Source organism: Scatophagus argus, chromosome 17 (assembly GCF_020382885.2).
Source record: "Scatophagus argus isolate fScaArg1 chromosome 17, fScaArg1.pri, whole genome shotgun sequence".
Classification (NCBI taxonomy): Eukaryota; Metazoa; Chordata; class Actinopteri; family Scatophagidae; genus Scatophagus; species Scatophagus argus.
In genome coordinates, this window is record NC_058509.1 from 1773275 (window position 1) to 2017619 (window position 244345).

At 45.5% G+C, this 244345-nt stretch overlaps 13 protein-coding genes and 4 long non-coding RNA genes across 45 annotated transcripts; 5 read left to right on the plus strand and 12 right to left on the minus strand.

Moving 5' to 3' along the window:
* The first annotated feature begins 3355 nt into the window (after positions 1-3355).
* Positions 3356-13706, plus strand: LOC124074676 (cell division control protein 42 homolog). The gene is given in 7 exon segments (XM_046417842.1): positions 3356-3403; positions 3406-3483; positions 5616-5720; positions 9494-9566; positions 9677-9786; positions 9954-10151; positions 10744-13706. Coding segments are annotated over 7 exon segments (702 nt in total). The 3' UTR covers positions 10834-13706.
* A 10646-nt stretch (positions 13707-24352) lies between these two features.
* On the plus strand, positions 24353-45684 carry chd4a (chromodomain helicase DNA binding protein 4a). 3 transcript variants are annotated; one of them, XM_046417576.1, is made up of 39 exons: positions 24353-24616; positions 25117-25268; positions 28030-28139; positions 28825-29067; positions 32464-32582; positions 32711-32976; positions 33106-33239; positions 33372-33510; positions 34327-34496; positions 34737-34970; positions 35507-35710; positions 35804-36012; positions 36479-36610; positions 36698-36797; positions 36945-37136; positions 38185-38385; positions 38494-38631; positions 38807-38928; positions 39307-39480; positions 39593-39866; positions 40070-40187; positions 40373-40497; positions 40592-40684; positions 40831-40969; positions 41069-41238; positions 41398-41665; positions 41878-41969; positions 42075-42208; positions 42340-42484; positions 42781-42934; positions 43068-43168; positions 43256-43490; positions 43652-43708; positions 43806-43997; positions 44083-44191; positions 44315-44447; positions 44690-44885; positions 45007-45179; positions 45361-45684. In XM_046417576.1, the coding sequence occupies exons 2-39, from the start codon at positions 25208-25210 to the stop codon at positions 45373-45375; spliced, it is 5871 nt and encodes a 1956-aa protein (XP_046273532.1). In that variant the 5' UTR covers positions 24353-24616; positions 25117-25207; the 3' UTR covers positions 45376-45684. The 3 variants fall into 3 exon arrangements, with proteins under 3 accessions (XP_046273532.1, XP_046273534.1, XP_046273533.1); XM_046417578.1 differs by having other exon boundaries at positions 34330-34496; XM_046417577.1 differs by lacking the exon at positions 24353-24616 and adding an exon at positions 24681-24948.
* A 1312-nt stretch (positions 45685-46996) lies between these two features.
* vamp1a (vesicle associated membrane protein 1a) lies at positions 46997-52544 on the minus strand. Its single transcript, XM_046417579.1, has 5 exons — positions 52470-52544; positions 50756-50885; positions 50495-50653; positions 47980-48031; positions 46997-47628 (listed from the first exon to the last, which is right to left on the minus strand). Coding segments are annotated over exons 1-5 (360 nt in total). The 5' UTR covers positions 52472-52544; the 3' UTR covers positions 46997-47611.
* A 1718-nt stretch (positions 52545-54262) lies between these two features.
* Positions 54263-58115, plus strand: LOC124074123. Its single transcript, XR_006845789.1, has 3 exons — positions 54263-54810; positions 57374-57436; positions 57977-58115. It is a non-coding gene; the product is annotated as an uncharacterized LOC124074123 (long non-coding RNA).
* LOC124074121 (non-homologous end joining factor IFFO1-like) lies at positions 56866-67528 on the minus strand. Of its 4 annotated transcripts, XM_046416684.1 has the most exons (11): positions 66718-66955; positions 66419-66508; positions 64970-66094; positions 60613-60673; positions 60169-60264; positions 59850-59990; positions 59591-59775; positions 59381-59498; positions 58329-58430; positions 58004-58134; positions 56866-57613 (listed from the first exon to the last, which is right to left on the minus strand). In XM_046416684.1, the coding sequence occupies exons 3-11, from the start codon at positions 65950-65952 to the stop codon at positions 57466-57468; spliced, it is 1965 nt and encodes a 654-aa protein (XP_046272640.1). In that variant the 5' UTR covers positions 65953-66094; positions 66419-66508; positions 66718-66955; the 3' UTR covers positions 56866-57465. The 4 variants fall into 4 exon arrangements, with proteins under 4 accessions (XP_046272640.1, XP_046272643.1, XP_046272641.1 ...); XM_046416687.1 differs by lacking the exons at positions 66419-66508; positions 66718-66955 and adding an exon at positions 67416-67528; XM_046416685.1 differs by lacking the exons at positions 66419-66508; positions 66718-66955 and adding an exon at positions 67205-67357.
* A 267-nt stretch (positions 67529-67795) lies between these two features.
* LOC124074122 (glyceraldehyde-3-phosphate dehydrogenase-like) lies at positions 67796-75200 on the minus strand. Its single transcript, XM_046416689.1, has 12 exons — positions 75058-75200; positions 74790-74837; positions 71570-71669; positions 70903-71012; positions 70698-70788; positions 70391-70506; positions 69996-70077; positions 69514-69665; positions 69217-69295; positions 68843-68926; positions 68313-68410; positions 67796-68183 (listed from the first exon to the last, which is right to left on the minus strand). Exons 2-12 carry the CDS (start codon positions 74810-74812, stop codon positions 68114-68116), a joined length of 1005 nt encoding a protein of 334 aa, XP_046272645.1. The 5' UTR covers positions 74813-74837; positions 75058-75200; the 3' UTR covers positions 67796-68113.
* Positions 75201-77880: 2680 nt separating this feature from the next.
* On the minus strand, positions 77881-81382 carry LOC124074125. Its single transcript, XR_006845791.1, has 3 exons — positions 81312-81382; positions 80541-80753; positions 77881-78215 (listed from the first exon to the last, which is right to left on the minus strand). It is a non-coding gene; the product is annotated as an uncharacterized LOC124074125 (long non-coding RNA).
* A 79-nt stretch (positions 81383-81461) lies between these two features.
* LOC124074124 lies at positions 81462-85755 on the minus strand. The gene is made up of 3 exons (XR_006845790.1): positions 85736-85755; positions 81750-81855; positions 81462-81598 (listed from the first exon to the last, which is right to left on the minus strand). It is a non-coding gene; the product is annotated as an uncharacterized LOC124074124 (long non-coding RNA).
* A 2249-nt stretch (positions 85756-88004) lies between these two features.
* On the plus strand, positions 88005-123507 carry LOC124074126. Of its 8 annotated transcripts, none has more exons than XM_046416690.1 (11): positions 88005-88190; positions 103634-103671; positions 111485-111520; positions 113938-114043; positions 117362-117580; positions 118028-118168; positions 119718-119873; positions 119956-120128; positions 121878-122012; positions 122885-123022; positions 123169-123507. In XM_046416690.1, the coding sequence occupies exons 1-11, from the start codon at positions 88163-88165 to the stop codon at positions 123394-123396; spliced, it is 1398 nt and encodes a 465-aa protein (XP_046272646.1). In that variant the 5' UTR covers positions 88005-88162; the 3' UTR covers positions 123397-123507. The 8 variants fall into 8 exon arrangements, with proteins under 8 accessions (XP_046272646.1, XP_046272648.1, XP_046272647.1 ...); XM_046416692.1 differs by having other exon boundaries at positions 121878-121997; XM_046416691.1 differs by having other exon boundaries at positions 113938-114034.
* On the minus strand, positions 105370-125021 carry LOC124074129. Of its 2 annotated transcripts, XR_006845792.1 has the most exons (8): positions 124893-125021; positions 124302-124575; positions 123189-123392; positions 122638-122984; positions 121868-122027; positions 119698-120107; positions 117353-117495; positions 105370-105531 (listed from the first exon to the last, which is right to left on the minus strand). It is a non-coding gene; the product is annotated as an uncharacterized LOC124074129 (long non-coding RNA). The 2 variants fall into 2 exon arrangements; XR_006845793.1 differs by lacking the exons at positions 105370-105531; positions 124893-125021 and adding an exon at positions 113919-114158 and having other exon boundaries at positions 124302-124666.
* A 59-nt stretch (positions 125022-125080) lies between these two features.
* LOC124074384 (chloride channel protein 1-like) lies at positions 125081-165713 on the minus strand. Of its 7 annotated transcripts, none has more exons than XR_006845844.1 (25): positions 156799-157658; positions 152038-152341; positions 151810-151941; positions 151472-151600; positions 150567-150700; positions 150316-150393; positions 150053-150170; positions 149848-149973; positions 149239-149323; positions 148136-148237; positions 147880-147964; positions 145352-145507; positions 140498-140567; positions 139125-139235; positions 137919-138132; positions 137654-137787; positions 137403-137494; positions 136915-137007; positions 136572-136659; positions 135421-135503; positions 132327-132371; positions 130997-131101; positions 128995-129081; positions 125669-125750; positions 125081-125302 (listed from the first exon to the last, which is right to left on the minus strand). XR_006845844.1 is itself a non-coding variant. In XM_046417259.1 (25 exons), exons 3-25 carry the CDS (start codon positions 152123-152125, stop codon positions 127974-127976), a joined length of 2877 nt encoding a protein of 958 aa, XP_046273215.1. In that variant the 5' UTR covers positions 152126-152341; positions 164255-164337; positions 165589-165713; the 3' UTR covers positions 125779-127973. The 7 variants fall into 7 exon arrangements, 6 of the variants coding, with proteins under 6 accessions (XP_046273215.1, XP_046273209.1, XP_046273210.1 ...); XM_046417259.1 differs by lacking the exons at positions 125081-125302; positions 125669-125750; positions 156799-157658 and adding exons at positions 125779-128495; positions 164255-164337; positions 165589-165713; XM_046417253.1 differs by lacking the exons at positions 125081-125302; positions 125669-125750 and adding an exon at positions 125779-128495.
* styk1a (serine/threonine/tyrosine kinase 1a) lies at positions 158754-169685 on the plus strand. Its single transcript, XM_046417266.1, has 10 exons — positions 158754-158980; positions 161061-161116; positions 163457-163660; positions 163800-164036; positions 164174-164355; positions 165206-165286; positions 165583-165797; positions 166267-166307; positions 166537-166633; positions 167222-169685. The coding sequence occupies exons 2-10, from the start codon at positions 161062-161064 to the stop codon at positions 167415-167417; spliced, it is 1308 nt and encodes a 435-aa protein (XP_046273222.1). The 5' UTR covers positions 158754-158980; position 161061; the 3' UTR covers positions 167418-169685.
* Positions 169243-180274, minus strand: LOC124074385 (polyhomeotic-like protein 1). Of its 6 annotated transcripts, none has more exons than XM_046417263.1 (15): positions 180012-180273; positions 178355-178482; positions 176838-176954; positions 176199-176270; positions 175910-176038; positions 175584-175742; positions 175379-175460; positions 174151-175115; positions 173752-173887; positions 173470-173642; positions 173294-173384; positions 172781-172868; positions 171976-172177; positions 171074-171281; positions 169243-170726 (listed from the first exon to the last, which is right to left on the minus strand). In XM_046417263.1, the coding sequence occupies exons 2-15, from the start codon at positions 178475-178477 to the stop codon at positions 170575-170577; spliced, it is 2697 nt and encodes an 898-aa protein (XP_046273219.1). In that variant the 5' UTR covers positions 178478-178482; positions 180012-180273; the 3' UTR covers positions 169243-170574. The 6 variants fall into 6 exon arrangements, with proteins under 6 accessions (XP_046273219.1, XP_046273216.1, XP_046273218.1 ...); XM_046417260.1 differs by having other exon boundaries at positions 171976-172195; XM_046417262.1 differs by having other exon boundaries at positions 171976-172195; positions 176844-176954; positions 180012-180272.
* A 3709-nt stretch (positions 180275-183983) lies between these two features.
* Positions 183984-197020, minus strand: slc2a3a (solute carrier family 2 member 3a). The gene is made up of 11 exons (XM_046418371.1): positions 196746-197020; positions 196290-196420; positions 190730-190831; positions 190327-190487; positions 189081-189321; positions 188822-188984; positions 187616-187803; positions 186759-186863; positions 186569-186667; positions 186116-186319; positions 183984-185840 (listed from the first exon to the last, which is right to left on the minus strand). Exons 2-11 carry the CDS (start codon positions 196299-196301, stop codon positions 185523-185525), a joined length of 1593 nt encoding a protein of 530 aa, XP_046274327.1. The 5' UTR covers positions 196302-196420; positions 196746-197020; the 3' UTR covers positions 183984-185522.
* Positions 197021-198218: 1198 nt separating this feature from the next.
* On the minus strand, positions 198219-201518 carry LOC124074630 (cytochrome c oxidase subunit 6B1-like). Of its 3 annotated transcripts, XM_046417742.1 has the most exons (5): positions 201408-201441; positions 200692-200806; positions 200501-200567; positions 198814-198914; positions 198219-198369 (listed from the first exon to the last, which is right to left on the minus strand). In XM_046417742.1, exons 2-5 carry the CDS (start codon positions 200743-200745, stop codon positions 198316-198318), a joined length of 276 nt encoding a protein of 91 aa, XP_046273698.1. In that variant the 5' UTR covers positions 200746-200806; positions 201408-201441; the 3' UTR covers positions 198219-198315. The 3 variants fall into 3 exon arrangements, with proteins under 3 accessions (XP_046273698.1, XP_046273700.1, XP_046273701.1); XM_046417744.1 differs by lacking the exon at positions 200501-200567 and having other exon boundaries at positions 201408-201518; XM_046417745.1 differs by lacking the exons at positions 200501-200567; positions 201408-201441 and adding an exon at positions 201219-201358.
* Positions 201519-207380: 5862 nt separating this feature from the next.
* On the minus strand, positions 207381-214278 carry LOC124075140 (neuronal pentraxin-1-like). Its single transcript, XM_046418557.1, has 5 exons — positions 213345-214278; positions 210384-211110; positions 209586-209836; positions 208170-208349; positions 207381-208058 (listed from the first exon to the last, which is right to left on the minus strand). Exons 1-5 carry the CDS (start codon positions 214068-214070, stop codon positions 207849-207851), a joined length of 2094 nt encoding a protein of 697 aa, XP_046274513.1. The 5' UTR covers positions 214071-214278; the 3' UTR covers positions 207381-207848.
* An 18441-nt stretch (positions 214279-232719) lies between these two features.
* Positions 232720-241128, minus strand: LOC124075064 (voltage-dependent calcium channel gamma-6 subunit-like). Of its 3 annotated transcripts, none has more exons than XM_046418448.1 (7): positions 240889-241128; positions 238263-239017; positions 237496-237606; positions 237161-237269; positions 235637-235711; positions 234382-234519; positions 232720-234221 (listed from the first exon to the last, which is right to left on the minus strand). In XM_046418448.1, exons 2-7 carry the CDS (start codon positions 238470-238472, stop codon positions 234001-234003), a joined length of 864 nt encoding a protein of 287 aa, XP_046274404.1. In that variant the 5' UTR covers positions 238473-239017; positions 240889-241128; the 3' UTR covers positions 232720-234000. The 3 variants fall into 3 exon arrangements, with proteins under 3 accessions (XP_046274404.1, XP_046274403.1, XP_046274405.1); XM_046418447.1 differs by having other exon boundaries at positions 240844-241128; XM_046418449.1 differs by lacking the exon at positions 240889-241128 and adding an exon at positions 239890-240263.
* Positions 241129-244345: the final 3217 nt, after the last annotated feature.

A 244345-nucleotide genomic window follows, 5' to 3' on the forward strand; every position in this document is an offset into this window, starting at 1 on the left:
GCCGACGTATACACAGTTACATAATCCATCCTTCTCCACCACACTCAGACATGATGATGCCGAGCGTTCAGCCGCACGAGCGCTGAAATCGATACCGCAGTGGAAAACCCTTTTGAAAGCAGAGAAGGCGCCGTGCCATGATGTCGCCAGACGATCGATTTGCCAGGCTATTTGCTTGGTCCCGTGATGGCCACTCAATGCACCCTTGAGCAAGGCACTCAGACCCCCAGCTGGTTCTGGTGCAAACTTAGTTTATTTCATTCAACAGCACGGGGGTCCTATAACAAGATGCAGTGCCCTCAAAACAAAAATGATATACAGTAAATACATGAATGAATATTAAATTCCTCACAGCCTGTGGTCTGGTGGTACAGCAGCAGACACTTCTGTATCTGTTGGCAGACTGTGGCTGATGTGGGTGTTGTCTGTTAGCATCCCCTGGTGACTGATGCTCGGTAGATGACTACCAGTGATGTTCAGGGCAAGATGGCTGACAGCCCAGAAGGCAAGATGGGAATTAGCATCCTACGTCAACAATCAATGCATGCCAAAATATCAAATCAATAGTAGTAGAAGAATAGACCAGCAAATTTACTCATCTGACGTCTTTCAAAGAGTAGCTCCAAGCCTGGCTCTTAAATAAACACAATGCAACACATCTAAAGCTCATTTAAAGTGCGGGAAGGGCTACTACTTAAAGAAAATTCAACAGTGTGAGTCCAGGACCAGGCTGGAGCAGAGGCTAGCAAAGAGCTGGCTAGCCAGCAGAGGAAAATGGCTGCCATCAGTTTGTTTATCTTTGTGTTCACTTGTTTTTGTCAGTGTTGTCAAGGGTTGACACCTGACCTTGCAAATTAGTGTGAAACAGAAATATTGTTGCTGTGGTTTTTATATATCAGATCCAAAACAAAACTGTAGTTCAACCTTTGACTACATTTAAGGGCGTCACAAGACGTACGAAGTGTAGTGAAACTGTAGTGACTGTGGTGCCCAGAGATTCCTGCATATTCATCCTGGTTGGCAGCTGCAGTAAACTGACTTCTTTACTTCCTTTGTTCACTGCAAAATCATGTTGAGCTGCGTCCTCGCTGCTCTAAAAACAGACTGGTGAAGTTGTTAATGCCGACTGGAGGCTGACACTGATATACAGTGACAGGGCAACGGGGTGAACCCAGAGTGTGTGTGTGTGTGTGTGTGTTAGCTCTGTGCATGATGAAATATCTCCGCATGGACCAGTATTATCTCACTGCACCAGTTTTTCTGTATTTTGGTGTATTATGTGTCTTTTTGTGTACAAAGGTGCACCATGAACCTGTGTGCTCGTTTCTAGACATGCATGTATGTCTGTGTGTGTGTGTGTGTGTGTGTGTGTGTGTGTGCACACGAGAGAGAGAGTGAGAGAGAGCATGTGCGATAATCTATAATTAAATTCCTGAGTTTAATGGGATTATCTTTGGGAGACAAGCAGCACAACGTCCTTGACATCCAAACCCCTGGTTAGTCATGGGTGAGGGACCGATAGAGACACACATACAGAGAGAGAGAGAGCGAGAGAGAGAGAGAGAGAGAGAGAGAGAGAGAGAGAGCTGTGGTGAGGGGGGGGGGGCGAGAGAGAAACCAGGAGGCAATAACAAAGAGAAGAAGAAGAGGATGGGAAAAAAAGAGCATCGAGGAGATCAAAGTGCAGAGAAATGCTTGTGAAGTGAGAAAGAGAGAGAAGCCATCCGGAGGGAAAGGGTAATGGAGAAGTGCCTTGCATTGTAATTATCTCATTTTCTGCTGTGTTACCACTGAAGGTCGGCTGGCCTCTCCCTTAGCGAGCTCTCCTCTGCCCACAGCACGCCACGGCCAGCCGGGCCAGCCAAAACAAACACTCCTCACCCCTATTAAAGAGATAAGTCTTCATTATTCTGCCGCTGCCTTTCATGTGTCGTCCATTGATTTCTTGTTAATGAACTCTCCATCGCTGTTCATGCTAAATAATCACTTCATTTTCAGTTTACCAGAGAAACTCACAAGATGAGGCCTTTTATTTGCCAGAGAACACCAGATGCTGTGTTTGGATGCTACCCAGACATAAAATCCGTCAGTCAACCATTGATCGGTTAACACAGCTGATAAGGCTCAGTATGGCGAGCCTTAACACTTGACTGTTTTTTCCTTTAGGAAGTCGAGTCTCAGGAGAGTCAAGTACAGGTCAAGCCTCAAGCTTTCATTTTTGTGATTCATGAGACCGATCTGAGCCAAAGTCTCGGGTCCGGGACTCTGTCAGTCTTATCGGAAATATTCTTCCTGCCAGATGAGCGGAGGAGGCAACATTGTGGGTCTGAAGCCATCTCTCCTCTGGTATCCAGTACGATTTTCAGTAAAGCAGAAGCGCTATGAATCAGTTGGCTTTTGATCGTCATGCACCCATACACAGTATAGCAGATGAACCCATTTTCAGCTCACCTGTTCAGCAAAATGCAGCTCACCTTGACTGAAATATGTACCACTGATCATACAAAGTAGCCTTGTTAGTATCAAACCAATATTTAGTTTCAAATACAGCATAATGTAAATGTATATATACTGAATTTAAGTCCGGTGAAAGTCTGGATTAATGATGCATAAGATGTCTTGAATGCGCTACAAAATGTTTTTCTCGTTTTGTAGCCATCCAAAGGAGAATTTAAGCAGAGAATCGCAGTCACTGTTAGCTGTGTCCAACTGCTCGCACATCTATGGACAGGCATGAATTGGATGAGGATGGCAGAGCTCACATCAAACGAATACCATCCAAAATGGCTTTGTACTGTAAGCAATGCAGTAACCCTAAAAACACCAACAGTCTGAACTACATCTCCCCCTGGTGGTCATTCAGAAACTGGTCCATCTTTCAGAGGGTGCTGGTCCCCAGTAAACACAGTCAACATGAGTGCAGAAATACTTTAAAAGCCAAATTTTGTTACATTTTCTCTCCTAAGTTGATAACTAATGTAATGTGTGAATGAATTAAAGGCGCTAGCCGTAAAGCTACACAATTAACTATTTGGTTTAAACAAGTAAAGCTCAACCTGGCAATAATATTTCTTTATGGACCCGCTTTTGTGCAGGGGAGGTCAAACTATTGCCACACAGTTAGATGCTGGGGTGTCTGAAATATAAGTAAATGCTGCAGTATTGATTATCAGTGTGGAGGCTCAGTCTGGCCAGAGGAACATAATGTATGACTCATATCTGTGACTGCTCCATATCCTACTTCCTCAATGAGACTTGTGTCATGATGTTTATACATATATATATATATATATATGTATATATGATCTTTTTCTCTCTTTTTGGGGGTTTTCCCAAACATTTTCTTGAGTTAAATATGAAGGAACTTGAACATACCACAAGTCATATTACCGACTTCCGCTCAGGGGAAGGAGTGGTGGGGGTTTACGGGAAGCACCTGAACGTAGCACATCATTACCAGCACTCCAGCGGCGGACAGCAGAGGTACGTTACTCCTGACACTGTCTTTAACTTGTACTTAACTGACGATAAATGCTGAATTATCAACGGAGTAACAGCAGTAAACCCTAAAGTGATTTTGCATTTTGAAAACTGTGACAGTTAGCCTGCTGAAAGCTAACTCTGCTAACCGGCAGCTGTCAAAACAAACAGTTTCCTTTAGCTAACTGTCATTAGCTTAGCTGTTAAATCTCTGCTGAAAGTTACCGGTGTGATTGTGTTGGTAGACTAGGACAGCCGTAGGGTTGGCTCTCTATGATGAAGTGTACGTGTGGCCCTAAAAAGGGTTGCTTTGTCGTTATATTCATCACAAACGTATCTTTAAAAAAGACCTTTTTGTTGTTGGTGGGGGTCTTGCGGAGCTGACCCCCCCCAACACGTCCCAGGTTGGCTGCCGTGAGTTAGCTTGGCCGGGCTGAACTTTTTTGTCATTTAGATTTAGTTGTCAACTGTCAATGTCGTCAACAAGGAGCAACATTATCATTTTAAAACTTTAATTCTGTACACGCAGAACAACAGACCGATTGAAGAGCTGGCCTGGGGTAAAGACTAAACTAATTAAATGTTTGTAAGTGATCATCACAGTTTTCTGTGCGGAAGTGACAGAGAAACAGTTTAAATTAAATGGACATCAGACAGTGAGTAGAACCACATTAAAACCAACTTAACGAGTTTATGGACTGCCCACAAGTGCTGTCAGTAAGTGAGCTGTTTACCTGTTTGTTTGTTTGATTCTTAAGTACAGGAAGTAGTTTATTCCAACTTGTCATGTTTGTTTCGTTATTAAGAGCCAAACGTTTGCTTTCTTTTCACATTGGGGAGATTTCATTTTTGTTTTACTTATGACTTTGGTCTGTTGGGGAGAATAAATCAGAGGTAAAGCTATTAGTTGATTAATCAGTAAGTTCACAGGCAGAAAATTAGCTCATTGATTAATTGCCAACACGATCTGGTTGCAGCTTCTCCAACACATTATGGTTATAACTAATGATAATCTTAAAGATTAATCTGCAAATTATCTCTATAAAATAACGACAAAGAGCTTGGAGCCAGAGAATAATTACGTTGTTAACTGAGAACTAATAGAGATTCTTGTTGATGTTAATTAATCAGTTTTGTTGAATTATATATTTTATAAAGGTTAGAAAACAGTGAAAAATTCCTCCAGAGCCCAAGGTGACATTTTCAAAAAGTTCTGCTTTGTTCAATCAGCAGTCCAAAACCCAAAATGAGAATTATTCAGGCAAACACTGCACCTCCACATTTTAGAAGCTGAAAACGGCAAATATTTGACATTTTCCCTTGTTTAATGACTTGGAACGATGATCATATTTAACATTCATCTTCTGTTTTTTCAAGCACTAAGCCTTAGGAGTTAATTCTGTAAAAAAAGAGAAAGTTCACAGATTGAGAGAGGAGTCTGGTGATTAAAACTGGAGCAATAATGAAAGCTGCTGAATCTCCAAATGCTGCGGATGGAAAAACAGGATCAACTTGCAGATAACATTGTTTACAAGAAACAATAGTGCATTGAAGCGACGTGTTTGCCTCGGTTTGCTGCATTTTTCCAGAATTTTCTGCATGCGTTTGCGAAATATCTGAGAGGAGGGGGATTTATGGAGACGTAACTGGTGTCGTGGTCCCTGCAGAGGACCAGTTAACTTGTCCCCAACTCATCAGAGTTCAGCTGAGTGCTGCCTCTGCCAAAAGGCCCAAACAAAGAGCCAGTGATGAAGTGGCAGCCCGCAGCCCGTTACTATTGTCCCCCTTAATGAAGAGCCAGACGGGGTATGTGAGCTGCTCAGCTTCTGGTTGGTCACAGGATCTCCAGCCAGTGTGTGGTCAACACCGTCTCACAGAGCAACCACTGTTTCTGTTAACTGTCCAACATGTGGTCGTGGGATGTCTACACACAGCTGAGACATACGAGACAGGACTACCGATGTTCATTTATAGCTAATCAGCACATTAACTCCGACTCTGTGTTTAGGATGTGGTATTGATCTGCATTATTTTCGTCATTAATTAATCACTGCGTGGACGAGTTTTGCCTCTCACACTTGTCAGTCACCTTCACTCTTCCTCTGCATCCCTCCTGTCTCCGTCCTCCTCCACAGATGCAGACTATAAAGTGTGTGGTGGTGGGTGATGGTGCCGTGGGGAAAACTTGCCTGCTCATCTCCTACACAACCAACAAGTTTCCCTCTGAATATGTCCCCACGGTGAGTAACTTCTTGCTTCTTACTGATTGTACTCTTGGAGATCCCTCACGCCAGTGTTATCATTGGTAGAAATGATCGACAAAGTTCCACACAAAGTGAATCCTGGATGTGTGGAAGTCAAAATCAGTTTTTTAAGCTAGGCTTGGCCCAGTCCCAGCTCGCTCAGCCAAGAGAGCATGCAGGACGTATGCTAATCATCATGAAAAACACACAAAGGAAGCACGAGGTGAGCTGAAACCCTCAGCAGACAAACCTGTCGTGTTGACCCGGGCTTCGTAGCTTCTCTCGGGATTGGAGCACTAGACTTGGTGCCGCTCCAGTCAGGTTCTTCGACTGGCTGGAAGGAGATTGGACGGGATGGGCTCCGATAGGACACTAAGGACCACACAACTTGACTTGAGTTAACTGTCAAAGAATAGTTAAGGAAGAGTTAAATGAGAAGATTGATTCCACTCTCATGTCTGCATACTGACTATGAAGCTATCACCAGAAGAAGGCTATGTTAGCTTTGAACAGGGAAAACAGCTAGCCTGGGTGGCTAGCAGCGTCTCCAAAGCCCACTGAGTAAAACAAAAATCATTTCCCACAATGTTGTTAAATTTTCAGATTGGTTCACATCCTCTCTAAACCTTATGGAAAGTCCAGCAGTCTGAGAAACAGAAGTTTTCTTTTGGTGATGGTGAAACCTCGTGCATGCTGTTTGGGTGGGTTCTTAGGATTGTAGCCCTGTGTGTGTGTGTGTGTGTGTGTGGAGGTATGTGAGTACGTGGTAGCTTGTTTTCCTTAGAGATTCTCTAGAGTCTGCCTCCCCTCTTTTCCTGTCTGATGTCTCAGACGTTTGTTGTCATGCTGAAGTCGCACATCGTGCAGGCGGTCCGGGCCGCCGCCTCAGCTCGGCTGATCCTGAAAACTCTGACTCTTTGTTTTGAGACAGCCGATTTGACTGTTGACAGACAGGACCGTCCTACTGGAAATATCTTAAATATGCCTAATTGATGGGCAGCTTCACTGACTGCACTCGTCAGCACAGTGTGATCAGAGCATTGCAGAACCAACACTGCTGACTCAACTTTGTCTTCCTCTTCCTGTCTGACGGTCTGTCGCTCGCTCCTGCCACAATGTTTAGGACAACACCCTCCTTATGTTTCTTTTTCAATGTGTATTTTCTATTAGGGTTGAGCAGCTGGACAAAATATGATATCTTGCTTTATGTCACTGTATCACAGCATCCATATTTATACCGCGCGTACTCAACGATTAGCCAATCAGCACCACAGGTGGGGCCAACGCCGCCGTTATCAGTCTGTGCACCGCAGTTACAGAGACAACAACAGCGACCGCAAAACACGAGAAAGACGCTGCTATTGAAGTCGGCCATTATTGATTAAAGGAACCAGTCACAGTCAGCTTGTGTGGAGTGAGATCACAACGCCACAGGTGGGGCCAACGCCGTCGTGAGCAAACAGGCCCAGACTTTCTGTTTCGTGTTTACTCTGTTGTGTTTTCCCTGTCAGTCAGCTGACAGCCACCACAATAAGAAATCAGGAGAGAGGAAGTCTCCTCCAGGAAGTAAACACGTCTCCTTAATGTCACGCTTTAATGTCGCATCCGTAACTTTTTATCTCGACTGTTTTTGTCGGACACTTCCTGTTAGTCTGCTGTGTGGAATCTACATACATTGTGCTCGGCAGAATGAATGAGCCAAATGTAAATCAGCTATAGAGAGCAGTAAAATTATTGCGAAGAACACAATGGCTGAGTGTCCACCTCCCCGTGCAGCTGCAGCTCTGTCCACAGTAACCAGTGTGGCCAGTCTGATTCCAGCAGCTTCTGAGCTCTGTGCAAACACAGTATCATCACAAACATGTGTGTGCTTTGGTCTGTGTGTGTGTGTGTGTGCGCAGCTTGTAATTAACTGAAGTATTTCAGCCTGTGTGTGTCTCTGCGGCTCGGGCCTCCACCGAGCCGTCACACAAAGTGTTTCTGTCTCGACTTGCGCTGACGAGTATCAGTGTGTTCATTTCTTTGTTGAGGGTGTGTGTGTTACAGCCTGAACTTCCTCCTCAATCAGCAAAACAAGACGCGTTTGATGAAGGATACAGAACCTAAAACGATTCTGTCTGCAGCCTCCCTCCTGTGGTTCGGGTCGTCTGAAGCTGTAACACACACACACACACAATTCAGCTACTCAAAGTGTCACTGTGGAAACAACCTGAACAATCCTGCTTTGTCATCCTTTGTCTGTTTAGAGGAAATGACAAAGCAGTGGTGCTGGTTCTTTTTGTTCGAAAACATGAAATGAGCCAGGAATAGTTCAAAAATAAATATTTAATCTTAATCTCTCCTGTTCAGTGCACTAAACCTCATTTTACAGAAGCGTAAGAGGATATGTGCTGTGAGCCTGCCTGTTTAAATATAGACTAAACAGATGCCAGAATAAAACCCAGCTTGAATCCATGTTTGTTTTGCTGCTTCCTCTCCTACAGGCTACATACTCCAGTTTATCTGGAACCTGTCTGTGCATACGCAGCTTCATTAAAACCAAACCGTGTCTGCAGGCCACAGCAGGCTGCAGCAGCAGGGCGGCGCGTTGATGCCGTGCAGCGGCTGCAAAGCGCTCCCTGCTTCAGCTCGCTTCCACACTGGCAGAGCTGAGCTTAGCCGGCGTGTCGGGGCCGTGCTGCTTGTTATTGTACATGGCAGAGGCCTGAAGGGACAAACAGAGTGATGAAACAGAAGGGAGGAATGAACAGAGAGAGAAACAGCTGACTGAGAGTCTGTTCACCTGAACAGCAGCTAAACCAGTCTGTTCTTACTGAGAGCGCTCAGCTTATCTCATTTTCATATTCCTTAAAAATATACTTGAAAAACATTGGGGTGTTTTACAACAGCAGCTTGACTTTAAAGCTGGTGCAGGTTGGTGATAGGCAAGTTCAGGTGTGGAGTTTGGTTCCTCAAATCCCGCCCAAGTAAACCATCTTTCTGAACAACATCTCTGGCAGTGCTATCAGGTCAGTTCAGTTCTTTGCCCAGGAGATGAGTGGCAAACAGAAAGAAGATGGCAGCCTGTATTTACAGTACATTAAGTTAATATGAAGCAAGGGGCAGGTGACAAAGCTCCTCTTTTCATTGTGGAGTGTATTTGTGTAGTGTGGGTTACACTGTAGTGCTGGTTTTGGAAATTACACACACTGAACTTCTAATAAAGTTAACTGCTTCAGATGAACACTACTGCCTGTCAAAGGTGTACAAATAAGGAAAAGGGATGTTAGAGACATTTTGTAAATGTTGCAACAAAAATATTGCTGTAAGTTGGTGACTGTCATGAGTCAGAGCATTTGTGTGCTGTTGGACATGCAACAGTTCATGTCCTTTCAGGTTTAAGTCCTCTGACCTCGGACCAGACGGACTCAGCCCTGCTCTGTTTACTCTGTGGTTTGGAAATGAACAAACTGAGAGGAAGCATCTTCCTAAAATCACCGAAAGGCCTGCAGTGATGTGAAACCTTTTTCTTGTACTTCTGTCTTTGCGAGGACCGGTATGACTCTCAGACTTGGACTGAGAGGACAGTTTCGGAAAGAGAAGACGTTCCTGTTTGTCCTCACTTCTTCAGAAGGCTGCTTGGTTGCAGAATTACATTTGAGTTGCATTTTGATATGATCGGCGTGTCTCTTTGGGCACTCAGAGGTCTTAGAGGTGTTTTAAAGAATGTATGAAATCCCCTCGTCCGCCCCCGTCTTCTCACCCACCCTCACCCCCCGTGTCTCCCTCAGGTTTTTGATAACTATGCAGTGACGGTGATGATCGGCGGGGAGCCCTTCACTCTGGGACTGTTTGACACTGCAGGTAAAAACGAACTTTCTCTTCTCCCTCGTCCACAGCGGTCGTTCAGCTGATACTTAGGTGTACAATGTCGTTAGCTGCTATTCAGAGTGCTCGCGTGTCTCCCCCTGCAGGTCAGGAGGACTACGACAGACTGCGACCCCTCAGCTATCCTCAGACCGACGTCTTCCTCGTCTGTTTCTCTGTCGTGTCACCCTCCTCTTTTGAGAACGTCAGAGAGAAGGTGAGTTCAGTCGGTGCCAGCGTCGAAGGTTTGTTAAATTTAGGTTCTAAACAAACGTTTATACCATCGTGGCACCGACGTACTCAGGATTTTTATTTAGACTTAAGTGCGTGTGTCCTCCCAGGTCACACCCCTCACTCCTCTTTGCTTGCCCTGCCTCTCCACAGTGGGTGCCGGAGATTTCACACCACTGCCCGCGGACGCCCTTCCTGCTGGTCGGGACTCAGGTGGATCTGAGAGACGACAGCAACACTCTGGAGAAACTGGCCAAGAACAAACAGCGAGCCCTGAGCTGCGAGAGCGGAGAGAAACTGGCTCGCGAGCTCAGAGCCGTCAAATACGTGGAGTGTTCGGCTCTCACGCAGGTACGCAGAGGGGGAAGTCTGGGCGCAGTGCTGCAGGTACCACGCTGCACGTACAAACATGTTGTTAATGACGCTGTATTGAAGTAGAAGTACAATTTTCCGGTTAGATTAGTCAGTTAAATTAAAGCTAGTTCAAGCTAAAATGCCAAACGGTCATTTTTTCCAGCCTCTGAAGTGTGAGGATTTGCTGCGTTTCCTTGTCAGCCACTGAAGTGAAAGAAAGACCTTGCAGATCATTAGATAGTTGATGTCACAGTATGACAAAACCTTAGCAGATACTGCAGAGAGGTTATTAACAGACTCAGAGTCGCACATGCAACAGGAATCCCAGAGACCAGCGACTCCTGACAAATCCTCTCTGCTCCTTCAGCACGACGACGTGACTGCTTTGTCTGCAGAAGAAGTGGAAATGTGTGTGTCACAGAGTGCTCATAAAATGTTTTCCGTCAGTTTTTATTGCTGCTTCCCTTTTATAGCCTCTCAGCCAATCGGAAAACATTTTGTAAGATTTCATTTCTCCTGGCGTTCCCGCTCATTAGTTTTATGTTATGAGCAAACGAAGCTCACGAGTCTGCTTGTGTCTCTTTCTCAGAGGGGACTGAAGAACGTGTTTGACGAAGCCATCCTGGCAGCTCTGGAGCCTCCAGAAAACAAACCCAAGAAGCGCTGCGTCCTGCTATAGGCCTCACAAGTGGAGGAAGAGGAGGAGGAGGAGGAGGAGGAGGAGGAGGTGGAGGAGGATGGGAATGGGAAGGGCGGGGACGAGGGAGACAGTGCCTTCAGCCGTAGAGTCTTAATGTGGGTGTGGTGTTGGAACAGACGGGCTCTCGACGGGCTTTATTTTCATCATAGATTCATGTGGCGATAACATGACTAACGCGTGTCAAAACACTCCTCACTAACCAGGAAACGGACTTTTAACCGCAGGAGGAGGCAGGTTGGGCAATACAGACGTCCTGAAGTTACAAACGCTGCGTGGAAACAGAAGCAGTGTCACTTGAATGTCTTACATTAATTAAACATTAGTGAAGTGAAAGGATTTAAAGGAGCAGTTCGCCCAGAAATGAAAAGTCTTTTTCTCCTCTCACTCGTGCTGATGATGAGTTTCTTAGTCCACAAAACATTTCAGGGGCTTTACTGTTAAACAGCTTTGCAGCTGAAGAAGCTGAAAATTGATTCAAAAAGACGTTGTTTTTACACCATTTTTATTAAGATGAAATCTTCGCCGTAGCCACTAAATGTTAGAACGCACCCCGTGTGAAGGGGATGCACAAGCTCAGACTCGCATCCGTGACGAGATGAAGGAGAACTCGCGACCTCTGCGTGCCTCAGTGTTTACCTGCTGCCTGGATGCTGCCAGGTTCACATGTTTGCGGCTACAGTGAAGATTCTGCCTTAAAACCAGCAGCAGATAACGTCTTCAGAATCGGTTTGGAATCTCAGGGCTTCGGCAGACTTTGATGAGGCAATGAGCTGTATTGAGACATTTTATGTTATCTTTCTTTTCAGTTGTTTTTTAAAACAAGTCTCCAGCTTCTTCAGGTGTTCAGCAGAAGGCTGCAACGCTGTTTTACTGTGAGGCTCCAGAAATGTTTTGTAGATGAAGAGACTGACTCCATCAGCACGGGGCAGAACTGTTCCTTTAAAACACATAGAAGAGGAGCAGGTGGAACAAACCCAAACACTCTCCTCGGGCTAAAATCGTGCTGTTTTTAATTTAAAGCGACACACATGAAAACGTGACCCAGTTGTTGAGCATCACTCCCCTGCAGCTCAGCGGTTCATCAGGGGGTCAACGGTCGCCTTCGCTCGAGGATTCTGTGTGTGGCGACTGTGACCCCAATTCATCCAGGAGGTTCAGATTATTCAGAGCAGAACTGGCCGAGGTTCAGTACCGACGCCCGCTTTGCAGTCTAAAAGACATGCAGGAGGTGATTCATAATCTAAGGATCTAAATGATGCCTTTTGTCTCTCCTGACGTCTCGCTGAGGACACGTCACGTCCCGAACACTCAAACTGTCACATCAGTGGCTGCAAACGTAAACCTGTTCCCTGCATACCACCTAAAATAAAGAGTTAAAGGAGTCACAAACAGGATTTGAACGTCAACTAATCAGTACATGTTGAGGCTGTCATGTTAGTGTCAGACTGAAGGAGCTGCTCTTTATGGCAGGAAGCAGGAAAATAACAGCAAAGGCTGACACAAGCCTTCATTTTACTGCAGCATCAAAACCAGACTTCGCCTCAGCTGCTGAATCTTCAGCTGCCACAGTAGTTCACTCTGAAGGCCTTAAAATATTTTCTTGCTGCCAAATCTTACAAAGTCGTGTTTTTAGATCAGCACAGCGAAAGTTTTGGGATGTTTTTCTTTTCCCGGCTGAGCCGAGATGTCAGGAAATTCAGTATTCAGAAGTCAGAGGCCGAAGTCCAGGGGGAAACGGGGATCCGGACTCTGCTGGAAAGCTCCTGGAGACAAAGTGTTTTGTTTTTACACTTTGGTTATGTTTGTTTGTTTGCAAAGGAACATTAAGATCAGATGTGCTAATTAGTGAACTTTGGAGATGCTGGTAGGGATGCCAGCCCCCCCCCCGTGACGGTCTCACAGTCCTCAAGCCGACCGGGTAAAGAACAGTTTTGAAGTCAGAATGAAAAGCCAGCGTTGTGCCTGTCGTGATCTGACCTCTCCAGCTCTCTTCTCAAAAGCATTTGAATAAACTGTTAAATGGGACAGGCAGACTTTTCACACACAGCCTCCTCAAACTGGAACCTGAAGTGCTCGTCGGTGTGTTAGCGCCTCCCGGAGGCCTTAAAGGGGAGTACCCGCAGCTGACGAGACGTGAATCTCTAAAGTCCTCAGCTGTAACACAGAGGTGCCTTTAAGAGGCGCTGCTCAACACTGACACTGTTAGCTTTGTTTTGTGTTGCTGTTCAAATGTTTGAAGAAGAAAACGCAGCCGAGTGCTTCATCTGTTCAGATTCACTCTGACACAACATGAAAGAAAAGTTTTCCTGTCTTCGTTTCTGCTAATTTATACTGAACAAACCATAAGAGCTCACTAACCGTGAACTGCTTTTTCTGTTTGAGGTGGAATAATTGGAGACATATTTGTATATAATAGATTATAGTTTTAAGTCTTAAGTGCTCTTAATTGCCGACTGTACTGGGCTAACAAATTAAATCATTAAACTGAGGGTATTCCCTGTGAAAACGAACTAAAATTCCTCTTTGCTGATTTATTTTTCCAGTGTTTTGTAGACTGTGGTTTGTTTTGATCACGTATGGATGATTACAAGTGTTATGTGTATTTTTCTTATCTCCTTATTGTTTCTTGGGGAGCATCTTCTTAGCAGTTTTTTTGAACGCTTGAGTTTTTTTTTTTTTTTTTTAGAGATTTTTACTTTAAACGATCAGCTGTAATAAGCTTCTAAAAGCAGCGACACGACAACAGCTGGAGCAGTTAGTGCAGATGTGGAAAACTGCTTCGTATGGAAAGATGAACGTTGGGACTGGTGGGTGTGCAGAAGCAATAAAAACAGTTCTTGAATGTTGCTTCACATTGACTTGATTTTATTTTTAATTAGTTCACATTTGAGCCGCTCTTTTCTTCCTCTCCTGCGTTCTCCCTCCTTTTGACATCAACTGCAGGTTTTATTTTATTTTATTTTATTTTCAATTGCTTTGTGCTTGGAATGCAAATGCAGTGAAAAAATCACATTCGGTCTCAGATGATGGATACGACTTTTCAACCAGAGGATTGACGTTATTTCCCCACAGTGAACACTAGGGGGCGCTGTTCCACTGGATTTGAGCAGGCCTCGGTGAACACACCACATGTAAATGACCTGAGCTCATTTTGATTGGCAGACCAAAATGGATCCCTCAAACCAACGTGGCACCGAAGCTCGAAGAGTTTGACCCTTTGTCTGACTGAGAAGAAACCACAGAAGAAATAAAACTCTTCACTATTCATTCACACGTCCTTTGACACTCCGACCCCCGTTTTTCTCCCCCCATCATCCCTCTCTTCTCTTCTCTTCTCTTCTCTTCTCGCATGTCTTTGGTTTTGAGGTTTGGGGGGGGGGTTGAGTCGTCTCAGCTGAGGTCTCCACTAAAACTTCATTTCACGACAGTTTGAAACCACAGAGCTGAAGTGAAGTGCAGACGCTTTGTTACTGGCACTCAGCTTTCTGTCGTCATTTCTCCCAGTGTTGGGTGTTAATCTGTGAACATGACTGTGGGAATATAATCTGTGGTGTTACCTGTAGGTTGAAGCACTGATACAGAGCCCATACACAAGGTTAGTTTAAAACCGTTCCTATAAAAATGACCGTACGCACCTTTTTGTTTTTAAAGTCCGAAACTCATTAGTTCTTGTGACTCAGGACAAAAACTGTAAATTTAATGTTGGCAGCCTGAATGTTTCCAAACCTTCATGTTCAAGTATGTAAAATCTCTTTTATTTCTTTTTTAACAATCCAAATTTTAAAAAATGTGTTTCATCTTTCAGCCCTGGTCTGAGTGTAATTATAATGACAGAAACATATCGATGAGACAACCTGATTCATTTTTTCATTTTTCTTGTCAGTTTTATGGGAATTTTTTTGCCCAAACTGTGTTGTCCACGAGCTAAAGGCCGACTGTGCTGGGTCAACCTCTACTTTGCCTTTGACCTCCACTCATTTGATTCATGCTTCATACCTTAAAAGTCATTGAACAGGCTCTGGGAACGTGTTTGAGACTGTCTGTTGGAAGTAACACGTTACCCCTTTGATAAAATACTACTGCTAATACAGACTTTGTGTGTGTATTATGTGACCAGAGGTGGAAGTTACCTTTACTCAAATACCTTAGACTGTAAGTACTTTCACTTTTTGTTAGATGGTTACATTCTACATTAAACATTTTGTATCAAACATATGATTTTATTATCTAAAACACATTATTATACAAGTAATCCAACAGTTTCATTTAGCTGCACTCGACCATCTACAGCATTAAAAGGTTGCTTACGTCTATAATGTAATCAGTCGTATTCTTAAACTTGAAGTACATCCGTCTGGTACCTTGTTTGTTCTTTACTGAAGTATTTTTATATTGTTGTAATGGTACTTTTACATAAGTAATATTGGCTCTAAATACTGATGTGACGCATGAGCAACCGACTACTCTGTCGTACATAAAAACGCCCTCCGGGTTCACCTGGATTGTTTAGTAAAAGTGAAATTGGAGACATTTTGAGAGATGATTCCCACACCTGAGCAGCTCACATGCTGGGTTCGACCCTCACCTGCTCCTGGAGGTTTTTCCCTGAACACATCAGGTCAAACTTCATCCAGGTGAACAACAGCTGAATAAAAGTGACAGCTGCAGTGGATTAACTGACTCAGTTTCACTTTTACTTCGTGTGACCTGATGAGTCAACTTGTGATATTTATGTGGCGGCCATCTTGTCTTGCTGCTGATTCAGCCTCTGACACTTCGTCTGCTCTCTGTCCCAACACGCCTCGCTCGCTGCCGCTTGCTGGTTTGGCTGGTGAATATTATTGGATGTCCAGCTGACCTCATTATAAGTGTGTTGCCACTGGCAACCAGCTTGGAGGAGAAGGAGGAGAAGAAGAAGAAGGAGGAGGGGTGGGAGGGAGGGCACAGTTGCATCATGGGATAGAAACCTGACCTCTCTCTCTCTCTCTTTTTTTCTTCCCTTTATGTTGTCTCCCTCGTCTCTCAGAGGACGCGCACGTGCACGAGTGCACATGTGTACACGTGCACGCTCGCAGTCACGTGCACGGTTTGCCTAAACAAAGATAACATGAGAGGAGGAGACACACGACAATACGACGTTTGTTTGTCTCTGAACGTAAAGGAAAACACAACAACTGGCACTGATGCACTCACACACTGCACACCATTGTTTTAAAGCTGTGTGTGTGTGTGAGAGAGAGTGTGTGTGTGTGTGTGTGTTCCATTTATGGAGGTTTAAAGTTCATGTGTCATTAAAACTCTGATAAATAAGATGGACTTAAATGGAACTTTTGCGCTAAAAACAAAAGTTTGCACTGAAAAGGTCTGAAACTGACTGCTGTTTTTGTTGCGGATTTATTTATTAATGTGTCTTCAATAAATCAATCAGGGTTTCATTTAAAAGATCAAAAACGTGATTCATGTCCGTCAATAGGACGTAATCAAATATTTTATCAAACGAACTGACGTGTTTGTGTTTGTTCCGAATGTGTGTTGTTGCTGTGTTTGTGTTTATGTGTAAATGATGTGTGTGATGTGTGTGTCTGTCTTAATGTCGGCGTCCCGTGTTGTGTTTGTGTCATGAATTGTGTGTATTTGTGTGTCTGTCAGTCGGTGTGTGTTGTGTGCTTTTGTCTTTCATGTTGTGTGTCTGCCTGTTGCGTGTGTTTGTCTACACGCGTGTGCCGTGTGTTCATATTTGGTGGAGTGTGTATTTATGTTCATATCTTTCACCTTGTGTGTGTGTGTGTGTGCGTCTGCCTCCTGTGTGTCAGTGTGGTTTTGTGTGTGTGTCTGCTTCGGTGTTTTGTTCATGAATGTAATTGCATACATGGACTGTGTGTGTGTGTGTGTGTGTGTCTGGGTGTGTACATGTGGCTACATGTACTCTTGTGTTTAGTGTGTCTGGATGTATACCCGTTAGCCTGTAATTTTGTGTGTGTGTGTGTGTGTATGGGAGGTGTATATGTGTGGGTGTGTGGAATGTGTGTGTGTGTCTTTGTCTGTAATTTTGTGTATTCTTGTGTGTGTTTATTTATGTATGAAGCGAGCATTATCTGCACACACTCAGCTGTGTGTGTGCGTGCGTGCGTGTTTTCTCATATGTACAGTGAAACACACTCACAATGCCTTCATCTCTGACATAACTGGTTACCATGCATACCGTGCGACTGACTATTATGGGGTGTTCTTTGTTTTGTCACGATGTGCCCTGGTATGGAAGGGAGGGGGGAGGGGAACAGGGTGTGTGTGTGTGTGTGTGTGCATGAGTGCTTGGAGGTGGTGGTGGTGGTGGTGGTGGGGGGGGTGCAAATGTGTGTGAGGGGGAGGTATGTGTGTTTTGGTGTGTGTCTGTTGGGGTGGCGGGGAAAGGGTGTGTTTGCATGTGTGTGTCGAGTGGAGGATTGGGTGGGGGTTGGGTGTGCGTGCCTGTGCGGACGTGCGAGCACATAATGTGTGCATGAGAGAGGGTGAGCGAGTGCATGCATGTGTTTTAGAGAAGGTAAGATAAAATGGCGGCTCGTGTGTGTGTGTGTGCATGTGTGTGTGCGTGCAGGCCTCTTGGCCTGGAATTCCAAAGTTTGAAAAGATTTCCTTTTCTGCCTGTGCCCACATCGCGATCTCCTCGCTGAGCACTGAGACTGGGAGCTCAGGTGTTTCGAGGGTTCTGACTCGTCATGATGCACTGAGAGGAGACATCAGTGGGGATTCGTGGCCGCAACACAAAACCTGAAGCCACTCAGGCTTTGGCAGAACTTAACGTTTGCTGTGAAACAAAGCAGTCAAGTGTCCTCACTGAGTTTTACGCTCATGTGGAAAGAAATGGAAACCAGCACAGTGAAAACACCTGGATGTTCTTTAAGGCTTCACATCTGGAGCTGACAGACAGGCAGACAGGCAGACAGACAGACAGACAGATGGATGATGTGCCCACTCGATGACAGGAATCGGCAGGTCGGGGCGGTTTGGTCCACCGCTGTCAGTGGGTCGTGTGCCCCGTTTATGTTTTTGCCGTCATCAATAATGATAATACGATCATTTTGTCTCAGTCAAACTGAGGGATTCTTGTTTCAACAACGTATGTGACCCCGAAGCTCGGAATCTGAACCAGGTCTCTGTCGCGTTGTGGATCTGAAAACACCTGATAGTTAAGCCGAGACACATCTGTCCACTAAATAAAACAGAAATGCACTGTTTGTTTACATTCATGCAAGCTGCTTCCAGAGTTTTGTAAAAACCAGCTTTGAATTAAATCACATGTAAAACTGCTCGGTGAGTTGAAAGCTGGAGATGATGGTCAGAAAGCCTCAACTGCTGCAAGTCTGAAAGACTTCCCATCAGCCTTCCTGCCATTGACTTCTTCAGCGATCAGCTACAGCTCCACACGTCCTTATACTGCAGCTTTAACGTGACTGGGAGCTGGAGGATACATGCCATTAAGATTTAATATCAGGCACAATCCTGACGGGAATAGACATATCACTGTGTATCATATGTAAACATCCAAACTCAGACTCGAGTGCTGAACCAAATGCATGCCAGATTCGGGTCCTCTAAATATACACTGTATAGACAAAAGTATTGGGACAGCTGACCTTCACACCAACAGGGACTTTAATGACGTCTTGTTCCAAACACACAGACAGCTTTGCTGTTTCTGTGGGAATTTGTGCCAATTCATGCAGTAGAGAATTTGTGAGGTCACACACTGATGTTGGACCAAAAGGCCTGGCTCACAATCTCCGTTCCAGTTCATCCCAAAGGTGTTGGATGGGGTTGAGGTCAGGGCTCTGTGTGGGCCAGTCAAGTTCTTCCACACCAAACTCATCCAACCATGTCTTTATGGAGCTTTGCTTTGTGCACTGGGGCACAGTCATGCTGGAATAGAAAAGGGCCTTCAACAAACTGTTGCCACAAAGTTGGAAGCATAGCATTGTCCAAAATGTCTTGGTGTGCTGAAGCATTAAGATTTCCCTTCACTGGAAGTCAGGGGCCGAGCACAAACCCTGAACAACAAAGAGGTCTGTCTGGATACTTTTGTCTATGTAGTGTACAACACGAGTCTATCCAGCATGGATCTAAACTACAATTTGACTGGCTGGAGGAGGAATACGACTGCAAGATGGTTATTCTGGTTCCTTCTTGTCCCATTAATCATCCCGTGACCTTTCAGGTTCATCACTGGACACGTGTGTGTGTGTGTGTGTGTGTGAGGGGGCTGTTATTGCCAAAGCGACGCATACATGAATCTTATTAAGTACGTCTGGTTCATGGTTTGATTTTAAAGCCATGTAAAACAGGGCGCGATGAACTCGCAGCCCTGTGGCGCAGAGCAGCATGAACTCGCCGTGTCTCCTATCTGTTCGTATCTGTGATGATCTGTGCTGCTGTGTGGCTGAGAGAGAGAGGAACCCCGGGCTGACGGAGGCCGATGAAGACGTCACAGATGGGAAGGCTGGGTATTTTGAGCCTCTTTGAGTGGCTGCTGTTTGGAGAGACATACTGTACTCTGCACTTCAGGAACCTATAAGACAGGAAATGATGATGGCGGTGTTCGTGGGGGAGGAAGAGGGAGGAGGGGGGCTTGAGAGAGAGAGAGAGAGAGAGAGAGAGAGAGAGCAGAAGAGAATTAGCAGTGTGATTATTATGGAGTGGCAGGCCAAGCGGTGAAAGAAAAAAACAGAAAGAAAGGAGGAGGTGGGTGGGGTGGGGGTGGGTGGGGGCAAACGCTTATTATGGGATGTCTGTGTTGTCAGGCGGGGGGAGGGGTAACGGCGGTGAAGTGAGGAAGGGGGGTTGTGGGTGAGTATTATGGTCTGTCCTAGGCCTGTTTTTGTGTGCAGTGGCTCCCCCACCTCCTCCCTCCACCCGAGCTTTGTGTGCGCGTGCGTGTGTGTGCGCACGTCGATATCGCAGCTCGACGTGATGTATATCAGGGAAATGGTATCTATGTTCAGGTGCAGAGTGACTCACATACAGGACGCCGGCGAGACCCGAGAGACAAGGCAGCACAAAGACACGCAGGCAGAGTGGCAGCTGGGAATCCATCAGAAAACTTCACGGGCAAACTATCTGAACAGCACGCTGAGCACAATAAACTCCCTGTCCCCTCCGTAATGTACATTACTGAGGCAGCCATGGAGCCCTGAATGAGTTTGTGTGCGGCGGTTTGCCTTGGTTATTACCCAAACTGCTGAAGGTTTGCACTGTCATTTTGGGCTGATAAAATGGCAGTTTATCTTGAGATTAATTTTATTAGAAATTATCAAGTTAGAAGTTAATCCGATTTAGATTTAGGGAGTTGTTGAAAAACCTGATGAGGTCAAAACTGCATAAAAAATGGGTGGAATATCCTTCTTACACAACTGGATTTTGGCTTGTGGCCCAGTTGCACTGGGACCAGTCAGGCTGTGGCTGGAAGGGATGATGACAGGAAGAACAGACTGGCGAACTGGACGTTTTCCATCTTTGTGCAATTAAGATCCAATCTTTAGATATTCAGTTTAAAATAAAACAAAAAAAACGCAAGTCCTCACATTTGACAGTGTGTAATGTGAGAATGTGTCTGGCATTTTCAGTCTCAGCGCCAGCATGGCTTTGTGAATGAGTGTCGGCCTTTTGGTCAGCCCACCACAGACGAATTAATTCATACCGCAGAATGATCGGGGCAGAATGTGAATTTGTGCAATGCCTTGGTCCAGTATAATGTTGTGTTCAATGCTAACTGGCAAATATCAGCATGCTAACCTGATGAGCTAACATGTTAGCATGGTCACTGTGAGCATGCTAATGTGCTAAAGTCAGCAATGAGTTCAAAGCACGAACGCTTGACGGAGCTTATCCATAACCCCAAATCATTTGCCCTTGACTAAAGGGTTTGACTCTGATGGGACATAATTTGAGGTGCACCACACCTGATTTAATACCCAAACGCTCAACAATCAGCTGGCGCCACTAACGCTTTTCCTTTGAGGTCAGAAGCCGGTCCGGTTTCCCAGCATGGCTGCTGTCAGAAGATCTTGTCTGAGATTTAACTTTCTTCTACTAATAGCACATTTGGACAAAGTCATGCTGTCTTGTTTGAATAAACTTTATTGGAACTGTAACTGGACAAAGCCAATAACTGGTTTGTACAGCTCACAGATCTCAGGTTGTGCTGGCTGTGCACAAAGGCAGATTGAACATGTGAAAACTGCCTTTTAGTTTCCTATCAGCTGGCTAATTGTTTTAGTGCTATTCAATAGATGACACAGTTAGGAAAGATAACGGGATGGGAAGGTCACAGAGCCGCCTGGGACATCGGGACAACCTCGGTGACGTGTCGACCGCCGCGGCGTGCGGCAGACATGTTGGGTCCTGATCAAATCCATTTGCACTTTTTTTTTTAATCTGGTGCAGCTTCAGAGCGTGCTCTGTAGGGCTGGGTAGGTGGAGCAGGGATGGTGTCTGAGTCGGGGCAGGAGGGGGAGCAGTCAAGAAGTATTATGGTATGCATTTTGACTTACATGATAATCTGACCCCGCCTGTAACCCTCCTCCTCCACCACCACTAACGCCGCCACCCCTCTGTTTATCTCCATGGCGACCAGCAGCACAGGAGCACTATTATGGTCTGTAGTCCCCCCTCCCTTCACCTCCTCCTTTTTTTCCTTTTTGCCTCAGAAATGATATTATTATCATTATGTGATGTGCAACTCTGAGAGTGTGGCAAGGGGTGGGAGGGGCGTCGAGAGCCGTGCACGAGGTTGCTATGACAACTGCCCCCAGTATCCTTCTGATTGGTGATTATGGGATGTCCCCCCCCCCACCCCCACCCACACCCAACCCCTCATCTTAAACCCCCCTCGACTCCACCTTCCCAAATGCACGCATGAACACTGTGTCCATAGTCAAGGAAAGGAGACGTATGGGGGAGGGGGGGAGATGCAAACCAACGGAGAGAGAAAGAGGAGGAAATGGGGAGAAAAGAAAGAGAAGTTGTTTTTTAAGTCGTTCTTTGTGTCGGCCGGCGTGAGGGGGATACAGCGAGGGAAGCTGCTCTCTGCAGCGGGACAAAGGAAAGGCCAGAAGAGAAGGAAAGAGAGGGAACAGAGAAAGGTGTGCTGAGTCAGAGGCCAGAGAGAGGCTTTAGGCTTTAGAGAGACGGACGGCTTCAAGTCAAAAGCCAAAGTGTGATTCATCAGTCATCCACAGAGTAAAACAATCTCACATCAGGGCCAATTTTACTGTTTCACAGGAATAATCATCATTAATCTGTTGTGTCGCCAGGATTCGAGGATTCAAGGAGCTTTATTGTGTGAAATGACAATAAAGCTCCTTGAATCCTTTATGTTATGGTCAAAAGTATGTGGACACTCCCGCATACACTATATAGACAAAATCACACGGAAAGCCTCTCCAGAGAAGCGGAAGCTGCCACAGCTGCAAAGGGTCACACACACACACACACACCAATGTCCATACACTTGGAATGCAATGTCCCCAAAGTCCTCATTAGTTTAATGGTGAGGTGTCCCTATTCTTTTGTCCATATAGTGTCTGGGTCTGTTTTAGGGAAGGTTCCCTGTTTCAGTGTGCCAAAGCCTCAGACATTTTCCCCCAGTTTGGCGGGGAAGAAACAGACTGGCCTGCACCTCAAAAGCATCCCACAATGTGAGGATGAGCTGGAATCATGCAAGCTGGGAACTGAGTGTATGTGATGTACGTCTGACACAAATCCACACATCTGAAGTCCAGTCACACTCATCTAACAGGATACTGGGAATGTACACAGTGTTTCCAGGAGCTGGCTTTCATGTTTTCACTGGACGGCGTCATGTTGTTTTGGATGAAGCCTATAGATGTTGATTAGCTTGCTTCACATGTCTAGCAAGGGGAAACAGTTAGCCTGAAGGGTAGAAATATGCCTACCAGCCCCTCTGTGGCTTAGTAATTAACACGTTGTGTCTTGTTTCATCTAAACAAACAGAAATGCAAAAATAACAATTTGTGGTTTTAGGGGAGCTGCATGCTGTAACTGAAGTCAGATTGCTTCCTGACACCTTACTGTTACTGTCAAAGTAAGTAAGGATGAAGCACATCAGAGATGCCTTAAATATGTCAAAATGTCCCGTGAAAGATGTACTGATGTATCACTGTCTTTGTGATCCCACTCTCTGACTTACTGAAAATACGACCAGGATCAAAATGTCGCCTTTTCAAACGCACTGGGGTCAGAGTGCAGGTGTTGTTGTGTCCGCATACTTTTGGCTACACAGTCTAAATGAAACAGCTGTTGAAATCTGGCTGTTTTTGCCGACTCGTGGGTGACTCGAGCGGCATCAGGAGAGCAGATTCTTCCCGCAGCGCTACAATAACAATACATAACTCATTCTGATGCTTCACAGGCCCCGAGTAGAAACTTCCCATTAGCAGAAATGTTCACCATTGATTTCCCATGTGGTAAAACATCATTCAGAAGCTCCTCTGCCACACTAAACACAAACAGTTCTGCATTTTGGCCCACAGTCTTCTACAGACAGTCAATGGTGGGAAAAAACTGTCTAGGACCCAGACATTTTTCCCACCATTGACTGCAATGCATTTCCAGGCAGGCAGCCTGTGGAGCAAGTGTGTGTGTGTATATGTGTATATGTGTGTGTGTGTGTGTGCAGACAGCTTAACTCAGCTGTTGGCTTGGCTCTTGTACTTCTGGGCTCCCTGGTTCTTGTTTTGTGGGGGGGGGCATGCAATGGCAGACGTGAAGGTTTTGACTACAGTTTGACCCCTGTGACCCGTTCCCCGGAGAGCCGCGCATGTAGCCTGACTTTTCAACTTCACACTGACCTGCTCGCAAGACTTTTTATTCCCAAAGTCAACCCAACCGTCCTGTGCTCCGTGCGCTGCTTGAAACACTTCCTCGATGGCGAGTCACGTATAAAAAGAAGCCATATATTTCAGCTCGTAATGCCCCATTTAGGGGTTACACCTGGGGTCACCCGTGTCAAGCCACTTTTAGTGACCCCCAGGGCGCTTTACAAGTGGATGTCAGCCTTGTAATGCATCTGCATCCTGAGCCTTGAGCAGCCAGGCTCATATACAGTACAGTGCCTGCGCATACATGCAAACATGCACACTCAAGTTAAGCAGTCATGTGGCACACACAGTTGCCATGTGACGGCTCGCCCCCCCCTCCTTCTCCTATCTCTTTCTTTTTGGAGTTATGCTCATTGAGGGATGTCAGTGACTGCGCTCATTACTATTATGGGATGCCGCACGGGGGTGGGAGGGGGTGAGCGTCTCTATGGTAACCCCGGTTGCTAAGGGAGGGGGGAGGTGCGTGGGGGGGGGGTGTGTGTGCATGGAGGAATGGGGAAGAGACTGTAGCAGAGGGAGGGGTGAGTTTGACTATTATGGTCTGTACGTTGCAAGGTAACTATGCAGAGTGGGGGAGGGGTGACTGAAGTGTGTGTGTGTGGATGTGTGTGTGTGTGTGTGTGGATGGGGGGTATTATGGGATGCCTGCCCCCTGATCTCTTTGTGTGTGTGTGCGCGCGCGCGGGGTGTGTAGTGTGCGAGGGAGAGAAAGAGGAGACGGCGTCGTGCGCACACGCTGCCACAAAAACACGGAAATATATTTAAATTGTATGTATACCGTTACCTTAACAGAAAAGAGCTTCCAAGTATTGATTGATAAACAAAGTGAGCCCGGAGTTACTGTTTTTGGAAGCTGTGTGAATCAACTTGTGAGTATCTCAGTTTTTTGTTTTATTGTTTGTAAATTTACTTGAGTCAGGGTTAGATGGTCGGGGGGAGACGGCCACGGATGCCGGGTCGTTACAGCGATAGTTCATTATTAACGCTACATATTGCTGTGTGTGAGCGGCTCAAATCTGAACCTGGCCGCCGGTCAAGCTCGGTTAGCACGCATGCTAATGGAACGGAAACTAACGATAGTGGCAAGATGGCATGTCAGCTGAACGCAGAGATGGAGTGAGTGAGGGTGCTAATCTTTGCAAGCTGGCCAACTTAACAGGCAGATAAAGTTAGATTTATTGACTGAGGAGAAGTCCATGCGGTGAGTGTTCAGGTTGCTGGGTCTTTTACCGGGTGTTGTGTTTTGAATGGTCTTTGGTGCTAAATATTCACTTCCGTTTTCTTTTTTGTTCTTCTTTCCCTTAACAAAACCTGGCCGACTGCCCTCTTTTAACTGCACAACACACGACACGACTTGGACCGACTCAAGACTGGGTCAGAACTCTGGATTATCCTAAAAAAACTTTATTTAGTTAGCTAAACTCTTAGCTAACTAATCAGAAAGTTTTCTGCTGTCCGCTATGTCTGGAAGCGAGGACGACAGAGATGATTATGGAGCCCACGATGACCGGTTAATGCACGGTAAGACATGGCTCATTTGTTAGCCGAAGTTGCTAATGTTCACACTGGATTTAGGGCTAGCATGAGCAGATGTTTTTTGACATTCATATCAATCATAAGTCGTTAGCAAAGCGCTCGCTAGTCAATGCTGCTAACTAGAGAGTAGCTAATGTTAGTGGCAGCAATAGCAAAGGCACCCCTGCTGTTAAACACCTTCTAAAAGTCACTGTTTACCCCAAGCCGTAGTGGTATGGCTCATAGATGCTTTGTCGTGAAGTCACGCCGACTGACCGGCATGTTCCCGGGGCCTAACATTAGCCAGCTACCGGTATTCTTTTACGTGTCGATGACAAGATGGAGGCAGCCAGTTAGCTTGGAAGCTGGCGGATGACGTTCTGAAGCATTCCCCTCCTCATGGCCGGCGCCTTCGGTTTGAGTGTGGGGAAAAAGTAAAAAAAATATAATGCTGTAAACTAATGTATCTAGGATCTCATCTAACCGTTTGTGCTCCCAGATCCTAAATTTGTAGTTTATAAAGCTGCTGCTTTCGAGGATCGCATTGTTTAGTTTGTATGATTCCGCGAGCACGCGCGGCGTACACGCTGAGACCATTGAGAACAAATAGTCCTCCAAGTTAGCTTTAAGTGCTAAAATCCACTGAAAAATCTGCCTTTCATTTATCAACTAGCGACAATTCTTTATGAAAACGACGAGTGACGCTGTATAAACAAAACATTGTGTCAACGGGATCAGCCCCCCCGACCGAAAGGCGTGCAAAACCGTTTATGAAAGCACGTTAATGTTCTCGTGAACATGCAGTTTAATTGGATTTCGATACGAATGTTTGTTTCCTGTCGTTTTGTCGCATTAAACAATCCACCTGGAAACGCACAGGAAATTAGATTGAAACGTGTTCAAGTCACATGTAAACCTGCCACTGTAATAATAATGATTATTTTCTTTACTGATTAATCACCTCAGTTTCCCAGCGTTGATATTTTTAAACGGTTGTTTTGTCCATTCAGGAATATTGAAACCAAAGTTGTAGATTTTGCAATGATATAAAACAGAAAAATGTCACACTGGAGGAGCTATTTTTGTCTTAATGAACTTTAATGATTAGTGGATAATAAAAATAGTTGCAGATTCATTTGCTGTTGCCTCAAATAATAGATTTATCATTTTAACTGTTTCGGCCATAAGTACAAAAACTAACTGAACATCATGTTGAGGTCTTGTGTGTGCTGACCCGTGAGATTACACGGTGCTTGGACATTTTCTTTGGTAATAGTGCTGTCTTACAATTAAGCATAAAGGCCATTCTGGCACTGTTACCTGTTTTTTCTGTATTGTTTTGAGACTTACCTGTCCTTTTAGCTATCAAGCGTCATGTCAAGTAGGAGTTTCAGGTTGGCCTTTTGGTCTCACGATGTAAGTCTACAGACTGAGAAAGCACAGAATCAGCACTAGGTTAAAAACACCATCACAGTGTTTATAACAGTGTGAGCTCTGGTTTTCTTTGACTGCGTTAAACACGATCCCCCACAGAACACACACAACTTAGTCTCCTTTACGTGACCTAAAAACTCATCACATTAAGGCTTCTTCCTCATCAGGTGCATCATAATGGCAGTCTGCCATTTACTCTCGACCATAGTCAATTACATTAATAGTCCCTGAAAGCCACAGCACTTGAGTCTGCAGTCAGCGAGGCGGCGCTGGACTCAAGACTGAGGTCGTCTCTGCCATAAGGCCTGTAGGGGTGTCAAAGTAAATCAAAACGACTAATCAGCTGTAAACGACAGTTTTAACCGCTAGAGCAAAACTGATTTGAATCATCACCCTGTGAGGCCAACTTGTAAGATGGTGTAATAACCAAAACCACTAGCTTAACGCCTTCTGATCCTCGTTCTCAAGTGTCCCGTCGGTTCTATTCCAACCACACAGTCATGGACCGCTTGAACGTCATTTGACAGCAGGTGAATGTGTTGTAGCCTGGCAGGAGTGCAGAGAGGACTTAATCGTCCTGCTCAAGTAGAAAACCCTTGTGCTGAAAACCAAACGGTAAAAGCTGGTCTCTGCAAAAGGGGGGAAATGTGGCATCCTGTTGGTGCTAATTAAAATTTGACTTTACTCTCTAACTTTTTCGGTACTTCACCAGGAACATATAATATTTATTCCATATAATACTGAATTGTCGAAGCAAAGACTTCAGAATCAGAAAAGACTTTATTGCCATTGTAAGTGAAGAGGTTTCACATTACTAGGAATTTGTGTTGGTGATTGGTGCATACATAGAACGTAACAAGTAAGATGTAATAGAAGAATAAAATAAAATAGAATAAGGTAACACAAAATAAAATAAGATAAGTAAAATAAATATGTTTCTGGAAGTAGTCAAAAAGTGAGGTAGTGCAGGGTGGAGTATAGTGCAAGTGGGTGAGGTAAACAGTGCAAATGAACAGCAGGTGGATAATGACATGAGCAAAAATCAGTTACTAAGGTGCAGGGCAGCATGTTAGTCAGTTGGTGACTTAAGAAACCTATCAAAATACCACTATATGAGAGAAACCGATCGAACGTATTATCTGTTGAGTTAGCTGATTTAGTAACTGCACTGAACCACAGCCAAAGCTCACCGGCGTCGCTTGTGTCTTTTTGGCAGGTGGACATGCAGGTGTCTGTTGATATGCATGCTATCATCACAGCTCTCTGCTCAGTAGTGTTATCACATGCTGCTCTGTCTTAACCCCGAAATGTCTGTGCTGGCCTGATTCTGTAGACGATGAGGAAGAGGAGATTTCGGAGAATGAGACTCCGAAGGTGAAGAAGAAGAAGAAGGCCAAGAAGAGCAGAGAGAGCAAGGGCAGCAAGAGGCGGTCACGCAGAGAGGTAATGATGTACATCAGTGTGTTTGGTTACTTCCGAACTGACGAACTTTTAATCCTGTGTTAAATCCAGAAGATGTGTTTAGTGGAAGGTGTGAATAAAAGGACTTCAGCTCAGACACACTCTTCGTTAAGCTCCTCGCTCCATAAAAAGCCTGCCTGTTTGCAGACTTTGATAACATTCTCATGTAGGCAAAACAGCCAGTGAAGTCAAATTTACCGGAATGAGTTATGATTGTAACAGACCTGGTGAAAAAGCTGCTCAGGCGCCTCAGACCTCTCTAATATACACATTTCTTTCATCCTTTTCCTGTCAAATAATTTTTAAATTAAATGTATTTTCCAAAGCCTATCTCTACTTGTACCATCAGACCAAATCGCAGATGTTAAGGGGTCCGAGCAATTCTGCTTTGTATTCAGAGTTGATTTTTCGATTTTGAATTTCAAGCTGTCAGCCAGTCAGTCGTGGCTTTTTTTGAATTATATGAAGATATCTTCCATTATATGAAGATATCTTCATATAATTCATATCTTTCCTTTTCAGTTTGTCATATCCTGCACTATTTTGTGCTCTTGTAAGAGAATCTAGTCGAAATCCAGCGAGAAACCTGTTCTGTGTCCAGTTCTGCTTATCCTTGAACATCCTGGTTTCAGTTTTCTGACTCCTGTCTTTGCTCTCCTTCTTCCAGGAGCTTCCCATCAGTTCCCCGGAGCCCATGGACGTGGGCGGGGTGGAGGAGGCCGAAGATGCCGGCCCTGCCCAGCGCTCCGACAGCGAGGGCAGCGACTACACTCCGGGACGCAAAAAGAAGAAGAGAGCCAGCAGTGGCAAAGACAAGAAGAGGAGCAGCGCAGGGGCCGACAGGAGCGTCTCCAAGAAGAAAGACCCGGAGCCCGAGGAAGATGACGAAGACGACGATGACGATGGCTTGGTGAGGGGAAAAAAAGTTTTCAACACTTACATCAGCACTGATTAATTCCTATGTCTTTGGCCATTGTGGTGGCGAAGAATGAGGCACGAAGTCTTCTCTCAGAGGGGTTTCACTTCGTAATCAGGCTTTAAACGTCTCCTCTGAACTCGCGAAAGCTCCAAAATTGTATTGCGTTATAGAAATTAGTTTGAACAAGATTTTTATGCATAACTGAGTGAAATCTAATTTAAATGATAATAGACTGCAGACAGTTGAAGCTGCAGGCTTCCCCAAATATAGCATGTGTAACATTAAATAATAAATGTTGAATCAGTTACACTTTATGAAGTCAGAAGTCAGATAGCGACAGGCAGAAATAAAAAAACAAGGGCTTTAGGACATGAGAAGTGTGGAGGAAGCACAAGTCGTTGAAGTGGGAGGAAGGGATTTTCCTCGTACCCTGTGACAGTTTCACACTGTAGATCACCCAGGCTTGTATTTGTCCAGCATTTTGGCTGACTGAAACCTCAGTATTTAAATTAATATAAAGTGACCGGCTGCTGTTACGGATTCGAGTCCTGTTCAAGCTCAATTTTGTGTGAAGGAATAATCTCACGTAAATATTAAAACAGATTATGTGTTCTTCAAATTTTTGGAGGTCGTTCAGTTTAAGGTTTTGTTTTTCTGGTTGTTGCCATGCAGCCATTTGTTCCTTTTCATCTCTGAAAGCCAACCCGCAGACTCCTAAACTTTAACCATTGTTGATGTCAGTGTGGTTAGGCGCAGTTCGGCTGAGAGGTCTCCGCTGTGTTGCCTCGTGTTGATAATGTGACACAAAGGAAAGCTGTTGCGTTGCACCTCTTGTGCACATTCTCAGGGTCTGCTGATAGAATTTTGTACCACACAGAATTGAAAAGACATCAGCAGGCTTCCTGAATTGGAGTTTTAAAAAGACACAGCAGCATCGTTTCCAAAATAATGAGCTGGTTTAATCTTTTGTCTTTTTTTAAAGCGTGCTGTGTATCTGCCAAACCAAACAACGTGAAAGTGTGGCATGAATACAGCTGGGGGCGAGTTGAAAATGTTAAGCGTAGTCTAATTTCTAACAGGCAAAAGTCTTTGTCTTTTCTTGGAGTGTAACTTGAGTGTCAGCTGTTTTCTCTGCTCCTTGATTGGACACATACTGACTGTGTACCTGTAATGGAGTCACTGATATGAGAGCTGCTTAAACAAAGAGCCAAGTCTGGTGGACTTGAAGCCCGGCGGCCAATAGGGGGCCTCGTAGTTAATGACACTTATGCAAGGGGTGGCGTGGTGTGTGGAAGTGTGTGTGTGTGGAATATATGCTGTTGCCATGGTAACCCCACCTAGCGCCGCTCCGCACTGCGCTCTTGACCCTTTTCTTTTTGGTTAGATAAACACATTTTAATTCATATGCAGAGCCATTTTGTAAGAAAATGGGAAGCAGCTTTGGTGGGCGAGGAGGAGGACGGCGCAGGCACAGTTTACATCAAGGTGGTGGCTGAAATCAGCGCTCACCTGCTCACGGCCTTTTACACAGCTGCTTGGTTTTATTGGCCGAAATATTTAGCGGTAGTGCAACATGTTGAGCGGTTCAGATAGTGGAACAGAACCCTGAAGTGCTTTTGATAAAGAGCCGAAATAATCAGTTTAGTTTGATGAAATCTTCAAGCGTCTGTTGTGACGATTTAATTTGTGAGCAAAGACGCCAAACATTTTGTGATTCCGTTTTATACAAAGAAAGCTCATGTGATTTTATTTATTTTTTTTTTTTTAAATTACACTGCGATGTTTTACATAGCAGGACAGTTTTAATCAAGAACAGAATTGGCACATTCAGCTCTAATGAAATAATTGTCACTTGCAGCACAGGATGCAGCGATAGGCTGTGAGCAAATCAGTTGGCATTTGTATGATTGAATTTGTGTGCCTTCAATGATAATGTAATGGAGGGCTGAATTGTATTGGTGCGTTCTGACTTCTGAGTGCCTCACAGTTGGACAGCTGGGACAGCGTTCAGAGAGCATAATTATTTCTAATTATCAACGAATGTCACCACATCCTATAGATTTCTCATTTAGTAAAGGCAAGCTTTCAGTTAAGAATCATATGAAACTGAGAAAAATCAGAAACCAGAACCACCAACAGCTTTGTATTTGACAAATGATTTAAATCATTAAAGTCTTATCGAAATTGTCATCTGATTGATGCACGTCCATATCAACCAAGCCCATCAGTGTGATTCTCTTTAAAAACGAAGTGGTCAGAGTGGCAGGTAATGCACTCATTAAACATTAATGTTTGTGGCATCTGTTTGCTCGCTGGGCCGTGCAAACCCGGCGCGGTAAAGACGTCGACGACGACGACGACGTCGCCTCAGAATTAACAATGAAAAATCCCTATTAAGTCCACATGACATTCAGGTGTGCTAAGACTGTTATTCCACAGATGAGGTCAGCGACCGCAGCATCATAATTTAGTTTATTGTGAGGTAAAATAATGGCAGTAGCTGACGCGCAGAAAGGGAACAAAAGTGTTTTTGTAAGAGGTGGAAGGTTTGGCTTTTGTGATGCACCGACGACGCTTTTTAAAAACTCTTTAAAAAGAAGCCACAGCTGCTCCCACATGTTTGTCACTCAGAGCGAGCGTGATCAGCCAGGGCTGTGATCATCCAGCAGGAGCTTCTTACGTGAAAGGAATCAAAACGTTCAGAAAGCTACAGTCGTCTCATTTCCTTGGAACATGTTGAATTAACAAGACTTTGAACGTGTTAGGACTTGTCAGCTAAACCAGGTTCTCCTTCGCGCTCCGGTTATCTAATCAATTGATCAGATTAGTATTGATGAGTCCTCATGTACTGAGTGAAAGCAGTTGGCAGAACACAGGAGGTGCTTTGTTTTCACCTCCTGATGGATCTACTGCAAGTGACAGACTGAAGACTTTATGTTCAAGTCAAGACTGTGTTTCATTCTGGGTTCAGTGTTCTTCACCCACCCCAGTTCAAGTGGTTTTATTTGTTATCGGTTATCAAATAACAGCAAAGACTGAAGTTTGATCTTGTCCACCTCTGCTCTCAAACTTGGAGTGTCGCCCACGTTCTTTAACTCTTCCCAACCAAACTCACCTCATAAACGTCTTTACCTGCCCAGTTGGTACTGAGCATGTGCGACTCTAGTCACAGATGGCTCACTCCTTAAGTACTTGCTGTATCCTTTGATTTTAGTTTTTCAGGTGTATATTAAGTCATTTTCATGTTGTTTTCCTCTTTCATGTGTTATTAATTTTCTACTGACTGCTGGCAACCATCGATTTTGTTTAAGATGAACTCTCGCCTTTCATACGTTTTCACTGATCCTCCTGATGTTAATTAAGCTTCTTGTTGTTTGTTTCCTGCAGGAGCCGAAGTCGTCGTCCCAGCTGCTTGATGATTGGGGTATGGAGGACATCGACCACGTGTTCACCGAGGAAGACTACCGCTCTCTGACCAACTACAAGGCCTTCAGCCAGTTTGTCAGGTAAACACACACACACACACACACACTGTTGCACTTGTGGAAACCCGTAGGAGCAGCCGAATGAGTGTTCAGTTCATGTCTTTAAAAACTTGAACCAGATTTTTTGTTTTGCTCTCCCTCACCTCCAGGCCCCTCATCGCAGCCAAGAACCCTAAGATCGCCGTGTCCAAGATGATGATGGTTCTGGGTGCCAAATGGCGCGAGTTCAGCACCAACAACCCCTTGAGGGGAGCCGCTGCTGCCAACGCAGCCTTGGCCACCGCCAACGTACCGGCCGCCGTGGAAACCATGGTGGCCGAGGTTGGCCCAGCTGCTGCAGCGCCTGCGGCTCCGGCAGAGCCTCAGCAGCCCCCTCCACCACCACTACGCAAGGCCAAGACAAAGGAAGGCAAAGGTACAGTGGGGAGGGATGTCGGCAAATGTCAGTGGGATTTCTCTTGGGGAAGTCACCCAGTTTGTGGCTCTGAAGCTGATTTTTGTTCGGTGCGGGACTGACCTCGGCCTTTCCGTTTTGTGTCGGCAGGTCCCAACGCCCGCAGGAAGTCAAAGCCTGCGTCTAAACCACAAGAGAAGAAGAATAATAATACAAAGACCAAAAAGGTGGCTCCTCTTAAAATCAAGCTGGGAGGCTTCAACAGCAAGCGGAAACGCTCGTCGGTACGATCCTTCCCCCCCTCCTCCTCTCTGTCTCTGCCTTCTTGCAAGCCCTTCACCGGTGCGCCTACATACAGCTGAGACACTCCCAACAAAGTGTTTTTATATAAGAAGTTTGTCTCTCGCGTTGCACAGAGCGAAGAGGACGAGCCTGACGTAGACAGCGACTTTGAGGACGGCAGCATGAACAGCGTCTCCGTCTCAGAGGGGTCCAACAGCCGCAGCAGCCGCAGCAAGAAGAAGCCGTCCAAGAGCAAACCCAAGAAGAAGAAAGGTACGCCTCTGCACTCTGGATGTTAGAGGCTGAAATGTAGCCTCAGCTCCTAATACTTTACTCTTTTTCCTTATTTTCCCCTTCCTGCTCTCATTAATTTACGCTCTCTGGCCAGCTACCTGTTGAGCTGTGAACAGCTGCAGGGTGAAGCATTAAGATTCTCTGGAATGCACAACAACATGAGGAGGTGTGTGCACGCACACATATATTAGTCACTGCGGCTGAGTCAGCACAGTTTGGTATATTTAGAAGGACAACATCTTGGTTGTTGCTGGCTGACGTGTCCTGCTGGTAGCTGCTGTCACAAGATCGAAGCTCAGATCACATCACGGATGAATTCAGATCCACAGACAGAGGGAAGTCGACGAGCCCTCAGCGCTGCTTCAGCGTGGAAATCGTTTTAATCGTTGCTGTTTGTGTTTAGTCTCTGAAGTGAACATTTTGCCCTTGAAATCAGTCAAAGTACACACATTGTGGGTATCGTGTTTCTTTTCACAGCATCATTAAGAAATGCTACAACTTCTGTGACAAAATGTAAGACTCATCTTTCAGAGTTTCAGGCGTGTTTATGGTTTAGAGGCGTGCAATACATTTTAGTGAGTACTGGGGAAGGAGCGGTAAAGATCTGTTTTACCTCATCAAAATTGATGTTTATATTTTCCTTGTGAAACCCTTTAGTTTCAGTTCGTTGCTGAGGGGGAAAAATGACTCACTGAGTGGGTTTTTCTCTGACGAATGACGTAAAGCCAAAATCTCGTTTCAGTGTGGGTGTGTAAGGAGGCGTTTTTGGTAAAAAGTCTTTCCTGTCTCAATCAGAAGCAGAGGACGGGGACGGCTATGAAACGGACCACCAGGACTACTGCGAGGTGTGCCAGCAGGGCGGGGAGATCATCCTGTGTGACACCTGTCCCAGAGCGTACCACATGGTGTGCCTGGATCCCGACATGGAGAAAGCCCCCGAGGGCACCTGGAGCTGCCCGCACTGTGTAAGCAACATGCTCGTGCTGTCGAACGAGTAAAGACGTTCGTCAAACCTCGGCTGCAGTTGCTATTTATGGTCAGGTTGCCTTTTGCTCTTGTCATGATGGCAGCACTGATTGGTGAATCGTGCTGCAGGTGTAGTTTAGGTGGAGAATCTGATGCTTTTCTGTCTGTGAAGAAGCAAACCACTAACTTCACAGTGTGAAAGTATAAAACACCTGAGTTTTTTTCCCTCTCAATTCCAGGAGAAGGAGGGCATCCAGTGGGAGGCCAGGGAGGAGGGCTCAGACGGCGAGGAGGACAACGGCGACGCCGGAGAGATGGAGGAGGACGACCACCATATGGAGTTCTGTCGGGTGTGCAAAGACGGCGGAGAGCTCCTGTGCTGCGACTCGTGCCCTTCTTCCTACCACATTCACTGCCTCAACCCGCCGCTGCCAGAAATCCCCAACGGCGAGTGGATCTGCCCCCGCTGCACGGTGAGCCGCCAGCACTCAGGGTCGCACGGCGGTGACGGATGACGAGTTTGACCTGTCAGAGTACAAGTTGATCCAGTGATCCAGGAGGTGTTTCTGTGCTCGTTCAGGTCCACATCCGAAGAAAGAGTTGCTCTCTGTCGCCAGACGAAGAGTTTCAGTCAGACAAGAGAAAATGAGAAGGTCACAGCAGGTTAAACAGTAGCAAAAATAATCATTGGTTTGTTTTTAATTAGTTTGTTTTCCATGAAACATCAGGAAATGGTGAAGCGTCGCGCATTCCTAGAGTCAAATCAAACGTCTTTGAACAGTTCAAAAGCCAGGGATATTCTGTTTACAACTGACTAAACAAAAGCAGTAAATCCTCTCATCTGAGAAGCTGGAGGCAGAAAATGTTTGACATCTTTTGACTGCTAAGTGATTCTCAAAGTTAATTCCATCTGTAGATGGAAGACTTGACTCTGAAAAGTCTCTGTAGTTTTTTTTAGAACACCTGAGATAAAAATGATGAGAATCGTGTGTTTTGTCTTCCCCTGCAGTGTCCACCCATGAAGGGGAAGGTCCAGAAGATCCTGACGTGGCGGTGGGGCGACCCTCCCGCCCCCACGCCAGTCCCACGCCCTCCAGACCTTCCGGCTGATGCTCCTGACCCCCCTCCCCTGGCGGGGCGGCCGGAGAGGGAGTTCTTCGCCAAGTGGTCCAACATGTCGTACTGGCACTGCTCGTGGGTTACAGAGCTCCAGGTGTGTGGGACACACCCAGAACCATCTGGTTTCCGTTTGTACGGCTGGAAGTTTCTTCTCTAACGTCCTCTTCTTCCTCTTTCACCCCTGTAGCTTGAGCTCCATTGCCAGGTGATGTTCAGAAACTACCAGAGGAAGAACGACATGGACGACCCGCCGCCCATCGACTTCGGCGAGGGAGAGGAGGACAAGAGCGTAAAAAGGAAGAACAAGGACCCGATGTATGCACAGATGGAGGAGAAATACCTCCGCTTTGGAATCAAGATGGAGTGGCTGATGATCCACCGCATCCTCAATCACAGGTCAACACACACACACACACACACACACACACACACACACAGAGTCGCAGTCCAGCGAAAATTAAAGGAAGCACCAGGATTAGAACGGAGACAAAATTTTTGTCTCTTTCTGTCATCTGCTTGTAAGATGTTCCTTTGAGAAGATGCACCACTCGGTCAAATATTTCAGTCTTTAATTTCATTATGTGTTCAACTCTTTATTTTACAATGATTGTCTCTAGAGTTTTGAATTCACCCACTTAGTTTTTATTTTGCTTTTCACTTCATTTAAGGCACATTTTACTTTTACGTTGAAGAGCCTTTGCTTTATGAGTTGATGTATACCAGTAAATATGAAATATTTATCAACAGCCTCTTATTCAAAACAAAAAAAAAAATCAAAGCTTTGCTCTTCTTGAGTGAATCATCTATTAAACATGAGTATAAATTGAATTAAAGTGATTTTTGTTGCCTCTTGTGTTTACAGTGTGGACAGGAAGAACAACGTCCACTACCTGATCAAGTGGAGAGAGCTGGCGTACGACCAGGCGACGTGGGAGGCTGAGGACATGGACGTACCTGAGTTTGATGTCTATAAGATACAGTACTGGAACCACAGGTGAGACGCAGACACGGGACGCTGCCTTTAAACTGGCATAACTCAGCCACTTTGTGCTGCTTTGCTAACTGTGTGTGTCTGTTCCAGAGAGCTGATGATGGGAGAGGAGGGGAAACCCGGGAAGAAGATGAAGGTGAAGGGACGAGTGAAGCGGCCCGACAGACCACCTGAGAACCCTGTGGTCGACGTAAGTGGTTATTTACTTCCTTTATGACAACATTTGGCACATAAGTAAACCTTGTCCAGTTGGAGCATCTTCTGAAACATCTTTTCAGGAGATGCAAAGCTCTCCTCTAAAAGCCAGACTGAGGACATTTCTCTCTGTTCTCTCCAGCCCACGATAAAGTTTGAGCGTCAGCCGGAGTACTTGGACAGCACAGGAGGGACGCTGCACCCCTACCAGCTGGAGGGTCTCAACTGGCTGCGCTTCTCCTGGGCTCAGGGCACCGACACCATCCTGGCTGACGAGATGGGTTTGGGAAAGACGGTCCAGACCGCCGTCTTCCTCTACTCACTTTATAAAGAGGTGAGTAAAGATGTGGGTCTGAGGATACGCTGATCTGCAGTGAGTTTTGTTTGTCCTCTTCATGATAAATTCAGTTCAGTTTATTTAGTTTATTTAATAAATTTCTTGAATTCCCCTGTGGGGTTCAATAAAGGATTACCTGATCTTTTTTTTAAATACAATTTTGGCTGAGCAGCAATGGCTGAGCCTTCCTGTATGAGACAGTGTAACTGTCATCCTATTGGCCAGGAGCCATCCAGCCATTTTGTATAAGTCAGGTGAAATCTGAAGACATTCAGCTCGATCTGAAACAGTAAACACAGTCACTGTTCATGTGTGCGCAGCTGCCACCTAAAGGTGGGAGGCCAGAATACACATCCTGCCAGAGCAGCAGGAGACATCTGACAGTTAGGTGAATTTTGAACCAGAGATCCTAATTCTCCTGCGTCTCTGTGATATGTTTTGTTTTTGTAATAATTTGTGATAATAATAGTCTAATAATAACAGTGATCCCGCATCAGGATGATTTGTCTTTTATGAGTTAAAAATCAGATTTTGATAAATGAGTAATCGTAGAGCAAAATTTCCAAAAGCTGGTCCAGAGGTTTTTAGTCTCCTGTGATAGTAAATTGCATGTATTTGTGTTCTGGACTGATGGAAGGACAAAATAGAAATTTAAAAATGCTGATTTTGGCTCTTTTTACTATTTTGACATTTTCTAGACTGAATGAGTCTTCAACGCAGTCAAGAAGATAACGGTCTGATTAACTGTAATTAAAACATCATTAGTTTCAGCCCTATTAGAAATCATCACCTGAAAGATTTGTTGATAATGAAATAGTAACTTGCAGCTGCCATGTCACTCAGAAACCAAAGAGACGAGCACAGTTAGTTTCTTCATTTCTGAGCTGTTTCGACTGAATTCAAAGTTTGCATAATTAAAATAAAGTCTCAGAACTCACAGAAGATCTGAATGCACACTCACTTGTCTTGTGACAGTGATGGTAACTGATAACCGTGATCAGTGACCTGCAGACCATGTTGAACTGACTTCCTCTCTCCGCCTCAGGGCCACTCCAAGGGGCCGTTCCTGGTTAGTGCCCCACTCTCCACCATCATCAACTGGGAGCGAGAGTTTGAGATGTGGGCCCCCGACATGTACGTGGTGACGTATGTCGGAGACAAAGACAGCAGAGCCGTCATCAGAGAGAACGAGTTCTCCTTCGAGGACAACGCCATCCGAGGAGGGAAGAAGGCCTCGAGGATGAAGGTGAGAGCAGGCGGGATGACAAACGACGGGTTCCAGATAAATTGAGCCATATTTTATAAATTTAAACTCTTTGTTTTAAAATTTGCCTGCATTGATTTCCTCCAACAGAAAGACTCGTCGATTAAGTTCCACGTCCTGCTGACCTCTTACGAGCTGATCACCATTGACATGGCGATCCTGGGCTCCATAGACTGGGCCTGCCTGGTGGTGGACGAGGCCCACAGACTGAAAAACAACCAGTCCAAGGTACCCACACGCAGGATCATAAATCGTAAATTTGGAGTATTCAGAGGTTCTGCCATCTGAGTCATTACTGTCTTCTACAACTGGAATCAAATGGTTGCACAGACAGCTGTGATCAAAGCTTAACTGAAGCTGAAACTGATGTAAACATGTCCTCCTTTTGTCTCCTCTGCTGTAGTTTTTCCGCGTATTGAACAACTACCCTCTACAGCACAAACTGCTGCTGACTGGAACTCCTCTGCAGAACAACCTGGAGGAGCTTTTCCACCTGCTCAACTTCCTCACGCCCGAGAGGTTCAGGTAGGCACCACACCCTGCTGTACGAGATGTTCCCTCTAACAGAAAGAGGAGGTTTTCCTTCAGGTTTAGCCACTGAGGTATCTGAATCACCACAAATGCTAATGAATTTGCAGTATTATTAAGGAACTTTGAGTCTTTTTAAGAAAATGTTTGAGTTGTGTAATAAGTGTGCATCAGACAGACTTTAAAAAACTTTGACATCACTGTACTGTTTATGCTGTAAATGTCAGGAAACAAATTTGTTGCTCAAGCAAAAGAGGTTTGTGTTGATGAGTGAGCAGCAGGAGTCAAGTGGCCTGTAGGATTACACAAAACAACGACGCTGGCGCCCGTAGCTGCTCTGAACAGCGCGACGCTAACTCACCCGTCTGTCTGCAGTAAGCTGGAGATCTTCCTGGAGGAGTTCGCCGACATCGCGAAGGAGGACCAGATCAAGAAGCTGCACGACATGCTGGGTCCGCACATGCTCAGGAGGCTTAAGGCTGACGTCTTCAAACACATGCCCTCCAAGACCGAGCTCATCGTCAGAGTGGAGCTCAGCCCCATGCAGAAGTGAGTCAGGAGGAGCCAACGAGGGCTCGTGCTTTTTTGTTTTTCCTTAAGACAAATGCAGAAGTGAGGCCGTCTGTAAAGAGAAGTGTAAACACGTGTCGTCTGTTTGCAGGAAGTACTACAAATTCATCCTGACGAAAAACTTTGAGGCTCTGAACACCAAAGGAGGAGGAAACCAGGTCTCTCTGCTCAACGTCGTCATGGACCTCAAGAAATGCTGCAACCATCCCTACCTCTTCCCCGCGGCTGCTATTGAAGCTCCAAAGATGCCCAATGGGATGTATGATGGCAACGCTTTGACAAAGGCTGCTGGGAAACTGCTGTTACTGCAGAAGATGTTGAGGAAGCTGAAGGAGGGAGGGCACAGAGTGCTCATCTTCTCTCAGGTGAGAGACAAAGTGTTTCCCTCTCAGCAGTTTAAAAATCTGTTTCTAATCTCCTGTAGTGATCAGTCAGAAGATTCTGTTTATGTTTTCTGTCGGTGTTGACGCTGACTAGAAGAATTAAAACATAAGTGAGCAGAAGGTTAAAAAATCCATAAACCTCACAGCTTTTCCTGACAAACCGTCTGTTCTACGTTTTGCTGCAGATGACCAAGATGTTGGACTTGCTCGAGGACTTCCTGGAGAACGAGGGCTACAAGTACGAGAGGATCGACGGAGGGATCACCGGAGGGATGAGACAGGAAGCTATCGACCGCTTCAACGGTGAGACTCGGCACGCAGACTCCACCTTTTGTTTTCTTTTGAGACGATTTCCTCAGCCATCATTTTTGTATCCTACTTATGATTTCTCCCACTTTGCCCAAATGAAAACTTCTCTTGACATTTAAACCTCCTGGTTACTAATATGGAAGCTAAATATTTTCTTTTTCTCGATGCTTTTCTTTCAGCTCCGGGCGCCCAGCAGTTTGCCTTCCTGCTGTCGACGAGGGCTGGAGGTCTGGGAATCAACCTGGCCACCGCCGACACCGTTATCATCTACGACTCTGACTGGAACCCCCACAACGACATCCAGGTGCAGCAGGAGGCCACTGCACTCGTTTCTCCTAATTTTAAGAACAGCTCGAGCACAGTTTGTAAACCTCTAACTCGTCTTCCTCTGTGCGCAGGCCTTCAGCAGAGCTCATCGTATCGGTCAGAACAGGAAGGTGATGATCTACCGCTTTGTCACCAAGGCTTCGGTGGAGGAGAGGATTACTCAGGTAAGCAGAACAGGTAGAATACATGAAGATCAACTGTACTTCAATGAGGAATCTCTGAGAGGAACTGCTGACTGCAACCCAGAGAACTTCATTCCTTCACGCCCTTTTTTCTTCTCTCTTTCCTCTGTGTTCCCTCCATCGTCCAGGTTGCCAAGAAAAAGATGATGCTGACACACCTGGTGGTCCGACCTGGCCTCGGATCCAAGACGGGCTCCATGTCCAAACAGGAGCTGGACGACATCCTTAAGTTTGGAACGGAGGAGCTCTTCAAGGACGAGGGAGAAGGTGAGAGCCGAGACCATGCGGGATCCACAGAGAGCCTCAGTGGGACACGTTTTACTGCCATATGAAGGTTGACGTGTTTCAACTGATGTGTGTTTTCAGGCGAGAACAAGGAGGAGGACAGCAGCATTATTCACTACGACGACAAGGCCATCGACCGTCTGCTGGACAGGAACCAGGACGCCACCGATGACACGGAGCTGCAGAGCATGAACGAGTACCTGAGCTCCTTTAAGGTGGCTCAGTATGTGGTCAAAGATGAGGAAGAGGAGGTGAGCGTCTCTAAGGGCGTCCTGGACAGAACAGACGCTTTATTATGGTCCAATAGCTGGCGATCATGTGGTCTTTGTTCGTAACCTGATCTCAGCAGTGACACTGCCAGTCTTTTTCGCCCTCTCCAACCCTTTCTCCATCTTTTCTCCCCCCTGTAGGAGGAGGAGGTGCAGCGGGAGATCATCAAGCAGGAGGAGAGTGTGGATCCGGACTACTGGGAGAAGCTGCTGCGTCACCATTACGAGCAGCAGCAGGAGGATCTGGCCCGCAACCTGGGCAAAGGCAAACGTATCCGCAAGCAGGTCAACTACAACGACGGCTCTCAGGAAGACCGAGCCGATTGGCAGGATGACCAGTCTGACGGCCAATCGGATTACTCTGTGGCGTCTGAGGAGGGAGACGAGGACTTTGATGAGCGAACAGAAGGTAAGAACCATAGTGTGCTTGTATCAGTGAGAAACCTTAAACATGTCTGAGTATCTACAGGAAATAATTAGGCAACACAAAAGCTGCTCCTAGGAAATAAAAGCAACCAAATTAACAAACGGACAGGAGGTCCAGTTAAAGACAGGGGACCAGCTGTGTCACCTGCCCGTCCCTTTTTATCTGTGTCCTCACCGTCTGCTTCCTCTCTGCAGCCAACTCTCGCAGGCCGAACAGGAAGGGCCTGAGGAACGACAAAGATAAACCGCTGCCCCCCCTGCTGGCCAGGGTGGGAGGCAACATCGAGGTGAGCAGCTCGTCTGGGTTTTGTTGTCCTTCTGCCAAACACCTGCTTTGTTTTGATAAGTCAGAAGTATTGCGGTAATGAAGCCTGACGCTTTGTGTTTTCCAGGTGTTGGGTTTCAATTCTCGGCAGAGGAAGGCCTTCCTGAACGCAGTGATGCGTTACGGGATGCCTCCGCAGGATGCCTTCACCACCCAGTGGCTGGTCCGAGACCTCCGAGGGAAATCTGAGAAAGAGTTCAAGTAAGAAACGACACCACGTCTCCCAACAAAATGCGAACCGTCCAACTCTGAAACCAAGTCTCAGAGATCCCCGTCTGTTCCATTACTCTTTATAAAACTGTCCTCCATTAACCCCTCTCTCTCTCTGTCAGGGCGTACGTCTCTCTGTTCATGCGTCACCTCTGTGAGCCCGGGGCCGACGGGGCCGAGACCTTCGCAGACGGCGTCCCCAGAGAAGGGTTGTCACGGCAACACGTCCTCACCCGTATCGGTGTTATGTCACTTATTCGCAAGAAGGTAACAACCACATGTTTGCCTTTTGGATTTGTTTTGTTGACAGAAGCAGAGAGAAAGTGATGACAGTAAACAACATTTGAGTTCACAATTGAAGAAACATTTCAGTCCACTTTGGCCTCTGAAGACTGTGGCATTAAAGGGACATTTCACCCAAAAATTAAAAATCAGTCATCATCTGTTAGTAGTGCTGACTAAAGTTCTTAGCTTAGCAGCTACAGTGACGTTCTCGGATCAAGGAGGCAATAACTCCCATGATGCCTCGCTGCTGCCTGACCGCGTGCTCTTCATGTCCTCAGGTTCAGGAGTTCGAGCATGTGAACGGTCAGTGGTCGATGCCCTGGATGGCCGAGCTGGAGGAGAGCAAGAAGGCAGCAGCTCAGCCCGACTCGCCCGGAAAAACCCCGTCCACCGGCACCCCCGCCGACACGCAGCCCAACACGCCGGCTCCAGGTAACGCACGCACGCACACACACACACACACACATACACAGAGGCTTCGGTGCAGTACACTCAATCTCCCAGACCGTCATTGTAAATATGAATGTCTTCCTGGTAGAAGAAACAAACGTGTTTGTGTTTGTAGTTGACGACTCGTCCTCGAAGAACGACGAGGCAGAGAAGGAGGTGAAGAAAGAAGGCGAGACGGAGAAGAACGGCCAGGAGTCGGCGAAGGGCAACAACGAGGTAACGTTTGAGTAAAAGCTGGAATCTTTCAGATTCCGATTGAGTTCATGCGTTATCGTACTGACGTTCCCCCGGCGTCTCCTCCAGGTGATCTCCATCCCCGACGACGACGAGAAGAGTCCGCCGGTGGAGCAGGAGAGCAAGAAGAACGGGGAGGAGCCCATGGAGACGGACAAACCAAGCAACGGAGAAGCCGAGAGCGTCAAGGAGAAGGAAGGAGACAAGGAGAAGGAGGGGGAGGGCGAGAAGAAGAGTCCAGAGGGAGGAGAGGAAAGCAACACGGAGGGCTCAGAGGTCAAACCTGAAGACTCTGAGGTCAAAGGTAAAACAAAGCTGAGCAGCTTGTCTGTTTGAAAGGCTTAACACACAGACGGAAACACAAGAGCTTTGCTGTGAATTTATGATGGTGTCTAATCTTTAAAGTTGTGATCATTTTTATTTTCTTCTTAATATTTCCTTCCTGTGTTTCTTCCTGTTTTGCAGCAGAAGAAAAGAAAGAAGAAAAGATGGACACAACTCCTCCTGCCGATGAAAAGAAAGGTACCAGACCCTGAACGTCTCTTGTCGCGCTCATTAGCTCTGCTGTAACGGGGTGCGTTCCCCCCTGATCGCCTCTCCTTTCACCTTCCTGCTGCAGATGTGAAGGAGGAGAAGGAGGCCCAGAAGCCGGAGGAGGCGACCAAACTGCAGAACGGAGACGGCAGCAAGGAGGGCGGAGCATCAGCCGCCGCCGCCGCCACCGCCACCGCCACTGCCGGAGCAGCCAGTGAGGAGAAGAAGAAGGCCAAGACCAGATTCATGTTCAACATCGCCGACGGAGGATTCACAGGTACACACACACACACACACACACAAACACGAGTGGTTTTAAATCTGTTTTCATTTAATGATCTGTGTCTTCTCGTCCCTCTCAGAGCTTCACTCTCTGTGGCAGAACGAGGAGCGCGCCGCCACCGTTACCAAGAAAACCAACGAGATCTGGCACCGTCGTCATGACTACTGGCTGCTAGCTGGCATCATACAGTATCCTTTTCCCACCTGTGATTGGCTGACTGGGGCTGGGGGGATCCGGGGCCGGGGGGTGTAATGTTGGTGTGTAATGAGTCCGCTCAAGGAAGTCATCCCCCCTTGACCATGAACCTGCAGACACGGCTACGCCCGCTGGCAGGACATCCAGAACGACGTGAAGTTCGCCATCCTCAACGAGCCTTTTAAAGGCGAGATGAACCGAGGAAACTTCCTGGAAATCAAGAACAAGTTCCTCGCCAGAAGGTTCAAGGTACGTTCGCGTTTATTGAGGGAGAGGAAAACATGAAGATGTGAAATTAGTTTTCCTCTTCCTGTTCTTCTGTTGTTGCAGCCCTAAATGCTCTTCATTTATTTGTCTATTTATTTAGTATTCAGCCATCAGTTTCCTCTTGCAGCAGGAAACATTAACTTTTGGATGAAGATGAATTAGCTTCCTGTAGAAATTCTGTTCAGTTAACTTGACACCGACTCGCTCCTTCCTCCACCCTCCAGCTGTTGGAGCAGGCGCTGGTGATCGAGGAGCAGCTGCGTCGCGCCGCCTACCTCAACATGTCCGAGGACCCCTCCCACCCCTCCATGGCCCTCAACACCCGCTTCAGCGAGGTGGAGTGTCTGGCTGAGTCCCACCAGCACCTCAGCAAGGAGTCCATGTCCGGGAACAAACCGGCCAACGCCGTCCTGCACAAAGGTGAGGCAGCACGCTGGAAGGAAGTGAGATCCCCCGCGGATTAGTGGAGGTTTTGGTCTTCTGTGATGAGGTAAACCCTCATTATTTCATTGTTTTTTGGTTTGTCTCTGGCACAACTCAGTGTTGAAGCAGCTGGAGGAGCTGCTGAGTGACATGAAGGCAGATGTCACCCGCCTCCCGGCAACCATCGCCAGGATACCGCCGGTTGCCGTGCGACTCCAGATGTCAGAGAGGAACATCCTGAGCCGGCTGGCGAGCCGAGGACCCGAGACACAGACACAACAGACACAACAGGTACAGACACACCTGTTATCATTGAGGATACTCTGAGCGATCGGCCATCTGTTATTGACCATTATTGGTTATAAATAATTTAATCGGTTGATTTGATTCATTTCATCATTTATTTCATTTTTCAACATTTTAATGGTGAAACATGCAAGCTAACATTCCGGTCGCCGTCCCCCTCCTGCAGATGTCGCAGCAGTAGACTGAAACTGAGCTCTTTACCTCGAAAACCACCCCCTGCCTCACCTCGACATTCCTGATTGGTGCACAGCAGAGTAATGGACAGCGCTCAAGCTTGAAGCCACGCCCACTTCGCTTTTTTTTCCCTCCCCAAACGGACTTGACAGAGTTTTTCTGGAGGATCGAATCCCCTTCCCCAAGTTTGAGGCTGTGGACAGAAAAGCTATTTTATTTTTATTTTTTTCCTCCTTTTTTCAATTTCTGTATTAATATTATTGATATAATGTTATTATGATGGTTTTTTGGGACCTAAATAAAAAAATGTAATAAAGAAAGTGTTTGTGGTTGGTGGGGGGAAGTGGGTTGTGATGCCATCGAAACCTCACGGGTGTAAAATGAATTTCGTAAAGTCGACATAACTGGATTTTATTTAAGAAAAGTGAAAACTTCTTTCTCCACTGATTTCTAATGGGATTTTGGTGAAGATGGAGCTCCTGACGTTAATTTCAGGTGTAATTTCTTCTTCATTTAAGCAGTCGTCCTGACATTAAGTGGGGAAGGAAGGAAAAAAAGGATTTTCAACACAAAATTAAAACTTTGTGAAATTTGAAGCTTAACATCTGAATCCAAAGCCATGTGGAAGTTTTGCAAAAGCATCTTACAGCTGAGATGATCTTCATCCTGAGTGCTGCTCAAGTTGGTATCAACATTTTAAACTAAACATCCAGCAGCTCGCAGGATGGAAAACTGGAATCGGCTTTTCTCTCCAGTCGTAAAAACCCAAATGTGACTTTCTCAGGCCGTTCCTGGTCTGTCAGGCTGTCTCACCATTAACTGCAACACTTAAACACACTTAAATGTTTCTGCTGTGTGTCGAGTTGGCTAACACCACCGTAAACACCTTCAATCAGCTGGATAAAAATCTTAAATCAGGACACAAACACGTCATGTCTGCTGCAAACATGAGTTTAATTGAAGTCCCAGGCTACAATCAGAATAAGAGCGTCTGTCGTTAAGTGCCAAACGTTAAGTTCCTCGCTTCTTCCTGGTTCAGCAGCACTGAACACTCATTCACTGCTTTAAATCCTAACATTTTAAATAATCAAAGCTTTGTGGTACGTGAACCCACATTCACTCAAAAATCACATTCAAACCACAGCTGCAGTTCACAAAACACGAGTCAGGTTTTAGTTCACAGACAGTAAAATAAAAACAGGACTGTTGCTGCATTATAATCACTCAAACTGATGAACGGAGAACAAAAAAACTCTAAACTGTTCCTGTCGAAGTGAAATTTCTGCTCAAAGTGGAAACAAATCAGTAGCAGTACCACAACTGACAGCAAGGGGGCAGCTTTCCTGAACAACAGGAGGACAGAGGAGGAAACGGAGCAGGATCCTCTAACCCACATTTATCAAATACTGTTGAGCGTTTTAGTTCTTTAACATCATCCAAACAAACAGTAAAGTTCAAGTTACATGTAATTTAAAAAATAAAGTTTCACTCTAATCTGCTCCAGTCGTCTTTTTACAAACTGTCAGTCTGATCCTCTCAACGCAAAAGATGCATTTTTCTTTCCCTACATTTACAGACTTGATGTCTAAAGTGAAATATCTCCTGGTGGTGAGACTTGGGACACTCGGTTGAAAATTCTGACTGGATCTCACGCAGCTTTGAGTGAAAGACTGAAATCCTGTTCCAGCGTGTCAGTGAGTTGTTTTCTTAACATGACAACACTGTGGTTTGCACCGGTGGCCAGTGGGAGCCAGTAAAGGCCTCGCATCACTTCCTGTCCCTGAAACTCATCCCACTTTACTGGATCTCTTGCATGTTTAAGAAACCTGACATTAGCTGGACAACATCATTCATGTTATTTGATGTTTAAGATGCTTTCATTCTCCTTTCAGTTTGCCAATTGATTTCACGCTTTACGACAAGAAATGCTGCGTTTCACAGGACGATACGGCAGGAAGAAGTCGACTTTTCTGATCGATTAACTCGTAACTGAAACCATCTGGTGCTCGACTGTTGTTCAGCTCGGGATTCCCGCCCTGGAGACACGTTTTCCACGAGGAGCAGAGACAGAAGAGGAGGCACCGGAGGACATCACAGACCATGCACGAATGTTTCTGAGGAAGGCATCGGTGAGGAAGAGGAGGATGAGGAGCAGGCGGAGCGCTGAGGAAAGGCTGGATCTGGCTCGTCGGCGTTGGCGCCGACTCGTCCTGCGACTTGTGTGTCTGTCCGTGAAGAGCAGCTCAGTAGAAGAAGTACACTGAGGAGGAAGAGCAGAGGGATTCACAGGTCAGTATGACCTCCGGAGGACTTCAGACTCCATCGGCTGACGAAGATCGAAAGCTCTCAGCTTAACGGACCTTCTGACAGACTGAAACATTTTCAGTGATTTAATTGGACCAATAATGATGACTGGTTTGAAACCAGAGAGCTCGTTATTTCTGAACACACTGAGGGAAGTTAAAAATCTTAGCAACATCACAGCGTCCCTCAAACATCTGAAAAAATGTTCTCAGCTGAAGACATGAACTTTGTCTGAAATCAGTGTGATTCAGTGTGTTGTTTAATACGTGTCAACAGTGTGTGTGTGTGTGTGTGCTGTTGCACTTACAGAAGACGACTCCAACACATATAACACCTATAACTGCCATGATGATCATCATCTGGAAGAAAAACCAAAACGAAAAAGTCAGAACAAAAACTACACAAACCAACCAAATGAAAGAAACTCAAAATCAAAATCAGTTATGTTTTGTTTGTAAAATCTTAATCTGTAAAGTGATGACAGCTGCCAGGTGAAAAACACCGTATGTCCCTCTGAAATGAGGTAGAATCACAAATCAGGCATAAAATTAGCCCTCGACAGGAACAGGTTTTTAACCAGCAGACTGGGGACGTTTTGGAAAGTGAGGACATTTTGTTTTGGTCCTGTTTGGAGGTTAAGACTGAAGGTTAGAATCGGGTTCGGTTCAGCCATTCAGTCGTGATGCTTAAGGTTAAGGTGAGACGGACGTGCAGGTACGTGCATAACACGGGACAGTCAGAGCAGCTGACAGACAGGAAGTGACATCACCTCTGATGGGGGAGGGTGAGAGAGATTAACAAGAACAAGAGGATGGAGTGAGAGAATCCAGATGTTAGTGGGCTGATTGTGGGCTTGTTTGTTTGTTTGTGTGTTATTAATGAATTAATTCCTCAGTCTTCTGACTGTTGACGAGTCACACTCAGTTTCATTCGCCGCAGTTTCATCACACAAACAGGAGGAAACAAAGCGTGTGTTTGGGGACTATTTTTAGCGGAGGATTAATCCACGTTTGGCAGGTCAGCCAGATGTTGAGATGTTGAGTGAGGAACAACAGGGTGTGTGTTCGCGGTGATGAAGGAGCAGTGAGGCTCGGTGGACCAGGATGTGACACACACTCTCAGGACTTTTTCATCAAACACCACCAGACTGACGTGCTTCAAGAACGCGTCCTTGGTGTCATAGTACAGCATTGTGAGGATCCTCACAAGAATAGAAGTGCAAACGTGTGTGTGTGTGTGTGTGTGTATTGAGGTTACATCACAAATCACAGCTGGCTCTTTAATCCCCGACTGTCTCTGTAATCCAGATTGGGATTTCTCTCTCTGACTTCCTGTCACTCAGACTCTCCTCTAATGTAATCCTACACGGTGGCTTCTGATTGGACGATCTGAAATGGCGCTGGACGAAATGATACTGAGGTGAACGTGGATTGGCAGTCGAGGCCGAAGGGATGGATGGATGGATGGATGGATGGATGGATGGAGCTGAATGAGGAACAAAGATGGTGGCTGATCCAGGAGTCAAACTGAACTGAGTTTTACACAATGGAATATAACAAAGTATATTTACTCAAGTACAAATTCAAGGTACTTTTACTAGTATTTTCTTTTGGAGCTTCTATTCTGCTGCATCTCAGAGGTTAATCTCATTTACATGTATATATGCAGCTATATTAGCTGATTAATCGATTCATTGGTAACTGTTTTGACTGTCCTCATTTTTCCTGTAAAAACATTTCATGGTTCCACTAACTTTCATTTTCAATAATGTTGAGGTTCGGACTGTTGGTTGGACCAAAGGTTTTCGAGTTTTTACGAGAACCAAACGTTCAGTCGACTGATGGAGAAAATGATCAAAGTGACATGAAAAGTCACTTTTACTGGTGATCTTCCCAAAACGTCTTCTTCACCCACTCACTACAAACAAATCCAGCTCTTACTGACGGCATCCCAGCCTGCAGCCTGCAGCCTGCAGCCTGCAGCCTTCAGCCTTCAGCCTTCAGCCTTCAGCCTTCAGCCTGCAGCCTGCAGCCTGCAGCCTGCAGCCTTCAGCCTTCAGCCTTCACGAGGACACTGAAAGTCTGACTGGTTTCAGACACGTCTACTCAGCTTTAATTTGGACAAAATAAAAGATGCTGGTCATGTCCGTCTCGTGTCCCACGTTCAGTCGCTGAGCTGACTGGACTGTCTGCACTGTGCAGAAAAGCAGACAGAAGCACCAGAAAAACCAGCCGGGGAGGGAAAACATCTGGTGTTTCCTCCAGACTTTATTTCTCCTCTTACTCTGTCATGTTTTATGAACACAGTTTTAATTTCCTGTCTTTGTCTTTCCTGCACTTTGGTTGACCCGCAGGAAGTGTGACGCGAGCACCGAAGCTTTTCTTGTTCTTCTTTTCTCACGTTAATTTCGAGCTGCTCTCAGTGTGTCACCTGAAAACACTGAAAGCTTCAGCAGAATTAAATTACCAGCAGGTGAATTCAGTCTAATTCACAGGTACGGGAAGGTGACGAGGAGACGAGCAGCCACGCGTACTTCCTGTTTCCTTACTGATTAATCTGCGGATCATTTGAAGATCTGAATCGTTCTTTTTGTGAAAACACGCTCATCACAGACTCCCAGAGTCCAAAGTGACGCCTTCACGTCGCTTCTCCAATGAAACCAACAGTCCAGAACCCAAAGAGTCTTCATGTGTTGTAACGAACCTTTAGGCTGAACGTGATGATGAATAAAACATCGGATGTTAGCACTGGACAGGCTAATGGAAGCTAACTGATGCATGATGGGAAACAGAGTACCCGCGGCACACGGCGGACGTGCCCACCTTGCAGTTTTTCCACCAGTACTTGTTCTTGAGTTTGGCCGCGCTGCTCTCGAACTGCGAGGCTCCGGCCTGCAGGGCGTCGGCCCGGTCGTCCAGCTCCGACAGCTTCTGGTCCCTCTCCAGGACTTTGTCCACGTTCACGCGCATGATGTCCACCACCTGATGGACGACAACACCTGTCACAGGTAGGCCAGCTCACGTTTGCTGGAGTAATTCGTGAGCTTGGCGCTGACATTAAACTCAACAGAGCAGCGTCCTCACCTCGTCCACCTGCGCCTGCGTCTGCTGCAGCCGTCTGTTGCTGGTGAGGTTCGGGGCAGGAGCCGGAGGGCCCCCCTCGCCCTCCGGGGCCCCGGGAGCTCCTGGATTACCTGCTGCATCAGGAGTCGACCTGCAGACCCAGAGAGAGCGCACATGAGACAGGAAGAGAGGAAGCCCGTCAAAGCGACAGACAAGCAGGAACAACTCGGTCTTCACCCGACCTCCATCGCTCCGTACCTTTAAATGGACAGCTGGTTTAGTCTGAGGACAAGGAGACTACGAGGTGGACTGAGGAAGTCTTGGAGCCAGTTTTAGAAAACCCCATTTCCCCCTCCTACATTTACATTTGCTTCTTGGACCAGCAGAAAGTGGTCCACATCATACAGCGATAACATCACCATCGACGCAGTCAAAACCATGAGCTCCTTCTTCATCTGGAGGACCAGGTCTGAGGGTGGGACCCTGTCCTGCTGCTGCCTCCCTGTCCTCCTAACCCCTCGAGACGGACCAGAGGACGACTGCTGATGTTGTCCATTCTCTCAGACAGTCCTCACTTGCACTTTTTGATTATGCAAAAAAAAAAACCCAGAAATACTACACACTACCTTTAAATCTGGTCTTGTACTCACCATTACGAGGTACTTATACTTTAGCTGAGCATTTCCATTTCCTGATATACTTCACTACATTTCAGGGAGAAGTTTTCCAGACTTTAAAAGCTCCAATTGACTAATTCAGATTATTAAAACCCTAATTTGATTGACAAATAAAATAATTCAGTGATGTTAAAGATCAGGATAGTGAGATGAAAATTCAAATTGTAGCTGCAATATTAAAGTGATAAACAAGTTGCATTAATAATTAGAATCCAGTAATGTGGTGTAGGCCTGCTTTTAGCCACGTAAAAATATCTGAGTACTGCTTCTGTCCCTCAGCTGGAATATGAAATCTGTCAGCCTTCAGCAGTAAATACTCGTTCAGACAGGATTTTAAAACACAAATTCAGCAACAGAAACATGACTCATCAAACTTTGGCCTCCGTCCACATAATCAAAGTGTGAGGGGCTGCAACAGCTCAGCAAAATATGAAACACACACACACACACACACACACACACACAGCAGGTGGTTTGATCGGACAGGCTCGTTTTCCAGAAGCAAAATGGAGACCAGAGTCCGGCAGCGTCCGCGGAGGTCTGGGGGATCAACAGGCACGCAATGACCCCCCTCCCCTCCCCCACCGGACCAAACACACCAAACACAACCAGTTCCGTTTTATCTTTTCTTTTCTTTCAAAAAGTTCCTTTAAGTGCTTCCGTTTGAGCCACATTTTGCCTTTGAGCAGTAAAATGTAACCCGCAGGAGCTGAACAAAGTGCGCATCTGTTGGCTAACATCCGGGCTGAAGTCCGGTCCTGGGATCAGGACTGATGGATGGGTCTGCAGGTGAGTCAGCCGGTGACTCACGGAAATGTTCCCGCAGCTGCAGCGCACACATTTCCACATCTCAGCGGGATACACGCAATAAAACGCAAGTGAAGAAACGCAATTTAAGAGTTAACGAACAGGTTTTAATACGTCCAGCAGCTTACATCGACTGGGATGAGTCCTTACAATGACTCCTCTAACTTTAATGTATATTAATATTAATATTTCCCATTAGCACGGTTTATAGAGAATTTTAAAAAATGGATAAAATATGTTAGAGTACTCACATCTCAACGGCAGGATGATGGAGATAATCTGAGTCAGGGAGGGATAAAAAGAGAGAGAGGGAGGAGGGAGAGGGAGGAGGGAGGGATAAAGAGAGAGGGGGGGAGAGGGAGAGGGAGGAGAGAGGGATAAAGAGAGAGAGGGGGGAGAGGAGAGAGAGGGAGGAGGAGAGAGGGAGGAGGGAGGGATAAAGAGAGAGAGAGGGGGAGAGAGAGGGAGGAGGAGAGAGGGAGGAGGGAGGGATAAAGAGAGAGGGAGGAGGAGAGAGGGAGGAGGGAGGGATAAAGAGAGAGAGGGGGGAGAGAGAGAGAGAGGGGAGAGAGGGAGGGAGGAGGAGAGAGGGAGGAGGGAGGGATAAAGAGAGAGAGGGGGGAGAGAGAGAGAGAGGGGAGAGAGAGAGAGGAGGAGAGAGAGGGAGGAGGAGAGAGGGAGGAGGGAGGGATAAAGAGAGAGAGAGGGGGAGAGAGAGGGAGGAGGAGAGAGGGAGGAGGGAGGGATAAAGAGAGAGGGAGGAGGAGAGAGGGAGGAGGGAGGGATAAAGAGAGAGAGGGGGGAGAGAGAGAGAGAGGGGAGAGAGAGAGGGAGGAGGAGAGAGGGAGGAGGGAGGGATAAAGAGAGAGAGGGGGGAGAGAGAGAGAGAGGGGAGAGAGAGAGAGGAGGAGAGAGAGGGAGGAGGAGAGAGGGAGGAGGGAGGGATAAAGAAGGGGGGGATATCGACAGAGGATGACTTCAGTTTTTTCTCTTTAATTGATCCACTTTTTCTCCCGACACAAACAAACAAACAAACAAACAAAACTACATCTGAAGCAGCTGCGCAGATTAAAACAAATCTCTGCGTCACACACACACGCACGCGGGCTGGGAATCGGTGTATTTGCTATACAATATTAACAGACTCCCTTATGGTTACTGCGCATGCGCACATGCAGCTTCATCTGCTCAGGTGAGCCACTCGGCAAGTGAAGTTTAGTGTAAAAATGAAGCCTCAGAGTGAAAGTTTATTTGGCGCTTGAAGACCACGTGACGTGGGTGAAAACACGAGTCAGCGGGCCTCGAGTCGTGATCGTTTTTGTCACATCAGGCGGCGAATGAACTTTGGGTTGGATGTAAACGAATGGGCTAACAAATGACAAAGCACAAAGTTTCAAATATTTACTTGTACCATATGATTTGTGGTAAGTTTGTCACCTGACCTGCGCTGACCAATGGGAGATGAAATCAACACAGGTGCGTTAAATGTCCTCATCCACGTGTTGTCTCGGCTCTTCTGACGTCAGCGCCTTTCAGGTAGCAAATCACGTCTCTTGTTTGGTCTCACAACTTGTGTAGAAAAATTGTGCAGATGTTGACTGCTGACTTTTTTTCCATTTAACACTACAAGTACATTTTGCTGATAATACTGGTGTACTTTTACTTAGAGAACATACTGAATTAAGATTGTGGTGTTTCTACTTTTACTCAAAAGATGTGAGTACCTGCTCCACTTCCACCACTAAATCTGTTAGATAAATTTAAAATAAATGAGATAAATGTAATTGTAAGCCACACAAAAATGTAAATACATTACTTATAGAAGATAGAGTTCATAATATTAGTTAGAGTTTTAAAATGGTTAAAAAGCTTAAATGAGCTTAACGGTGCTTAAATGTGGTTAAAATCATAGTTAAAATAATAGTACCCTTGTACGAGTTCAAATATGTGCAATGTAAAATGTAGTTGATGGAGTTTATTTCATTTTATTTTGAAAGCCTACAGGAAGTACTGTGTCTATATACAACTGTTGCTGGTCATTCTTTGTATTAGCTTTATGCATGTGAAACCGGACGTGAACGGTATGCTAAGTGTTAGCTTAACCTCGAGAGGTAATGCCAGTACAAAACCGGTGTTGCTGTCTCCGACAAAGTAGAGAAGTTTATGGCTCGTTAAATCAATGGTCGGCAAAAGGACACTCGTTTGCACGTATTTGGAGTATATCTGGACGTTTCCAGTCCGAAGATAGTCCTGCACTTAAGTTTTATCCAGTTAAGTTGAACTCTGTAGCGCCAGTGATTAGCATTCGCTAGCTAAGCGAGTGTGCTCGTGTGGATCAGCGTAGCTAACGCAGCTGGCTACAAAGATTGTTTTCTCGTCGTTTCGGCTTGGAAGATGAAGATTTGTCACAGTAGAGTGCTGATAGACTAGCAGAAGTTAACCACTGGATTATAATTTTTGTGTTTTTTTGCGTTGTGTGTCTGGAGGCTGAACTTGGACCAGCGGATGTAACTGCACCGCCATTTCAGGACAGTTTCGCCTTCTTCTTCACGTGAACTTGGATTGAGACGCACACACGGAGCTCCTAACCAGGTACCACTTAACTTAACTATTTATTTATTTGTAGCTCATAGAGTGAAGCGACCATTAAGTACCAAGCATCGCTCAGGCCTGCAACTATAAGGTTTCTACAATATAGTAACCAGACCAGCACGAGTGTCAGAGTGAAGCTTAACCTGTAATCATATTTTTCTGCACTGTGCTTTGTACGGATCAGAGTATTTCACCAATGCCGATTTAATGTGAAAAGTCTTAATCTGTAAAGTTGCTGTAGGTGTCGAATGTAGACAACAAACTCACAGCCGAGACTTTTTATTTAGTTATTTTTTTTATTTTGTGCAACTTCCGTCAGCTGATCCGACCTTCAGCTCCACACACGTGGACTGGAAAAACCAAACGTTAAAGACCTCATGAACACAAAGACTCAACATTGACTCCACTTCCTGTGTGATGTCACACGCTGTGGTTTCTGTTCGAGTCCTCCAGTCGCTTTCTTGATTTGTTTCAGTTGTAAAGCAGCAGCTGCAGGTTCTCGTCAGCCGAGTTTGCAGCGTTTTGTACACGTGCAGTTACCTTAACATTAAAGGAACAATCTGACATTTTCGTCTCCTCTGAGCACTGAGGACCGGCTGTGTGAAGTGTAAAATGACAGTAAAGTTTACAGAAACAAGCATTTCCTGTTTGTTCGTTCGTTTTTTGATTTATTCGTTTTATTTAAGCTTAATTTCGTGCTCAGTGAAGAAAACTTCAGGACTAAAACTAAAAGTGTTCCTTCAGTGAGTGTGTCGTCCTGTGGCGGGTTACTGAGCAAGCAGACATTAAGATGTGTTTGAGCAGCGACACGTTCACTGCAGCTCGTGTACCTGTTTCCCGAAAGAGGAGCCTTAAAAAGTGAATTTTCCTTCACCTTCTAATCACAACTTCAGGTGTGTCTGCTGTCAGACAGGAAGGAAAACCGTCAGGAACCGCTAAGACGTCTAATCTGATTCACAGCTAAAACTAGTGATGTGTTAACGATGCTAAAACTAAAAAGATGGCAGAAACAAAATGTTGAATTAAAGCTAAATTAACGTCATAAGAACCTGAAGCTTACAGCGGTATAGTTCAGCGTTACACACAGCATCACTTCGTACATTAGATACAATATTTAGTCTTTACAAACTGTACATTAACAAGACGTCTTCAAAGAAATGTTTTCTCTTGTGAGAGAAACAAAACGTCACTGCTTTCAAACAAATCAAACAAATGTTAATTCAGAGGGAGAAATTTCAAAATGTCGATTTCTGTTAGCATAAACAGCAAATGCTAACAAGGACGTTAGCCTGCCAGTGTTGGCACGTAGATACGACACCGTCTCTTTGAATTTGGAGGAAAAATCCACATCAGCTGCGGGATACTCAAAGCTAAATATTTTTAAATTACAAAGTAATAAGCGATAAAATACTTTTGATAATCGGCTTATCACTTGTCCTTTAAGATCTTTTACATTGAAAAAATGAAGCCGCACGTGCGAGCGACTTCTCGTCGCAGATCGCCGCCTTTCAAAGAATTTAAAGGCTAAAAATCAACCAGAAACGCAAACTAAAGCTCGTCTTTACTTTAACTGAACTTGATTTTTATCCTAAAAAGTCACATTCATTTTCACTTGAAGGAATGTTATAATTGCCCTTTAAAAACCTCTCGTTTAAGTTTTCTGTAACCGTAAAACAAGCTGCTAAATATTTACGCTTATTGTCCTCAATGATAACTCAGTGTTGTTTAGTATTTCATAAGCAGAAATGTGAGGTGGAATTAAGATAAAGGATAATAAATGTTCCTTAAATTAATTTTGGTTGATTAATGATGCAGTTTACTTTGCGTACTGTGACACACAAGCAAAAGATTTAAACCTCCGAGATGCGTTTTCAGGACAGAGAAGGTGTCGTATTTCTAAAATGTTGATTCAGATTAAGGCAAGTCGGGCTTTGATATTTGGAGCTCTGGAAACCACTTACAGTTTGATCCCAGACAGCAGCGAGAGCATAAATCACATTTTAGAAATGATATGTCAGCTATTACCACATGAGAAGATTCCAAATGAAATAAAAATACAGAAAAAAACAAGCATTTAATTAGAACAAATACAAGAGTCACACTTCAGTGATCAGTTCTGTGCAAACTTTTCCGTGCGCATCACCGCCTCCCAGTGGACACGAGTGACCCTGCAGCTGAAAGGCAGCCTGACACACTCAGTGCAGACAAAAGGCTCAAACGTCAAGAGGAAATGTGTGATGAACAAACAGAATCCGTGAAGGTCTTCGTCAAGTGCACTTTGTCCTGTTTGACCTTCACTGAGCTGCACTTCCAGCTGATGACCACAGGAGGGCAGCAGTGACCTTTTCTTCTTTAAGACAAGGTTCAAATCTTTGACTCTATGCCAGCTTTACTAAAGTTGGTGTAACTTTTGTTTGTGAGCAGTTAAAATCATAGAAGCTTAAAGATCAGGAAAAGACGATTTATCTGTGCCGGTTTTAAAATAATTTAAGTCAACAACAAAAGACAATTTTAGATTTGCTGAAGTTTTACACAACTTGAATGGTTTCCTGCTCTTTCACAGCACTCGAGGAGGCGGAGGAGGAGGCGGCGAAGGAGAAGGCGGAGAAGGAGGCGGAGGGTCGCTGTGAGTATCAGCAGTGTGTGAAGTGTGTGTTAGGGTTTCCTCCAGGTCAGGGGAGGGATGGCGGCGTCGCAGTAAGGATCGCTGCTCTCAGAGTCAGCAGGGAGAGCGGGCTTTTTCCTGTCCTTCTCCTCGCCGTCCAAGTCGTCCACATTCAGCGTGATGAGCGATGTGGACTTCCTGTAGGGGGAGAAGACACGAGAGGACACTCATGTAGCTTCAGCCTTCCTCACTCTGAAGCTGTTCCTCAGCTGTCCCAACCAGAAGGCACAGTGAAGAACTGGACTAACAACCGCTGTGGCTTCAGGCTGAGCTTTGTTCATTCGCTAACCTCACTGCAACGATATGAAGCTGAATTGTGTTCAGATTTTCCCTTTAAATGCTTCTTTGTATAATGAAATACATTATAACAGCCTCCAAAATGATCCTACAGTTAAATCAACTCATTTTAAACCATGAAGGCAGAATTTGCTGCTGGATTGTACTGCCTCAGTGTTGTGTCATCAGACGGTCTAAAAACATCTGCCTCCTCTGTCCCTACAGTTACGGCTGTGTGTGTGCGTGTCTCACCTGTCTCCGCTCTGCGTGATGAGTCTCCTGCACGTCTCCATCTGGACGTCCAGCCCTCTCTTCATCGAACACATCTCCATGTACTCGTGCAGGTGTCGGTTCATGTCGCTCTTGGCTGTGGCCAATTCCAGCTGAGCGGGACAGGAAACACTAATGACTCCGGTCCTGCAGGACTCAGCTCATCACCGGCTTTTTAACTCTGTACACGTGTGATTTTACTGCGTGTGGCAGCTGAATACTAACAAAAACTGTGTGATACATGATCAGGCATGATGACCTCTGACTCTTGAACCTGGTCTACGTGTGAGCCAGCTGCTGGACTCACCTCTATCTGGTCGATGGTGGCCTGGTATTCCTTCTCTCTGGATTTGAACAGAGACTCGGTGTCCTTAATCACGTCCTCGATGGACTCCTCCTGCTGCTGCAGCTGGACGCAGTGACAGGATGTGGGGAGAGCAGACAGAATGAAACACTGCTTTTATTGTGAAGAAACAGGAAGCTTAGCTTGTACATGGCTGCCACCAACGAAGTAGTTTTCTGCTAACTTTTAAAGTTGTCTTTGTGTCGGAACCGGAATGTGTTCGCTGTGACCTGAAAATGTATTGAAATACTTTTCTTATCTTTCAGCGGCAGACGACGTGTGTGAGTGCAGTCCGGGTGTGTGAAGCTCTTCTAGTCTGTTGTGGTTTTGCTGCGAAAACGGCTCACAGGTCAGCAGGATGGACATGAACATCGACCTGCTGCGGGACGAGTCTCAGCAGGACAAAACCGGCTCGTCCAGCAGGTCAGCTCGGCCAAAGTAAAGCTGCCCCCCGTGGAACGGGATCCGAGCGGAGCCGGAGACTCGGGCAGGACTTTCCTCTCTGCTGTTGTTTATACTGCAGCTTCTTTCCACATGCGTTTGGATTTGAACTCATTTCAGTTAGGCTCTTTTGATTTGTGCTGCTGAATCGTGTGCAGATTTTGTTCTGACTTCAGCAGTTTGATCACATCTCAGTCAGAAATAACACGTCTGGAAAAACGCGAGTCAAAGCAGCAGAGCCGCTGCTGCAAAGATTAGCCGAGTAATCAGACATCATTCGCTGATAATCGATCACTGAAGTCATTTATGGGCTCGTTTTAGATGAATGTGACGTCTTCAGGATTTGGACTCTTTGTCAGACAAAATTAATTTTTTGATTTGGGTCAGTAGCATAACAGGAGTGTGAAAACTGCAGATACTCATGAGAGATTTCATTTTGTGGACCTTGAATAAAAAATTTGCAGCTCCAAGAAATGTGTTGTTGCTTTTTCCATTACTGCCCATCATGAGCAGGAGTGAAGTATTACGAGTACTCTAAAAGTATTCATAAAGTGTGTGTGTGTGTGTGTGTGTACCTCTGCCTGTGTTTCCACTCCCAGAGGGTATCCAGGAAAGTCTTCCCAGAGCAGAAGAGTTTCCTCCGTTTCCTCCCAGGCCAGACTGTCGCAGTCGTCCTCGAACTCACACTCCCTCCTGGACCACACACACACACACACACACACACCTCGTCAGCATGGTTTGGTTCAACATCAGTGTGTTTAAATATTACTGGTTCAAACACCTACAGCTGATTCAGCATCCTCTGCATCTGCTCGTTGATCTGATTGGCCGACATGCTGCCCGACTCGTCGTCTTTAGCCCCGCCTCCCTCGCTCTCGGACACGCTCAGTTCGTCTACGTCCCCGCCCTTCGTCGACTGCCCGCTCGGTTTCCTGGACCTGCCGTTCAGAGTGGAAGGGGGCGTGGCCACCTGCAGGGAGGAGACGAGTTCACGTAAAGCAAAGGAAGATGATTGGCTGTGGACTTGCGTCACCACAAACGCACCTGGAACATGTGAATCATGTCCTCGCAGTTCCTCTGCTGGGCGACGTCACAGAGGCGGGCGGTGATGTCGATACGGCGGCAGATGTCCATGTCCACCTTCATGGCCTTCTCCTGGATCTTGCAGTCCAGATCTGACAGGTTCTGATGGACAGACACAAAGGACACTTACTTTTCCATTCATTTAAGGTCCAGCAATTCGTAACCACGGAGACCGAGCACCCGTACAGGCGTCAACACCCCGACCGCAACATATTCTCAGCTCGTGAGTCTTTTGGTCTGCTTCAGACGTTCTTAAGCACGAAGCTCAGAGCAGACTTACGTTGCTGACGAGTCCTTTAAAGAGGACGAGTTCAGCCTTCAGCTGCTTCACCCTGAGAGCCAGCTCGTCCTGACACACCTCGCTCTCCTGCAGGTCCTGAAACGCACACGCACGCACGCATAAGAAATAATCATTAACAAATGTCATCATATTCATAACCAAATTGTGCAAATTGCCACTATTGCTTTGTCATTTGTTATAAGTAGAAACCAGAACGTAATATGAGGCTTTATGACAGGGAATTTTACACCCCTGAAGGTGCAGCTGCAGCTCACAGTCCTGACAGTTAACATGAAGAAGAGCTGAGATGCCACCAGAAGAAGAGAAGAAGAAGAAGAGCTGATCTTTGCAGGTGACAGAATGTGGCTGCAGTTAGAAGCTGGTTGCATCTGAGTCTGAAGTGGAGCAGTTTGGTGATTTAACTGCATTTAGACGTGACTTTACCTCCTCCAGTTCAGCCACCTTCTCCTGCAGGTCCATTCTGGCTGCGTACTCTTCCTCCCATCTGCAGGACACACACAGGAAGCAGAGAACAATGCACATCAATCACACACCAAGACGATCCCGTAACAGTCACGACTTTCATCACTCTGGTATTTTCACTTGTCTTGGGATTCTTATGTTTTGCTGACTTCCCAGCGACAGAAGAGGATTATTTTCAGGTCAGAGATGGGTTCACCTTCCTCATCTTCATCATCATCACCTCAGTTACCTGACTGACCTGCACAGCATCAGAGCTCCTCCTCCCACCTCCAGTATTACTCAGCAGGAGTTACATAAGGAGGGAGCTTGCAGCGTGCACGCCGCCACACTGCACGAACACCACGGGAATCAACAGACTGGCTGAGCTTTCACCAGAGGACTGCGAGTCTTCTGAGACGCATCTCGCGTGATTTTGTCCGTCTGTGGTAATGTGACACGTCAGGTCTCATACAAATATGAACCCACTGCAACACAAGCAGAATGACTGAGTCCTAATGATGTCCACTAGCCCCTCTCAGGGAGACGTGATATCAGAGCTCTGCCGCGTGACTTAACCCCTCTGTGCCTCTCTGCATGAACCTCACTGGGATCATTTCATTTCATGTCAGACAACAGATCACCATGGAACTAAAATATGAGCTGCTGCAACTGAATGAATGTCAACAAAACCTACTGAATTTCAGCTAACACTTACAAATAAACCATATTTAACGTTATGGCTGATACTTGACCCACTAATGTCTCACACTAAAGTAAGTGTGCAACACTGGGAAACCCACTAGTGAGAATTAGCATGTCATGTTTCCATCACAGCCAATCAGAGCAGGAGCTGATAAATACCACCATGACTGCATGACTGGGGTTAGCAGGATTTCTGTCAGGTGTGAAACGGGCTCGACACCAGCACAAATCTGATTTGCTGAACTGGTCTGAAGCCCAGACTTTTCCTCGTGTGCCAACAACAGGCCACAAAGAGATCTTCAAAACTAATGATCAAATTCCTGTCAGTCTCAGCCGTGATTTTACATCAATGCTAACATTAGCACACTTCACAAAGTTAACACTGTTTCTGATCTATCTGAGCTGTGGTTTGTTCACGAGGCTTTTGACTGAACTGATGCATTTATTTTAACACCATCACCAAATCATCTGAGCTGCCTGTGGCTTCTTCCCACGTTTCCCATCTTCTTCCCATCCTTTTTGTCCTTCACACTAATGACTGCTCAGCTGAACTTCTCACATCACGTTTCTGGCTCTGACCTCAGATCAGATTGCCACAAATGGATGATCTGAGTCACATTTGGTTCCATGTGACTGGAACGAGACTCCATGCAGATTTTTGCTGTTCAAACTGATGAACATCAGGCGGGGAACATAATCAAACTGGGTTTCAATTTTTGGCTGCCAGTGAGAGACGCTGGGACACAGACATGATAGAGAGAGGCAGCAGAGAGAGACGTCCTCCTCTGAGCTGTTTGTCAGTCTCCACACGTGGCTCTGCAGTGAGGCTGCTGGGTGCCATCATGTCCTCATGTTCACACGAGCTGCTTTATCTGCAAAACTGCTGGAGACCAAACGTTGTTAAAACGTACAAAAGTGTTCGTCTGGATAATAGAAGCTGCACATAAGCTTCCTGCTGCCATGCAGTGAGACCAGGCTGCTGCACTGCACTCCTGATCTGTGACGTCAGAGAGGATGACGTAAACTTAAAGGGTCGTCCTCACAAAGCCCGACCCGACCTTCTGCTCCGTCTCCTACAAACAGTCTTTAACTTCTTTGAATGGTAACGTTTGCCACTGGGGGACGAATATGAAGACAGGAAGTAGAGGGAAACTGCTGAAGTACAGAGTAAAAAGGAACAACTTGTTATTTAATGAGCTTTGGACGTGTTGGTGTGTTGACACGTCTGGTCAGATCTGCGCTCAGCCCAGATGTTCGCCTCCTGGCTGTGGCTCCACAGTCAGCTTTCAGGCATTAGAGCATCGATCTTGACAACTAAATCTCTGCAATAATATCACACATTTAAATAAACACATTTCCTAAAAGGCTGAAGTATTCCTTCAATAACACACTTGCACCCTTACCAGGCCTGGGTGGGTCTAAGCCATACACCAGACCGGACCGGTCTACCAAACTTAACCACAAAACAACCAGCAGGATGTTGGTGTGTAATACTGTTTGGCTGTCCACATATCTTTGGCCGTGTACAATGGGATAATAAAGCTCCAGTGAACTGGATTTAATTGCAAAGACAAGGAAATCCAGAGAGGGAGGCGCGATGAAGTCAGCACCTGCTCGACGCTGCAGAGGCTCACATGGGACGAAGGGGAGGTGAAACGAGGCAGAGAACAAGACGACTGGGTGGGGACGCAGAGACAGAGACACACTGACGGAGGCAGAGGGTAAAATGGAGGAGCCACAGTGGAGCTGTGGCAGACTGGGTGACATCACTGCTGGCGGTCACAGGCCAGTGCTGCATTGCAGTCAGCAGGACGAACCCCAGCAGGGAGGAGGAGGAAGAGGAAGAGGAGAGAAACACAAAGAGACTAAAGGGAGGAAGAGGAGGGAGGCAACAGTGTGATGGAGGTCACGTCAGAGAGAAACAACAGCTCCAGGTTCAGCTCTTCCCCAGACTCCTGCTCCCATCAGACCAACAGGCAGCCAGACGTTTCAAATCAAAGCTGCTCTGCTGCTTCATCCTTACAGGAAGACGACGTTACAACAGAGATGTGATGTGGTTCAAATGGAAACATTTCTTTTAATGAAATGCTCGTTATTATTTAAAGAATTTCCCTTCGGGGATAAATAAATAAAGGAATTCTGATTCATCAACATAGAAAACACAGGAGAGGTCTTCCATAGAAACAAGGGAAGTTCCTGGATAACTTAAGAATATTTTCATTATTGCGGTATGTCTTGGCCAACAGTTTTAATCATCAGTGTGGCACACTGGATGGGTAATACCCTTAGCTGCTGTGGCTGTAGATTTGGGGACAGCAGTGGTTCAGGTGGTGAGGCAGGTCGTTCACTAACTCAAAGGTTGGTGGTCTGGGGTTCGAACCAAAACGAGGACTTGGCAGAGCAGAAAAGCAAAATATAAATGTAAGTCCATTTACCGTAGAGATTTTTTCTTGTTCACAAATTGTACTGTGATTTCTGCTTAAGGCAGACTGTCCACTCCACTCAACTCCACTGTGGCGAAATAAAAACTACAAACATTCGAATCCGATGTTTTGGAACTGTGATCCCTCCTCACTTCCCTTCAAATCAAACTTCCTGTCTCTCCTCAGCTGACGCACTTTGGAGAAAACATCTAAACCTCCTCCACAGCTTCCACTCAGGTCAAAGCTGAACTCTGTGCAGCACTGAGGTTAAGCGATAAGCCACACGGGTCGCAGTGAGAGCTGCTGCCGCCGTTCAGTACAACATCCTGGAGTCGATGTGACTGAACGCTGGCCTCGCAGCGGCGTCCTGCCTCAGCAGGATGAAGCACAAAGCGTCACGTCAGTGCTTTTTAGCACCAAGCAGCAGTGTGTGTTAATGTGTGTGACAGGAAATCACAGGAGCTGCACGCTCAGCAAAACCCTTCACATACAAAACAGAGGATAAAACATCACTTCTTCAGGTCATGCACTCCTTTTCTAAAAAGCAACATAAATGCTGCAAACATTTAGCTTCCCTGAACAGAAATACAAAGTCAGTACATATAAAATACTATCACAAGCTAAGCACACATGTAAAGATAGCCTATAATACAGGAGAAACAGCTGGACGAGCTGTTTTGTTTTTATGACATTCAGCTCTTGTTCCTCGATGTTGAATGTACTTAAAAAGCTAAAATGAGTGCAAAGCAATGTAAAAGTAAATCGAAAGCTGTCCTGCAACGATGCTCTCGACGACCTGACGCAGCCGGAGTCATTAAGGAGGACGCCGCCTCAGCATTACCTGCACAGAAAAATCCTAGCGGGGCGACAAACTCAAATGAGCCAATATGACGTCTGCACGTCTTTAAATGTTATTGTTTCACTTTTACTCAAGACAAACTGATTAAAAAAGAAAACAGGAAGCTTCAGTTAACTCAGTTGAATTGGATTTTTCCATACTGTGATTATATCAGTGATTATCACAGTAACATCAGCCATAACCTCCAGCCCTGTGGCATCCTGCCCTATAAAGCTTCTCGTCTTCACAAACCAAAGCTCGGCAGGAAACACATCATCACTTTACACGCTGCGTCAACAATCAGCATCTTGAAGGCCGAACGTCTGCATGGACCATCCAGCCGCGTGGATGGGAAAGGGAAGCGGAAGAAACTCACCTTCTTTTGTACTCGTCCCTTTCTCTCTTCACCTTAGCCAGCACGTTGTACAGGGCCCTGATCTCAGGTGTGATGGTGTCGATCTGGACCCCGACGCCATCCGGGTGCGTCCAGGAGACTCCGGGGCCCGTGACGCACGACTCCCTCCCGGTGCCAAACCGGCGGGTATGGTTGAAGGACCAGATCGTCCCGGGGAGGAAGCGCGGAGGAGGAGGGGGGGCGCTGTTGGTGCTGGTCCCGGAGTGAGAGGTGTTTTTCTCGTTGATGTTGGCGACGGCTTTGGACGGGTCACTGGGACTCAGGGCAGGGCTGATGGAGAAACCGGATGTGGTGAGGTTGGAGTTTGAATCCGTGGAGACCCCGATGGGGTTGAGATTGTTCCCCTGCAGGTACTTGTTGTCAAAGAGAGGGGGAGGGTTCAGGGTTGGAGATAGAAGGCCACCAGGCAGGTAGGCCGAGTTGTTGGCATTGTGTAGTGGGATGAGACCTGGTCTGGCTGGAATAGGCCCAATAAATCCGGTCTGGACCCCCATCTCTTTGGTCAGCGGCTTCTGGTGTCCATCCCCTCCGCAGTTATCCTCAACAGCCTGCTGCAGCTGCTTCTCCAGCACCTTGTTCCTGCGCTCCAGCTCGTGCACTTTGGCCAAAAAGCAGCGGAATCGCAGGTTCAGGGTCTTCAGGACGCTGATGTTGGAACCCAGGTCGTTGCGCAGCGCCGTGGCCGCCGGAGGCACGCGGTGCAGGGGGCTGCTCAAGTGAAGGTAGGCGAGGCCCGACGGCGGCAGAGCGCCCAGGTCCAGCCCAGACGACCCATCAGGACCGAACCCGCCGTGGTCCCCCAGGAAGTAACTGGGCTCTGGGATGACGGAGTCGGTCTGGCCCGTCATCTGGTGGTGGTGCTGCTGCGGGGCCAGGAAGCCGCTCTCTCCCAGGACCGGATTCATTCTCGAGTAGGAAAATCTGAAGTGCTCGAAATCCGGCATGAACCCAGACTTCTATGCGTTCAACTCGGCAGGTAATTCAGTCTAAAATCAGATTGTTGTCCTGAACCAGAATCAGGCCCAGCAGCCTCGCTTTTGAGTCCTCCTCCTGATTTCACGCGACGATCACCTTTATGCAGAGAAGCTGTGTGCAAAAGGCAGACAGTGCGCTTTAAAGGGATGCTTCAGGGGCCTAAACTGCAGCAGAGAGAACAAACTCCCGACACAATATTACAGTAAAGCCGTGCTGATACCACACCAGGCTAAAGCCTCACGTACACACACACACACACACACACACACACACACAGCTGGTGCCTGCAGCAAATTAACGAGTTTACTTTCACGCAGCTAACTGCAGTCGAGAGATCACAGCGGTGACACGCAGTCATAAAACGTTTATTCTAAGCCCTACAATAAAGCGACAAGATCATATTTTGCACTTTCAATGAAAACATAGGCGCCATACCTGCTAGTCAGCGGAGGAAACAGTAACTTTGGCGCCAGATAATGAGATGAAATCAGTCCAAGTAATGTGGATGGCAGCGGTGCAGCAGAGCTTAGAAATAAACACAAGTGAACGACTGCGGCTTTCAGCTACCGTACTGATAGTAATAGAGGAGCACCGAGCAGGCGGTCAAAGTTACCGTAGTGACCAGAGTAGAGGTACACATGTACTGAACCAAACCAAAACACAAGATAAAATGCGTTAAAAATATCGCTTAGTTCATCTCTCAAAAACAAGAGCAAACGAATGCACAAATGCACCTTTTCTTCCAGGCATTTTAATAGTCAGAGTGGTAGATAACGGTTGAATTAAATTAGCTATTGTAGGTTTTAGCCCTCGTAATTAATTAGCAGATTGTGTTCACGACAGTTGTGAAATTTAATTGGTACTTAACGTCAATCAACCTATTAACACGTAAACAAGCCCCCAGAATACTTTGCTTTAACCGCGTCGGTCGTTCACTTCCACACTTAAAACGTTAGCTAGCTAGCATTCTGAAACTGTTGTTCACTGTGTGGTAGATTAACGATAGCTAGCTAATGTTAGCTAACTTTGCTAAACATTAGCTTAAGTTAGCTATCAACAGACGGTTTCACAAAGTCAGGGGTTCCTGTTGGGAACTTTGAGTCTTTTTTCTCGTCCGGTAAAGAGTGGGACTTTATTTAGTTAGACTTTTAGAGTGAGATGTCTGTTTTTCTCAGGGGCTCATATTAACTCGGATAACCCTCCCCTGTTCGCTCCACTTACCGCCCCCCGTCCTCTTTACACCATGTTGGGCTACCACAGCCTGGTTTATTTTGGCTTTTCTCCCAGAGGCTAATTTTATGCACCAAACTCAGTGACACTAAGACAGGACTAAAAGAACTCCTTGAGATTTCGTCTGAAAAATATGTTAAACAACTCACTGTTAATTTTGACTAAAGGCACCAATACAATAAAGACAGGTGACCAAGCTAACCTGTGGTTTTCTGAACATGCCATCTCAAACGTCTGCAGTGAAAAGGGAGCTTCCGTTTGCAGTCTGACAAAAAAGCTGTAGTGATCAAATTAGAGAGTGTCTCATAGTTTGATGAGGAGGGGGGATAGTAAGGGATCTACAGAGAACTACCACATGGCTTCTGTCCTGCCTTCCTCTAGGGTTCAGCCTAATTATATTGGACAAATTAACTAATTCAACATTGGCCATTATCCCAGAAATGAATTTCTTAGTCTGCACCAAACTAATGTCATTTGTCTAGGAGGCACCGACGCTGAAGGCTGTTCAGTCTGAATCCATAATGACACACCGAGAGGCGCACACACACCATTTTGTATGATTAAAATATACACCTGCAAGTCTTTCCACAAACTGAGGACTTTATTATGTTAAGTGCAAAGGAGCCGCTGTGCATTTTTAGTGCAACAAGACCATTCAGAACAGTAGTGTTGATGGAAAATTACGTCTACAAACACTGCTTACTGCAGTCCTCACTGCTGGACAAAACAGAGGTGACTTCATATAAAAAGGCATCATCATCATTATTATTACTGTTGTTACTATTATCAGCTAGATGTTTGTCGTAGAAGAGTTTGCTCCCAGGGACGGATGGCACGGCATCCAGATACAGGTGAAGGAAGAGGGAATCATGGGAAGAAATGATGAGTCGTGACAGGACTTCACTCCTTGGTGAACATGTGCTGGACGAGGTCGCACACGCGGTTGCTGTAGCCAAACTCGTTGTCGTACCTGCAGGCATACAGCGAAGAGACAGATGGGAAAAATTTGAAAGAGTAGAAAATTTTGGTTCATTGTAAACAATGATTCTCACATCAAAGTTAGAAACGTGTCCTAGCTGCACAAGTGTCGACAACCCACCATGAAACCAGCTTGACAAAGTTGTCGTTGAGAGCGATGCCGGCGCCAGCATCAAAGATGGAGGAGTGAGAGTCACCGTTGAAGTCTGTGGACACAACCTGAGCAGAGAGAGACGAACACAACTGTTCATACATGCAGGGGTTCAGGAGACGCAGAGCTGCCCTGAGAAACCGTGGTATGTCTCTTCTGATCCTGGTCACAAGAGGACCGTGAGTCCATGCAGCTCACACGACAAATTTTAATGTGTCATCAAATAAAAGTTTGTTTTTTTTTCCAGATAAAAGATGCTTTATCTGTTCTCATTATGCCAGATTAAAAGAGGCCTGTGAAGGCATGAGGAAGGAATGAAAAGTGTTTAAAGTTAAAAGGACAACTTGATCTGCCACAATATTACAGATGTGCTGCCATCTAGTGGCTCATGTATGGCTCCACACGCATTCCCATAAAAACATTATGTGAGTTTGCTCTCTAAGTAAGTCTACACTTTCACATTTGATGGAATTATACATATACAGTTATGTTTTCTGTACCTGGTCCTCTGTGTATCCCAGGATTCCCTTCATGGGTCCCTCAGAAGCGGCCTTGACAACTTTCTTGATGTCGTCGTACTTGGCCTGAAGAACGAGACATTATATTAAAGCCAAGATTTGCTTCAGACATGAGAACCTGAGGGTTAGATGTCAAATTGGCGGCGTGATTTCAAGTCTTTATTATACAGTGTGAGTCGTGTAACAAATCAAAGTCTAAATAACAGAAAAAAATGAAAACAAATCTAATAGGGTAAAAAAAGGAAATTATGAGTTGTGTACTGGTTCAAAAATAAGGAAGCCGCCTGGTTTAAGTGTCATATGTGACCAATAACAAATCTTTGGCTCATATATTACAAAGGTTAAGAGATACTTACGGGCTTCTCCAGACGGACAGTCAGGTCAACGACAGAGACGTTGGGGGTGGGGACACGGAAAGCCATACCGGTCAGTTTGCTGGAACGACAAGAAAGTCAAGAGTCAGACACAAAGTAAAAACATCAACACACTTTAACTACAGAAGGAGCTTCAGCTTGTGTTTTATCCCCATTAACAGTGCAGAGACCGATCTCCGCAAAGAAAGGATCTCTTCTCAATTTTCTCCACCACAGGAAGTTCAGAGGTGAAGCCGAGCTGCTCAACCCTCGTTGAAACCAGGTGACCGTTAATCGTACCCGTTCAGCTCGGGGATGACCTTGCCCACGGCCTTGGCGGCTCCGGTGGAGGCGGGGATGATGTTCTGGGAGGCACCACGTCCATCCCTCCACAGCTTACCGGAGGGACCATCAACGGTCTTCTGTGTGGCGGTGATGGCGTGGACTGTGCTCTGGACGAGTGGGAGCACAAGGTCGCATTAGGAGACAGACTTGTGACTCGTGTGTCGAGTTCAAGATGACGTGTTGTGTTTTAGGAAATGCCATGATGTTTGTTTTTGGCCAGCAGTGTGTTAATAAGACTACTGTACAAGAATGACTAATTTGAAAGTCTGGCAGTTATGTCTATCTCACGGAATACAATTTAGCAAAAAAAGGTCAACATTCCACACGGACTTGTGTTCTTAAAAGCCGTCTAATAACAGACAGAAACAGGATGTAAGTGAAATGGCAGTGGCTGTGTTATTACACTGTATCATTTTAAATCAACCAAATGTCTTTACCATGAGACCCTCAACGATGCCAAAGTTATCGTTGATGACCTTGGCGAGGGGAGCCAGGCAGTTGGTTGTGCAGGAAGCGTTGCTGCGGAGACACGACAAGAAGTACATGTGATACACACGAACTATACCAAGTTCAAGAAGTACTCTAAGAGATGGTCTTAGTTTGACCTCCATTTTTCCTTTTTTTGGCAGAGCACTGAAAAGCATCCAGATGTTCACATGAGCAGATCTGAAAAGACTTGACACCATGAATCACACTAACAGGAAGATCAGGCGTCATCAGAGACGATGAACTTTTCCAATCTAAAGGTCATGATCATCAACCACAACTGGCAGTAAAACTACAGAGCTTTTTAAAAAGCATCTGTTGGAACAAGAACTAAAACCAGACTCACCTGACAACCTTCAAGGAGTTGTCGTACTTCTCGTGGTTGACGCCCATGACGAACATGGGAGCGTCGGCGCTGGGAGCAGAGATCACCACCCTCTTGGCTCCACCCTTCAGGTGAGCCTACAGGGACACACAGAAGGTCAGCTTCAAGTCAGTGTGAAAATGTAAAACTGGGGTTACAGAAAACTGGCGGTACAGAGAAGATTGTTCTCAATAAATTAAAAAAAGAATCAAAATAAATAAGATTTTTAGTGGTTTTTGGTAAAACTAATCATCTTCCAGAGAAACCAGCCTGGGAGCAGTAAACTTACAGAGGCTTTCTCGATGGTGGTGAACACACCAGTGGACTCCACGACGTAGTCAACGCCAGCATCACTCCATTTGATGTTAGCGGGGTCCCTCCTGTGCATCACATACAGTACAGGGAAGGTTAAAGAGTATCTGGACTGTGCTGGACTTGCAGTCAAAGCTGCTACAGATATGGTGTTAAAGGTGTGAATCCTGAGGGGTACGTACTCGTGGAAGACCATGATGTGCATGTTGCCGATGACCAGCTTGCCGCCCTCGGCCTTCACCTCTCCGTGCTTCCAGACACCGTGAGTGGAGTCGTACTTGAACATGTAGACCTACGGGAGGGCAACATTTAGAAATAAAACTATTAAAAGAGGCATCTTGTAAAATATACTTGACTTCAGCGGTAGCTCCACGAGTGATAAGAGTAACTGCCAACTGTTTGCTGTAGTCATCTTTGGCTGTAGCTGTACCTGTGGTTAGTTCAGTTAGCTGTAGCGCTATAGTTGAGGTAAAAAGTGATATTATGAGACAGGACGGGCCGGGGCTAGCTAGTTAGCATGCTAACTTCAGTAAATATCTCTGACATAACAACAGTGTTGTTTCTTCTTCTGCTGATGTTAGTTCATTTCTTGACTGTTTCAAAACAAAATTCTATTCACATCTTATAAATTGCCCCTTCAAAACGACATATTTATAGCAGCTCTCCGTCTCTGCTCTCAGCTGCTTCATAACTTCTCATAACCTATAAATGATTTCACCGACTAATCTAACTAAACCCGTCACTCTTTTCCACTCAGCTATTAGCTTACAGCATCGTTTTGGCTCGTATGTCACTACAGGGGTTCAACATAGATTTCTACCCAGAACTGACTACAGCCAGTCCTCTTACCATGTAGTCCAGATCGATGAAGGGGTCGTTGATCGCCACCACCTCGACCTTGCCAGCTGTGACGGCGGCACGGGTCACCAGACGGCCAATGCGTCCGAATCTGAAACGCAGGAGGATGAGATTAACATGGAGAGGCAAAGAAAGTTCAAACCAACTGGACATGAAACATGGTTAAAACTGTTTCACTAGGGATTAAATCAGACAAATATTTACCATTTTACTTTGAAGACATGGAAAACTGTTCTTATGCCAAAACAGAACTGAATAATTAAAAAAAAAAAACTCTTTTATTTTAGAGCAGCTTTATGTGGGAAAACACAACCTGCTTCATCCACTGTATTTTCCCTCTCTGAGCAGCAGGTGGCACTGAAACCCAAACTAAGACGGGAGTCGCAGCGGAGGACGGCAGATCCTTACAAGGTCTGCCAACCTTGACTGAAGATAACAATAGTTGGCACTGTGAGCCAAAAGCCTGTTTACGCCTAATATGGCTGCCGTCAGAGCAGGTCAAACAGCGAGGAATGAAACTTCAGAGGAGAGCAAATGTTCCTGTTGTGTGTGGGACAATGAGGACTGTTAGATGTCTAAAGAAAACATCTGAGAGCTTGAGAAAGTTAGCTGGTTGAAGGAAGTTGCTGCCTGATGGGTAGTTAAAAGGGAACAAAATACAAGAGGACACACATTTCTCAAATGCATCCTCCAATTCCTTAAATGTAGCTCAAGGAGACAAGGAACCACAGGTGCCTCCTCGCTTCCCTCCTCACTCTCACATCCTCACTGGGAGGTGCTAAGAAACAAATGAGGAGACGCTTTAGCTTACTGAAAAGCACATCTGGTGTTGTTAAAACATCCCATTCAAATTAAAACTCAAAACCAAGATCCATTTCCAAGATCTTCCAATCAATGAATTCAGTTAGACGTACAGAACTGAACTGCCACATAATCAGCTGAAGGAATCTGACTGTTTGCATGAGAAGTGATGGTCATGTGATATGAACACGATATGAACCTGCAGTACTGAAGCAGACATGTTGAACTAATTATCTACAGCTCTTATAACCGACTAAATTTTCCACAAGTCACTGTGTGAATACAAGGAGACACAAATTTAGCCACTCATGAACTGGATGCATCAGTAAAGCTAAATCAATAAAATGACCATTGAAAGTAAAATAAAGAGAAACATTAAGAGGTGTGAAGGTAACACAGGCTGTCACACTGCCATCATGCTTCTGTTGCTGCACCATTTACCATTCAGGTGTTCTGTTATGCAACACCTCCAGCACTCAAAGGTCACATCACATACTTACTGTATGTTCTCATGCGACAGCCTGAAACTTGACCATGTGACAGAGACAATCGCACCCAAAATAAAAGGCCCCATCTATCTACAGAAAGGTCAGGGGTCGAGGAGCAGCAGGACAGCAACAGTCAGCTACATTTCATCAACCCTCATCCGTGACAGGTTTTGTTTCATCCCTGTGTGGGGGAACCTTTTCCTCTGTATCTGAAGCAGTCTGACTACTCAGGAGATCTCAACAGCCATAGTTCAGTGGCAGGAAGGAGTACTATTCTGCCTGGCAGTTTGTCCATTATGAAATCCCATTGTCTACATTTGTGCCTTCTTTCACGGGGAGAACAAACAAGGGGATAGAGAGTCAGTGGACGGTTTTCATTTTTAGGAAGCCATCAAGCAGCCAGAGGGCCAAAATGGACCAGAGCCCATATGCTGTTCCTGAGGCCAGAACCAAAGAGCTGAAATCTCCCCGCAGCTCAGCAGCAGCTGCTTCACAGAGGAGGAAAAATGTTTCGCTGGTGATCTCCGAGTGGGAGCAGCATCCATGAACCGCCGGCCGGACGATCTCTGAACTTCATCGTAAAGGTTAGAGTGTTAAAAATAGACGAGGGGAGAATAAAAGGAATGTGACAGCTGAGGAGGGCAGCGATACAGGCAGAGAGGGGATTGGAGGGGTCTGAAGGGTGTGCAAGAAGAGAGGACGCCAACCGTGACACCACAACACCAGCGGACTATAAATAACCACAGAATAGACGTGTCCAGAGTCCTCCATCACTGTGACAGCGTTTGGACAAGGAAGCAGAAAGACGGTCAGGAAGGGCGGCAGCTCGCTTTTCAGGAAACTTTGTTGTATAAACAAAGAAGTATTACTGTTATTTCTATATTTTGTGTTTAATTTTATGTTACACTGGATTCTTTCTTCTCTTTAACGCACCACAGAGCTGCTGTCCGCTGCACATATCATAATCTCAGTTAATCCACAAAATGTCAGAAATGACCAAAAATGCCATCTCCATTTTCCAAAAGATCCACGTGACATTTTGAAGTCGTTTGTTTTGTGCAACAATCACTCCGCTCTAACGTAATGCCTCTGGATTTAAAAAGAACCTGCATGCATCTCACATCAGCACTTATTTCCAGGAAACTTCAAATGTTTTCTTGTATGACTTCATCTGCCTCAGAGGAAAATCATGTCATCTCTCCTCACTGAATCACATCCTCGTTTCCAATTTCCTCTTCAAACGACTCCATTATTCTCTTGTCGTGAAATGAAATGATTAAAAATCAACTCTGAGACAATCGTTTGAGGGTCACGGGAACATCGGCCGGGTCCTGTGCCTCAAAGATCTTTACACTCCCAACTACTGGACCATTTTAATATTAAGAGATCACAGAAATGAGGTCTATTCTGCTGGCGCTCTCACATCCTGTCGATCTGGGTGGAAGCAGCAGCTAAAAGCTGCTATAAAGAAGTCAGACGATGTTCATCACCTTTAATGCAAACTTAACAGACGACAGGATGCCAGAAATGTGCCACATTTCATCAGATGTGGAGCAGGATGAACTTGAGAATTTTTTTCTTCTCTTCTATCACATGCTGTTTTTGTTGTTCTTTTTCAAAGTTTGTGTTTAGTCTCGGCTTCTTTTATATTTTTAATAATAAATTCAGCTTTATTTCTTCCCCTAAAAGTGTTCCAATGCCCCATAAAATCTACTGTCCTCTTCACAGGACGGAAACACTGAGTGAGTATATGGACTATAATGAAATCTTTATTCCGAGTCTGTCCTGGACACCAGTCCATGCAGGGGACACACAAAATAAAGGCAAAGCCGGACAACTTTTCTGAGTGACTAAAGATAAGACAGGCCGTTATTAGTAACGCAATTCTTTTTAAAATAACGACAAAAAAATCATGAACTCACCCGTTGATTCCAATCTTCACCATTTTGTCTAATATGATCTAGTCCTCACTGAAAGGGAAAAGATTGAACATACATTTAATTCATATTTTATCCATAAACAACACAACAGTCGGCATCAAGCAGAAACACGCATAAAAACCGCAGACCCCCCAAAAAGTTTCCGGTCCACCTGTCGTGTAAAAAACAGAACTTCAGGCTAAAAAACGTTTCCGCTGCGCTATTTTGACAACTTCAGCTCAGCTTAAAACCAAAGGAAGTCAAGACTTACCGCGTCAGAAGGCACCTCAGTCTGCCTGTCCTCCTTGGGGAGAAGTGGGAGCGGGGACGACCTCAGGGCTCACCGCCATTTATGCCCTCCGCGCGTGTCCGGCCACGCCCCCAGCCGGAATGTCAAGGTGAAGCTGTCGAAAGAGGTTATTTAAACCACCGGTCGAGAGGTTTACAGGAGTTTTAACACCTGCCGAGAGGAGATGCAAAACACCTGAACTTATCTGAGCTTAGCTAAAACCATTCCGAAGGACCGGTGTCTTTTAACTCCACAGTGTGGCCTATTTTCTATTAAATAAAGTTCCTGCGCCAAGCAAGGTAGTTCCTGCGCAGGGCAAGAACGACGCGGTTGCTAAGCAACAACGGCTGAGCGCCGACAAACTAGCTAGGTTGTGATTTTCGTACTTTCCTGTAATTCGGAAATTAACAAAAAACTTCTGAAACTACACAATCAACCTCTTTCAGACACAACGTTTAATTCCTAAACATTAAAACACACCCTCAGTCATTCAACAGGCTGAGTTTATCTGCTAGCCCACCTGTCAGCCGATATTAGCTAACATTAGCTAACATTAGCAAACTTCAGATGTAGCCTGTGCTGCGGTTTAAAGTCACATGAAGTCAGTTTGCTGACTGTGTGAGTCTTCTCATCACATCATCATTTAGCCCTTTATTATCCCGTAGTTGTTTCGGTTAAATGATGGCTGCTGTTCAGCAAAAGTGAAATGCTCTTAATTTGGAGAGGCGCCCTTTAGTGGAAGTGTGACGTGTGTGGAAGTCACACATGCAACAGGTTTGCACATTCATAAAGCAAGCACAACAGTAACAACAACAATTTGTTTTAGTGCAATTGATAAAAAAAAATAAAAGTAAATAAAAAAATCTTGACACAAACAACACTTTGCACATTTAAACTAGCCTACTTAACACACAGTTTCACAGAGTTTACACAGGAAGTTTGTATTTGTGAATGAAGACAAATGTTGTCCAGACCGGCCTTTGGTCCAAAAGCAGAACTAAGCAGCCACCCCTTCACTGCCCTCCTGGCTAGTGTCATGTTCACTGCTGTAACAGCGTTGATCATGTGATGCTGTGGAGCTCACGGCTACATGACCCACAGCACGCACAGGAGGTGGACACAAACTCCCTGTCAGTATACTGTTATCTCACTGTGTAGGTCATGAAGCCGCATTTTATATTTTTAGTAAGCTGTCGTGTCCGGAGCACCAGAGAACAGCTGTAGGATTTACATAAAAAACGGGAGAATGTTATTTTATAGTCCCATATGGCAATAAAATAAATTTGAAAAATTTTACACAACAGCTGGTGATCAATACTAATGATTAAACAAACAATTCAATAGTTTCAGGGATTTTTACTTTTTAAGGTGCAACATGCAAAGATTTGGCAACCTGTTAAATTCACCCTCCAAACCAACAGGGGGCAGCATATCACCAGTAAGTAAGTAACTGCTAACTGCTGCTAACTGTAGCTCCTGTTAGCTCGTGAGCTCAGTTACAGGTTCTGTTAGGTGACTTCGCCCAGGCTGATCTGACATCAGCCAGTGCTCCAGAGCTGAGGTAGTTTTCTTATGGGCTGGCTGCCTCTCACGCTAACTTCCCCAGATATCTTTGAAACACAATACACAAACACCTTTGACCTAACATCAAAACTTCTTCAGATTGCACCTTGAACAACTTTTCCTTCTGCTTCACAAACAAATCAAAAAGATTTCAGATTTATCTGCTATTCAAGGGAAAGTGACATGAAGACGTCCTGAACAGATATGTGGACATTGTGACACAGTTTTTCTTGGCGAACAAGCCCACTCTCCATGTCAACAGGCCTAATGCTTCACGTGTTGTGTTAGCGTGGTAGAAAACGCTCATCGTGCAAAATTAATTCATAAACAGCTACTTAATTCATTTTATTTCAGGCAAACTTGAAGGTGACAACCAGATAAAGACAGAGACAAATGTTTCTGTTGATTGAAGGCTCTGTCCACAAAATGAAATCCCCTGTGTCTCCCTCACAGTGAGACTGGCCAAGTTTATTCTTGGATAATCAGTCTGCAGGCCAGATCTCTGCAGGTCATAACTCACGTCCATTGTATTCAGTCCACACACAGCTCAAAGACAGCAACATCTGTCCACTCCACACCTGATAGTGTGGACAGGGCAGTTTATAAAGCATGAGACATGACATTAGCTGGGACCACAGAGAGACAGGAAGGTTTTGGTCTTCAGACTTTTACATTAAGTCTCAAGTTTCCATTTTTATGACTTAAAACATGTGGTTGGTTTTATTCTCTTACTGTCAAAGCAAAAGCAACGTGTTCGTCTGCCTCTCAGGATGTTCTGAGAACCTGTTGGTTCCTACTGAAGACGTGATGTTTAAAAACATGTCAAATAAAATAATAATAAGCTCATACTGCTCATTGTAGCTGTTAGCAAACAAACAAGAGGAAACAGTGCATTTGTTGGGGACTACTTTCAGCAGCGAATTAATCCACATTTGGTGCTAAGAGGTTGGAGAAGCGGCTTGTGATCGGAAGGTCGCTGGTTCGATTCCCCCACCGGACGGGCAGGAAAAATTTGAGTGTGTTGGAGTGATAATGTCCCCACCCCCCATTAGCCGGCTGATGTGCCCTTGAGCAAGGCACTTAACCCCCAATATGCTCCCCGGGCTCTTGATGCAGCCCACTGCTCCTGTGTGTGTTTCACTGCATGTTGTGTGTGTGTGTGTTTCAATCAGTGATGGGTTAAATGCAGCGAAGCAATTTCCCAGTTTGGGATTAATAAAGTAACTTAAATTAAAAAAACATCATCCTGCTGCCACGAATGCTCACTACAGAGTGTGTGTTCACGTAACCCTGTGTGACAGTGTGGCCCGCTGATGTGTTTCTGGACGACGACGGTGCTTTGTGACACAGAGAAGAAGAAGAAGAAGAAGGCTGTGACACACACTCAGTACTTTTGAGAAGGATCAATATTTTGTTGGTTTTGAGAAAATATATCCCCTGAGTTATCCTTCAGCGCGTGGGATTTCAGCCCACCCTAAAAACGTGAACTTCCTCCCTGTAGCCAGCGTTCGTCTGTCTGCTCTGGGCTGCTGCAGCAAAGCAACATGACGGACTCTGTGGAAGAGAACTCGCTGCCCCTGGAGATACAAACACAACAACTCTTAGTTCCAGATGACTCATTCATTCATTCATTCATTCATTCATTCATTCATTCGTGAAAACATAACTATGAATATTAGATTCCAGTTGTGCCCCTAAATTCTACACATTGGACCTTTAAACGACAGTAACCTAAGAGCCGTGTCTAAAGTCTGCACCTCCGTCCATGTGCGTCATGCGTCATGCGTGTGAGGGCTCACGATGCTGCAGGGCCGTGAGCGTGCAGGTCTTTATGTCAGCGAGTGCAGGGCGAAGTAAAGGTCAGCCTATAAATATGACATGCAGCCTTCTCCACCGAGCCTGAGCTCTCTTCATATACTCTCAATATGTCAAAGGGTGTGACACTTGGCAGGATGACACTCCGAGGGAGGCACCGCCGGGCGGGGTCAAAGGTTAACACAGCCGGGGGGGGCGAGAACGTCTGGGCGACAAAATGTGACCGGAGGTTTGTTTCAATGACTGAGTGAATGAAACGTGGACGGCGCACAAAAGCTCTGAGATAAGACAAACGTGGTGCTTTTGTGTGGACATGCGTGTTATGTTGTAATGGTGTACATGCCTGCAGTTTGTATAAGATCCAGCTTATTGTGATTGGTCAGGGGTGCATTCCAGCTGCACTGATAATTCCCACGATCCATGCTTTATCAAACCACCTGGTTGCTATGAGAACTCCTGTGGTTAGACGGCTGGGTCAGCTATTCAAGTCTCACTCCGTCCTGTCTGGTGTTTGTCTTTCTGTGACAGTGAGCTGCCCTTCTTTATTCTGATTTTTGTGCCCATTACTGGAGCAGCGATGCCTTCACTGTCAGCATTGTTAGAACAGCCTATTCATATGAAATGATACGGTAAAGGTCACCAAAGTCCAGACATGTCACAGTATACAATGAAACGGTGGGGCTGAGGTCTAATGCCAACAAACTGAAGTACCTGTAGTTTATCTAGATTGATTGTAAAATTGGGAAAAACAAGAAGTTGCAGCCACAAAGCAGAAAATCGACTTTTTCATATTGTGTCTTTTTTGTTTTCATCAGTGTTTTCCGTGAAATGCCTGAATCCAAGTCACCCCAGGAGGCTCAAACTGTTTATGGAGATGACCTTTTCTAATTTCATTTTAATCTGATGACATTTATAGGAGCTCCTCTTCATTAAAGAGTGGGTGTGATGGTGGATGTGGGAGAAAGAAAATGAAAGACGCGCCACAAAGGTCAAGAAGCAGATTTGAGTCCAGACGACGGGTGTGGGCGATAAAACCTGCTGAGCCACCAGGACGACAAACACGGCATCTTCACGTCTGCTCACATATCCATAACGGATCCTTATCCTGAAGTGTGACACGATGAGCATTAGACTTTAAATTAATCACCGTCATCAGAAATAAACATTGGCTTTTCTATTCTCATAACCAAGCTCTTAACTTTCCAAAAGGTGGCTCATTCACAGGGGGACGTAAGTCTTCCGGGGCCTCGTTAGAAGATTCCTCCCGTCTCACGTTTCAAAGGGCCCTCACAATATCACATTTTCACTCTTCCTCGTTATGTGGATGTCATACAAACTGAACCGCAGGAACAAAAAGCAACAAACTCGAGGACAAACAGAAGCAGAGGAGAGAGGCGACACATTTGACCAGTCCAGTCAAACAAATGGAGTCGCTCTTTCGCTGCCACGTGGCGCCCTCTAGTGGCAACATGCAGAGACATGCATGGAAGTATGCGTTAATCATCTACACTGAAACAACAGACCAAAAACAGTCAGCTGAGGACATGCTGAGGAAGATCATGAGAAACAGCCTGGCAGTAAGTGGACCTTTGAGCATATTCAGCTACAGAGTCATTAATGCAGCACACATAATGTAGCAGCACACCAACTAAAACTGCGTCAAACCAAATGTGAGAAAAGTTTACGCCTAACTGTGCAGCCTCTTCCTCTGGTGCTTTAACCACATCTTCTGCTCTTCCTCAGAGGATGGAGTCTTCGGATTTCGTTGAGAAGTTATCGATTATCCTCCTTGACAAACGAGGTTGGTTTAGATTTTACTGCACAGCTGTTAGTGTGGGAACAAACAAGCCCCAAAACCTAATTTCCTGAGTGCCACTTTGTTAAAATTTGGTGCAAACTGACTTTGAATCTCGATCTCACAAGAAGTCAAATGGACTAAGACAAGCGGCTGTGCAGGTCAAACAAACATTTCTTGATGTGATTAAACAAAGCTGGCTCGCAGCTCGCGACTAGAAGCCAGAGCAGCTTGTGATTTTCTCATCAGATGAAGTCCTGTGCGAGAGCCGCCGGCCGCCATGTTAACCCACCTCCTCCTCGCAGGATTAGACCATCCGTCTTCATCGAGCCGCAGCCTCCGCCTCGGCCCGGACGACCAAAGCTAAGAGCTTTCCTGGCAGGCGGCGAGTGCGTCGTCCTTGTCTCGTCCTCTGTTGCAGGAAGAGGCCTCTAATCAGCTGTGCACTGAGGATGCTGGGATAACTGGCAGGAAACCAGGTGAGGAGGCTGCTGAGGTGGGCAGTCTGGCATTTTCCATTCATAATTAAACACAATAAAATCATTCAGTAAGTTGTATACACACAGAGTGATGAGTCAAGATTCGTCTGTTCAGATCAACGCGTGATTAATTTGGTCAAAGATAATCTTAGAGGTGGAAAACTGCATTTGGTAACTCATCCTCTGGTTTTAGATATTTTCTCACACAATCTTTTTTAAATACAATCTTTCTTTTTATTCTTGGAATCTGCACAAACTCATTTGCTTTCCTTTAATCTTTCATTGATCAATTTGTCTTTTACGCCGACTCATTCATCGTTTTCAATCAATTATTAATTGATTAATTAATTATCAATTCTGTGCTCGTGCTCCGGCTGGGCTGACACTTTAAGGTTACGTTAATCAAACAATTCAAATCTTATTCATGAATTCATTCAGCGGGGGAAAACGGGAGGACGGAAAAGCTTCCTGCCACCTGATGCTGGAGATGGTGACGTTGGCAAAAGAGCCACCGGGAATTAAAAGTCTTAAAGAAGAACGGATCAAAGTATTGAAGAACAAAGATGGCATCAGGTGTGTTTTACCTTTGAGTCACATGGTCACATGGCGTCCTCTCCTGCCGCCTCTCCAGGCCGCCACACTGCAGCAGACAGCTTTGTTTTAAAAGTCTTCACCGTTAACCAGTCGTTCATTTGGATGTCAGACATGTTTAAACACGGTGAACCTCCTGGTCTCTGCACACATGGCCTCCAGCAGACGGACGCTCGCGTTCCGTAAGTCACCCAAAGTGGAGAATTTAGTTTTTAATGATGACAAGAAGACTTTAAAGACTCTTTTAGAGGGCGAAAGGATGAAATAAAACCAGAGATTCCTGCAGTGGGATGAACAAACGTTTCCTAAAACATTTCTCCTCTCGTGACTCCTGCAGACGAGCTCAGATGGACTTCAAGACAACATGTAGGAAGTCAAAGCGTCTGCACGAACACACACACACACACACACACACACACACACACCCTCACCTGAGCTTTGTGCTGTCTCAGGCTCTGTCACATGTTCCTGCTGAGGCGTCACCTCCACAGCTTATCAGGGCTGATCTGAGGTCTGCTGCTGCCTCTCAGACCACTTCTGCAGAGAACAGAACCAGAACTAAGACCTCTGGGGGCATTTCTCTGCACCTGATGTGGGAAAGATTAAAGCTTGACTTAATGTGCCGATTCTAATGTTTTCAGAGCAGCTGAAGAAGCAAACCTCGTGGTGAACGAATGGATGTAAGAGGAGCGGCTAATTTAAACTCCTGTCCGCACGGCGTGATGACGCCATGCAGCTGACCGCCCTCCGAGTTTCCCTCCGGGGTCGTCTGTTTGGCTTTGTGAAGCCTGACGCGTGGAACAAATGTGGCTTCAGAGGCCTTTTCACAGCAGCGGGAGGCCGAGTGCGAGCAGAAAACAAAGAGTATCGATCCAGCCGGACTCGAGTGTGGGATTGATCGTCATGGCATTTACTGTGAGCTCTGACAAACCCCGTCAGCCGCAGCTGGACTGCGTCTCTGTGTTGGTTTGTGTGACCGTCATCATTCAGTGCCTGCCGGCGAGTGTGTGCGTGGACAGAATCGCCTCCTTTCTCCATCGTTTCTTTTCTGATCTTTATCCTGGACCCAGGATACTTTTCAGTTCTCTGGCTTCACTGACCCTAACAGTCGCAGCTAACACGCAGCTGGTCTCCAGCTTCATAAGCCAAGCCAGGACTTACTGACATTTCCATGAGAGAGGAGGTGTTCGCAGCGCCCCACCAATCGCACGAGCAAGCGGCTGACAGCAGAGCGGCGTAAGTTACAAACAAAGAGCAAAGAAGTCAAACACATCATCCAGGCTAAAAACAAAGACAGGAAGTGCAGGAAGGACGGCTGACGAACACTCGCATCACTGCAGAGATGGTGAAGAAGACGCACACATCGAGAAGCAGCCCGAGCAGGAGCCATGCAGCAGTGGATCATCACGGCGCCATCGGGAGGGCAGCAGCACAGCTGATCTGTTGCTTACATGTGCTCCTGCGGCATGTAGACTACGACCATTTGCCTGATTCTTCCAGCTGCGCAATAAAAACCTAAACGCAATTCAAAGCAGTAAGCAGGCTTACTTTCACTTTCACATCTTAGTGCAACAATTAAAAATAACTGTTACATCTGTGCGTATCTCCGATTGGTGACTTAACACCAGATGTGATGTCACGTCGTACTGGAGTACACGTTTACGTCACTGCAGCACAACCAGAGGCTCGACCGCCTTTACAGCATTACCAGTGCAGCACGTTAACTTTATCAGATGTAACACAGCGTAGTGAATTATACGTGTCCGTCTCTGTCCCCCCCGTCCCGCCCAGCCCCTCCTGTCCTGCAGAGGAAACCCCGTGCACGGAGGCCTCTTTAAGCAGTCGGACTGAGCAGTTAAGGAGCGAGTCCTCAGCTGCCAAGGACAGGATTACCCAGCAGACAGCCGCACTGCTGCCTTCACCTCGTCCTGACCCACACACACAGGCACACACACACACCGACACACACACACACACATACCGACACACATCCGAGGACACCGACACTGTTTCCTCAACAGCACATCCAACACCGACCAGCCTCTGCTGTTCTTGCTTCACAAGCAGCCGACTCGAGTGACTTCAGTGGACTCGTTAATGAAGACCCCACCTTCCCACACTTCACTCTGTTATTTACACAACCACTCTGCTCTCTGACTTCGTCTGGCTGCTGTCTGGTGCTGAGCAGGTAGGAGCTAACAGAGCTCCACTGTCCAACAGCCTTTTAAACACACACCTGTGAGCCACACTGATTACATCCTCAGTGGGAACCAATGGGCTCGGAGCCGAGGGGCCCAGACAGGAAGTCAGACAGCATCCAGAGGCGAGCTAACGTGGCTCACATCACCGGCCTTAAGTCCCAGAGGCCTGACTGATGGGTGATTTTCCTTAAAGACGCCACAGAAGTTAACGTCGTTGTTCTTCATGTGGTTTTTCTCTGAGCGCTTAGCAGCTGAAGAGCATTTTAATGACTGCTGTCCACTGAAGAACCTTTCATCATCTCCTTTTGTCCTCACTCACACACCTACCAGCAGTACCATCATGCACACAAACGCTGCACATGCAGAACCCACACACACACACACACACACACACACACACACACACACACACACACACACACACACACACACACACACACACACTTGCAGCTATAAATAGGAAGCTACGTGTTTGTCTTCAGATGCATCACATTTCCCCTCCTTGTCAGCTCCCTTCATTTCTTCTGCCTCCTTCTGCCTCCTTCTCACCTCACCTCACCCGTCTCACCTCCTCCTCCTCCTCCTCCTCCCCCCACCGTCTTGTCTTTCCTCTCCTCTCCCAGCCAGAATACTAATGAACCTCCAACCTCCCTTCTCCACCTCAAGTTTTTTATTCCGGCAGCTCAGATTCCCCATAAATTTTCTCTGCTTGAATTCTTTGTCCTCATCTCTCAGCATGACTCATAGACTTTAGCCTCCTCTTCATCCCTCCATCCCTTCACTCTCTCTCTCGGGTGAGTTTTATTTGGAAAGCACCCACGGTTGCTCGGGTTTTACGTCGCTCTCGCTTCTCCTTTCCTTCCTCTCTAATTCCCCATCCCTCTTTCTCCATTTCCACACAGACGTGTTAAAACTTCTTCACCAAAGACCACACTCGGGTTTTCCTTCACTTCCCCAAACACGACTTTCACTTAGTGAATGTGAATCAGCAAAACAATCTTCAACAATGATGAAGATCAAGGCCAGAAAGCGTTTCTGCTTTGGACTCTTAGGGTTTCCTTGATGTTGCCAGCATGAGATGTTGATTCAGTCACCTTTTCAGTGGACTCGAGTGATGATACGATCACACTGTGTTGTCATTTACTAAAACTCTGTTTAAGACGCCCACAGGAAACGATGGTGAAGCTACATGTTCAGAATATGTAAACGTATCATTCACACACGTGAAGCGTTGAAAGCGATGAGGACCTGTCTGATCATCTCTCTGCTGATTCGGAACACATTTGTCATACTGTTGTGTTGAAAAAAGCGGCACACATCTCGGCTCGTGACAGCCAAAGTAGATTTCTTTGTTAAACTCCATGTCTCGTGCGTGATAATCATTTTAACCAAATCGCCCTACGGCTCCAACTGCTGTTAAAGTACTGAGCTACGCAGAGACGCATTAACAAAAGTGCTGTAATCACTCAGTTGTGTGATCGGTCACAGCCTCATTACTGCCTCTCTGTTGATATTCAGTATTCTGCACGCGGTGGGAAACTGGTCAGTTCGAGCGTGTCTGGTTTGATTTGGTCTTTGTGGGTGTTTGTGGTTGTGGAGTTTCCTCCCTCCAGTTGATGCCCTGCTGTCAACATCTCAGCCGTCACAATGAGCCGGCGGCAGGAAGCCGAAGCATCACGAGGATCCACTTGACTGTGAGCTCATAATAAAGACAGGAAGACTTAAAATAAAGAGGACAGGTGGCGAATGTACCGACGCCTGCTGTCTGTGGGGCTAAAGCAGAGTTTTGAGGCAAAACAGAAACTTCAGCCATATAATCAGTGGTGAGTATTTCTGTTTTTTGGCCCCATCGGACGACGTCGGGATTGCAGTGCAGGCTGTAAATCTGTCACACGTCTCCGACTGTGCTGGTACAACCGTGACGACCGAGGAGGGATGACACATTTTGGCAGGATGCAGGAGAATTATACTGCCTGGTCTGATGGGGCAGCTATAATTAAAAGTGAGGATGAAGAGCTGCCGCTGCTGCAGCAACAGGCCGGCTTTAATGAAACCTGAGGGGATGATGCAGCTTTTTACTCTTTAGTTTCTTGGAGGAAGACTGGTCAGAAAAGCTCGTTTGTTTCTGTCGGATTAAAGGAGGATTGAATGTAAGGATAATTGCTGTTTACTGCAACTTGGGTCTTATTTTTGTCGTTATTGTGCTGTGGACTCACCGGGTGATTTGCTGACATCTTGGAGTGAAGTCACATCTCTTGAAAGGCGACGGCCAATCACACAGGCAGTAATAAACTCCAGGACTGGTGAACTTGTCCAACAGAAAAAAACAACATCAACTCCTGTGAACGTAACAAGAAACAGAATTCATCACTTTTCTGACATCATTCAGATTTTTTTGATGTTGTACATCATAGGAGGTTTTAGGTCTAAGAAAACTTTTTCAAACATCTGGACGCCCCCTGGTGGCTGGCTGCAGTACAGCCTCCACGTTAGTAGATGGGACATGAGCCAAACTAAAAACTCAAAGTGCATGCGAAATACATTTTTCCCAAAGATGGTTTCTATCAGTTTAGGTAGTTCTTATCACACTAAGGTTTGTTCAAGTGTTCATTTTTATGATCAGTTTGGTTTTAATCAGTTAAAAAGGGGTTGAAAAACTCATGACTGACAGCTGAGTGCTGCTCCTGATTGGCTCAGTCGGGTGTATGGGCAGGAACTCGATACCACAGACTCTGGTTCCAAATGTTGTCACCGAGCAGGATGGCAGCACTTGGTATGCAGGATATTTAGTTGTTTTCTTGTTCTGAACTCTCTTTTCTGTTAAAAAGGCTGTAAAACCCATTGCGGCGTCCCTGCAGCTTAGCGGCCTGTGTGTCTATTGAGTGTGGAGTTGGCAGAGTGGAGCTCAGGGCTGCAGTCCTGCCCTCCGTCTGAGATGGAGATCAAGTTAATACAGTCGGCAGCGCCGTCCTTCCTCGCCTGCACTCCTCAGCTGAATCACTGTGTGTTTTCATATTCATACTGTGTGAGAGTGAGATGGAGGGAGGCAGCTGGGGAGGCGAAGGCAGATATGTTTGAGGAGGAGAACAGCTGTACTGCATTGTTAGAGAGAGACAGATGGGAGATGAGAGGGAAGCCCAGCTGCAGACTCAAACAGGCTGAGGTGTGGTTTATATCACATGCAGCAGATCTCACTCATGTCAACACTTGCTCACCTTTATTCAAGCGGAATAAACCTTTCCAATCCCCCAGCGATGAATACAAAAATTAAACAATTTTCGTAATTTTCGCCAGCAACTGGAAGGTTCAGACGTTCGGGCGACATTGTGGCTCATCCCACCAGGATGTTAAGCTGAGAGCATAAAAGACACCGCAGGCATTTAGGTGCAATTTTGATGTACACTGTATGGACAAAAGTATTGGGACACACCTCTATTATTGAGTCCATGTGTGCTATGAGGCTGTTCCTCAGGGTTTGGGCTCGGCCCCTGACTTCCAGTGAAGGGAAATCTTAATGCTTCAGCACACCAAGACATTTTGGACAATGCTATGCTTCCAACTTTGTGGCAACAGTTTGTTGAAGGCCCTTTTCTATTCCAGCATGACTGTGCCCCAGTGCACAAAGCAAAGCTCCATAAAGACATGGTTGGATGAGTTTGGTGTGGAAGAACTTGACTGGCCCACACAGAGCCCTGACCTCAACCCCATCCAACACCTTTGGGATGAACTGGAACGGAGATTGTGAGCCAGGCCTTTTGGTCCAACATCAGTGTGTGACCTCACAAATGCTCTACTGCATGAATGGGCTCAAATTCCCACAGAAACACTCCAACATGTTGTGGAAAGCCTTCACAGAAGAGTGGAAGCTGTTAGAGCTCCACATGCATCTTTCAGATTTTCTGTTTTTCTATCCTTTTTTTATTTTATTTTTCTTTTATTGTAAGAATTTGTGCAGAAAGGAACAACATTTCTGTGCATGCAGGCCCTTCGCTCAGTTAGCAGTTTGTTAGCGCCATCCAGCTGAAACTGATCAATAAAGTCAAATAAAACAGTCCTGCTCCAGTGAAGGTGATACTGTTCAGTTTTAAAGAATGGACGGAGGCTGCTGCTGTTGTACTGCATCCTGGAAGAGGAATCCTGTCACAATAAAATCTGAGACCAGAAAAAAAAAAGAATCAGTTTGAACTTCTTCACCACATCTGTGGAAAACAGGCGAGTTGCAACCACAGCAGCAGCTTTAAACTCCACCCAGCGGGGCTTCATGTTTGATTATGAGCTGCTCCACCTTCACATGTCCGCGTGCAACACGGTGCGCGTGCGCGGTACAGCGACGTCGAGTTGGGCAAAGATGTGTGTGTGTGTGTGTGACGACGGAAGGCAGAGAGAGAGAGAGAGAGAGAGGGAGAGAGGGAGGAAGCGAAGCAGATGACACGCACATACACACCCTCTCTCACACACACACGGAGGAGAGGAGGACAGTGAAGAAGAGACAGACAGAAAGAGAAGAAGAAGAAGAAGAAGAAGAAGAGGGAGAGGAGGCAGAGGGGGACAGCGCAGAGAGAGTAAGAGGACCCCGGGGAGAAATGCCCGCTGGACGGATGGATTTTATTTTCCCCGAGCTGTTCGAGCCTCTCTAAGACAACATGGGCTGCATAGGATCCCGGACGATCAGTAAGAGCTCAGCGCTTTCTATTCTGCCATGTGGGGGGACGCAGAGAGGATTACAGATAGAGGAATGCGTGTTTTGCAGGGCGGAGATGTTGAAAAAAGGGTCAGAAGAAGAGACAGGAGATGCTAAGAGCAGATGAAGCGCAGCCGGCTGACGCTCCTGTAGGACTTTCAGGCTGCCGCTGCTGCGCGGACCCGCAGCGCTTCAGATCTCCTTTCTGTGCTCTGAGGGCTTTTTTGGGGCGTAGTGTTTGTATAGTTTACTACAGGGATTACATCTGAGTGTGTGTGTGTGTCTGTGTGTGTGTGTGTGTGTGTGTGTGTGGGGACGCCGATGGGAGAGGCGGGACAGACAGGCAGCAGGGATGTGAGCGGAATGAGATGCGGCTTGACGGTCTCGTCTCCACATGGATGACACCAGGCAGGAAGAGAGTGTGAGTGTGTGAGTGAGTGTGTGTGTGTGTGTGTAAGAGAGAGAGAGAGAGAGAGAGAGAGAGAGAGAGACCTCCGCCTTGACAGAAAACTAAGGTCACTGCATGCTGGGTGTCTGAGAAAATTCCTCTCCTCCCTCCTTCCACTCTTTCTCCCCCCTCTCTTTCCTCCCATCCTTCCTCTCCTGCCTCACCTCTCCTCTCTCTACTGTGCGTCATGCAGCGACGTAATAAATTGAAGACGCAGGCAGTGCACGCCGGGTTTCTCTGCCTGTGTCACACACGCACACGCGCGCGCGCACACACACACACGCACAGATATGAACAGGAAGCTCGGAGCGTGACTCGTGCAGGATGAGTCAGACCCGGCCGGGCTCGGTAAACTCAGGTGTGAGCGGCACATGGAGGTCAGCTCCGCAAAGTCACCGGTGCCGATCTGCTCTTGTGAAGACCGTCTTTCACGTGATCTGCGTCGACTTCCGCCCGCTGAAGGCCATCGGAGATTAAAATAAAGATCCAAACGATTACCGAGTGATAACGAATCAGGTTACATTTAACTGGGGTTTGTTTAAGCTAAAGCAGGTGTATTTAGTTACCAACTGCAGGGGGCGCTGCTCTGACTGAGTGTGTGTGTGTGTGTGTGTGTGTGTGGTGGGCTCTAAAACGTGTAGCTAATGTCACTTAAATTCTGCACAGTTAATTAAAAAGTTTGCGGGCTGATGATCCCACCACAGAGTCCTCCACGGCGGGCCAACGGTCAGAGGCCACAGGGCGACTCGGCGCTCAGTTGCCACAGTCTGGTCTGCTTTTGGCACATGCTTGTTGACCGAAGGAAACTGTAAAGTGCTTCGCATAAAAGTGTTCAAGAAATGCGGTTGGTTTAGCAGCGTGGGAGGAACGCAGCTTCGTGTGTTCAAATAGCATAACAAGAATTCATGTTTAGACGGAAAGAAAGGATTAAAGCAAGAAAACACGAGAGCCTGGAGAGTCATCCAGGAGTGAAATGTGTAACATAACAAGTGTAATGTGTAAATGTGTAAACATAACAAGATGCAACAACTAGAAGCTGACCTGTGCTAACATGCTAGCCTGACTAACAGCATCAGTGTAGTTTACACTGCAGGCTGTGACGCCACGAGTGATGACAACTTAAATTTCAGCCTGACTTCAGCACTAAAATCGAGCTTTCGAGCCTTGAAGAGGCGAGCGCCAGAACAAAATGTCCTCATGGTCCTCACAAAGACACACATGGAAAGCTTTAAATCTTCCACACACGTCAAACTGCTGTTTGAGGAAAGTGTGGTCACCTGTCTCTCTCTCTCACACACACACACACACACACACACTGTACCAGAAGACGATCGCCTCCTCCTGTCTTTTCAACGCTCCGTCAAAGCCTCATCGGCCGCTTTAGGAAAACAAATGGAGGCTGCTGGGAGATTTAATTAAATAAATAAAGGCAGGGAAAAAGTGACCTTTGATTGTCATTGAGGCGGGCCGGACGGGCGGAGAGGGAGCTGAGGGGGGTGGAGGTGGTGGCTGGCGAGGAGTGGAGGTTGTTGTTGTTGTTGTGGCGTGAAGAGCCAACATGAGGACCTGGTGTGTGTGTTTTGTTTTCATAAGTGGGTGTGTTCCCCTTTGTGTTAAGCTTTCTATCTCCTCTGGCTCTCCCTCCCTCCATCCCTCCCTCCCTCCCTCTTCTTCCTCTCCTTCTCTCTCCATTATTTGCGCTGTCAGGAGTAGATGAAAGCATATTACGCCAGCTATGCGCCGGCCACGTTATCTCACCCCAGTTGATATTCTCATTTTTAGAAATGTGAGCTGAGATGTCGACCTGCGGGTCTTCAGGTTTTCTTTCAAGTCTGGACTGAACGCGAGTCGCATCTTACAACCGGTTTGCTGTGCTGCTGCAGCACGTGCAGCTTAATGATGTGCGAGTTAGGCTTCCAGCATGGCTGCCTTCACTGATCACATAAAGACACGAGTGTCACCTACTGAAACGTAGAAACAGTTTAACCGAAAACCAAAAGGTAGGAGACATCGCTGCCCCAGCTGTGACCGCCATGTTGTCTCCTGGATGAGCACTTATGTATGAAGACAAAACAGCTTTAGTGGGTGGACTTTCCGTGACCTTGATCGGGGACTCAGAGGCAGGACTGTTAGGTGACAAGCGGATCGCAGAACTAAAGGACAAGCCCGCCTATTCTACCGAGGACATCAGTGAAAGGAAAGCTGCCACCTTCAGGGTACAAACATTGACCCCAACTTTGTTATCACAGTTTTTCATTGACTTCCTGTCGTGAGGAAAGCACACACAGAGCACTGAAGCAGGCACATCTGAAACTCCAGCCATTTTCATTTCAGCTGACATCACTGGGTTAAGTTTAGGTTGTTGTAAGTTTTGGTCGTGTTGAGGACAAAGTTAGCATCGTGGCTAAAGGAAGCGACAAAACATCTGGCTCGTTTCCTTCAGTGTGAAAGGGTACAATCAGCTTTGACTCCTGGGTCAGACGACTCTGGTGATCACAGCTCCAGCTCTGATCAGCTGTGCTGGAAGCATGACACCCAGGTGCTCTGAACAAATGACAAAAAGCAAAAGTTTCTCAAATGAAACCAGCAGAGCTTTTGACCTCTCGTTCGGCCGCCGTGGGGGAAGGTTCACCTTTAACACAAGGTCACAATGGGGGCACATTCTCCGTAGCTCATTTTACTGTAAAAAAGACGGATTGAAGCAAAGTGCTGTCGAGGATCCAGAGACAAAGCTGAAGATGTTGTGAGTGTGACAGAGCTTGTTAAATCGGTCAGGGTGACAGGACAAACCCAACCCTCCCCATCCCTCCAGTTTACTGCCTGCAGAACTCCTTCCTGCTGCGCGTCTATTCTTACATTAGGCCTGAGCGAGAGCGGCTGCTGCTAAAAATAGATGCGGGGTAAAAGAGGGAGGTCAATGAGAAACGGAGGGATGGGAGGGGAAATGTTACAGTAAATATGGGTCAACAGCTCCCTCTCTCTGCTTCTATTTCTTCTTCTCTTATTCGCATCTCACCCTTGACTTTGTGCAGGTGAACCAAATGTCGAATCCAAGAAGCTTCTCTTCTCTCTGGAGAATAACACAGTGAATTAGATTCATTTGTGTTTTGCTTTCGGGTTCTTTCTGTCAGCTCAGACTCTGCAGTAGCATCGCGGTTTGGTCTCTCAGTGCTGCGCCGTTTCCATCAGCTTCCCTCAATTTAACAAAAGCATCACCGCCTGACATTATGCTCAATTATCCTCCAGTTACAGCAGAGCTGATGTTCCCAGTCATCATTCAGACAGCAGGACAGTCAGAGGCCGCCGGATCAACAGCTGCATCTCCGTCTCCACACCTCGACTCAGGGCCAGACAGCCGATCACTTCTGCAGCTGACAGAAGCTTTAATAAGGACGGCGGCTGAAGAAGATCCAGGTTCTTGATACACTGAAGGCTGTTTATACAACTGACTGTTATTAAAATATGGACGGAGCTTCGCGGTCTGAAAAGTGAATGTGATGCAGTCTTTGTTGACAGCTGTTTCCATAGGACAGTAAACAGTGATGGACACAGCTGGACAGGCATGTCCTGGAAACATTTCCTGTGGTTGTCTGTGCTATGTGAACTTTCGGTGTTTGGCTGTGCACAGTAAACATGTTGAAGGGGATTGTGTCATTGCCGACGCTGCTGAGGGAAACTCTGTGAGCCTTTCTGTCTGGAAGAGCAGCTTCCAGCAACTGTTTTCGCTCCAACAGATCTGAGATCTGCAGAGGCAGTGGCTGACAATGGGCAGAGCAGCACGGAGGTCGTCTGAGGCTGAATGTCTTCTTCACTGCTCTCTTGTTTACAATAATTGTACTGACGTAGTGAAGTGCAGCTGGAGCTGGACGCTGCATAACACGCTATCAGGTGTTAGTCAGCATCACATGGAGACTGGGTTTCACTCAACATCAGAACGTCCTTTTGGTGCTTTTAAAAAGGAGATGCAGGCATGCATGAAGCACAGAGTCAAAAGGCAGAAGGTCATGCAGAGCAGCGCAGTGGGCCTGCATGTTCTAATGGCAGGTGTTAACGTTCCACAGTCCATGTGTTGTGAGGCTCTTTGCTGCTGGAGGTTTGGTTCTTCATGGTTCACAGTCTGTCCGTTTGTTATAGTGAAGACTGAAGTCCACAGGTTGTAGCAGAGGGCTTTGCTGCTGTCAGAACAATCCAGCCAATCAGCATACATCAAGTCAAGAGGATCTCCATAGTCACTGCGTTGTGTTGAAATGAGACAACGTTCCTCCAGGCACCAGATGCTGCATTACACAAAAGGTCAACACAATACTGTGCATGTACATGTTTATACATGCTATACAGCTGCACACAATACAACCTGTACATAACTGTACACAGTGCAACAATATGCTTCAAACACACAAGCTGAACTCCTCTGCGTGCAGAAAGAGCAGCCATTTAATACACAAACAGTCAGTTGAAAGCTTGGCTCCCTTTCTGTTCTGAAACAGCGCCGCCTGCTGGCCAGTCAGATGGCCGTTTGGCGCCTTTCAGCCTTCATGATGGGGACAAATAGAAGACACTTTTCACCAACAGGGCTTTTAAAATAAAAATGAACTCAGGGATTTGATCACCTCTCAGTGGAAATCATGAATATTTTGTTCAAGCTTCAACCCCGAAGCCCATAATGAACAGATTTCCTGCTTCAGCACGGTCATTATGCAGCACTGGATGGCTCAATGAGCAGTAATATTGCAGTGTTGCTGAGGTTACCTGTTCAGCCTCAATTCAAATGCGCAGTGCTGAATCGTGCATTTGACAAAAAGTCCAGCGAGATACGAAAACTGATATGTTGATGTTTGAAGAGTTGGCTTACGAGCTGCCATCCAATGCCAATATCACAAGGACATTAAGAGTGAATTCTGTACAGTTCAACAACATTCAGCCGTTTGTTTGTCAGCGTTTGTGCCATCTGAGATGCAGTCTTATCCGTCAGTCTGTACGTGTGCTCTTGTTTTGGCTTCTGAGTTTCAGCTGGCAGGAAACAGCGACAGAGCGAGTAGAGAACAGACTCGCAGTCTGGCAGACAGCAGCTTGATTTCCACACAAATAAACGCAGGTTGGATAATGCAAGTCGCATCTGATGTGACACTTGGCCCGCGTGGCCTTCTGTGAATGCGCCGCGACCGGAGTCCTGCCGCTTTTATTTTTAGCCAAATCGATTGAGGCCAGTAATGGAAAAAGGCGGCGATGCTTCCTTCAGGCTTGTCTTTTTCTGAGTCGCTCGTTTCCAGTTTCCACCTTCTAAATTTGCATCACAATGGCTCGGTGGCCACGTCGCGGCTCCGGGTTCCCAACGCGGAAGCCCGAAGCTGCCAGGCCACATGAATTTTAAGCAGAGACGTGACAAGCAGCTTGGAAGGTAAGGAAGAGCCGCATCAGGTCATTTCACAGTTCTATGTGGCAGAGGAAAATGCTTGAATAGCAACACTCAAAGTTCCTGTGAGGAGGTGTCAGTGAACTGCACAGTGAGCTCTCTGACTGTGAACTTATTTTCTTTAGGTAAATTGGGAGATTCTTGATCAGGGTCTCAGTTACTCGGGATGCAGCAGTCCTTTATTGTCCAGGCTCTAAAGATGAGATTAACACGTCCGAGCGAGGACGCCGTTTGGTCTCCGTCGCAGGCTTCGGTGACCAAAACTGTCCTCACACGCTTGTTAATGAACCGTCTCAACCCACTCAGGCCCTCCAAGGTCACGGGGGGCTGGAGTCCGTCCCAGCACGCACCGTCCGCTTATAAAAAACGTTTATCGAGATGAGCACTAAAGCTTATCTATTGGCTGTCCACATGCTTTACGAGCACAGAGCGTCTGGCTGGCTCGTACGGTCTGCTCTGTTTATCACTCATTACCTCTGACAGGGACGCTCAGTCCCGCTGGTCCACTCAAAGTTAGAGGAGACCTCTGGAAGAGGAACGTGTTGGCTTTTGACGTGACAAACGTCCCTTCTCCTGGACAGTGTGGACGGTCAGAGCGTTCAGGTTACTTATTTGTTGCTGTGAGTAACGTGTCACGTCTGCATTTCAGGTAATAATTTATTTAGTCACGAAGAGGCAATCTGTGACTTTTAAAATCTGAAATATGATGGAGGCTCAGCAGACTATAGGAGCCCGTGTTTCGTTGTTTTCGGAGGCGAGCACAGGTGCCACCTGTCAGGTAAGCTGTCAGGTGGCACGAGTACATCGCCAGTTGTTTTCTTAGGGATGATTTAGGCCATTTTATTTTCTTCTTCTGCTTCTGAAGAGCCAGTGACAGACATCAGCACGTGGAACTAATTTTCACGACCACCTGAGGAAGGTGTTATCAGGCTGTGGTACGCGAACAGGACTCAGCAGAGACCTTCATGTTTTGGTCTCTTCATGGTATTTGGTGAAGAAGGAACATCACATCAGTTACCTTTCACACTCAGTTCACTGATCAGCCCTCGCCACAAAGCCCTGATAATCACTTATTCTCCTGAAGCTGCTGTCTGCTTAAACAATTTAACACTCCAGTGTGTTTGTTCTTCTGCGTCAGGTGTGTTTGAGGTGTCGCCTTACGCAGCAAAACCCTCCTCAACCACAAAATATTGAGTGTGCCGCCTCTGCTGACAGACCGACTGACGGATGCCCTGCTTGCTCAACATGTGTGTGTGTGCGTGTGCGTGTGTGTGTGTGTGTGTGTGTGCGTGTGTGTGTGTGCTGCCAGCAAGTCAGTGAAGCGTGTGGTCAATAATTTGATTGAGGGGCGGCCATGAGCATCTCAGACCTGAGAAAACTGTTCCATATCCAACAGATCCACAACATAACAACACATTCATCTTAATCCAGAGAAGAACCTCCATGACCAGTCTAATCATGACACTGCAGAAAACATCTCGCCCATCAGCCTCACAAACACAACGCGTCTCCGCCAGCATGCGGGTTTAAGAAGCAGAATCACAATACGTCATCAACATGTGATTAAGAGCACCTCACGACGAGATGAGCCCACGGGACCCGCATGTTGGTATCAGATGGCGTGAGGCCCCCACGCGCGCACGCACACACACACGCACGCACACGCACGCACGCACACACACACACACACACACACACACACACACACACACACACACAGAGCACCGGAATCTGAGTGCACAAAGTGTGAAGATGTGGCTGTGGGTTTCCATTTGCATGTTGTCAAAGCTTGATGGGAGCCGCTCCTGTTTTACTGTCCGGCTCAGGTGTTTTAGAATATGCACAGAAACTCAGGAACACAGTTCAGCTTTTCAGAGAGGAGGACGGACGAGTCCACACTTCACGAGTCCACACTTCACGAGTCCACACTTCACGAGTCTACACGTCACGAGTCCACACGTCATGAGTCCACACGTCACGAGTCCACACGTCATGAGTCCACACGTCACGAGTCTACACGTCACGAGTCCACACGTCACGAGTCCATACGTCACGAGTCTACACGTCACGAGTCCACACGTCACGAGTCCACACCAGCACCAAAGTGTTTTAAACAAAAGTGGAAGGCGAAGTTAAAAAGGGAAACTGAGAACCTCAAGTCTGGACGACAGGTTTTTGTCAGGGCCAGTACTCATTATTAGTACAATTTACTGCACTCAAGTACAACTCTGAGGTACTTGTACTTTACAATTTCAGTTTTCTGCTACTTTAAAATTCTACTGCAGCAGATCAGCACTTGAAACAACAGCACAGAAATGAGAAGGAACGACGACGTTTCTCTGGGAATCATAAGAGACATCAAGCACCAAGCAGAAGAAGCTAGAGGGAATGTGGGGTGGCCCAACACACTGTATTTAACGCCACACACACACACACACACACACACACACACACACACACACACACACACACACACACACACACAGTCAGTCAGGAGAATGGACCGATGGATGGATGAAGGTATTACCCCGACAAGCCGTTGTGAGCAGGACTCCCTCAGTGTTTGGTGTCGGCTCAGAGCGTCGGCCGCCAAAGCGGAGGTGAGTCAGGCTCCAGACTTCACTTCAGATCAGTGTCACAGGCCGCGTGTCACCTCGCACACGCACACACACACACACACACACAGAAACACACACCCAGAGCCCAGAGCGATGGCAGCAGACAGGCGAGGGCCTGCCAGAGAGAGCTGTCAGGATCTATTGTTGCAGCGTCCCACATGCCAACCTTCCTCAGACACTCGCTCGTGTGTGTGTGTGTGCATGGATGCGTGCAGGGGTGTGTGTGTGTGTGTGTGTGTGTGAGTGCATGTCCATGTGAAGCATGTTGCAGAAACGGCGTGTTCACAGCAGCTTCCTCTTTTCCGCCCTGCTGATCACCTTTGAGCTCCTCGTACCTTTTCTCCTCCCTCAGTTAGCGTCCTCTCCTGTTCCCTCCACCCTCCTCCTCCTCCTCCTCTTCTTTTTCCATCTCCTAAACAATCCCCTAATCTTCTCTCCCTCGTTGCCCAGCTCTTCCTCTCAGTCCCTCCGTGTCCCCGCGGTGCAGTAAAGCAGCCTTATTCGTCCTCGTGGAGCAGTTAAGGCACAGCACTGCTTTAAGTGGAACACATTTTCTACCACAAATCCTCCTTTCCAGTCTCTTCATCCTCTTCCTCCCCCGGTGCCTTTCACCCTCCTCTTTTTGTTTTCCCCGTCTTGCTTCCTTTTTGCTCTCAGAGTTAAAGCCGGACACAGATGATTAATGTTAATGTTGAGATAGACAGACAGATAGATTGATATACTTTATTGATCCCAGGCTGGTTCCCAGGCAGGCAGGTTCCATTTAAATTGGTACTCAGATGACATTTGAGTTATCCAGAACAGTCGGTGTGTGTGAAAGGAACAGCTGACCAATCCTCAGCTGATTGATTGATTGACAGTCTTGGTTAAAGTAAGGTAAACATAATGTCCATCGCGTCGTTTAACTCCTGACCACTGACACATGTAAAGATGGCCGACGCGTCTCCACTTCCTCCCACTGAGCAGATCCTCCATACGAGTGCTGCCATCTTGTTCTGATGACATCATCTGGAGCCAGAGTCTGCCGTTCAAGTCGACGCTTCTGACAGACAAGAGTCAGGATTATTGCCGCCACGAGGGGGGGCTGTGATTGGCGTTTTATTCTTGGGCAGGACACTAACTGTTACTGACTAATGAACACCAGCTGCTCGGTAAACATTTGAGAGGTGGACAAAGCAAAGACAGTTTGGATTTTTGCTTTCAACTTTTAATTTCTTGACTTCCTGTGAGGCGAGAAAGGACCCGACAGATCTCGATGTTGTTGGAGCACAGAAGCTAATGGGGACGCCCCCCCTCTGCTGCCCCGCCTCACGTTTCAGGCTGATAAAACGGGTGTACTTCTACACAAACATCCTGGCTGGTGCAGAGCTTTGAAGGCAGATTAAATAAAGTAGCCTAAATCTCTCTCTCTGACTCACTCTTTCAGAGAGGAATCTGAATTCGTCTCATTGGTTTGAAAGAAGACACAGCCGTCCAGCAGACTGACCGAAGCAGAGACTCTGTTCTTGGCTTCACGACGCGTCCTCGTCCAGCAGGCCTTTTGGCAGGCTGCACTTCCCTGTCATACTCTGCTGTCTCAGATTCATTTCCCTGAGACCTTCTGCTTTGTTGCCAAACAGATTAGACGCCACATCTACACCGATGGCCTTGTAATCTTCAGACTACAGAAAAACAGCCCCAGGAAACTGCAGCAGAGGCTTTCTAAGGACAGCAGGAAGCTCAACAGAAAGCCAACTCGCCTCTTTTTGAATTGATGCACACTGAGGGACTACATTATGTACAGTATACAGAACTGCTTATCAGAGTAAGACGTATGACCTTTTCAAGATATTATTGAAACCCACATGACTGTAAATAACATCTATGAAGAAGCAGGCCTCACCTCCCCTACGCGTTGGTGGTCCTTTGTTGTCGTCCGACCGCACTGCAGACTCTTTGGCTACGTGCACAAACAGAAACGACCTTTTCTTCAAAGGTCGCCGGCCTCACACATGCTGTTACCAAAACACAGAAGCTGGGAGCCGCGTGTTTCACAGTGCAACAAGCAAACAGTTACAGTTTACAGTCCGAATCAGAACCAGTTAGCATCTTTCCAGTGTGGCGGCAGAGAGGTCGGGCACCTCACGACACGGGCCACAACACAGACGTTATGTGGTTTGACTGCAGTTCATTGATTAATCGTTTTCAAATCAAAACGTGGTCTAATTCCAGCTTCTCGGCTGTAAAGACTTTCAAAAGGAAAGTGAATATTTTCTGGGTTCTACGGATAAAAACAACACATCAACAACAAACAATATTACTGCTGCTTTGTTTCACTTCTGTGGCATAACGAACACGAACGCCAGCAGATAATAAAAGTCCGTCAGTCATCATAACGTTTCATGAAATGCTTGGACTTTGTCATATAATAATAAAAATTAAAAAACATAATAATAAATTAAAAGAAAGTGCATTCCTGAAAATACAACAGATAATGTTGCAGTGTTTTACGCTGCCTAACTGCTCTTCCGCTCTTCGTCCACTCCTCCTCCTCCTCATTTTCCCAGCAGCCCTTGCTGTTGCCTCCTCGGCTCACCCTCTGCCCTGTGGTTCTGAGCTTCGATCGACCTCTCGGTTTTGTTCCCCTCGTCAGTGTTTCCCCTTCTGTGTTTTCTGAGAGCCTTCAGCTTCCCTCTCTCACCCTCTCCTTCCTCCCCCGTGGCTCCGGCTGGGAGCTCCATCAGCTCCAGCGGTCTCTGGTGTGTGTGTGTGTGTGAGTTTGTATGTGCCTCCATGCGTGTGGGTGGGTGTTGTGTGGAGTAAATGGCCTCCAGGATCCCCTGGGTGGCATCTCAGATGTACTCACAGAGAGCAGAGTCATGACTAAGACTGCATGCCTTTCATTAACACAGAGAGGGAAAGAGCACGTCGAACAAAGTTGAAAGAGTCAGCCGAACTCACGCTGCACAAATAAAAGTGCTGTCCTTCACCCAAAGTGCTGGGTCGGGCCTTTGTCAGATGTCTTCATGTTATCACAACATACCAAGCACTTCACTGAAGTGACTTGTGCTGATTAACAGGCCACAGATTTTATCTTTGGAACATCTTAGACCTGACAGTAAGTAATAATCCCAAACTAAACTCTAACTGGACCCTGTTGTGTCTGCTGCATCCCCATCTTCACGTCACATGCTGATGGTTTAACGGACGTAAAGTCCCGTTTCGCTCTGTCGACTTTAAAAAGGTGATGATATGTCAGAGTTGTGTTCACAGCTGGTTTCTGCTGCCCCCAAGTGGCCAATAAACGTCAGTTACTGCAGGTTGAACGGTATGTTTAGTGCCAGGCGGGTGAGCGAACACACTGAGCGTTCTGGTCTGTTTCCTCTTCCTGTTTTCTGTCCGTCTCCTGCGCTGATGGATTTCTCTGTTATTGATGCTGGTGCTGACTGCAAACGCAAGCCCTCGCACTTTGATTTAGTGGGACCGAATCAAAAACATTTTACCGCCGCTGACGTCTGGAATAATTTGATATCTGAGGCCTCGGCGGCCTCAGCCCACAGGACTCCCCTTGAGAAAAATGTCGTGAGTGAGTGGACCCGCCTGGAGAAATAAACCTGAAATGAAAACGTTTGAGGGCAGAGCAGCCTCACTGCTGTCTGCAAAGGCTGCTGCAAAATGCTGATGAGTCATCACGTCACGGACGTCAGTCAGGGAGAGCGAGGAAAAGAGCATCACTTAGCAGCAACATGAGGCCAGAAATGCAAAGTCACGAAGTGTTTTTAAACACCATCCGTTTATGTAAACACGCTTTATTTTTCCATCGAGACGCACCTTCAGACACGAGCAGCACAGCAGATACCTTACAGTATTTCCTTTCTCCAAATGGATACACGACACGATGAAATCAAGCCTTACAGCTACAGCGCAGCAGGAGTTTCCCCTTCGATCGATTGCTTGGAGCGACTGCAGAGCTGCCAGTTCTTGTTCCCTGAGATGAAGTACATCTCCAAACTGTATCTTCTACCTCTGAAGAGTGACAGTGACCCCCTCCCCACCACCACCTCCACCCTTTCCCTTGAAGGGTTTTATTGATATTGATGTGGATGGAAAGCCTAAGTCTCCACTGAAGGGAATATGAAGGCTGAGATATTTTTAGATGCTGTCGATTGGCAGACCTTCCTCGGGGCTCGGGGGCGGGGTGACTGGACAGAAAGCACCAAATCAATGCAGACGGCATCGATGCAGATGTTGGGCTATAAGTTGGGAGTACAATAAGTGAGAAAAATGGCGTCATAGTGCGAAGCAGGCTGATAAGTAAGTCCAGGCTGGTTTATTGATTTCAGCTGTTAAATCCACTTCAATCAGCCCTTCATCAAAGAGGCGATGAAAGCGAGGGGATGCACTAAAAGGAGGAATATTAAGCTTTGAACCATGAACTGCTCCACTGATGAGGTTGTAGAAAGATTAGTCCTCCTCGAAACAATCCTGGAGTGATATTCAACAACTTTAGCAGCCTCATCTTGACTCTTATTTGTAGTTGAAGTTGGACTAATTTCATAGCACTTGACCTGAAGTACTTTAGTGTTTCCTGCAGCGTTTGGGATCCGACAGGAGCTGTGGGGAGGCGAGGCGGCGCTTTATCTCGAATGCTACCACGAGATGATGTAGGTTATAATTTGTGCTAACACAGGGGGAGGCCTCTCCATTCATCGGCACTTAAATCTAATATCCTTCAACATCCCAGGCCACGCTGACTCACGCAGGTCGGGGCCCCCCCGTGCCCAGGCGCAGTGTGGGTAATTAATCTAATTTTAGCGCTGGCTCTGAGTGTTATACCGGACAGAGATTTCATTTTCACTCATCTCAATGATGCGATAAAAGATGATGAATCCAAGAAGAAACTCTGGGTTGGTCTGATTCCTTATGAGCCACGTGAGCAGACTGTCATGCACACCAGAGTCCTGGTTGTGAGTCACGTCCTGTTTTTGTTTACGTTGGGGATATAATTATTACATGGAACACAATGTCACAAACTAACTGAGAAAAATAATCCACACATCGGCCCTTCCTGAGAGTAATTGTTATGTGTAACACTAAATGCACGGATGTGTGAGATATGTGCTGTGTGGGTGTTGGATGTCGACCAATCACAGGGGGAAAACATACAAGTTAGAGGCCGAGCTGGAAGCGAAACAGAAAATGAGCTGATGGCGGAGCTTTAATGGTCTCCAGGGCCCAGGATGACCAGCTGACAACCTGCCCAATCACATCAGCAGCACAAAGTACAGAGTGGGAGAGACGACCCATAACCATCGTATCAGTGACGACATGATTGACGTATTCGGGCCGCGTCTCCTCATCTTTAACTGCCAGTAACGAAACGACGAGTGATCGTCACAAAACCTTTTCTACTGCTGTTGGATAAACTCAGAGTTTGATTTTCTAACTCTCTTGCTAAAGTTCCTCAGGGTTTGGGCTCGGCCCCTGACTTCCAGTGAAGGGAAATCTTAATGCTTCAGCACACCAAGACATTTTGGGCAATGCTATGCTTCCAACTTTGTGGCAACAGTTTGTTGAAGGCCCTTTTCTATTCCAGCATGACTGTGCCCCAGTGCACAAAGCAAAGCTCCATAAAGACATGGTTGGATGAGTTTGGTGTGGAAGAACTTGACTGGCCCACACAGAGCCCTGACCTCAACCCCATCCAACACCTTTGGGATGAACTGGAACGGAGATTGTGAGCCAGGCCTTTTGGTCCAACATCAGTGTGTGACCTCACAAATGCTCTACTGCATGAATGGGCACAAATTCCCACAGAAACACTCCAACATGTTGTGGAAAGCCTTCACAGAAGAGTGGAAGCTGTTAGAGCTGCAGAGCTGTCTGTGTGTTTAGACTGAGACGTCATTAAAGTCAAATCTGTACGAGAGGGAGAAGAACCTAAGGACGAGGACTTTCAGTTCCTACTGCTACAAAAACTGCAACTGAACCTGCTCAGGTGTTCACAAACCTATGAACTGCTGCTCACATCTCAGTGCAAATCGAAGGTCTGGAGCCCATTAAAGGCCGTTTTCAGAGCTGGAAAGTCAATCGAGCCAATCAGAGCCTCGTAGGCCGGACCAATGACGGGTCGTGTCCATGTGCCAGAGACAGAAAACTGGATGAGAGGCTGATGGAAGTCGAGTCATCAAGTCATCCTTTGATTAACATGACAAACTGCTCCTTCCACGAGACGGACACGTCGCTCGTTACTGACCTTCTACAAACTACCAACACAAACGTGGCGTCAGAGGAAATTATTAGCTTTCCGTATGTGTCCTTTCGCAGGTTGCATCAGATAACCTGGTTTAGGTCTGAGGTCGGCCTCAAGGTCATCATGCAATGTCAGGAGAGGGTCTTCAGGTCCGGAAAGCCACTGTTTTCCATTGCATATTACAGTTAACTGATTCAGCTATCACTCCATTATTTATGATGGTAACTCACAGGATGCCTTCCCCTTTCATTATCCCCAAAATACTTAGAAGCATCTCTGGCCTTCATGACTCATACTGGTTGTGCCCTCTGCGTGCCAAAGCTTGGCATGGATAATTGATCTAATTTTAGCCCAGAGAGTGTGTGAGTGTGTGTGTGTGTGAGTGTGAGTGTGTGTGAGTGTGTGTGTGTGTGTGTGTGTCTGTGTGAGGGAGGGAGAGAAACACTGGACAGTGTTGTCATGTTCCCTCGGCGAGCGTGTTGAAGGCTGCATCACTTTGACATACTGTTATCTCCCTCCTCCCTCGCTCTGTCAGCGTTCCTCGCTCACTCCTCCGTCTTCCTGTTTCTCCCTCCCTCGCTCGCCCTCTCCTATCACGCATGCTTGTGTGTTCTGGGCTGATATTTCTGTGTTTCCTGCACATGGACTGTTACCTGCAGCAACTAAAGCACCTGTGATAATGAAATTATCTTAAATTCATCTCCTTCTCTTTCTCTCTGCAGCAGCGGATGCTGTGCCGGTACGAAAAGATGGGGATCAGGTAAAATGCTATTATCTTTCCTTTTTCCTTTCCTTTTCTTTTTAATGCCTCTGCACACCTCAATCTATTTCCTAATGTGCTGAAAGCCACTGTGACTGAATACAAAAGACACCAGCGCTGGTGTCCTCAGCTCTCCTCTTACAGCCGAACAGTTTCCAGACAGAAATGACGGTGTGTGTGTGTGTGTGTGTGTGTGTGTGTGTGTGAGAGAGAGAGTGTCTTGTCTCCTCGAATCTTTGAGAGGTGAGAAAAAGAAGCGTTGCTACTCGCCCTGAACTTCCTCCTGCCATGAAACTGACGCACGTCACAAAACAAAACAAAAAGGGTTAACTGTGTGTGTGTGTTTGTGTGTGTGTGTTGTGTTTTGTGAATAGTTTAGTCAGAAAGCATGAGGACGGTGTCCCATTTTTGTCATTTTGCCCTCCATGATGTTGGAATTTAGCTGAATTAAAGGGGAACTCCATGAACATCTAAAAAGTCCCACAAAATACCAATACTGTGTACCCTTAAAGTGACACGAGTACTAATGAAACACTTCATTTGATATCTCGCCATGCTGACCTGCGTACACAACGCAGCAGCGGGCCAATCACACATCATTCAACCAAAATGCATCATTTGACTGGAGGTTTGGATACTTGGCACCGGGCTAAAGGATGGAGTACCAATACCCAGGACTAGTACAGGAGTACTACTGCATGTGTGGAAAGGGTTGTACCAAATGTAGAAACCCTCAGATCACTTTGTTAAAGACGGTTTATGCTAACTGGTTGGCTCTCAGTTTTCACTGTGAGAAGGTCCTGAGCGTCCAGCAGAGGCCTTTCCGTCAGGGGTTTGTCCTGAGCCTGCGTCAGTTTGCGCCCACAGTGAGGCGTGAGCGGCTGTCTGTCTGCATGCGGCAGCTTGGCAACATGTGCACGGCGAACCCGTCGCTAACCCAGCGTTAGCAGAGTCAGGCTGAGCTCCTCCTGCAGGCGCACACAGTGGATGGCAGAATATCACACACAGGAGCGCAGTTCCTTCACTGCTCAGGAACAGCATCAAATCTAAGCTGAAAGCCAAGCCTTTACCCTCGCACAGCACAACAAATGTGTCCCGGTCTCATTGCTTTCTGACCACACTGTGAACTGCACCTTCCCTCTTTGAAACACGTGCTTAACTTTCCCTCAGCATGTCTCAACATCTGGAAAGAAAATTGAAAAAAGGGGGGAAAAATATGAAGACATGCTGGCGGCCTTCAGAAGCTCACATTAGTCAAACCTTTGTGTGTGTACTCCTGTGTGTGTGTGTGTGTGTGTGTGTGCCTGCACTGTGACGGCTGTGTGTGTGTGTGTGTGTGTTGATAGTCTCTTACCAAGGCCACAGAGCTGCTTTCCCCAGGGCTCATACTATTACTGAGCCATGTATCACTTCTCAGCTGCAGACCCTGGGGGGTGGGAAGAGCAGCAGCAGAACGAGGAGAGACGTTCATGTTATTGTTTTTCCATCACCGCCTGCTGCTGCTGCTGCTTTCTTTTCTTCAGCGTTGTCGTTTCTCCTCCCACACAAAGGCTGCGAGGCCAACATGCTAGCGTGTAATTTTTCACTTCCAAATGGAACAGAAAGACGGAAGCAACCTGTAGCTTCTTTTTCAGGTTAAGATCACATTCCCTGTGGAAAGCATTGCTTTCTGTCCAACAGACATGTTTTAGAAGTGACAAACACTCTGAAATACTGCACGTTTCAGATCTTCTGGTAGGCACTTGATGGCCACAGAATTCATTTTTTTGATCAAGCGTTGTTCCTGTTGAGCAGCGATCCCACAGCAGCCCTCGAGTTGTTTACTCCCGCAGACATGACTCGTCTGCGTAATTCAGAGACCTGCAGAGAGAGAGAGAGGGATTTGACAAAATACAATACAGGAGCTCAGAGAGATGATTCAGACTGAGGATCAGGGGCCTCTGGAAGGGCGGCAAACAAAACACTACAGACTGAGTGACAAAGTAAACACAGACCGAGTCAGCAATGCAAACTGATATTATAAAGCTTAGGTAAAAAAAATACAGGCTGACGGTCAGGGATGAAATCTTTGGATTAGACACAAACAAGAAATAAAACGGTTTAAGGTGCCAAAATTAAAATTCGGTCATTATCCACTCTCCCCTGTGCTGGTGGAAAAAACAAACCAGCTCTTCATCTTCATCAAAACAGCGTGGCAGCATCCTCCTAAACCGAAGGATCCGGGACTTGTTTAAAGTCAACAAACACATAAAATGGCTTAATCTAAGCCTTCACAAGCTGGTTTGGTTCGAGTCTCCAGCTTCTCCGGGGGTCTATCTGAATGCTGCAACGCGGTTATCTTGGGAGGCTGCAGAAATATTTTGTGGACAGAGAAACTTCAGCCGACTTTCCTTCAGCACGAGAGTCGAGTGGAGAACGACAGTCAAGCCAGGAAAAGGTGCTTTCAGCTAAACGACCTCACACTCACCACGCTGACGTAGTGTTGTTTAGAAGGTATCACGCTGATGTTCACCGTCTTAGCTCAGCTTGTTAGTGTGCAGATAGTTTAGCAGGTTTTAAATCAATGAACTAAACATTTGACTTGGTGATGGTGCTAAATTAAAAGTTAAAGGATCATCAAAGCTGCTATGATTCATCCTGAAGGGGCACAAATGTGTCACTAAAAATAAACAAAATGCAAACCTGGTGGCACCAAATTAAAAATCAGGGGATCACCAGAGTCTAAAGGATTTATTCATGAAGGTCTGAAGCAAACATTTCAGTCTGGACCAAATGTAAAGAAAGTTCAGTACAGCTCATTTTCTACACTAATGAATCAGAGGTATGAGCTCATCATGCTCAGATATCCCTGCAGCACTCGGCTCAGTCAAAGGCACATTAGCTGAAACATCAGCCTGTTTGTGGTTCCACTGAAAGTCTGATCAATACTGAGCGCTGCGATCAGGTCTCCTCTGAGGGTTTACGCCCAACGAATTCACACGAGTCCCACTAAAAGGGTGGAAAACACAAACGAATCTGACTGAGATTCAGCTGCAACTGAACTCAAGACTTCATTTACAGCCGTTAAGTGTTTTTCCTCCATCAAGGCTTTTAGACTTCAAATTAGTTTCTGAAGGATGCTGCTTTCACCCACTGTTCAATCCCTTTGTTTTCCACTTTCATGCCCAAACTGTAATGTTTACCCAGCAGGATATGAATATTTTGCTCTGAAACTGAACGTCCACTAAAACTGATGAAAATCTTGAAAGATTAGCAGCTCTTAAAGCAATGACGATCCCACAGCTAATTAACTGCTTACCTTGCATGTCACAGAAAACCCCTACATAGTTCATAGTTCGCTATGATTAAGAGAACAGAAAATAACCACAATAGAAAGTGGTTGCAATGCATGCTGGGATAGGCTTAAGCACCCTGTGGGGTAGTAAAATATGAATGGACTGAAGAAGGTGGTTATTATTGTGCAAACTGTCTGCTTCAGGCAAATGGCGTAAGGTCCGGTTTCCACGGGCATAAAGATCTGATTAGACCAGCTGGGCACAGAGTTAAACGTGGAGCCGAGGATGTCAGTTTACCGACAGACTGTCAGTGTTATCGTGGCCGAAAGGATTTGAGTTTCAGCCTGCACAATGCGGCCGCGTCTCACTTCGATTCAGGAAAATCCACTATTGACGAGGAAGAGCTCAGCTGTTATGTGCTTTATGCAGTCTGTCTGAATACACAATAAGAGCACACACACACACACACACGCCACAAAGACGGTGATGACGCCTGGTTTTTCGTCCTCGAGTTGACCATGAGAGCTTAACATTCACACACTGAGGGCTGCGACTGAATCCAAATCCTGCGACCTCTGACGCAAGCTGTGTTAATAATACACAAGCACACGGTCCAAGGACAGAAACGACACCACTTGCGCCTCCTCACACCGTTATAAATCATCTACGTCCTGCACACACACTTAATAATTCTCTATGTGGGCTACATGCTGACCCTGAACCCTGTTGTGTTTGCATTTTCTGAGTAATTGAGAGTGCAAAACCCACAGTTTTCCGCTCTATAGGACAAAATGATAATAACAGGGTGATTAATCAATACCAAGGACTGAATGATTACCGGCCAGCTGGTGAGATGTCAGGATTTCAGGGCTCACTGTGTTGTATCTTTGAATTCTGTAATGGAGGAAAATGACATCCTGATGTCAAAGTTGTTCAGCTGCTTGTGGTCCCCAGAGGAGTTTTGTTCTTATACTGAAATGTCTTGACAGCTACTGGACGGACTGCCTTGAAATTTAGTCCACACATTCATGTCTCCCTCAGGATGATAAATGTCCAGCATTTTATTAGGTTTCTTTTTTTATTCTTGATGATTGAACTGATTGAGATTGGATGCTAGCCGTCGCACGGCTGTTGTATAAAAACAAAGGGTGGCGAAGTAAGCAGAACAAAATGTAAGGATCATATTATAGCTTTGTTTTAATGTTTGGTTATTATTTGGACTTAATGTAGCCTAACAGAGCAGAACTGAAGGCTACATTCTGCATTTTAAATCAGCTACGTCACACCTTAGCTAGCTGCGGTGTTAGCTATTAGGCTATTAAAACTAATAATGCTAACAGGCGTGGACTGGTGGTGAACGAGCGAGCTATCTGTATTTTAATCAAATTTGATAATAAAACTGATTTCAGCACACTACAGTCATGGTTCACATTACCGGAGGGGAGGGGTCTCACCCTCTTGGCTAATCTTGTGAATTCTGGTTGCCTATTAATGGCTAGCACCGCAGCCTGCTCATGTGTGAAGTAAGCCTGTTAAAAATGTGTCTAAATGTGACATTAGACTAATCTTTTCTACTAACGTCATAATCTGAGTTGTTAGAGAAGACACCCAGCTGAGGTCATAAATCACCGCTGAGTCCCTTTCACACCGAATGCATTAACATTTTAAAAAATTCACAAGCATCACATAATATACTGCTGCTAATGAGTAATAATCAAATACATCATGTTTTCCAAATAATAATGAGACGATTCCTCCTCGGCTGCCTGGGATCGCTGGGTGATTTATTCTACTTGTTGGAAGATTAATTTGCTTCAGTCCAAGTTGCAGCCTCACCGCTCAGCACGTTCATTAGCTTTAGAGATTAAATAAACCATTATTCAATTAGTTCAGTTGAGTCTGTCGGCGGTGCGAGTTTAACACATCAAGTGTTAGTGATTAACATCAGGTGAATGAATGAAGTTAAACGAGAATAAGTTACTTCTGAGTTCATTTTCTCTCAGGTCTACTTGTGATGGAGGTGTGAACGTCCCTGCAGCCTCTGAGTGGATCAGGTTTCTCTGTTCTTGTTAATGTGGATTTGAGGCGAAAACCCAACAAGGCGACCGCTGACTTCGCTAAATCCCTCTGCCATCTCAGGAGCTGCTTTGTTACAGGAGGATTATTCTCATTCCTCATTCACTTGTCACAAAAATAAACATCTCTGACATGAATATTACATTGACGCGTCTGAGAAAACCAAAGGGGCCCGCAGGAAGACAGAATTAATTCTGGCTTTCAATTTCGGCTTTGCCCGTGGTTTCAATTTGCTAACCGTTCCCTGCATTTGACACCAGATGAAAATTTTAATCAGGGTAATAGGGCCTTAAACCGAATCCAAATTCACACTCATTCATGTAGATATTCTCGCTATAGTCTGTGAGCCCGCCAGCTGCTGATTAAGGCATGAATAAATACAAAGACAGAGGCTGAGCTCCATCTTAATTTTTTATCACCTCTGGTACACCGCGCTCTTGTGACGCTGTCCATCTTCCACCAGCTATTTTATTAATGTATTAGCATTTTTATTATCTGGTTTGTGTCCACAGATGACCTTAAGTCCATGGCCGATCTGAGGAGTAATTATGGCCTCTTCCACTGCACTTTTTCTCTTTGCTGTCTTATCTGTAATGCCTCTTTCCAAGCACAAACACAAAGGAGTGAAGCTCCTTTAAAGCCACACAAGCTCAGATTATTCTGTAAAATCCACTTCTTATTCATCTGACATCACAATTAAGGTTACAATATGGCAGAAACATGCTGTTCATTCAATATTTCTGAAATGAATTTGTTACTGCTGTTGGCGGCAGTCACTTCTGTGCTCACAGAAACAAATCAAGACATCAGAATGACGAGAGCCAGCGATGCTCTGGAAAACCAAAATCACTAGCATTAGTGTGGCTTTGTCCAGGTCGGTTAAATGTGCAGACTGCTGATCTCAGTTACAGGACACCTGGATGAAGCCTCGAGTTCTTCTACAGTCTCTTAAAGCATCCACAGCTGAAGCAGAGACAAGACGCGCTGACACAGACGAGTGTATGTCGTCAGTGTAAAACCACATTTTGTTTTTATTCCTAACCAGCCAGATGAAGACTCTTTTCCTTACTAAAATGATCCACTTAACGATCCACTCCAATAAACAGGACTCCATCTTTAAGGGCATCTGGCATGGTGTCCTGCTAACATATGAATCAATGTAAATGCACCACATAAAATAATCATCTTATCTCAATAATAAAGCCAACGTCCAGAGAGACAGACTGTCCTGCACGGGCAAATGTTACTTACTTTTCATGGGACGATAAAATAAACTCTGGGATGTTTTTAAAACCTGCCAGAACCAATTCAGCAGCAGCAGCAGCAGCTTTGTGAGGACGGGAGATAAAAGTTTGGCCTTTACTTTGACATAAAGTTGAAGAAATGTTTCCGTTTCACCTCTCATGCGGTCTGTGATCTGCAGCTTTGAACGGTACGAGTACGATAACAAGCTCAAAGTGCCAGTGGAGAAACTCTCTGGGCCACAGTGACACCGATGTTGAAAAAAAATAAGAATATAAAAGTAAATCATTCTGACATGAGTGTATTTAAATTCTCTGCAGCATCCAACGTTTCCAAACGTTTGCCTTCTCCTGTCTTTGTACAGTACGATGAATATGCATGCTTGCCTGTGAGTGTGTGTGTGTGTGTGTGTGAGGACAAATAAATGGCGTCCTATCAGATTTGCTGTTGCCCACAGGGTCACTGCTGAATGGTATCCACGGTTACCTTAACGTTGTGTAGATGGACAAAGAGACGGAGCAGCTGAACTGCACACAATAACACAACCGCTCAGTCTGGCTGTCATACAGGGTTTTGTTATTTACACTGATTTTATTCACCATCATCATTATTTTTGATCTTTTATTACCGTTTTTTGGCGTGTGTGAGTGTCTGGATCCATTTCTTACATCATACATCTCACTCGTAAAGCACTGTGATTTCAAAAGTTTGATGGATTGAACCTCCTGCTCCAAAAGCTTCTGACTGTCGTGTTGTCGTTTCCTGAGCCGATTAAACCTGTCCGCTGTTAGCTTTAGGCCACCGTTTTGTAGGTTTACATGCACACTCTGGAGCTCTCATCGCACTCGTATCTACGTGTCGCTGCCTGCTCCAATCAGCTGTTACTACTGTTTGCACTACGACGGATTACAGAGCTTCAAGGTGAACCTGAAACTTAACAAGGTTCAGTGTCAAACACTCGCAAGTGTCTGAAGGTTTATTCAAACCTACGATTCACTTCCACTTTATGTCTGTTTAAGACTCAGCTGCACGTTATCACCTTCAAATCTGAATCTGAAAGGTTTAAGCTCTACACAGAAAACATCCAAAAAATACTGTAGTCCAGGACCAAGTCTTAAGTTTCTGTGTCCCAAAACTCCTCTTCACTCTTTCAAATCTCCCTCTTCTCTTCCCACCTTTGCTGTACCTGCACTCCCTCCCCCCCTCCCCCCCTCCCCCAGCATGGCCGTGCCGAGTTTTCCTGGGAAGGAATCAATGTAAGTGTCCTTGTTTAAATCTCCTTGGCTTGTCATTTCCCCCTACATCACTCGCACACCACCTGAGTTTGGGTTTTGAGTCCTTAAGTTGACATCCTTCTTGTTTATCCCTCTTGCCTCTCTCTCTCTTATCTCTCTCTCCCACTCCCTCTCTCTCTCTTATCCCCCCACTTTTGCTCGTTTTCCCCATAAACTCTCCCTCCATGCGTCTCCTCTCTCGGCCCTCTGCTAATCTACTGTACTGCAAGCTTCGTATAAACACAGAGTCACAGATAACAGGCTGTAATAAGCTTATCTCGCCCACAGCCGAAGCCTTCGTACAAGTCACCATTTTTACTGGAAGCCTTGCATTTTTGAAGTGCATCACTTCCCAGCTGTCTCTGTGCATTCAGCGTGATGTGAATTTTGTTGACTCAACTTATCTCCAACAGGGACACTTCCGTTTCAAGCAACAGGGCTCAGGAGAAATGTACTTTTCCCCCCAGAGAAACACCTTGCTGACCTAAAGGGACCGCTGTTTGTCTTTGAGGTCGAATTCTTCTACCTGTGCTTTGTTTTTCCAGCCGGGTGGACTGAGTTTGCGTGTTAGTTTAGGTGAAAGGTTTTATCCGGCAGCCTCTCATTCTTTACGTGGAGGAACTATGGGCCCATTGGAGACAAACCTGACGAATCAAAGTCTGGTATTCAGTATCCGTTCAGCTCTGGTCTGCTCTCCACAAACGCCTAAATATTCTGCTTTGTTCACCAGCCAGTCACTTACTTTGCCTGTCTGCTGTGTGGTGCTGGGCAGGCAGCGTAAAGACGGTTAAGAAGAGTCAGCTAATCGGACCGCCTGCTGCGCAGCTAAGTGAGCTAACTGCTAACCACAGTTAGCAGCAGTTATCAGCTACTCTTTTTACTCATTGCACCTTTAATGACAACATTAAAAAATCTTTACTAAAGCTGCTTTAAAAATTGAGATGCAATATTTTTTTTATTCACGAAGGTAACAGGAGCAAACAGGTCTGCCGAGTCCACAAAGCTGCTGCACTAAATGTTCACATTTCTCCAGAGCTCTGTTGCTTTACACTTTATTGTTACTGTTCAACACCGGAAGGCACAAAGGGAATTTGAGAAATATATTATTTTGTTTGTTCAAATTCCCGTGTTTACAACATGCTCCAGTGAAGATGAAAAACTAATGGAAGACAAAGCCAGGGTCGCTAAAATGTAATGTAATGTAATGTTACTGTGTCATGCACGGGGCAGACTAGATAACATCTGGATTATACTCCTAATACAGTAATTAACACAATTTGACTTCAAATATTTCATCACATGTATCCCACAATCCCCGGGTGTCCACATGTTTTCCCCACTACCTCCCGCTGTTAATTAGCTGTTGGGAGGACCTCATTAAGATCCGGGCTGTGTTCATTAGTTTGCTGGTTGGTTTGCCCTGAGCACTGGCACACGTGCATGAGTAATTTCAGGTTGGTGTGTTGTACACCCGAGCGTAGTGAGCAGTGGAGAATCTACAACCCTGAGTCTCATCTGTCTGGCTTTAAAAGAGTTTCTTAAATCCTCCGACACCGATCCACGCAGAATATGCTGAGTGAGTCACTTTGACCTTGAATACCTCACAGTTACATCACAGGATTTATGACCCGATGATGCCTGAGAGGGTTCACTTCCGCTTCATTTTGCTGCATGTGTCTGATGAGCTTCTTACTTTTCCCATTCAAAGGGTAGAAATAACCAAGAAGTGAGCCTCACCAGGACCAGAAATGGTAGGAAAGCCGAGTGACACTGTCAAACCAGAGAGCTCAGGTTTTCACCAAAGTCTGCACCCTGAAGATGAAACACTTTTTCTCATTAATAATAAGCCTCTTAGCTGCTGGTTCCACTATTTAGCCATCTATTGACTGCACTGTATGCAAGCACGTTCACAGTTTACCACTGAAAACACTGCAGTCATCAATAACTGTTCCATATCATCAAGTTTTTCATGATGATTTTGTGCCAACTACCTGCTGCTTCGCTCACCAAAGACTCTCTGCTGTCCATTCAAATTTCTTTTCAATCGCCACTTAAGGATCCATTTTTCCTTTCAGCCGCGGTATATCTGTGATTCTTAATCGATGATCCTGTAAGACATTTACAAGGTGTCCAAACAATTAACCCTCCTTTCTTATTCCCTCTATTGCCACCTCTTTTCTCTTCTTCTTCTCTCCCTCAATCTGTTTTCTGAATCTTCAATCACCTGCTCTCTTCACCTCAATTTCTTTCATTCCATTTTCTTTCTTGCATTTACTTTTCTCTCTCATCTATTCTCATTTCTTTCCGGTCACATTCTCTCTTTTTGTCGTTTCTCTGCACCCTCCCTCCTCTCGCATTCTCTCGTCCACACCTCACCTTCCTCCCCCCTCTCTCTTTAGTTGTCCATGGAGGACACTACTTCCATTCTGCCTCGTCTCAAGAGGAAGTCCGCCAACTCCTACGGGATCGGTGCCCTGGCTAAGTCCTCTCTGTCAGGTGTGTCAGGTGTGTGTCTGTGCTGATAGATGGTAAAACAGCCCCCATGTTGCCTCCACAAGCTCCGCAGAGGGTCGAGGGTCAAGTTGCTGTTGAGGTCTGACAGGGCTTGAACTTCCTTTCCCTGGAGAGTAAAAGATAAATTTTGGTTTCTTTTCATGTGATGTTCAGATGGTTATTTGGTCAATGATCATTGTGTGGTTTGGTTTCATGGTAATCACCAGACAGAACCTGCTAGAGCTGCTACAATATAAATGACAGTGAACGGGGCAGACAAACAAACCAAAAATGAAATGCAATTTAAATGACATTAATTTAAACTGATTGTTTCCGTTCATTTAGCTTTAGCTTCATAATGTTGAGGTCTGTATGGCTGTTGCTGGGCAAACAAATCACTTGTTCTACTTTGACAGGAAATGAAATAGAGCAAAAGTGGCAAACAAGCGGTTTTGTTTCTTGTTTGCAACCTCCACTTGTCCTACACAAGTGGAGGTGTGTTCATTACAGCCATGTGTAATGTTCACTAGAAAACCTTTTGACGGAAATGTTGCTAACTTGCATTTTCTTTTTTCACCTTTTTTGCAGCTTTTCAGAAGTTTGTTTCAAATTTGCTTGTCAGTAAATGCAAACACAGCTACTGGTGACCAAAGCGACACACCCGATTGTCAAGTTCTTATACTGTTGTGATAAGCAAAGCAAGGCTAATGCTAATATCTACAGCTCTGAGCCAAAACCAAGCTAAGTTAGCTTGGTCATAAGGCCCGTCTGTTGCTATAGAGACAAGCTAATTAAACAAAGCTGACAGAAAGCTAAGATCCAAAAGTATGGCTATTCTGTTATTTTTTTTTTTTTTTGGCTGTAAAGCGCCAATGCTGCTAGTAGTGGTTTAACTCAGTCAGTTCAACTTTATCAATCTGCATGCAGAGCAGCTCAGTAAAAAGCTTCTATTCACGCTTGGTTTCCACGCTGCTTGCAGGCCAAAGAATCATCTGACACACAGGAAAAAAAACAGGAATTATCTTTTCACCTCTGCCACAAGTGGCAGACTTTTGTTAATCAAACTTTGCCTCAACAGACAACTTGACTCTAGAGCAGAGGAAGAGGAGGAGGAGGAGGAGGAGGAGGAGGAGCTTGGAACCAACATGGCCGCCCCTGTGGGTGCCCCTTTCCTATATCACTCCCTACTTTCCCTTCTCTTCCATTGATATCAACAGCAGACGTCAATGACAGTCACATTTCGCAGAGTCATTGATGGAAATCCAATCAGACGTTTGATTTCAAAGAGACTAAAGTAAGTCAGATTACTTACTTTACTTTACTGAAGCATCTCCACAGGCGTGTTGGGAAATGTAGTGTATTTGTAACGTGGCAGTGCTGGCGGCGGTGTGGCCAAGTATCTGTGAAGTAGTGACTCTTTTGTGCAGTGTCGTGACTTCACGTGGCCGGTGCCTCTTCTGTGCTTCCTGCGCTTCAAACTCTGTGCTTCGTCGTGTTTCGTAGTGCAGCGCCTCAGTGTTTGTGTAAAACATGTGCTGTATTTGTCTTTTGTTTTTGTCGTTGTTGTTGTGGTCGTCTGGTGCACTTTAAATAAATCTGTTGGTATCACTTAATGGTGTATAGCATTATTTTATAAGCCTCTGAATAGCCAAGAGCCCAACACCCTCCCTCATCTCTCACCCCTCATCCCTCACCCCCATTCTTTCCATTCCTATTTCCATCCCCAATTAGACTCTGCAGGGAGTGTTTGATTTTCAAATGAGATTGGCTCTCTTTGTCTAAGGGGAAAAACTGTTTCTATTTATAACTCAGCCCGTAACTCGCCCCCTGGACCGGGAGGAGCAATTTCCAAAAGCTCTGTCTCTGTTTATTCATGCCTGTTTGATTTTAATTTAATTTTTTTACCGATCATTCCTCTCTGCAATCTTTTGACTCAGTGTATATGTCCCCAGTTTGAAGCCTGTATTTGCATCTTAATTGGGCAGAGATTTGCCAGTGGACCCTTCTCTACGTTGTTTACACCCAAGGATTACTTTGCTCTGCCTCTCTCAGTCTCTGTAACACGTTTTTAATTACTCAAAGTCTAATGAATCTCATTTATTCTGTTTACCAGGAGATGAGTAATGGCTTTAATTATTAATATGGGTTTGTCAGCGCTTCAGCCGTCATCCTTGTCCTCTTCAGTTCAGTTCAACAAACTCGGAGGAGCACAAAGGCAAACGCTCTGCAATTTGTCACGATGGTTAGCCAACGTCATAACGATTTAGTCGGTGGCAGATTCACCGGTTAATTTATTCGATTTCTCCAGAATTATTAATTAGACCCCAAAGAGCTTGACATGCTGACCTCAAAAAGACAAAAAAGATGAAATCTGTGACTGTTGGAGAAGCAGAGCCTCTCGTTGCTCTTGGTGTTCACCTGAGTGACGCTGGTCTGACTGGTGCTCGACACCACTCTCTGCTCATTCACATCAGTCACATCATTATCATCTAAAACGGCACATAATGATCTGATTGATATGAACAGACGGCGAGTGCTGACTGTTATTTTGATGGTTGGCATGCAAGCAATGACTGAAAAGTGGCAAATTTCAAAGGTTTCGATGAAGATAGATGCGACAGGTAGATATTCAGAGGCGGGTTTGAAAGCAGCAGTGGTTTTGTTAAAGGGACAGTTCACCCCAGAATCAAAGATAGATCTTTTTAGATTAGGGAGTTCTGGTGTGAGCGGCATAGTGTTCGAGATATGAGCTGTAGAGATGTCTGCCTCCTCTCAGATATGACGGAACAAGGTGTCAACATTCAATACAATCTATACTAAATTTTGATCTTTGATTTGTTCGTCCCACAGACAGATAAATATTGACTGTTTTGCTCTTGAGCACAGCGTTTAACCCCCAACTGCTGCAATCAGGTGTGAAAGTGTGGATATGGAGCAGATTGATGTTAAAAAAGAAAAACTGTGCTCAAACAACCTACTTTGGATGAGAAATTCTACAAGGAAGGGAAATGTTAGCATTAAATCTAAAATCTGAAAATGCAAATTTTAAAATTTTAAGTGCAAAGTAGGTGCAAGGTCGTTGCCATGTTTTCATGACCACCCTGAACACCATCCATACCACACACTTATGACCCCATTGGCATTAGTTATTACAGTTTCATGCATTAAACAGCTTTCAGACAACATCACACAGTTGCTCATTACCATTCTACTTCCCCCTGAGCCTCAGCTGGAGGCGTCTTCAACTGCACAGGCCACAAATAATTTTGACAGTGTGTGTGTGTGTGTGTGTGTGTGTGTGCCCTCTTGCTCCCCCCTCACCTGTTGTAGGTGTAACTCGGTCCATGAAGGACAAAGTGACCAAGCCCACCGCCATGGCCCAGGGTCGTGTTGCTCACATGATCGAATGGCAAAGCTGGGGCAAACCATCTGCAGGCCCAATGGGGGGCGCGGGGCATACCAACCTGCAGAGGGAAAAGGAGAGGAGGATGGAGAACGACGCTTACAGCGACCTCAGTGATGGCGAGAAGGAGGCTCGCTTTGCTGCAGGTGAGGATACGTCTGGGAAGTGAACGTGTACATGAACATGTGCAGCAGCACACAGAGAGCCAACTGGAGACCAAGTCATGTTGAGACCAGCTCTGTTTTTGACACCAACCTGTATGGTCTGAAACCATGTCTGATTTGCATAACAAAGGTTGATCACACTGGCATCTTTTTCTTGAATATTAATTTTTTGCTATTCACAGGTGCACCATTTCTATTCACTCAAGTTTGGATAACCTAATTGGTTCTGGTCCGTCTGATCCGTCTAGCTAATGACTTCTGTTATCCTTGGTTTGTTTTCATCACTAATTAACTTCTGTATGTGTTAGCAAAGCAGGGACCGGGGCTCGTTTTGCGCATCTCTAACGGTGTTTCAGTGAGTTAAAAGATCTTCCACATGCTGCACCTCAGCTACGACCGACGCTACTCTGCTCTCACTCCCCCCTTTAGGCATCATGCAGCAGTTTGCGATTTCTGAGGCGACTCTGTTCGGCTGGAACTCGATGGACGGGGAGAGCATGGGAGCCGGCTCCAACCACGGCAGCGTCGCTCACCTCAGTGAGGTCAACCAGGAGAGCATCACCAGCAGAGGTGCTGCACTTTAAAACATTTCTGCACTGCAAGTGGCCACAAGGCAGGACTGTAGGGGTAAAGCTCGCCGTGGTTTCAGCGTGAAACCGCCGCAGTATTTGGAAGGAATATTTGAGCTTTTAGCTTGCATTACACGATGCAGAAGGAATTCAAAAATCTGGTCTTGTGCTCTCTATTGACGCATGTATGCACAGTTTGGGAAAATCAGAGCCCTGCTGGAAAGTAAAAACAGCCACGTCAGTTATTCTGCCAACCAGCTGTAAAGGACGTTTGGAGGGCAGGCACACAGCTGCACATTTCTGCCTTTCACTGCTACTGGGCACTTACTCAAAAACGTCCAAATGACAAATCCAGACGACAGCCTGTCATTTTTGAAATATCAGAGCACACTGTGACGTGGTCTCATGAGCGCCTGAGTAAGAGAATTTACCCCAAATCTAGAAGACAAGTTGTGTTCAAACGAGGAAAAGTGCATGAAAATGTGAAGTTAAAAGATGATTACGCTTAACACTTGGTTGAATAAAACAAAAACAGTTTGGGGAAAGAAACTCATATGCTGATTTGTGGTTTGAGCCTCAGGTGGTAAAATGTCTGCTTAGTTTAGTTCCACACAGGATGATAAAAACAGAGAGAAAAGAAGGGAAGAGGGCAATTTGCTCATGCAAGACTAGGAAACCCCGCCTGACCTCGCAGCAACAATTTCTGTGTCTTTTTGTGGCTGTTAAAATAATTAGAAAAATCTCAACAGAAATGCGGACTCGTGTGCTGCTTTCACTTGTGCACACTGTAAACACTTTCTGCTTTAGTTCTTGCTGGTGTTTAGCAAAGCAGAGTGCTGTCTAAACCCTGAGGGACCCTGTAGGTTAGCGCAAGGACTTAGCCCTGCTCTCATTAACAACACCATATGGACTCTGCTCTGTGCTTTATCTAGCATGCAACACTCACACACACACACACACTCAGAAACGATTAAAAAGCTACTTAATATCAGCGTTGGGTCTGAGGGGATGTTTCTCCTCCACAGTCTGAGTGTTCAGCACTGCTGCAGACAGGCTAATCATTCTCCTATTAAAGCTATTACATTTTGTTGCTACTGGATGAAGTCAGGTTTATCCCTGTGTGTGGCTTTATAGGACCTTCTAAACTCTGCTGCTAATGACTCCATTCCAGTTTATTTTTCTCCATTTTTTCAAAGTAAAACTATCTGCTCAAACCTTTTGATTTGGGCAGATGCTGAGGCCCGAGACTTTTATCATGTGTCCTCTAAAAACACGCCAATTTTGAATCCCCGACTCTCACTAAAGCAGAGAAACATAACTGTCTTTGTCTTTAACCAGCCTCTACAGTTTAAATCTTTACAGCAGAACTTAACTGTACCCTCTTATTGCCACCACACAGCTCTTCAAGGTTCAATAGTGACGTTAAAAAATTGAAGGAAATCGTTGCTAAAATCAAATTTTCATCCTTCCCTCTTCTGCATCGTCCTCTCTTTTCCTCTTATGCCGTCTCCTGTGTCTCACTCCTCCCACCTGTCCACCTTCTCCTACAGACCAGGTGCTCCATCACTCCTCTGCGGATGTCTGGCCTCACACATACGTCTCACAGGGCCTGTACTGCCTGTCGTCCTCCGACGCCTGGGACCCAATCACCAGCCAGCCCTCGGGCGTGGCCTCCCCTGCTGCAGGCTCCTACATCATGGCTGCCGGTGAGGGTTGCACTCTGTCCAAATGTTCGACTGTGTCTCTGGGCGCGAGGCTCCGTGGTGAAGTGTTTTGTGGTTGCTCCAGGTGGCAGCAGCGGCGCCGGGGGTACACCTGGTGAGGGGTACGAGGGGACGGTAGGCAGTTACCTTCAGCAGCACCAGGCTCATCTCACCCTGCAGCAGCACAACCAGCTCCAACAGCTCCAACACCTTCACCACTACCAGCAGCAACAGCTTCTGCAGTACCAACAACAACAGGTCAGTACTGCTGAGACACTTCATTCATGAGTGACAATAACAGCTGGGAATTTAAATGTGACCAAGACATTCACACTGGATGAACAGTCCCAGGTTATCAGTCCTGCCACTGCACAGTACATGTCATGTTTCAGTCTTGCTCCAGCACCAGCCCTCTTTTAAAATTTTGTTTTTAAAAGTAATTTTCATGATGCAATAAAACTAATGTTGCACGGTGGATGTATTTATTGTCTTTAGGTCAGCCAGTTCACCACTTTGAATCAGAATTGAGTTCCTCAATAATTACTGACAGATGACTTTTTGCCTGTTTGAAAATCGGATCAAGCAGTCGTATGTGTCGCCGATTGGCTGCAGGTTAATCTAACTGCATCTAAAGGAATTTTGGTCTGTGCCCAGGCTGGATTAATCCCAGTAAGTTCGGTGAGCTCCTGACTTTTGACCAGCTCCACCAGCTGGTCAAAGTTCATCTGAATATCATGGCATGAAATTTTGCAGATGTGCATGTTTCTTAAAAGCTAACGATGACTTTGATGAACCCGACTTTTCACCCCAGTGTCACCGTGAGATGTGACATTTGAGTTTTTCACTTAAATGTCTCAACAACAAACCCCATGAAATTTGGTACACTGGACACTCAGAATGTTACTGATGTTAAACTTAAATTTGTCCAGTATCATATACTTTAAAAATGAATGATGTTCCCTTCAGTCTCAGCTGTAATATATCAGCATGCTAAATTGAGATGGTGAACCTAGAGAACATCATGTTAGAGCTGAACGCACTGCAGTGCAGCTGAAGTGCTGCAGGAATGTCTTGTTTTCTGCACCAGAACCTAGACTGGATGTGGTCTAAGTCAGCCGCTGCCTCCCAGCTCTCGGGCTGCTGGAAGGTTTTCAGCAAACAAAGTGAGTCATGATGAACTGTGACACCCGAAGACTTTTTCAGCTTTGCTGGCTGCTTTTGCATTGGTCCATCTAAGAGCTCATTAAATAACTGAGGGTTATGAAATAATAACTTGAAAAGGTCAGGGACTGCTGATCCAAGACCACAATGGAAATGAGCTTGTTAGCTTTACTGTGTGTATTATATGGTTTCCCTCGTGGAGGAGACAACTGAATATATTACATTACATTCATAATGAAACTTTTCAGTCAGTCAGTCGATTTTCTGAGCATCAGTCAATGCATAAGAGCCCGAGACATTGCCAGCACCGTCCCTGACTCACAAGTTAAAGGTGGATTAAAAGCAGAAACAGACTACTAGGAGTGATGAGAAGGAAGTGAAAAAACCGACAAAAGTTGCTGTCAAACGCTGCTAAATGCTGAAAGAGTAAAACAGCTTTGTCAATTGTTGTGGCATGACGTGTGGTGATGCAGTATATCACAACAGCATTGTTATCCATTACTGAGCAGCAGAAAACGGCAGCAGCTGAGAGGCTTTAGCGGGTTTTAAATGTTTAGTAGGTGCCAAAATTTTTGTTTCAAAGAAAAAGCATGTTTCAAAAATGAAGGAGCGTGAGTAAATCACTGCTGAGTCACCAGTAAAGATCAACAATTGGATCAACTATTTCAAAGTACACACAGCAGACAGTTCACTCCAAAATACATACAGCTGATATCTTCAAAACTGTGCAACTCACACCAAAACAATCTCGATGTTTTTTTGATTTTGGGGTGAACTGTCCCTTTAAGCTTATTTTAAATAAACCCTCATTAATTTCCTTTCCTTTCCTTTCCTACCTGACTGCAGGCCATGGAGCACAGGCCACATAGTGCCTCCCATTCCCTTCAAGCCACTCCCAACAGCACCATCCACAGTCTGGGTCCTCCCACCCACCCCCGCCTAGCCGACCTGTGGGGAGCGGCGCAGGTCGAGGCACACCACGTAGGCACTCGCCTGCTGAATCCAAATGGTCAGATTACAGACTTTGCGGACTTGATGACAGTTTAATATATTCTGACACAATAGCTATGAGAGTCAGTAAAGGTACAGGGGTAGCATGTCCAGCTAGTTACTGTCACAGAACGAGGGAGACAAGATAACAATTACACCACGTCTTATTGTGCATTTTAATGCAGGAAGCTAAGGTTTATCTTCTTTGTTCCTGTTTCTCAGGCACCTTTCTTCAAGGGTGATCGAGCTGATGTTAATATTCTGCACAGGAAAAGCCTCTTTGGTCTTTTTCCATCATGTCTGAATATCCATCTTGGCTAATCTGTTTTTTGTGTTCTGGATCTGGCTTTGTTTATATCAGCAGGGCATATTTATCTCACATCTGTAGTGCAGTGAATGATGGGAGAAAACTGCCAGGCAAGTCGGCAAGGTAGGAGACAGGCTGGAAACCTGCATGGGGCACTGCCAAAAGTCTGCATGACAGCCTGTAGTGGACCTGATGAATTGTGACAACGAACGACCTTAAACCCGCCGGTCTTCAGAATAGCATGCTGTAAAGTCCGCAAGTTTACAACTCAAAGCATTTGGATTCAGCATCTCTGTCTGTTGTACCTACCTAAGTATCTGTCTTCTGTCTCTGATGTCCTGCACAGGCAAACCAAACTGTGGTGGGGACAGGGGAGCTCATTTTCTGCTTGTCCACCTTTCTTCTTTCCTCCCTGTCTTCTTTGTCTGTTTCTTTCTTCCTGTGACTGTGACGTGAATTGAAAATGATGTCAGTCTGTAATCAAACTCACGTGGCCTCTTGAATCATCTTCCAGTTTCCGACAAGCAACTAAATCAGGAAACCTAACTGGTTTCAGGTGGAGACTGTCGGGCAGCTGAGCGGACAGATGGCTGAAATGGTTGGAGGTGTGGTGGAGACGGTCGGAGAGGAGCCAGAGCCCGAGTCTGAAGACATCCCTGAGCAGCATGAAGAGGAAGAGGAGGAGCTGACAAAGGTGAGTTAACTTCTTAGCTCAAAACACAAATTACCAAACACCAAGTTGTCTTTCAGCTGTTTGCTCTCTGCTGTAATCCTAAAAGCTGATGCATTAGATGAGAGCTCCACACTGTCCTTTAAGCACTTCATTTCCCGTCATTACAGGTAGAAGAGATAACATTAACCTTGGAGCCGGAGCCGTGCTCCTTGACCCCGTCCCCGCTGAGGGAGGAGGTCCCGTCCACCAGAGGCTCAAGCCCAGGACTGCCGGCACAGACGGCCGAAGCCGTGGCTGAGAGGATACCGTTTGACGTCACGCCCTGTGTCGTCCAGCTGCTGGAAAAGGACGAAGAGGCGGAGGAGGGCTCCATTGTTGTGGTTGCAACCACCTAAATCATAGGGCCAGGAAAAAAAAACTCGACAAAAACAGGAAATAAATACTTCAATAATCAATCAAGCTATTCTATCCCAAACCCCAACCCCCTCCCCAATATTAATAATTCAGAGAAACCAAGTTACTGCGGCAGATGTGGAATATGACGTTATGTGACAACGGACACACAGAAGTCAGACAATTCAGTGACTGCTGAAACAAGCTGCATGAGGATGAGTTTGGACCAATCGGACCAAAGAACCAGGACTAACAGCTGAACAGTATGCTAACAGATAGATGTGAATAAGAAGACGGTTGGACAAGAAGACGAGAGAAGACAAGGACCAAGTGAACAATTCAGTGCAATACATGGACACAAACATGGACACAAGGACACATGGGTCAAACAGTATTTGCAAATAATTCTGAGTGGTCGGTTCAAGCTGCTTTTAGCGGCGTCTGACTGAAAACTGTTATATTTCGCTTCGACTGAGAGCTCGTCTGAGCCCTGAGCTCAGAGGTTCTGACGAGGTAAACCCGGTCCAACCTGATACTCCCTACACTGAGCTGTGGCACACACTTGGAGTCATTTGCAAACATGTGATCTGGACACAACCAAAAGAACGTGCATGCTTTTTAACAGTGACCTAGCCCTAACAGTATAACACAGTATACAAAGTAATATCAAATTGCTTTTTATAACAAATGACAAAATCAAATAAACTGACATGTATTTGTATGAATGTAAGACTGTATGTATGTGTAGTATGTATGTATGTTTGTATGAATGTAGCTTTGTTTGTGTGTAAAATATATATATTCTGGGAAACTGACTCTTCTTGGTGTTCTCTTATGTATGTACATACATTTACTGCAGACTTGCAGTCCAACCAGCCCTTAATGCCAGACGTAAGCTAATTCTAACCTCAGAGGCACAGCATGACATTTCTGCCTCCAGAGGCCACCACCACCATCATCATCATCATCATCAGGTGCTTCCTGTGCTTCCAGGGAAGTTACAGCACCTAGACAGGGAAAACGGGATGCAGCGACACTGACAGGCGACCAGACACTATACAATAAACAGTTGACGACGGCACCGATTTCACCCGCCGGTTTGCAGACTTCTGTTTCAGGCCACGTTCTTCAGATGAAGCCGTCTGGGAAGCCAACCGGGCCAGCAGCCTCTGTAGTTTAGCCTGAATGGATATGAAGGTAAAAGGCCGCGTCAAACCGCTGAGCATCTGCTCTGAGTCGGTGAAGGTGATATAAGGTCCAAAAATGTTTTTCTTTTGAAAATCTAGTTTTCAGTTGTGGGTCTATGAGTGTGATCTGACACGAGGGCCTGGAAGCCCATCCTGGTCCACCAGTCAACTCGCAAAAGTGCGATGTGTGAACTTAGCATGCGATTTATATGTCTGCTAAAACATGCAGAGCAGATCTTTAAAGGCAGTTTAAATGTACGCTGCCTGTCAGAGGCCTCAGCAGATTGATGGCAGCACAGCCCGAGACTCACTGCAGGGCTCAGTGACAGGTCAAATATCAATTAAGATGAATGCTGGGACTCCGCAGGAAGACTGGCCCAGCTTCTGGCATCTCCTCCTGTGCACCAATGAGGCCGAACTGCCTCGAACAAACAAACCAAATGTTGTCACTGAAAGAATCCTCTCGCTGACGTTTCACTCCCTCGATGATGTCCTGTAAATCATTCAAAGTCAAAGCACACGAGCCTCAGATGAGACGATGTGACACCTGACTGGGAAACGCCGGACGGCCATCAAAATGAAAGTCGATGTAAAACTTATGGATTTTTTTGTCAGACTGAAATAAGTGAGATGTCAGTCATGCGGTGTAATTACGCTGGTCTTCAGTCACTTTAATTGCTTCTGTAGAGTCCATCCAAAGCTGGTAATAGAAAAGTTTTCTCTAAAAAAAAAAAAAAAAAGAGATCATTTCAAATCCCTCACTGCACAGAAGAGCACCGACTAAACGACAAAAATGACTTTCATTTCAAAGTGAGACATGCAGAAGAGGGGACACCTACTGACTAAATTATATGAGGTAGAAAGCGCAGACAGACAGGAAATCTAAAATTAGGTTTAATCTAACAGTCAGCTAAATAAGCTTTTAATGTGTCGCCAATGATTAAATAGTATTGTTATTACACTTTATTCAGTGGTCACACTGAAACACAGCACTAGCAAAACTTCAGTGGTCACTGTGGTTATTTTATGTATTCAGAGTAGTTATGAAGTGATTTCTAAAGCAAAACTCTATTTATTTCTTCCCTACCTTGACTGAGTTCAGTTCCTGGTCCAGGTGACTGAGTAACTGTCCCTGTCCCTGTCCCCCTGCTCTGCCTCTACACGCCTTCCTGCACAAATGAAGGTCACACACGAAGGTGAACAATCAGGACACCTGACAAAACTTTATTTGGCTACACCTTTCACAGTTTTGTAAATTTGGAGATAACAATTGACTCCACTAAAAGATAAATAAATAAAAACATGAACAGACAGACAAAGGAAAAAAAAGCCCGTTTAAGAACCAGACACACAGACTTATAATTCACACAGACAGAAAGAAAACGTTTTCTGTTAAATCTGCAGGTTTAAAGACTTTTAAGGCAGCACCTGAGAAACTGAATCCAGGAGATAAGAAGAGTGGAAGAGGAGACGAGCTTCAGTCAGACATCAGCTAACAGGCTAAAGGCTAAAGTGCAGTTTGGAACCAGCGATTTTGGGACAACTTTGGGTTTAAAGTTCAGTTATGTGATAGTTTTGACATGAACACCAACTCAAGTGTCACTTAAGTGCTGACCACAACAGGAAACAAACCCAACACTGAACCTCAATGCAGCTTTTAGCCTCTTTCAGTCAAAGGTTTTACATCCCATCTGTTCACAAAGTGGTTGAGTCTCTCTAACATCACGCATCTGATTGATGGTTTTTACATTTCAAAAAAGAAAAGAAAAAGGAAGTCAAGTCACTTTCACCTTTAAATCTTAAGCAGCAGAATAAAAAATCTTTGGAGCTGAGGTCTCACATGAGCAGCTTCACGTCCTGTAATCTTCATCGTGACAGGTCTAAATTAAATAGTTTTGCTCATGGGATAATTTATTAAGCTAATTTATGCATTAACAGGCAAATATCTGTCTGTCAACATACATCTTCATCTTCGTTTAACATTTAGATGACATGTCAGCTGTCACTCACTGTCACGATGTCGGCCATCACGCTGCTTATGAAGCACAATGGAGCTTCTGTTATTTCTTTGTTGTAATCTTAAGAGATTTAAAGTATTCATGTGAGATTTTGATGACCAACTGGAAGGCGTCCTTGTGGGATAAAAACAACCTCCAGGACCCCCGGCGGGAGTCTGGCTGTCGTCAGCCGCCTTTAGCTGCACCATCTATCAACTTAAGCGTGATGAGATGAGCTCTGAGGCTGCATCCACAAGGTCAGCACACAATTTGGAGGTCGTTTGGGGGCTTCAGCCAATCTTCCACAGAGGACTGAGCGGCTCCATTAGGCTACTGCTATCCAGATGGTCTGTTGCCAGTTAAAAAGAAAAAAAATCAATAGCTGCTGCGCTCATCTGATAAAAACCTTCTTTTTAAAAGACACAAACGATCAGGTAACGCAGACCTGCTGTGCAGGGGTTCACTGGGTTCGGTTCTGGTCTGAGCAGCACAGGTTTGGATTACTTTTCAATACATAAAAACACTGATATGCAAGACATGTTGTACACTGAAAAGACACTAATCCTGGAGAAAGCAAAAACATCCATCAGTATCATCTTATAGATTTTGCTTTTTAAATCCCGCGGCACAGCTGTGTTGCTGCTTCAGTCCGAGCGTCTCCTTCAAACAGTGTCAGCACCAGTCTGATGACAGCAAGCAGCCATTTACTCCCACCTCGAGAACAAATCAGAATCTTAATATTTTGGATTTTGCAGAACAGATGGGTTGCTGTGAGATCAGGAAACATGATGAACCTGACAGGACATGTGACTCGACGGTCCGCTAATCTGTCGTTCTCCCTATGGCAACATCAGCTGTTGTATCAGCGATGTTGGCTGAAAAAAGCAGGCAGGCTGAAATTCAACTGTGCTGTTCTGACGGGACGTGCAGTGACTTAAACCAACAGCACGTAACAAAATTCAGAGGTAACACATGTAACCTTAGCAGTTATTACTGACCCCTAATTACACGCCTAGTGAATAGTAAAAATGGCAAATGTTGGTAGCAACGCCTTTGTGAGTGAGGCTCAACCAATTTGTCTCGAGTCTGTTTATGTGAAAATCACAAGAAAGAGAAACTGAGGAGGAAGTTATCAAAAAACATAAACATCCAGAGCTTATTGAGGAAAGACTGAAGGTTTGGGATGAGCAAGACAAAGCAAAAGCTTTTAACACCAACTAGAAGGTCAGTGAAATGAGCAGAGAGACTCTCACTTGACTTGAAGAGGTAAAAGGGTGTCCAAAGACCAGAGCAACAAATTAAGAACAGAACTAAAAAACTCACGCCATTAAAAAAGTTTTCCATTATAAAAAAAAACAAAAAAAACAAGAAACATAACCATCACTCTCAACTAATCTAAACCATTGGCTCATCGTCGCTGTCTTCATCCCCCTCGAAGAGTCCCTGTGGAGGTCTCAGGGTGGAGAGAGGGCTGGAGGAGGAAGGAGAAGGTGAAGGAGGAGGAGGAGGACTGGACGAAGACGGCACTGGGGGAGGAGTGGAGGAGGGAGGGAGGGTGAGGTTGCTGTTGTAGCTGCAACTGCGGCTTGAAGTGCAGGCACCTGTGCTGCTTCTGCTGCTGCTGTCCTCCACCTCCCTCTTCACACCTTCGACCCACACCTCTGTTTCACCGTTTGGGCAATCATGATCATGATGATGGTGGTGGTGGTGGTGGTGGTGGTGAGGGGGGCAAGGGGAAGGAAGTTGGGAAGCAGTTGGAGCTGAGGGAGAGGAGGTGGAGCTCGGGGAGGAAGGAGCAGTGGAAGAAGAAGGTGGAGGTTTAGTGACAGAGTTGTGGTTGCTGATGTCGCGAAAGCTGGCAAGCGGAGGACGGAGCCGGACGCCAGAGCGGGTGGAGCCCTCGATGGCCTTCTGGAGCTGGGGGTGGAGGCGGAGGACAGGCAGGAGGAGATAAAATGAAAAGAGTAGAGGGAAAACAAGAGGAAAGAGGAACAGAAGCAGAAAGACAGCAAAAAGAGTGTGAGAGAAAAGAGGAGAGAAAGGAGAGAACAGAAAAATAAAGAAAAAGAAAAGAAAAGGGTAGAGAGGAAGGAGAGGATGACAATTAGCAAGGAAAGACAGTAAGACGGAGTACAAAAGAAAGTCTGAAAGTGAAACACGCAGACAGAATATTGATTACACTATCAAAATACTCATACATAATTCAAAAAGCTTTATGAGCAAGCGAATCAGGAGCAAAAACCAATTGGACTTTGTTTCCTTCAAAGTCAAGACAGACAAGACTCCTCAAAGTTGAGTGTATTAAAAAAGGAAGACGGACATCAATATGAATTCGATTAAATTTACTGTTTAGCATTTGGTTTCGGGTGACCTTCAGCAGCTGGAGTTAAGGAGAAAACCAGGTGAAGTATCTTACCTCTTTGAGCGCCACCACCCCCACCAGTTTGCCGATACTGGTCACATACGCATGACTTAGCCCCAGCAGTGAGAATAAAGTGTGAGTCTGTGGAGACAGAGTGACAAGGTCACGCGTCAAACCATGACAAACCTGTCCCTCTCAGACCAGGACGGCCTTTCTACATCTGTCTGTGAATCCAGATGCTTTACAGGCTCTGTGCTTCTCTGTCAGCTCTGTCTAGACACCAAGATGAAAGCGAACTGGCTCCAGGCTCCAGGTGAACCGCAGACAGACAGAAACGTGTTTCCTTGAGGTAAGGTCACACTTCAGATGAGCTCTTTGTATGCATGAGCGCACCTCCGCCAAAATCAAAGCCTCCCTTTGCTCGTGAATAAGCAGAGTATTGTGGATTACCATGAGAAGGAAAAGTGATGTGATGATAGAAAAGCTAACAGCGCTGGTACGTGTTAATACATTTGAGTCGCTGCAGCACCGTGAACAGGTCGGCAGTTTGGCACAGGGCTGACAAACAGACACAAACAACCATTAGCCTTTAGAGTCACCAGTTAACCTCGCACTAAGCCCCCGACGTTTTACAAACTACCACCATGAAAACCAGGAGTTTACCTCGCGGTGTCTGAACAAATGAAAAACAAAAGGCACAACTCCCACATGTAAACGTTTGGCCTAACGAACTCTGTTAATAAGATTCAGCTCTCAGTCTAAAAATATTAAACGTTGTTGTTAATGCGGGCGACGCCGGGTGAATAAATCCAAGTCTCCACTGAGTGTTTTTCATGTGCCATTACTCCCACTGTCAAGGTTATCCTCGGCTGAACGAGACTTTACACGAGTAAACAACTCAAGGAGCTGATTGTGGCAACACCAACAAAAGACTTGACAATTGCTCAAGGAGCTCGACTCCATTTATATGTGAACAAAAACCCAAAACAAAACGAGCAAAACTTAATTTATGCTTTGCAATAAGCTCTCCGTACAACCAATTTCATGCAAGTTATGAGGTAATGAGTGATAAATTTGAACGAAATGGACAATATTTCCTCAGTTTCTCACAATGTTTTTATGTTTGCTTAAGATATTTTCCTTTTCAAATGTAAGGTTGCAGTAGACAGTTATGGAAATGAGGCTGTTGGATTAATAAGATGTTCCCGTGTATGACAGCACGGGAAAAGCAGACGAGGTTGATTTATGTTGCTGGAGACATTTTAATATAAAACACTCAGAACAGGAAACATACAGCCCATTTCAGCAGCGATTCCCACAACCTGCTGATTAAAGAGGCTTAGAACTAATGCACCTGCTGTTTCCAGTGAGGTGTGGCTCTGAGCGTTTCACACACTAAAACATAAATCAATACTAATTTCATGAGAGCGACACTGTGACCACTGAACACACCTAGAGAGGTTACAGAGTCCTTCAAATCACCTTCAAGGTCATATGAACAAATGAGAAAACTACATTTTCCCTTTGGAGGCCATTTCAAATTCAACACATTCACACATTTTTCTAATTATTTAAATGTACAAACAATATCATTCCTGCATAGTTGTGTTGCTTTTTACCGACCACAAGCAGCACTAAAGAGAAATGTTTTAATGAGAAAGGCCCATTTTGGTTAGTTTGTCATCCACAACAGCACAGCAGCAACACAGTGCAGACTGATGCTACAGAGGACTTGTTTACACTGGTTACCTCTACGTCGTTACAAATAAAATTTTGGTGATGGACGATTGGTTGAGGTGACGAAAAGACACGTAAAGATTGGGATAGAATGAATGAATGTCCAAGTATCACAAAACTGGCTTTGCGTATGTCTGAGCAAAGAAATGCATTTAACGCATCTTTAGGCCTTCGGGGAGAAAATCCGCAGTGTCTCGATCCAACACCCAGATTTCACAGAAACTAAGTGACAATGAGGAGGGTGCACTCAAACGGCTGTTGGGCTCCGATTTAAACGACTTCTGACCTCAATGACGCCTGTTTATTTTTCCTCACCAACCTTGTGTAGTGATGTCCTCTCGACCAGCTGGAAAGGTGAAGGGTCTATTCGTATCTCATCGATTTCCATCGGCTTGTCCATCTCTTCCTCTTCCCACGCTTTGATCTGCGGCGGCAAATAAGAAGCAAGGTCACACAGAGGTGAACGGGCTGGCGTTAGCTCAGCGACGCTCTCATGAAGGGAAAAATCCCTCCTGCCTTTCAAATGTATGAGTTCAGCCAGAGGTGGAGATCAGCAAGCAGCACAGCATAACATTAAATAAACCGTTAAACACTGAGGAAAACTGAAGGTGAGTGTGTCCGTGTGTGGCCACTACTAGATGTAACTCAGCACGGTTTTGCAGCTGTGAAAAACCTTGAAACCCCGTGTGGCGTCCTTCCATGTCACCGGGCTCCCTCTCTGAGATTTAGGATGTCTGACACCTTTTAGCCTCTCTATGGATTTTACCTACACGCCTCAGCCCGCTGCGACACGGGCAGCACTCGTGTAGAACTTACAGGGCGATGTTACGGGTCATTTTGGGAAAAGTGCCAGAAAGAGTAAAGGCAGAGCAGCAGACAGAAAAGGACTGGAGGGCACAATATTGTTTTGGTGCTCTGAACCAGGAAAAAAAAAAAAAAAAGTCTCATTTATAATTCTGACTGTGTTCACACTGCAGTTAAAAAGTGCCCCAATTTTGAGTCTCCTCAAATGTGACACAGATCTCTTACTCCAACATGGACCTGAATGCTAATGTTGAGATCTAGCAGGACTGACTGGATGATAAAGTAAACCTTAGATCACTCAGCTGGGGCTGTCTCTGTCGCTCTGGCGCTGTGATGCAGGTGACAGTCTCGGAAAGGGGAAAACAAAAATTGTGAAAAGGCAAAAACTAAGTTAATTTGAGGCGAAGTTGGCGGAGGCTTGTTAGTTTAAAAGGGGAAGAGCTCATATCACAACCAGAATCTAATTAAATCATCTGTCATTTTGTCACAGTCTCTCTGAAAATGTTTTTAGATGCGCGTCAGGTCATGATTTGATGATTTTCAAAATCTGGATTTCACTCATATTTTAAGAGTCAGTTCCCTCGTGTTACACATTAAGCATGTGACGGGATGAGCCTGAAACAGCTCTCAAACCGAGTTCACGATGGTCTTAAATTTAACTCGTCCAAGCCGGCCCGAAAGCAGCTCCACCTCGGTTACCTGCACAAGACGGAGACTCAGTTTGGGCTCAAGGTTTGGTGACTCAGCACTCAGGTGTATGAGTGTTTGATCGCCGTGCTGTAAATAATTAATCAGGCATTTGTGTAAAACCATGCAGAGCCCTCATCCCTCCGTGATTACCGTACCTCCTCTGGTGTCATCGTGTCTGACAGGGGAGGAGGACAGGGCTCCTGGAGACAGAAAAGGCAAGAGACAGATGAGAGATGAGACACGTTTACGAGTGCTTTTATGAAAACATCCTGTGTCGCTCGTGTCCCCGTGATCCGGGCTGGATGTCACCTCTAAACTGAGGAAACCTCGTCTGAATCTCACATGAGGGGAGCAAAGAGGAAGTACCTGAGATTACAGTCTGCTTCACTTCCCTTCAGCCTGATCACTTGACGTTCACATTAAGATTCATGTCTTTCTGCCAACTTTAATAAGACAGTAATGCAATCCAATGTATAAAATATACTACAAGCAAATATGAGTGAGTACTGTGCATTTTAAACCAACAACAGAGATACTTCCTGCTTATCCTCGTCTTAAAAACACAAAATGTAATCTAAAAATGTCAAACTGGCTCATTCACAGAAATGCAATACAATAACACATTTTTTTGTAATCAGGCTGCTGTCATCCAGGTTCTTCTGTTCATCTTTCACCTAAAGCTGCACCGATTAGTCCATTCATTGATCAAAGGATGATCATTCAGTCTTTTTAGCCATTTATCAAGCTAAGGTGTCAAACATTTTCTGGTTCCAGCTTCTTAAATGTCGGGATTTGTTGCTCTTCTTTGTCATTTCTTGTCTTGTCTTTGTCATTTTATGGAAAGTAAATGAAGAGTGCGAACAAAACAATTTAAAGACATCACTTTGCTTTGGATTCGAAGAAATTGTAACGAGCATGTTTTACCAAATTCATGACATTTTACAGACTACTCAATTAATCAGTCGATCCTAAAAACACCAGGCAGATTGAATAACAAACATAATTGTTAGTGGCCCTACTTTCGCCCCCCCACAGCACATCCAGCAGCTTGAGTAAACTGTATGCAGAAGGTGAAATTCAGGCCAACACCTGCTGTGACCTGCTTTGTAAGATTTATTAGCGACGCGTCCCTCATTCACTTGCTGGCTGTCGAGGCAGCTGCTTCTGTCCTTGAAGCAAAATAAATAACAACAACCTCCTAACAGAGCGCGACAGTTTGTCCAAACGCAGCGGGGAGCTGACTTTTTCTCGTAAGCTAAACCCAAATAAAGGGAAGGTTTAACATATTTAAAATTATTATTCATAACTCAACTGTTCAAAATCGGGAATTGCATCTTTCCATTCTGTGTAGCTGTATTCTTATTACCACTGCAACAACAGCAATTATACTAATGCAAGAATAAACAAGATGCTGACACTGTTACAGCAGCCAGATAATATTCTAAAGGTCAGCGTCTGGTTACCTGCCATCAGCGGCTGGTAAACCAGACAAATACCTGATTCACAGCCAGAATTCACTCATGGTTTGGCTTGATTGCTGGTGGCAATTTCCTACTGTGAGTCTATTTGATATTCAGGGCTGTACAATTGTGGCTCGCTGCCGCAAAAACAATCCCCATGCAGGAGTAGGATCGAATCCAAAAACATAATAGAGAATCAGACTGGTTATTCACAAGCCACAGCAGTGGGCACGACAGAAATCAAATTCTAATCTTGCAAGCTTACAAGCAAATGCTTATTTTCAATGTGGTTTTCGTTCCTGCACGTATAAACAGATAACATGTGCTGCTTTCCCTGTGAGCCAGGCTCAATGCCAAGCTGAATAATAAGTCTACCTCCAGTATCTGGCTTCCCCCATTTCCATATGAGAGAAGGATTTTTTTTTTTTGGAGGAGGGCTCGACTTCGGGGAGTTTGTCTGAGGATGAGGGAGCTGTTGTGTATTCATGTCGATCAGATCAGTGTGAATAGACCTGAACAGAAAGCAGACCCCATAATGAAAAATTCACCCTGCAAAAAAATAATGGATAAATATTTATATCCCCGCAGTGTGAGGACGTTGTTTCGGGATGGCACTGGCAAATGGATGGGAAGGGTGGGGGCTATTTGCATTTCAATGATTCATAACACAAGGGAAAATTTCTTGGCTACTGAGGACACTTCAGACATCTCTAAATCGTAAACTGAACAGAGAAAAGGGCACAAAGGTTTACAAAAGCTACACTGCCAGCAAAACACTTGTGGTATACTGTTGTACCCCCGAAATCCATAACTACTAGTGATGTACGTGATTAGTCGAACAGTCGTTTAAACGCTGCTACCCTCACTGGTCAGAACCAGAAATAATGAACTAGTTATTAAAGTTAAAGGCATTAAACTAATCATTATTAGTTAGCTCTATTAATGTCCATGCAGGAGTCATTTCTAGTGCTACATTACATAGAACACCAGTAAGTGTCACCTGCTTTGCTTCAGTTACAATATACACTATATAGACAAAAGTATTGGGACATTTGATCTTTACACCATCAGGGACTTTAATGACGTCTCACTGTAAACACTCAAACAGCTTTGCAGCTCTAACAGCTTCCACTCTCCTGTGAAGGCTTTCCACAACATGTTGGAGTGTTTCTGTGAGAATTTGTGCCCATTCATGCAGTAGAGCATTTGTGAGGTCACACACTGATGTTGGACCAAAAGGCCTGGCTCACAATCTCCGTTCCAGTTCATCCCAAAGGTGTTGGATGGGGTTGAGGTCAGGGCTCTGTGTGGGCCAGTCAAGTTCTTCCACACCAAACTCATCCAACCATGTCTTTATGGAGCTTTGCTTTGTGCACTGGGGCACAGTCATGCTGGAATAGAAAAGGGCCTTCAACAAACTGTTGCCACAAAGTTGGAAGCATAGCATTGTCCAAAATGTCTTGGTGTGCTGAAGCATTAAGATTTCCCTTCACTGGAAGTCAGGGGCCGAGCACAAACCCTGAGGAACAGCCCCATGAAGAGGCGTGTCTGGATACTTTTGTCTATATAGTGCAGAAGAAGAGAAAGGCTGCAGACAGCAAGGGAAGTTGCTCTGTGTTGCATATGTGATGATTTTAGTGAAAATTCTCTGAACAATCACTGGTTTACAGAACGGTTCTACAGGTAGCATCCACAGCTTCTACCAACGCAGACGTGAAAATAACCGTTCTAATGTGGAGACATGAGTGACTATATATTTACTATAGTGTACACACACACACACACACACCTGCGACTGTCCTTCTGTCTGTCTGCTCTTGGAGGTGAAGAGGTTCCTGAGTGTTTTCCTCACAGACTGTAGAGGACCTTTTTCTGGAGAGACAGAGAGGTGAAGAGGGAGACGCAGAGGGTGAAGATCAATAAATTATACAAATGCACTTTTGAAAGACTTGAAGCTCCTGGTGAGAGAGACCTCGCTGAAAAATGGAGCTTTTGTGAGAACTCCTTATTGTTGTTGCCTGGATACCATTTCACTGGGAGGCTGTCTGTTGCTGTGTGCGAGAGGCAACTGAGGAGTTTACTGTGCCACAACACACACACACACACACACACACTGTCCATCTGGTTAGTTGCAGTGAGCACGCTGCCAAACCTTCCCTCATTGCTGTGAGGAAGTCATCAACTCCAATCTTTTGACATCTGTTGAGGTCCAAGACAAACAAACAGGAATTTCACTTTTAAGGGCGGAGATGAGCACAACATTTGTGGAAATATAAATCTGATCTGTTTGGATTGGCATTAATGTGGCTTTGTATAACATAATACTGTCCCTTATGATTATATTGATTCCTGTGCTTTCTCCTTCCATACTTTATAAACACCAACAAGCTGCGTTCGTGTCCTCTGGGCATTAATGTGCTTCACACATATGAGAACCTTTTGAGCTTCGTGGACCATCTGGGCTCTGACTAAATGCTTAGTCATCTCAGATGACACATTATTCTGAGAAGCAGGGGAGACAGAGCAAAGAATGAAACCGAGTGCCTCACCCCAGTCAGCAAAACCTGCCTGAAGGAATCAATATTGCTATGACAAGCTCCATAAGGCTTTCGCTGCCCAGCAACGACTTCGTGTCACAAAACCTCACAAGTTTAACTGAGATAAGGAAAACAGATCAGAAATTGTAATGCTACTCCAAAGCTTGATCTGTTTCTACATTAAACCAGATGTTCGGGTAGCACTTAACAACTAAAACTTGACCTGTGGGATCACGAGTGGGTGGTACACAGTCAGCAAACCAGAGCAAGTCAAGGATGTTGCCCCATGCTTTTATCACATCCAGCCTTCCCTCAGAGGAAGCCGCTACAGAGATCATGTCCGACTATGACACCTCCACTGAGATCAAACTCAAAAACTGAATATGTACTCCTCTCAGCTCACCAGGAACAGGAGCAGTGTGGTTTGAGGAAGGCTCCTGAGGCTTTGGCGGAGGCAGGGGGCCGTTCCTCTCCTCCTGCACCGGGCTGTCCTGCAGACAACAGACAGATGTGACGACGCAAAACTTCTCAATAAAGCACCTCTCAAAACAACAGGTGATGGACAGTAAACTGGGACTTGATTCCAAATGAGATAAAAACAAAAACTGAAATCAAACAAGTTATGCTGCTTTTAGTTATCTGAAACTGAGGCAGATGGCTACAGAGTCACGGCGATGATGATGGCCAGCAGTGAAAAACTGGACTGTTGAGGAGGCTGCTCAGGATTGAAGAAATCAGAAGCCCACCTTCTCTCCATCCTCCTCTTCCTCCTCATCTACGAAAGCGAAGGACTCCCAGCTGTGTTTCTGAGTCTGGTTCTGCTCCTGTAGGCTCCGGCCCTGAGTTCAAATGCAGGTACACACATCAGTACAAACCAGTGTTTTATCGTCTCATGTGAGGTGAGCTGACGGTGCTTTTCTTTTCACCAGTTCACTTGTCGTTATAATGTCCAGGTGAGGGAAGTGGAACATTAAGACGTTACCTTGACTGCGAACATTTCTGCCTGAATCACTTCAAATAGATTTTCATCAACAAAGCTGTTTAACAACAAAAACAATACAAGATACAAGAAAATAAAACAAAGTTTGTATGAACACCTGCAGACAGAAATCAGCCACAAAACCCAGATTTTGTGGGGGCTAATTACTCCCAAAGTGGACTAACAGTGGACTGTCCTGCATATCACAGACACTGAACACCAACCAACAGCAGTGTTGTCTCTAACAGTCCTCACCTGCATCAGGAGCCTTCTCTCTGGTGATAACCACCAATCACAGAGAGCCAGAAGCTCCAACCTGTCAATGCTGCCCAATAGGATCATAGACTCTGGAAACAGGAGGAAAAAAGGCTCAGATGACCACACACAACAGTTTACTGTTCAGAAACATTAAGCAGTTTAAACCTTCTCTCATATGTTTGATTCTGAAATGAAAGGAATTTATTTTATTTTGTTTGAAGGCCGTTTTTCTTAACTAACTCTTTCACCTGTTGAATCGACCAATGGAATCGACTTGAGTGAGGAGGAGTCCAGCAGGAGTTTCACTTCTCTGTACGTGGACTGAGACGAAATAAACTTAACCTGTCTCACCATGATGTCTTCGACAAAGATGTTGTACTGGCTGTAGGACACACACACACACATTTTAGGAATAGATGCAAATAAAATTGAAGTGAAGTGAAGTGAAAAAAGTTTTGAGTTTTGACCACGTGGCAGAGGAGGACCTCTCTGCCGTGTGACATTAACACCAACCTCATGTGCCCGAAGCCGAGCTCCGGCAGGTACGGCAGCTTCTTGACCTGGATGATGGAGTCGTACAGGGAGGGCTGCAGGCCCTGGGCCACCATGTTGGCCAGGATTACCGCCACCATCATGGGCAGGATGTGGGAGATCTGACCTGTCAGCTCAAAGCAGATGACCGCCGTGGACACAGTATGAGTCACAGCACCGGTCAAAGCTGCCGCTCCTGTCAGAGACATGAGATGGGACAATGAGGTGATGAGAAAGGAGGGAGGATGGACAGAGAGGGAGGGAAGGATGAAGGATGTTAAAGAAGAGAGACAAGAGTAAGAAAAAAATGTTCAGATGGAAAAACAGGGAACAAACATGTAAACATCCAGCAGGGACACAAAGGACAGAAAGACAGGAAGTTTACAGTCAGACAGACAGTGGCAGATAGATTTTAGACAGGAAGGGAAGATGCAGCTGAGTGAAAAGGGGAGTGAGACAAAGAACAAACAAAAGTTACATGACAGGGTTTGAAGGCAAAAATAGATTAACAGGAAGGTAGAGTGGGATAACACGAAGGAAACAAGGGTCAAAAAATATATAAAATATAAATATAAAATGGAGGAGGATAAAGAGGATGAAACAAAAGACAGAAGGAAAACGAGGAGTAGCAGTAGGAAGTCAGGAGGGATCAAGACCAGGGATGGGCTTTGTAGGGCAACAAGAGGGGGACTGAAGGAAGGCCACGTTTCTGGGTCAGTGGCTGAGGTGAGGACAGCAGAGGGAACCCATGGTGACATTTACCTGTCAGAGGAAAGTGGCCACATGTTCTGATGAAGAGGAGGAGGAGAAGGAGGATGACAATAAAGGGGAGGGAGATGAGGAAGATTAGGTGTGGAGGACAACTTGATAACGAGTGACAACCAGAGGGCGAGAAAGGTTGACAGGGGAGGAGGAGAAGTTGGGGGGAGGAAGACGATGAGAGAAGTGACGGGAGAGAAGGAAGAGGACATTTTGACCACTGCTGACAAGCTGAGGGCACAGGAGGTTGACAGTTAAGGAAGGACAGGGAGGAGGCAGAGGGGAGGTGGACAGACTGAGAGTAAAGCCCTGATGATAAGGGCTGATTAATGATTATTCGTTAGGGCCATTAGGTGCTGATTACTCCTGCATGTGTAATAACTGAAAGGCAAAGAGGTGGTTTGCTAAGAGGTGGAAAGGGAGACTAACCAATGACTGCGTACCCTCCAGGGATGATGCGGTAAAGGATGCCATCAAACACAATCCCGTGAGGAAACAGGGTGGCCATGATCTCCCCAACCAGCCTGCCAAAGGCAGCTCCTAAAGGAGGAAAGAAATGTTTGAAAAGTGTCCTTTAAAGCTGCTGAAAGTAAATACACTATCAAAAGAAAGTATCTCAATACTTGAGTTGGGCCCACTTAAAAAAAAAATAAAATAAAATAAAAAGTTTGATATTAAAACCAGTATCAGACCAGAACAATAATACTGAATTCTACCACTAGGTGTCGCAACAGACTCAGCTGCTCCTGAGCAAGACGTAACTACAGCCTGCGAGCGAGAGTGTAGAAGAGTTCATACACTCAGCGACATTAATACTGATGTAATACAGTAATGTAACAGATGGTCTCTAAACTGCACTTGTCTGTGTTCATCAGCAGAGCAAAGAGGAATAAAGTCATCAGAGTTTCTAGTGACAGCAGATGGTGGACAGGCTGATGAAAGAAATCGCCAACAATCCTTCCAACAGGATTACATCCAAAAGGTCACGTCAGAGAGAAACGCCTGGAACGGCAACTGTCTGAAGCTCCTCTAATTCAAAAAGTTAAAGATAAAAAAATGTTGTTTATTTATGACAACTTATCTTTATCTTTTATTCTTAAATTATTCTATTTATTTACTTTAATTTTCTAACTCTAGCGGCATCCACTGTGGAAAGCAAAGGAAGAATTTCATTGTGCAGAGAACTTTTACTTAACTGCTTCAGTGCGATTTCAAAAAGAATAACAAAGAATATTGTCCAGTATATCAATATCAACATTTTTTCTCCATATTATCAATAATCAGCCCCAAAAAATCCAGCATCAGTCGGGCTCTAAATTGTACTGCGTGATGGTGCAAAAGGCCACATTTTAAAACCATAGAGAGCACACACGCACACACACACACACACAAAACCACATCTCGAGCTGAGTTTATTCATTTGAAGATGTTTATGGCTGGTAATGATGAATATTTTAAAGTGAAGCACTGGTAAAGGTCACGCTCAGAAGCGTCCCCACACCACGAAGACAACAACTGAACTGCTAAACATGCATTCCTAAAACGCTGATCTGAATAATAAGAAAGTGATATTTAATCTGAAAATTAAAGAAGACAGGAGCCTCTGGAACATCAAATCTGTCTGTTCAGATATCGCTGACTGATCAAGATTTCAGTTGCTAATCATATTAACTCTTTTACTCGTTTAACTCTTTAATAGTAACACCAATCATTCAATAATTCAAATAATCAAGGATATGATTTCAACCGTCACCATGCAACCCAAACTACAGTATATAAAGGCTACAGATGTTTTTGCTCACCCAGTATGAAGACTGGCATGAAGGCCCCAGAAGGAATGGGCATCGTGGTCGCCACTGCAGACATCCAGAACTGTGAGACAAGAAACGCGTGACGCTATTCAGACAAGGCAACTCAGAACTGTTGATGGAAACACACAGGAACAAAAAGGGCTTCAACTTGGTGGAAGTGCAGCCTCCAGCGGAGCAACATCACATGTCCAACCTCACCAAAAAGAAAGGATATGAAAACATGTGCCAGTCATATCGTGGTTTGAGAAGTGTGTTTTCTGATAGGGCCACAGCACACAGCAGCAAACTGAAGGAGTCAGTCAAACTGCTCCACAGTCAGGGGGACAACAACACTCAAGCCCATCTTCTGTTTCAGGAGCAAACAGCTAATCTGCCTCTTTTCATCTTCAGTAATACCTCCTTTGTTGCCGTTTACCCACCTAATATTAATTATATTACTTTAAGATGCTGTGTGCATATAAACAGCAGTAACGTAAAGCCTTGTACAGAGCTCTTGATGTCGCTGATTTTGCATTTGATTGGAAGAAAAAAAAATCCTATTTGATCACAGCTTGATGAGAACAGAAGTGGAGAATCTGGAAAATCTGTGTGTGTGTGTGTGTGTGTGTGTGTTTGTGAGAGATGGGGGAGGAGACCCAATCACCCTCGGGTGTCCTTGAGCAAGGCACTTAATCACCAGCTGCTCCTGTGTGGCTGCAGAGCGCAGGAGCTGTGCTGGGCGGCTCGCGGTTCAGGACTGAGTGGGTGAAAAGATCAAATGTGCAAACTCCTCTGCAGTGTAAATTAAAGCTAAACTCACCCTTCAGATGTCACTTCTGTCTCCAAACAATTTCTGCATTCATCAGAATGTGACTTCAAAATAGCTCTCCTAATAACACACTTTGTTCTTGGCTGCAGAAGTCATCAGAGGTAATGATTACCTTTACACAAGCTGTGGTGTGTGTGTGTGTGTGTGTGTGTGTGTGTGTGTGTGGGAGAGAGAGAGAGAGAGAGGGGGATTGTTTGCCCAGCATCCCACCACAGGCACCACATGCTGGGCTTTTTCATTTTGATGTGAAGGAATTGGCGAGAAACACAGCGTTACCGTTTTAACAGTCCAGATTACTATTCTACACGTCGCTTGTCATCATCGTTTGAGAACTTAATTACTGTGGTACAAGATAAAAACTCATTAGTGCGTCTTTCACAGGATGGCTGTTATCCTGATGACAGAGAGGCCTGCGCTCACTGTCTTCTCCTCTCTTTTTAATCCTGACAGTCAAACACAACCGCACAGAAACACACAACGCGCTAAAACGAGCACACACTCCTTCATCAGCGTCACACATCCTGAGACTGATGGGAGAAACACTGACGAGTTAGCGCCACCGTTCGACAGGGAACAACATGGATGTGGAGTGAAAACAAGGAGAGGAAATACGGGTGCCTGTTCTTGTGCGATAACGGAGACAGAGATGGAAGTGAAAATGGTTATCGTTGTGGTCTGAAATGAACTACGAAACAGGTAGATTATGGCAGGAAAACACTGAAGGGCCAGTGAAGGTAAAGGTCCTAACTTAACTATCCAATACAGAAACAAGCTGCTTGTCAGTTTTGCTTCAAGGGTATATAAAAATACAAAAACAAACGACAAAATTGAGTATAGTCCAAATTTCCACTATTACTATATTAATTAATTCTTCTACTTAAGTATGAGCTGTCATCCTCAGCTTCGCATTTCTTCGATTTTCTGTTTGAGCCCAACTAGAAGCGAACAAATCGCTCAGCATCACTTCAAGTCATCCTCGCTGGTCTTTGTGGGCGTCTCAGTGCTTGAGAGATAGCTCGCTCGTTAGCAAACATTATGTAAATGAGTAACCTTTGACCTTCGGCAACAACACACATGATCTCAAGCCGAGCAGCACTTCATTTTTGCTAGCATCTGTTGCCTCGGAGGTGAGGGACTACAGAGAAATCTCACAAGAAAATAAACGCCGTCCATACGAGTCTGCAGACGTTTATCCACAGTTAATAAAGACTAAACAGCCTCTTCCACCACCACACACTTTTTCTTCAGTAGTCTTTTAAAGCTGAGAGCATTTTCTTAAGGTTAAAAATCTTGTTTCAACCTGTGTGGCACATCAGCGTGATGCTTTTCTCATTATAATGCACGTTAACCTTGGCTGCTAAGAATAATTTTGTTTTGTTTGTTTAGTCATAAATGGTGTATAAGCAGGTGGATCCACTTAAAACAAGTAAAACGAGTCCCTATGACAACATCCTTTAAAAATATACTGTTGAAGTTAAATGATTGTAAGCACTTTTAACTCTCCCATTTTACAGATTACACAGTTTGCATCAGATTGACGAGTATGTCAGGTAAGGTTTGTTAGTCTGCACCCTGATTGGGTGCATCTTGTATTACCATATTTTTAGCCACACTGGTCAGAGACTTGATTTGAACTGCCACTGAAAAGTCTCCAGCACGTCTATTAGCATTTGACATCCCTGAGATTTGTTTTCCAGCTGGATACAGAAAAACAAAATGGAAAAAGTCCAGTCTCGTGTAGGACAGAAGGAGACACCAGAGTCAGAGAGGAACACAAACACGTAAAGGAGACAGGAAGATCCAGAGTGTGTTTGAGCATGTATTAGAGAAGAGCTGACAGCAGCAGAAGGCGACAGAAAAGCAGAAAAGCACTGTGTGTGTGTGCGTGTGTGTGTGTGTGTGTGTGTGTGTGCTGTGAGAGCAGTTTTACCAGCCAGCTGCTCTCAGTTTTGGTTGAATTAAGTTTTCACCACAGGGAGCCGCTCTGCTCAACTGAGAAACACCGTGACTAAACCAATGCAGTGTGTGACGTTGAGTGACAGGCTATAATATCTGTTGATAGGATTATTAATACAGCATTTCTGCTTAATTTGACTTCAGGCAGCACAGAGAAACAGACTGAGGTCAACTCTAATGGGTTGTGACATGTCTAAGAACTAAAAGATGTTGGGGTTTTTTCTTCCCTAAAAAATAAAAAACACTGAACTATATAGAGAGCAGAAATATCTTTGGACATCAAGTCTAAAAGGTTTTTCTATTGAATTACCATTTCTCTGGTCAAAATCAGAGTTAGCTGAGAGCAGTTTCTGGTGCTGGGAGGATGTGAGCTTTCGACTGGTTTCTCTGCAGTTGTAATCACAGGAAGCAGCCTGCTTGAGAAATCTGACGACGGTGGCCAACACAACACGGCTGTCGGTCAGACACTGAGAGAGACAGCAGAACAAACACTGGCATGAACACAACTTTGTGTCGTGTGACATCCACGGAGAAAGAAAAGTTTGGTTTTCTATTTACTGAGACAAGTAATCTGCTTTCCCAGTTTCTCCCTGTTCTCTACTTGAGCTCCAGAGAAGCTGCAGATTTTCAGCAGACAGGAGGCAGCGACAGCTTGGTGCTGCTTTCTGCAGCAGCCAACACTGTGGGCGGGTTGGGACTCGGAGTATTTAGAGATCAGACTTTGTCTGGGTTTTTCATACATCAAACACTTGAACTCAGAAGCTCTGGTCACACCATTTCTAAATGATTTTGCAAAAATGAAACATCATAAGACTAAAACAGCCGTCGCCTTCATAATGTCTTGATGGCAGTTCAACTCAAACTGACCGTTTCTGTCATTTCAGGCAGGTCTGATCAAATGTTTATTTTTCTGATAAGGTTGGCTTTAATCAGTTATTTGATATGGACATCACCATCATCACTGTGAGTCCAGTATGTCCAAAAAGCAAACTGTCATAATCATCACAAGACAAAAATCTTTTTCTGTGGCAGGTGAAGACCAGAGAAAATTACATTTCATTTTATTACATTTCTACCAGCTTTTGCCTTCTCATTAGCGGACAGGGATTTATGCTGCTGCCAGTGTTGGTGCTCTCCCTCTCAGACTCTCAGTCTGGGTCTGATCAGACTCTGGATCAGGTGTAATTATTCTCAGCTCAGTTCCATCTCAGCACGACTTTCTTTCAGATGAAGTCCTGTACTCTGACAGTGTCTGGATGGAAATGAGACCATTAATTAACCTGAATGGACAGGTGCAGTTACTGCACTTGGGGAAAAAATAGCCGTGGACATTACAACAAAGAATGTCAGGTTTCGCATTTTTATAGCATCTGTGAACCAACTGATGAGTCTGAACGTGTGCCGACTGGTTGTTTTCTTGCAGGAGTTAACTGATTTTCAAGACTGCTCCTTGGCAGTTTTGTAACTGTCACCTCTGTTAGCTGCCTGATGCTGCTTTGACCATTCACATTTATAGTATGTATATTATATATATATATATATATATATATATAGTATATTCATAGTATGTTCATTTTTCCACCCGCGCGAACACTTTGGGATTTCAAAACTTTCTGCTGATTCACAGTGAACCACACAGACCAGATTTATGTACATGTCGATGCAAATAATAACTGAGAGAGCAAGAATAAGAACTGTCCAGGGTGTGTGTGTGTGTGTGTGTGTGTGTGTGTGTGTGTGTGTGTGTGTGTGTGTGTGTGTGTGCGTGCTTTCAAGAAAACATATGAATGTTAAAACTGCTGGCACCCTGCCAGCACTGTTGACCTTGGACAGGAAGAAAAGGAGGAAAACATGAGTGACCGTAATAAAGAAGAGGAGAAGAGGAGGATGATGACGAAGATGCTGACGTCAGGTGGAGGCAGGCGTGCACAGGCACACACACACACACACACACACACACACACACAGTCATACACACTCGTGCCTAATCTAAACTCACAGTTGGAAACACCTGCACACAAACACCAATGCAGTCCGGCAAACGCACCCAAACACACACACGTTTCCCAGCAGCCACAGACCTTCATGAGGAAGAAGAGCAGCAGGATGAGGAAGACACTAACATCAGGGTGCAGCCAGGCGGCGGAGCGACCCAGGCCAACAGGAGGAGGAGTCGCTGAAATCTTTGTCCACGTAAAGTTGTCAAACAGAGAATTGATGCACTCCCTGGGCATCAGCTGGAGATGGGGAGGAGAGGAAAGAAGGGAAGGAGGGATGAGGGCACAGAGGGAGGGAGGGTGGAGGAGAGAGGGGAAGAACAGAAACAGACAGAAAAAGGAAAAAGGTAGAGGGAGGAGAAAAGAAAGAATGGTAAGGGGGGGTAAGACGAGTGTGTGCAAACTGGGTGGGAAGAGAAAGGAAGGATGAGGAGAGAAAGGAATTAAAAAGGAAGTTAAAGGGTAGAAGAAGATGAAAAGGAGTGAGAAGGACACAGAGTGGAACAGGAAGAAGAAGAGGGAGAAGAAGCCAAAGACAGAGAAGGATGAAGCTTAACGAAGGAAAGAAGAAAATGCAAGACGATGAATAGATGAAAAAGGGGAAATAAAGGGAAAATCAAAGAGAGTGGCGAGAGAAAGAGGAGGCAAAAATAAAAGTGAGGGGAGGAAGAAAGTCAAGTGGGATAAACAGGCAGGAAGTCATCTGGAAAGCTGGAAGCAGACGGGTACGGGTGGCCGTGTCCAATGACTCATTCTCTTCAGATGACTCATGAATGACTAATTCACTTCAACCATTTGGCTCCACATTTGCATAGATGCCTCTGAATTTGCTCACAGGCACAAATCGCTGCGCCTCCCGCATCTGCATAACGCCGCTGCAGGGGGAAAACAACACCAACGTCATTTCGATTTTTCTACTTCTGTACTTCCTGCTTGAGCTGAGGTTGAACCGGGGCCCTGAAATTCATCGTTCAGCGTGAGGATCCGCTCTGTGAAAGGCTGCTGGTGGCCTCCACACAGCTCGATGTAATAATAGGCTTTCCTGTGCCTTTTCGAAGCTGTGGGTTCACGTCTGGTTCACAACTCATATACCATTTAATCTTCTGTCACTGTGCTGCTTCTTCTCACACTCGGCAAGCCGGAATAGAGGGATTTCACTCAGCAGCTATATGAACACTTCCTGGAGGTGGTGTGTTTGTCAAACATAGATTTATCTTCCAACGTGAAATGATTTAAATTTACATATCACCTCACTGGGAGTTTGTCATAAAGGTGTGAGACACTTCTACAACGAGGGTGTGAAAGACAAAAGACAAAACATGCTAAGGTGTTGCTGACTGACACACGCACACAGATGGATACACATTCACTTGCAAGAGCATTTAACACACACACCTGGTTCACACTAAGTGGTCTATTCTGAGCGTCTGCGAAACACATGATAAGCTCTTAGCTCTGGGTGGGTGAACAGTTGAAACGCGGCTCTCTGAGTTTTCACATAGAAGCAATACTGTTTATTTTTTGGCTGCAGTTTGGATTTGTGACTTGCCATGCACTTACACACAACTGCTGAAAAACATGGACAGCTGCACACGAGCGTTTGTTTACTTATAATGAAAAACCAGCATCTGGCTAACAACATCAAGCAAGTGCAACAGCAAAAAATACAGCAAGCCAGCTAACATTACTAACTAGTCCAGTTCAACGTCATTTTCTCCATAAAACATGATCCAGTTTCAGACGTAGTGCTGGTGCCGGCAGGAGATCGTATTCACCAACGCAGTGCGAGAACAGGCAAGCAGCAACGACAGAGACCCCATTCTCACCATTACAAACAGTGTTGGCTGTTATTTCAAACTAAAATATCGACATAATGTTGCTTTAAAACTGCTCTCATACATGCAGCACAGCAGGCTATAAGGTTTCCATTCACTTCCCTGAAACACGGAGGCTGACCTCACAGTAAGGCCACAGGTGAACATTAATACGCTGATGGTGGTACAGCTCACATCCTAAATGCTAATCTGAGTTATTAAAAACATGACTGTCCCACTTTACCCAACCTGCTGCCCCACTTTGTCAAGCACTGAAGAAAATGTAGCTTTGGGCAAACTGTGCTGAAATGGATTTGTAAATCTGAACAACACAAGTTCCTTTTGAGCTTCACCTCACAAGTGAATCCATCCAAGCACACCAACAGATCAAAGTGTGCCGCCGTTCGTCCCTCTGAGGTGCATGAGGTGAATGTTCATGCTGGTGGCTCCCTGTGGCACAGTTTGAGAAAACTTCAATACCCCAAAAGTCCTGTGATGTAGCATCAGTAAAGGGAACACAGCACAAGCTTATGTTTAGCAAATCTGCTGGACTGTAATGATGTTTGATACCAGAAGGATCCAAAGGGAAAACTGATCTCAGAGACTGCTGATCAGAGCTCAAACTCCGTCTGCTGGGTTTCTGGCTATGACACATTGTGACCTGTAGATGGACTCTGGATACCCCAGCTTTGCTCTAGTTGTGTTTTAAAACATGCACATTCGTTACTGCTTGCGTTACTTCGTTGTTTGCTTTTGTGGGGTGGCTGTCAGGGAGGATAACAAGGCGTGAACTCTGACCTCTCCTGCCATGAACTGTCCAAACCCGGGCGGGAAGGTCAAGGTGGCGATAACCAGCGTTACCACAGCAGGAAAGACGAGCCGGCTGGGAGGGAAAACAGAGAAAATATCTGTATTACCAAACAAAGCAAAAGGAACAAGAACATAAAGCACTGCCACACACCACTCTGTCTGTGTATGGTTTTTACTGTGTGTACATCTGGCGAATAATAAGCATTAAATTGAAGTGCTCGAGTACGAAGACAAAGACACTCACTACTTGGTCAGGAAGCGGGTCATTGCGTTGGGCCGCCTCATGAACAGCACCACCTGTCTGTTGAGATAGACGAAGAACGCCCCCAGGAACCCACAGGAGATCCTGCTCAAACAAATAAACATCACATTAGTCAAGTTACGTTCTGTAACACCCATGGGGTTACAGTATTAATGATGAGGTGCTGACAGGGTAAGGGACAAACTAAGGTTAGTAACAGTCATGAGTGAAAACTGAAAATCCAATTCATTCAGTCTGAATCCTCTAAAAAAAGCTGAATCATGAGGCCTGTACAGTAAGCATATGTAGCTGTTCTTGTAGAATTTGTGGCTGATAGTTCTCTTTAAACTTAAAAAACACATATGACATGTGAGGCACTTTCCACCAGTGAAGGTAAGTACTGAGCTGATAACTGGCTTCCCCCATGTTTTAAATGTTACATTTGCATAAAGTTAGGCTTATTAACATTTTTCCATCTCGTCCATTAGGAAGTTTGGACTCACACTGTGCACAAATGCACAAACACACACATACACAGGCATGCATCCGCAAACCAGTTAAGTTGCAGATTGTGGTTCGCTAGAAAGCATCAAATGTGGATGTTGCAGTGAAGAAGCTACAGACACACGTTCATCCTGGCAGCACAGAAGAACAATACAATCAGCACAGTTTCAAGGTGGACGCCCGAGATCAGAGTCGCCAGTTCAGTATGTGATCACATGTGAAACCCGACTTTCTCCTCCTGAGCTCCACTGCTGAATAACGGACAGAAAACCTCACGATGTGACGTAGTGAAGGAATGTCAACGCTTCGTCCTCTCAGACATTTGTGTAAAATCTTGTCATAATCAGTCATAATTCTTGACTTATGGCTAAAAAACATTTGGTGACCTTTGACCACCAAATTTGAATGAGTTCATCATTGAGTCTGAATGGAAGTTTGTGCCAAAGTAAAGAAAATCATTCAAAGCATTCCTAAGATACAGTGTTCACAAGAATTGGACGGAAGGAAGGAGGGAGAAGCCAAATAACAAAATGTGTGTGTCCACAGCTGTCACAGAGACAGGATGCCATGCATGTCTTTGTCTCAGCCCTCCAGTTTCTCACCCAATGATGGCAAATGCTGGCAGCTCCTGCAGGTCAAAAGGGAAATCCATGCGAAACTTTGTCCTGAACAGAGCAGTGATGGTCACTGGAAGGTGAAGAAAAGGTGGAAAAGAGGTGAAAGTTACTAGCTTTTCGTAACCTAAATGCAGGGTAACTACAGATATGTCTTTTAGTCTTAAAACAAACAAGTGATTTTCTTTTCTTTTGCAGCAGCAGCTTCTGTAGGTTTTTTAATTAAAGGTGGTGTCATCGTTCCTTGCAAGGTCGTGGGAAGAAAGTTTTGACACAGTGAAATGAGCACAGACGTTTCTCGGTTTGTCTAGAAATTGCATTAAGACACTTCAGTAATCTGAGTCAGACATTAAAATACACTGCTGCCACCTGGTGGAGGAGGACACCATCTGGTGGAAAATGAAAGACATGCCTCCCACACATATGTATATCATAAACACAAGTCAGCCTCACTAGAACGATGTGACAGTGTGCTTGGTGATGGTAACTGAAGTGAGGGCGCCATCTAGTGCACATCTGAAGAAAAAGTGACATAATGTTGTGCAGGATCTCACACACAAACACAGTACTTCTGATCTGAATGTCTCCGAGACGTACCTGCGTCTTTGTTAAACACGGAGAGCACTCTGAATATGAAGGCACTAAATGTAGCAGCAAAGTATCCTCTCCAGTAGTTTCTAACAGCAAAGTAGGTGGATGTTACTTCTATACTGAAGAGCACACCTGGTGGAGAGAGAAAATGAGCAATTAAACAGACAGGAACTGAACTGTGTGTATGGATGTTAAACGAGTTTGATCTTACGCGCATTCAGAACAGAGCGGAACAAGAGAGGCTGTGCACCTCCAAGTGGAGTGCCAAAGCAGCAGCCCACCCCAACAGCACAGCCGACTGTCAGGATATCTGTGTAACAGTATGGATTCTACTGATTCAGAGAGGAGGACGAGGAGCAGGAGGAGGAGGAGGAGGAGGAGACATGGTTTAGACAAGAGAAAAACAACAGACAGAGGAAGAATCTCTCACACAGTATACATTTTCAACACTAAATGTAAATGACTCCAGCTTACCTGATAAACTCCTGAAAAGAAGGACATGAACCTGCTGAGAACTGCAGCACAGATACTGGCTATGTGAACAAATGGGCCCTGAGTGGTGGAGATGAGCAAAATGAGCGTAATGAAAAGAAATCTTGTTATAAACGGTACATGGAGCCCAAGACCAAACACCACCACACAGACGCAGTTTCAACTGAGAGAATTGAATTGAATAATCTGTGTTACAATACAGATGGACCCGTTGTATATCTGAGCTCACCCACCTCTTTGCCTACAGGCATCCCGCTGCCCAGGGCAAGAGTCAGACCAATGACTTTGGCGATGAAGGCCTTCAGAGTTAAATACTCCTTCAACACCACACCTCTCAGGATGGTCTTTAGCTCTGGGATACCAGAACCTGATACACAAGGTGGAACACAAGGGAAACAAAAGGTCTGTGCTTGTGTAGTACAGCATGATTTCAAGGAAAATTGCAGCAGACATTTGAGCAGCTGTACAGCAGCAGCCAGACCCAGATATACGACCCAATTTATGGTACTTCCATAAAGCAAACTCGAAAGGCTACACCTCCTCGGTTCACTTTCTACTGCTCAAAACAGTGTCACTGGTTGTTGCTGTGGAAAAAATAGTTTATAAGAAATCATCTGATGCGAAAAAAACAACAACTATGAGATAATGTGAAAGATATTCTTTTGTATTCTTGTGAAGGTGAAGGAGGGAATCATTCACCCTGGGGGGCTTAGACACTGCAGGGTTTCACTCCAATCAAATGTTACAGCATCTGATTTCACTGATTAACCGAGATGAAGATATCAATATATTTTGTTAATTGGTGCGTTTATCGCTGGAGTGAAAACCTGCAGCTCTGTGAAAATACCAGTTTGAAAAATTCAAAGTCATACCCTGACTTCCTGGCTTTCCTTGGCATGAAAACATCCCTATTCAAGTTCCCCAGTTTTCCAAACATTCAATTACCAACCAGGAGCCTAAATATCTGGATAACCATCCCAGCACATGACACTACAGGCTAAATTTTAAATGTACAGGATTTAATAAGCACTGGATCACACCTTAAAGTAGTTATTCTGAGACATTCTACAAGAGCCAAAAGGCAGATGAGCACAGAGAAGCCTGAGAGGACTGGCATGAGGAGGAGAGCAGTACAGACCGATAGCTTGAGGAGCAACCAGGTGACAGAAGAGGGAGGAGAATAGTATGAACATCAGGGGATATGAAACCCAGGCCACGTACTGCAGGGGGATGTTCCCCCTCAGCTCCCCATGAATCCACTTATAGGCTGAGGGAGGGAGAAAAAGACAAAAGCAGGAGAAGAGGAGAAGCAAAAGAATGATGGATTGAAAAGAAGAGGATGATGAGGAGCACCAAAGTATAAGACAGAAGGTAAGGAACAAAACTTAAAAAGGAAAAGATATATAAATCTGATCTATCTTGCTTCTCCTTTGCGTCAATGGATTCTGCAATGTATTGTGGGCTCAGTAGTCTTACCCTGCAGGCTCTTTGCGCTGGCATAGTCCATTGTCCAGCTGACCAATGCCATTGTGATGCCCAGCAGAACGAGGAATATCCAGTCTTCTCCCAGCCTGGTCACGAGGAATCTCTGAACCCGTGCTATGCAGTCTGAAAAAACCAAACACCAGAAATGCTCAAAAAAAGAGAAGTGACAAAGCCTTCATCAGTTTAACTCCTGCTCCACCTTTCCTCGGGACAGCTCACCTCGGCACTTAGAGTAGGAGCGTTTCTTCTTCACTGAGGACGTAAGGTAAGGTTCAGCAGCTGGCTCATCAGCAGCCTCAGCCTCCATGTAGGACTGACGCCTCTGTCTGCTCTGATAGCCGTGCTGATGTCCATGTCGACTGTGGTATCCATTTTGACCGTGGCTACAGCGGCCATGTCCGTGCCGCGTCCTCCCATGGCTGCGGGGATGGCTGCCATGTTTCTTGATCTGTCTCTCTGTCAGCAGGCGCGTGGCCTCCCGTCTGCCTGAGCCCCCTTGGTGCTCCTGGTACTCCCCATAGAGCTATCAATCAAACCATTAATCAATTAGCACAGAGGAGGGCAAATCACGTGAATGTCCAGTGCTCATTCATTAGACATAAACATGTACAGGTAGTCCCTTAGTGAGAATGTGGAGTGTGGTAGTACTCTCATTTTGGCACCGTGGGAGAGAAGAGTCCATTTTAAAAATAGACAGGACCACGTGTTGACCCAAACAGCTCTAATGGAAGCGGAAACACAGGCTCTGCCTCTAGATTTATCACCTCTGGACAGACTCCATGGAAACTGCCTGGGACATCTGGGGAAGAGATTAATGCTCGTCTCTGTCTCTCGCACCAGCATAAACATCTCACTGATCAGGACATGCCCTCTTGCAATCTGTTTCATCGTTTTTGTCAAACACACACTTCAGACAAACTCCTTACCACACACACCCACACCCACACACACACGCTCTTTCTTTTCCTCTACATTTTAACGGGCTAACCCTAACCCTAACCCTAACCCCATGGGAAGCAGCCTGTCAGCACTGAATAATCTCTAACTGAAGTAAACTAAAGTTATTTTGTGTATATATATATATATATATACACATATAAAATGTAATAGAGTAAAAAGCCCAATATTTGCCTCCAATATGTAGTGGAGTAGAAGCATCAAGTAGTTTCAGAAAATCAAAACACTCTAAATCAGGCAACTTGAAACTGGACTTCGTAACTTTGCTGCTTTCCATTACTGATTATTCAAAATTAAGACACTAAGAGTCTCAGTGGTTTGAAAACGTTACTGTGAAATTGGTACAAACTTAATATGGTGACAATATTAACTCAAGCACTCCTGGCAAATACAGCAACATGAAACAACACACCGAAGAGACACAAGAGGTCACCAAAGTTAAAAAGGTTCACGTCTGAAAGTAAAGGGTTACAAGAAGACGTCAAATTTCATGCTGTTGAATTTTATACTTCTAAATACAAACGCCTAGGTTTACTTTACTTTTGCCATCACAGAAGGTTTTCATTTTCCTCATTTCCACAATGACAATCACAATTAATCAGAACGTATATATTGATCTACACTCCTGATGTCCTGTCTAACAGTACAGCACTGTGCTACAAATATTCAACCAGCGCTCATATGTATTCCTGGTATATCAACGAGCTCTGGGAACACAACTGACAAGCTGGTAAGTTGTGTCTGGTGCTGACACCTTGGACGTCGTGGACAGATTGACGGATGAGTGGAGTGTGTGTGTGTGTGTGTGTGTGCATAAGGCACTGGCGAAACAGTGTGAGCAGACATGCCAGTCAATGCATTGAAACTTGATCAGCATAATACATGATGTGCTGTAACTGAATACTGACGCACAACAGACTCAAACAATAGAAGCACTACACATGGTGGTGCTCATGTGTTTAATGTTAAATCCAACACACAAGATATGGTTTCCTCTGGTCTTAGCAACAGTATACGTAAGTGAGATACATACACTTTATATCAATAAATTACACTTTACACTTATTTTTTAAAAAATTTAATTCATAAAACCCTTATAAAAGACATACATTCTATGAAGGGAGGATGTTCTCATCATAGATTATTCCTGCCATGTCCTGAGAGCTCATATCTTCAAGGGCATAACACACAAACACACTGCAAATGTGGTGACTCTCACCTTACCACACCAGACAGATACATGACACACTGTCACACCTAGAGTCACCACATCGCACCGATTTAAAAGACATGTAAAAGACATACAGACAACACAGTATACTGGCCCCTCGTGCTGATTGGCCTTCTTCACTGCCCTCATTGTTCTTAGGTTCTTTAATGGCTTTTTGATGATTGGGTTGAGAAGCCCAAGTGGTAATGTTTAAAAAAGCTGTTCGGTACTTCTCAGCTCAGGACGGGACCTCCAACATGGCTGCCACAAAGTATGTTATGTTGTCAGAAATCTACACTTCCTACACCCCACCCCCCCTCCATTATCTCTTTCCACATCTCCTTCCTGACCAGTGAAACCCTACGCTGCACTAATCACTTGTGCTCCTTTACCTCCTTCCTTCCTTCCTTCCTTTCTTCCACTCTCTCTCTCTCTCTCTCTCTCTCTCTCTCTCTCTCTCTCTCTCTCTGTCTGTGCCACTGAAACACAACTCTAGGCTAAATTTAGTACTGGTGTGATCCAATATTTGTCATTACGCTTCCCACACCTCTCTCTCTCTCTCACCATCAGTGTACCTTTCAATGTCTCATCATATTCCTCCATTTCTCCTTAGTCTCTCTCTCTGTGCCTGTCCCACCAGTTGTCCCTTAAGGACTTATGGAGTGGACGAATAAACACATAAAATTACTCCAAACGACCGAGTGTACTCAATATTCAAGCGGAGTGTATTTACATGTACAGTTTATGATTTGCATAATACAAAGCTCAGACATACAGTACATTATACGTGGGCTATACCCCATGGAGGGCTTCAGTGACTTCCTCATGGACACCTGTCTTAATGTAAATAAAGTGATATTTTCCAACACAAGCCTAATAAAAGAGACTTTCATACATCATCACAGAAACATGTATAACGTCTTACTCTACAACTGTATGTACGAATTCTGCTGATCAATAACTCGTTACCCTTTTCTGTTTTTATGCATATTTTTATTGCGAGCGTATCGTCGAATGGCTGAGGTGAAAGTTGGTGCGTCAATAAAAACAAAAGCGTGCGGTGATGAGGAAACTAAGGTTCAGCTGGAGCTTCTACTCTGTTCTTCTTCAGTGGTTTGATGGCACCCAATAGAATAAGCATCAGCAGCATCTTGATGAAACAACTCCTAATATTTTGGATAACAGCAGTGGATAATAACTCCTATTTTCTCTGATATGTCGATGATGAATCATTTCACAGTGTGAGAATAAACTCCTCTGAACATGATTTGTCAGCTCTCTGATGTCCACGTGCCTCCACAGCCTACAGAGCTACATGTGTGCAAGCGAATGCGAGCACATGCCGCAGTAAGCCATCATCGAAAGTCAAACCAAATGCATACGAAGGTCTTCTAAAATAGAGAAGGGTTTAACTCCATACATTCTCCACATGGCTGCCAACTCTCTGGCAACATATCCCGTCTTTGTAGCAGGTTGGAGTCTGGGGAGTTGTTTTCATCATTATTATTGTTATTTTGCAAAAAGTGACACAACACTCCAGTTCATTGCACTGCTCCCACACAGGCTTCAACAACATAGTCACACATAAACAGATGACTCTGCACTTCCTGGACCACCCATCAGCACAAGGTTTCCACATCCATTAAATTCTATAGGACAACATGATAACCAGCACTTACATAGCAGCCAGTCAACACTGCAGAGGCTCAACAGTTGTATGGACTATTCTCTGAGGATTCTACAGTACAATACACCTTTAACATTGTTTAAAAAATTGGATTTCTGGCAAATATGCAGGATGCTACTGTTTCGTATGCTGTCTCATTTTTTTCTCCTCAGCCTCTGCACTCGGCATCAGACGACCTGATAACCTACAAGTCCTTCTGTTTATCTGGCCTTTTATTGAACATTCACGAGTCTATAACAGAACATCCCAAAGCCACAATACAAATCCTCCAGATGTTCTGAGACACCCGTCACATCACCTCGGCCCAAAACATACATGTCACTACTATGAATGGTGAGGATTAGCACCACCACAAATGCATGATCGGGTTTCCCTTCTGTGGAACAACGCGTGGACAGCCGCCCAACACATGCAAAAATATGAACGCACAAATTCTGAAGACGCACATACAAGGGCACACATGCTGTACACACACTTTCACACACACATACACACAAAAATATGCAAACACACTGAAATACACGTATCACAGAAGTCCTGTCTACATGTGTTAAGACCAACCAGGACTTAGGAAATGAGGTACAAAAAGGGGAGCAAACAGGTGGTCAGCAGGGAAAGAAGGACACAGCAAAACAGCAACCAAGTGTGTATGTGGATGTGCGTGTGTGTGTGTGTGTGTGCACATGTTTATGTGCTTGCCAAGATCACGGGTGAAGGAGGTGCACAGTGTCTAAGCACCTGTTGCGTGACCATGTGCGTGACCCTGTTGTTATACATCAGCTAATTGGTCTTCGCCACATCTAGAACTCACACACATAAACACACACATGCACGCACACACAAACACAGTATGTAGCTCATTCACGGACGCACGCACACGCACACACACACACACACACACACACACAACATGTTACGACAGGCTCCATCCATGCACATGTAGCTTGCATTGCCAATACAGGTGCGTCATGCAAGAATGACACGAGTGAGTCGGGGAAAGAAACTACGGACACACAACAGGGACAATAACAGAGATTTGCAGACGTAGGGACAAGACGGACGGATGCAGAAAGACAGAAAGAGTGACAGAGAGGAAGAATAAGAGTTACGAGAGAGGGACACTGACCAGGGTTTGCTTGTATCTCAGAGCCTTCCTTTCCGACGCATCTGCAGCCATTGACACACTGTCACTGACCCAAAAATAAACCCACCCGCTCACCGTCTGTCTCAGCATTACCAGGACCCCGCTGGACGCCAGGACGCGCTCTCACACACACACACACACACACACACACACACACTCTCTCTCTCACACACACACATATTCGGACATGGTGTAAACTAGCTCCAGATGAGGTTATCCCTCACCCCTTGCAATGCCCTGGAGCTAACTTCCCACTCCTGTGAAGTTCAGCAGTAAGCCACAAATACTAAATGCCTACTGTACCAAATTGTTTATTGGTCAACATCTAAGGAGACATGGGGGTGCTTGGGTGGCTAAGACCTGGGTCAACCCAGCACAGCTTCTGTATTTTCAAGGAGCTCCTGTGTGGAAATGGGTGAGATCTGAGTGGTAGCACAAATGTGTGTGCATGTTAATCTCTCTAGTGAGGCTCCTGCTGGCAGGTGAAAAGACTCCTGACCTGTCAGAGGAAACACTTGGTGGTGTATAGAGTTAAGATCGCTGATTTTTAATCCAGCACTACGGTGGCCTACAAGTACAAACACACTGCATATACGGACAGGCGCTGCAAATGCAGAAACACGCTGCATAAACAGAAGCGTGCTGCAAATACAGGAAGACGCTGCAAATATCGCCGCATATCCAGTCATACAACGGAAGTGCTCCAGGCCTCTAGGGGCAGTGCTGAGCTTCAACCCGAGAGACAGACAACGTTTTCATGTACCCTCCCCCGACTCCAAATTTCTTCCCACCGATAACTTTCTTCTCATGTACTCATCTGCTCAACATGTTTATACATCTGTTGTCGGTCTCTCCGGTGAAAGCTCAGCACTGCCCCTAGAGGCCTGGAGCACCTCAGTTGTATGATAGCATATGCAGCATTTTCCTTTTGCCTCTGTTTTCTTATATGCAGTGCATTTCTGTATTTGCAACACCTGTCTGTATATGCAGCGCATTTGTACTTGTCGGCCACCGTACGGGACAGCCCGGATTCCCATCACTTAAAAATACAATTACTGCTTTGCTGTTGTACACCAACGCACTGCAGTCAAGTTGCAGTTTCCATCCATGTCTGTTCAGACTAATATAACACATGCACTGAGACAGAAACTGACAGAGATGGTGCAACGACAATCACCTGAAGATCAGTATCAGCAAAGGACGCCACACACACACACATCCAGAAACAGTGAATCTAAATTAAGCTGATGAAAACATTTTAGGTATCCACTGATGAAGATAAATACAGTGACTGTGGTGAAGCCTGACCAAAGTACGTGTGTGGGTGTGTCATCACAAACACCAGCTTGACTTTTTCCTTTTAAAAAGAAGAGGGTGGAGGTAACCAGGTGAAAAGCCACGACTAGACAACAGTACTGTCCACACACACGCACACTCTTTAGAGCCAGTGCACTGAAGACTGTTACTTTGATGACTTTCCAGCATGAACACAGTAACCACGGAAAATTGTCTCACAGCAAATTTAACCCTCATTCACTTTATATGAGGAGCAAGGAGGATACAATATTACCATCTTTCTGTGTCCAATGATATCTTGACATTTGTCTTAACATTTTCTTCTTTGTTCCTTCTAAGTTGCCCGGGGACAGAGCAAACACAAGAAACCAGCTGTCACAAACCTACACCACATATAGAAGTCCTCTGGTTTTGATACACCATTCAACACATGCCGACTGACAGAAAGACGCGTCACGTCGCCCCTCAAGTAACTTCTAACCTGCTAACCTAAAGTTCAGTCGGCTGTCTGGAAACACGACACACACAGACAAAAACACATACAGCACTACTGACGGCAAGGTGTGTGCAGGTGATAAGCATGACAAAGAAAAAGTGCCGGAGAGGTGGGTGTGGCCAACCCGAGTGAGGGACAGACAGAGAGGGAAGAAACATATGATAAAACACACCACGCTGCTGACAGCAAAACAGAAACACAGATTCTTATCTCACACACATCCTTGACAGAAATGCGTCTCCCTGAGAAGGTGGACTTGAATTTGTCCGACGCGTCAACACTTTTACTACTGGCAGGGACACCAAACTGTATGTTTTGGATACGAGGAGCGCACAGAGTTTGACACCTGAGGAGTCCCAGAACATCGGACAGGTAAGATGGAAGAAGAATAAACCGTTGCAGTAAGTTAAACACTGTAAATGAGTGACTGAAACCCAGCGAGTTAACGGCAGCCAAATCCCTCTTATGTGATGTGATTTACACGTTTACACATTTCTTAACAGGTTGCTACTGAAATGTTTAATACATTTGTTCAAATTCTCGGCTCCTTATTGGCAATCCCATACACTGTCATGTATGTGTTTTGGTCCAGTATTTCTGTGTGACAATAAGGCCAACGCAACCCCACACCGTATGAGCAGACTGTATTGCTGTTTAACTTTCCAGTGCTGTGTGTTTACATTGGCACGTACAGTATGTCTGTGTGTCTTTAACAGCATATTTTAGTTTCTGTTTTTGAGTGTGTGTGTGTGTGTGTGTGTGGTGAGATGGCCCAGTCTTGTGTGGTGCATGCAGGTGTGTGTTGATGCAGGAGGGTTTCTGACGCATATGAATGTGAGAGAACAATGCAGACAAACGAGTTCAGCGACATTCACCCTTAGTCAGTGTCTGTGTGTGTTTTGTCTTAAAAATGCTTATTACATACCAACTGACTTCATAAAAGGTGTGTGTGTGTCACACCAAGACTACACTCCATAATAGGCTGTTTCCATGCTCTGATAGGTGAGCGTGACATGTACTACTACCTCATGAAGAATTCATGAAGATACAAACACATTTGGTATCTGTCCTGCACTGTGAAGAATGAGCACCTGATTAGGTCACCAAAACAGCCTGTTGTGTACATGACATGTGTCTTAACATGTTTGGCGAAGATGTTCTTTGTATGACAGAAAAGGACGAGGTGTGCATGAGAACACTTCTTTAGACATTATTTGAATTCAATTCATCCTTCTCACGACAAGACAACCAGTCAAGCAAGGGACAAATGAATATTACCTACTTTGTTATATTTCATTGCCAAAGTCTCAAAATGTGGTGCTAGTTAATACAAACTCACTATCTAAAAAAACTCTGTGTACTTATAGTTTTATTCAACTCATAACAGGTCTAAAATTAACATTAAGAAGAGAGTAAACCCATACTGAATGAGGAGGCCTTCTTTCTGTCTGTGGTCAAACAATGTTTATTTTCTTACCCAGTGAGCAATTGGATATTTGCCTACAGTGATAACATTTAATGCCGGTGGACTATCTGTTGGCCTGAACTTTCTGTTTCTTTGTCAACTACATACTGGGACCGAGCACTGAGAAGGTTTAGGGAGGAGGCTACCTGTGGTGTACACCTGAAGCTGGGGCTGGGCTTCATTTGTTAAAGAAATAAGAGGGACAAAAGTATGCGTACAGAGTGTCCTCCTTAATCCTCACTGTGTTTTTAACCTCCTGATTTAGCAGTAGTGTAAAGTACAGTTGATCGAAGAGATCTGGCAACTAAGTTCAAATGTACAGGCTCAAATGTGCTCAGAGGAAATTTGCATGTAAGCACACAAACATCCTCCCATTCAGTGCACACTCATTTCCCTGTAACATCATGTTTTATCATATTTCACTTCCCTTGGTTCGCGCTGTGTTCTGCCAAGGCGTTTGCTTTTCACGTGTTAACAAAATAACACAACGTGCTGCGAGACCTTTGGAATAAATACCAGTTGAAGGGAAATGTTAGGATAAAATATGTCTGGTATAGATCGTCTGTGTGATTTGAGAACTTTAATAGGCTGCTGAATGCCAGGTTACCCTTTCAGGGCTTTTATGGATTTTGGGTCACTGCAGAGAGATGGTAACGCTGATCTCGGCTCCTCTATTATCTTTGTAACTGATAGCAGGTTACAGCACACATAGAAACAAGTCGCCTAACACTCCTTTCTTATATTTACCATGTGGGTGAATGTAAAAAAGGTCACGGTTTATGTTTGTGTTACAACAGTTCATCAGTCATAGTTGAGATCTTTCTGGGTGTGTTCACTGGACATTCTCTTTAAAGCAGTTAAACTCTGAAGCGGTTACTGCAGCATACTGAGTAATTAGAGAGTCGGATGCTCCATCTAAGCTCGTGGGATTTAGAGTGGCTGCTGAGCAGAGGTAATGCTGATCTGTGTTCCCCTCTTCCTCTCCAGCATGTCATCCAACTCCACGGCTGATAATCTGTGTGCGCCGGACGACAACCTCTGCAGTAAGGACACGACTGCCACTCTTCATCTGTCTCGCTGTCGTCATCATCTGGGGGACTTTCTGCCTTCCTATCCTTCCCTCAGCCTCCCCCTCTCATGTCTCCCCCTCCTCACATTCTGTCCTGTGTTCTCTTCAAACCTGAGACATGTCCAGACTTCAGTATCTAGTAGCTCATATTACAAGCAACAGCTGTAAGGAAAATGAATGGGAAAACACTGGCACCCAACTTCACTTATCCACACCATACACTATCCTCTACTTACTAATTCCTTCCTTTCTCGGTTATCTTCTGCTCACATCAGCTCTTCCCTTTACCTCTACTGTGAAAAAAAAAATCAACAGTTTAACTAGTTACCTGTTGTTCCACCATCCTATTAGGCAGCCACCTCGGTCTGCTGACGTCATGCTGATACGAGACCTAACAGCTAGGTGATTTATCCTCACAATCAAAGAGTTGCAAAGCCATTAGGGTGAAATTAACTGCAATTTACAGTTAAGACATATTGTTTATGCTATTTATTTTAACCACAAAACTATCCATCGACGTGTACGAAGATGTTGCAACATCCCACCTGCCACTGATGTGTCTTTACACAATCAGGTGGCGTAATAACTGCTGACTCACAGATACTGCTGGAAAGCCTTTGTGCTATTATGTTATGTAGATAAGCTTTTCAACAACCATATCAGTATGTTGCACGTTTTAGCTTTGCTACAGATCAAATTAATTCTACATTATTGTTAAACATTTTCTAGAAATGTACACACCGTGTCCTAACAGCACGTGATGTCCATGAGCATCAGCGGCTTTGGTTGAACACCATGTTTCCAATCCTGTTTTGGTCACGTTCCACTGGCTAATGTCCGAGGTCATGTGCACACATCGATATCTCCATAAGATATTTACAATAAGGTGAAGATGTGTGTGGGAAGATGACACACTTATTGTGACGGGACTACACTTTCTTCCTCTCTCAGCTAACTTAACATGTTAGCACTTCATTATAAAGCTGCCAGGAGCCATACATGAAATATGACACAGGCATAATCACTCAAAACATTAACTTAAACTCACTCTCATTTGTTCAAGTATCAGCAGACACCTTATGTTTAAAGCCTAGCCGACAATGTTGGACCGGTACGGAGTCTTTGTGGACGGGAAGTGTTGAAAGTTCACACTCAAACCAAGTCAGTAATGAGAATGACAAGTAATGATTAATGACATTCTGCAAATCCCTCACCACACCTAAGAATGTGCCGCAAGAAGAACACGTTTACACAGAGCAGCGGCTTTACGTTTCCATTTCTTCTTTCCAGTTTACACTGGATTTGAACACCATGTCAATGAAGGGTCAAAGCAGAGGTCAGACATAATTATAAATGGCAAAATGAAAAACACAAATGAAAGCAATACAAAAAGCTCCAAGGAAATCAATGAAGGAGTTAAAGTGAACATACTCTGATAAGTAGTAAAGCTTTATGTGATCAGGAAAACATTCACATGCTTAATAAGGTGTAAATACGCTGTTTGAGTTGTGTGGAAACGGGGATGACGAAGCTGGTTCAGTGGCACAACAGGGAAATGCGTGTTACCAAACAATCAACACGGTCTGAATCTTTCATTCTCTAAATGTCAAAGCGTAACCCTGATCCTAGTGTGACCAGACCAGTTAAGATCTAACTGTGTCATGGTGACAACGCAGCAAGACTGAAGCGGTTTCAGAGTCAGTCAACCACATAACACGATTAACTCTTCATCACAGTGACAAAAACTACAAAAATAAAGACAAAAATCTAGAAAGAAAATGATGAGTTTATCAAGAGTTAGTCACGTGTCCAACTACATCATTAGGCTGTAACTGAGCTCCACTTTTTGACTGAGAACTGATCATTTCACTGTTCACATATCTGAGTGAATATAAAATAAATCTGCCTTAAAATTTAACATTCCACTCTTTGCTACCTGGCTTGTACCACTGAAAGAAACAGATCTTGCAGAATGAGGGTATTGATGGTTGCACTCCAATACTGACATGTTACGACAGGACATCCTGTCAACACCTGAGAGGTGCAGACTTTTTAACAGTCAACTCATTCAATGTGGCCTAAGCAGAGCACCGAATCTACTTTTAATACTTAAACATCCCTCTGACACACAAATGCATATAAACAATCCAAAAGAGGGTTGAGGACTGGAGGAGTGAAGCGGCTGAGACATTCCCGCTGTGTGAAGGTATTCCCAATCAGACCAACCATATACACAAATATCCCGGTGGGACATGATCTGAAAAATGTGTTCCCTCTCTTAGATCTGTCATTCACACACAAACCTCTCTCTCAGTTGTAAGGGAGTATGAGCAGGCGGTGATCATCGTCCCGACGCTGCTCCTGCTGGCCAGCCTGGTCACCTTACTGGCCCTGTGCTTACTGAGGTACTGTCCTGAACGGAAGCGGGCACGGACCACATCCCCTCAACGCTACCACAGCTCATCGCACAGACACACACGACAACGCAGCCACAGACATCACATACAGGGCATCGACGGTGAGAAAACACGCTTAAGGCTTTGTGACCAGTTTTCTTCTTGTTCTTCATTGTGAATAAATCTTCCAAAGAACTGCACATAGAGATTTATCGTCCCGCTCTGCTCTGTGCATATTGCTTTCTCTCTCCCTCTCAACAGCACCCCCAGGGATAAACCCACTGGAACACGAAGAGCTGCCGATGTCAGTTCAACCAGTGCGGCAGAATGTCAGGCCGACTCTGGCTGCAGTGCGACAGACGTCCACCGAGAGGCATCACGGAGCCTTCAGCCAGGTCACTCTTCTGCCACTGACATTCTCTGTGAAGCCTAACGACACCATCAGCCTCTACAGAGCCCGCATGGACAACAGGGACGTCATCCTAAAGGTGCTGAAAGGTAAAGTGAGCTGCACAAAGCCGAACCTGAAACGCAGGAGTCCAACAGCTCGCTACATGTCGGCTGAAGAAGTTTTGTTTTGTCTCTCTTTGAAGCATCTGTGAAACACATATTCTGTCACCTAACCTCTTCCTCAGAAACAGCAAACAGCAGTGAGAGGCAGCACTTTCTGGGTTTTGCTTCCTTCGTGTCGGGACTTGGGCCCCACCCTTTCCTACCTGCACTGTTGGGTGTGGTTTCAGTGCAGCCGCCGCTCATGATGGTGGTGGAGGAACTGCAGCACAGAGACCTGTTGGGGTTCCTGTGGAGATGTCGACAGGTATGCAAATCAATCAATTACCACAACAATCACACACATATTCAGAGTTTCTGAGGCAGGTTTACAAACTGCAGGCTCTGCACTCAGCTTTAACAACATTGCAACTGAATAATCTTGTGTCAAGCTGTCAGTGCTTTGAATATTTAAATACTATTAGTCATTCGAGCACCTCTCAGCACCTCCAAGGTACATAAACCAAAATTTCAGACTCGTGTAGCATATTATAATCTAGATGGTATAATGACACTTGCATGTTTTGATCATAATAATGTCCTAATTTCAACACCAGGAGAGAACCAAGACAACGGGACTGTTAGCATGCTTGGTTTACATGAGTAGATGAGACACCAGATTATGTTGAAAATCAAGCATTTTATAGCGGTACATGTACATATTCCTAACCTTGAAAACATAACAGTAAAGGAAAGCATTTTCCAGTGTATCAACACTTTATATAATCACTGAAACAAGATTCTCTGTTAGTCTGCCAACTTTGAAACGCCTTTAAAAATGTACCTCTAAAGCAATTTAAAACCTTTCAAATTTGAAAGACTGTCAGATATCCCAGTTACTCACCAAACTCCATGACACAGAGTGGATTGTATGCAGCTGTAATTTCTGTTCTTTGCCTCCATGGGGCAGTGTAGCGTAGTCCATCCCACTACTGAAAGAGACATCTACAGCATACTTGACAGCAGCAGGTACATTGTGTTTTCCTGTTTTTAGGACACAGGCATACAGTTTCGTGCCATGTTATGAAAACAGCCAGAGGCCAACAAGACAGGTGTGACAGTCTGACAAAAACATTTCCATTTTCCCTTTTCTGCCTTCTTCTTCTCTGTTACTGAAGGATAACTTGGGTTTGGAGACTTCATGTGACATGACTGAGAAGAGGATCTTCACCATGGCAGGACAAGTGGCCTCTGCTCTGGTTGGTTTAACTGCTGTCTGTCTCTCTCACCTCACTCTTTCTTCCGGTTTATTTATCTGTATCCTAATTTATTATTATTTGGTGGCAAGCAAAAGTATCTCTCTCTGCTTATTTCTTTCCATCCCTCGGTTTTCCCCAAATTTTGAAGCAAAAAGAAGTACTCTCATTCTTCAGGTTAAATTCAATTGCAGTACCATCAGAGAGCAGAATTTTTCTGCTACTTCACAGTCAGGTCCAAAGTGTCTGCATTTCTAGCATCCCTCTTATTAACTTGTGTGTATCTGAACAACTTCAAGGAGTACCTGCACAGTCAGGGTTGCATCCATGGCAACGTGGGAGCTCGCAGTGTTCTGGTTGGTGGAGATCTGACAGCGAAGCTGTGGGGTTTGGGCTCAGCACACCGCAGGAGAGTACACGCCACTTCACCGGGGGAGGCAGAGGACATGGAGATGAGGAAGTGGCAGGCACCTGAAGTGCTGGCCAGGAGAGGAATCAGTCAGAGCAGTGATGTGTGAGTGTCCAAGTTCTCTGTGTGAATATTAAATAACCCAGTGAAGATGATGTATATAAAGCACATCACCGAAATGTCCCAGATAGCGTCACCAAAGAGGAAACCTGATCATCATCCCACTTAAGCTGAAACTGACTGAACTGATGTGTAAGAAATAGCACATTTTTAAATGTATACATGACAGTCCAATTCAGATACTGAGATCAGTTAGATTTTTTTAAAGTGAGCTGAAAGAAAAAGCACAACAATCACCAAATCAATCCAACCAGGTTTGGGTACTGAAAGTTTCGAAGGTGTTTTAAGCAGCCACTTCAATTCTGCCACACGGTTTATTTTAATGAACAATTTGTGTGTTTGAAAATGTTGTAAATGTTGACTCTGATGTAAAGTATGCTTTTCCTATTTGAATACACGCCTATGGACTTGATACAGTTTAACCTGAGACGTTGTGTCCTTGTCTTTTTGACAGATGGTCTTTCGGTATCCTGCTCTATGAGATGGTCACACTGGGTAGGCCTTTTGAAATGTTAGACATAACTAAAGGAGGAGTTTAATTCACGAATTACATTATTGAACAATAGAAAATTTAAGTAATTGTTAGAATTTTACACTTTGAGCCACTTTGAAAGTACATAAGTTTTTTTAAGAAATATAGATGAGTATTTGCTTAGACCTTTCACGTGCATATTTGTTAAGTAAAGAGATTTTAATCCAACATTCAATAATCCCATGCATACAGGTGACCCACCGTTTGCTCAGATCATGGCGACTGAACTTCTGCAGTATCTACAAAGAGGAAAGCAGCTCAAACGGCCTGCCAACTGCTCCAACACACTGTAAGACAAACAGCAGAAGATGGAGGGAACCTTTCATAGGCTGATACAACACTGTTGTATCAGTCTGAGTCCAACCCATGTGACAAAAGATGGCAGGAATGCTTTTTATTTGCTCTTGTTCACAATATCCTGTTTCCACCTCAAACTCGTTCACGTAAAAACAGCCGTCCATTACAGGATACAAATTAACTGCTTGGGCAAGCAGATCAAACGAGAACACAGAACTTAGCGGGAGTTAACTTTAGCTAGCAAACTACCCAGTGACGTTGGCTAAATTAATGTCAAACTTAACGAGAATGGCAGCCTAATTTAGTTTCAGTGTTTTTTTTATTTAGCCGAGGCTAATTACAAACCTGCTTTAACTATAACGACTCTCTCAAACAAAACCCAAACATATTTGCTCAAGTAGCTAAGCTATAGATAAAATAATGGTAACTTAGATAACTTTTTTTACATCAGCGAAAAACTAGCTCCAATGGCTAACAACAATGCCAGTGTTCACGGTACGTTTCTACTCTAAGCCCGAGACCATAAATGTATAATTTTTTGAATGAACATCAGTTTAAATATGTTTTACCTGGTCTGCAGGTACTCCATCATCAGGTCTTGCTGCCATTGGAACGCACACGAACGCCTTTCAATGTCGGAGCTAATCGGAAAACTTCAGGCCGGAGAGAAATCAGCCAATGGTAGGACAGTTCTCAGAGTGCCCGAGCCACTGGACATCGGGAAATACCTGAGGGAGGCGGGATATGGAGAGGCATACAACTATGCTGTGCTCTGATTGGCTGATGATGCCATCAGTCAGGACTGCATTGGCGCTGTTGTTGCCGCCCTTCGGCCAGATTTGTTTTCCATGAAGGACCACGGACAGCTACAGAATGAGGGATCCGTTAATGTACGGGGCTTCTCAGAGGCATTAGGACGCTGGGGTGTGCTGTGAAAGGGCAGAACACTGCTCTGCAGCGCTGGACCTTCCCTATCGACCATTAAATGGTGAACGCTGACTCTTTCTTCTGCACCTGCACGCTTCACCTGCAGCTGCATGGTGTCAGACATACAGTATATTCAAATGCGTACTGAACCTCTTGATGATCCGTGTTGGCATCAAATGACTCCAACCAAAAAGTCAGACAGAATAAAAAAAGAGTTCTTTTTGGGAGGTGAACTGTTCAGTCTTTACCAGAGAAAATATTGAGTCCTTTCTGAATCCTACTTCAATCTTTCTGAGTTGCAGTGGTCAACTAAATGCACCGTTTGTCACTTTTGTCACCATTTTGTTAGCTCTCGGCCTTCTCACTTCAACTCGCAATTTCAGTTTAAAGCCTCGTGTCGCAGCATTTATTTGTATTTCCTTCAACTCACCAGAACTCGTTGTTGTTACCTCTCACACGCCAAGTTTGACATGCAAATATAAAATCAAAACACTGTAAAACAAGAAATCATCTGTTAGTCAGTTCGGTTGCATGTCAGAAAAAAACGACACAGACGCCTCAGTTTTAAAACAGCTCCTTGATTATTTATTTGCATGATAGCGTTAGCCTCTCCATTTCAAACCCAGTCCCAAGCCAAGCCAAGATTTTTTTTGTTTGTTTACTACAAGCAAACACATTTTGATTCTGGAGTAGCTTTTTCTTTTTTCTTTTTTTTAAAAAGGCTTCACTTAATAGCAATGATTTAATGAACAAAGTCGCAGCAGTCTGCTTTTTAACAAAGGTGAGTCCGGCAATCACTGCAGAAGTGCAGCGATTTGATGCAAAAACTGTGGCTCACGTCACTTATAATGCATGGTTTTTTGGTCTTCACAATAATCCTTCACTCCAGAATCCTGGGGAGACTATGACATATAAACACACAGCTATCAAAGATTATTATCCTTGAAAGAAAATACTGTAATTGCCACAGTCACTAACAATAAAGCCAAAGATAGCTAGAAGGGTAAATACTGCGAGAAGTTCCACACTATGTGACAAAGCTATGAGGAAGACAGCAAGTTTCTTTGATCGAAGTCGCTACTACTCAGTCACGCTGTTTGGGAAAGGCATTGCTCGAAATAACAGTTGTAAAAAAGTAAGCACTAATATAAAACAAGGAATGATATGAAAAGCAGTTAAAAAACAGACAGTCCTCATCTAAACCTATTGTAGAGACTAGTAAGAAAGGCCACAAGGTTCACAGAGAGATAACATGAGAAAACTCCTACGGTAAAAAGCTTAAACAAGGCAGTCCAGCAAACAAATGTGCATTTAAATATAAAGGCAAGTTTTACACTTATTACAGCATACTCTCAGGTTTCCTCATTCACACGCTCATCCATCCACATAGGTCCAACATGTGGCCGCCAGCCCGTTTCTCCTCACGGGCTTTCAGGTTTTGTTCATGAATGAAGCTTCAAGATGCTTCAAACCAACAGCTTATTGTGACATTTTGCCTTCAACTTTCATTCTTCATCTGCTTCAGTATTTCTTTTAAACTTCATGTAACTTCACAAAATCAAGCCCCTGACGTTGTACCCTTCACTCATTCACATGCTTGATCAGGAGCAGCTGGTGGTAACATTGGAAAAAAAGGGGCAACTTTGAAAATTGCCCGATGGAACAAAACACTCAGCATTTTGCAGATTTTAATCTTTTAAAGAGTAAAGTCAACAGTCTGTTAAAAAACTTTGAAAGTATCTCCTCAAGACACTGAGTGAAAACGGTTTTGGAAAAGCATTTTGCAGTAGTGTCTTAATAACTGTTGACGCACTCTTCATGTAAAAATATGGTAGAAATGTGAGAAAATTATATGCCATATCAGTATTTTTGCGGTATTTCTTGCCTCACTTGAAGTGTGAAACACTCTCTGGGTTTGTCCCTGCAGTCTGTACCCTGTACTTTAACTGTACCCTGTTAACTGTAGAGCCACTTTCAAATTAAAGGTACCTCCATTTAAAAATGATGAGGCCTATTCTTAGAAAATGATCATAATCTTGAAAACAGGAATTTCTCTTTTGCATAAATAACATTACAGTTATAAATGAAAATAAAACTTACATTTTGTCAAAATGAAACTGACTGATACATACATTTTATGTAGCTATTGAATTCAGTATGTGTTTCTTTACTGTATTTCTGTCCTAATTCTGTGCTGATTGTGACTCAAATCAGGTGAAGAGCTGTAATCAAAACCCTCAAGTGTTCGACTAGATGAGATCCAACTTTCTTACCAAAGACAAGAAAAATGCATCCTCAGTAAATTTCAAAGTCAAAAGAACTGCACTTGTCCTGTACAGTATGACATAATGAACAAGTGGTCGTGTATTCATCTGCAAATTCCCTTGGTGAATGCGGAAATATGAAGTGTGACAACAACACTGACACACACGAGCACAAGCAAAGCCAAAGCCTGTGAAAAAGGCAGCCGTGTTTGTACAGAACTCAAAAGGTGGGAATCCTGTGCAACTCCTAACCCTCAATGCACAATTCACGTGATTTCTGCATTGAAAATACATTCAAAACCTTCGCTTGTGCATTTTCCAATGCAAGACTGAAACTGTGCATCTAAAAGCAAAACGAACTCACTTGGTAAGAACTTTTTCTGACCGATTCTGTGCAGAAACAGCCTTTTAGGGAACACGTACCTTCACATGGTCGGTAGTCTTCCATATTTTGCCACATGTACACGGACGTGACAGATTTGCAAAGAACATTACTGGAACTATAACAACACTCCTGTGCAGGAGCAACATTTGAAGTTGAAGAGCAGACAAAAACGACAACAGATTCAAGTGCTGCAGCCCTGGTTAGGGCTGAAGAGCCTTGGCTTCGTTTTAAAAATGAACTGTACCTCAGACATTCCACTGCTCTGGTTCCAAATCTCACCGGGGATGTGGACCAGGAGTTTGGGGTAAATGCCCAGGGCTTGACTTTGAACATGGGGGGTTTATGGAAACACTGACATCAGTCTCTCAGGTTGTTAATGTGGGCGCAGATCTTGAGGGCAGGACCTAGCTTGATGTTCATGGTGGACATGAGATGCTCCTCCTTCAGCAGCAGCAGGGCCTGTCCGTCAATCTCCTGCGACAGGAACTGGGACGCCAACTCCTCGCAGCCTGCAAAGAGGAGGAAGAGGAATATAAACAGTGAAAGAAATATAGGGGGGATAAAATAGAAAACAGACACAAGAAGGAAAAGGGCAATGGAGTCAATGGTAGATAAAGGAGAAACAAAAAATGAGGCACATACAGAAAACAAGAAAAGAGCAGGAATTTACATCTCTACAGCTGACATCTCCAAAACTCTGCAACTCACACCAAAACCATGTAGATTTATAAGCAGCACTACAGGTAAGTATGTATGTTTGGTTTTGGGGTGAACTGTCCCTTTAAACAGACACTGTTTTCATCTCCACAGAGGACATTACTAGAATGCTTCTTTTCTACTGTAAAGATCTTCCAACCTTGTAGAGAGGAAATAAACTGCGACACTTCCTCCACGCTCCACTGGCCCGGGCTGGCGGGCAGGCAGCTGGGTGCAGAGCTCTCTGGGGGGAGCGGAAGAGGCGGCTGGTGGCAGGAGGCTGAGGAGGCGGGCGAGAGGGACATGGGGTCATCTTCATCCTCCTCTCCGCTGGACTCCTCATCTGAATGGCTGGACTCTGAACGGCACTGCGGGGAGGACCAAAGGCGGAGGAACCCGTGAGCAAGGCCTTAAACTGGCTCAGCAGTTTCCCAGTTTGAAAAACAACACTAAAAATAAAATGACATTCTGTATGTACATAAAAAAAAGAAAAATGTCATTGTTCAAATGAAAACCCCTGACGAGTTTGGCAGCATCACAGAGAGAAGGTGAAAGAGTGATTCGAGCTAAGAGCTTTGGTTGTAAAATCAGCTGTGCCATCTTGTGGCCACTAGGGGGCAGACAAACTGAACGTATGAATGAAAGATGAAAGCTGTTTCTCAAAATACGCACCTCCTACCGTTTCTACGTGATAACATGTTCATATGTGTTGTGGTTTTGTGCATTTTCACTTCACTGTGTGGACTGCCTTCCCTGTACACTGGCACAGTGCTGCTTTTAATGGTTTGGGGATCTTAGTTAACATTAAGGGAAAGTTTAACGCTGCAGCATACAAGGATATTCTAAACAAGTCAATTTTCAGCCTTGTATTTTAAGGAAAACCATTTCATGTTTGAATGTTGCAGTTTATTTCCAATTCACTGAAAGAGCTGGACTGATCTGAAATCAGTTATACTTTGGTTGATTTCCCCCAACTACCAGACCTTTCAAAACCTTAAAATAACAAACTGATTTTCCGTTGTTTCTTTGGATCCATGTCTGAAATGTTCGGTTCGTTCTCACCTTAACAGGTATGGGTCTCCCTGCTATCTTGGCACTGGCTATTTCTGAGCTAGTCCTGCGGGGAACCCTCCGCCTGGTAATTCCACCCTCGTCGTCTGAGTTGGACAAGTGACCTTGGCCTTGATCCTGATCTGGAGCGTGACCTTGACCTTGACCCTGACCCTGCCGCATGCAGAAGGGCTGCCTGAAGCTGACGTTGTACCTGGGGAACCAATACATACTGTATCGTAGACAAAGAGTGACATATACGGTACTGAAGCCAAGATGAGCAACACATACAGTTTTTATCTCTTTGCACCATACGCGGTATATGGAGTCTATACATGCGTAGTGGGCAAAGGGACGAATGCAAAGCACGAGCAGAAAATGTAAAATCATATGCTGCTCCAAACAATGCAGACAGGGCATTGTTTATATAGTGAAACACAGTAAATACAACGTACATTTTAATATGGAAACAATTCAAAAGAGAAAAAAACAGAACTAACTGTGCTGCAGCTGGACATGTAAACACACATTGGTTTAGTACAGTGGATGGAGGGTCAGAGTATTCAAACATACACACAAGACACGACAACAGACGACATACATGCTGTGGAATATGCAGCAGCAGCCACCTGAGAACTCCCAGCCTGCTGTCAAACTGTCCCCAGTCACCACTTTGTGGGAACAAACATTAAACATTTTATTCTGTTTAAAACGTGACAGAGGAAAGGCTGCAGTGGCTGCAGCCCTCAGCAGTGCAGGGCTTTGGTTCTAACATGGCTTCTGCTGCACGTATTATATTTCATGCATGTTGAAGTACCTCTTGGCACAAGACATGGAGCAGAACCTTTTGGTGCCTCTGAACTGGCTGGCAGGAGCAAAGTTTTTACAGTACTCACACTTCAGCACTGAGGGGAGAAACAGGGCAGACGGTAAATCATTTCTATGAATTTGTACGTCAGCGATTGTGTTGCACGGCTATCATGTTGTATTGCCTAGCTTCAAATTCTTCCCAGAGGCCACTTGTGTCCGCTGGAAAAAAATCAATACCGGACATCATCAACTGAGTCATTGGGCCACATAACCAGGAAGTAAACCAAGAACGTAGAAAACTTTTTTAGCATCTGGTGTCTGGTTCCATTATAAATCTATGGATCAGACTGAGTATTGTTTTTACACGTCAAAACATTCAAGCTAATTAGCAGCCAGCAGCGACTAAAGCGTCCGACACTACACTGACCATGTTTCTCACTTGGGAGTCTGAGTTTAAGGAAAACTGCAATTCTCTACCCTCAAACATGTCTAGATGGCAGCACAACGGTGTGACTGTTACCTGTCGCTGTCGTAACCGTCTCTGATTGGTTAGTGTCTGGACTGTCATTAGTTAAATCCTCACCCGCTGAGTCCTTAACTGAGCCACATACCTGTCAACAAAACACAAAAACCAGTAAAAGATGAGGCAGGTGACCAGCAGACTGATAATAAAACCCACAAATCCCAGGTACTCACCGGAAAAGGCTCCGCCCCTTCCTGGATAACAAACCCCTCTATGAGGTGTGTAAGGACGTTAGGTTTAACCACAGCTTGAGGGGGAGGGGCCCTCTCCCCCTGGACGCCGACCCCACGAGACACCGCCATGACTGGGGAGGGAGAGGAGGAGGCCGGCGGAGGAGCACCAGAGTCTGGGAAGGGGAGGTGAGGAGGGAGAAAAGAGAGGAGCAGTAAAAAAAAAGAGATGTGTAACCTAAATATAACCCACAGGCTTTGGAGATGAAACGTCTGTGTTGTTACCTGCTTCGACTGGATTGGTTGGGAGGGCTGAGGCGAGATCTCTGACTGGTTGGAGCCGCGGAGGGGAGGGGCCGTCCTCGTCATTGGCTGAATTAGAGTCGGATTTTCGTTTTACTGGGCCAGTCAGCTGCTTTCCCTAAAAAAACACATCAGTTTAAAGAGACGAACAGATGGGGAGACAAAACAGAAGACAAAAGTGCAACTTCAAACACCACGCGTGGCAGTAATGTTACCATGGCTTGTTAACACACAATTTATGTACTTTGGACTGTCACAGCTTCCGTACATGTTTACCGCAGACGGTTTAAGACTCTGTAGGGTGTCTGGCACCCTTGTACATGAAGCTTTAAAAACAGAGGAGTGTATTTAATCTTGACCAATTAACACTAATCCGCTCACCTGTGGTGTCTGGCTTCCCGACGAGTCTCCATTGGTGGTCACACCAGGTGCTGCTCCTCTCTGCTCTTCTGTCGCCAGGGGGAGGGAGAGGGAGGAGCGAGACATCGAGGCGGTTGGAGAGGAAACAGTGGGGGACTGGGAGGAGGCAGGGCTCAAAGCCAGGGGTCCATTCTGACTCTGTCCAGAGCTTTGATGCGGATGCACCTGAGAGACCTGAGCCATCGGGGGGGCCTCCTGGGGCGACTGAAGCGTCTTTAGCCCCACCCCTCTGCCCATGACCCCAGCCTCCCTGGAAGCGATGGATGCCACCATAGTGAGTAGGCTGGATGAGCTGCTGAGGACGGCGGCTCCGTCCTGGCAGCTGCTGCCTCGGGCCAGAGCCAGAGCCTGGGTGTTTCCCAGTGTGCTCTGCCTCGCCCCCACAATCTGGACAGGGATGTGTGGCGTCTGGGGGGGCTGGGCGGAGCCGCTGGTGGGTGGTGGGGCAGGCAGGATGGGAGGAGGGTTCCTGGAAGGCAGCTGAAGGGGCAGGCGGAGTCCCTGCAGAGTTTTGGGTTGGATGGGGATGGGTCCATTGCCGTGGCCCGATTTCTCAGCACTGAGCGAGGTCTTCTGCAGAGGCTGCACCACCAGGGTCTGAGCATTGACTGCTGGTTTGATGGTCGCCGTGCCAACAGGATACCCGTGGGGCTGGGATGCCGCGCTGGACGTCAGGACCAAAGTGTGTGCTGCCGTGGGAGCCGTAGTTCCTGTGGTGAGAGTCCGGGTTCCGTGAAGCAGGAGCTGGGAGAGAGGGATGGAGGACGACGAGGAGACACCGGAGGAGGAGGACGGGTGGGCTTTGAGGTTGGTGGGTTGAGGGTACGTGGGGATTTTGATGTGGGGTGGCTGGGGCTGAGGCTGGCTCGGCTTGGTGGGGGACTGGGAGTTTGACTGATGAGAGGGCTGGACCAGGGAGTAGGCAGCTGAAAAAATTAAGCATTCAGCATTAACTGAATTTTTGGCACCATGCAGGCAATAAAAAGAAGCTACACACACCATACTGGCATATTATCACTTCATAAAAACGATGTGGCGAGCAGACACATTTACACACTCAGCTGATGAAGAGCAACACTGATTTGGAGTCGTGTTTCTGGCCACCTGATGAACGCAAGTTAAACTTTGTTTTGCTCTCCAACAACTCGTGAACATTCCCAGAAGATTAGCAGGTTCCTTTCCTCCCTACCTGAGTCACTCCTCTCTGGAGCCTCAGTCTTAACACCGACTCCTTTGGTACTGCAGACTCCTCGCATGGCTAGATTCTGCACCTGGAGACGAGGAGGGAGAGGAAGAAGAAATATGACGAGCAGTCCGTGGCAGGGAATCAGTGTGGTGTGAGGTGGACTGAAAATACAAAGTCGGTCTTCTCCTCAAACCATCGTTCCACAAACCTGGTCATTATCTGATTGGCTGCTGGAAGAGGAAGTTGGTGTTACTTCCTGTGGCTGAGCCTGTGGCTGCTGAGTGACGGTTGCCACGGCAGCGGTTGCTGTGCTGCCAGGCATAAAGATGAGCTGCGAGGAGATGGGGGCCCTCAGGGACCGGTTGACCTGCAGGACGACGGGACAGCCATCAAACACACGCTGGAGTCAGTCATCCTCGGGTTAATGTGGCACAGGACACACAGCGATTCACTTCAAACTGCTACAAAATGAGCAAAACAAACTTCTCCTGCCTGCATACCAATACTTGAAAATGATGTTCCGGCGAAACTCACTCTCAGATACATTTGTCCCTGCCCCCCTGCCGTCCCACTCAGCAGCACTGATTGGCTGATTGTGGACGTAGTCGAGGCGCCCATGGGACGAGTGCTGGTTGTGGACCCTGATCCAGATGTTACACTGGCCTGTCAAATGATAAGAAGTGAGTGACGTCAGTGTGGTGAATGTCTTTTAAGTTATGCATAACTTAAAAGGTCAAACAGGGAAAAGTGCTGAAAACAAAACTGTTTGCTTGTATGGACCATAGGGCAGCCATTTTGGTGCAACCACGAAAACAGTACATACAGCTGTGGTGCTGGTGGTCTGAGAAGAGCTGCTGCTGGAAGGACTGGACTGACGGCTGGCTGCCAGAGTAGCCTGGAAGAAGACAAGTTGGCGTATTCAAGATTTATTTCACCCAAACTAGAGATGATCGTGGAAAGACAAACCAAAACAGGTTGGTGAGTTTTATTTCGTTTATGTCTCGTTTGAATCAAGTGAGTCTTATGATGAGTTAACATGGCAGTTCAGCTCGTCTTAGTTCAGTGAAAGAGAGAACCTTGAGCTCAGAACGTGTACGCTTGTATTTTTCTATCTATGAAGAGGCGCACCACCATTTCCCCTGCAGCTGCACCAACATTTTGTGAGTTAATTCTGTTTACTTATTAGACTAAACACTAAGAGAACTTGTGAAACTTGCAATCATCTCCCAGCTGAAACGACCAGACTCAGTCTGCTTTTGCTTCTTCTTTGTGCATCCTGTTGTTTATTAGGAAGCTGCTGTTTCATTTCGTTCTGTGTTTTCAGATTTATTAGATCAAAGATCAAAGTCTTCCTCATCTTGTATTCTGACTTCCTCCAATTTTCTCCTGTCCTTTGTGAATCTCTCAGCATAAATAAACCTGCCACGATAACTTGCCATATATTCAGGCAGCATACACACACCTTTACCTGCTGCACGGCGGCCAGGTTCTGCAGCTGGGCGTTGTTGATCTGCTGCTGTAGCATGAGCTGCTGGAAGTACTGAGCTGCATTAGGCTGCCTTTGTAACGCCTGCAGGGCCTGGAGGGGGGACGAGTGGAGACAAGTGAAAAACAAGGGGCAGCAAAGCTACAGAGGAATAAGAGATAAGAGAGAGAGGAAGGGAAGACAAGAAGAAGAAAGAGAGAGGAAGCAAGAAGGATGAACTGGAGGATGATGAAAGAGACCAGTGAAGAAACAGAAGATGGAGAAGTTGATGGCAAACAATCAGAGGATGATGTGGAGGCAAGTAGGAGGAAGTTTATAGAAAAATGTGTGAAGAACGGGGGTGCGATGGCTTGAAAAATGAGAGAAAGAAGAGGAGAAACGAGGGCAGAGGAAGCAGAGAGGGAGGGACGCCGTTGCAGAGCGTGAAGCCTCCTGCCAGCTGCCTGATGTATGAGCCGATGCTCCTACAGTAATAAGTTGAGGGATGAAAGCGAGCGCGGCGGGCTGCATTAGTGCGTGCAGGGCGACAAAGACAGATGGCTGCACAGGGTGACAGAAGCCTGGGAAAATTACACAGAGCCTCCATCAACCCAGCGTCACTCAATCCTCTTCACCTCCCGGCTTCACTCCACCACGTCCTGCCCGTCAGTTTACGCATAAATCATAAAGACAAACAAGCGCTCTGCACACTAACAAGCTCCGATCACACTTCAACTGAAACCCAAATTCCACATTTCTGTCATGTCAAAGCTGATGTTTTCACAAAAGAGAAAATGAAATTAAATGAAACATAAACCGACCTGACTTCACGGTGATTATATTCATCTTTGTGTGCAAAACAACAAACAAATTGGTATTAGATGGAATATTTTCTCAATAATCTATTGATGGTGGATTTATATCTTCATTTTAAGTATAACTTTAATTTTCAATAACCAAACCAGAGCCACGACAACAGCTGTAACATCTTGTCTCGATCATTAGGTCGGTTCATTTGAAATGAGATTTAAAAACGAACAGTAAAGCCAATAAACTCCATCTAAAATGCATTAAAATGTACTGTGTTGCTTCGGGGCAGACGGTCTGTAAGCTCCTCACTGTGCTGATGAATAAACCTCACATCACTCACATGATGCAGCTGAGGCAGCATTAGGATACAAAATGAAAAAAAAAAAAAATCAAAATAGACTTTGTTATTTTATGTGCTGTCAGAACCATAACTGCTTCCTGGATTTATTGCATTCATTGTAATCATTCTGTTAACTTGTGCACTGAAGCTTTAGGGATAAGTTAGCAGTAAACATCAGTAATGAGGTCGCATCATAACTTGTAACACAAATGGTTTTGGAGTTAATATTCATTATTTCACGTGCATTTCTGACGCTGTTGTCAAGAGAAAAAAGCAAGAATCTGAGCAGACTGAGAGGCTGCAAACTGAAAACAAACATTTCACACACGCACACACACTCCCACACACACACACACACTCCTACCTGCACGGCCTGCCTTTCATACAGGGACATGGAATTCATTGGAGAGGGGCGGGAGCTCGTCCCAGACGCAGCGCTCCCATTGGTGGAGGCCCCCTGCTGATTCTGCTCTCCCTCCGTCTCCATGGCAGCTAAGGAGACAGAGGAGACGTCCAGCAGTCAAACGCCACACTTTGTCTGTGTTCCTGACAAACACACGTCTGCACTGAGCTGTGCAGCACTGACTCAACATTTCAGTGGGTGAGCGATGAAGTCCTGCTCAGACGGAGAAGAACACTTTTAGACAAACATTTTTCTTCTTCTTCTTTAACATATGACCCATTTTTTCTGGCAGCACCTCCCGACAATTCTTACAAACGGCTTCCTAACTTCACACCTTATTAAAAACATGGTCACCCACTGGACACGGGCACGGAGAGGCTTTTAAATAAGAAGTTAAACATAAATGAAAACAATGGTTAAACATTTTAGAAATGTAAAAGGAGCATGACAAACACAAGTTGAACACTAGACATTTTTTTCACATTTGGCCACGTTTGCAGACTAGATGTCGGCCATAATATGTTAATGCGCAGTTGGTAAGTGTAATAACCCAGCAAGTCTCAAATCATTTCCATTGTCACTCACAGCAGGCGACAGTAATGCATCTTGTATAATCAGAAACACATGGACAAGAAGAAGAAGCAGAAGTTAAGACAAAGTAATCAACCAGTCGCTGCCAGTGTGTAGAAAATCATTCTGCAGATTTTCCATAAACATCACAATAATCTCATTATCATGAATTCCTTTGACCACAATAAGCACGCAGTGAAAACGTGGTGGCGGCCCTAACTCAGGCCTGTAACATATTGTTTTGCTTTTTAAATAAACACATACAATAAACAAACCTTTTACATAAAAATCTCTAAAATTTGCATGCTAAAGAATTACTGAGTGGGACATTTTGCAGATGAAAAATGCACGTTGGCAGCACTTGGTTGATTCATGTCAATACTGACAGTTTCTGGATAAGAACACAGGCCTACTGACTAATGCACAGGCTTTTTTTTAAAGATGTTTTTTTCTTTAAACTGCACTTGAACGCACCACAGCAAGACTTCACAGCAGAGAGAAAACTCTTGAGTCTAGTCACAAAACCAAAAAAACAAAACAAATGTAAATACATCAACAAAAAGGTCCTGTATGTGGGAAGCACTGAGCCACTACTTTTCCCTCTCCATTTTATCTCTGCTTCAGTTCCTCCAGACTTGAACTCCGTTCATCTTCCAGACACAGTTTGTCTTTCCAGAGAAGAAAGAACCAGGCTGATTTACTTACTCAGGGCTAACGGACCTGTTTAGATCTGCTCCTACATCTGTTTTCATCCCCCTCCCTCCCTCCTCCCACACACACACACACACACACACACACATCCTGTCCCAGCACGAGCAGTCTGCTGCTACCTTCATCCTCCACAAGCTTCCCCTGTAGCTGCACCAACCACCTGACAAGCACACACGGGGCTAACGTTAGCTAGCTGCCCTCCATGTTTCACACCGCCGTTAAGTGCTGCGAGCACCGGAGGCTACTCCTCTTAGCATCCCGTTAGCCGCCGCTGTCTGGCTAAAGGAGGAGGGGAGGGAAGGGGAGCAGGGGGGGGGGTCTCTCGGTCGGTCCTTACCGTCACCGGTCCGGGATTCTCAGCCTCCTCCTGCACAGGCTGCCCTGCTGTAAGACGAGTCCGGACGGCTGAGCGGCCTCTGGCGCCTGCCGTCGTTGCTCTTTTCTTCTCGGCAGTGCAGGACGGCGGCTCAGCAGCAGCAGCAGCAGCGCTTTCACTGTTTTGCATAAATTTGCAGCTGATGTGTTGTTGGAGGGCAACGCCTCCCTTTTTCCTGCTGCTCGGCCTTTTCCGGCGCGACGGGATGACGGAGCAGCAGGGCTGCGCGCGTGTGTGTGTGTGTGTGTGTGTGTGAGTGTGTGTGAGCGTGGGGGGGCACACACACACCTTCTCCACCCGTCTCATGTGTATCAGGATCTACAGTTAAATCAGTCAGTTCATACGCTGCCTTTTCTCTACCACTAAATGTCCTGAAATTAATTCACCCAAAATGTATGATCTGTTGTACTCACAAAACCTGCTCCAGTTTCTAGTTTTTTCCTAAATGAACATGGTTTACATGTTTTTCATACTTCTCGGATTTGCTGCTCTCCATATATTTAGGAAAACATGTCACATGTACGTTACGTGTGGAGCTGAAGTGTATTGTCATTAATGTCTGGACGGAGGCAGGACTGTGAACGTCTGACCCAAGAAATGTGTTTGTGTCACTACCATCATGTCCTCAGTCCTAATTTTGAATCATATCACATTAAATTGATGACCAGCTTGACTGTAAAATTTCACATTTTTTAACACAACCTGCAATTTTATCAAATTTGTTCAGTTTGTGAGAGGATTTTAAAGGAGCGCTAAAAGAAGATAAACAATTCCTACACTTCCCATGATGCAACTTCAGTGTCTTTTGTTAGCCTGCATGTGGTAAACGTCCATGTCTTTGTGAGAACTGATAGCTGAGTTCCACTGCCTGTAATGTACAGTACATTTACTTCAACACAGAACACAGCAGTTTAATTGATTGCACACATTCACAGCGCGTCCTGTTACACGATGAATATTTTATTTAACAACTTTATATCTGGTATGTGCAGTACAAACACAAGTGAAACATAAAAAACAGTTGGGATGCATCGCTGCTGTGGCCAAACAAACAAACAAAGCCTGGATGTTCACACTGGACGGTTCATCTCCATCACGTCACAGAAAACTAATCACTCACTTAAGGTGTTTCTGAATCCCTAAACATCATCTGATGGAGTCTTAATCATTAAAACGGGAAAACATGCAGTTTGTTTCTGAGTGTCTGAATTCCAGATGTGCACTACTTCAGGTGTGTAAATAAGAGTTACGTGACCTGATAGACAAACCCGTTGAGTGTGTATCATCAGGTGAATAAGGGAGTGATTTCATCCTACACACAGAAGCAGAGGGAGGCTTTCTCACAAACACACACATCAGATAACAGTCTGTGGGTGCGTGAGATGCAGAGAGGCACGAATAGCAGACTTACAGTACATGATACCCAAACATACAGTACACTCAGTACATTTAGTTTCACACACAGACCAGGACCAAACAAACAGGAAAACAGACAAAGCGAAGATCACAGCAGCCAAAGCATTAAGGACGTTTTTCTCCCAGTCTGTCAAACAACAAGATTTATTTCAGAAAAAGACATGATTTTAGGCAAGAATATTTAGAAGTTAGAGAAGGACGACGAAAAACCCGACAAAACTTCTATCGACAGTGCGATCTGATCAGGCACGTGGACAAACAGCTGAGCGATGAGAAAGACATGAGGTGAAACGAACGAGTCAGCAAGACTCCGTTTCTCTAAAAATAATCAAACGTGTGCACCCCAAAAGGAAAAATAATCGCAACACACGTATGAACGTGCAAGTCAACATATAAATAGTACTCTGTTTAAAAATACATATTTACAAATGAATACTTAAACTCTCCAGTCTTTGTACAGAGAGCAGAGGGTTTTGAGTTAATACATGTGCATAAAGTGGACGGCTATGGTTAGCAGTGTGCACCTGGGCTCACATATCGGTTTCAAATCCTTTCACATACTTCTGTGATAAGCTGAAATCAGCAGCAAACCAGTTAGTTTGAACTCTGCAGCGTTTTCTTTGTTACTTCAGTCTAAATGGCCAAGTGAAAAACAGGCAGAGCGTTTTGAATTTCGTCAATTTCATTTCCAAAGTGTAGAATATACAGAATCTACGTGGATGAAAAGGTACCCAATCACAGCCCAGATGCCAGAAAAAATGCTGGCACTGTATGTTTCTGCACAACAGCATTTCATCAAGCGTTCATTTCATGTTCAGATTGCATGTTCAGGAGCTGAGACCATTTCAAAAACACAATAAACTGGGTCATTTAAGGTGAAACCTGATCCTTTCCAAAGCCCGACCCAGTGTTTTAATGCCTTAACCTAACTAGACCTTCAGCAAAGCCTTGTCACAACATAAAACTTAAAATGTAAACTTAAACAAATGTAAAGTTTAAACAAAATCCCTGGTTTTCAGAAATGCACAGTGCCAGCATTTAATGTGGAGATTTGGACAACAGTGCTGCCGATGAGTGGATGAAGTTTCACTGATTCACCTACAGACAAAACATGAGAACTTTTTCTGAACCAGAGAAAACCAGAGAAAACCAAAACCAAATCCCTCCTGGCCAAAAGCGACTTTTTAGGTTTCTTTACAAGGTTATTAAACACAATTCTCAATCGGTTTCTTCAATTTGACCTCAGGGGAAAAAGGAATGGGATGAGCATAAATCTCTGAGCTATTTAAAAACTGTAATATCACAAAAGGCAAACCCGACTGGGTAAGCCGAGTAATAGAAAGCATTTTAAATCCATATCCGACTCAGGTTTGGATAGCGTTAGTGCCATATGGAAGGAGCAGTGGGTGTAGAAGTCTGCAGGAGAGCTTGTATACAACACTGAACACTACTGTGAGAGAGGAGCGTACCACACACCTCCTCCAGTGCAAACACAGTACATCACTATCATCCACAAATACAGCAAATACACAACGAAGCCACGACTCCGACCACAATCTGTCCCCTCACCGCGACAAACATTCATCTCAACAAGCTCAAGCAGAGTCGACCACTTCAATTACTTGTCAAGATGAATATTTTTCCAGTGAAGTCAAAAAGTAAATAACAAACAAGTCAGTAAATAATTTCCCAAACTTCATGAATTGCTGTAGATTTTCAGCCTTTTCCACCACAGTAATTCACACAGTCATCACACAATATAGAAAATATACTTTGTGTCTTACACTTAAACAGCAAACAAACTGTATAGTGTTTGTAATACATGAATCTGTAAAGGCTGACAGTGCTACACATGGCTGACTTGACAGACAAAGCTTCACAATGTAGACAGCATCTGGACCTGAAAAATAAACCAGTGATTTTAAGGGCCAAATTATTTTATAATTTTGATTTAAAGGTAGATTTTAAGAGTTTAAGGTCCTAAACATTTTCCAAGAATCAGTGTAGGGTTGTTTGAGTGAAAGACCACGAGATAGTTGAGCTAACGTCGCCAACAGACAAAGAGACAAAGGCCAAGTTTCAGTAAATCAGCATCTTCCTTTTATAGTTTTTGCCTTCTAAATTCACCAGTATAGCTAGTCCTGCACTGCCGGTCACGCCGCCAGTCACGTAATGAAACATATCTGGGTTTCATTTTGGAATGACAGCCTTTGATTTAACATATAAAACTGAAAACTCACAGATTCTGGATTGTTTTCTAAGATTGAAATAGTCAACACAATTGAGCAGCCATAGTAGTCATTACTCATTAACAGAAGAATAAATAAATAAATGAACCAGATTAGATATTCTAATCAAACAACAGGAACATTTGTTCGATTGATTACATTGTTTTGGTTGAAGTTTCTTTACTGATCTCACATTTTACACAACTCTGATCTATTCTAATTACAGCCTGGCCATATATATATATATATATATATATATATATATATATATATATATATATATATATATATATATATATATATATTGCTCAGGCAAATGTATTCTTTAATTACTATTTACTTAATTTGACATAAAGCGCTGCTGTGCTCGATGATTCCTGTATCAGTGATTGTGGCTCTAATGCTTTGCTTTGCTGCTTAACTGGTTAACAAAGTGCATCTAAACAGAGAGCAACAAATGAGATTTACAGTCTTTAACTCTCAGTCAGTTCAAATCTCTGAAGGTTTACTCCAGCACAACAGAACAGCTACAGACTCATTCAGCTTCAGCACACGGGGCAGGTCTGGAAAGCATTAGGATAATAAATTTGCTTTAGTGTATTATAATTATATATACTTTGTACAAAAATTGATTTCTAATAAATACTCTTTCTCTTAAACAAAAAATATGCATTGCACATTTCCCTACTGTGATCTACATGTGTAAAACAGTTCAGCCAACGTGTTTTGCCTAAAATTCTTAAGCCACAGTCATGATTCCAATAGCTGTAGTTTTCCAACACAAAAGGCCCTCTAGTAAAGTAATAATCCACAAGGTTTAACCACAAACTAACACAGCATTTATATATTTACCTAGAGATAAATTAGGCGTGACATTCGTGAAATGGATCTGAGCACCAACTTCACCCACAGAAAATCCAAAAACAAGCGGGACAAGACCACGAAGCGAGTGGCGGACGCCGAGGGCGGCGCTAAACTGAACAGAGTTGTGGACTACAGCTTTAATCGCTTTCAGGCTGAATAAACTTAGCTGCTGTTAATTTCCTAAAGAAACACATTTGAGGTTACATGTGTTCACAGGATGGCAATTAAAGTTCGGTGCTTTGGCATTGCTTAAAAGCTCTCAGGCTTGTCAGCTCATATCCAACATCTGAAGGCAGAGCTTCAGTAGGAAAATCCCCTTCTTAGGCCTGTGATTGGAGAACACTTCAGAAAACGCACAGCAGGAACATAATTAAACCTGACCAGGTAAAACTATATCTACCAAGTTATATTGCACTAAAATATCCACTATGACAGGAATACATGAAAAAAATAATTGCATCATCGCTGTCCACGTCACCTGACTCCTTCTACATGGACCTCACCTCATGTGGAAACACCTGCACAAAGGCTGCGCCATTGTCAACACACTCTGCTTCTAGTCCCCAGTGACGTGCGTCTTACCTGAACCTTCACCTGTTAGTAACATTAACACAACCTGCGGCTGCCGTGTTGTCCTGACTAGACACACAGATGTCTTGAAAAGGACTCATCCTTTTAATGAGTGTAGCTTAATTCCTAGGAACGTACATTGGATTGAATCTGCGGTTTTGTACAGCGACTGCTTCCCGTTCACAGTTTGGGAAGAGAGGATTTAAAAGAAGGAACTGTGGAAGCAGAAAGCATGACCTTTTAAAGGTCAAAGCCGGGTCTATTACAAAATTAAGTAGATTTTATTGTTCCAACTTGTGATAATTAACTGCAGTTTTCAGCATCTACGAAATCTCTGTGATTCTTCCTTCGTTTTTAACCCCCTCCACGCATTAAAGTGATGTCTACAGAAGCCCTACACACTATCCTGCACCGTGGAGTTTGATTTATCTTCAAGGGGTGTGGTTTCAGCTGGAGGAGGTGCAGCTGCTGCCGGTGCCTCCACCAGCGGCAGCTTCTCTTTCACCGGCGAGGAGGGAAGCGGCGCGGCGGTGCTGGCGCTGGCAGGAGGGTCCTCGACAGACGAGGAGGTGGGAGGCGGGCCGTTGCCGAAGCTGCGGGCGATCTCTTCGAAGGTCTTGCCCTTCGTCTCTGGGACTTTAAGGAAGGTGAAGATGAAAAAGATGATGAGGAAGCCGGTGAAGATGAGGAAGACCCAGGGCCCGCACCACTCCTAAGGAAACAACAGAGAAGAGTCAGACTGTTGTAGAAGTAACCGCTTTTAAATATTCAGAGGACAGAAAGGACAAAGAAAGATTAAGGAAAAATGATCTAATTTAAAGATTTTATAAAGTAAATGATTTCAAAATGTGAGTTCAAACCAAAAAATGAAGAAAGAGAGAAAAAGAGAACAAAAAACACTTAAGATTTGGTACAAGAAGACAAAGCAAACGAAGAAAAGATGTCCAGCCTAAACCCAAATCCATTCAAACCGGGACGGCTGCTTACCACTAGCTTGGGGAAGCTCATTCCAACCAGAAAGTTGGCTGTCCAATTGCAGCAGCCAGCGACAGCCATGGCAGCTGGGCGGGGCCCCTGGGAGAACAGCTCAGCCACAATGAACCATGGGATTGGACCGGGGCCCAGCTCAAACATGGCCACAAAGAGCATGACAGCAGAGATGGCCAAGTAGCTCATGGCGGGAATGTCCTTCTGCTCAGACAGATGGAGAAAAGGCCAGAGAAAAAAACATTTAACGATTATTATGATGAGTTTGTACATTTGTTTTAGTTCTATTCTGACAGTTACTCTCTGGCATTCCAAAGCAGCTGATACAACGTCATGCCACAGAATTAACTTTATTTGTACATATTTTGTGTACATTTTGTTTCGCTTTGTGCGAGGAAGTGAACTGTGGCTGTTGAGGGTGAATAACTTCAAGGCCGGCACGGCTGAACTCACCAGCAGGAGCGAGATGGTCATGACCAGAGCGCTGACCGCCATTCCTCCCAGTCCCAGGAGGTGCAGAGTCCTCCGCCCTGCCTTCTCCACCAGGAAGAGCTGGAGGACAGACACAGGAGGGGGTGATGCACGCTGCTGAATGCACACAAACACGAGCAGGAAACGGGAGGAACGCGGCGACATAACTCACAGAAACGACGGTGAAGATGGTGTTGACGACTCCGGCGCCGATGGTGGCGTAGATGGGCTGTTTCACGCCAGCGTCATCAAAGATACCTGTCGAGTAGTAGAACACCTGCGGGACACAGAGAGGATGGAAAACAAGATTAAGATTTACATGTTTTAGAATTACACTTAATTAAATATGTTACTGTCCCGACCGCCATCTGGAATCGCATTAACGTGTGTCTTAACCGTGTTCAGTCAAACAGCAACAGCTTTAGGTATCTGCTGTAAATGACACTCAGCTTAGAAAAGGTCCAGTCACATAATCACATTCAGCCACAGTGTATCAAAACAAAGTCCATCCTCAGCTTAACTTTTATTTGCTGAATGAACTTTCAAATAAAGTAGTAAAGGTTACGTTTATTTTTTTGAAGGGTCGGGTCTGGTTTGACTTAAAATGGCGCCATCTTTTGGAGGTTTTTCCGGGAAAACCACAGAGTGGGAGGGATTGCATATCTCACCTGGCCTGGGAACATGTTGAGATCCCCCCAGGGGGAGCTGGAAATAATACTGGGCGGGGGGACGTCTGTAATAACCTGCTTAGCACTTCCATTGTGATTGGACCCCAGATAAGATGGACGCTTTTGATTTACTTTATCATAATAGGTGAGATCAGATGATTACTTTATGTAGTACACGTGTTAATTATCTATCTTTAAAAAAAATGGACCACAGAGCAAGTAAATGTTGCCAGGGCAACAACTACTCCAAGGTAAGAATAGATAAATCTCCATGTGTGAAAGTGTGTATTTTTATACTGTCCTCCGTGTCTGTGTGTGTGTGTGTGTGTGTGTGTGGATGTGCTGCCTGTTGCTGACTCACAGCGTTGATCCCTGACAGCTGCTGGGAGAGCTGCAGCATGACGGCGATGAGGAGGGGCTGCCGGTACGACGCCGAGCGGAACAGCTCCGGGATGGTCACCTTCTTCTCCATGGCCATCTTGGCGCTCTCCTCCTTCATCTCCTGCAGGTCTTTGCTCACGTCCTCGCTGCCACGCAGACGCACCAGTGCTGTCGACAGGACAGAAACACAAAGTGAGTCTGTGTTCGTGTTGGCACGGGAACATAAAGGCAGAGAATAGATGGAAAATCTCTGCCTGCTGATAGGCTGGTGATGCTGAGTGTGTGCGCTGACATACTGGCGTAAAGAATAAGCAGAGCAGGAAGCAGCGGCTGATCACTGTGACTTAATACAAAACTGTAAAGTCTGACAGCAGCCGAGCAGGTTCTCAACGTTCACCAGAGAGAGAAGGCCGAGTGCTGAACACCACAGACACCACACAGTCACACAGACAGACCGAGACCCTGACTGTGGAGCCTTGTGTTTGTGAAGGGGAAGTGTGTCAGTGCTTCAGAGTCCATGAGCTGAACAGATGCCAAAACCTTCTGCCTGTTCAAGGACTCTTCTATCATCCCGACTCACCTGATCTCACCCCTGTGTGTTTCTAACTGCTGATTTATCTCTTTTCCTTTCTCCTTGATCTTTCTCTTTCATCCTGCTGCTCTTTTCTCTGGTTTCCATTTATGGGATCTGAGATTTTCGTTCGCAACAAGCAGAAACAACAACGGCTGCAGCACGTCAGCTGCTCCGTGAGATAAACCTTCACTGATCCCAGAGGGAAATTATTTAGCATATATCATAAATAGTAACTGCTGCTGTCCTCGTAATAGTCGGTTGCACGGTAGTAGTAATAGCAGTAGTACTGGCAGTATGCATGTCAGCAGCAGTTCCAGTAGTGACAGAAACAGCAGAAGGAGATGTACAGTTAGCTGTGGTTGTTGTAGTACAGGCAGCAGCAGTGCCAGCAGTGGTTGTAGTAATAGTATCAGTAGAAGCAGTAGCAATAGTACAGCAGCAGTACTGGCAGAAAGGACACCAGTAGTATCAGTAGAAGCAGTATTATTGCCAATAGTTGCATCAAGAATACAGCAGCAGCAGTACCACTGCCAGCAGAAGCAGTATCATTGTTAGTAGAAGAGGTAGTACTGTAAGCAGAAGCAGTAGTACTGTAGTAGTATCAGTGCATACCTTTGCGTGCCTGCTCCTCCTGCTTGAGGTTGATGAGCAGGAAACGAGGGCTCTCGGGACAGAAGGGCAGCAGGATGCACTGCAGCACAGCAGGGGCCACGGTGAGGGCCAGCAGCAGGGGCCACAGCCTGTCTGAGCCCAGCAGAGCCTCCAGGCCAAAGATCTGAACACCGAGAGGCACAACAGCTGGGTTAGACTCACAGGAGAGCCAGCTGTTTGCTGACTAAATCTCAGGTTTGTCAGGGAGCCTCCTGCTGACCTGAGCGATCAGGATGCCCACCACCACGCCGAGCTGGTGAAGAGTGCCGAAGGCTCCTCTGAGGGGAGTGGGCGACACCTCGCCCACATACATGGGAGTCAGGCCGGTAAAAAACCCGCAGAACAGGCCGATGACCAGGCGGCCGGCGATCACCATCTCATAGGAGGAGCAGATGGTGGAGAAGCCCATGAGGAGGCCACCGATCACCGCTAGACTGTTCACCAGGAACATGGAGCGTCGCCTGAGGAGGAGGAGGAGGAAGACAACGAGGGTGGGCGACAGAGTTTCTACGCTTACAACATTTCTTTTACAATTTTTTTAAATTATAATTTATTAGATTTCTTTAAATGAGAAAATGTGGAAGGAGGTTTGTGGTGGATGGAGAAGTTCACTGATTATCAGGTAAATCACCTGCCTGAGTGTGAGTGAAGGTCAGGAGCTTTCTGGTCTAATTAGCTCACTGACAGATGAGTGTTAGGCTGGTTTTACACTGCAAACATCTGTGCATTTACAGTATGTGCGAGGGCGGGTCAAGAAACTGATTTTTCTTTTATGTTAACTGTGATTTATCTTTTCTTCAGCGTTGTGGATTTTATTAGCTGCATATTGTATATTTAAAGGAACACCTCATCATTTAGGGAAAGTCATTTCTTTGCTTTCCTATCAAGACTTAGATGAGAAGACCACTGACGCCGTGTGTGTGTGTGGCGCTGATTAGCTTAGCTTAGCACACAGGCTGGAGGCTCCCTGGTCTAATTTTGTGAGAAAGTTGTCAAATTCTTTTAAATGTGAATTCTTTGCAACTGTCAGAAATGTGGAAAGAAATGCGTAAATAAAAGCCAAACGCGTTTCCACTATGAACCTGCATTTCTTCAACAGGAAGTGGAAGATATAGTGATGAGTGTGGGCAAAACAGTCTCATCCGAGAGAGGAAACAGGATTGTGATTTGATGCAAAGAGGCGAATGGAGGAACGAAGGAACAACTCTGGGAAACATTAGAGCCGAGCAGCAGGACTCGATGCAGACACGCTTCATATCCTCCATTAGGACTAATGTGTTGTGACAGGTCAGCTGAACCACACAGGAAACACACAGAGCCATTAAAGGAAAAACAAAACAGCCAGATATTCTTGACAGTGACATTGAATACAACCAGCAGGACTGACATGAACAGGTTTAGATTCTCATCACAGAAACAAAAGTTTTACACGTCAGCTGGTCACACTGAACACATTTAGTTCCTACCTGCCAAATCGGTTCGCCATGACTCCCACGCTGAAGGAGCCCACCATGCCGCCCACGCTAAAGATGGCGACGGAGACGCTCCAGACGACGGTACAGACCCCAGGGCTGATCGGTCTGCCATAACGCTCAAACCAGGTGTCGTTGAAGAAAGATCGCAGTTTCTGAACAAACAGAGCGAAGATCTCTGAAGTTGCAGGAAGTTGAAATTAAAAATACAATACTGCAATACTGGAATATATAGTTTGGTCTTTTCCTAAATTCAAGCTGTCTTCTAAACAGTTTCCCATATCTGTGACATCACACAGGAGGGTTTGTGGGTGTTTCCCTTTACAAACACCTGTTATTCACAGGTGAAGAAGGTGCAGACTTCAGGTGCAGCTGCAGCCAGGCACTAATCACCAACCTGCTCCGGAGCGTTGATGACTCCTGTGTTGTAGCCGAACTGCAGAGAGCCGATGACAGCGGTGCCCAGAGAGAACAGGAGGTAACCTGTTACCTGCTTTTCCTGCACAGAGGGAAAAGGCGGGAGAAAACAAACCAAACGGAGATCAGTGCGGGGATGAAGGGAAAGGGTGGGAGGAAGAAGAAGAGAGACAGTAAATGTGAAATCTGAGCTCATAATCAGATTGTGAATCGCTGCACTGTGCTGCTGACGCCAAGCAGGTCGATGAAGCACACAAACAATAATATCAGGTATGAGACAGTGAGGTCACGGAGCCACGCAAGGTTACTCATCAAAGTGTGGCTTTAACTCGTGTTAACGTCACAGGATTTTTCACAACTAAAGCGTTAAGTAAGAAAACCATGAAGTGACCTGCTGACCTTAAACCGACATGAAGACACAATCAGCTCAACGCAGATGAGGTCTGAATGCTGAAGCTGCTGCTGTGAGGCCGTCGTGAGGCTCCCCGTCCATCTGTGTAATCTATGTATTAAAGGAGATCACATGTGGCTGTCTCATGGTTCACGGGACCACAGCAGCGTCTTTCTCAGCGTGTTGAAGCTCTGTGGATCGACAACTTCCTGTTGTTCTCTTTATTCTTGTGTTGTGTTGCATTCGGGTGATGTTTTCGCCTTGCTGTAACTCTTGCTGCTGAGCATCAACTTGTTGTCCTTTAGGTGTCTTTGTTGAGTTTGAACCGTTTTTCTTTGTCTTTGATGAACTTTTCCCCCCAAAATAAATTAATTCCTAAAAAATGAACACCGTAATTTAGACCGAGAAAGTTGACATAAAATCATGTCTACGTCATCACGTGTTTAATTGATTCGCTTTCCATTTTTCCTTCTTGAGAGACTGTGACGTGATGTGTGTTCACAAGCACTTTTTAATAGTTCTGGAAAAAGACTCTAACAGTTTATTTTAATCCCACACATCCCTGGTGACCAGTCTAACAGAAAGCATCAGGATTATTAATCCAGGAAGTTTCTGGCTGCTGAATTAAAGGTCAAAGTTTATTAAACTCGTCTTGATGGATGCGACATATGAAATCCCTGGCAGGTCATGTTGGGTCACAGCAGTAGAAATTAGACCAGTGCGTGTGTGTGTGTGTGTGTGTGTGTGTGTGTGTGTGTTCCTCCTGAGGTCCGTCATAAAGAGACTCGGTGCTGACGGGGCAGAACGCGCTGCTGTCATATGAGACGGCGCAGAAACCTGGACGGGCCTCAGGTGGGCCGACGTCCTTGGTGTGACAATATAAGAGCGAGGTCACACAATATTAGCTCGGACTGCACTCCTCAGGATCTGCTTTGGCAAAGCTGGGTGTTGGCTGCTCTGGACCAATCAGACGATGAGAGGGAGAGAACAGGTGACGAAGGTCAGAGGATGGAGCTCAGGATGAGTTCTCCTACATGCTGCAGTCCATACATGACGGTGGAGGCCTCAAACGGAACATCACACCTCAGATCAGCAACTACTGACCGCAGCATCTAAGCGTCCAGCCTCCTAACTGACAGGAACAGGAAGTAAAGGAAACGCACCAGGTGGTACAAGCCTGTAAAAGCTGTGACTTCTGACTTTTAACTGAACCACTCAGTAACACAAGTCAGAATTCAGTTCACCGTAAATTTAAAAGTGCTGACGTAAAAAGCTTTCAGACAACACTTTTTGTTTGCCTTATCAAATGCCTTATTGTTATTGATTCATCTCTGCGTGCATTCGGCTGATTCCTACATAGCAAAAACACCTTTAACAATAATCCACCTTCTTTTCTTTTCTCTTCTTCTTCTTCTTTCACTGAGTGAATCATCCACTTTGCGAAATCTGGCTAAAAGCAAAGGTTTGTTTTGATCCTTTCCCGCTCTGAGAATTAATGGCCAAACAGCCTGTTGCGTTGCCTCGTTCCCTGAGGATGCGTGAGTGATCGATAATCCTGAACGGCGCCGCGTCCCTCTGGGTGTGTCTGGCTGTTTGTGCCGTGTATGTCAATAACGGCGATGAATCCCAGAATAAAAGTCTCATATTTTCTCTCATAAATAAACTGACGTATTTCAGTGAAAGCGACTTGCAAAGACTTTATGAGAGGAGAGCAAAGTGACGTCACGGCGCCTCGACCTGCTGGATCCTCCAGATGTTACAGATGCTGAATGATGAGCTGCACGTCTTTGGTTTTAAACCACGTAAAGACGCAGCTGCAACACTCTCGCTCTCAGTGTGTTTGCCTGCAGATCTGAATTAAAGTGACTTCCATTATTCTCTGAAATGGAGTTTGCTGGCTTGCAGCACTGATGTACTGTAGCTTCAGTGAAAAATGACTGTACAAAAATATTATTCGCGTGTGAGCTTATCTTAATACCACAGCCGTAATTCATCACAGATCATGACCATCTGGGATTATCAATATGTTATAGAGTATACCTTACCAAGAGGTTCAAGAAAAGGCAGGAATGTGGCCTTCATCAAACACGCTGTGATTTATTTAACTACATCTCACATTCAGTGTGGCTCCAAAGATGATGTCTGTGCTCCACGAAGCGACTCAGCAGCATCTTTCTTTCGACTTCCTCTGCCTGGCGAATGTCTCTCAACACCAGTTTGTAATTCAGACTCGCTGTGATTTCTATTCACTCAGCCCAAACTGAAATAACTCTGATGACCTAATTCTCACCGGAGCCAAAGACAACATTATGCAACAGCTTAAAATCAGTGGAGTTCACCTTTAACTGCGAGGATGAATTTATTAAAGTCAGCCAAAACGAAAGAAAGAAAATGAAGTAAACTCTGAAGAGCCAAAAACAGCAGTTTCTCAAACTGAGGCTGGCTCCATCCCCATAGACCTCTATGTTAAAGCTTTAAAACTTTTGCCCTTGTTTCTGAGCATGTAATGACTTTCTAACGCGTTCTAATAATCTCTGACTGACACAAACTCCCAGCTGATCCTTCGCCATCCGTCTGAAGTCATCGCCATCACTGAGGTTAAAAGCTAATCAAACAAGACAGAAAGAAAAGAGCCCTGAGCGCGTCACAAGATCCAGATGCAGCTCAGATCTCAGCAAACCATCTACCAGCTCAATGACACACACACACACACACACACACACACTCTGCTATGTTTGCCCTGAAGCTCACCTTCCACTTTCCTCTCTGCTTCCCTCTTTGACCGTGTCCGTCCGTCTCCGGGTTTTCTGTCCAGTCACAGTGACTCAGTAGAAATTACAGGTCACATGACGGCACCCAAAACATCTCAGGTAAAAACCAGTAAGGAGAGGGTGTCGGTCAAAGCCCGACGCAGCTGTCTGTCTGTCAGGATAAAGTGTGACGTACACACTCCAGTCCTGGTTAACCTTATGAACGCTTGACGTTTGCTCCCTCACAGCTGAACGAAATTTCCTCGTCAGCATCCACATTCAGCTGGATTTAAAGCGTTTTAATCCCACGGCTCCAAACACGAACACTCCAACACTGTTTGAAGAGCAGCAGGAACGTGATGAAACAGACCGGCTGAGGACGGTTCACCAGGCAGCCCGGGACAAATGCGTTACCATGGTAACTGTTGTCACGGTGACGGAACGGGTTCACACACACAAACCCAGTCTGAGGCCTTGTGTGTGGACTTCAAGCATCAACACTCAGACTTGACAAAAGAAACAAAAGGGATTTTTCTGCATCTGGAAACACCGGAGATCAGTCACAAACCTACAGGTGTTTCACTACAGACGGCCGCCATGACTCATGTGGTCGTATGGCCGCCATGACTCATGTGGTCGTCCTCCACTCCCATCAACAACAACGCCGTCTTTCTTCCTGCCTCATTTAAGCTCACAGTCTCTATTTTCATCCATCCATCCAAGACTGTCCATTTAGCTCGCTCGCTCCGCTCCCTCCCAACCTCCGTCTCCATGGCAACAGCCTGGAGGTGACAGTTTTATTGACACAGTGATCACAGCACAGGAGCCATGCAAACACACACTGCTGACCCACTTGTGGTCCGAACCAGCCAGCACAGTTTCAGCTGGGCTGTCGGGTCAAACCAGGAGCTTAAACGTGTTGAGCTGCTTTGGGTGATAGAAAAACGTTACAGGCCGGACTTTAGCGTGAGGGTCCCACTGCGCTCGGGTCGCGTATTGACGAGTTGATCGATATTTGGCACGAGCCATGATGACAGGACGCCCTTCAGGGACACAAGAATGTAAATAGTGACCCCGCCCCCCCCTCAGAGTGTGGAGCTGAACCTGCTGCTAAACGAGTCCGAGGACACTTTGCTTCTCCCTGAATTTGGCTTTTGTTGTCGCCTGTCGCAGCTTTTTACCACAAACTTCAACAACAGTTAGAACATCAACACGACACAACGACAAATGATTGTAGTGCAAAGCAGTTAACACAAAGAGCAACATTTTCAGCAAACGTCCAGAGAACCAAAAGAAACACAAGCATTTTATGAGGGCTCCACCTGGAAACCTCTGGAGGGTTCAACTTAGGAGCCAACACGAAGGCTTGGAGACCCATCTGTGAAAAGTTCTATCCAGAACAGCTTCACCTCCTCAGGGTGAGCAGCCACACGACAGTGACCCGAGCAAAGGGTCCTTCAGAAGCACACGGTTCTGGGTGGAACCTCAGCCCTTATTTTCTGCCTGTATGTTTCCCAAGCGACAGCTGACCCACAGAGCGATGAGAAAGGCTTTTCCTGACACGCTCAGTCCGTGAGGAAGCTGTCAGCACCGTCACGAACTTTTTCTTTTGGTGCGTCTGCTTTACGGGCTGCAGAACCTTTATTTATGGGTTCTGAACCTCTGAGTTCATCTGAGATCAAGAGGAACCTGAGCGCAGCAGATCCAGACAAACCGTACATAACAAAGGCGCATGCGCAGATCACTAAGTACGTTAGGTCCATCTGATTTTCTGCAGCAAAGCCCAGAGGAAGACGGTGAAGACACGCTCACACGCGTACGGGCACGCAGCAGCAACGTGCAGAGAGACGAGTGCGCAGGCGCACTGCATTCTGGTCCAATTTGTGCCGCTGCAACTGTTGAAACTGGAGTGCAAGCCTTTATGATGACACGTTTATCATCCAGTCCAGTGTTTACTGCGCTGCTTCGCACTGAGGGAACATTTGCTGCGTTCGTTGTTATTTAACTCGTTTTTCCTGTAAACTTCCACCATTTGTTTCCCGGCCTCTTTCTCATTCCAAAACAAACACAATCCTAATCTCAGACCCAAACTTAAACCTTGTGAAACGGAAAAGTGAGGGAATGTTTGCAGCCACATCTGGAGCAGAGTGACTGAGTCACAGCATCAGAAGTGAGAAGCTTCCCGTGCAGCGCGTCGTGTTTCCGTGGAGGCTGACTCACTCACCCACTCAGCTCTGCTCGGACACGTAGCCTACTTCACGTACTGCTTCTGTTATTCGGAAATCACAGCTCTTGAGTTGTAAAGACAGACTGAAGCTGCAACAATCACTCGGCTGTTTTTAATAAGCAAACATCACTTCCTGAATCCCAGCAGAAACGGACGACAGAAAACCACTTGCCTGCCCTTCCATCGTCTGACACGCAGCCGGATGATCACCAGGCAGATTTCAGTCGAGCTGAGGGGTGCAGAGAGGAGATCTTCAGGTGGTGGTTAAGAGCTTTGACCGTACCCGCCCGCCGGCGCTGACAGCTGCAGGAAAAGGAACACACCTCATATAGGCGCTGTCCAAGGTACCAGCCGACTGAGCCGGGAAGGACACGACCGCCTTTCCCGCCTTCCCAACATCAAACCAATCACTAATAATCGATACCATGCATTTCACAGAGGATGCTAGCAGCTATAACGTGAATGAAATAAATGGAGGTGAATTTCTGTCCGCTAATTTCTTTCTGTGTCGGTCAAACTGGCGCTAGCAGAAGACTTTTCACGCCCCCGCTCTTTTTATTGATTTATTTTTTTAAGACCGCAAACCTGTGCAAAAGCAACACCAAGCGGACGCTAACCTGCCACTCACCTGTCGTGACTCCCGGGCCGGACAAAGGAAGCCCTCGGTGTGCTGCGGCGGTGCCTCCCTCCTTCTGCTTCGTCTCATACACGAGCTGCGAGGAGAACCGCACGTAAAAGCACGCACTTGTTTTCATTACTTTCACCCCCCATCAACCAATCAAAACCCGAAGTGCTGGGATGTCGTGACGTTGCTCCGCCCCTCCGCCTTTACGTGCAGAATTCGGTGAGCGTTTGGACATCATCGCCGCATCCCGTGAGCCGAGGCGGCGCCCGTGTCCTTCTATGGTCAGCTCAGGTGACGAAAGAGTGAGCGCATGCGCGGAGGGGTGGTCCCAGAGGGTCGTGAGGGGAATATTGTGACCCCCCTCCCCCCGCCGCATCCCTCCCTCTCCCTCCTGTGTCATCCTCGCCTTCCCATGATGCCTCTCGCGGGCGACCTTGACAGGACTCGCTGGATGACTTGGCGCTGGCGCTGCGGATGCTGATGCTGATGCTGATGCAACGCGCTGCGTTGCTGAGGCAACGGGTCATGCGGTGCGGCTCAGATGATGCTCCAGACGTTTCGCGCTGCAGTGACTCGGAGACAGCTGACTGCGCGTCCCGGAGGCAGGTGAGCTCGTCTCAGTCTGTCAGAGCAACATTTCCACACTCATCATGAACTCATCAAAGCTCCAGAAGAGCTCATGAACGGAACTCACACAGTTTGAATTCTCAACTTGTTGTTCTGTTTGGATCCAAAAGTGGTCAAAAAGTTATCCCAAACAAGCCTATGTAATGTATTTATACTTTCTGTGTGTAATCTTCCCTTTCTGTCACTTCTTTGCGTTGCAGTTATTTCCTGTGTGTAGAAACAACTGTGACTTGATTTTATTCTTTCCTTTTCTACTTTAGACTTTGATTTCAACCCAAACACAAACGAGTGACTTTCACCTTCCTGCTCTGCGCGTCAGCCATTTCACGTTTAATCAGCCTTTCTGTTGCAAATGGAGAACGTAAGGACAGAAAGTCTCAGACATTCAAGAGGCCCTCTGATGCAACTTTATGATTTCAAGCTGCATAAATAAAATCTGTTTGCTTTGTAATTTTTTTTATCATTTATGATTATGTATTTGACTCAGTTTGCTGGAGTCCGTCTCATTCTGTTGGTACACGAACGCGTCCTCATCTTCTTCACTTTCTCATCAAGAAACAGAGCAGGAAAACAAAACAAGCGAGCCGTCGGTCCTGCTGGCGCCTCCATCAGGCTGAGCCCTGCGGCCTGTGAGGATGTCAGTATGAATGATGTGATGTTTGCTGCCTGCTAATTAAAGACTGCACTTTAATATTTAATATCTGACCAGTGAACTGCACTCTGGAGACGCTGGGCGCTGCTCAGAGGTGCGGTGCTTTCACTTTTCAAAATAAAAGCTCCCAAAGATGCAACTGATTTTTCAAAGCGATGAAGGCACACGTTCAAGGCTGCGAATGTTCTCTCTTCTAGAATTTATTTAGTCGCTTCTGTACAGAAAGAGCAGATGCTTCACATTAAGATACAAGGATGAAGACAACCGGAAAGGAATGGAGAGGAACGCGGCCGTTCAGATCTTTCCAGGAAATGTTCCCGCCTCCAGCTGCTCGTCCCATTTCCGGACCTGAAGGAAAGACGACCAGAAAACAGGAAGTCAGTGACGAACAGAGACAGACACAGCTGGACATCAGACCGGGACCGGACGCAGCCTCCACACCTGAGGGCCAGTTTGAAGACAGGGGACACAGTACGGACGGGGTTCATACAAGCTCTGAGGAGGACTACGACTCCTGGGACGAGAAGACTCAGCAGGTGGAGACTGCAGAGAGTCGAACATCGGCAAAACCACATGTAGAGACGGAATATTTTCACGTCCTACTCGGTCAGTGGAGGATTTATTTCAAACCAGGATGCGCGTTTTACAAATGAGTTAACAAGGCAGTTAAACTCATCTCAGTTTGCTAAGACGAGACAAACCGGCACAATGTGGACGAGCAAATCTGGTGTCCAGTCCTTCACACGGATCTCTACAGGTGCCCACCATGAAGACGCACTCGGTGCAACTCACCCAGCTGATGGGACAGAGGCTTTTGTAGACCCTCTGGTACCAAACGCAGGGAGACGTGTCCTGGTCTTTGGTAGCCAGAGCTTTGTTACATCTGTGGAAATCTGCAGAGGAGACAGGACAGACGGAGAGACAGAGGCGAGACAGACAGAGAGACAGACAGAGGAGAGACAGACAGAGGACAGACAGACGGAGGAGAGACAGACAGAGACAAACAGAGACAGATGAGATGTTGGATCAGGACCTGAACAGCCGGTGGTGAAGCCTGATGTGGCTGCTAATCACAGTGAGACATTAATGAGTCGGTTTCAAAACCCAAACAATCAATACTTTCTATAAGCTTCACACAGTCGAGCTTCAGACTGCGTGAAGCTGCACACCTCGGGGTTCTTTCACACCTAAACTTTATGGGTGTGAGATAATATCAGCAACACCTGTGTATGACAGCATACGGACTTTCAGTGCAAGAATGAGTGTGAATTAATATTCCAGTGTGTCACGGTGACAGGAACAGAAACGAGGCGTGAACCGTTACTGTACGTCTTCTTCCTGTCTCCACCTGCGAGTCATAACATGTGCTCCATTTGCAGTCTAATAATGTTTATAATCAGTTTAATCTTCGTTTGCGATTCAAACACGAATGTGCTGCATCAGAGTCTAATTTCCCCATGTGGGTCCTGATGACGCTGATCACCCAAAGCGTCCAATCAGTGAGTCGCCTGTCGGTCTGTCTGGCCTCATGTTTACGCCCAGTGGGTCATTTTAAGTGAAATGAAACCACATTACGTTCCCGTTTCGGTCTGAACCGAATGAACGGAGCTGCAGATGTGAGAACAGCCTCAGTGTGCCATCCTGAACATCTGGAATTACGTTTGGGCTCTGCAGAGTTTAGCTGCACCGCACTTTGATCAGCGACGAGTGAAACGACCCTCAGTGACGAGGCCTGGCCAAGAGTCGCGACTGAAACCAAGCTGGAATGTGGCCACACAAATAAAGACATAAATATAAAGGCAAGCACACAACAAAATCCTGATTCGGAAAAAGGTGGAGACAGAAATATTATTACAATAACAGAGAGTGCAATTAGCCATCAAACACACAACAAACATAACGTGCAATTTAATGTTTTTCTTGCATTATTTCAAATGCAACAGCAGGAGGAGGAAGAGGAGGAAGAGGAGGAAGAGGGGGGAGAGGAGGGAGAGGGTGAAGAGGAGGGAGAGGAGGGAGAGGGTGAAGAGGAGGGAGAGGAGGGAGAGGGTGAAGAGGAGGGAGAGGAGGCTTCAATCAGACTTTGTAGGTAAATTTGACATTTTTGGCAGTTGATTTCTTTAATCTCTTAGCCTCACAGTGAAATATGTGATATGAAAAGTATAAAAACGTCTAATCAAATGAATCACTGGACGAAGACAAACTGCGTGTCTCCTCCTGAAGTTTCCGTCCCCCTCGTCTCTCGAGAAGACACCAAGTCTACGAGATGCTCAGCGTTGTGTGACCAGATGAAGAGCAAATCAAGACGAGACAAAACACACGAGTGGCGGCAGAAGCCTGAGACACTCGTGCGCGTCTTTCATCGCTTTAACCTTCAGCTCCACCAATCACACGCTGACATTAAGCAAAAGGCTTAGACAGAAACTTAAGAGCAAAGCAAAGTGACTCCCAGGCAGCTGTGACCTGCGTCCATCTTTACCTTCTGTGGTTAAAAGCTCAGGTTGGATTGGGCTTGACAGGAAGCGAGGGACCTGCCCTGCATTGGCCTGACACAAGGAAACACGCACACATTCTGTATCAGTGGCAGCATAACTTAGGAGGAAACCTTAAGAAACACCCGAGGCATTACACTTTAGCAGCCTTGACTGGGCCTCCGCCTTATGAACTTACCCAGATAGTTCTGGAAACAGTTGCGGGTCTGGTTGGTGTTGGGAAAGCGGGCATCGAACGGGGCCGTCCTGTAGTTCTTGATCTTCTCCTCAAACTGTTCAGACATCTTCAGCTTCTGAAGAAGACCAACAGCATATGAGCAGAAGGTCAGCGCTTCTGCACGACAGCGCAGGGCTCTTGTTCTAATCCCCGAAACACACAGCAATGAGCGCCGTTTCTTCAGCTCTTGGTCACTGTGTTGAATGCCGAATTTACCAGATGACTTTTCTGACTGGTAACAGACTTCAGTTGTGCTCTACAATGTTGTATTCATCAATAACACAGGAGAAATAGAAAAAAAACGGCCTTTTCCAAAGGGAGTTCGGCACGCGTCTGAATAGAACAAATGATGGAGCGTTCTGATTTAATATGAAGGTTGGCACTAAAAGACCATAAACAATCAGAGCGGCTGTTTGGCTGCTGGTGAAGATGAAGAACAAAAGCTCATCCAAAAACACTCTTTCATTAAAATATCGAGAATTATTCACCTTGTCGCTGAAGAGGTTAAGTTAACGTTAAGCCGGGATCAGCTGTTACTCGGCGTTTGAGAAACGCAAGCGGACACTTTCTACATTTAACCTTCGTGCCACAGATAAACACGTCAACGACAAAACAAATACGTTCAAATAAATCATTAACAGCGTTTTAATGAAGCAGAAAGCCCAAAAACTATTTACCTTTCAAAATGAAATTGCGATGATGTTAACGTTCGGCGTCCTTTAATCTGAAGGGATGCTTAGTCGCGGTGCATGCCGGGAAACAAGAAATAGCCTCAGGTAACCTTTGAAAAGGCAGCAGCGCCACCTGCTGCCCACAGCGAGGAGGTACAATACTTCTACAAAAAGGTAAATATTTGGAATCTGAAAAGCCGAATTTCAAGAAAGAAAATAATAGAAAATATAAACTAAACTCTAATTCAGTTAGTTTTAATTAGTTTTTAGGGCGGGTTGGCTAGTTTTAGTTAGTTTTCATTTTTTACTAAATGCTTAGTTTTAGTTTAGTTTTTATTAGTTTTAGTATTAGTTTTAGTTTTTTCATACTTTGGGTCATTTGTCAGGTGCAGGATTCAAAAAGATCAGAGTAAGTATTGTGTAATAAAACTCAACAGAAGATACCATTTAAAAATGTATTCTGTTACTGTTTAACAACCAACCGTCCACAACAACCATAACAGTCCACAGGATAGCAGCCTTATGTGCAAAATGAGTGTAATACTGCTTCTGGGGTTCATGGGGGGCTATACCCCATGCTTCCAATGTCTCATCAATGCAGCGAGCAATAGTCTCCCCAGTGTGTGGATGCTCCATTCGGTGTAGGTTAAGCAGAGCATGGTAAACGCGGCCTCCAGGTGGATGATAAAAACATGCTGACACACCCATGAAAGATGCTGTTAATCCTCTCTTGCTCCAACCATCCACACAAAGGGTCAGTTTCCTTTATGATCTCTTTCAATTTGTGCTTTGCTTTTTCCATCTTAGCTCCAAGAAGGTTATTCACTCGTGCAGCACCGGGTGATTTGAATTTTGGCTCGAGTGAAAAGCTAAATTTTTTGAAGGCAATGGAGTCACACAGTCTCGTAGACATACCTGTCTCAATAAACATATTTACGAGTGCATCTTCCCGCTTGTAGTGTTCCTGCGTGTTAACTAGCCAGCAGCTATTTGGTCGTCGGTGAAAGCAGTCCATTATGGTTGTCTCCTCCTTCCCGGCGCTACCTGGCCGGGATGTTGCTTCACTTTCAGGGGAGCTACTTAGAGACGCCACTTTGTTAAGGTACTCGCCATTAGCCTTCTTGTGCAAGCTTCTCAAATGGACTTTAAGATTCGTGGGGTTTTTTCCCTTGAGGAGTATTCCACATATTGTATCACCTGTTTCCACAACAATGCACTTGCTTTTGTCTGTCGCGCTGTCATATTCAAAAAAATCCCATATCGGACTCTGCCGCCTTCTCCCAACTTTTGATGCCATTTTCTTGCCGTAGAGTGGCGAAGAGAAGCCGATTCTGACCGACTCTACGCGAGAAGTGACGGGCCATGAGATGCAGTACGGCGCCGTATGGCGCCGCCAGCTCACGTAAAATTGCTTGAGCGAAATAAATCGATTTCATATCAATCGACAAAGACGAAAACGAAGGGAATTTTATCTATAATTTTAGTACGTTTTAATTAGTTTTGTAATCACACAATATAGTTTCAGTTAGTTATCGTTTTTTTCTTTTAATTATAGTTTTTATTTATTTCAGTTAACGAAAATGTTTTTTTGATTCTAGTTTTCGTCATTTCGTTCGTTTTCGTTTACGATAATAACCTTGCTTCAGACAAAAATAAAACAGCAACAACAAAAGTCAAATCAACAACACTGTGAACAAACATTTACAATAAATAAGAATTATAAACTTATATCAGTTTGTAATTAACTTAAGTCCCCTTTCTCCTCCCCTCCCCTCTCTCCTTATTCCTCTCCTCTCCTCTCCTCCTCTCCCCCCCCCCTCTCTCCTTTCCTCCTCTCCTCTCCTCTCCTCTCGTTCCCTCTCCTCTCCCCTCCTCCCCTCCTCTATCCCCTCTCCTCTCCTCTCCTCTCCCGTCCTCTCCTCTCCTCTCTTCCCCCCCTCCCTTCCCCTCTCTCCTTATTCCTCTCCTCTCCTCTCCTCCCCTCCTCTCTCCCCTCTCCTCTCCTCCCCTCTCCCCTCCTCTCCTCTCCTACTCTCTCCCCTCTCTCCTTATTCCCCTCCTCTCCTCTCCTCTCCTCCCCTCCTCTATCCCCTCTCCTCTCTTTTCCTCTCCTGTCCTCTCCTCTCCTCTCCTCTCCTCTCCTCTCCCCTCCTCTATCCCCTCTCCTCTCCTTTCCTCTCCCGTCCTCTCCTCTCCTCTCCTCTCCCCTCCTCTCCCCTCCTCTATCCCCTCTCCTCTCCTCTCCCCTTCTCTCCCCCCCCACAGATGCTCCTCAGCTGGTTGGAACATCTGGAGGTGAACCTGCTCCTCCAGCGTTCGCCCCTGCAGGCTCACTCTGCCAGGAGCTGTTACCATAGCAACCACCACCCCTCCACATGAAAGTACATGATCAAATTAAAGCAGACTCTCAACCACAGGACATCCAGAGAGGAGTCAGAAGATGCTGTGACTTGGCTGATGATCTGAGAAGGCAAATCATCTCAGCTGCCTTTCACAATAAAGTGTGTGTACAGGAAGTGAAATGGAAAAACTAAAATCCTGGTTTTGTTTATGGAAAATGACCTAACAGCTACATTTTTTCACCCCGACTTCAAAGTTCAGTCTTTTAGTTGAAAAAAGAATCAAACGTTCAATTCAGCAAGAATTTAAATGATGAGGAAACCTGAACAAATTTAACTTTTTTCCTTCACAAAACAAGTTTGTCACTCATCTCAAGTTTACGTGTCACAAGGTGCTGCTGAACATGTGACCAAACCCTCAGAGATCTCAGTCTGCTGGCCCACCTCAGGGGCCTGTTTGTCCCTGTTCAGCCCTCCCCCTCGTCCCTCCTCCCCCTCGTCCCTCCTCCGCCAGGGAGCCGTCACTCTGCTGCCAAGTCCCCGTCACCACCGCCGCTCCTCGAGGCGAGCCTGGACGGGTCCCCCACCAGCTCAGACACAGAAGCACCCGAGAAACATGATAGAAAATGTCATCACTTTGTCAGGAAAAGTTTTAATTCCTCCCCTTCTGGTCCAGAAAGCACCAGCCAACACACACACACACACACACACACACACACACACACACACACACACATCTTAATGAGGAACTTGGAGGACATAAAGTGTCCTACACGTACAGTAAAACAGTGAAAGACAAAACCTCAGATGACCTCCGGCAGCGGCTGCTTCTGCAGACGCCTCCATATTTTTTAGATTTTAGTTTTAGTTTTTGTTTATCCTATTTATATACTCTGCACTTTTCTCCTTTCTTGGTCGGGAATACTGCATGTGCAATTGTCTGTAGAAACAAGAATTTCCCTCCAGGGATTAATAAAGGAATTCTGATTCTGATTCTGATTCTGATTCTGATTTCATACAGGTCTTAAATCTATTCTTAGCTTCTCTTTCTGATGGTGTGTGTGTGTGTGTGTGTGTGTGTGATATTTGAGGGAAAGCATTTCAAATGTTTACAGCTGGATGCAGATGCTGAATAAATCATTAATGAAGTTCCATGTAAGACATAAATAGAAAGAAAAGAAGGCTGAGACTTCAGTTTCCAGTCGTGTTATCTGAAATAGGATGAAATCTAAAGCCACTCACAGCGCCCCCCGGTGTCATGCAGCGGTACTGACTTCTGGTCCAGCTGTCCCTGTCCTCTCACACCAGGAAACCTTTCTGTCCCTGAGTCTCCACGCTGTCTCTGGATGAAAACTCTGTTTGAATCAACCTTGTCAAATGTCCTTTTCACATTCGTCCTCTCTTATCTCATGGCCTTAAATTAAAAACTGACAGAACACATCAAAACACCTTTTCCGCTCACTTTGAACAAGTTAACTCATTTGATGGAATACGTGACATTTCCACATTAAAATGTCCAAAAATGACTCGATGTTTGTCATATGTTTTGCACAGCTGTGGACGTGTCCCAGATGTTCCCGACGACGTTCACACTCAGAGAAATCTGTGATTGTATTCAGGCTTAATGGTTCGTTTGGTTTCCTGTGGCCTCCAGGTGGGGAGAGTGAGGAGGGACTGAAACAACATGACCTCGCCTGTGGACGTTCCTGTCCGGGTCCCCCATCTGAACCACCTCATCGTCAAACGCACACACACACAAGCACCAAAAGAAAGACAGAAAATTACATACATATTGTCCCATCGCCCGTTTCCATGGAAACAGGATGATGAAGGGATGTGCCGGGGGAGACAACAAAGCAGGCTGACAGGTGAGACGTACGGAACGAAGACATTCAGCGTCCAAAGTGACAGCCAGCAGCGTTAGGAACACACACGCTGTAGTTTGTGTCCACTCTGTCCCACACACACACTCAGCGGAGCACCACATGAGAATCAATCCACCGCTGAAAATAGTTCCAAACAAGCGCAGCTTCTCCTTCTCTGTTTGAAAACTACAACCCACAATGACCAGCTTCCCTGGAGAACACCGGCTTCATCCTCATCCTCATCTTCATGTAATGTTGGCTTAACGCGCTGATGAATTCTGTTTTATTTTTCACTGTGAACCGCTTGTGTGTTTCATTAAAGCCTGACGGCTCGTTGTGCCGTTTTATACCTAAAACTCTCCAAAGCAAACCCGTCGCTTCTAGCTGAACTGCTGTGTGATCTACAGTTTCAAATGCTCAAAGAATGCATTTTTACTTCAGTTTGAATTCATAAAATATCTGAAATACTTTTATTCAAAATTCTCACATGTTTACAAATATTTGACAGCGTTTATAGTGCATTTTCTTCCTCTTTCAAGTTTTACAATTCAGTTTATAGTTTTGGCTTACACGTGAGGGAAGGACTGTGGACTGAACACAATGGAATACTTAAATGTATTTACAGCCAAAGACACAAGCATAAACATAAACATAACAAAAAACAAACAAAAAACTCTAACCAACATCGAAATGTACACCAAAGGCGAGAATAAGCAAGTCTTTCTGCATAAAGTTGTATATCATATTTTACATGTTTTATGTCAACGTTCAGCTTACAAACTACACAGTTTGGTGGTAGGAGTCGTACAAACTGAAGTCTATGTGACAAAGACAGAAGGAAGAACACATGAAAGACGTGTCACGATTTGGCCCACCATCATCAGAGGAAAACCGGTGCTGCTCGTCTCGGCATCACAGTCGGAGAAACATTTCGCAGGTATTCACAGCTGTAGTGCGACACCGTCGGGATGAAGCGGTCCTGATGCTGAGAGAGTCTGTCACCATGGCAACATCAGATACCCCTTTTCACTGTCAAAGAAAGTTCAGCACGGGATAACGATCTGAGTTTGACTCAGAGGGGACGGGACTCATAAGAAACAAACACAGAGGAGGGTCGACAAAGTGCTATGTATGCATTTACAACATGAGAAACGCCATAATAAATGATTTTAATAATTAAAAACGGACTAGGTGTACAAAAAAACTCTTTTTTTGTTATAAAAACATGAAGGTGCATCTACAGACAGTTAGCATGAGGTCAAGAACGTTTCATCTCTTTACCTGCTCTGAGTGTGTGTGTGTGTGTGCGTGTGTGTGTGTGTGTCTGACTCTGTCATGTGGTTTGAGCTGGTCAGAAATAGGCAGGATCAGATCAGGTGTCCACAGGTAAATCCTGCTGAGGAGACCTCAGTGTGACGGCAGCTGTGGATGCAGTCAGGTGGTTTGTGGTGCTCTTATGTAAGCGCCAGGCTGAGATCCACTTCCAGACAGAGAATATATCATAACACATCGCACTCTGCTCTGCATTGCCAAAATGCAATTTTACAGTGAGGACTGTCATAACAGGTGGATTACATTTTTTTCTTTTCTTTCTACAAAAAGTAACAGTTTTCAATATGAAATACTAGTATAAAACAGTCTCTCTCTGCACTTTAAAAGGTCCTGCAGCAGCATCAAATCAGCGAGTGCGTATTTTATTGTCAATGCTTTATCAACGATCATGAATCTGCGCAGCTCAGGTCTCCATGTGGTTTTATCTGGAAGCGATCCGTTGCTTGTCAGCCGCTCTTTCACCTCCTGCAAAGTTCGTGCTGCTCACATGCCGAACAACCTTTGGACGTGTTCTGATGGAATGGAATCCTATTATGTGTCCAAAGCCCTGCACACTCTGGAGCCCTCAAAGTTGTCCTACTGACGGCTTCGCAGCGAAGAAGTGAGGGTGTAGGTGGAGGAGGCAGAAAGATCCAACAGGAATGGCAAAAAACAAAAGCAAAAGCAAAATGTCTCTCTGCCCATGGCTGAACCTGTGGCATCCACCTTTTCAGACCGACGCGGGGAAAAACCAGAGCAAGCGATGAAGTGATTCACTCTCTCATCTTCCATCCATGACGACATAAAACGCTCCCAATCTATTTTCAACGAGGGCATATAATCAAAAATGTGGGGATGAAGATGCTGTAGCCCTCGGTGTGTGTGTGTGTGTGTGTGTGTGTGTGTGTATAGGAGGTGTCCAGTGTCAGTCCTTAGTGGCAGGGCTCAAAGGGGAACTCGGTGAGCCCTCCGTGGAGCTCCACAGATTCCTCCGACCAGGACATGACATCACCAACAAGATGGCTTCCACAGCTCGCCTGGCTGTAGATCTCGCTGGGCGTCAGGACTCTGGACCAGAACTGGAGATCAGACATCTCCCCCATGAAGGACTGGGTGACGTCAAAGCGGCCTCCCATCGTGTCCTGTGAGGACCAGAGAAGTGAGAGTGAAGATGTGGTGGGACGTGTGTCGTTAAAGCTGGGGTTGTTTCAGGAAAATGTCCAAAAAGCTGTCTGTCTGTCTGTCTGTCTTACCTGCTCCTGGCCCAGGATGAAGGTCCCTCCTGCTTTGATGGGGTGCCAGGATGACAGGTTTTGCCCTGAGCCTTTCTTCACTCCGTCCTGGTAGGCCTCCCAGGCGCCATCGCGTGTCGACCACGTCACGCACATGTGATGCCACTTCCCATCCGTCACTGTTATGGGCAACGTCACCGCCTAAAGACACAGGTGGACAGACAGTCTCAACCCGGTGCGGGGTCCACAAACTGAGAGTAAAAGGCCTCATTAACCTGGAAAACACTGGTGCCATCAAAGACTTTATTTATTAAAGCGAGAATGTGAATTTCTCCGAAACAAAACAAGGCCTTGCACATCCGTTAAGTGACCGAGGCTGCCATGGGTTCATTTCCACGACAAATCGGTGCTGGGTGACAGTTTGAGGCAGCAGGACGGGGAAAGTGGACTGGTGTGATACGAACAGAATCTCCACTCTGTTTGTTTAAGTGTGTCGTTGATCAGTTTGATGGCTGCCAAGTGTGTGACTGGAAGAAAGCAAACATGACAGTTTATTCCCCCTGCTAATGTCACTCCTACAGACAATTAGGCCAATCAATTAGGATAATCGGATTATTTGCTTTGTTGACTTGTTTGTTGAGCTCACTGCTCGCGGTGCAGGGGCAGGGAGGGAAAAAGACAAACATCTGTCTTCCGTTTAGGGGAATAAGGATATCAGACTTTCAGAGAATGAAAGATTAGGAGCCTAATTAGTATAAATGAATAATTTGCATGTCAGGAATTTGGAAGTTAATGTCTCGTTAAATCATAAAGTGTCATTCAAACTGAGATGCCCAGTTTTCATAAAATGAGATTAACTCCACAAATGGCTCAAAGTCAGGGGAGCTTCTTAACCTTTTCTGAGCCATGACCTCCTTTCTAAAAATGTTAAATTTTATATATGTAGCATTAGCATAAATATACAACAGTAGACTATTGTGTTGAAAGTGAACAGGCCATGTCATGCTTTCATTTTTTGTTTGTTTGTATTTTACTTTGGCTCTACAAGCTGTCTTATTGGGGTGCAGGAGAAAACACAAGTAGCCCAAACTGATGAAGCTCAGCCCTTGTGGTCTCCATGTGGTGTTGCAGCCATGTGTGCTTATGTTTTTGAGGAGTACCATCATAAGTGTGCATTGATGTGTGAGACCTGCAGTGTTACCTCTGCACAGAGAAGCAGATTTTCAACTGGAACATTCATCTACAGGAACTTTGTAGAGTCACAAGTCTTAGGTCTTTTAATATACAGTAGAGTCTGTGTTTTCTGTACCAGAATCAGCTGGGACGACCACACAAAGAGGTGCTATAAGTCATCTTAACAACAAAAACAACAGCAAAAAGGTCAATTTTTTTCTGGCCCTTGAACTGGCAAATTACTTTTCATTGGATGGTTTTTACCTTGTCGTTGATCAGCAGCTCCATGGGGTTGCTGCCCCATTCGATGAGCACCAGCTCATTGGCTTGTCCGGGAACGGCGTAGGAGAAGGGCGTGCCGAGGCCAGGACCTGTTCCTGGCTTCAGCCACAGGCAGATTGTCAGGGCAAAGATCTCGTTGACCACAGACCGTTTCATCCTGGCGTACATGTAGTTGGTCCTCATGGGGAAGTCGAGCAGGAAAGCGCTGGGACTCTTGAACTTCTTGTGGTTTCCTGGTGAAACAGAGAGAGATTTAGATTTGGGTCGGCCATTTTTTATGTTCTACCACTAGCAGCAGTTTAACTAACTTTGTTATGTCCACCTCTTTGTCTTATGTCTGACTTACGCCTGGATTAGGCCTGTAGTCCAAAACGAAAGCGTCCAGGTATGTTAAACTGGTCCACAGGAGGGCCGGTGTGGCTGCAGGTTTTCTTTCCAACCAAGTAGCAGCACACCAGACTTGACTCATTTAATCAACTGATCTCCATCTTCAGACAGCTGATTGGTCAAACGGTGTGCTCTTGGTTGGTTGGCACAAAAACCTGCAGCCACACCGGCCCTCCTGTGGACCAGTTTGACATGCCTGGTGTACACGGACAGCTGTGGACACCACAGATGTGAAGCAGTTCTGTTTATGCTACTTTATGAAGTCTGCTTAGAAGCTGCGTTACATTCATGAGCAGCACAGCTTGTTTTAGCGTAGTGACAAGTCCAAGGGTAGACAGATTTCTCATTCTTACCACAGCATTTCTGTGTGTGTGTGTGTGTGTGAGTGTGTACCGTGGTCAGTGTTGCTGTGGTGCAGTTGGCTGAGTACTGTTTCCAGCTTGCTGTGCCCCGCACCCCTCAGGCTTGTTTCTTTGCTACTGAAAGGCAGCCTCCGTGGGTGATGATCGTTATCATGGTGATCATCATGGTGTCCACGTCCGCGGTGGTCATCGTGGTGACCGTGGTGGTTATCGTGATGGTCATCATGGTGGTCATCGTGGTGGTCATCGTGGTGGTCACTGTGGTGGTTATCGTGATGGTCATCATGGTGGTCATCATGGTGGTCATCGTGGTGGTCGTCGTGGTGGTCATCATGGTGGTCATCGTAGTGGCTGCCGCGATGGCTGCCAAAGTGACCGTGATGCCGGTTGTGGTACGAGTCGTAATGGTAGTTGTGATGGCGATTATGGTGGCTGTTGCGATGGTGGTACCTGTGGCTACCATGGTGGTTGTTGTGATGGCCGTCGTGGTGGTCGTCATGGTAGCCGGTACCATGGTGGCCATCGTGGTGGTCGTCATGGTGACCAGAACCATGGTGATCATCGTGGTGGTCATCGTGATGGCTGTCGTAGTGGCCTGTGCCACGGTGGTCATCGTGGTGATCGTCATGGTGGTCGTTATGGTGACCGTAATCATGGTGATCTGTGGAATGACTGTGCAGCTGCTCCTCCAGAGCTGTGATCTTCCGCTGGAGGAGCTCTCTCAGGGAGCTGGAGTAGGAGCTGGAGGAGTTCCTGGCCTGCAGAAGCATACAGACTTTGGTCAGGACTTTTGATGGTAAGCAGCCGAGACTGTTAGTAAGCTGGGAAGAGGACCATGAGGTGGGGCTTTTTGGTTGTTTGGTTGCTGCTCTCAGCTAACTGTGAGCCATGACACACTGAGCTTCTCTCGTCTCGTCTCCCTCTCCTTCTGCACACGTTCATGTCCCTTTAATGCACGTTACTAACTTGGCATCAACTTCTATCATTATTTAGTCATATTATTACATATTATTATGTAGTATATAATATGTGGTATATGTAGTATATGTATAATATATTATTATTATTGTTGTTGTTATAATTATTACAGTAGTTACTGTACATATTGTTATTATAATTACCTGTAGTTCCAGTACTCTGTCATTGTTGTTGCTGCTATGGATCTATCATCTAAGGCTAATTTAAAGAGTTTGGTCTGGACCTGCTCTACATGGGAAATGTCATGAGATAATTTTTGTTGTGAAGTCGTTAAAGAGTGAGAAGTTGTTTGCAGTAAATGCAGTGACACGTAATGAATAATAACTGATAAGCGATAATTACAATAACAATTAAGATATGAAGTTAAATCGGAATAATTTCCCATCCTGCTTTCAGGTCCTCCTTCCTGCTCCCCCTTGCTCATCCTCATCTTCCTCACCAGCAAATCCGGCTTTGTTCCCTGCCAGCGCACGCTACGATTAACAGCCTCGTCAGGGAGGATGAAGCTAATTGAAGGTGAGGCTGGCTAGTGCCCTTCGGCGCGTGGCCAGAAGCTGGTGGCGTAGACATCCTGTTAGAGGAGGGAGTGACTGAAGGTAAATCCTGGCTCTGCTTCTGTTTTGTCTCACACCTTTGAGGGAGATTGAACGGGATTTCTGGCAACACTTTCCCTGCGCGTGGCCTGAGACCACCTGCGCTGATAATGAGGCTTTCACAGGCCAGCGGGCAGCTGGGTTTTAGTCTCGCAATGTGACACCAGCATCATTAAATGTTGTAACACAAGTGAGACAGCAGAACCACGTGTATGGCCTGTTTTCGGTGTTTAGATAATAATGTCTACAAACCTGAAATGACCAAAGTTCTGGGAGAGCAACAACAACAAGTTAAAAAAGTTTATGTTTTTTAGACATCTGGATCAGTGGGTCCCCAAACCGTTAAGTTCTCCGCGGGGTAAACATGCTGACTCTCAATGATGAATAAACATTAACAACACTAATATGATTATCCTCCCTCTTCTTCTTTGGTGCTCCTGTCCTCCTGTAAGCTTCACTTGTCTCACTCCATCATGTGACACAAACATGGACACAGCGGCTGTTTAAGGCCTGAGGTGAGGGCTAATCAACTTAGAGCAGCTTCCTGTTCGAGCTCAGGCTTGGCTACTGATATCCAGGGGAGAGATCGAGAACCGGAACAGCTCGGAGACAACAGACAAGCAGCCGTGATATTAGCTTTGTGGGTGTTTGTCTGGCAGTGACTGGCAGGTGGTGTGAGCATCTCCCCCAAATTTGGATTTTAATTAAGAACTATAGATATGCCACCAAAAACACCATCACTTGAAATAGACAGTGTGTGCTTATCAAAACAGTATCAGCGTGTCTTCATAAGATGCGTCACTCTCACAGTATTTTTGCAGTGGACATGGACAGACACAGTCTTCCACCTCCCTGCAGTACGAGAAACTCTTGTGTTTAATTCTTAGAAACTGTAACTGTTTCTATTGGAGTCAGTGTACCGCTGAGAGGCCAAATAATGTTCATTAAATTTTGCTTTCTGCGATTAACTCAGTCTGTATCATAAGTTAAATCAGTTAATAATAAAGTTGTTTTCTCATGGCCTCCACGTTCATGAAGTCGAAGCCCCAGTAAAGCTCATCAAAATCAAGTACTTTTAACTGTTAACACTAAACACTGCAAAATGCACCCAACTGCTTTAATTAATTCATTCATGTCAAATTCACAGTTTCAGTAACTCACATCAATCAGTCCCCTTTACATTACCAGGGCCTGGAAGACTCAATGCTTTTGTTTGAACAGTGTTTGAAAGTTTGCAGCTTGTTTAGCTTCAGTGGATGAAGCTACAAGCCGTCGAATCAGCACTGCAGGTCAGTCAAAATGCACATTTTATGATAGCATGTAGCACCAGTTTTTCCGTGTGAAAATGCACTCAACATGTTGCACTCCTCACTGGTTCGTTGCCGCTGATGACAAACAAAGACCTTCTCTTCTTCACTCACCTGCAAGTTCTCAAGCCTCTCCTTCAGCGTCTGCAGCGTTTTGCCCGTCTGTTCCGGGGAGAAGGAGCTGTGTTTTCCGTACGACGAGCCCTTCCTGTGGTGGGGGTCCGACCTGTGGCCGCCGTGGGAGTAGTGGTGGTCGTTGCTGTGATACGCAGAAGGCCCGTGGTGCGACGACGGTGACGTGTGGTGGCTGCTGTGCTGCCCGTGGTGTTCGTCGTGATGGTTGTCGTGGTGATTCTCGTGGTGGTTGTCATGGTGACCAACGCTGTGGTGACCACCGAAGCCCTCGCACAAGGTCAGCTTGGCAGTCAGCTCTCTGATGGTCTCCCGCTGGTCCAGGATGGTCTCCTTTTGTCTCACAAGGCTCTCACGCAGGTGCAAGATGGTGGCTTTGGCCTCGTCGGACATCATGCCTCGCCGGTTACTGCCATTGTGGCCGTTGGTGTGGCCGTTACTGCTTGGTCCGTGGGGCACGCTGGGTGGAGAATAGCAGCTGGGGTCTGCTTCGGGGGGAATAGGAGTGCAAACAAATTTGGGGCTAATGCCATAGTCATGTTCTATGCCGGGCAAACTGCCTGCTGCCACCGCACATGACAGGAAGGAGTAGAAAATTAGAGAACGTAGGGCGGAGAACGAGAGGACGAACCCCAGAGAGCTTCCGACCCATTGCTGCTGCCTTGTAGACAAAGGCGTGAGGCTCAGAGGACTGACGTCTCTGGCCATGTTTGGCCTGAGTCAGCGTTACTCCTTGACCAATGACAGTCCACCCAGACCTTAGCTTTGTTGTGACGAACACCATGAATGGAGGTCATATGCGTTGGATTGGAAGGCGTTGGGGCAAAGCATATCAACAATAAAACTGCAGATCAAAGCCCTCCCAGGCAGCATAAATCCCTTTTGGAGGACAAATAGCATAAACTCTGAGGCAGTATTCCAGAAGTGCTCAAAACAGTGCTGCCAAACAGTTTCCCTTCAAGACAACCCTGGCTCCATGGCAGGTTAACAACCTCTGAGATCTGAGCTGAGGTATCCCGAAAGGTCCATCTGCTGTCTGCTGAGGTGTTGGGCCTCCGCCAGACAGGTGATCCCTTTTGGCTCCAAGGACCTCCTGTGTTCGACAGCCAGGAGTAATCCCTTTAACTTCGGCTTCTAACCACCCATCAGATCTCACAGCGCTGCTACCTATGAGACGGAGGACAAAACAAGATGAGAAAGAGGAAAACAAGGAACAGAAACATAATGAAAAATAAATGACTAATTGGAACTTACTGACTTACTTTGACTTGCAATTTATTGGCTTACAATAACAATTACAAATTACACATTATATAAATTGTCAACTGATAAATTGTGAAAATGTCAACTAAGTTAAGACAATTTAAACAGATGCAAACAAATAGCGGCTGTATAGACAGATACAAATATGTTTAGATAGATAACGGGAAGAGAATGCGTAAGTCGAGCTCCAGCATAAACAATTCATTTCCAATTATCAAATCGCTCCTTCAGTCTGTCAGCATTTCCTGTCCGCACTGAGCCAGCAGACTGCAGTGACGCCAGCGGGCAGGTAAACAGGGCTGAGGGGGAGGCCGGTGGGGGGTCGTCAAGTCTGCAGCAGGCCACACTGTAATAAGATTACAGCCAATTAATCTGGCCCCTAAACCACAGCCCAGCGATTCACATAATGAAGGCTGGTTTTCATTTGAAACATGGGCGGGCCTGTGGAGGCCAGTCCCTCCACGCCGGGGCCTTTGGCGGCAGAGCTCGTCTGCCCTCACACAGCATGTTTATTGGCTATTTAAAGACAGTACAGTGAGGGGAGACCAAGTCAGAGCTTCCCAGCAAATATTTTGATGCCTGTGCGGTGATGAAGTAGAACAAATGAAAACTAAACATCCCTGGTCGTACATAGCTGCATTGTTTAATTAAATCACAAACAGAATGACTTCCAAGCAGCTGCCACTGATGGTTTCCTGACCATGAACACTATAAACTGGTATTAACGTGTCACTGGAAACAGCAGACATAGAAACTATAACAATCAAGGGAAAAAAGTCCTTTTTTGTGCAGATATGACTGTTTTACAGAATTCACATTGTGATGGGAAGGGATGTCGGAATATTTTAGATTATTTTAGACGAAGAGTCAGGGTGAGCTACACTATGGAAAACCCTTCCATCTGCGCCACAGAATAAGGCGAGTGCTCGTTCGGTCAGCCAGAGAGCACGATGCAAAGCCAAGAAGAAGTTTTAGAAGACACAGGATGCTGTTCTCTCTAAGCTTCTTATCTCCACAGCCCATCACTAAGACAGACCGCTGAGAAACGGAAACTGAACGCTCCGTGAACTGACTCCAGAGGAGCTGGATACGTTTTATTCCTTTGTGATTTCGTCAGCCGCTTAGCTTGGCGTGAAGACCTGAAACAAGGGAATCCGGCTAACACACAAAATTACCTCTAAATTTCGTGTTTTCATGTATCTGCACAAAACCGGATGTGTAAAGACACGTTGGTGATTAGATGGAGAAGGTCAGGTGACTTCCTGAAGTTGTCCAACCACCTCACACTGCCAACAGGACTCGAGCCATTTCAGAAGAGATTAGCCATTTTTTTCACTTGGGTTCGGGTTAATGCTGACATTAAATAACAGCCTGGTGCCAAATGCAGTGATGTGTCACCCCTAACAACATATGTGTTTCAGTCCTGAGTGTAATGAGGTGTGCATGCAGCCAACAGATGAGAGCCTTAATCTGCCCGTGAGCCCTGCTGTCTGATACTTAAAGACAACATTAGAGGAGCTTTAGGAGACATGATACTTCTCTGAAGCACGCGGCATCGCACACGAGCACAAAGAGCATCGCTTCATGTGCTGCGTAATCAGGGAAGATGACTCCGAGTGTGGCTGTTTGCCCTTTTCTGAGACAACAGACAGTAGATCAGAATGACTTGTTAGACCTTTTATAATCTTTTTATTTGCTGGTTTATAATGCTTTACTTGACTGAGATGGAATTTAGCAAATGTGGGCTGCACTTTCACAAGTCCACTGTGATATTTTATATAATTTATATATATATGTATGTATTATTAAAATGTAAACAGTAGTCTGTTTCAGAGTAGTAGTAGTATCAGACAGCAGTGGTACTTTTACATCTATTTGTTACAGTTATTTTCCTTTTCTTTGCAGGGGTCCTTGAAGGTGCAGCACATGAGGCCCATTTGAACATCTCGTCTGTTTATGTTTCTGTCAGCAGAGGCAGAGTACAGGAACAGGTCTCCCACCTCTCCTCCTCCTCCTCCTCCTCCTCCTCTGCAGGGTGACAGTCTAATAGGATTGGTTGGATTTAATGCTATTTAACCAGAGATTGGCTGCGGGGTCCTGGTTCTGCCACAGGAACCTGCCCCCGTCCATCAACAAAGCCAAGCCGCTGTCACATGTGTCATGTGTGTGACATGCAGCCGGCGGTCATCATGACGCAGTGAACTGTGAATGAAATTTTGCAGTTTTTCCTTAAGGTTGCATTGGATTTAAATATTTCTAATGTATCTGTACTGGGAACATTACAGGAATGAATGAGATTTTTCAGTTAGAGTAACCAGGATGTAAAGTGTTGAGGGGATTCACAAAGCTTACGTCTGTCATGCTGTTAATACTGCTCATCTTTACTCTTCATGTCAATCAGCGCTTATGCTTTGGATGCATTTTGTAGTTTGAAGCTCTTAAAATGTTTACAATTTTTAAGGAAATTCCTGCGTTTGCGTTTGCAGTGTCAGACGTGTGCACGTTCAGCTTCCCAAACAAACCGCAGCCCCCAGCGCAGCTCGGTTATCCAGCTTCACTGGATGTACCCCTCAGCCCACCATGCAGCTTAAAGAAGCTCCTCCTCCTCCTCCTGCTAAGCTAACCTCCCCCTCTCACGCAACACCTCACGCGAGTCCCCCTCCCTCCCTCCCGGTCAGGTGCTCCAGCTGGACGATGGACTCGGTTTGGAGGTGAGTGGTGTCTGTCTGAACGTGACTCACCACAACACCCCCCCACCCAGCGACACTCTGAGGACTGACGGTGCAGTAGGTGTTGTGCTGTCATGTGTCACAGCTAAAAGTCTTAATCTGTCTTTAAACACATTTAGGAGGCACACTGGGGCAACATCACAGCACCTGGACGGACTTGAACTCACCCAACAAGCACATAAATGTGAACACATAAATGAAAGAGACGGTTTTCGGAGAGGGAAAGACCAAAGTTGAGGAAATGAACGTCTGCAGCCACAAGCATCAAATGAGCGGCTGGCATTTTGCAGAAACTGGGAGCTGAAAATATTTACATGCAGCAGCTCCTCATGTATTTTCTCCACATCAGAAACTTCACACAGAAAGACTTTTCATCCAGAAAGCCAAATAAAAATTCAGGTGTTCCCTTCCTACAAGCAAACTAACAGGAGACAAACAACGTGAGACTGACAACAACAGGCTGCAGCGGACACAGACACAGACGGTCGCACTCAGGTGAAAGTGAACGCACCCCACAATGAAACATCACAGCGTTTTCTCCTTGTTAGTCGGGATGAGACATCTGACATGAGATATGAAAGTGATCGTCCTCAGGTGACCTGGATGTGGGCGGGGCCTCACACCTGGACTGAGAACTGGGACGTCTGTACTGGGATCAGTTTCAGGACATTGCAACATGCCGACACTCTTTGTATTCACTTCATGTTTAGACGTGGTCGGTTATGTACCTGCTGATTTATTTGTTGTGATATGTAATGTTTTGAGGTAGAGACTGCTGTCAGGTGTGAGACGATGGCTTCATCACACATTAGTATACAGGTGTGTTTTACCTGAGGAGACCATCTCTTCTCTCTGCTCAAGTCATTTTATCAGTAAATACTGGATGTACTGGGTGTCTGTTTATACTTCTACTAGAGCACTTGTTTTTGCAAAGCAGCAGTACTTTTACTAGAGTCCAGTATTTGGCTGCTCTGCTCTCGCTGGTCTCTGCAGAACAGGCAGCAATTCAACTAAAACCGTGCGAAAAGCGATAAAACGGCAGCTGCAGATTCATACTGTTTTTATTTTAGTACATTTTGATGTCAGCAGTATTTAAAAAGTGTAGTATTTAAACTGCACACGTTACCCTGAACAGGCTGTGTGTTCAAAAAGCAGCAAAAGCTGGTGGTGACATGTTGTGTAAGTGAAAGATGAAGGCCGTCCATACGCGACGTCCTGAATTTGGACCTCAGAGGACTCAGACTAACCTCTGCTGTTGGTCTGGGCGAGTCAGAGGTCGGCGCTCTGGTTTCACCCTGAGGTTTAAAACTCCGCCTGAGTCGACCTCGGGGCGGCTTCATCAGAGACCGCCCTGCCTGAGGCCGCCAGGCAGGCCAGCTGGGGATACTAGTGACGCCTTGGACAGCAAGTGCACAAAGTGAAAACACAAACCAACTGACGGGACTATAAGCTTACCGTCACGTCAGTTGGCTGCGAGGAGCTCCGGTTCTTCACCACAGACGGTCTCACCTGAGAGAGTGACTTTAATCTGACGTTCTCACTAAAGACACAGACTGTTCTCCTTTTGGTTCCGGCTCATAACCAGGGACCAAATTGAATGTGCCTCCCATTGTATCATCGTGTGAAGCGCTCGGTAACTTTAACAGGCACTTCACGTGGAGTTGACTCTACTCTGCGCTGTTTTATTTTGATATTGTTTTGTCTGTGAAGCACTCTTGTGTTGCAGAGGAGTGTGATAATGAAGCGAGCCCTGCAAATAAGAGGTCAGCTGTAAAAGCTGCTTAATGTGAGGACCACAGCAGCTATTAAAACACACACATGGTTTCCTCTGAGGATCCCGACTGAGAAGTCAGATGTAGAACTTGGACTCACTGAATGATGATCCTTAGGTGTTTGTTTTCCAGTATAAGGTAAACGTGACTTCCAGGATCCAGTCTGTAAAGGTGAACCATCTTCATATCACCTGGGGATTTCAATCACTGTTAACTCACTAAAGTTACACCTTCATTTATCTTAGGTCTTGGCCGTCTGCGATGTGGTGAGAGCCAGCGTCACGCTTGTCAAGAGGTGGATTTCTGATCTGAGGGCTGATTGACCTCCTCACATTTTGTTTGGCTCCTGTAAGCCGTCTCGGGCCTGAGGAGGAGTCAAACCAAGGCCTCAGTGCTGCACGTGGCCGACAGCCGACGGGCCGGAGGCTCAGCGGGACATCAGGAAGGGAACGACGCGCTGATGTGGCAGCAGTGAAATTTCAGCTGCAGTTCTTTTGCAGGACGGACACAGCATCATCTGTTCGAGATGCTGACCAAAAGTGGCGCTGATGGCTGATAATACAGCAAAGGATTTCCAAACGAGGAGCGTCTCTGCTTTCACAGAAGTGAAATATGATTTGAGGGGATGTGTGAACTCCAACGGTTCAAACACGTAAGGGGATTTCAGAAAGGCTAAAGACGAGCCTTCAAACACATCACCGTCTTAGCGGCACGTGATCCAAAGCCCATCAAAACTGCACTGAATATTAGATGAGGCTGAAGGGGAGGCACATGGAGCAGCGAGGGGGTTAAGTCAGACAGAAAGTCAATACATTCTGTCATCTGCAGAAAATCTGTTATGAGTAGATTTAGCCAGAAAATAACCAGCAATGAGAGAAACTGTTTGGTTGATTTAACCAGCACAAAAACCTCCAAATGAATCATGTGGAGTCACACGTAAATGATTTAGCATTTAAAGAACAGCATCATAACACACTGACTCGAGATTCAGTTTGTGAAGTGAAAGGCTTTTCAGTCTCGTCATAGAAACAACACACCCAGACTTTTAAACAGAACTACAAAATAAATAAAACTACATTTCCCAAATGTGATTTTTTTGCGTGAATGACCTGTGGTTGAGTTTGTTTTCTCCGTTTATCCAGCACATCCCTTCACTTCAGAGCAGGTTGTCGTTTCAGAACAGGTTCAGGTACATTTTAAACGTCTCTGCTGCTCTGCTCTGCTAGCGTGTAAGCCTGAAGCTCATGTCCGACTGTCAGTGACATGTTACGTGTGCGTTACATAACCAGATGAGTCCCACCTCTTATTTACAATATCAAGAAATTACAAACAGGTTTCTGTAAAAACTGCAGCTGATTAGAATATAATCGTGATGTTACGTCATCTGCTTCACCGTCAGACGTCCTGAGGTGTCCAGCAGGACCTCATCGAGTCGTAGCACAAGACAGTTTTCAACTCTTCTTGGTAAAAAGCAAACAAACAAGTTTCAAATCCTGGAGGTTTGCTCATAAGAAAACAAACACGTTTGTGGGAAAGAAACAAAAGTTTTCTTACCTGCCTGCAAGTTTGAAGTCCTCAAGCTTGTTAGTCCATTCAGCGCATGGATCAGCCTGAGGAGGATTGGCCTCAGGTGGATAATTTTAACTCCCTCTCTCTCTCTCTCTCTCTCTCCCTCTCTCTCTCTCTCTCTCTCTCTCTCTCTCTCCCTCTCTCTCTCTCTCTCTCTCTCTCTCTCTCTCCCACACGCACACACACACACACACACACTGTCTGATGACTGTCACTTTGTCAGTTGGGAGTTTTTGAAACATACACTCGACAGAAATTTAAACGCAACACTTTTAATTTGTGCTCCAGTTTTTCAGGTTGTTACATGTACACAAAATGTCTGCGTGTGAGAAGTTACCCCCGAAACTGCTTGTGGAAGTGATCAGGTGAACTTGTTTAAAACGCTAACTTTGTGTGTTCTTCTTCTCTGTAAACACATTTGAACATCTCAAAGCGACTGCGGGTGCTCGCTGTGAAATCCCAGAGCTGGGTCAGACCGTGTTTGAAATCTCTCCAGTCACTTTGGCATCTTAATTGAAGATTAGGTTGAGCCGTCAGGTTTGACGCAGCCCCCACCGATCTCCACCAACCACGGCCGCACATTTACAGTTTCAGACAGGGAAAAGTCCCACATACCTAATTGGCTGGTGGACAGACGTACTAATGAAGCAGACACACAACAACACCAAAGATGTGATTTAAGAGAAGCAGTTGGTGCTTTTGTCCCATCCTCAGTGATACTGAGTGATCCACAAACAAAAACCCACCTCAGAAATGCGTTTTTATCACGTGTGTGTTGGTGGTTACGGTTTAGGCAATCAGACAAACCTTGGCTGCAGTTTAGATTCAGTGAGGTTAACAACTTTTATCCAACACACCAAAAGTCCCCACAGGTTTGGAGAAGGAGACACTGGGCTCTGACAAGGGAAGCTGACACAGTGCTGACACACCATGTGGACAAAAGTATTGGGACATACCTCTTTATTTTTGAATTCACAGGAATTTTCAGGGTTTGGGCTCGGCCCCTGACTTCCAGTGAAGGGAAATCTTAATGCTTCAGCACACCAAGACATTTTGGACAATGCTATGCTTCCAACTTTGTGGCAACAGTTTGTTGAAGGCCCTTTTCTATTCCAGCATGACTGTGCCCCAGTGCACAAAGCAAAGCTCCATAAAGACATGGTTGGATGAGTTTGGTGTGGAAGAACTTGACTGGCCCACACAGAGCCCTGACCTCAACCCCATCCAACACCTTTGGGATGAACTGGAACGGAGATTGTGAGCCAGGCCTTTTGGTCCAACATCAGTGTGTGACCTCACAAATGCTCTACTGCATGAATGGGCACAAATTCCCACAGAAACACTCCAACATGTTGTGGAAAGCCTTCACAGAAGAGTGGAAGCTGTTAGAGCTGCAAAGAGGGAATCAACTCCATATTAACATATTTGCAATGTGATGTTGTAATGGTCAGGTGTCCCAATACTTTAGTCCATATAGTGTGTGTTCAGTTCATGTGCTCGGCCACAGTGTGAACTCACTGTCTTCTACAGCAGCCTTGTGCAGCACTGCAGTCCCCACACAGCAAGTCTTAAATGTGCTGCGTGTAGGTGGAGGGCGGTAGTGATAGTAAGAACAAAACGTGTGAAAGTAAAGTGAGTTTCAGTCCACAGAAAAGTGTATTGCATTTCAGACTATTTTCTGCCACTGCTTGTGGGCGTAGAAAACTCTTTGTGCGTTTCCTCCTGCCTCATGGATTTCTGTCTGTACGTCTGTGCTGTTCGCAGAAAGAACATTTACTGTACATTCAATTCAGCAGGCTGACGTTTAATACTGAAATGAATCATGGGAACTCACCTGCAGTTAGTAATTACACTGATTATTTGAACAGTTTGAGATTTTGCTCTAACTTTCAGGCGCAGCTCATCATGTGGATCTGTAAACCGTGTGAAAACGTTCAGTTCACACACGTGATTATTGTTAAAACCAAACGACCACAGCCCCGTCTGTTGCCGCGATATGCTCGGTGAGTCACGTCGAGGTCACATGTTGCTCAGCAGTAAATTTCACGGCTCGCTGGCCTGGACCTTTTCCTCGGCTTAAGCATGTTTCATAAGCCTGTCTGAGGCTGGCCTCCTAACCCCCTGGGCCAGGCTAAATCCAAGTGTTTTGCCCTGCTCTGACCGCTGTTATTCTGGTTATGGCAGCACACTGACAGCCTGTATAACCCCTAGATTAGGTCATCATAGTAAAGTCCTCTCTGGTTTGTTCCATATGTAGAAACAGGCTAAAAATACACCAGGGTTTGGTTAAAAAAAGAGCTGCGCTGTCTGATGTTAAGTTCTTTACCTCTGCAGAGAGGCACCTTGCTTCTCAGTAATAATCACCTGAATCATCCCTTCTGGAGGCTTTTAGTTTGAACTTTTATTACAGTTTCCTCCAGTGAGCAAAGTAAAGGTAAGTAGTAAAGTAAAAGTATTGTGGGCTTTAACCACACTTAATGTCATGGGTTTATTAATGTGTTTTACACCATTCAGACACTACACTTGTGTGTTGGAAGTTAACAAAATGAGCCATCTTGTTACGAGTGACGTGTTGGAGTCTTGTTTTGTGTCTTTAAAGTCTTATTTCTTATCATTTGTCACCTCCTGTTTTATGTGCTCACCTGCCTCCACTTCCTGTCCCAGTGTTTCCCACCTCTGTGATGTCCCGCTCTGCGTTAATGCTCAGCTTCATCCCCTGCGTGCCCCTGCTGAAGTCAAAAGTGTTTTTGACTTCAGCACCTGTCTGTGTGTGTCCTGAGTCAGCTGGTTCACTGGTCAGTACTCGTCCACGTCTCTTTGAGCTGAAGGTCATTAATCCTAACCCCAAACAAAGCCACTACAAAGTCCCATCTTAACAGGCTTTAAACGCTGCAAACCTTTTTAAGTCAGGGTCTACAAAGCTTCCTAGAGGTCATCATGGACTTACAGGAAAAGGCAAATATTGTGTAGATTCTTTATGTAACCTTCTCAAAGGATTCTACGGAGGTGAACAGCACAGAGGGCTGCACAGCCATGTTAGCGAGCCTCGTGTGCGAGTGTGTGTCGGTCTTTAGTTACTCTGACATATCAACCTGAAACTTGGTGCACGTGAGAACCAAAGCCCATTTTAATTTTACAGCAGCAGTGTATTGATTGTCCTGCATTTTGGATCGAAATCAATAAACTTACTTATGCCTACACGGCTCAAAACCGCGACACAGAAATGGGTTAAACAAACGGAGCCTTGACTTTGAAAGTAATCACCTTTTCCTGTTGGAGTGGACGCTTTAACGTTATAACGTGCGTGCAGAATGAAATCGTAAACCATGGAATACATTTCTCAGCTCTGAACCATCACTGTTGTGCCTTTCTGTGCTCACACGGAAAATGAAATGACTCTTGTGGCTGATGATGATTCTACGGGTTTCCCAGCAGACAGCAGGTACGCCGAGTCCCGGCTCGGATAAGTGATGCTATTTTTACAGAGTGGCTGTTGAACGATGGCTGTCAGGAAATTATTTTATTCCCACATGTATTCATGCCCGAATGAAACAAAGCTCTCCATGTGGTGGAAACCTTTCGGTCGGCGTGGGGCTGACAGATACATAATAGTTTTCAGAGTGAGATAAGCACATGCTAAAACACAACCACACAGGAACAAAACTATGAATAAATTTGAATATTTCTGTTCAAACTGTGGATTGGAAAACGTTATCATCTGATGAAACATTTGAAGGACAGCTCAAATAGCTGCAGAGCCATTACAAATGGCCTCATATAACCTCTAAAGGTTCAGCCTTTTGTTCAGAGACGGACAGGAAATGTGAGTTTGTGTGTTTTTTTTAATAAAAATGTGTCTGAATTTGATGGCCAAGTTGTAGAAAAAAATTAAAAGAAGAGGAGCTTTTGTTGCTTTTGAAAAACGGTTGTCACCATAATGATGGTTTGCTGTTCAATTCGATTCAATTCAAAAAACTTTATTTCAATTCAAGGGCAAGTAGAGAAGTTGTAAACAACAAGTCAACTAAATGTTTTGTTTCAGCTTCACAAAACAGCCGAGACATTTCAACTCAAGAAGAACCTTGTTGTGTCTTACTGAGGTGTTCTGGTGCTCCCACACTGTGTACACATGTATGTGAGGTGCACTATATAGACAAAAGTATTGGGACACCTGACAATTACACCAACAGGGACTTTAATGACGTCTCATTGTAAACACACAGACAGCTCTGCAGCTCTAACAGCTTCCACTCTTCTGTGAAGGCTTTCCACAACATGTTGGAGTGTTTCTGTGGGAATTTGTGCCCATTCATGCAGTAGAGCATTTGTGAGGTCACACACTGATGTTGGACCAAAAGGCCTGGCTCACAATCTCCGTTCCAGTTCATCCCAAAGGTGTTGGATGGGGTTGAGGTCAGGGCTCTGTGTGGGCCAGTCAAGTTCTTCCACACCAAACTCATCCAACCATGTCTTTATGGAGCTTTGCTTATGGACCTGGGTTAAACCAGACCACAACCACATAGTGGACTCAGTGGAAAGCAGATGAAGCAGCATCAAGACTGGTTCACCTGGACAGAAGAGAAGACAAAATATTACAGTAACCAGTTGGTCACACAAACCAGGAGCAAATCATCAAATGAATGATTTTTCAGGTGTTCAGATGGAGACTCAAAAGACTCATTGTTGCCAGAGAAGGAAAATTAAAAACACATATATCTTGTCCTCCCTTTTCAGTCTTCTTTTCTGACTTCTCTTCTTCGTCTTCTTTCATTTTTAAGGTTTGGAGTAAAGAAAGAAACTTGTGGGCTGTTTGCAGCGTTTCAGAAATAATTTGATGATATCTCAGCTGTTGTCTCTGAGTTTTGTTCTGCCATAATCGTCACGACACATCATCAAAAAACTGGAACACTTTTAAAATATGATCATTTGGACCGCGCCCCGTGACCGTCGCTGACGCTCGCAGGTGATTACGTCTAATTGTCTTTCATACAATAACAACTAAAGGTGGTGGAGGGAGTGAACGGATGAATAACAAGGTCATGGAGAGGATTCATGTGCACCTGCCCACATCTGTAAATGATGACTCACAGTTTGAGGTGAGCTTAATTAGACACACCAGCAGGCTGCCATCATTTCCGCTGTTTTCTGCTTTCAGATGCTTTGTATGTAACACATGTGTTTCCTCTTTGCATCAGCCACTGCTGCACCATGTGTGGCTCAGATCTGAATCGAGTGTTTGCATGTGTTGTATTTACTACAATGAATGTGTGTAAGAAAGGCAGGCACATTAAGACACTTACTGCTGTGAGATTATGGCCAAATTTTGCTGCCATAAAGGTCCAACTGTCCAGAGACAGTCCTGAGCGTCTCTGACAGAAGAGTTCAGGGAAGCAGCTGCGAGCTGTAAGAAAGCTGTGAGAAAGTTAACCAGACGCACATTTGCTTAACCAGCTAGTTGCTTTGACTGAAAACACCTAAAAACCTGCTAAACCTGCTAAACCTGACTTAACAGTTTCATAGTGCATACCCCTGTGAAAAGCACTTTGGGTGTATACCAGGCCAAACGAGCACAGCTTTGTGCCAACTGAAACAGACATTGCTCCTTAAATCCCATATACTCACCACGCTGCAGACATTTTTCTGTTGCTGGGTTTACACCCTAACTAACTATGACTATAAGGAGCAACTACAGGTAGCATGACGACCAGGTGTGTTCGGTCCACTGTTTCCAGATGGGAAAAGCAGCACCAGGAGCCAGCTTGAGCTTTTAAAACTAAAATGAAAAATTCACCTGTTGAACAGCTTGTCTTTGATTTTATTGTCCCTTTCCTTGTGGTTTTACGTGTTGCCGTAACCTGCTGTTACAAAAGGTATTTAAATCACTTGCGGAAGCCGAGACGTTTTGGCAGAACTCAGTGGCCAGTCGGAGTGGTGCAGTGCAGCTGATCCGACTGGCCATCTGATACAGTTTGTGTATGACAAGACGTGACTGCGGTGCAGATTCTCTGTGTGTAAACACGAGCCCGGACTGCAGTGAGCTTCATCCCCAGCAGGTCACACATCCTAATGAATCCTCTTGCCCCTTTGTGTTGCTGTAATCTCATCAGACCTCACTGCAACACTCAGGTTCAGGGTTGAGTGTCCTGACTCTGTGCAGGTCTGAGGATCAGAGCAGCTCAGCGTCACACCCTCCATCCCTCCCTGCCTGCTGATTGGTGCCATCTTATGGTTAGGGTTCACTACTACGATGGGCACCACTGTTTTCACCACATTTTCAGGCACGTACTTCTCTCAGGATTCAGCACTGGTTCACATCCCACGATTGGCTGGGTGGACCGGGAGCAGAGAGCGAATAAATAATGTTCTCTTTTCCCTGAGCACCTCACACTGCGGTTGTCCTTGAACAAAGCACCAGACCTTCAGTCGTTCCTGTCAGCCAGCAGCAGTGAAGGGTGGTGTGAAGTCGCCTTGAGGTTCAGTAAAGTCAGTGCTGTACTTTTGGCTATTTGGAGTGGATGAAGCAGCAAAATAAAGCAATTAATCTGTTGCTATTTCCTCCTACACGTCTTTACCAAGTATGTGTACTGCTTTGGTTTCATCAGCATCAGTAACCATCAGGTGAATCGTATTAATGCTTTCACCTCATCAGAAATGTTGCTTTCTGGGACAAAACAGAAGGTGGAGGGAAGACGTGCTCTCATCACTTCTTTGTGTTTAATCACTTCACCAGTCACAACAGTGAATGACGGCTGAGGCAGCAGCTTCATGGCTAACAAGTCCATGTAATCAGGTGTTAAGGCTGAACTGCTCCACATCAGCCTCCATCACCTTCCTTCACTGCTGTGCATTCCAATGTGGCTGCTCAGCGCTGAGGCAAACCGTCTGAGCTCGTCTGAGCTCGTCTTCTCTCTGTGTCCGTCGTTCGTCGACTCCTCTCTTTCATTCTGGTCGTTTACCTCGTCATTCGCTCTCATTCGTTCAGTCCTCCATCTCCACGTCTCTCTTTGTCTGTCCGACCTTCTTCCTCGCACACACACACACGATTTATCACAATGCCAGGCACATCTGACTGCAGTATTTGCTCTCTCGTTCTCTGCGGAAGCAGAAGGGACGAGACGCCTGCTGACCCTCTGATCACATAGATGGAAACTTCACTTAACTGATACTGAAATCATTGAGCCAGAGGGTTGACGTATTACCCACATTCACTAAAGGCACCTTTGTCTCTTTTATTTTTATTTCATTCATTGTATCTATGAGTCTCACCCAGAGGTTCTCCAAATGAGAGGGAAAATTCTCTCACAAAACTCACATCGGGTTTCACTTCGGACATGCAGCACAAGCGAGATATTTCATCAGAACAGACTCAGACTCGAACAGCTTGTCAGTGTCATCGCACAGCGTGGATGTTCGTGTAAAGGCTCAGGTCTTTGAGTTCTCCTGTCTCCAGCCTGGGCACAGAATGGGTCAGTGGCTACAGCACATGCATGATGTTTTCCCAAGGCAGGCGGTTCTTCTGTTGGTGCAGTCAGGCAGGAAGCTCCATCTTCTCACTGCTGTGTGGCCGACATCCAGCACTTAATAAAAGCACAACATGCTGTAACCCTCCACCGCAGGCCAGCGTCCACACTGCAGATCTCCCATGGTGCACCTGGCTCTCCTGCATTATTATGTCTGAGGCTAGCATCACAGTTGCCGTACACACAGCACAATGTGATAAAAGCTACCACCCTGTGTCGGCTTTCATGAGTCAACAGGGGTCTGCCACCTGTGAAGACGCTCTGCATTTTAATTTCCTCCCTTCGTTCAGCCCGGCGCTCGCTGTCCCGCTGCAGTCTCTCCTTCCAGGACTCTTTGGCGGCGAAGAGCTCGTGCCTGCAGTCGATGATAACGGCTCCAGGCTCGCTGACAGACGGCCGTATGCCAGTGGGGAGGTCTGTCAGTCAAGATTACACTCTCATTTCCTCTAGTCCTCAAATCCTGCCTCACTCCGGAGAGGGAGATCCCGAGACGGGAAACCCGGGCCGTCTGAGCCCCTCGCTGTCTTGTGAAAACTCAAACACACGTTGAACTTTAAAGACAGGGTTCATGATATGTGCACACATATATCCACCAACGTTCATGTTATAGAATGTGAAAGTTAGAGATCATAGGGTCACACTGGAATGAGTCAAAGTAAAAGACATCCGTCAGTGTCATCACTCACTGGTGGATTTCTGGCTCGGATCGTTTCAGCATTTGTTGATATGAAGCCCAGAGACATCACTGTTTGGTGGAGCTCAACTCAGAGACATCAGAACGTTGACCCCTGCTGCTTTTTGTAAGACGTCACAAGCCAAAAAGGCGAGAAAACCTGCAGGTTTCACCTTTAACAATGTGTTAAACTGTCCACCATGTAAAGCCGTCACATAAATGTAGTGGAGTGGAGGTGGAAAGTAGCCTAAAATGGAATACAACACAAAACTACAAAAAGCTGTAGCAAAACATGGCGAGACAAGACAAGAAAATCCAGGCTTCCATACACGGAGACAAAACAACGACCTGACAAAGAGCGACGGGGAAGATGAGGACTAAAGAGACAACATAACGAGAGACAGGTGAAACACATTAAGGGAGGAGAAAGCAATCAGGATAAACCAAAGCAAAGTTACATGAAAACAGACACATAAGGGAAGTGACGCTTTCAAAATAAAACAGGACATGACAAAAACCTGGAAAATAACACATGGAAACACATGACAAGACAAACATGAAACATGGCACATGGACTACAAACCAAAAGACAAAACATAACCAAAATTTAAACGGCGTGACAGTCCCACTGCAGATGAAGTTGTATTTGTAGATGAGCTTTAAAAGATGCAATAAAGTTGTTTTTTTTTTAGCTCATTGTTAATTTTGTTTTGAATTTATGGCGGCTGTCTGGACGCGCGTGACATTCTGGAGGTCTTAATGTTTCTGTGATACTGCGCACAGACGTGTGTCGGAGCTGCTCGCAGCTGTTTTTAAGCTGGACACTTTAAATGTGTGTGTGTGTGTGTGTGTGTGTGTGAGTGAGTGAGTGAGTGTGTGTGTTCACTGGTGTAACTGTAGAGACAGCAGTTAGCAGTTAGACTAAAGGCTCCCACACACTTCTGTTCCTGGTCTAAGCCAGTAAAGCTACGAATATTTTAGGGCTTAATATCAGTTTTCATGGAGTGCTCTCTTGGAGGAGTGTATTTTCTTTCCGGTGGATTGGGTGACGTTGAGAGTGAATGACTTTTTGTGGGTGCAGCATAGTAGAGGTCTGGCACTCGGCACCTTGATAGCCGTGAGACAAGCTACAGAGCCGTCCAAACCATCTGCACTTAAAATGCATCAGTCACTAAAGGCTTTTTGGCAGAGTCTGCATGTTTCAGAATAATTTATTGGACTGTGACGAGCCAAAAAAAACAACAACACTGACATTGGATGATTCTGCAAAAGCCCAGAATATGTTCAGTAACAACACTTTATCTGCATTAATGCCAATAATTTAAAAATGTCTTTCTTCCTGCACATGGCAACTGGAAAAGATTCTGCTCAGGGCTCGTGGTTATGGTTAGGCAACAAAAACACGAGAACATTCATTTCAAGCACGTCTACTGTGAGATATTTTTATTTAACGTTTAATCTGCTGCCAGTGTGGGAGGTAAAACAAATCATCAGGAGCAGGAGTTACTGCAGCAAACATGAGACGCCCGCCTGGCGTGCAGATCATGTCTGTCTCATGTCTCATACGACTGTGGACATACGAGACAGGTGGAGGGAATCGACATGTGATGAGGGAAATATGTTTCATGTGTGATTAGACAAATAAATAATACGTATAATTTCTGAACGTTTTATTGCTGTGTGTGTTTTACATGCTAAAGGCAAGCTGTGAACGACATTAGCACACATTATGTACACAACGTTATCACGGGACGTTCAGAGGACGTCACAAAAAGATGTCATAAAACACTTGAATTCCAATCCGTCCACAGGGGACGTCTTTTCAAAGTGGATGAAGACGTTCAACAGAAGTCAGTGGTCTCACATAATTTCCCTGAAATTTTCCAGGATGTTGAGACTTATTGAGAGGTTACTGGTCACATGTGAGACCACTCAGAGAGGGCAAAACCTGGTCGAAAGGCTGAGGCAGTGAACGACTGTTTTCCTGTTAGCTGCTGGGATGTTAGCCAGTTTGCCGTCTTACTTAGCAAGTGTCAGCACATGAGCGTGAGTGACAGGTGCTGTGGGTAAAGACACACCGCAGGGGGCGGATGTAGCGCACTTTGCTGACTCAGAAAGAAAAGTTGTAGCTTTAACAACATGAGATCTGTGCTCTCTTCACTTCAAGACTTCTCATATTAATTGAAGGGGGATCATCGGATTCTCTGGGGTGCACTGAAGCGGATCGGATGACGTTGGGAACGAGTGACGTCTGGGGTTTCAGTGTGTATCATCACATTTGTGCGCTCCTGGGCGGAGGTACCGGGTGTAAATGAAGTGCACACATGTGCATTTAGACAAGAGAATCTGAGAGCATGTTTGTGTGTGCAGCTCGTCTCCAGGTTTGTGTTTCTGCTGCCACGTCGGTGCTATTGGCCACGGTCTAAATTTAGCCAGGAGGTCGCAGCCGAACAGCATGGGCGACGCTTCAGAGAGACAGGAGCCTGGAAGGAGCTCAGCTTGGTGCCTGAGATGTGCTGCGTGCAGGATAACAAGAACTGGGCTGGTGGTAATGTTAGCGGAGGAAGGTGGAGGACTGAAGAAACCACGAGTCAGAGCAATCCAAACGCTCTGCGTGAAAGCACACCTCAAAGTTTATCTTATCAGCTCCTTTTGCCTCAGTGATCTTCATGCAGCCGTCCCAAAAACTGACGGTTCAACTCTGCGTGTAACCCGATTGTACGGCCACGTGCCTGTAATCTGCTTTTTATGCTGCATTCACATGCTGTTGGAAATATCATGACTCGAGGGTTCGCAACAAGAAGGGAAATGGACCCTGCTGGTGGTCTGGCAGTCTAAATATGTAGAGTATCATATAACAGCATGTAACATGCAAATGCAACAACATGAGTTCAAATTTAGCCGCAGAAAGACAGACAGCCTGGCAGACAGACATACATGGCGGTAACACCAGGGTGTATTCTAGGTTGTTTTTTTTATTCATATCATGCCAGGAAAAGATCCACTGTTTCACCTTCTGTTCAGCCCGTTTGGATCTGCTCGGCCTCATTACAAAGGAAACAAGAAGTGCAAACACTGGGGATCCGGCGCCGAGCCAGTCGGGTGTTGTTTCCACTTCATTTCAATTCACACCTGAATCAACAGCACGGCGCCGCTACAGATTACTCACCTTTAAACACATATTTGACATGTGCTGCGGCTAAATTCTAATGGATAAAGATAGCGGTTGGATGTCACACCTGCCGCCTCATACACCACCTGCACTTCATTTCATTTACAGGGTTTTCTGGGCCTCGCCAGCACATGAGTGAACATCCTGACTGACAGCGACCTCGGCCGGTTTCCAGGTTGCATAAACCAGCTCCACCCTGTCAGTCAGGTGGCTCCTTCTTCCCTGACACCACATTGTGTTGCTTTGAGCGCAGCTGTGCTTATCTTATTATCATCATTAGTATCTTATTTAATTTCCCTGCCGCTTGCATGTGCTAAAAACAACCTTTTAGTTTTCTCTGCTACCTTCACACGAGTCTCTTATTGGTTGTGGTCTGGAAACAGAGACTGTGAGCTGAGAACGTGTTGAGCGTGAAGAATGAGAGAGGACTGAAACCCGCGACGGGGTGACATTAAATATTCACGTCATCTTTAATAATAAAATGAAGTCATTCAGACTCAATCGATCCAGTTCAAGAGACGGTTCGCCTTCCATTCAGGCACAGAAAAGCACTTTGTTAAAGGTAAAAACACACCTGAGCACCGCGTAGCCTCTCCTTCAGCACAAACCTAAAGTGTTTTCTAGCATCTGCTTGTCACACAATTAATAAAGCATAACACCTACCTTACACTTTATTTAAAATATCCTCTTCTTACAAAGAGTGTCACATCTACTACACAAAGCAAGTGAAATCTAATAAAGATAAAAACACAAACTGCATTCACGTATCCAGCATGAAATAAACGAAATGCGGGTATTGTGTTTCTAATCAACGTGTATCTCGGCATTAATGGATGAACAACAAAACATCCGACACACAGAGCAAACAAGCAGCTCAGCAGACAGAAAGGCGTTTGACGACGGACATAAAAATCAAACAAATATTATTTCTTTTCTTCACACATCACTGAGAAAATAAACAAGGAGGAGGTTTTCAAACTGGAGGTCAATAAACGTTTCCATTCGGTCATTTTTAGCTTTTGGAGGCTGTTTACTGTTACCTGAGCAGACAGGTGGCATCCGTCCAACCGATCCAACGAATCAAAGGCCAGTTATAGCAAATGGTCTACAGGGACTACACTGTCAAAGATAATTTTGTCTTACAGTTAGCTTTTATTGTGCACTCAGTCCAAATAGTTTGCTTATGCTGCTGTCCATCTGCGAGCATGAACTTTCCCAACACGAACAGAGACAACAAATGTCTCGTCTGAAAATGTAAAACTTTGACTGGCACTTTAGTTAACATAAATGTACTCTTTAAGCAAGCACAGATAAATTGACTCACAAGCATTTTTAATGTTTAGCATTGCGACATGTTTCACAAACATGTCAGCATTCAGGTGACTTTTAGCAGCAGCTCCACTACTCAACCTGCTTCTTTAAGCTGCTGCACTTCTTGGGGTGGAATAGCTGGTATTAGATATAGTTTTTAAAAAGCTTCATAATTTATTGAATAACAGTAAATTGCCTCCAAACCCTGCAGGATGATTAGTAAGACAATTCAGGACTGTTTCCCAAACACATCTGAGCATGAAGCACTTAAACACCACCTGTCTCCATGTTAAACAGGACAAACTTCAACAAGATTATGTCAAATGATGGGCTCATAAATCAAAATGTGCTTATTGACAGTTAACCAGAACGACTCACTGAGAAACAAAAGGAAAAACAGCTGGATTTTAAATGAGAGAATTACAAAATATTTGAAAAGACATGTAGACGACCGGCAGGTGTTTCTGCCTGCCATCACGTTCCCATAAACACACCTGCGATTCCTTTAAGTTCACAGGAGGAAAACAATCTCAGTGCTAAGGCGTCTTTGGGAAACGTCCTCTGCCCTCTGCTCCCTCCCTCCTCACAAGCAGGAAGGGCAGATAAAGTGCAACACCACCTCCGGGCCACTAGCTGCTGCCGTCCTTCGGAGGGAGACACCTCCGCCAGGGGCTGTAGGGCAGCGCCAGCAGCAGGAAGAGGATCCCGCCCACGATGAGGACCGCCCCCGCGCAGCCGATGCACGACACCGACCAGGAGAGCTCGTGGTGGAGAGGAACCGTGTGGTCGGTGGCCAGGAGGGCCAGGACGGACTGGTGGAAGACCATCAGACAGAGCAGGACCAAGACCCCTGAGGAGGACAAAGTGGACAACAAAGTTTTGATATGATGGATTCATTACCACCCATTATCAATTTGTAAATACAAGGCCGTAACTGCTGGCCTCTTGCAACCTCCACACAGAAAACGTGATTTGCTCCAAGAGAGTGTGTTGGTGCCTCCTGGACTCACCTGACAGGATAAAGCAGACGGATGCTGGCTTGAGGAAGAAGAGGATCTCTTTACTGAGAGACATCACGATGCATATGGCCCCCATCACCATCAGGAAAAGGCTGAACAGGGCCAACATGGCTGCCGCTACATTCAGACCTGTACGAGGCAGGTGAGGACGGCACCCGTTAACATAAACGCAGACACTCAGTGTATCAGAGCTGATCTGTAGCTCGATTCACCAGCCTGAGCTCGTAAGCTGAAAGTTCTGATCTGAATCAGATCTGCAGCATTGACTGAAAAATGTGTCACTTTGCTCACAGTTTGGCAGTGTCCTGAATCGTAACCCTTGTTGTGACGTGAGCGAAACCGAATGGATACTACAAACAATAACATTAGTAGTCTTCAGAATTTTAAATCACGTTATGTTTTCTCTTGGTGTCTCATGAACCTGCCAAGTCTCGGATAAATTACTTAAACTTGTATTTCAACACGCAACACGATGCATGTTAGTGCACTCAGAGGTTAGGATAACAAGTGACATTAAACTGAGTTTTAAACTTCACGTTTGTGTGGTTGCTCAGGTTTTTACGAAGCCCATCGTCAAGAAGTTTTGGAAAACAACACAAGAAAACAAACATCAAGCAGATGTGGCCGAGTAAAAGTTTGTGTCGCTTTATGATTCCACTTAATAGTCATATTAATCATAAAAGAAGATTTACACGAAGACATTTGTGATCTCAGAAAACAAAACAAGCAATTCTGGGGTAACGTTTTACACGCTTAAATCACCACACTGAGGCCCACGGCGTGACGGCGATGTGCCACCAGCGAACAATGGGATTTTAATGTGCGTCTGTCTTTCTTCATTCAGCGCACGGCACTGTGTGATCTCAATACATTATGGAGCTGCCAGTGAAATGAGAGGTTAGACGGCAGCTCGGAGACACTTGAACGCAGCGTAGGCGGAATAGATTTCAAACACTCACAGAGCAGACAATGGCCAACCTGAAAGAGCGCGGCGAGGAGGTGAAGGGAGACGGCAGGGGAAGGAAAGACGAAGGGAGGGATGGATCATGGTGGGAGATAACAGAAAGAGGACTGAAGAACAAAGAGAGAGCAGGTGGAGACGAAGGGCCAGCGAGGGCCCAGGGAGAGAGAGGGGGGAGGCGGGAGGGAGGGGAGTCGAGGGAGAGGCGTGAAGAAAGGAGGGAGTGGGCGGACGAGGCGGGACAGCAGTTGAGAGAGGCCAAGAGAGCCAAGAGAGGTGACTCACTCTTCTGCGTTGTCTTCTGAAACATCACAGCATTTTCCCCCGTGGTGAAGAACTTGAAGTAGGTGCAGTTTGATTCTGCGGGAGGGAAAAGGTGGAGGAAGAGAAACAGCCACTGTAAATGAGAGAAACACAAACACTGGCAGGCAGTCTGCTGTTCAGCTGTGGAAATCCCACGTCTCTCCGAGCCCCGCACGCTTTACTTTCCTCCATCAACCGTAATCAGCCGTGAACGTCAATGACGAGCCCAAGGTGACAACCCAATGCTTCCCGCACAATCAGTATTCTGCCGCCCTGACGATGTGTTGCAGTAAATTAGAGCTCAGCTGTCAAACAGAGTGTGACGCCTCCATCTGATCCCCCGCACATTTGTGCACACAAGCAAGCAGTTAGTGTGATCAAAGCCGAAATCCCCACAGTGTTCAGGACTTTCATCCCCACAACAGTCAGCAGGGCTCCAGTGCCGATTCTGTCAGGGAGCCACAATCGAAACCCATCGACAAAATTCACCAATCAACAAATAAAGGTTGACGTGGCTCTTACAGGCGGTCAGTCGCGCAATAATTGGACTTTTCTCTCACTGACCACAGAACACATGTACACCTTAATCCGTTAAGAAGGACATGGGTCATGTTGCTCCGTCATGGGCGCGAGAACAACATGAACGGTCTGAGTCACTTAGCTCCTGTGTATACCTCAAAGCCACTAACAGAAATCACGTGGGTGAAATGGTTTGGAATAAGAAATGTGCTGTGTACTGTATCACCTCCACACTGTTGATGTGAAGACACACTGCAACCCCATTAACCGCTATGCCAGTGACCACACAGGTGCACGCTCAGAGTCTCTATTTTGTGTGAGTCATCCTTCAAAAGGGGAGTTCACGCAGGTGAGTCATACTGCAAATGGCTTTAATAATCTCTTGCCACAATCGACCAACGGAAGTCCAGGCAGAAGTCGGTTTGTCGTTTTCAACCCACAGTCTCCTATAGGCTACTCATGTATATTTATTTGTGGAGTGATGTGCCATTGTCTTCTTTTTTCTATTTCAGTATTGCTTTGTGTCTTTTTGGTATTTATTTGCTTGTAAGGATGGTTTCTGACCCCAAATTAAACATATGCTGTCCCAACACAATTTAAAAACTGTTTGTTCTAAAACCAGAAAAATGGGCATATTTGCCAAACAGCTGAGGACTTCCTAAACCAAATGATGCATCCCTTCACTTGACCCAAATGCGGCTCTTTTACTCAGACTGTGCAACAGTGACTCAGGCTGTTAGTCATCCGGCCAGCCGTCAAACCGCGAGCCAAGCATCATTCGTCTAGCCAAGTCAGGTAGACCAATCGCTGACGCTAACTCACTTCCCCTCAAACTGAGCTGTCCAACAAGCTCGACAGCTTGACAAACGTCCACTCAGTCAAACACTCTGTCAATCATCAGTTTCAGTCAGCCGGCCTCACTCACTCACACACACGCCGGTCGGCCATCATAAAGGTGAGACATCAGTCAGTGAACGTTGGACTCACCTCCGGGTAGCTCTGCAGGACCGCAGCTCTCCCTCTCGGGGTCGATGTCAGCCACCCACAAGGTCTTGGTGCAGCCCTTCCACAGGCCGTAGTGAGCTGTCAGACAGGTCTGCAGAACAAGACAAGATCAGCAGTAATATTCTTTCTCCATCCGTCACAGTGTTCAGCTTTAGAGGGCAAACAGGAAATTACTCTTTATGATGTTTTTGTACAGCAGAAAACATCCAGGACAGGTTAATAATATCTGAGACAGGCTGACTGTGTCTGTGTCTCACTGACAGAGCGTCAGTCCATTGAGCTTCAGTCCCTGTTTGTTCCTAATTCACACATTTCACCTGGTTGTTGTAGAAACCTTTGGGAGGTGCCAGCTCCACCCAGAACTCTGTCCCCACCCCAAGGACTGTCAGGACTACGCCAACAATGGCCACGAAGAATGCCAGCTTGATCTGGTAATCGAACAAACACAAAATGATTTTGACATCAAATAAGGACAAAAATGACTTGTTTTAAAAAAAGGCAGCATTTTAGCCTCAGGGCCGAGCCAATGGGAAGGAGGTGTTTCACTGGCCATGGACTCGTCTCTCGTCTAAGCTGATCTCATGAAGTGAATCAGGTTCTTGTCCAGCTTTCAGTGCCCTGGCAAACTCTTCATTCTGCCTGGGCTGTAGTGTGTTATGCTGGGTATTTAAGACAAGCTGAGAGCAGATATCCTACAATAACGTGCAGGGAGGAGGTAAAAATACCAAAGGGACAGAACAATCTCTGCATGTTGTTTTTTTAATGTCCTCAACAGATGAAATATCAACTCTCAGAGAAGCTGTTGAGATGTGTGGGTGAAAGTGAGGACTTTTTGTGTGGTCTTAACTTCTTCAAAGAAGCTGTTAGAGAGACTTATTTTTAGGTACGAATTACGTCCTCTAAACAACTTGTGTATGTTTGTGGTTACATGACAGAAAGTGTTGCAACAGAAAAGACTGCGCTCTCATCTGTTACCGCTGGGTAACAGATTATAGCGGTATGGGGTATGACTGATTGGCTCCATTAGCTGCACAGCTCTTTCACACAGCCTGAGGGAGAACACACACAGCACTGAGTCAGTCACCTTCCCTTCCTGGGCCTCACTCATGGTGTGTCCTGTTGACGTCGTCCTGCGGCGCTTGTTCCCGCCAAAGGTACTGCGCCCACTCATCAGGTTGGCGAGACCTGCAGCACCCTGGGCCGCTCCTACCGGTGCGACCCCTCCCACCGTTCCTGTCGCCGCCGGACCCACCGTGCGGCCCTCCTCATCGGTCACCAGGAAGGTGGACCACATGTTGTGACACAATAGAACACAGCTAAAACAGCCGAGTGGGATTCAGTTTGGCGGCCAAGCTCGCCCTGAGCTCTGCCCTCGACAGGGACGGTAAAATATCAGCCAACAGAAAAACTGAAGACGGGGAACAAAAACAGACGAAAACTGTTTTGTATTCTCAGTCTGTGCCCATGAAGAAAACAAGGGTAAAAAAAAAGTTAAAATAATGTTATACAGGCGTATCTGACAGAGGGAGGGGAAAGGTAGAAAGAAGAAAACGACTGTGTGATAAGAACTAACAGCAAAGACGCGGGATAGAAAAATAGTTTAAAGCCAAAAAGTCTCTTTGGTAACAGAAACAAAATACCCAGAAAACTTTAGCAGGAAACGGAAGGCATCAGTTTTCTCTTGAGAAAAAGCCTCAGAAAAAATGGCGGCTTTGATGACAGATGCACAACTGATAAATGAATCATCGTGAAATAAAAAATCAAAACAAATGATGTGCAGAAACGTGCAGCCAGAGAGTCTGTGGAGGTAGAAGTCAGGGGTGGATGAAACGATGCTTCCTGGAGACGAGAAAGGAAGAAAAAAAAAGAAAAGTCACCATGTAAGCCATTTATATCCATCATCACATTTAAACAAATTCACATAACGTCACCCATCGCTCAGAGAGAACAGGAACGTATCGACCAACGTGGTATCACAGCAGTTAAGAGAGTTACGAGACGTCAGTAGGATCGGAGTTCACGGGGCAACAGTCCAGCTTTCCTCAGTTAAAATCTGTGTCCATGTACACAAATCCTGAAGAGGGCATGTCATCAGTAACTGATTTCCTAAACAACCAACATCACGGGTAACTTCAGAATAAAAGCATTTGGTCCCTCTTTTAATTGTGCACTGTGAACACGAACATGTCAACAGAGCAGAGAAATCAACTGTACGTGTCATCCGGGATTCAGAAGAAAAGCACAGAACTGGAGGGAGAGTTTCCTCCAACCACATCATTATCTGTGCTGTGTGCTCTGCTGCTTTCATTAGCACAGAAAAGCAATATGAAAGCACTTAGCATAGCCAGATCACAATCACTTATCTATTTTCAGATGTTATGTGACAGCAAACACACTCAAAAAACAGTTAGCGTACTGAAATCATAAGCTGCTGTCTATTCTGAGACGCTTTGTGGTACCTCAGCGAAACAAAAACACTCATCATGTTCAAGCCATGACCAATTATCTCTTCCAAGAAGCTCCGTGATGGAGGGGTCACGCAGGTACGCCGCCGATGAATTGAATCTTAAACCCTTTTTGTCTGTGGGCTGAATGAAGCAACTGCCCTGCCGCGTTCCACCAGGATGTGGTGACAACAGACGTGACATGCAGCCGTGTCTCTTGTTAGCTAAAATGAAACGCATCCCCCCGGGGAGCACACATGGCTTCACCTTGACATCGCCGTCTGTCTCGTTAACAGCCTCCAGAGTGTAAGCTTAAGGTTGTTCTGCAGCAAAGCTCTTCGTGGAGTGCAGGTAATAGCAACAAAACAGCACAGCACAACCTGTCAAATACGAATTTTCACACTCGTATCCTGTTGTTATTTCACGTCGTGCCTGTAAATTCGAGCCCCTGACACTGTTTTTCAGACTCAGTCGCCAAGCTCCTCGTTAAGAGAATCTGCACATGTCAAGCACTAACGAGTCTCATGCACTGGTCTATCACATGAACTGACTGTCGGTGATAAACAACATGCGTCAGTATGCTCAACGCTGAAACAGCTAAAGAGGTAACTTAAGTCGCCCACGTTATGAACATTTATGAAGGTTTGAAACGGACCTTTAGACCCACCAAAGTCTGTTTTTATAAACATTGTGCAAGTTTTAGAAACGTTTGCTCTGAATCCTGTTAATTCTTGAGCACACATTCAGGTTTGGAAGCCGTTTGTCTGAGAGACGCCTGACTGGAGACGTTCAGTTTTATTGTCTGAAAATGTGTAAATAAATCAATTAATACTCTTTACAAAATCGTTTTGTTACAGATTAATCACAAGTGAGGAGCTGATCTTCTGATTAAAAAGCACAGCTTCAGTCTTGACTGCTTCTTCTTCCACTAAAGAGTAAATTCTACTAAGAGGCCTGTTGCTCAAAAGCACTGTGGCAGGCACATGCACCTGATGATGTACCTGATGCTACATGGGAGTTAACAGGAACCACCCTGCTCCTCAGCCAGCAAGCAACCCTGATCACGAGAAGAATACGGGCTGCACTTTTCTTCTGCTGTTGGTTTATTACACGCTTTGCAGCAGACAAGACTACGACAGCAAAACAACATTCACATCTGCCTTACTGTGGTGAGCTGGTTTAAAGAATAAGAACATCAGATGTTTCAAAATGTCAGGGTACCTGTTTGGAATACTGAACAGAAGTAGCACACTTTTCATTCCTTACTCTTCAAGGCTGAACACGGCTCTCCTTATACGGCATCCAGTTGGACACGCTGGAAACGCGGCACTGAAGCACGAGGAAGAAACTCATTACAGCGGCTGTGAGCGGCGACAAACACCCTTTGACAAGTTCACTCTCTTAAAATATCACCCATACTGTCTCCAAAAATAAGTCAACATGGAGTCGGTGTGGAGGAGAAAGTTCCTGTGTTGTATCACGCAAACAGCAGACTCCATAAACACTCTGTACAGCCAACTATTGAAGAAGGAGCCAGTTCAGCGTCACCCCACCAACCCCACCCACCCCACCCCATCCCCCACCCCCCACTGAAACCAGTTCAGCAGCCAAAAAATATCATGCTGAAATTAGACACATTAGTTTTATTTTTTCACTCTTTAACACGTGCTGCACGCTCGCTTCCACGACGCTCGCCGCCACATCGCAGATACCGCAACAATGATATTAACAAGTCGCTGACCTGGTTTTTGTGTGTGTGTGTGTGTGTGTGTGCTTCAGCTCAGAGTGACAGAGGGTGAGGAGAGGTGAGGGAGAGGGAGGTGGACGGATGAGGGAGGGGAAAAGAGGGTGGAGGTCAATGTAGGAGTTGGTGTTACGTACATCTGAGGGAGAATGGGGCCTTTAACCGTGTGTGTGTGTGTGTGTGTGTGTGTGTGTGTGTGTGTGTGTGTGTGTGTATGGATGCATATTCCTGTAGTTGCGAGGACAAAAATCTGTTCGCACAGTCACATTGTGAGGACCTGCCTTTCTTATGGGGACAAAACACAAGTCCCCACAATGCAAATCAATAACTATTAGGGTGAAGAGTTTCTTTAATTAGACAAGTAAAGTTTATTGTTATGGTTATGTGGTGCTTAAGACTCCAGGAAATGAATGTACGTACGTAATGTCCCCAGAAGTGATGGAAAAATCTGTGTGTGTGTGTGTGTGCATGTGGCATGCAGTAACACTGTAGCTTCTGTAAGTAAATCTGTTTGTTTATGCTAACGTGGACAGTTGTGCTGGACGGGTCTCTCAGCTTTAAAATGTACTTGTGTGCAAATGTGTCACCACACACGCACACACGAACGCACACACGCACGCACACACAACCCCGGCTCCTTAACTGTGTGTGTACGTGCATGTTATGTCTCCCTCCCATCTATTTTTGCCCCCCACCTGTTAATGACATTAAAGCCAGCCCAGGGGAAAGGGCTGCTGCGGGGGGCTTGTGTCAGCTCGACCCTGGCTGCGAGGCTCATGTCTGCGGCCACTGCTACGATCCCGTTGATTGAAGAGGGAATTGTAGATTCAACACCTCGAAAACAAATAACGCTGGCGGTTGGCTCAGGTGGTCAGAGCCTTGAGATGGAATCCAACCAGCCGGTGAAAACCTCACCTCAATGTCTGCCTCACTGCTAACACAACCAATACAGCAGTTTGGTCATAGTACTTAGTTGGTACAACAAATACCTCTTTAGGTCTGCAAAAAGGCCGTAACTGTCTGCAAAGTCATGTTAAAAAGCCATTGTGATTGTCAGTGTGACGTCACATTGGTTAAAACAACAACAGCAAAAAGAGGGGAGGCAATAGAGCTATTGTGTAAGCCTTTAATCGTCTCACACAGCCGGAATGCTTTGCTGTGCATTTGTCACAAGCTAGCGAGCAACAACAGGTGAGAGTGTGTGTGTGTGTGTGTGTGTTTGAAATTCGGCCACTGTCAGCACACTCAGCAGTCACTAGGGATTTCGGTTCTCTCTCTTTTTGCTCTTTCTTCTCTCTACACATTTGTGAAGTAAAGCACATTTCCTCTCCAGGCAGCAGGACATGGCCGTAGGTATGTCCGCCACTTGCAGACAGGTTGAGTAGTGAGAGTGGAGATAAGTCCACTTGGTTATCCCAAAAGTTCCAAAGTAAACTCGAAGCTCTTCTCGCGCTGCTACATGTGTCCAGACATGAGCAGAAGCTGATGTGCCTCCTGGTGTCTCCTCCAGAGGTGCCGGCTCTCAGCAGCTGAGCAGCGGTTGTGTCCCTCTGATCTACCAGGCCTCATCAAACAACCCTCCACAAAGACAGGACACATGCAAGTATTTTTGCTGAAACAGACTATTTTCAACTCGTACAACTGACACAAATGGCATGAATGACGTAAACTCATCCGGCTTTTCAAAACTAGTTGTGTGAAAAATTCGACTGGCTTTCTGTTTGAACTCACAGACGATACATCAGATTCAGCAGGTGACATTCAGTAACACATTTTTGGGGTGTTGAAGGTTCAGTCTTAAGCCTCCTTGTGTTTCAAGTTGCTGTCGTGTGACTGTTTGTCGAACTTATTAAATTAGCTTTTTAATGAGAACCCAGCTAATGGTCAGTAATCCCGACCACGTGACCAACAGCTCAGCTTAACCTCAGCCACCTTAACATTTCCTCTAATTACCTTGATGGGAACATTTAATCTTAGATCAATGAGCCTTTGACACCCAAACTGCTGAGTCAGGAAAGTAGCAAGCATCACAAATCAGTTTACATGTCCCTAATTCTGCCTCTCTTTCAAAATAGCAAAAACTTGTGGTGTTCAACACATTATGCTCACTTTTTAGAAATGCAGTTACATGCCTCCAAACTACCAAGCAAAGCTCAAAATGCTGTTTCTTGGTGGGAACAGTCAGCGGCTGCACTGTGCAGAAAAAGCAGGTGTTCTTCACAAAATGACTCGCAGAAATGTTAGGCTTTTGTTTGTCTTTGCACAGTTACCCAGATGAGGTAAGAATGCAGAAATACAGAGACCACTTTTCACTTCGCAGAGCTGCCCGCTGCTGCTGCACAAAGACATGAAGGCGGCACTGCAGCATCAGGAGGATTCCAGACGGGGAGGCCAACTAATTAAAACTTTGACACCGAATCACATTCCTCGCTACTCAACCAGACACATCTCAGTCTCCAGTGTGCTCTGCCAGCAGATCTATTGTCAGCGGGATTAAAAACTGTCACATTTCCCCTGGGCTGACAGTCCCTTCCTGTGCTTTTCCCCAGAAGAGACATCTCGACGTTATTGAGAGATCGCACGTCTTAATTACTGCCTGTGATGGTCCAGACTGGTTCTTTTTTTAGTTTCGAATTATTTTTTTTTCACAATATCTCTCCGTCTACCTGAGATTAACAATAGCACTGATTGTTTGTTCAGAAGCTTAAAATGACATTTATGTTTGCATTCTTCCGACACGGCGCCTCTTGATGTTGTTATACCCCTGCAACACTGCAACACACACTGCCTGGTATGAGGCTGCTCTTCAGGGTTTGGACTCGGCCCCTGACTTCCACTGAAGGGAAATCTTGACCTCAACCCCATCCAACACCTTTGGGATGAACTGTAACGGCGATTGTGAGCCAGGCCTTTTGGTCCAACATCAGTGTGTGACCTCACAAACGGGAGTAGCAGAGCCTGACGTGTTAATGAATGTCT

Bases quoted from the DNA above. Each gene is read 5' to 3' on its own strand.
- chd4a (XM_046417576.1), top strand. From the start codon at position 25,208: ATGTCTGGAAGCGAGGACGACAGAGATGATTATGGAGCCCACGATGAC. The intron at 36,611-36,697 runs GTGAGACGCAGA...TGTCTGTTCCAG, and splicing joins ATACAGTACTGGAACCACAG to AGAGCTGATGATGGGAGAGG. The intron at 36,798-36,944 runs GTAAGTGGTTAT...TGTTCTCTCCAG, and splicing joins CTGAGAACCCTGTGGTCGAC to CCCACGATAAAGTTTGAGCG.
- vamp1a (XM_046417579.1), bottom strand. The intron at 50,654-50,755 runs GTGAGGACGCTG...GTCGTCCATCAG, and splicing joins CGCAGGCGCAGGTGGACGAG to GTGGTGGACATCATGCGCGT. The intron at 48,032-50,494 runs GTGGGCACGTCC...TTTTTCTTCCAG, and splicing joins ACTGGTGGAAAAACTGCAAG to ATGATGATCATCATGGCAGT.
- LOC124074121 (XM_046416687.1), bottom strand. From the start codon at position 65,952: ATGCCGGATTTCGAGCACTTCAGATTTTCCTACTCGAGAATGAATCCG. The intron at 58,135-58,328 runs GTGAGTCCAGCA...TGTCCCGCTCAG, and splicing joins CCACCATCGACCAGATAGAG to CTGGAATTGGCCACAGCCAA. The intron at 57,614-58,003 runs GTGAGACACGCA...CTCCCCCTACAG, and splicing joins ATCACGCAGAGCGGAGACAG to GAAGTCCACATCGCTCATCA.
- LOC124074122 (XM_046416689.1), bottom strand. From the start codon at position 74,812: ATGGTGAAGATTGGAATCAACGG. The intron at 71,670-74,789 runs GTGAGTTCATGA...CCTGCGTTTCAG, and splicing joins GTGAAGATTGGAATCAACGG to ATTCGGACGCATTGGCCGTC. The intron at 70,078-70,390 runs GTGAGTCTGGTT...GTGTCTCCGCAG, and splicing joins AACTCCTTGAAGGTTGTCAG to CAACGCTTCCTGCACAACCA.
- LOC124074126 (XM_046416690.1), top strand. From the start codon at position 88,163: ATGGGCTGCATAGGATCCCGGACGATCA. The intron at 88,191-103,633 runs GTAAGAGCTCAG...TTCTCTCTGCAG, and splicing joins CATAGGATCCCGGACGATCA to CAGCGGATGCTGTGCCGGTA. The intron at 103,672-111,484 runs GTAAAATGCTAT...CCCCTCCCCCAG, and splicing joins TACGAAAAGATGGGGATCAG to CATGGCCGTGCCGAGTTTTC.
- LOC124074384 (XM_046417253.1), bottom strand. From the start codon at position 156,906: ATGCTGAGACAGACGGTGAGCGGGTGGGTTTATTTTTGGGTCAGTGAC. The intron at 149,324-149,847 runs GTACGTCTCGGA...TTCACCTTCCAG, and splicing joins CGTGTTTAACAAAGACGCAG to TGACCATCACTGCTCTGTTC. The intron at 138,133-139,124 runs GTTAGTCTCCCT...TGTCTCTGACAG, and splicing joins TGGAGGGTACGCAGTCATTG to GAGCGGCAGCTTTGACCGGT.
- styk1a (XM_046417266.1), top strand. From the start codon at position 161,062: ATGTCATCCAACTCCACGGCTGATAATCTGTGTGCGCCGGACGACAAC. The intron at 165,287-165,582 runs GTTGGTTTAACT...AACAACTTCAAG, and splicing joins GACAAGTGGCCTCTGCTCTG to GAGTACCTGCACAGTCAGGG. The intron at 166,634-167,221 runs GTAAGACAAACA...CCTGGTCTGCAG, and splicing joins GCCAACTGCTCCAACACACT to GTACTCCATCATCAGGTCTT.
- LOC124074385 (XM_046417260.1), bottom strand. From the start codon at position 178,477: ATGGAGACGGAGGGAGAGCAGAATCAGCAGGGGGCCTCCACCAATGGG. The intron at 175,461-175,583 runs GTTTGTGGAACG...CCTCGTCTCCAG, and splicing joins GCCAATCAGATAATGACCAG to GTGCAGAATCTAGCCATGCG. The intron at 173,385-173,469 runs GTGAGTACCTGG...TTTTGTTGACAG, and splicing joins AAGGGGCGGAGCCTTTTCCG to GTATGTGGCTCAGTTAAGGA.
- slc2a3a (XM_046418371.1), bottom strand. The intron at 188,985-189,080 runs GTCAGCAGGAGG...CTCGGTGTTCAG, and splicing joins TGGGCATCCTGATCGCTCAG to ATCTTTGGCCTGGAGGCTCT. The intron at 186,864-187,615 runs GTGAGTCAGCAA...TGTGTCCCGCAG, and splicing joins AGCTGTCAGGGATCAACGCT to GTGTTCTACTACTCGACAGG.
- LOC124074630 (XM_046417742.1), bottom strand. From the start codon at position 200,745: ATGCCCGCTTTCCCAACACCAACCAGACCCGCAACTGTTTCCAGAACT. The intron at 200,568-200,691 runs GTAAGTTCATAA...TCCTTGTGTCAG, and splicing joins CTGTTTCCAGAACTATCTGG to GCCAATGCAGGGCAGGTCCC. The intron at 198,370-198,813 runs GTGAGTTGCACC...TCTTTCCTTCAG, and splicing joins GCCTCTGTCCCATCAGCTGG to GTCCGGAAATGGGACGAGCA.
- LOC124075140 (XM_046418557.1), bottom strand. From the start codon at position 214,070: ATGGCCAGAGACGTCAGTCCTCTGAGCCTCACGCCTTTGTCTACAAGG. The intron at 208,350-209,585 runs GTAAAAACCATC...CTGTGTCTTTAG, and splicing joins AGCTGCTGATCAACGACAAG to GCGGTGACGTTGCCCATAAC. The intron at 208,059-208,169 runs GTAAGACAGACA...TGGTCCTCACAG, and splicing joins TCATCCTGGGCCAGGAGCAG to GACACGATGGGAGGCCGCTT.
- LOC124075064 (XM_046418448.1), bottom strand. From the start codon at position 238,472: ATGTGGTCCACCTTCCTGGTGACCGATGAGGAGGGCCGCACGGTGGGT. The intron at 237,607-238,262 runs GTGACTGACTCA...TTCGATTACCAG, and splicing joins GTGAGGCCCAGGAAGGGAAG to ATCAAGCTGGCATTCTTCGT. The intron at 235,712-237,160 runs GTGAGTCCAACG...TCCCTCCCGCAG, and splicing joins TCCTGCAGAGCTACCCGGAG to AATCAAACTGCACCTACTTC.